Here is a 288,358-nt window from a genome sequence, read left to right on the forward strand (position 1 = left end):
ACGGGTGACACATCATTGAGGGGAGCGGGCTGTTTGCTGTCAGCAGTGTTTTTGCTTCATAATTATTTCACGAGTGTCACGTCAGTGTCAGCCTCTCGGCTAACAGAGAGACAGGCGAGCCCACGGGGGGGGGGGGGCTGGCAGGCCCACGGAGGGGGGGGCGGCTGGCAGGGGGAACCGAGCCTGTCACGAAACCTCACTGTTAGCCAGTTCCTGCCAACAACATCCAGTCCGCCACCGACGCTAGACAGTCTCAAGCTCTGCGCTATGGCAACAAAACAGGGTGGGGTGAGGTTGTCTATGGGACAGGGTGGGGTGGGGTTGTCTATGAGACAGTGTTTCTGATTTATAACCAACAGATTTGGAAAATTGCTGTGTTGTTGGAGCGGCTGTTGTTTAATATACTGTATTAAACAGAAGACACACAGGTATTCACAAGCATACAAGCGCGCAAACATACACAAATTCTGTCTCTTGCTAAGTATGATATATTTTCTAACATGGCTATATTGGAACTTTATACTGTACAGAAATGCTGTGAAATGCTATCCTGTATTGTAAACAAGCTAACCACTATGTCCCTATCATATCAAGCCTATGAAAATATTCCCGTGTCCAAACAACCATCGTCTCTCTACGCTACAGAATCCTATTTGAACAGAGAATAAGCTGCCAAAACATAAAGGAGTTGAGAGGAAAAATCAATCCCTTTGACTAGACAACTATGATACTGTGTCTGACCGGTTATCTTCAGCTCGCTGAAACCCCTGGAGAAGACATGACCCTTTATCCAATAGTAATTGTCAAAGCTTTTTGCATGGCTCAGCTTTAAAAGACAGATCCCACTCAGGCTTCTCAAATCCAAATCAAATCAAACGTTCTCCTTTCCTTTCCCAGACTGAAACAAACATCTGCTCCTCTATTTGATATCCTCCCATGTTCATTACCTTATGAGACTTCTAATGTCCCTCACCTGTCTGCTGCTGTTCTAAACCACCTTCAACATCCAAGGCAGGGCCTTTGAATACACTAGAATAGTGCACGTTGTGATGGGAGGTTAAATAGCAGGCATTGTGAAAGAACAGAAAGAAAAACAATGGTGGTGGTTGGTGATTGGTGAGGTACAATGCACCAGAAAGTGAATACAGAGGAATGGAGAAACAACAAAGGGCTGGTAACTGGATTTGGTCCCTGTTTTTCTTCGCTTTTCTGGTTTCAGAAGCATCTGTGCTGAGAGGAAGGGAAGCAATCAATGATTTAAACAATAATGCCGCTCTCTGTATTCCCCGTCACACTCCCGCCCGCTCGCTGCTTCGAGGACTGTCACACACTGTCTCTGTGCCGACAGCTTATCTTGCGCATGCTGCTACTCCATCTTGTAGCTGTCTGCAGGTGCCCTCGCACTTGCTTATGCTCCCTCCCTCTTTCTCTCTCTCTCTCTCTCTCTCTCTCTCTCTATCTCTCTCGCTCAGATTCTGTTACCCACACCATGCCTTCACTCCTAGTTAATACACTGTGTCCTTCTCTAACTCCTTCTTCCTCGCTAACTCTCCATCTCTCAAGAACAACAGCGTTATACAATTGGCATTGTTGGCTGCCCTCAGATTTTCCTCAGATTTTTTTTGAGATTTTATGAGTCAAAGTTATTTGACAGGGCAGAGCACAGTGGTATTCTCCCAACAACATTTCCTAAACCAATCAGAAGGCATGGAGAGTGAAGAACTGTCGGGTAGCATGACTCTCTCCCTCTCCTCTCCTCAATGAACCCCAACCTCAGACTCATTTCCTACTGCCGTTCCACAGAATTTGGCTCACGCTTAAAGGTATCAGGTTTAATTAAGCCAACGTGACAAACAAATTAAATCTGTCACGTCTTGTTTGCATAGACCAGACAGGAATTCAATACAGGCCGCTATGTTAGTTTGGTGGGACTTCTCATCACACTTCAACCTTGGCAACTTCATTGAAGCGCCGAGACGGAACACACAAGAACAGTGACAAGCTGCAGTGACGAGATGCAGGCCGGTAAAGTTCAAAAGTCACCAGTCTACTTGTCTTTACCTTCTGTAGAAATGAAAGCTGTGAAATCAATGTTTCAATAGTGACCGCGGGCTGGGCTGTAGGCTCTAGTGGAGGGACGTGAGCCGTCCAGTCCCCACGGTCACCATGGAGCGGTAATCTCTGTGTCATCAGCCAGGACACTGGGACACTGGGACCAGGTCAAGGGTCAGGGGTTAGGGGTCAGGCCCACCTGCAGGGCAGGGCTGGCTTTAACCATCTCTCTACCACCTCCACCACCATCACCCCCACCACCAGCTCATCAACCCCCAGCCGCTACTCTCTCTGTGGGCTGATGGCTGTCAGCGCTGGGGATCTAGTGGGGCTCTAGTGGGGCTCTAGTGGGGCTCTAGCTGGGCGCAGAGCTCATTATGCCTGTCGACTGGGACTGAGACTGCTACTGGGATGGGCGGCTGATAAAGAGTGCAGGCAGGGCTCAGGGCTCAGGGGCTGTCACCTTGGCAGCTGTGGTGGTGGCTGCTGGTGGTGTCTGGCTGGCTGTGTGACATAGTGCTCAGTGGGAACAGTGGGGGGCCATGGCACTGAGCCTAGTACACTCAGAAAGGAGGAGAGAGAGGCAGCTCCATGCTGGTATTCTGATGGTCCAGAGTATCTCTCATACTGACTGAACTAGTATGATCCAAAGAATATAAAATAGGCAAAATAGTAAAACAAAGATTGTTTAAGCTACATTATCTTAGTTTGTATCACTGTGAGGACCTTCATAACACAATGTATAAATGAAAACCAACTGACATCAAAAATACTTCAAGAATATAATACGTAGCTGTGGAGCAGCCTCCGGGCTGTCTTTAAGTGAGACAGTCCATCTATGTGCCTGGTAGTACAGTGGTTTTGTTGTAATGACGTGCCTACTAGACAGACCTACTAGACTATGTAACCGTCTCTCATCAGAACATAGAGCAGACCAATCAGAGAAAGGAAGGTCTCCCTCAGGGCGAGGCCACGCTGAACGTTCAGGGTCAAGGGTCGCCTGACGGAACAGAAAGCCGCAGTCACACCGCCTCTCAGCTCACTGTCATAATGCCATAAATATGGAATGACTGAAAACAGAGAATCTAGTGAAATGTGTTGATGGACCAATTCAATTAATATTGTTTGACCAAAAATGGAAGTTGGATGTTTTGGTCAACAAATATTAAAATATAGGCTAATAAACCCATAATGATGACCATAGTGATCCCCACCTTACGTTGGTAGATTACATATAGTAGAACAGTTATCAAGGTAAAGAAACCAATTTGGTAACTGTGTCTACCGCCATCAAAATGTAAAGTCAGCCCCTACTCAGGCTCAACCCCTATGTGCTCTCTCTGACTTCCCATATTATCAAACCACCACCTCTTTCCCGAGGTCAAGTCATGTTTACTCATCTGACCCTGCAGGTTCCCTCCTAAAAAATACATGAACAATAAATAAGAATGCCCCCTGTCCCTCCCTCCCTCCCCCTAACCCTCGGTCCACCTGGTGTCTGCTCAATACGGCCTCATCTGCCCGTGTTTTGAGAGAGAGGGGAAATGGAAATCAAGCTGCGTCAAACGTCAAGTCCCCTCGTTGTCCACGGTGACTAATATCCTGTGTGTCAACATCGAGGCTTTCTCCAAGCAGAGCCCTATCAGGAAGTCCATCTCCCCCAGGCACAATGTTGCTGCCTGATAAGACACAGGGGCAGGGAGAAAGGCAGAGTGAGAGGGAGAGACTGGGGGAAGGCAGAAATAGAGACTGAGGCAGAGATAGAGCTTGAGGCAAAGACTGAGGCAAGGGCAGAGGAAAAGGGAGTGGCAGAGGAAGAGGCAGAGGGAGAAGGAGAAGCAGAGGTAGAAAGAGGTAGAGAGAGGAAGAGGGAGAGACAGAGAGAGAGGGGCAGAGGAAGATAGAGAGGCAGAGAAAGATAGAGGCAGAAGAAGCAGGAGAGGCAGAGAAAGCGGGAGAGGCAGAGGCAGAGGCAGAGGAAGTGGGAGAGGCAGAGAATGAAACAGAGGCAGCTCACATTTAGCGCTATCTTGGCTGGTCATAATCACAGCCCCACTGTCAGTAGGAGGTAATGGGGGGCCAATAGAGGCAGTCACTTTAAGTGATATCTCCTGTCTGTCTTCCAATAGGCAGAGGAGACCGTGTGTACACATTTTATCAATGGCAGTTAGGTCCATCCAGGGACATCCATGGTCAGAGCACAGCATACAGCTGCTTTAGGACTGGGCTTGATTAGTCGATGTGCTGTGACAGCTTGTGGGTGGTAGAGAATATTTAATTGTCTTGATTTAACCATTTTGATTTAGGATGAGCAATTTATACAGGGTGGCATTTTAGTATTATAAAACGCTGTGGTCTTCGAGTGTTTTCTATTGCTATCATGTTGGTTTATATAAGTGCCACATCGCTATAGTGTTACATCAATGTTACGAGACAAATGTCAGATTGTGTAACTAAAGTCAAGGTGAAATTAAGATTTCAACATTTGGTAAGTTTGTTCAATGTGACATTTACACATGAGTGACAAATAAGACACAATTGCGTCATTAAACAATGACTTGAAACAAGGACAAACCATTCCACAGGACATCCATCAATCTTCTAGATCAATTTTCAAAGGGCAACACATCAGGAATAAAGGCACAGGTTAATCTCTGGAAATTACATTGTTATTAATAGTCCTTTCTCAGATATTAATGCCCGTGGAAGAGTAACTAAAACATTAATCAAATCTGATGGGCAAGTCTGTCTTTTAGAGTAAAACATGTCCTCCATTGATTGCATTGAGTGGTATAATGTATCTGTCTCAATGTACTCACTTTCAGTAATACCTCTGTTTGGAGTTAACTACTAAATGTATTATAATTTCATAATAGCTGTTGGGATAATTAGGTTAGTAATACAAAATAAAAAAATTAAATATTGAAGTTTATTTTGAGAGCATAATGATAAACATACAGCATTCCAGTGCATTTATTTGTAACCTCTCTAACAAGGAATTATTGTTAACCCCCCCCCAAGAAAACAGTGAAACCATTTGTTGACTTGCTCTTACTCAATGTGAGAATATTCATGCCTTTTCCACACTTAGAAGATAATTATTGTTATTACCATCAGGGTTGAAATCACCCGACAAGGACATGTCAAGACAGTTCAAATGCACACACTTTTCATTGCAGTGAAAAGAGAAAGAAAACGAACAGGGCAAAACATTTCATTGCTGCAAACCACCACAGGGTCTACGGCTCAAATGGCACCCTATTCTCTCCATGGTGCACTCCTTTTGACCAGAGCCCATCCTGGAACATGTACACTGTTGTAAACACTTCACACTACACTCAGAGTACACTCCGCTGAGAAACGTCTCAACAAGGTCTGGATCAAAGGAGAGGAGGAACAGAGGATTATTATACATCATAAACCAGGAAGTTTGGGTCCTGGATGCTGATTGGCTGAAACAACATTCTCGCCGTGTGTTTATCAGACAATATACCACTGGTATGATGCTAAACTTCTTGTTTACTGTTATATGTACAGTGCATTCACAAAGTATTCAGACCCCTTGACTTTTCCCACATTTTTTTATGTTACAGCCTTATTCTAAAATTGATTAAATTGTATTTTCCCTCATCAATCTACACACAATACCCCATTATGACAAAGCAAAAACTGTTTTTTTAAATACTGAAAAATAACATTCACATAAGTATTGAGACCCTTTACTCAGTACTTTGTTGCACATCTGTCAGTGATTAATTACAGCCTCGAGTCTTCTTTGGTAAGATGCTACAAGCTTGAGACACCTGTATTTGGGGAGATTCTTCCATTCTTCTCTGCAGATCCTCTCAAGCTATTTCAGTTTGGGTGGGAAGCGTTGCTACATGGCTATTTTCAGGTCTCTCCACACATGTTCAATTGGGTTCAAGTCCAAACTCTGGCTGGGTCACTCAAGGACACTAAGAGACTTGTCCCGAAGCCACACCTGCATTGTCTTGGCTGTGTGCTTAGGGTTGTTGTCCTGTTGGAGGCTAAACCTTCACCCCAGTCTGAGGTCCGGAGCCCTCCGGAGCAGGTTTTCATCAAGGATCTCTCTGTACTTTTCTCTGTTCATCTTTTCCTCGATACTGACTAGTCTCCCAGTCCCTGCCGATGACAAATAACCCCACAACATTTATTATTATTTATTTTTATTTCACCTTTTTTTAACTAGGCAAGTCAGTTAGGAACCAATTCTTATTTACAATGGCGGCCTACCAAAAGGCAAAAGGCCTCCTGCGGGGAAGGGGGCTGAGATAAAAATTAATATGTTGCCACCACCGCGCTTTACCATAGAGATAGTGCCAGGTTTCCTCCAGGTGTGACGCTTGGCATTCAGGCCAGAGAGTTCAATCTTGGTTTCATCAGACCAGATAATCGTGTTTCTTATGGCCTGAGAGTATTTTAGGTATGTACCTTATTTTAAACTCCAAACGGGCTGTCGTGAGTCTTTTACTGAGTGGCTTCCGTCTGGCCACTCTACCATAATGTGCTGCAGAGATGGTTGTCCTTCCACAGAGGAACTCTGGAGCTCTGTCAGAGTGACCATCGGGTTCTTGGTCACCTCCCTGACCCAGGCTCTTCATCCCTGATTGCTCAGTTTGGCCAGGCGGACAGATCTAGGAAGAGTCTTGGTGGTTCCAAACTTCTTCCATTTAAGAATGATTGAGGCCACTATCTTCTTGGGGACCTTCAGTGCTGCAGATGTTTTTTGGTACCCTTCCCCAAATCTGTGCCTCAACATAATCCTGTCTCGGAGTTCTACGGACAATTCCTTCGACCTCATGGCTTGGTTTTTGCTCAGACACGCACCGCCAACTGTGGGACCTTATATAGACAGATGTGTGCCTTTCCAAATCATATCCAATCACTTGAATTTAACACAGGTGGACTCCAATCAAGTTGAAGAAACATCTCAACAATGATCAATGGAAACAGAATGGACCTGAGCTCAATCAGTCTCATAGCAAAGGGTCTGAATACTTGTGTAAATAAGGTCTTTCAGTTTTTTTGTTCGAAAAAACAACAACATTTTTGCTTTCATTGTGGGGTATTATATGTAGATTTATGAGAGGGGGGGAATGATGTAACCCATTTTAGATTCAGACTGTAACGTAACAAAATGTGTAAAAAGTCAACGGGTCTGAATACTTTCCGAAGGCACCCTATCTTAGTGACTGGTTCATAATAGCAATAAGGTACCTCGGAAGGTTGCGGTATATGACCAGTACACCATGCCTAAGGTCTGTTCTTAAGCACAACATGAAGCAGAGTCAATATACAACATGCTCGGACCTTATTGCCTAGATAACCGCTCACACAAACATCTTCAACATCTTGTCTTTATCTTCTAATGTTTACGGAAATTGCTCACTTATGCAGATAAAACATATTAGATGGCACTTCTGAGCATGTAGATTAGGAAACCTCCAGGGCTTTGTTCTGTTTAGCGACCTCAAGTGTAGGCTAATACGACATTTTGACATGTACACTGATTCATCATCGCAATGATTCTCTCCAAGTTTCTATAAATTACCTTCTGGAATAGCAGAGAGTATACAGTATGTCTAAGAGGAGAGCATCAGACAGAGGCTACGGTCTGTCATTAAAGGCATCGTCCTCGTGTCTCCTCTGTAAACACCCCTCCAAAATGGCAGCTGATAATCCAAATGCAATGTGACAGGAGCGGATAGGGCTGTTTTGGGACATAGCGCTTTCACTTCTACTTAGTTTCTTGACACTTGAACTTTGTTTGGGGGATGTTGTGGTGGACTGGGGCTTACAGAGGTGACACCATCTTGTTGTCGGTGTTGCTTTTTTTTAGCGAGGGACAAACAGAAGAATCTCCCTACTGGAAGATTCTCACGTTGTGTCACGTTCTGACCATCGTTCGTGTGTGTTTTCCTTGTTTTAGTGTTGGTCAGGACGTGAGCTGGGTGGGCATTCTATGTTGTGTGTCTGGTTTGTCTATTTCTATGTTTGGCCTGATATGGTTCTCAATCAGAGGCAGGTGTTAGTCATTGTCTCTGATTGGGAACCATATTTAGGTGATTGTTCCTGTCTTTGTGATTGTGGCAGCAGATAGGACTGTTTTGGTTTTTTCACGTTTCTTGTTTTGTAGATTGTTGTACATGCATCTTTATTAAAGATGTACAAAACTAACCACGCTGCATTTTGGTCCGCCTCTCTTTCCCCAGGAGAAAACTGTTACACGTTGAGTGTTTTACACGAAGGATAAATAAATTAAGACGTGATATATGGTACACGAAGGAAGTTATTCCTTAAACAAAACGTGTTGATTTTGATTTACACCCAGGGCTGTTTCTTTAATAATTTACAGCTGCGGGAATTGATGGTCCTGAACTGGGCATACTGCTAAATCTGTATTGCCAAATAATGAGATTTTAGCACATGAGCATATAAATTATCTTCTGATTTGTCTCCGGCTGTTTGTCAGTTGCCTTGTGCTCCCGGTCATGGATGGCATTTGCCTGTGTGCTCTAATGGCTGAGTTACACTTCGATAGATGAGTCTTGATGCCTTCTAGTTCTCTATGCTGCTGGGTAGAGGAGAGGGATGGAGGAGGGGGGATATAGTCTATGGCTATGAAACATAACATATGTGCATAACATACTGCTAGCAGCTATACTCCAATCTGTGAATAATTGTGACCTATCCAGATTTAACTCTATGTCCAACATCTTGCGAGGGAGTAGTTTTTAAAGCAACTTATCAACACAAATCTTAGATCTGTTTAGCAAATCAATGCAGCTGTTTTATTCGTAGAGAAATGTAAATGAAAGCATATCATATGAAGGAAGAACACGTTTTTCTCATGATGAAATAATAGAAAATGTTACGTGTCTTATGTGTTTATCATCATCAAATAACTGCTGTGCGTGTTTAGCCATTTCATTCCAATATCTACATGTTGTGTTTATTTTTTTATGACAAAGAAGGCCTCGGGCAGATGTCATTTAATGTTTAAGATAATTATACATTGTCTCACAAATAGCCTTACAATTGATGAAGGCGTGATTGCTTTTTCTTTGAGGGCTGTATTTCTGTATGTTTATTTTAGTGGAAAAGGAGGAGATGGGTATATCATCTGTTTTCAGCTTTGTCTGTCTATATCAAAAGAAACTTGAGAGAGAGAGAGAGAGAGAGAGAGAGAGAGAGAGAGAGAGAGAGAGAGAGAGAGAGCACACAGGCAGTAGGTGGATGAGTGGCATGTGACATCAACTAGGAAGTAAACTATCCTATTTCACAGTCCCCCTTACTGCTGCCACTGAATCAACCATGGACCTGTAAAACCTCTCTTTCTCTGTCTCCCAATACTCCAAATAATGCATTCCTCTTTCTCACTAGGACATTTTGAAAAAAGTGACAATATCTATATTCTCTATGGCAATGCATGATAATATATAGGGCAAATAGACAGTATCCATCCAGGCCTAATAGTTACCTAAAAATAATGTTTATGCCTTTTCACCAAGTAATGGAGCGGCAAATGGGATAACAAGGGCTCTTGATTTGTGGCCATCTTTGCAATTACCACATTTCCTGGCCCTGTTTAAATTAAACAAGCCATTGATTTTATGTTGAATATTATTGTGCTATATTCCTCAAGAGCGGTTTTGATGGAGCTCCAGAGTGATCGGAGTTCCAAGCCCCCCTCCCGAAGCCCATCCTAATAAAAAAATACAGGGAAAATATCCAACGCTCCCACCCAGGTGTCTCATTCCCGACAGCAAGCAGACAAAGTTTGCACCACAAACGAGCCCTGCCCCCTGTTGGAGTATGACACACGCCTGGCCCGGCCTTTAGTTCCATTTGAAAACCTCTGTATCAAGTAGTTTCTGCCAAGACTCAGAGAATCAGCTGGTGAGCCATTTTTAGAGCCCTGATTCTGCTGAGGTCCCCAGAGCCTTTCATCGTCTCGCTGTGCTGCTGTCCTCACTCTATCCTGTGTGTGTGTGTGTGTGTGTGTGTGTGTGTGTGTGTGTGTGTGTGTGTGTGTGTGTGTGTGTGTGTGTGTGTGTGTGTGTGTGTGTGTGTGTGTGTGTGTGTGTGTGTGTGTGTGTGTGTGTGTGTGTGTGTGTGTGTGTGTGTGTGTGTGTGTGTGTGTGTGTGTGTGTGTGTGTGTGTGTGTGCACACGATCCCTTGCAGACCGACGCAGCAGACCCTGGTGATCCAGTTTGAACGGGGTGTCTGCTCGTCCAGATTGAAATAAGAAGAACAGTACTTAATGTAATTTCTGTGGAGAAAGTTGCTCTCTCTCTCTACTTGGTCCAGCTCACATCCTGAGCTCCAGTTCCTTTAATGCAGCATGGCCTCTAAAGTGGTCTGTTACAGAAAGACGTTGGCAGAAAGGAAGGAGGGGGAGAACAAATGAGTGAGTCTGCTAGCTGGCTGCATTGACTTGCACCCAAACACATTCAATCCACCCTCCTTCCTTCTCTACACACTTATCTGGCATTGTCAGGGAATACATATCTGTACTCCAAGTCTCTAGTTTGTGTGTGTGTGTGTGTGTGTGTGTGTGTGTGTGTGTGTGTGTGTGTGTGTGTGTGTGTGTGTGTGTGTGTGTGTGTGTGTGTGTGTGTGTGTGTGTGTGTGTGTGTGTGTGTGTGTGTGTGTGTGTGTGTGTGTGTGTGTTTGGGTTGGGGCAGATCTTTTGTACTTTTTTCGCAATAGAGAATCCTCATATGATCATGATGTGAGATGAAGCTTTCTAGCACCATGAATTATTCAATCAAGCGTGGATGGGGATTTTTTATTGATAGGTCTTTAATGCTTTCATAGTCATGATAGCTGTACTTCATTGGTTTAATGATCTCTCTATTAGAGATGGCTTCAAATAGGAGCAGAAACAGCTAAGCTGCTACTGCTAAGTTACAGATACTCAGTGACAAAGGGACCAATTTAATTGTGCAGAAAAATAGCAATTCATTTAGCACCTTTCAACACAACTGCTCTCTAAAGATAACTGCCAAAAAACGAATAAGCATCTCAAACACAGTGACAGTTGCATTAATGTCAGAGTAAGGACTGTTAATGTATCTTGCACAGCTTCTTTTGTATGAGATGTTATAGTCACAGACTCTGCAATGTCGCCATGTGTCAGTATAATGAATAATTAAGAGCAGAAATGAAGTGTCTGTCATTAAGGCAGTGCTGTTGAAAGACACAATGGCCATTAATTGCTCTACCCTGTGCAAAGAGTCATGATGGACTGAACTACCTAGTAATTCAAATATTGTTGGAAAGGTTGCGAGTTAAACTCATATTATAGTTGTTTGGTGTTGTCTCAATAGTGAATTTGATCTAATAAACAGTAGTTTGTAAATGCCATGTAGGATGTGTACACACACTCATTTGTTGCCTGTGATGTGGGACAAGTAAATGCAACATTCAATGTTTTTGCATTTGCATTTATTTCCCACTGGGCAAAAACTGGTTGAATCAAAGTTGTTTAAACCTCATTTCAACAAAACAATTCAAATTGATTACGTTGAATCAACATGGAAAACTGATTAGATTTGTAAAAAGTAATCAATGTAAAGGAATTGAGTCTTTTTCTCCACCCAAATGAACCTAAATCCAATGACATGGCTACCTTTTTTCTTGATTTCATGTTAGTTGACAACTCAAACAAAAGTAAATCAAAACCAGAAGTTGAAATGATGACAGTGCCCAGTGGGTTACTTATTTGCATATCTATTTGAACAGTGCAGTTGAGTGAATGTGTCGATGTCCTCTGTGTGTTTGTGTATGCGGTGTGCTGAACTAACTGGTTTCAATGGGGGTGTGATCCTTTTTGTATGTTGATGTGAAAAAGAACATGTCCATCCTGGAGGGACAGTCAAATTCTATTCTATTTTAATCTATTCAGTTCGAGTTTAAAAAGTCACCATCACCTTCAGTTTGACCCCAACCCTCATCCCTTAACTATTGGTATATACTACTGTCCTACTACTGTACCTCTAATCCCAAGACCTCAGCACCACGTACAAAAACAATACATATGTTTAGGAGTGTTAGGACATTTGGTGCTCCAGTCCTGTGAAAGAGGTTATAACAAAGGCATTTTAAGTCAATACACACCAGTCCATTTAGAAACATTAGAGGTTGAGCTGAGCCATTTGATTTTGAATTGAGAGAGACCTGGGACACAGGTAGGCCTCTTCCCAGTTCCCTCTAGTCACACTCAAATAGAGGTCATTAGCAACACAACTAAGTGATAATGTGCATGCATGCAGCCCATATGCAAGGCTACTGAATCCCCCTCCCACATTATCCACTTTAGGGATTTTACAGTCACAGATAACCTTGGCAGTATGGCTGTGGACTTGTCTTCACATAACACTACAGTCATCGACAAAGTAATTCAACAAAATAAGAGTTACATTTACTGTTGAAATACACTTTAAATATGATATTGTCCATCTACTTTACAGCATAGTTTAATAACAATGCATAGTTGTTATGGTAAGTATGTGATACTAGTTTCAGACACATTTCTCTAATATTTGATGGACAATACATGCAATTCCATATCTTTCCAGCAGGTGGATAATATCTGAACAGCCCATTTACTGGAACAGTCATGCAAGACCGATGCAATTGTTTTCTTACGTTGTTGACACCAACCCACAATAGACAATGGTTTAACCAATCTGTATAAGCAACGTAGCACAGGACATCCTAACAAATGTTATTATAGTCACTAAGAATTGTACGGCTTGCAAAAAAAATAAAAAATAATAATATATAGATATATATGTTTATATAAAGTTATGCTAAATGGTAGGCTAATTACTTTGCATAAGCAGCCTGTTTTGAGAGGTTCACCAGTATGGAACTTTGTCATTTTACTGCTAGGCCTACTGTAACGAGGGCGCACGCATATCTTTGTATTTGATTGGAAATAGTCTCCAGTTAAGATGTACCTTTTGTTTAGAAGTGGACTTCATTTCTATGGCGAAGATAGAAGAAAATGCATTCACTGTTCACAAAGCGCACTGAAACCCACCCTGGGGAAGATGGATGGATGGAGAGAGGGGGGCTGGGAACTGCGAAGGGAGGAAAGTGGAAAGGGAGAGAAAGTCAGTCATTGAGCAAACCAAGCGCTGAGCGGCAGCACTGCACCTAAAACACTGTTTGCGAGCGGCTCATCTACCTTTTAGATCCAATCTCTGCCTTTTCTTCGTTATTCTTCGACTCCACTGAGATTCCCTTTCTCGCAGAGGTACATGCAACTCACACCACTCTGATCACTAGAGCTGGGGACAGCCTGGCTCTCCACCCCGCAACATTGCAGCGAGGTGTTACTACTTTTCTTCCCATGCGACTCCGTTATCTCCGGTGCTTTCGCCAGCCTGCCATTGAAAAGTTTCGGTTGTGAGGATAAACGAATATCTAGGACCTTCAAAGGGATTGTTTATAACAACGTAAGTACTCCGAATGTTTTGACAGTGATCCCATTGTGTTGTGCTCTACTACCTATTGGGATTGTGTTGTCGTCCAACTTTAACGCACAACGAATCTGGCTGTAGGCTATCCGACTTTTCAAGCGTGAACTCAAGTATCAAATGCCTTAGCAAGCTACTGATTGTGTGGTCGTCACCCATGCCTCTTGACATGTGACTGTTGTTCACACTCAGTGTTCAGAATTGTAAGTGTTTTTCTTAGACTAAAGTTTGGCATTTTATCATCAACCCATGTGACACATACATGAGGCTACCCTACCTTTCCCAGCGCACTGTTTCCAAAAATATGCATTCTAACTTCTGAACCCGTTTTGGGTAAACTTGGTTTGAAACATTTGCAGTGTTTTCACAAGTTTCAGGGTAACTGATAAACTTGACCTCTTTGAGCTTTTTGAGTTTGAGCTTTTACCTCATGTTTTGAACGTTGCCCTCCTGAGCGCTCTGTTCAGGTTTGGTCGGAAAAGGCATAGGCTATCCATCACATGTGGAAAGGATCACCTGACATATAGCCGACCTGTAACACCAGAAGTTTTACTTCAAATCCAGGTAGGCCTATAAGCAGTTCTGGGTAGTCGTGTCCGCTATCTGGATGATGGTTTACAGTGGGGGACATGGCCAAGAAGTTGCAACATTGTTCCATCTAATGCGCGTGAACTACTTTTAGTCACCCAAAGAATGCGGTGGAGAAATGTCAGTCGTCACAGATTAAAAGTGAAAGTGTTGGTGTCTTTGTGTAAAACCTCAATTAGGCTACCGTGTAATAAGGTGCTTGTAACCATACTTGACTGTGACTATTTTAAATACATCGATTATATCTCGTAGCCGTTAATTATTTTTTAAACCTAAAAAAATATGTATTTTTAAGTTATTAATGTTTGAACAGTGGTCATAATATTTTCTGCACAACACCCATACACAATAAACTAAGGTATTTGGAAAAGTGTAAGTGAAGCATAGTGTACATTTAGCCTTTTGTGTGTATGTGTGTGTCTGAGCGTACTTGAATAGCCTATATTTAAAGACAGACAGAGCAAATAGCCTACTTGTTGACTAAGGTTGCGTAACAACCATCAATTATGTTCACTTTTATCATCGGAAAGAAAAATCTTAAACTAGTCAACTAGTCTGAGAGTGACCCGATAGAAAGGAAAGGGAAACACCTGTTTACTACGGACCACTACAATTTACATTACAGCTGGAAGGTTTCCGCCAACCGACGATTGTAAACTAGTTGCTCCAAAGTATAAAGAGTCGATGTTAATTCACAGTTGATGAAAAAAATGAAAACAGCCTATAACATTCATGAGCAGTGTTTGTAAAATCTCACTCACTAATTGAATTTAATGAAACATTTTATAATTGTGCAATGATGTTATAGTCTAAAGTTTTAGATAGGCCTATTCGTTTTTTTCCCCAATAGATAGAATGAATAATTGTTTGCATTTTAAAATGGAATGAACGAGTTAACAAAGACTTTGTTAGCAAGTTGCCTTGTGTCTTTTAAGAGTGTTCTATTTTTCATCTGTGATAAACATCTTAAATGTTTGCTTTCAAAATTTCTATAAATTGCCTGTTTACGTGCCATATCATTGTATTTATAGCGGTTGTGACGGAGGGCTGCAATTAACTATTTTTTTTTGTCAACTGGAAAGATTAGAGTCGTAGACGTCATATCCACCAGTCGACGCAGACTTAAGTTTCCATATTTTTAATGAAATTATATTGGCCTAATTGATATGTGTGTAAGCTAATTGACTATAGCCTATTGTTTAAAAAAGAAAAACTTTAAAGTCTTATTTCACAAACATTACGTGAAAAAAAACGAAATCAATTATTCAGAAATTGTCAAATGGTTATTGCCTAATTTAGGCCTAGGCTAGATAAAAAAGAAAATAAATACAAATATATATATAACACTAAAACACACTTTCGTCGCTTCAGATGATTTATCAGCATTGTTTATCAGCATAGTCTCAAACGTCCTATTTTTTATTACCCAATGTTCACCTGAATTATATATTTTAAAAATTAAGTTATATGTAGCCTATAGGCCTAAAGGTGCTCTCTCACATGCGTCTCATATTTCTCCGATTATTTCCGCGTCTGATTATTTCTCTAATCCTGGTAGGTTTTCAACAAGTATAAAACAAGTTACGTTTTGGCGTATGGTCTAGTAGGCTAATTGATACATCATAATTAAGATGATATGCCAGTTATATGATAACCATTTAAATATTAAAGTATGTGCAGACAAATACGGATATTTTGGGTCTTCTAAATGCGTTGAGCAGGTGGAATATCTGACTGATCTTTTCACAGCGCAACAATTTGTTGAGAAGAAGGACATTTCCATTGGGAAAAATATATTTTTTCCTTCTTTTTTGGCTAATCAGGCCTACCGCTAACGGGCAAGGTTATGTGAATTAATCACCTACATGTAGAACATTTGGTATTAGTTCTCCCTTAGCTTATTCAAACGATTGGCTACTCCGTATTTGTTTTACGTGGGAAGAGTCAAGCAAAAAGAAAGTCTAGAAAAGTAAAAGATGATTTATTTGTCAGGTTTCGATTTGTATCCCCAGTCCTTCGTTTCTATCCCTCCCAGCAGCGATGTCAGCTGTTATTGCTTCCCATTGATCCTCTTTGCAAAGTGAGAACTGAACTAAAATGTATGTCGATTCCAGTGCCCGAATCAATATCTAGAGTTATTTTAATCTGGATTTGAGCGTTGTGGAATTAAAAAACTGGAGAGGAGAGCAAGCAGGCGGAATGAAACACTATCCGTTCTCAATTTGGAGAGAGCGTCTTCTTCTCTGTGTGTGGTTCGAAAGCTGCACTAATGGGAGGGAAAGGAGAGACAGAATCTAAGATTTTGCTGCTAAAAGTAGGCTATATTTCATATTTGATCAATAGGAAATTATTAACGTCATGATATACATAATAATAATATATTTACTTACTAGGCTACTGATCATCCGTTTTATTCAGATTTACACAAATCCAGATGACATAGATAGTAAATTAACTATGGATTACTCTATCGCATCGTCTTGATGACGATTGGTCTATTAGTTCTTTCAATATCGAGGCTATTTATTCGTTCTTTATTAAAAACAGAAGGGTCCGCCCACCACATCCCCTCCAACCAGTCCCTATCATGTTTATATTTTGATTTGCTAACAAACACTTGACTGAAAGGTCATTTGTCATGCAGATGGTGGCATGGAATGGTAATTAAAATGAACCTCTGTCGGTAAATAACAAGTGTTTGAACATAGGGTTTAGGATAAATATATCGCCCATTCACCCACGGTTTCACCGTGTGCCTTTTACATTTGTTAAAAAAAATATTTATTAACCAGTTGGAATAATTGTAGGTTAGTCAATTTAATCAAACGAACATGTTTTATTTTCACCCAAATTGCATTAGTCTGACCACTTCCCCTGTCATTTAGAACTGTTTGCGTTTCAAACTGCTTTTTTAGCCAGAGCAAATATTTTAAATGTTGTTTCAAATAAGGTTGTCTGGTTTTCTTTGTTGTGCTCTGGGGCTGGAAAATGCTGAGAAAATTGTTGTGGCTATTGGCTAATTCGTTTCATATTACAATATTCGATCTGATTAATCATACAATACATCCGTTCTATTATTTCCTGTTTGTATGATATTGTTTTCAGTCATCCGTTTCATAGAAATATCGGCATCACGTTTTGAGTAACCTTCATTTTTTCACATATTTTTTCCCTTGTGATTTGGAGTCTATTTTGGTCAGTCTTGAGGACATTATATGCTGTTTATGTCTGTAGGCGACTTAATGTCCAAATTATATTCACTTTTCAGATGTTTTCTGTCACCAGTGCTTTTTGAATGAAGGGTACAAATCTGAGGGAGATGAAGACAGGGAGATGAAGACAGGGAGATGAAGCACTGGAACTCGTTAGGCCTATATCTGAAAAAACCTTTACTTTTATTGCTTTTTACAGTGTCCACATGAGTAGGAAATTACTATTATGATATTTGAAAGTAATGCATTTTATTGAAAAATAACTGCAAATGATATTGAATAATGTTCCGTTTTGATGATTGTTGCTTGTTTCCATTTAGTAGCATATTGCCAGATATTTCCAAAAGCCTTTTTTGTAACGGTTTGACTGAATTGTACACAGCAGTACTCCACCAGAGGCCTTGAGAACAGGAGACAGTTCAGGGTTTGACTGACTAATTGGATGAGTTTTGTTCAATATAATTATCAGATATTTTCTTTCTCAGATTTCCCAATTTGTCAATTATCTGGACCAAAATTTAAGAGCTTGGAAATAAGTAAATTCTCTTCCCAGAAGGCATTATCAGTGCATTTGCTTCAATCGATTGTAGACAGATATCTTTGTTTACTTATTATCTTCCTACTGTCATGGCTCGGGAGTAAAAACACACCGACTGATGCATACACACGCACACACACACACACACACGCACACACACACACACACACACACGCACACGCACACGCACACGCACACACACACACACACACACACACACACACACACGCACACGCACACGCACACACACACACACACACGCACACGCACACGCACACACAAGCGCACACATGCGCACGCAGGCACGCACGCACGCACACACACACACACACACACACACACACACACACACACACACACACACACACACACACACACACACACACACACACACACACACACACACACACACACACACACACACACAGTGTACTATACCCATGGATTATGAAAGTGTAGTTACTTTGTGTAAAGACTGCTTCGAAGTCTTCTAAATGTCAGTTTCATCCACAGCAACCAACTCTTCCCTTCAATATCGCATGGCCCTGCTCCTGTAGTAAATAGCAGCTGTGTTGGTTGAATTAGTGTGTGGTGTTTTACATTTTGAGCTGGCCAACAAGTTGTCATAAGGCTTTGAGGCATGCTATCATTGTGCTGCTCACTGTTTGTTATTGAACATCCAGTGACTTGCCAGCTAGGCCAGTGGTGTCCTCACTCCTCAGCCCAGTCCAGGGCTCACTGTCCCCAGGCTCAGCCCAAACCCAGTGCAGGGAGCTGGGAGCGTGGAGGCTCATAGAGGAGAAAAGCGACACAACTCTCTCCCCTCTCTCTCTCTCTCTCTCTCTCTCTCTCTCTCTCTCTCTCTCTCTCTCTCTCTCCCTCTCTCTCCAAATATGTTGTACTGCTTCAGTGAGTGAGATGGTCAGTGGTGAGAGACAGAGAGGGAAAGAGGGTTCTCTTTGTATTCCACGGCTGGCTTTGGCGCTTTGGGAGCTAGACACGACACCTTGCAAATAATCTGGGCTTAGCGAGGAATTAGTTGTCTCAGGTGGGTTGTGTGAGGCAAGCAGTCCATCGTCCCCTGAAATGAATAGCCTCGGCAGGTCAGGAAACCCCAAAAATATTTTGGTCTGCCATGAATCAATGTGTTTCAATTTCCTTTCAGCTCACAACGGCTTATTTGGAAAATAAATCCCATTCTCCTTTTGGCAGTTAGAGCTGAATGTCACTTTGGGTGGGTCACACACCGAGCCAATGGTTAAAATATAAACAAAAAGAAAGAGAGCGCTAGGATTTCTTAATATTTTTAAAGACTGATTGCTAGATATTTCATTAGTATTCACCTCTCTGTGTCGTACACTCCAGTAAAATGTAGTAGTTGTTAGTGAACTGCCATACGAGCAGTGTGGCACAGCTTGTCCAATCCTTATTGATTTTGAAGCTGAATATGCCAAAGTGTCATTATTTCTCAGCACTGTAGCATGTTTTGTACAACAGCAACGGCTGCTGCTACATTGTATTGAATAACTCCCTGTATAGATTTCATATTGAAGAGGACACCTGATTTTGATTCAGAAGGAACATTTGAGCTTTGTTGTGTACAGAGTCACAGAGGCAGACATGAATGACTATATTTGAATAGTATTGACTGTCCTCCGGACATCAACCACAACCATCTGTCTAGAATACTGAGTGAAATGTCCAGTGCGACACAAACACACCCAGCCAACCCTTCCACCACACAGACAGTTGACTCTGCCTGTTTGTGTCATAATGGCAAATATTTGATGCCAAATTCCCTGTGTCAGGCGGCTTAAATGTATTTGACTTTTACCTAGACGATCATGTGACCTAGACGATCATGTGACCTAGACGATCATGTGACCTAGACAATCATGTTTTACCCTTTTAAGTGACGTCTCAGTAACTGTCACCTGTATTAAAGAATATCTTCCATAATGTCGAGAGGTTTTGTCCCCTTTAGCCTGAGTTGTTTTACGGTGCCTATTAAAGGACGTTTGGCTAGTTTGTGTGAAATACAGTGTAATTAGCTGCTCTGAGATGTGCCAACATCTTCTCACTATGTGTATTAGAATCACATGCAGATGAGGAGAGAAGAAACACCGCCTCTAATGTTTCGTAGGTTTGCCAGTTTTGGTAGAGCAGTTTTAAAACTATATTTATTACTGTATTATATATGCACATGTAAATGTGTCTGGTTCCTATATTATCTATAAGCTATTTTTACATTTTGAGAAATCAACTTCTTTTGGAACTTGTGATTTTTTTAAAATGATCTGTGCTGTTACGGTGATGTTTTTTTTATTGATTAAATAACGGATTGTAATTGGGTTTGTCCTGTGCATTTGTCTTGAATTAAAGGAAGTCATTCATTTTAATGTCATTATATTATTTGGATAGTGTTAAAAAGTAAATGATGATCTCTGTGTCCGTGTTCCTTCATATACATTCAGAGAGATCTAAGTGTGAATCCTCTACCAAATGACCACAACATCAACTTGCAAAACGTCTACATGTGTCTTCCACATAGATAATGTGCCTATGGGTACAAGTGTGTGTGTGTTTGTGTCTGTGTGTGTGTTCTCTGCCTCCCCAGAGTAGTTGAATGACACCGTCTGGCCCTGTTCTGTAATAAAATGTAAGAGTGGCACTTTCACGGTTGTCAACAATCTCTAAATGTACTGACAGACAAGGAAAGCACAGGAGCTGTGGTCTGAATGACGCTCTCTAACGAAACTTAAGCCACTTGGGTCTCCTATTCTTGGCCAGCAGTCATAGTTGACAGTCCATTTTTATATGTAAATTGGATTCATCTGCGTTTCTCTCCTGAAACAACCAGACGGAAACTATGTTTGACATCCCAACTTTTTACCTTAATCGGAGGGTTATAGCTTATTTTACATCAGTGCCTTTCTGATAGGAATGATATTATACTTCATTGTTGTTGACATTGCAATTTCTCAAGATGTCATAGCATTGTCACTTACAACTAAAATAATATGTTGTGTTTAACATTTCACTGACAGCTGCACCAGTCTATCTGTAGTAATCAAATTATGACAACGTGGAAATGATATCTATGACATTTCTATTATAAATGCAGATGAACCCTGTCAGTATATTTATATTGATGAGCTATCCTCAGTAGATTCTGACATCTACTATACATGTGTTATAGGTAATTACAATGTTATTACAATGCTATTACAATGTTATTACAGCGTTAGTACAACTATTGTTCATCATTAGTGATAAGGACAAATAAATCCTCATTTTTGATCAATCGGTTGTCCGACATTGATTTTCAACTTAGGCTGAACTTCTATTACTCAGTCTTATCATACACATATTTAAAACGACGTAGTATTTGATAAGACAAACATGTGGTAATGAGATGGAAGCGTCTCAAGACCTCCGGTCGGTATCAGTTTCCCGACGGCTCGGCATGGTGTGGAGCGGTGCAGGAGTGTGTGTGTGTCGGTGTGTGTCAGGCTCCAGCCCCGTGGGCTGACTCAAGTGCCCTGGGAGCACAGGATTTGCTCCTGTAGCTCCGGCACCAGGCAGCTCGGTTCTTCTCTCGGCTCTGCTCCCTCGTCTGCCGGAGAAGAGAGACATGATTAGCACGTCGGTACAACACTCAGCATACATCTGCTTTTGCCGGCTCTCGCCATAAGGGGATATCCTGTGACCTGTTATTGGATTGTCAGTCTCACTCTGAGTCCACGGCTCTGCGAGCTGATGGTTATGATAATAAAATTGAAATATCCAGGTACTTATCACTGTATTACCTGGCTATCAACACCTACATGGAGTCATACTTTAGAGGTTATCTCAGGGTAGAGATCTGATACTCAGGGAAAGACACTATGATGAAAGGAGGCATGAATGGGGCTTTAGTTATTGGTACATTTTCAAGGTGCTATTTTCCTGGATAGATGAGGGGGAAAGATGGAGTGTAATGTGATGCTTGGGCATCTGGCCAGACCTGAGCGCTGTAGTATAACCCATTTTCAACAGACATTCCCCTGACACTGCAAGGCCTGCATCCCAAATGGCACCCTATTCCCCATATAGTGCACTACTTCTGACCAGGTCCCATAGGCACTGTGTGATAATGCAAAGGGATTTATTTTTTCTGAGGGAGGCTGCATGTGTGCGCAATGTGCCAAAGCTCAGATCAGGTTTTAAATCAATTTGAATGGGTGTTCAGGACAGCTGATATCTATAAAAGATTTCTCAGCTAATTCTCATGGAGAGCCTGATGTGGGCAGATATTCTGCGTGGCTTTGAAGAGATATGGCAGGGGGATGTATACCATGCTGCAGGTTTGACCTTATCCACATGAATTGGTTCAACATTTGAGGACTTAGATAAATCAATGGTGACTTTATGATAGCATATCAACATCACTTAAATGTGTTCTGTGTGTGATATGAATGTACATCTATGGAATGTTAATACAAATGTAGATTTATAAAACACTGTATGTAGCTTCAGTTTTGCTTTGGGTTGTTATAGATGAGGTCACTACTTTTGAGCTGATGTTATACCCTTTGTTTTGGGTTGTTATAGATGAGGTCACTACTTTTGAGCTGATGTTATACCCTTTGTTTTGGATTGTTATAGATGAGGTCACTACTTTTGAGCTGATGTTATACCCTTTGTTTTGGGTTGTTATAGATGAGGTCACTACTTTTGAGCTGATGTTATACCCTTACTTACGACCACCTTCAAATTGCCCTTTGGGCTAAAAATCTTTGAAACGTTTTTTTTTTTTTTTTTTTTTTTTTGTGCCAGCGTTTCATTATTAAATCACCTCACACACTTTGTCCAATCTGACCATCTAATCCTCCTGGGAGTCTCAGTCTGTTTCACTGCTCCAGAGGTCAAGAGGTGAAGTGCAGCTAATTTATTCATTCAGTCAAATTTTCTGGCTGTGCAGATGGCAGCCTGATATGATATCACTATCACAATCCCATTGGAGTAGGCAGGCTGGGGACCCGGGACGAGTGTTCACATGAGCAGGCCCGGCCTTATCAGATTGACGAGCGCTGCCCTTATCTGTGACAGACGGTTCTGGTCCAGCTGCAGGCAGGGGAGGGAGAGATGGAGAGATGGAGAAATAAGCCGCTTAGATAGACTTGATCCAACCCCAGATCCCTCTCGGAGGAAAAGTTTGTGACTCTTCTTCAAAGAGGCTCTGTCATGTTGTTTGAAATAGTTTGATGGCTGGTGCTGAATGAAAATGACACTTCTTATGTGTCCTGTTACAGAAGGTGACCTGAGGAGGATGACCCCACAGTGAGACTGGACCCTTCCGTGAGGACCCACCTTCCCCTGACCTGCGTGTCCAGAGCCTCCTCCCGCACCCCGGACACCCCGCCCCACTCCTTTTTCTCTCAGCCCCTCCTCTGGGCCCAGGAACCCCCCTCCCCAGGTACCAGGATGGACCTGCACCGGGCCGCATTCAAGATGGAGTCGTCCTCCTACCTGCCTAACCCTCTGGCATCCCCGGCCCTCATGGTGCTGGCTTCCACCGCCGAGGCCAGCCGCGACGCCTCCATCCCCTGCCAGCAGCCCCGCCCCTTCGGCGTGCCCGTCTCCATGGGAGAGAAGGACATGCACCTGCCCTTCAACAACGGCTCCTACACCTTCGCCTCCATGTACCACCGTCAGGGAGCCGTTCCCGGAAGCTTCCCCAACCGGGACTTCCCCTCCTCCCTGCTTCACCTGCATCACCAGTTCGCCCCTCCAAATCTGGACTGCTCCCCCATCAGCATGCTGAACCACAGCGGGGTGGGGGCCTTCCGACCCTTCGCCTCCCCACCAGAGGACCGCGACGGGGCAGGGGGCTACCAGTCTGCCTTCACCCCAGCTAAGCGCCTCAAAGGCTGCCTGGATGCAGACGCCTCTCCACACCTGCGCTACACGGACGCCGAGGGTAAAGAATATGACTTTGGGGCACAGATCCCCTCCAGGTCCCCAAGTGCCCTCAAAGCAGTTGAGGACGCTGGGAAAAAGATTTTTGCAGTGTCAGGCTTATTGTCCGACCGCGAGACGTCATCAAGCCCAGAAGACCGCATCGAACGCTGTGAGTACATTTACCGGTATCTAATGTTTCACAGAGGTCTGATTAGTCTGTAAAGTAAAGAAACATAAAGTGTGTGTAATGATTTGTTATCTCTATTATCACATCATGCCTCACAAACAACATGATTTTGATATTAATTTACAAGAAAACATTGATCTAAAAACAGCACATACTATATACTGTGATTTAGTAGAGACTGCAGCACCCATTCTATGTGAGAAGTGTATTCAACTACCAGAGAATGTTCAGATAGTGTTTCACAGTGCCCATTACAAGGAACTCCACAGGTCTAATTCATAAATGAGATGGAGGTTTCTCTTGGGTAAGTGAAGTGAAAGAATTGGGGCAATTCAAATGATGGCATAACCTTTCCTGACTAGGGCGTGTTCAGAAGTATGCTGCTGAGTGAGAGTCCAGTAATATAACTGGCCCTAATTCACCCTGTGAACCTTAACTCCAAATACAGCAGCCTGTGAAAACCAAAGACATTTCCATCGGCCTGAAACTCGCACACACAGTCTGTCTGTGGTGAACGCATACACACACTCCCTCTCACACACACACACACACACACACACACACACACACACACACACACACACACACACACACACACACACACACACACACACACACACACACACACACACACACACACACACACACACACACACACACACACACTACCCTACCGATAATGTCCTCTGTCACCACCACAGCACACTACACTGATTTTCTGGTACCTTCTTTCTGCCTTTCCCCCTGTCACTCCGACTCCCACCAGCTCTGGGACATTAGCATTGGTCAATGAGTGGAGGCCATTTGGCTCTCTGTTTGAATCTGTTTACTTGGGAAGTGACTCGCAGCAAGATGGAGCACAGTCCTGTCATCAGCATTCATCATACCACTGCACTCACCCAGCCAGTGTGGAAAATGAACAGGGGATTACCCAGCTTTCCAAACTTTGGCAGGAGACATGTCTCCAACAGGAGGGGCGTTCAATCGGAGTACCCACTACCCGTCTCCCCCTACCCTCCTCTCTCTCTGCACAAGTACTAACAACTCCTACACATGTCAACACAATCCATCTGATCTTGTGACAGATTGGTGGGAGGGAGAGAGACAGAGAGCGAGCGAGATAGAGAGAGTGGGGGTCTCTCTGGATGAGCAGGGGACTGAGGCCTCATTCTGATGTTGGCTAATTCCCTGTGCTTTTTTGCCATCTTTCTGTCTCTGTCTCAGTCCATCTTTCTGTCTCTGTCTCAGTCCATCTTTCTGTCTCTGTCTCAGTCCATCTTTCTGTCTCTGTCTCAGTCCATCTTTCTGTCTCTGTCTCAGTCCATCTTTCTGTCTCTGTCTTAGTCCATCTTTCTGTCTCTGTCTCAGTCCATCTTTCTGTCTCTGTCTCAGTCCATCTTTCTGTCTCTGTCTCAGTCCATCTTTCTGTCTCTGTCTCAGTCCATCTTTCTGTCTCTGTCTCAGTCCATCTTTCTGTCTCTGTCTCAGTCCATCTTTCTGTCTCTGTCTCAGTCCATCTTTCTGTCTCTGTCTCAGTCCATCTTCAGTCCATCTTTCTGTCTCTGTCTCAGTCCATCTTTCTGTCTCTGTCTCAGTCCATCTTTCTGTCTCTGTCTCAGTCCATCTTTCTGTCTCTGTCTCAGTCCATCTTTCTGTCTCTGTCTCAGTCCATCTTTCTGTCTCTGTCTCAGTCCATCTTTCTGTCTCTGTCTCAGTCCATCTTTCTGTCTCTGTCTCAGTCCATCTTTCTCTCTCTGTCTCAGTCCATCTTTCTGTCTCTGTCTCAGTCCATCTTTCTGTCTCTGTCTCAGTCCATCTTTCTGTCTCTGTCTCAGTCCATCTTTCTGTCTCTGTCTCAGTCCATCTTTCTGTCTCTGTCTCAGTCCATCTTTCTGTCTCTGTCTCAGTCCATCTTTCTCTCTCTGTCTCAGTCCATCTTTCTGTCTCTGTCTCAGTCCATCTTTCTGTCTCTGTCTCAGTCCATCTTTCTGTCTCTGTCTCAGTCCATCTTTCTGTCTCTGTCTCAGTCCATCTTTCTGTCTCTGTCTCAGTCCATCTTTCTGTCTCTGTCTCAGTCCATCTTTCTGTCTCTGTCTCAGTCCATCTTTCTGTCTCTGTCTCAGTCCATCTTTCTGTCTCTGTCTCAGTCCATCTTTCTGTCTCTGTCTCAGTCCATCTTTCTGTCTCTGTCTCAGTCCATCTTTCTGTTCTGTCTCAGTCCATCTTTCTCTCTGTCTCAGTCCATCTTTCTGTCTCTGTCTCAGTCCATCTTTCTGTCTCTGTCTCAGTCCATCTTTCTGTCTCTGTCTCAGTCCATCTTTCTGTCTCTGTCTCAGTCCATCTTTATGTCTTTGTCTTAGTCCATCTTTCTCTCTTTTTCTCCCCCATTTCCTCTTCCTCTCATTGGGAGGGCTAGAGCGCGAGATATCGAACCACCCTTGATCAAACACATGAGAGACAAGGGTGGCGAGCTGAGACTGATCCGATAAAAAAAGCACCAGAAGAGCAGGGAAGACTGTGAATGACACACCCAGACAGAAGAAAGAGAGGGCGAGAGAAGTAGGGGAGGATAGAGGGAGAGAAAGAGAGAGAAAGAGACAGAACTCGGGAAGGATAGAGAGAAAGAGGGAGAGAACTGAAAGAAATAGCACTACTCATAAAGGATTACTTCTCATATGAGTCCTGTTTAACGAAACTGTAAACGTCAGCCCAGCTGTAGAACCAGACTTTGTAACGTGTAGTGTAGGTGGAAGAAGTGAAATAGAATGACATGTCCTTCATTTTGAGGCATTGGGAGATTGCAAAATGCAGCTACATGAATTCTCCCGGAGAAAAGCTTATGTATGTTACCAATAGCATCCAGATCTACTGCTACTGTTGCCTTAAGCTGATATTGGGGTCATTTGATTACGATATGGCCTGGTTCATCCTCACTGATATAGAGGAGATTATGGTGGAAGGGGACCAGTGGACTAGGGGACCGGGGGCTTGGCATCCCCACTGAGGAGTAAGGCGGCACGGGCGTAGGGTATGGTGAGGACTGGGAGGGGGGGGGGAATTAGTTTGAGAGCTGGAAGCTGTTTTCTGTTTTGGAGTCTTGTCTAATTCGATTAAACCTGGTCCCACCAAGGGCTCTAATGCAATTGAATTTCCAGCACTTTTATATAAGAGACTTAAATTGGGTTCCCCTTGACTGGATCGTTGGCTGCTTGCTGTCACTCCTGGAGCAGTGTCCCCTCAGTGTTAAGCCCACCAGATCTTCCCAGTACAGTCACTGGCACGTTTTTAATACGCTCTGCTGTCAACCATTAAACCTCCACATAAAGGTCCCATCATAGCATAACATATATATGCATAATATACACATGTCATATTATGAGCCATTACCAGTCAGTGTATTCATGCTACATATTTATCCTCTGAAATCAGGAATGAAAAGGTTTCTCCTTCTATACTGTATTATTTGCAGGCATCAGGACTCATTTGCCTGTTTAAAATTCACATGAATATTTACACTGAAACAGTCACATGCAGAAGCTCAGCGAAGACAGAAGAACACTTGTTTGTTTGTGAGAGTGATTTTATATTTGTGTATCTCTGTGTGTTTTGTGTGTGTGCCATTTCTTTTTTATGGATATAGTGTGTGTGTGTTTGTTCCTGTGTGTGTGTATGTGTGTGTTTTGTGAGAGTCTACATCTCCCTGTGTGAGTGTGTGACAGCTGGAGATTGTTTGTTTGTTTTTCCCCCACCACACAATTGCACAGCAGAGCTGAGCATTGAACATGACCCTGAACAGCTAACCCACTTCCACAATTCCATTCCACAAAGCACCCCAACACGCCTGACTTGGGGAGTAGGGAGAGAGAGAGAGAGAGAGAGAAAGAGAGAGAGAGAGAGAGAAAGAGAGAGAGAGAGAGATAGAGAGAAGTAAAGACTGTGTGTGAGAGCGCGAGAGAGAGAGATAGAGAAGTAAAGACTGTGTGTGTGAGAGAGAGATAGAGAAGTAAAGACTGTGTGTGTGAGAGAGAGATAGAGAAGTAAAGACTGTGTGTGTGTGAGAGAGAGATAGAGAAGTAAAGACTGTGTGTGTGAGAGAGAGATAGAGAAGTAAAGACTGTGTGTGTGAGAGAGAGATAGAGAAGTAAAGACTGTGTGTGTGAGAGAGAGATAGAGAAGTAAAGACTGTGTGTGTGAGAGAGAGATAGAGAAGTAAAGACTGTGTGTGAGAGAGAGATAGAGAAGTAAAGACTGTGTGTGTGTGAGAGAGAGATACAGAAGTAAAGACTGTGTGTGTGTGAGAGAGTGCGAGAGAGGTAAAGACTGTGTGTGTGTGTGTGTGTGAGAGAGAGAGAGAGAGAGGGAGAGAGAAGTAAAGACTGTGTGTGTGAGAGAGAGATTGAGAGGTAAAGACTGTGTGTGAGCAAGAGAGAGAGAGAGAGAGAGAGAGAAGTAAAGACTGTGTGTGAGCGAGAGAGAGAAGTAAAGACTGTGTGTGTGTGAGAGAGAGAGAGAGAGAGAAGTAAAGACTGTGTGTGTGTGAGAGAGAGAAGTAAAGACTGTGTGTGTGTGAGAGAGAGAAGTAAAGACTGTGTGTGTGAGAGAGAGAGAAGTAAAGACTGTGTGTGAGAGAGAGAGAAGTAAAGACTGTGTGTGTGTGAGAAAGACTAAAGACTGTGTGTGTGTGAGAGAGAGAAGTAAAGACTGTGTGTGTGTGAGAGAGAGAAGTAAAGACTGTGTGTGTGAGAGAGAGAGAAGTAAAGACTGTGTGTGAGAGAGAGAGAAGTAAAGACTGTGTGTGTGTGAGAGAGAGAGAAGTAAAGACTGTGTGTGTGTGAGAGAGAGAAGTAAAGACTGTGTGTGTGAGAGAGAGAGAGAGAGAGAGAAGTAAAGACTGTGTGTGAGAGAGAGAGAGAAGTAAAGACTGTGTGTGTGTGAGAGAGAGAGAGAAGTAAAGACTGTGTGTGTGAGAGAGAGAGAAGTAAAGACTGTGTGTGTGAGAGAGAGAGAAGTAAAGACTGTGTGTGTGTGAGAGAGAGAGAAGTAAAGACTGTGTGTGAGAGAGAGAGAAGTAAAGACTGTGTGAGCGAGAGAGAGAAGTGAAGACTGTGTGTGTGAGAGTGAGAGAGAAGTAAAGACTGTGTATGAGAGAGAGAGAGAGAGAAGTAAAGACTGTATGTGAGAGAGAGAGAAATTAAAACTGTGTGTGTGAGAGAGAGAGAAGTAAAGACTGTGTGTGAGAGAGAGAGAGAGAAGTAAAGACTGTGTGTGAGAGAGAGAAGTAAAGACTGTGTATGAGAGAGAGAGAGAAGTAAAGACTGTGTGTGTGAGAGAGAGAGAGAAGTAAAGACTGTGTGTGTGTGAGAGAGAGAGAAATTAAGACTGTGTGTGTGAGAGAGAGAAATTAAGACTGTGTGTGTGAGAGAGAGAAGTAAAGACTATGTGTGAGAGAGAGAGGGAGAGAGAGCGAGAGAGAGAGAGAGAGAGAGAGAAAAATTAAGACTGTGTGTGTGAGAGAGAGAAGTAAAGACTGTGTGTGTGAGAGAGAGAGAGAGAGAGAGAGAGAGAAGTAAAGACTGTATGTGAGAGAGAGAGAAATTAAAGACGGTGTGTGAGAGAGAGAGAGAGGGAGAAGTAAAGACTGTGTGTGTGAGAGAGAGACAGAGAGAGAAGTAAAGACTGTGTGTGTGAGCGAGAGAGAGAAGTAAAGACTGTGTGAGAGAGAGAGAGAGAGAGAGAGAGAGAAGTAAAGACTGTGTGAGAGCAAGAGAGCAAGAAAAAGTGAGATAAAAGGAGAGATCAAAGAAATAATGAAAAAGGAGGATGAGCAATCAGTGTGGTTTAGAGCTGAAACACAGACCCCAGCTGACTTCCTGAGCAGCTGAAATAAAAGAGAAGAATCCTTAAGACAACAGTGTCGCCACGCGGGCTTCCTTCCTGACTTGACCAAGCTATGAGCCGTACAGGCCTGTCTCCATAAATCCCCGCTGATTTACGGGGAACTGGGTGCCGAGCAGGGCCACAGTTAACCCCCACCAGCCCAGTCAGTCAGGACTGGGGTTAGCCACTGACCGACCCACCGCCTCGTCAGGCAGACGACAGGCCAGTAAGACGAGGCTAGATATCCCATCCAATGTCTGTCTGTCTGGGAGAATCAGGATTCAGTTTCTCCCACATTGTATTCAAGACCACCTGAGTTTTGGGTTTAGATTTGAGGGTCAATTACTTGGTGAGGATTCTGAACATTATCAGCTAGAGATTGTTGTGATTTAAAAAGGAATGCAGTACAGTATGTAGTTCCATCTCCATACCTGGTTCTGTGACACCGGTTGCCAGGCAGATTGTTGTTTAATGATTTACTGGCCCGTACCGTTCCCTCTCCGTCCTCGTCACCATGATTGATGCAGATTTTCATGGTTGTCATTCCTGCCTTGTAGATCTGTCACCCAACTTGCAGTTATTCCACCGTTCTTCACATCCAATGTTCAAAAGAGCAACGTGCGCTGACAGCTGTTAAAACACACAGACAGTCGGATAAGGAGGTGGGGGTTTTTCGTTCAAAGAGCAGATGTCATCAGTGTGGTTATTATTCCCAGGGAAATATTACAAACTTTGGGAAACAGTTGCAGGAAAAGCAGACAATCACCGAGAGGATCGTCAAAGAGTAAGGATGATAGTGATGATGGTGATAAGAATAGAAAATGCCCTAGATGAATAGAAATCCCTTTATATTTGAATTCCTGTAATCTCACAAGGCTCTTGAATTTTTTTGGTTTAGTTACAACAACCCCTATTCATTTCATTCTGGCAGGTGAAGACTTAAATAACCAAGGAGACATTGTCATCCCCACAAAAATCTGCTCCCTGCTCCCCCCTCCTCTTGCCCTGATCTCCTCCCCGCTCCCTCCCTCGCTCTCCTCTCCCTGTCACGGTCTAGTGGCGAGGTTAAGTTAAGTAAGAGTGTTCTAATAATTAGGCTGCAGCCCGGGTGCTCGCCTGTGTTACCCAGATGTTAAAAGGCTTGTCCTCTCATGTTGCCTCCCTGTCAGTCCCCCCCCACCTCCCCACCTCCTCTCCCGCCCAGCTCCTGGGTGATGTGGCCCTCTGGCCTCCATTTCTTTGTCTAGTCTCTTTCTGTCTCTCTCGTTGGGTGGTTGTTGGCAGTAGACAGCAGGTGTCTACCCACCACAACGCTGTGTTAAAGAGAAGAGCAGTGGGCTGTACCATTGTCGCAGCGCAATACAGATCAAGGATTAGCGCTTCCTGCCTGGGCTTTGTTGGATCGGCCACTTGAATTGGACACAGATTGGTGTGCGGCCTCGATTATTGAAACGAGCCGCTGGATCCACTGTTAGGGAAATGAACGGGGGGAAATTAGATGAGCTGCGCCACCCTCCTCCAAGGAACAGCTGGGTTCTCTGGACTAGTTAACAGCTCCTTGCAGTGCTCAGTTAAAGGAGGGACACATTGAACACAAGCCCACAACTGTTTTATCTGTTTTTCTCATATTGCCGAGCTAGAAAGAGAACTTGTTTCAGCTCCAGACAATATGAGAACATAAGTCTCAAAAGAAGGGACGATTGATGTCGTAATGTAAAACAGGAATCTTTATATAGCTAGTAATGTTGTGGTGGTATGTTTTCCCTGACAATGGGCTTTCACTTTTTTCTGTGTGTGTCTGTGTGCATGCTCGTAACTTATGCTGTGTGTGTGTGTGTGTGTGTGTGTGTGTGTGTGTGTGTGTGTGTGTGTGTGTGTGTGTGTGTGTGTGTGTGTGTGTGTGTGTGTGTGTGTGTGTGTGTGTGCGCGCCTCAGCAGTATGGGGGGCCCAGTCTCCGTCCGTTCCACTTGGCCCCCTCCATTTCATCTCCCAGGCCCCGGGTCAGCTGCATTCCCATGGTCCGGATTCCAGCCCTGCGCTGATGTCACTCAGCCTCTATAAACCCCAGTGAAACCAGCCCGCTGAGTCCAGTAGAACCTCCACAGCTGGCACTCAGTTCCGTTCCTCCGTTACACAGGGGTCAGGCTGCTAGACAGGACACCAGAAGGGCAGAACACCCTGGAGGTCCAGTCCTCCATGCCCTCTTTCCTCTCCTCCCTTTATTAAACAGGTTGGGAACAGATTCTTTAGTTGTCACTGACTGACTCACAGTGTCCAGAGCTGTTGGGTTTATTTCTCCGGAGAGCCGGTATTCCACGGCCCCCGGCCTGCCCATGCTAATGCAGACGTATTGAAAGGTCTGTCCCCACCAGAACACCCTTAAAGAACCAGGGGCTGAAGCCGCGCTCCTGCTAACAGGTCCCCCACCTAGAGCAAGGCTAGACAGACCCCCACGACAGCTGGCATGTCGTCTCTAGCACTTTTATTCCCCCTTATCTTTTATCTACATGTTTCCTATGTTCCTCTCCTTTCCTCTTTTTCTTCCCTCCTTCCCTCTCTTTCTCCTCCCTCCCTGTCTCCTCGCTAGCTCTGCCCCCTTCTTTTTGTCTCTGTAATCTAATCTTCTCACAGTTTGTGGATGCAGTCTTCTGTGACAAGCTTGTTTCCAAAAAGCCCACTTGGCAAAAGGACACATATATGTTACGCCCTTAATTTGGAATAATTCATCGTCAAGTGATTGTGGCCTCTGAAGTGCTGCTGTGAGAGGCTGCGTTTGGGATCGTTACCTGTTTTAACACACGGTTGCACAATGTTTCACAGTGTTGCAGACTGGAGCAGTGCCACAATAACACTCCTTTTTCAGACCATTACCTCACAACCACATGAAATGCACCTGTAGCTTTTGTTTCGGTGATATTTAGTCTTCACTGAAAATACACTAGAGTGGTTTTTCAGTTGCTAAATCTGGAGAAACAAATACTAGAAAACGTAACAATTGGATGTATGGGTATACAGTGAATTACCAGCAAACTAAATAAGCATGTTTCAAACCGTTCAAGTGGGCATTTCCTTGTTATTCGCACCATGCACCATCAGATGCAGAAACATTGTATAATCACAGTCTCAGCTGCTGATCACAGAACCACCATGAATAAAGAAAGGCCTCCATACTGCCACATGTTCAATCCAATCTGAATGGTCCTTCACACTGACCCACAATGCAGTGGTGCATTTGTGACAGGTGACGGCCATTAGGAAAGTGTTGCCATTCTCCCCCTAGCTACCTTCATGTCACTCACCCTCCGTCCAACCCTCCTCCCACTAGCCCCAATTAATTATTTATCAGCATGTATCATCTATTTACCTTTGTAATCCATCTGTCAGCTGGCCTATTGATTCAATCCTGCATTCTAATTGTGCGTCCTCTACTCGGCAGCTATCTCATATTGAAATCCAATAGCTGTCACTCACCCAGCCTCTCTCTGTATTAGTTACCCAGCCTCTATCTGTATTAGTTACCCAGCCTCTATCTGTATTAGTTACCCAGCATCTCTCTGTATTAGTTACCCAGGCTCTATTTGTATTAGTTACCCAGCCTCTATCTGTATTAGTTACCTAGCCTCTCTCTGTATTAGTTACCCAGGCTCTATTTGTATTAGTTACCCAGCCTCTCTCTGTATTAGTTACCCAGCATCTATCTGTATTAGTTACCCAGCCTCTCTCTGTATTAGTTACCCAGCATCTCTCTGTATTAGTTACCCAGCCTCTATCTGTATTAGTTACCCAGCCTCTCTCTGTATTAGTTACCCAGCCTCTATCTGTATTAGTTACCCAGCCTCTCTCTGTATTAGTTACCCAGCATCTCTCTGTATTAGTTACCCAGGCTCTATTTGTATTAGTTACCCAGCCTCTCTCTGTATTAGTTACCCAGCATCTCTCTGTATTAGTTACCCAGGCTCTATTTGTATTAGTTACCCAGCCTCTATCTGTATTAGTTACCTAGCCTCTCTCTGTATTAGTTACCTATTCTCTATCTGTATTAGTTACCTAGTCTCTATCTGTATTAGTTACCCAGCCTCTATCTGTATTAGTTACCTAGTCTCTATCTGTATTAGTTCCCTAGTCTCTATCTGTATTAGTTACCCAGCCTCTCTCTGTATTAGTTACCTAGTCTCTATCTGTATTAGTTACCCAGCCTCTATCTGTATTAGTCACCTAGTCTCTATCTGTATTAGTCACCTAGTCTCTATCTGTATTAGTTACCCAGCCTCTATCTGTCTGTAGCGTTAGAGAGATGGGCCAGTAATGTCACTGGTTTGAATACCTGAGAAGACAAGGTGAAAAATCTGTCGATGAGCCCTTGAACCCTTGAGCAAAACACATTTCACTCACTGCACCTATCTGGTATATGTGACAATGAAACTTTTGTTTTTCTTGTTTTTTTCTGAAGGAAGATGAATTTCAAACACCGAATGTCTCTACTCTCATTCTATTCAGTTTCAATTATTTCGTTCATCTTTCTTTCATTCTTTTTTTCCTACATTTTTTCTTAGCTAGTTCTGTTGACATTGAGGTGTCGGGTAGAGATGTGTAGCAGGCTGTCTGTCTGGTCGTGTGGAGTTTATCACACCACATAGCACACTACCCTGCACCACAGCACACCACACTGCACCACACCAAACCACACCGCCTGTCCGTGTCCAGGCGCCTGCAGCCTGTGCTTTTATAAGCCAGTAAATAGGTCCATAGGGGGGTAGTAACCAAGCAGCCGGGAGGAAATTGTTCAAGTAGGCACTTAACCAGCAGCCCCACCAGTCTCCCTCCCTCCCACTCTCTTATCATGATGGCTTATACTGTTGTTCTCAGTTGTCTTCTAACAAGGCTTTTGACATAATTGAATACAGTAGCCCTGCAGAGTGCCGATAAGTGTGTGCGTTTGCGTGTTTGAGTGTGTGTAAGCTATGTACGTCTGTGTGTGTGGGAGGATGAATAACTACGTGTGTGTGTACATACATGTGTGTGTGTGTGTGTGTGATGTCTGTCTGTAGGGCTTATATATGCACATTGGTATACAGTACATGTAAACGTATTGCTCACTTCGTGCCCTCCTCCTTCTCTTCGTCTCCTGGGCTAATCAGAGGCTGTGTGTGAGAGCCCAGCACGAGTAAACGCTGACATTTAGCAATCAGTTAACACTCACTGAGCTAATGACATCAATCAATGGCCTTTTAAAACAGCAATTTGATAATTACAATCATCAATGCTCCCCGCAGTATTCATTACCAAGCTAGGACTGATCTCAATAGGGCCTCCCTCCATTTCTCTCTTTCTCTTTCTCATCACTTCATCATGGGATTTTCCTGGTTAAATCAAGGTTTAAAAAATAAATAAATAAAGTATTGTCTTGTCAACTGGCCTGAGGTGTTTAGATAAAGCTTATAGAGATGGATTTATTTAGATATGTTTTTGAATGATCCTGTTTTCTAATATTAAGATTAGGAGCATTATCTATGTTGACTCCTGTCGGGTTGTTAAATGCTAAACACGCTGTTCAATTTGTGTGTTTGCATTTCTTATGTAAAAAAGAGGAAAAGGGTTGTACAACTAAAATGTATTCAACCAAAATGTGTCTTGCACATTTAACCCCTCTGAATCAGAGAGGTGCGGGGGGCTGCCTTAATAGACAATTAATGGTTAAACGGATTACTTAACCACAATGTAATATATTTGTCTTTAGTATCGTTTGGTCAGTTTCCAATAGTACACTACTGTTATTTCTCAACAACAACAAAAATGACTATTTTAAACAACCTCTGTTTAATTTTGGGGTGAGAATTGATATAATACATTTACGCATCTTTAGTAACTCAAAGTGTGAGATAATTCCACTGGTTCATTTGGTGATGTGCAGCCTGGTGCAGACAGCAGGTTTGTTTTCATTATGATGGATTAGCAACAATTATTCCACAGCTGTAGAAAATCAATTTCATTCGTCACTTGTCTCTCCTTTCAAAATACTTTCCGAGATGAAACCGTGGTGTCAGAAGTAGGAGGCACGATCCTTATGTGTCATCTTGTTCGGTGATCAGTGATTACGTTGTCTCGTCTGAGAGTCTCTGAGAGTCGTGATGCTTGTCGTTACTGCGGGGGCGCGGGGAATTGCGCAGAAGTTTATTTATGTGACACATCAAAGGGAAACAGCGGCCGTTTGACTAACCTCTCAGCGTGGTGTCCACGTCTCAACCAGTGCCTCCCCCTTCCAACCCAACAATCAAAGATGAAAACTGCCCCTGGGTTGCTCCTCAGTGGGTCATTTTCATCACATTTGTTGTGTGTACCAGCCAGCCAAACAGAGACAATTTTGAGATATAGAGCTGAAAATTGTTGCTTTTGAAAATGACACCTGAAAGTGGTGAGTTGGGGGCTAATCTGGACTGGGGTCCTAGCTCTCTTCTCTTTATAGAGTGGTCCTGTTTGGCTACACGTGGCTGACTGTGGCTCTGTCTGAGTTAAGCCCTGCAACCCACCTGGCGTGGTGTAATCCTGTAGTCATGTCAGACTGTGGCAGGCTCCAGCACTCTGCGGGTTCCATTTCGATGTTGGATGTCTAATATCGCATCCCCGTGGTAAAATGCTCGGAATTCTGCCCTCCTGGAAAGGGGGGGGGGGGGGGTGCTGAAGGGTCGAGGATGTTGGGGGAGGGGGAGATAGAAGGGAGGCAGGGGGCTTAGAGGAGCAGAAGAGAGAAAATCTGTCACTTCTCCCAAAGCAGACACCCTTCTGACCTCCATATATTGATTTTCCAGTGCTCCCTCCAAGAGGAGGAGTGGTGTGTGGTGGGAGAGATGGAGCGTCAGGAGCAACACAGTATGGCTCCTCTTCTCTACAAGTTAAACACAGATCCCTCGCTACCTCACCAGCAGAAAAATATCATAAGCTCAAAGACAAGACAGAATGTATAAAAGATAGCAACATCTCTGTGTGTACCAGTAGGAAGTGTGTGTGTGTGTGTGTGTGTGTGTGTGTGTGTGTGTGTGTGTGTGTGTGTGTGTGTGTGTGTGTGTGTGTGTGTGTGTGTGTGTGTGTGTGTGTGTGTGTGTGTGTGTGTGTGTGTGCGTGCGTGCGTGCATGCGTGGGTGTTCGTGCGTGCGTGCGTGTGTGTGTGTGTGTGTGTGTTTGTAGAAAGCCAGTGTTTCAATCTATTTCTGGCATATGGTGTTGTCTTGATGTTCTTAGACAAGCAGATCCAAGCTCTCAGTTCAGAACTCCCTCTAGTTCTCTTTACTGGAATCCCTCCGATAGCCGGGCTGCACGGAGCCGCCTAAGGAGATCCAAGGATCCTTCAGAAGAGGACATAACAGAGCTCGCATGTAGAAACAAGTAGAGCCAAGGGGAAAGCGCTCGCAGCATCTCTCTCTCTCTCAGTGCTCCTGTCTTACTGGTCGTAAGCCCTCTCTCTCTTCTCTCTCTGACACTGGACAGGGACAGTGTAGCAGTAGGAGAGACTGATCCTGGTGAGGAAACTGTTTGTTTAGTACACCCTGACAAACCTGCCACCAATGACGCACAATGCTTTCGAAAATGTTTCAATATTACAGTTTGTTTCTTTTAGATCTGTTGAGATTCTGTTCAATAATGTCAAGAAAAATGGAGGAATTCCATGATTTGCTTGCCAAAAGATAGTGGTTTCAGTGTTTTCCATACACACTACATTAGGTTTTTTATAAATCAAACTGTTATCATTGGTAGTTGATACTGTGAAGCCTCATATAAACATTGTATAAATACCATGATTATAATACCCTGTTTTCCTTTAAAAGAGAGTGTAGCTAAGGCTCCTTAGCTCCTAAAGCTATGGCCCACGGTGTGTCTTCCAACAGATGTAAACCCAACGTTCACTTAGAAAAAAGACTGACTTTGCAGCAATGTCACAGCAACAAACATTATTGTATCATGACCAGTGGAGAGAAGAGGTCAGGTGTTCACTGGGAGGTGACCTTACACCGTGGTGTCCGTGGTAATGGCTGACTGCTGGGGCTGCTGGGGCAGGGCTGGACACGCCAGGTCGTCTCGGACATTGGCGGTTCACAGGTAACAGAGGGCATGCTGGGGAGAGGTCCTGCTGGGTTGTAGCCCACTGTCAGTGCTCTAGTTAAATGACCGCCAGCTCAGACCAGGTAATGATGATCTGATGAGATCTGAGAACATACTGTGATAATATGAAGTGAACACCGGTGCCCTGGGGGTTTTACTGAAAAAGCAAACAGAGAAGACAAAAGTGCATTTGAAAGTGAAATAGATGTAAAAGGGAGAAACTATGGGCCCGGCTGGTTTGAGTGTGGACTTTAATTTGTGTTGTACAGTGGAGTGAGTGCATTCGTGTATACATGTCTGTGTGTTAATCTGACCTGTCCTCTGTGTTGGTAATGTTTGTGGCCCCCCAGGCCTCTTCCTCCTGTATTAATACTATTCCATCGATATGGTCGGCCATGTGGTTGGGGCTTTCTGGTTTTGGGTGTCCTGCAGCAGGCATCCATCATCCAGCCGACAGAGCCCCCCTGCCAGTCAATAACCCAACAGAATGCTAATGGTGACATTTAACCATGGCCTGACAAATTAACCAAGGCTACTCAACAAGGGTTAAATATTCAGCATCCATTCCTAACCTCCTCAACTGGTCTGGCCTGGCTACACAACTGCCTACTGGTTTGTATAGGTGGAGCATGGAGTCCATAGAGATATATAATAACAGTGAAGAGGGTAGAGGCAGAGCCAGGGGGAGTAGGGGTGCTGACGATGCTGCAGCAACCCATGATATTATATAGATTTTTTATATTTATATTAAAATTCCACAAAATGATTGAACTAGGCTTTAATTATTCCTGTGTGAGTGGAGAGAAATAGCCGCCCCACCCGGTCGACAGCAGCCCCACCCCGTCGACAGCCGCCCCACCCGGTCGACAGCAGCCCCACCCCGTCGACAGCAGCCCCACCCCAAAACATCTTCCTGTGGCCATGGGTACAGGCATAAACCTTCAGGATTCTAACCTGGAATGTGCTGGATCCCATATAGATATGTAATACTAGAGCGGTTATGTCATAAACCTTTGTAAGTCTAGCATTTGTTCTCTATGCTCTATTTCATTCTATTCTCCCTTTAAAGCCAACCCACAGAGGGAGAGGATACTGGACTTTCAGCTTGCCATTATACACTTGACCATAAAATAAGATATGTTAGCATGTTAGAGAGGGGTTAGTGAATAGTGATGATACATAGGCACGGTCCCAGTGTTCACCTTTAAGGATGGTCATGCAGTAGATTTCAAGGGGGTTATGTTCATGCACACACAGGGTTAGAGGAGCTGATCACTTCCCCCTCCTCCTCTACTCTCTCTCTGATCACTTCCCCCTCCTCCTCCTCTACTCTCTCTGATCACTTCCCCCTCCTCCTCCTCCTCCTCTACTCTCTCTCTGATCACTTCCCCCTCCTCCTCCTCTACTCTCTCTCTGATCACTTCCCCCTCCTCCTCCTCTACTCTCTCTGATCACTTCCCCCTCCTCCTCCTCCTCCTCTACTCTCTCTCTGATCACTTCCCCCTCCTCCTCCTCTACTCTCTCTGATCACTTCCCCCTCCTCCTCCTCTACTCTCTCTCTGATCACTTCCCCCTCCTCCTCCTCTACTCTCTCTGATCACTTCCCCCTCCTCCTCCTCTACTCTCTCTGATCACTTCCCCCTCCTCCTCCTCTACTCTCTCTGATCACTTCCCCCTCCTCCTCCTCCTCTACTCTCTCTGATCACTTCCCCCTCCTCCTCCTCTACTCTCTCTGATCACTTCCCCCTCCTCCTCCTCTACTCTCTCTCTGATCACTTCCCCCTCCTCCTCCTCCTCTACTCTCTCTGATCACTTCCCCTTCCTCCTCCTCTTCTCTCTCTGATCACTTCCCCCTCCTCCTCCTCTACTCTCTCTGATCACTTCCCCCTCCTCCTCCTCTACTCTCTCTGATCACTTCCCCCTCCTCCTCCTCTACTCTCTCTCTGATCACTTCCCCCTCCTCCTCCTCTACTCTCTCTGATCACTTCCCCCTCCTCCTCCTCTACTCTCTCTGATCACTTCCCCCTCCTCCTCTACTCTCTCTCTGATCACTTCCCCCTCCTCCTCCTCTACTCTCTCTGATCACTTCCCCCTCCTCCTCCTCTACTCTCTCTGATCACTTCTCCCTCCTCCTCCTCCTCTACTCTCTCTGATCACTTCCCCTTCCTCCTCCTCTACTCTCTCTGATCACTTCCCCCTCCTTCTCCTCTACTCTCTCTCTGATCACTTCCCCCTCCTACTCCTCTACTCTCTCTGATCACTTCCCCCTCCTCCTCCTCCTCTTCTCTCTCTGATCACTTCCCCCTCCTCCTCCTCCTCCTCTACTCTCTCTCTGATCACAGATGGCAAATGTGTCAGGAGGGAGAGGGTTGGTTACGATCAAAGCCCCCAGCCAATACCCCTCCCTATCCAACCCATGCCCACCACCCTCTCTTCCTCTCTGGACTAGTCCATGGCTAGGCCGAGGGTAGGATCAGGGATGGAGCAGCAGGCACTAAGTGTGTCTTCCACATGAAAGTGTCCCTCGGCCTCCACTGTCCTCCCCTCCTCATAGCTAGACCAACAGCCCAGCCCTCCTGCCTCCTCCCCTTTCCCTTTCTCTCTCTCTCCCTCCCTTTCTCTTTCTTTTTCAGCCTGTCCATCAGTGGCCTTATAAATAATTCATTGCTCTTTCCCTGATGCCTTGTCACCTTGCCTTCTTATTCGCCACCTTGTCTCCTTCCTCTCAGTTCCCCTTCTCTGTTCTCAGTGTAGTGGAACACCCCAGGAGCCCGCTTGTCCGGGACCACACACTCTCTCATCCTCACCCCCCTCTCCTCCACCTCCTCCTCCTCTTCTTCTTCCCTTTCTAGACTCCTGTCTCAGTCAATGGTCATTAAGTCAGAGATGGGGGTCCTGGTGGGTTCCATTTGTAGTTTGCTGTGTTTGTGGCTGGTAATTAATAGCATGCCCTTTTAACTGGACAGTTCCTTCTAGATTCATGTTGTTTTCTACCAAGGGCTCCGGGATTGGGAGGGAGGCAACGGCTTTTTGTTTGATCTCCGCATTCCTTATCATATTTTGACTTCCTATTCAGTGGGGAGATGTTGTGTATGGATCAGCTTTAAGAGGTGTGGCTTGTTTCTTTAATATTCTCCTCTCGGATGCCTGTAAGGAGGGAGTGTTGAGTTGTCCTTTTTGAACTTCTCGGGTGTTGAAGAAGTCACTTGATTTAATGCAAAGCGCTCCATAGATGAAGGCAAATCGAACTTCATTGCCCTCTGGAGAGCCTTGTGGCTACCAGGCTGTGCAGCACTGTGCTCTCTGCAGGCAGGCAGGCAGGCACACAGACCTGCAGCAGGCTGGAAAAATAGAGGGAGAAGAAGGAGTTGTTTCCCCACTAATTTTACTGAGCAGAACCACAGACTTCCTGAACATTCTCCTCCCCTCGCTCCTCACGTCTCCTCTTGTCCTCCCAAGGGGCAGCTCTCTGCAAGAGAACATTGGAAAACACTGAAAGCAAAGCAATCGGAGAGCTTTAATCTCGTCACTAATCCATCTCTTCTCTCAACAATTAAACACTGAATTAGAATCAGAATTAGTTCAGAACTTCTTCTAAACATCAAAATATAAGTTTGCATTGAAAACCATTAATCATATGAATGATTAATGTTTCCCTCTATAGAGTTTAGTGTAGTGATAATTTGATAGTGGGCATCAGAGGGCTGTGTCCTGGCTGATGCAGTAGGGCCGGCGGTGGAGATCTTGGGCAGGACCCCTGGGACATTGATATGCATCAAATGGAGGTGTGTGTGTATGTGCGTGTGCGTATGCATGTGTGTGTGTGTGTGTGTGTGTGTGTGTGTGTGTGTGTGTGTGTGTGTGTGTGTGTGTGTGTGTGTGTGTGTGTGTGTGTGTGTGTGTGTGTGTGTGTGTGTGTGTGTGTGTGTGTGTGAAAGAGAGAGACAGGTGGGACAGCCCATACTCTGGGATGCATACAGTAAGCAGGACTACTCGTTGTGTGTCCCTTCGAGCATATGTTTGTCCACCAAGCCCTCGCCGGCTCCACGACCTCAGATGAGTCTGTCTGTGTTACTCACAGCAATCTTGTCAGGCGACTAAAAAAATGTCCCCTTCACTTTCGCAGCCAGCCACACAACTGCTATTCTTTATTCAGCTGAGGCCCTGCTCGGTTAGTGCAAAATCAGCAGCGGCGCCCTGGCCCATAAGAAGCAGATCAATCAGGGAGCTGGGTGATGAATTAGAGGTATCAGCAGCATGGAGGATGCTAAATTGAGCCAGCAGGATGCCACTCTGCTGCTGGCTTGCTCTGGGGAGCAGGGAGCTGACACCATACAGACACAGCCTGAGTTGTCCTTGTATACCCCCCCATCCCCTCCATGCCGCTAGCCGCTTCCCTCCTCTGTACACACCCACAGATTGTCTCTCGCTCACAAAAACAAATACACAGATTTAGACATACACACATAAAACACAGACACACAACACAAATGTCTGATGTCAAGTACAAAGTCCTTTCAAAAGAAGTTGGAAGAGGCCAGACTGAGCATTTGTAGAAGTTTCTATAAGGGTCGAACAAAACAGAATGACAATAACAGTAGTTCACCGATTTATTTGATAGCATCCTGTCACGACCATTGGAAGAAGTGGACCAAAGTGCAGCGTGGTGAGCGTACATTTTCGTTTATTTGAATGAATGTCGCCAACAAAACAAGAAACGACCGTGAAGCTTCCAAGGGCTATAGTGCCACTAACAAAGATAAGTACCCACACTGAAAGGAGGGAAAAAGGGCTACCTAAGTATGATTCCCAATCAGAGACAACGATAGACAGCTGTCCCTGATTGAGAACCATACCCGGCCAAAACATAGAAATAAAGAAACATAGAAAACAAAACATAGAATGCCCACCCCACATCACACCCTGACCTAACCAAATAGAGAAATAAAACGTCTCTCTAAGGTCAGGGCGTGACAGTACCCCCCCCCCCCCATGGATCATCACTGGAAGCTTCTTGCTATGGATCATCACTGGAAGCTTCGTGCCATGGATCATCACTGGGGGCTTCTTGCCATGAATCATCACTGGAGGCTTTGTGCCATGAATCATCACTGGAGGCTTCTTGCCATGGATCATCACTGGAGGCTTCTTGCCATGAATCATCACTGGAGGCTTCTTGCCATGAATCATCACTGGAGGCTTCTTGCCATGGATCATCACTGGAAGCTTCTTGCCATGGAGCATCATTGGAAGCTTCTGGCCATGGATCATCACTGGAGGCTTCTTGCCATGAATCATCACTGGAGGTTTCGTGCCATGGATCATCACTGGAGGCTTCTTGCCAAGGATCATCACTGGGCTGGAGAGACACACAGGAGGCCTGGCTCTGGGAGCAGGCCCAGGACTCACAAGGCTGGGAAGAAACATAGAAAACAAAACATGGAATGCCCACCCCACATCACACCCTGACCTAACCCAATAGAGAAATAAAACAGCTCTCTAAAGGTCAGGGCGGGACACATCCACAAGGGAGGCACGTTATATGGGGCATGCCTTTCATATAATATATTTTGTGATAGTCTAGCTTTAGTTTAGCTTATGAGTTAATGAAAAACAGTATAGGACCTTGGAGACATAAAATAAGGAATAAATAATATTTAAACTCTATTTATTATAAGTGATAAGAGGATTCAAATCCGTATGAATTAAAAAGAGATATAATATTGTAAGGTTGAATAGGAGTCTTTGTATCACTGAGGGGAAATTGTTTCATAAAATGTTAAACAGGTTGAACTGTGAGGAATGTGGTGTCTTGGCTCTAAAGGCCCTAAGGTTAGCAGGGGGCCCGTGGCTCTATCTGTCCCAAGACACCTCGTATTGCAGTTACCGGTTCCACAACAAGACCTGTAGGCTATAGGCTGAATGTAGCAGAGAAACTGGGCTCCACATACATACCAGATTAAATCCCTCTCTCTCTCTCTCTCTCTCTCTCCCTCTCTCTCCTAACCTCTCTCTCTCCCCCTCTCTCTCCTAACGTCTCTCTCTCTCCCCCTCTCTCTCTCTCTCCCCCCTCTCTCTCTCTCTCTCTCCTCTCTCTCCTAACCTCTCTCTCTCTCCCCCTCTCTCTCTCTTCCCCTCTCCCTCTCTCTCCTAACCTCTCTCTATCCGGCACTAAATTCATCGTAACGATGACAGCTTCGTTACTACGCTGCCCGCCTTGTTTTGGTGTAATTCAAACGACAGCTTTAGGACTTTTTTAAATTTAAGACGTCCTGTAATTACATGGGTTTTAGCATATGTAGGGAGAGAGATATGATTCATTTTCAGAGTGACTGGGGAGCCTGGGTGAGAGGGAGATAAAGCACGACTGAGAATAGAAAAAAAGAAAGAAAGCGAGAGGGGGAAAGGAGCGAGGGAGAGGAGAGATATGGTTTGGCAAATAAAAGAGGAGCGCCGTGTTGCTACAAACTGTTCCCCTTATTATGCCTCATTAAAGTGTGGGCCGAGATAAGGCTACACGAGGCCATGAATAAGATCTACGGTCTCACTGTTCTGTTAGCAGGCAGGGAGGCAGGCAGGCAGAGCAATAGGAGCTGATACTGCCTGGGAGCCGTGAGTGGCTCTTTGTGAGCCGCCACTAAAATAATGTCTCCTTTTCTCCAGCGCTGACCCCGGGGAGGGGCCTGAGCGATAGCAGATAGCGGAGAGCCCCTCTGCGCTAATTAGGGGAGCTTTTTAACGAGGACAAAAAGATGTGTAGCGCAGGGGAAACTGACAGGGCCCGTTAATCCAGCTCTATTGTCAGCGCAACAGGGAAACCATGTTGGACAATCACCCTGGGAGACTAGTCATAAATCCTATACAGGTCCTGTTAGCTTACCTTCTTCTTTCCCTTCCCTCGCACACACGTACACACACACACACACACACACGTACACACACACACACACACACACACACACACACACACACACACATACACATATACACATACATTCACGCCTGCACACACACTCTCACACAAACACAAACACGGGCCGACCGCATTTGCTAGATTCTATAAAACAGGGCCCAGATGATGACTGATGCCTTTCATCACAGAAGCCAAACAAATCCACAGCCAATCAGACGCAGCGGCATAAGTAGTAATTTGGTCCTAATTACCCAGAGTGCTAAATTACTACCTGGAGTTGTTGGGCTGATTATTGAGGAGGGCCAATCTAATCGTGTGGTGGCATGACACTGGCCAGCTCTGTTCTGTGGTAGAAAGAGTCATTATTTGGCTGTCCTGTCCAAGCTCCTCACCTGGTGCCTCTGTAAATCACTATTACAGCACTATTACATGCTAATGAGACCACATTGTCATTTCCAAAGGGGCTACTCTAGTTTACTCCGGGTCTGGGCCTGTCTGCTGAAGATATTAACAGAGTTGTGAGAGTAAGGCTCTGCCCCTCCATGATAGAATAGGCATAGGAGACCTCTATGTTATCCTCCATGCAAACACAGTAACACACACAGCCCCGGTCCTGGCCGCCTCACCCCTGCTGGTCACTTGTCATTCCTCTGTCTGGCGTGCCTCGCTCTAACAGGCATGTATATAGGCCACCTGCAGTTAGAACAGTGGCCTAGTGGTTAGAGATGTGGCCCACTGAAGGGCCTAAACATGCATCTTTCCTGATAAGCACCATGATTTCCCTAACTACCACTTACGTCCTCCAAAGCATTGCCTTTTCACCCCTGATGATAGTGATGATGGGGCTGGACAGCATGAGAGTTGACGGTGGGCGGCCAACAGGCAGCTCTTGATCCCATAGCCAGAGAGGAGCTGGCTGGCAGTATATTTCCATCCTTCCTGACTGAGACAATCCAACAGGCACCTGAGTGAAATATCTGTTCCTCCTCTTCTTAATGGGCCCTATTGACTGTTTACACAATGAAGTCCATCACCACGTACAGTAGATTAGTAGGTTGGACTGCAGCTGGGAAGTAACAACGCCTGCCGCCACATCTTCTTCAACGCTGATAAATAACTCAGTGGCCGTATGATTCAGTGCTGTAGCCTCCTGCCGACTGGTAATTTGCTGAAATTAAAACTTAATCAAGCATACTGCAGCATTGGTCCTGAATAATTTAGTAGGGATGTTGAGAAGAGAGGAGGAGAGGAGGAGAGGTATCAGGGATACGGGAGAGAGAGGATGAGCAAGTGATAGAGAGAGGAGGAGAGGAGGAGAGGAAAGGGGGATGATGTGGTGCGGAGGGAAACTCTCGGGGGTCATTTTTCTCTCTCTGGGAACCTTGAACTAAACTATAGCAATGTTTATTAGTAAGCGTCAGTGGATTCATGGTAGTGGGTGCTGCAGTAGGCTTGTTCTTTGCCTCTAAACAGTAGCTTTCAATATATTAAGGATAGACACGACACTTGTGTGCAGACTCTGTGATGATGCTATTGGGATCAGTTGGTACTGTATGTGCAGCACTGAATGCCTCCTGAGTTTATCTTAGTCAAATCATTTGGGAGCTTAATTACTTAGCTCCCCTTAACTTTTAATATCTTCTTTCAATTTTCCCGTCTTTGATTAATTTCACATCTACGCAAGTGTTTCATTAATACAAAACCCATTAGTCATTGTTTAATGAAATATATTTTTGCGGCAGTTTTTTTTTTTTTTTTACAAATGTAATTTCTAATCAATGGCTGATGAGGATGAATAGAATAAATATTCTTCTTCTTCTGTTCACTTCTTCTCCAGGCTTTGACCTGCTGGGCTGGAATTGACCCTAAGATAACATTAGTCCGAATTACCCCCTGATAGTGAGCGATCTGGCCGAGAGGCATCTGCTGAACTGTCTGACTTGTGCCTGTTAACTGTCTGAGGTATTACAGAGTACACCACCAGGCTCGACCCACCACCACCATGTTTGATTGTTCAGCCGTAGAGGCTTGGTTGTATGAGTGTATGTTTGTGTGCTTGTCTCAATCTCCATCAGAACACCCTCCTCTCCTCTATCCTCCTCCTCCCTCTCTCCTCCTCTCCCCCCTCCCTCCCTCTGCGGTCTTCCTGCCGTCCTCCCGACCTGTACTCTGGCAGATTGGCGAGAATGAACTCCTGGTCCAGACATTTTGTGTGAAAGCTCGGGCCTCTCTAATGGAAATGAAGCAGCAGTGACGTGCTGTCCCTTTGTGAATGCCTGCAGACTCACATTTTATTAAGTTCTCTTTAGAGAGAGGGGGAAACACAAGAGGGGAAAAGTCACCCGGCTGCATGTTAATTACACCACTCCAAGACACCGAGAAGAGAGGGGAGTTTGTTAAAGGAGAAAAGGGGGACTTTTCGGCGCTTTTAAAGGATGGGAGACTTTACACGCAAACAAAAAAGCATTGAAAGAAAGAAAGAGAGAGAGAGAGCTGGTGTTCACTGGCACACACTGGTTGAATCAATGTTGTTTCCATTTCATTTTAAATGACATAGAACCAATGTAGAATAGATGTTGAATTGACATCTGTGCCCAAAGGATACTCTCTCTGTGGGTTGTCTCTGAGCATTATCATCCACTTTCAGCCTGCGGTACCCTTATAGAACACTACAGTTCTCACTTAATATCAACGTAATGTCATTAGACTGAAATAAAATGTATCCAAATGATTCCTGGTAGTGGACAGAAGGACCTATTTCAAAAGGATACATTTCACAGTAAAACTACAATATTTAGTCTCACATTGTGAAAGTGTGGGAGACATTGGGAAGTGAAAAGCTCAGAATTATGTGGAACGAGTGTGCTGAGAAGGTAGTCTGAAGAGGCTAGACATTGCAGGGTGAGAGGTGCACTTGTTTAGGCCAGCTGAGGAGAGGGGTGTAGGGGGTAAGATGGTTCAAATGGGAGAGCAGAGCTGTCGACTGGTGGATGGAGCTGGTGGGTGGGTGGCTGTGGTTGAGGAGGAGGAGGGTGGAGGAGAGGGCAACGTTGTCTGATAGGCTGAAAGGGAGCATGATGACTCTGCTCAATGGCACCACCCAGCCTGCCGTGAAATCGGAAACCCCTGCCAACAACCAGGGTGGAACAATCCCCCGCATGCACCCGTCCCTGTCCCCCTGTCCCTCTGTCCTAGCCAAGCAGAGGGGTTAGGGGGGGGGGGATTCTGGCTTCTGGCATAGGCTCCCAGTGCATTTTGTCACTGTAAAATACATCAAATGTCTAGGAAGCTCATACCCAGCAAATGCATGGTGTTGTACCCTGCATAGCAGTTTAATAGTAGTTAGTTACTTTGTAGGCATGCATTACTGATGAGGCCCAAGGCTGCTTTAATCTGTTAATGGCTACTGGCTGTGGAACTGCTGTTAAAAACCTCCTGCACTCCCTCCCATCCATTAGGCCTTGTTGTATGTGGCCCCAATGACAGCCTATTTCCTACATGGAGCATTCGACCAGGCCCTGGCCAGAAGTAGCACACTATACAGGGAATCAGGTGCCATTTGGGACACAATCATTGTGTTGTGCCATCAGCCCTGCATCCTGCATCCCGCTACCCGCCCCCTTCCGTGCCAGCCAGCTGTTTCTAATGAAGTTTGCTGTGCATTATTATAGTCCAACCCTTCAGAGAGATCAGACAGTTGGCATGACTGGACTTCTCGGTATTAGCGAATTGGATGTATGATTTTTTATTTAAGTCTATTTGTCTCCTCATCACTCCTTGTATTCTATGTAACTTACCACAAGGATTAACACCTAACAGTGCTCGTGTGTGTGTGTGTGTGTGTTTGTGCGTGTGCGTGTGTTTGTGCGTGTGCGTGTGTTTGTGCGTGTGCGTGTGTGTGTTTGTGTGTGTGTGTGTGTGTGTGTTTGTGTGTGTGTTTGTGCGTGTGTGTGTGTTTGTGCGTGTGTGTGTGTTTGTGCGTGTGCGTGTGTTTGTGCGTGTGTGTGTTTGTGTGTGTGTTTGTGCATGTGCGTGTGTTTGTGCGCGTGCGTGTGCGTGGGAGTTGTCCATTGGAGAGTTGAGCTGGTGAGGTGGGGGGTCCAGTCATTTTAGGACTGAGTAGGGTGGGTCAAGAGCCCGGGGAAGGCAACAGGCTAGCAGACCCAGGGCAGACCCCCAGGTCTGACCCCCAGGCCCAGCGTCAGCCACCCCCGCCTATAGGTCACACTGTCCCACACAGTCCCCAGTCAGATCCCAGGACCACACCACCTCTCCTCCCCACGTCTTTCTCCCTGCTCTCCTTTCTCACCCATTCACTGCTTTGTTCTGCCTAAGAATTTAGTGCTCGGCAAACTCTATTGGTCAATAAGCCTCCTTAGGTTGTTACTTAACTCACTTCATAAGGCAGCCTCCTCATCCTCCAGTCCCAGGAACCCATTTAGACTGGTAAATCAAACGCCAAAAGTCTTATCATTTGACATGGCATCAGAAAGGAGGGGAAATGATTATGCAATCAATTATACATAGATACTGTATATCTTTGATTATCACATTTGAAGTGACTTGTGAAAATGTTAACCCTTAACATTATTTTTGTTCTTGAAATAGGTTCTTTAGAATTAAAAGTATAAATTTTACTGAATATATTTGGATATAGGCAGGGGTTATATATAATATATAGGCCTACACATGATGATCATTCTGATTCAATTCTCCAACACTTTGCAGTATTACAAGTTCTCCACAAACCATAAATACTCACTGTATTATTTTCTTGTATGCATGTATCAGTAGGCTACAGTAAATTGGAGGTTTGTTGGGCCGAGTAATTGAATAGCTTTTAGTAATGAAGGACTTTAAGAGTAAGTCCTGCTATCAAGCACCTTAAGAATATATTGGATCCAGATTATAACCACGGGGCCTACTTAACTTTTTCTCATTTACTCTAAAAGTAAATGATTATTTCGTCCTCTAGACGAACGATGCTCTAAGAGTCCTATGTGATTTAACGCTGCTCACAGGAACCAGTTAGCTGAAAAATTGGTTTCAAGAATTTAGTTTAAACACAATAAAACACTGTCGGTGCGCAATTAAAAACCATAGGGTTCTCTAGGAGTCGTTAACCTTCCGTGATACTTTTTGGAATTAAACCATAAAGTACTATTTTTAATGGATACAAATCAAAGATGTTCCACCAGTTTATTGAATTAAACTGCCATGAATGTGTCCGGTTCAGGTCCACATTTTGAGAATAGCAATAATTTCCTCAAGTTGATTAAAATATGTGATATTTCACATTAGTTAGCTTTATGGGCGTCAAGGTAATTCATTGTCTCTAAATGGCTTCATGTCAATGTGCTTCAATGAATGATGTCATTTGAAAAGTCTATCATTTTAAACATCATCCTGACTGCACAGCTCGACGACTGACCTGTATATTTGATGATCGGGAGTTTTAAAACAATGTCGCAGGTTCATAGATGATGTGATGAAACTGATCGCAAACTCAACTATGATAATTTGTATTATGTAATGTATGATAACAATAACAGATAAATAATAGTAATAATAATAATAATGATATTAAAATATTGTAATTCGTTTTTTCAGAAGCCATATAAGTACCCTATTTTGCATGTCTATTGAACTCGTTGGCCCAGTATAAAGGTAGGTCTACGTCATTAACGCTCATTTAAATGACACTTAATGCAAATTAACGTTAACATCAAAGCATGTTGAAAAGAGAGAATAGCAACTGGAAAACAAGATGACTTATGCATATTTATTTCATGCTAATTGAGGCGGATGAATGCGGAAGCTGTTAATGAATTGAAAAGGTTCGGATGTAAATGAATTGCCGCACTCAATCTGAAATGTGAACACAGCTACACTGAGCTCACAAAAATGACTAACAACCCTCCATAGAAGACAAAGGAGAAAGATAGAACAATACAGGGCCATGTTTTATTAATTGTAACCTTAGGACAATATCAATAGATTATTGTTGTTATTATTATTCCTATTAGCCTATTATCTAGAATAGCAGACTAATCGCAGGCTAATGTATAATACACATACACACTATTAGATCAATTGCCGATCAATAAACGGTCATTTGAAATAATTCGTCTAAATGATCCCAAGTAATTTAACATCATTAAAAACAGGCGTGAAATGTTCACACACTCGAGCTCGTGTTGTTGTTTTCTTTGCCTATATCTTACGCAACGGCTGCCAGTTGGAAGAAGTGCGTTTATTCAAATTGCCTAGCTACAAGGTTAATTCCAGTTTTGTTTTTGGAAATAGCTCTGTCCTGCCATTTTTTTTTGCCGAGGGGGGTATATTTGTGTGCTGCCAAATCGCCCCGTGTAATTTGTCCTGTGTTGGGGGCTGCGAAAGGCGTCTATTCTCACATTTATTTGTTTATGGTCTTTTTAAGTTACTGATTGGTTACAACCCATTCACTGCTCCTCCCTTTTAGTGAAGCAAAATGTAGGACACAAAACACTCATCCATTTCAAATCACAGATGGTCTTTTCAATGGTCGCTCTCTTGTTTTGTGTGGGAGTGCGCCCGCTTTTCCCTTTTCCCTGTCGCACATTTTGCTGCTCGTTGTTTCTTTGTGTCTAACTTTCTCTTTCTAACGCCTTTGTATAAAGCACCCCCTTCTGCTCATCTGCCCGCTATTCCCCCAGCGCCAGCTGTGCTGGGGCTCTCTTGGCTGCATGCGACCAGTGTATCTCTATCCCGAAACGGAACAGTGCATTGACCATAGGTCAGACCTCTGACTTGACATGAAGTCAACGAGATAAAAAAAACAACATCATTTTGGGACAGTAATTAACGGTGCGTTATTCTCTTGGCATATGATTTATTCAGACTTGTTTCACAAAGCCTAATAATGGACAATGAACTAAATGCAATTTGGCAAGGAGAGGAAATGCCAACACTTCAGAAACAGAGAAGTGGGCTTACAGGCAGTTTCCATACAATTGAATTTGTTTGCAGATTATATCTAATACCTATTGCAATTGGATTATATATTTTTGTGAATTAATGATTATATTAGAGGAGTTGCAGAAGTTCCACAGTAAATTATAATAATCGTATGTATTTTACCTTAGGTGTGAGGGCATATTGCCATGATAAACTCCGTTCTATGGCTAATTGTAAAATTGCTCGCCTTTCACACACTCAATGTGGTTTAGGGACCATTTCCTCAACATGCATAGTCTCGCTTTTAATAGCAAAACAGCTGTGATTCTTGGTAGTCTTGGTGAATTTTTACATTAAGTCTATGGTGTAAAATGGAGCTACCATTTGGTATGGCATTAGATTATAAAGACAGGTTATGGTATTGTACATTTTATGGCAGAGGCAATAGATGATCTTTTTAGGGGAATATAATGTTTCATGTACTTGGATGGTATAGGTGCTGTATTATCACCAGAGCACAATCAAAGTGGTAGTTGACGAATGGTTTAGTGGACAGACCATCGATGTTGTTAAATCAAATTTCATCTTGTGTCTGTCCAGTCTCTCTATCCCTCTCCTCTCCTAAGGTGTAATAAACTCGCTGTCTTTCACACTGGCAGGTTGTGACCTACTTAAGCAGGCGAAGCCACTGCTCTTTTCGAAGTCCCCTTTCAATGTGGGCATTGTTGGGGAGTGTAGCAATGTTAATGTCTTGTACCGTAAAAATTGCTGCTGCTATGGCTATTAGGTGTGCTGCTAAAGTACAGGGCACCAAGGAAGAGCAGAAGCCCCAACACAAAAGCCAGGCAGTGGCGGCTGCCGGCTTCAAATACTGCGATAATTGCATTGCTGTGAAGGGTTAGTCTTTTCTCTTCTCTTGCTTTTTTTTGTGTGTGCGATTTGTCTCTTAAGCCAGCGTAACGTCTCGGACGTGGCTGCAGAATGTGGAGAGCAAATTGGAGGCTGAGCGTGAACAATGCAACATGGAACACTGCTGGGGCATTCTTTAGTGGAAATTACCCTCTCCACATGAAGGGGTGGAGAGAGATGGAGAGGGAGAGAGAGGGAGAGAGAGAATGAGAGAGAGAGAGAGAGAGAACAAGAGAGGGAGAACGAGAGAGAAATAAATAAATTGTGCATGTGAGAGAGAGAGAGTGAGGGGACTTCAAGAAAGAGTGTGTGAGTTTGAAAAAGAGAGGGGGGATAGAGATGGAGGAAAGGGGGGGAGAGAGAGATTGCACAACAGAATTGCCTGAAGTAGAGTTTGTCCTGAACCATCTTATTAGAACACCCTTGTGAGTGGTGTGGATTCTCCTCTTCTCCTATTGCTATCTTTCATCAGGCTACTACTACTCTCAGTGAGATGAGCACATTCCAGAGCCACTGGTTGTTCTCTCTTTAAATGTGCCAATAGATGTAGATATATTTCTTTGTACTGGACAGAAAAGGCCGGTCTTTCTGTGCTGTATTCCAGAGTTCAGCTCGTGGGGAACAGGTTGAGTTGCTGCTGATAAATATATGGCTCACCAACAGTAAACAGATTAGCGAGGAGGACGCTTAGATATTCGAGGGGCCCCCTTTTTGATGTTTAAGAGCCTAATTTGATTTTTCACCTCCCATTGTTTCAATGTTTTGCTCGTCTAATCCACTTTAAAGTGGATGCAGCTTTCATCTTGGTGTGTGTGTGTGTGTGTGGGGAGGGGGGGAGAGGGGGGGCTGCATGCTACTCTCTCTCTCTCTCTCTCTCTCTCTGTCTCTCTCTCTCTCTCTCTCTGTCTCTCTCTCTCTTTCTCTCTCTCTCTCTCTCTCTCCCCACTCTCTCTCTCTCTCTCTCTCTCTCTTTTTGCTTAATTTCCGTCTTAATTTCCATCTCTCACACAATTAGTAGAGAGAGCAGGGGGGTTACGTTATAGCAGCAACCCTCTTTGCCCACCCCCTTCCACCACCACTCTCCATTTCTTTAGTTTGCATTGAAGCACTCTACCATCTCAATAAAGGCTAGGGTGTCTTAAAGCTTCATCCCAAGAAGCACTGTTGGACCCTGGTGGTGTATTAAAGCCAAAGAAAGGCAGGAGAAAGAAGAAAGGAAAGAGGTGGAAATTGCCACCGGAGTTTGCAGCAAAAATGACCAGCTTGCCTGTGCTGGCTTAATGTGCCCTCCTCCGTGACCCCGAAAACGCACACACAAAACAGGGGATCGACATTATCCGGGAGACTTGAAAAGAGCCACACAGAAATGAGCCTTTTGTGTTAATTCCTTCTCCAAACAATTGACTACTGCTGCATTTTTTTTCTCTCCTCAAATCAGTTGAAAACCCCAGAGAGAGAGAGAGATAGAGAGAGAGCAAGAGAGGGAGAAGAGGGGAGGATTCCTGTCCTGGCTATTTTTAAGAACCATCTATGAACAAAGTTTGTATTCATTGGAGCAGCAAAAAGTGCAAGTTCAGGAAGAGCTGTTTTTCCCTCCTGATGCATTTTACAACACAGCTTTAGTATAGGAAGTGAAGAGAGTAATATATTAGACTTAAGGGTAGTTATTTATATTTGACTTTGAACGACAATTCTCATTGTCCACAAATAATGCCAACTTACTTTTTCTGTTTATCCTCTTTGTTTTTACATTGCTACACTAGTGGAAACATTTATACAAAACGTTAAATTTGACACTTGATTTAAATGAACCTTTTTGCGAGCACGACGTGAAAGTGTGTTTCATCAGGCTCATTGTGAGTGTGGGAGCCGGAGTAAGCCACATTCCTCTCAATACTTCCTCTCTCTCATCCCAATGTGTGTATGTTTGAGTGTGTGTGCGTATACCATATATCTGTACGCTTGTGGTTATACCATATATGCAGCCTCAACAGTGGACTGATAACTTTGCTCAGTGTTCAGCATAAAACCCTACTAACGCTGGATAACACGCGGGCACAGTGGGATTCCACAGGAACAACCTTTGGGCAGCATCCACCAGCAGGCAGAGAGAGAACCATTAAAGTCCATCCCTGATAGCCCTGAAGTGGTCACCAGCCAAAGCTGACATTGAGAAGAGAGGAGAGGAGCTGCCTACTACATTTTCAAAGTCACCTAATCCCTCTTGAGTGGCTGTGATAGTCCTAATGATCCACACAGGCAGGGGACTGGCTAGGCTGCAGCTGAATGTGCTCCTCAACACAACCACTTGCTGTGACTCTGAACTCAGGGCCTTGTTGCTCTGACTCCAAATCCACCCACAATCAATCCACACTACGCTACGCGTCTGGATCACACTCACCTACACATTGGTGTATCACAGAAACCAGAGCATGGATATTTGTGGGTTCTACCTAGTGTTGCTGTGTTTATGTGACACAGGGGACAAAAGAGTGACGTGTCCCTAAAGCCCTCTATGTTGAGCATTGTTGGCCGGCTGTGTGGTGGGGGTGGTGGTTGGGGTGATGGGGGTGGGATCTCTGTTTTGGAGTAGCGAGGCGAGGCGAAGTAGGATGGGGACTGGCAGTGGGTTTGAATGGGGGAGATTTTAGCCCTGGTCCAGGGAGGGTGAGAAGGGGGTGGAGGGTCGGGGGGGTGACATCACCCAGGGAGGTGTGCCAGTGTTTTTTTCTCACTCATTTGCGCTGTGTTTGTGACTGCACTGGCCCTGGGTGCTGCACTAGGGTGGGCCTTTCTTCCTCCCTACACCCTTTACATTCAGCCCCCGCTCACATTCATTCATGTGTGTCCCAAATGGCACTCTGTTCCCTATATTTTGCACTACGTTTGACCAGGGCCATATGAGTCCTGGTCACAAGTAGTGCACTATATAGGGAATAGGCTACAAGTAGTGCACTATATAGGGAATAGGCTGCAATTTAAGACTCATACACTGTAGTTCCTAGAAGGATAGAGAGGCTATTTAGCCTCCATAAACTAAGCAGTACTTACCAGACTAGCAGGTGGTTTCCTATACTACTCTTTAGCCCCTGGGCTCTATAATGTCTTCCTGTTCACAGTGTCATAGTCATGTGGAGCAGTGGTGGTTTATCTTGTCACACAGACAGACAGTACAGAGCAGAGCAGAGAGCCTATCCGCCGGAAGTGTCTCTCTCATTGACGGGTTGTTGCAACACGGTAGCAAACAGCCAAAAGAGCCAGAAGTGCAGTGACACAGTAACATACCCCCCTCTCGTCACCACCACCAGCACCACCGCACTTTAATGGCCATTTCCTTTTCAATTCAGTGCACACAATACAAACATCACTCAGGTCTCCCCGCGCCTGTCACTGGGTTTGAAGGGCCAGGATGGTGAGAAATTAAAAAGAAAAGTCACTGACGGTGACTTACAGATGTCGGATCTTAATTTGAGCCAGTTTTCTACGGAAGGGAAAAAATCCTACAGCAACTGTAAATATGAATTCATTAATTAATGGACATTTTTGTTTGATGTTTTGTTTGATACATTTCTCGTAAGGTAAAATCAAGTCTGAAATGTCAAAGTAGAAATTACAACCTTCAGAAGCCTTTTTTAACCTTTAATACACTACAATTTTAAAATGTCCTTCATTGCAGGAAAGTTCTCCGGCAACAGGGTGATCATATTAAGATCCTACGTCTGTCGCACCCAGCCCTCTGCCTCAGACAGGCAGCAAAGAGAGGGAACAGATTTAACAATTTGCCTGCTTCTGGTGGCCTGATGGAGCAAAAGTGAGGGCAGATTATAGGGCTGAGAGAAGAGGGCGGGCAGGGACACAGGGACAGGCAGTGACAGGATGGAAGCCTAATGGCAATAATTGGCGGTGGCTTTGACAGGGCTATATGATAGCTCACAATAAATACCCTGTGTTTTCCAAGCAAAATTTACACAAAATTGCACAGCGGCCCTGAAACCATCTCTTCCTGTCTATACCCTCCGTTGACTGCTCACGTCACGCTCTTTGGTTTACTCAATCAAAGCTTCAGCGTTTTTTTTTTTTTATATCTCGCAGATAAACAGGCTTGGTGTCTTGACATGTGTAAAAACGGTTGTTAAGCAGAATCTCTACGAATCTCCTTCCACCTGTTTTTTGTTGTTGTGTTTGGACGGTTTTTGTGTTTGGTCGGTCACATATGCACACGCACACACACGCACTTACGCACACACACACACGCACTTACGCACACACACACATTAAAAGTGTTCTTGGAGAGTCGGAGGACACGGCTCCTGTATCCCCCTTATTGAATTCAAAGGAATCTGAACCCTCAACCCCCATGTTGATGCTGCCTGCCAATTTGTATTTATTTTGTACGACCTGTGAATTCTACCGCCTGTAAGAATGTTTGTACTTTGCTCCCTCTCAAGCCATCAGAGTTTGTTCGACCATTTCCTGATAAGTAAGGTAGTTATGTCTTTCTTGGGCAGGGATCAGGCCAGGGGGACCTGGGTAAATCCTCTGAAAGTGTCTCATACCTTCTCAGGCTGATCTGGGGTTACACACACACACACACACACACGCACGCACGCACGCACGCACGCACGCACGCACGCACGCACGCACACACACACACACACACACACACACACACACACACACACACACACACACACACACACACACACACACACACACACACACACACACACACACACGTCTGTCCATCCATCATGGGATGGACCCTCTGGACCCATGTTCCCAACTGTCTTCACTTTGTTCCCTTTGTACAACTAGTAATTGTGAGGTTTGCAGGGTGAAACAAATCCAAGGGTTTGTAATGATTTTGAAAAGGGGAAGAGGAGAAAGAGGTTGGAGAAGAGGGGGAGGCAGGAGAGGCAGGGGAGGCAGGGGAGTGATAGCGAGGGAGGAACGAGGGGGTCACATTATTAAAACAACAGACCACTCAAAAGGGGACTATCCCTGCACCTGATCGACCAGCATCATTTGTGCCGAAACACTTCCCTCTGATCTCGGTTCAAAGACAGCAGGGAAGAGACTCAAAGCATTCAGGGTGGAGGAGGGAGGGGGGAGGGGGGAGTTGGATTGTTGGCTTACTAAAAAAAGGCACATCCATTGTCCCTGGAGCCCACAAATCATTCAAGCAAATACTGACTGGGGGACATGGAGTGCTAAAGCTGGTTTTAAAGAGACTGATGCCCTGGTATTGAGCAGGAGAACCAGCATGGCTTCTGGTCCATCCTTCTGGTCCAACCTTCTGGTCCATCCTTCTCACGACTAGCTGGACATCTGTTCTGGGAGGTAACTTTCCACTGCGGACGGACGGACGGACAGACAGACAGACAGACAGACAGACATATTTGTGCATACGTACATGTGTACCTGTAAACGTGTGTGTGCACGACTCGTGCAAGCGCGTGTGTGTGAGCCAGATTTCCGGTGGCCTGTCCTTGGGCAGAGCAGTTTAACTCTATTGGAAATGTTCTTGGAACCCATTGAACAAAGGCTTTTGGGTCTGATTGCCTTAACAGTAAAGCTAATAGAGGATTAGTTCCTTTTAGCCGGGCCCACTCTCTCTCTCTCTCTCTCTCTCTCTCTCTCTCTCTCTCTCTCTCTCTCTCTCCCTTGCTCTCTCGCTCTCTGTTACTCTCGCTCTCTCGCTCTCTCGCTCTCTCTCTTTCTGTTGAGAATCCAGCTGTTTTCAAAGACAGGAGGTTGTTGCCGTTGTTGAAAAGTCAAACTACTGCAAGTCTAGGGGGAAATGTCATTGAGGATGGCTTGAGAAAGAAAGAAGAAAAAAAACAGGAAAATCTTTAAATATGTCAGAAGCTACGTAATGGAAATATATCAGAAATATATTGGATTTTTACATCTTAAATATATTGGGTTTTCACATCTTAAATATATTGGGTTTAGACGTCATAAATATATTGGGTTTTCACATCTTAAATATATTGGGTTTCCACATCTTAAATATATTGGGTTTTCACATCTTAAATATATTGGGTTTTCACATCTTAAATATATTGGGATTTCACATCTTAAATATATTGGGTTTTCACATCTTAAATATATTGGGTTTTCACATCTTTGTGAGGCATCTTACTTTGGAGGCTTTGGGATTTGTTTGGCTACGGGGGAAAAAATAAGCATTTCTATAAAAGTACATCCTAGTTTAGCTGAAGATCCAGTAAAGGAATGTTTTATGGGACACTCTCTTCGACTCCGTTTCCTCCCACAGTACACCATGCTGGTTGGAGACGGGGAAAAGCCCGTCAGTATGTCCTCCCACAGTACACCATGCTGGTTGGAGACGGGGAAAAGCCCGTCAGTATGTCCTCCCACAGTACACCATGCTGGTTGGAGACGGGGAAAAGCCCGTCAGTATGTCCTCCCACAGTACACCATGCTGGTTGGAGACGGGGAAAAGCCCGTCAGTATGTCCTCCCACAGTACACTGTGCTCGTTGGAGACGGGGAAAAGCCCGTCAGTATGTCCTCCCACAGTACACCGTGCTGGTTGGAGACGGGGAAAAGCCCGTCAGTATGTCCTCCCACAGTACACCGTGCTGGTTGGAGACGGGGAAAAGCCCGTCAGTATGTCCTCCCACAGTACACCGTGCTGGTTGGTGACGGGGAAAAGCCCGTCAGTATGTCCTCCCACAGTACACCTTGCTGGTTGGAGACGGGGAAAAGCCCGTCAGTATGTCCTCCCACAGTACACCGTGCTGGTTGGTGACGGGGAAAAGCCCGTCAGTATGTCCTCCCACAGTACACCGTGCTGGTTGGTGACGGGGAAAAGCCCGTCAGTATGTCCTCCCACAGTACACCGTGCTGGTTGGTGACGGGAAAAGCCCGTCAGTATGTCCTCCCACAGTACACCGTGCTGGTTGGTGACGGGGAAAAGCCCGTCAGTATGTCCTCCCACAGTACACCGTGCTGGTTGGTGACGGGGAAAAGCCCGTCAGTATGTCCTCCCACAGTACACCGTGCTGGTTGGTGACGGGGAAAAGCCCGTCAGTATGTCCTCCCACAGTACACCATGCTGGTTGGAGACGGGGAAAAGCCCGTCAGTATGTCCTCCCACAGTACACCGTGCTGGTTGGTGACGGGGAAAAGCCCGTCAGTATGTCCTCCCACAGTACACCATGCTGGTTGGAGACGGGGAAAAGCCCGTCAGTATGTCCTCCCACAGTACACCATGCTGGTTGGTGACGGGGAAAAGCCCGTCAGTATGTCTTAACACATTTTTCATAATGGCTTTTGTAATGCAGTGACAATGACATGCCATTGCACTCTGACACTGTCACCACAAATAGTTCTATTTTCCCACTGACACGTACTGTACGTCGGCATGCGTTCTCCTTGCAATTATTGGGACCTTTAAGGCTCAACATCATAAAGTTATGAAGCCATGACAGTTTATACTCTCATTGGTGTTGTATGTCTTTGTGAATTATACAAGTTCATGGACATGTATGGTTCAGACAGACAGACACTTCTGATTGTAGTGGTCAAGGTCTCTGTCTTTGTCCTTCTGCACGGTTGTCTGGCCAACTGCTCCCTTCCCCTCCCCCTCTCCAGTACCCCTATTGCCCCATGCAGCCCCAGCAGGTTGTGATTGGTCTGTTTTAGTGGACGGTATTGGTTGGGCCAGACCAGACCTGGGGGAGGGGGAAGAGAGGCTTCGTAGGGGGTGACCCCAGGACCACTTCCTGTCTGACCTTTGGACATCTGGGAAAGTGATTGGTTCTGATAGGACGGTCTGGATGACCATTCTGCGTTTTGCCACGCCAATGACTCGTGGTGCCTGCCGTGTTGAAAGGGGCTGCCCCTAATGGTCATTCCAGCCATGTGGATGGGCCAGATGGATCAGAGATGCAGACAGACAGATCTGTTCTAGAAAGGTGAACAGACTGGGTCAGCCTGTCTTTCTCGTTCTCCCTCCCTCCCTCCACTCTCTTGTTTATGAAGAGGGATTTCTAGGTCTGAGAGGTGCAGAATAGTCTGTCGAGACTCTACTGGGCTCTGTTCTGTTCTGCAGTGGTCAGGGGTAGGAAGTAGTGGATGCACACACAGTGCCCTGTTAGAATTCCTCTGCTGGGACCCTCATGGCAGGGTAGGGCGGGCAGCCCCAGCCCTGCTTCAGGCCCACATCATCCCCTCCATTGCAGCCGCGGGGGAACCTTTGTTCCCGGCATGCACATCAAAAGAAAGAGAGAGCTCATACTGAGGACGCCTGAGCTCAGACCCACTTGAGCTATTTTACTTTCAATTAGAGGAGCAGGCTGAGCCAACCTGGCCACACAAAAGAATGGAAAAGGTGGCGATTCAAGTCAGTCAGCAGGGTTACCATGAAGGAGCTGTTGGCCTAATTGTATGGGGCACTCCATTTCCCCTCCACCACCCACTCACACCACCATCGCCTTCCCAGCAGCAGAGGACTGAGGGGGAAGGGGGGAATCCTGGGACTTTTATAAAGTCAGCATGAGGAATGGGCTCGACCTGTGTGGCAGCCTCTTAAAAGGCCACAGCTATTGAGCAGTGTGTTCCACTCTGTGCGCATGTGCATCAGTCAGACTCTATTGAATGTGATATTATCCCAGACCCCCTCTTAGTTACAACTATCTCTCTCCCTCTCTCTCTTTCCCCTCCTTCAACAAACCCTAGCCGCGACTCTGGAGCCTCTGCAGCCTATAACCTCCAGTTGTTACAGCAGCCAACCCGTGTGGTTACACACACACGCACACGCACACGCACACGCACACGCACACGCACACGCACACGCACACGCACACGCACACGCACACACACACACACACACACACACACACACACACACACACACACACACACACACACCACTTCCCACTGTTATAATTCCTCTGGGTAGGAACCAGACGAGGGGTGGAGGGTCTCTCCTTGCTACTGGAGTCTCGCCACGCCATCAAGGTGACATTTGCTGTAGCGGAGGTCATGTCTAACTGTAGGTGTTAACCCCTCCACACCCTCTCTGTCTTAAATATTTAATATCACGTCCCTGCATGTAGATGTAACAGTATAGCTTCCGTCTCTCTCCTCGCCCCTACCTGGGCTCAAACCAGGGACCCTCTGCACACATCAACAACTGACACCCACGACCTCGAAGCATCGTTACCCATCGCTCCACAAAAGCCGCGGCCCTTGTAGAGCAAGGGGAACCACTACTTCAAGGTCTTAAAGCGAGTGACGTCACAGATTGAAACTCTATTAGCGCGCACCACCGCTAACTAGCTAGCCATTTCACATCGGTTACATAGACTCCTCATTTAAAAAACAAAGGCTACACCTGCTAAACAGTTGACATTACTGGGAGTCCCAGACTGCATCTGAAATGACAATATATTCCCTACATAGTACACTACTTTTGAGGTCTATATTCTTTATGTAGTGCACTACTTTTGACCAGGCACTGGTCTTGTGTTTGGTCTCCACAGACACATTCCCTGGCTGTATGGTGCTGATGGTGTCTGGTCTCCACAGACACATTCCCTGGCTGTATGGTGCTGATGGTGTATGGTCTCCACAGACAGGTGTCTGGGGCTGTATGGTGGTGATGGTGTCTGGTCTCCACAGACAGGTGTCTGGGGCTGTATGGTGGTGATGGTGTCTGGTCTCCACAGACACATTCCCTGGCTGTATGGTGGTGATGGTGTCTGGTCTCCACAGACACATTCCCTGGCTGTATGGTGGTGATGGTGTCTGGTCTCCACAGACACATTCCCTGGCTGTATGGTGGTGATGGTGTCTGGTCTCCACAGACAGGTGTCTGGGGCTGTATGGTGGTGATGGTGTCTGGTCTCCACAGACAGGTGTCTGGGGCTGTATGGTGGTGATGGGGTCTGGTCTCCACAGACAGGTGTCTGGGGCTGTATGGTGGTGATGGTGTCTGGTCTCCACAGACAGGTGTCTGGGGCTGTATGGTGGTGATGGTGTCTGGTCTCCACAGACAGGTGTCTGGGGCTGTATGGTGGTGATGGTGTCTGGTCTCCACAGACAGGTGTCTGGGGCTGTATGGTGGTGATGGTGTCTGGTCTCCACAGACAGGTGTCTGGGGCTGTAGTCCTGCAGTAATTAGCAGGCAGAGCAGTAAACCTTCAGAGGATCTGGAAGTGTCCTGTGTTTTTACGAAGGAATGACAGGAGGGGAAGAGGGGAGGACAGGGGAAGTGGGTGAGCTGGAGGCACCCTCCCATCCCTCCAGCTTGTCTGGAAAACCCACTTCTCCTCCCCTCATCATACCCCCTTCTTACCCCCTCCTCCCGGATTCCACAGGAGAATGGCTTCGGCTTCCACAACCAAACATGTTATTTGAGTGCAACTGAGACATTGGCTCTGAGAGTTCTGCGTTCTAACTTGCCAATTGCTTGAGTGCTTTGCAATTTCTTTATGTACAAAATGCACAAAATAATTCCTTAAATAGAGATGAGGAAGAAAAAACATACTCTCCATCTTGGGGTTTACTCTGTTTCTTCTGAGCATGTGCAGACAGACTGACTCCCCTGCCTGAACCCGGGCCCGTTACCACGACTACTCCCCAGTAATGCCACAGCTGTGCTCGTTTGTAAAGTGCAAATCTCTTCACCTTTCTAAACATGGCAGATAACAGTAGATGTTGATCATCCCTGCCCTCTCTTAGCCTATAGATGGCCATCTTAACGGCCTCCCGTTGTCTGTCTCTGTCTTTTAACATTTTATCGGTCTGCGTTTTATGCCCTCTCTCTTTACCTCTGCCAGAATTGATTTCCTTTCACACTATCTCATTCTGGCTCTTTTCCCTGTTACTTCACACACACACATGTACACACACACACGCGTACACACACACACTTGTACACACACACACGCGTACACACACACACACGCGTACACACACACACACATGTACACACACACACACGTACACGTACACACACGCGTACACACACACACACATGTACACACAAACACTCGCGCACACACGCACACGCACGCACGCACGCACGCACGCACACACACACACACACACACAAACACACACACACACACACACACACACACATACACACATATGATCTTGGTGCTTTCAAGACAACTGGGATCTCTAAAAGAAAAGATGTCAAATCATGATGTCAGTGATCTTCAGCTCTAGAAAGATGCCTTGGTTTCTGACTTGGAATTCCGAGTTGGATCACCGCTCAAAACTATTTTTCCCAGCTGTCTTGAACGCACTGAAGTCGGGTGTTGGCGATTTCCGAGTTCCAAGTTCCCAGTTGTCTTGAACACGCTATTAGTCTTAGCGGAGGGAGAGAAGGAGCGGTAGAGGGTCCACCTCTCACGGTTCCTGGTCTACCCTTCCTTTCCTCCGGTGAGACTGACCAGAGAGAGGGGACTGTCTTCCACCTGATGGCGAAACTCGAGTCGTACCACATCTGCCTCATGCACAAATTCATGTTGTTCCTTTGACCAGAGAAAGTGAAATATTCCTTGACATTAAAATATACACGAAGAGCTGCTAATTATTATAAAAACGCAGGCCTATCGATACATTTAGCTACTCATTCATTGCTGCTGCAGCGCGAGTGGAGGGTAGAGAGAAGAGCGTTTTATGTTTCGTAATAATGTTGAGTAAAAACAGTGCTGACAGTGCTGAATAAAAACTTTGACTTGAACTCATAAAAACAGCAGCTCTTTGCTGTATTCTTTGACAGTTTCTTTCAGGTCAAGGTCGTAAAAGGTATGGAATCTCACGTAGGCTAGTATCAAGCTTTGCTGTATCTGGGGTTATGGAAGCTGTAGGCAAGGTGATTTGAGCTCTCCAATTTGCCAGCGCAGTAGGCGCACTCCATTTAGCCACAGATCTGCCGGGTAGGTGGAATTTGTATTTTCAGACAAATGAAATGGTTCAAAATGGGAACGCTTTGCCTATCTGGTGCACAGGGCTTCTGAATCAAGTGCACCTACCGGCAACAGCGCAACACAGGGGGAAAAAAGAAGTACAAGCCTTTATCATTGGCTTTTCTACAGAAATGTTTGGTGATCGACAAGGAATGCGATCGATCGGTTGGTTACCGCTGCTACAGAGGCTACGTCTCAAATGGCACCCCTTTCCCTCTAAAGTGCACTACTTTTGACCAGGGCCCATAGGACTAAAAAGTAGTGCACTATATAGGGAATAAAGTAGGGTGCCATTTGGGACGATGCCAGAGACAATGAGCTCTTACACCCTGTTCTGTAAGATAGACACAGAACACCGCTGACTAGTGTGTCAAAGCACTGTCACCCCCCCCCCCACGTTTTCAATTTAAGACGAATGTGACAGGAGTCAGGGAGAGTGAGAGTGCTCTCTGATAAAGGGCTTTGTTAACCTTGTGTAGCACGAGGCCGAATGGAGGAGAAAGGTAGGCCTTATATGATGGAAGTCATACAGGGAACGTATAAGAACATGTGAGACGTAGATATTCCAGATAAAAGCAGGTGATATGGTGCTACTTTTTTAAGACTGTATCAGAAAGCTCAGTAATAGCAGGCCTATGTGTTTGTGGGATTGATATAAAGTGTATTATCTGCATAGTGAGTTGCCATGGCAATACAAGCAGCAGATGTGAGAAGTCACGCTTATTCCTCAACAACATTATCTTGTTTTTATTAGTCTACCCAGCTGTAAACACCCAGTACTCTATCTCTACATCTGCCCTCAGAGACTTCCATGATTGTGTTTCACATAAACTCCCACCACAACTACCCCAGCTCCTCTCCGTCTGTTCCTTTGCCAGGACCCCCCTCTCACGCTGACGAATGAGTCAAATCCTCAGCACTCTGCTATGACTTTTCCCATAACACAGTGGATTTGTTATAGGCTATGGCCATCACTTTACAAGCCCACAGTGCCAGGTCCACCACGACACAGCCCTACTCACTCAGTATACAATAAACACAATCCACGGTCGCTACAGGCTCTGTTTGCTAGACCGTGGACAACTCTCAGCCAAGGTCAGGCAGTGGCAAAGAGACATGATTAAATGCGGGTTAATCGCCTGCTTCCAATGACACGTCTAAATGAGAATGGAACTGAGAGTGCAGTGGCAGCAGCAGTAGCGGTAGCTGGAAATGGCCATGGGAGCTCGGTTTTGATTGTTTCTCTGGTTAAAGATGCCCAGGGAAAGAACCCATTACTGGGTTGTGAATAGGTAAAGGAGAGAGACAGCTGGGGTTTCCTCCAGACCTCTAAAACTCTCACCCAGAGTAGGGGAGGAGAGACAGCCACTTACCCCTGTCTGAGATGTCTCTTAGGGGGGAGATCTCAAGCCTGCTCCAAACTCCCTGCCCTATCCCATACTACTCAGGATGTACATTGTAGCTGGTCAGGCCATATGACCAATTGCTTATGGCTTATGGCAGTGTTGCACAAGTTTGATGCAGAGATAAGTCGTACGGCACATTGTTATATTGATATTGTTAGGCCAATAAGACTTAAATACTTTTTTCCTGTGATGGCAGTCATTTTGGATTCATGTCTCCCCTCTGTTATTTTGTATACAATAAGCTATCAATGTGATGCAATGACAAGCGTCTCACTGAACCAACCAGTGTTTGCTTAAACCAGTGTGTAGTTGTGTAGATTTAGAGTCAGTGTGTAGTTGTGTAGGTTTATAATCCGCGTGTAGTTGTGTACATTTAGAGTCGGTGTGTAGTTGTGTAGATTTATAATCACTGTGTATCTGTGTAGGTTTAGAATCAGTGTGTAGTTGTGTAGGTTCATAATCAGTGTGTAGTTGTGTAGATTTATAATCAGTGTGTAGTTGTGTAGATTTATAATCAGTGTGTAGTTGTGTAGGTTTCTAATCAGTGTGTAGTTGTGTAGGTTTCTAATCAGTGTGTAGTTGTGTAGGTTTCTAATCAGTGTGTAGTTGTGTAGGTTTATAATCAGTGAGTAGTTGTGTAGGTTTATAATCAGTGTGTAGTTGTGTAGGTCTATAATCAGTGTGTGGATGCTGTGTCTCTATATGCCACTAGCTCCCATTGATATCACACCAGTCATTACAGAGTTAGAAGCAAAGACCCCCACTATTTTGTCAGCAAAACGTCACAGCTGTGAAAGAGATGTATAAAATAGGCCCTCAATAGAGAGAGAGATATAGAGAGATAGAGAGACACAGAGAGAGAGACAGAGTGAGAGAGAGAGACAGAGAGAGAGACAGAGAGAGACAGAGAGAGACAGACAGAGAGACAGAGAGAGAGAGAGACAGAGAGAGAGAGACAGAGAGAGACAGATAGAGAGAGAGACAGAGAGAGAGACAGAGCAAGAGAGAGACAGAGAGAGACAGAGAGAGAGACAGAGACAGACAGAGAGACAGAGAGAGAGAGAGACAGAGAGAGAGACAGGCAGACAGAGAGAGAGACAGAGAGAGAGAAATGCAGAGAGAGAGACAGAGAGAGAGACAGAGAGAGACACAGAGAGAGACAGAGAGAGAGAATGAATGAAGCAGAAAGAGGGATAGAGAGAGTGAGGCAGAAAGAGGGATAGAGAGAGCAAGGCAGAAAGAGGCTAAAGAAAGTGAGATAGTAGACAGAGCGAAGCCTAACACACTTTCCTACAGCAATCGAAAACCTATCTCTATCTCCTCCCAAAATGACACAATTGCGTGATCACAACACCAGCAAGAGTGTCTACCTATAAAAGACAGTTTAGCTTGTTACACCAGCCAACTGAGCAGAATAACATGATGATTTGCTAGCTGCTATCAAGTCCCTCTCAAAGCCACCCCCTGAGGTGAAGTTGTAGTGTAGTCCCACACCACACCCCCCCCCCAACACACTAACCCTGTTGCCACTACCACCAGCACCACCACATAGACCCAACTGCGTGTGTGTGTGTGTGTGTGTGCGTGTGTGTGTGTGTGTGTGTGTGTGTGTGTGTGTGTGTGTGTGTGTGTGTGTGTGTGTGTGTGTGTGTGTGTGTGTGTGTGTGTGTGTGTGTGTGTGTGTGTGTGTGTGTGTGTGTGTGTGTGTGTGTGTGTGTGTGTGTGTGTGTGTGTGTTTGCAGCCAGTATGTGCTATGTGTGTGTGAGAGAGAGGATAAATCAGGCCCAGTGTTAATTGGTATGAAAACAACACTTTGGCAGTATATAATGTTTTATGTGTCTTTCATGTGCTTTATTATAATACTAATGAGGAGCTGTATATATGTAGAGCGAGAGAGTCGGCAGCATGACGCGGCAGAGGATAAGCTCCTTAGCAGGATCACCGGGATCTGAGAGCCGCAACACAGAACAGGCGGAACACAATCAACCAGCCTCTCATTTGTAATCAGTAATTAGTATGCAAATGAGCCCAGGGGACCACACAAGTACTAGTGTATTACAAGGGTCTGATTATGACTCCTCTGGGCCTCTGGGAGAGCAGACTGAGCACTGAGAAACCTCCTCACCTCCCTCAGCTGGTGCCAAGTATCACATACTAGCACGCCATTTGTTCCCATACCTGTCAGTCAGGGCTCCTGGCCTATCAACTGAGAGATTAGGCCTGGGTGGGTGGGAGTTTTTCATAGCCACCCTGTGACCTGAGAGCTGGGTTTTTATGGTGACCTCCTGTGTCTGACCCAGCCACTCTAGTCTTAAGTGCTGGCCTGACTTTCTACACCTAATCTGCTGACATTCAGAAATAAAGGCCATACATTTGCTTGCTGGCCAGAAATGAACAAGCCCACCAAGGGAAATGGAAATTGTTGCACCATTTTTGTATGGCTGAAATGACATTTGGTCATAGATTATTATTCTCTATTGATGAGGTAACCTATTCCCCCATACAAGTGTAACATGTATTTCATGTAGTTTATTATATATTCAAAATGAGGTGGTGTAGTATTTTGATTGATTGTAAAGGTGCTGTGTTTATCCTGCTGACCAATTGAATGGAAAAGCACAGTAGAGAAAAAGCTGTTTGGTCGTGTTGTGTGACACTGAGATAAATAGGCAGGAGGTATTTAGTTAGGTTGTTCAGGGTGAATATTACCCTCCCTGGCTAGCTCTGGGAAAGAGGAGAGAAGGCATCACGCACACACACGCACGCACACACAACACACACACACACACACACACACACACACACACACACACACACACACACACACACACACACACACACACACACACACACACACACACACACACACACACACACACACACACAGACAACATCACATTACCAGGCCTGTAAATGAATCCCGACAGGCTGTGAGGAAGATTGGGGCCCATTATGGCGAGCAGTGTCCTCTGACACCCCGGCCTTAAAGAGTGGCGGCCAATTGAATCCCCTGCCAAACGGTGGCTGGCTCTGCCCGTGATTCTCCCCGTGACCTGATTTAAGGAGAACAGAGAGAAGCAGGGATCTATAACACCCTGACTGCCCTCTCCCTTTGTTCTCCTACAGAGCCAGGGATAGTCAGGCAAGGCACATTGGCTGTGGAGATTATAGGCGTATTGATGGGATGGGAGGGATGTGCTGGGGCTGGGGGGAGTGAAGGGGGTCCTGAGGGAAGAGGAAGGATGCTGATCTGCTCTCACCATGCCCAGAGGGAGCCTTGGATTCTGGCTCAAGTCCATCCACCCCAGCCCCAGCCCCACTTCAGCCCCAGCCCCAACCCCAGCCCCAGCCCCAACCCCAACCCCAACCCCAGCCCCACTTCAGCCCCAGCCCCAACCCCAGCCCCAGCCCCACTTCAGCCCCAGCCCCAACCCCAGCCCCAGCCCCAACCCCAACCCCAACCCCAGCCCCACTTCAGCCCCAGCCCTAGCCCCAGCCCCAGCCCCACTTCAGCCCCAGCCCCAACCCCAGCCCCAGCCCCAACCCCAACCCCAACCCCAGCCCCAGCCCCAGCCCCAACCCCAACCCCAACCCCACTCCAGCCCCACTCCAGCCCCAGCCCCAGCCCCAACCCCAGCCCCAGCCCCAACCCCAACCCCAGCCCCAGCCCCAACCCCAACCCCAACCCCAACCCCAGCCCCAGCCCCACTCCAGCCCCAGCCCCAGCCCCAGCCCCAGCCCCACTCCAGCCCCAGCCCCAGCCCCAGTCCCAGTCACAGCCCCAGCCCCAGTCCCAGCCCCAGTCCCAGCCCCAGTCCCAGCCCCAGCCCTAGCCCCAGCCCCAGCCCCACTCCCAGCCCCAGCCCCAGCCCCAGCCCCAGTCCCAGTCCCAGTCCCAGCCCCAGCCCCAGTCCCAGCCCCAGCCCCAGCCCCAGTCCCAGTCCCAGTCCCAGCCCCAGCCCCAGCCCCAGCCCCAGTCCCAGCCCCAGCCCCAGCCCCAGTCCCAGCCCCAGCCCCAGTCCCAGCCCCAGCCCCAGCCCCAGTCCCAGCCCCAGCCCCAGTCCCAGTCCCAGCCCCAGCCCCAGCCCCAGCCCCAGCCCCAGCCCCAGCCCCAGCCCCAGCCCCAGCCCCAGTCCCAGTCCCAGCCCCAGTCCCAGCCCCAGGCAGACAGTCACACAGCTCCTCACAGCTCCTCCAATCTATGGCAGTGTAGAGGAGTGAACGAGTCAATGTATTCTGACTGCCCTTGGCTGAACACTCAGGCTCAACAACATCCAGTACAGGAGGTCATATGGAAAATGTCCACCATCCACTATCCACACAATGGGTAGTGCAGAGCATAGGGGTTGGTATAGGGGTGCTGGCTCTCCCAGAGCCACTCATGGATAGTGACTATTGTCCACCAGACACACAGGTGTCCCATAAGATATGCCTGGACAGTTTTTTCTCCCTCCACACTGCAATAAAAGGCCTCGGCATTGGATCTTCATCCAGGTCAGTTGCAATCTGTCTTGTTGGTTTGGTTTACACTCTGGCAAGCAGGGAAGCCAGTGAATCAATGTAGTAAAATCCACAGCGAAAAGGCATCACTAGTCAGGCGTTGCCCCGTCTCAATTGAGTGTGGCTGGATGTTGTGTATGTGTTTGGTTGGGTGTCACTACCCTCTCCATCTCTGATATTCCTCTGGTTGGAGTAGTCATAACTTCTCAATTCACCCTGTCCTCCTCCATAGAGGAGGTTTCCTGTCATGTAACGAACTGTTTTGGGTCCTCCTCTCCTGTCCTCTTCTCTTCCTCCTCTCATTAACTCCTCCTCCTCTCCTCATCGTCTTCTCCTCCTCCTCACTTCCTGTCCCCCTCCTTTCCTCTTCTCATCCTCTGCCTCCTGGATGACAGCAGTACTACTGATGCTGCAGCAGGCCAAACGCTCCACAGGGGGCTCGTTCCACCAAGCAAATATTATTGCACACTGGAATAATTTATGAGGAGCATATACCCCCTCCCATCACCCCTCCCCCACCACCCATATCGTCCCATCCCCTTTCTGGTGGTGGAGGCTCCTCTCCGTTCATAGAGGTAATATTTATGAGAGGGTTTGTTCTCTGCCTCCCTCCAATATTTCACCCAGTGAAAAGGGATGGGGTGTGTGTGGGGGGTTGGGGTATAGGGATGGGGGTGTGTGGGGGGGTTGGGGTAAAGGGATGGGGGTGTGTGGGAGTTTGGGGTAAAGGGATGAGGTGTGTGGGGGGATTGGGGTAAAGGGATGAGGTGTGTGGGGGGTTGGGGTAAAGGGATGAGGTGTGTGGTGGGTGTTGGTGTAAAGGGATGAGGTGTGTGGAGGGGTTTGGGGTAAAGGGATGAGGTGTGTGAGGGGGTTTGGGGTAAAGGGATAAGGTATGTGGGGGGTTTGGGATAAAGGGATGAGGTGTGTGGAGGGGGTTGGGGCAAAGGGATGAGATGTGGGGAGGGGTTGGGGTAAAGGGATGAGGTGTGTGGAGGGCGTTGGTGTAAAGGGATGAGGTCTGGGGAGGGGGTTGGGGCAAAGGGATGAGGGTTGGGGAGGGGGTTGGGGCAAAGGGATGAGGGTTGGGGAGGGTGTTGGGGTAAAGGGATGAGGTCTGGGGGGGGGTTTGGGCAAAGGGATGAGGGTTGGGGAGGGCGTTGGGGTAAAGGGATGAGGTCTGGGGAGGGGGTTTGGGCAAAGGAATGAGGGTTGGGGAGGGGGTTGGGGCAAAGGGATGAGGGTTGGGGAGGGCGTTGGGGTAAAGGGATGAGGTCTGGGGAGGGGGTTGGGGCAAAGGGATGAGGGTTGGGGAGGGCGTTGGGGTAAAGGAATGAGGGTTGGGGAGGGGGTTTGGGAAAAGGGATGAGGGTTGGGGAGGGGGTTGGGGCAAAGGGATGAGGGTTGGGATAAAGGGGTGATGGAGGAGAAAATGACACACTACACCACCACTGTGGGCTCCTCTCTGCTGGCTGCTGTGACAGCTGTAATTGTGGAGCACATTAAACGGAGAGCAGGGAGCACCTACCCCACCTTTCTCTGCCTGAAAGGACACGACCACACGCCAAATATCAAATACAGCATAACCAGAGTGCTACCCTGTCTTAATGTTTAGATTTTTGACTTCATGATTATAGGTGTTGGTTTGAACCTCTTGAAATAAGAGAAAGCCAAAGGCCTACTGCTTATTGTAAAAAAAGGGACATATTTCTTAGAAATGCAGGGGGGGAGCCTGTGACTGTCGATATGTGGCAGTAAGTGTATAGAATTTGGATTGAAAGGTTTGAAGACAAGGCCCGAGGGGTCAAATGTCACATGAATAATAATGAGTCACGTGTATAAATTGGTTGCAGGTGCCTTTGGCCACCACCATTTTGTCTACCGAATTACTGTAGAAATGAGTGCTGTGTCTAAATGTATCCCTTATAGATGGATAGGGGGAGTTTATAACTCTGTCCTTAGCTGTTCTAGGGCTCCACTCCTGTCGTTAGAGAGGCACAGATCTTGTTCCTTTGTCTCTTTCCCCATGCCTTGGTCTCTTCCCCAGCCTAGCTCCTCTTAATGCTGGGAACACACAAAGTGAAAGTGACCCGGCGGGGGGACTAAGGTTTGTGTGAGTGCGTGTGAGCTGGCAGTTTACCCTTCCCTGTCACTGTCCTGGCACTCACAGTGTGGTTATTGGAGCTTAATGATTCTATTCTGCCACCCTCTCTCAGCTCAATGGTGCTCCTTTTCAAGGTGGACAGCTCCGAATAGGGTTCCATTCCTTGGGAGGGGTTAAGGGGGTGCAGGGGTGTGTATAGATACCCCCCTGGGAGACCCCCCCCAGAGTGGCTGCATTGTCTCCTTGGGCAAACATTCCCACAGAAAGGCAGGGGAAGAAACCATTGGCTTCCCCAGCTTGTGGTTCTTTTTCTGGACTCGAGGAGGTCCCCGCCAGTCAACAGCTGGACATGACGTGACAAATTGGGGGCTTTGTCTTTCCGAGGAGGTGGGGGAGTGGAGGCCAAATGGCTTAGGGAGCTGACATTGAAAGGACGTGTAGACAATAGAATGGATTGTGAACCCCCCCATGCACAATGCAAATGGCCACAGTTTAAAGGACAAATATGGTCCAGCTTTGTTATGAAGTAAAACGTTCAACCTTATTGAGGTGATAAAGACGGGGAGATTCTTATTTATTTTTTGTCTGGCCATCACTCTCTGCGTTCCCCTGGAGAGCACAGGTGAGCCAAAATGTTAATATACGGAATTTTGACGTGGATTTGTTTACAAATGAGTTTACGCAAACCTCGTAAAACAACCAAGAATAGCAAAGCGTCTCACCGCAGTAACTATTTGCTGGATTCTGAGCAGCAATAAAACACGCTCGGAGCTCTGGGTTTTAGAGCTCCACTGTGATTGGATATAAACAAAGTGGCCCTCAGACTTAAAAGAGGGAGTGCTACCAGATTTCCTTATCATCGTGCTCGACTCAGACCTTAGCCCCTCTCCTCAGCGGCCATTTTAACTGGTCCCTCTCCTCTGCATTGTAGCGGGCCTGGGATACCCCACTGGCGACCCTGGGGTGAAAAAGCTCTGCATTTGACAGAGTCCACCTCTTAACTTGTTAACTTGCTAATTGGCCAGCAGTCACTTCATGAGCTGAACAATAGACTGCTAGCTGAGCGATGATCCCCTCTTTTAGAGAGGCAGAGGGAGCAAGGGGCCAGGTGGTGGTGGAGGGAATAGAAAGGGGGATGGGGGACTCAGGGATGTGTGTGTGAGGAGTGTTGTGTGTGGGGTCCTGCCTGGTTGCCAGGGGGATGGGGGGGGCTATCGGCCTGACCTAGGGAAATGAGGTGGTGGGGGGTAGGTGGGATGCAATGTGTTTTACGCCCCCCTTCCTCCTCTTCTCCCATCCCCTCAGCCCCCCAGCCTCTTTCTACATAGTGGAGAGGAGCAGAGGAGTTTGTTTGCCCAGTGAAGGATTGGCTTGGCAGTCCTGGCTCGATTGGTTGAGGGCTAAAAAGAGGTGCAGCCGTTTAGACCCAGACCATGTTAAGTAATTAGGGAGCGCTTACAGGGACATTTCCACGACAGCTGCACCGAAAGCAAACAGAGAGCTGCCCAGAGGGAGCCGCGGATGCATTGTGATCTGTTTGTGGGAACAAGGATACAATACAGCAGCATGTGCAGCCCAGACATCCAGAGATGTCCAAACGGAGTCTTTGTATGGAAGCACAAACATTATTACAACAGCAACACAGAAGGGAAAGAACAGGGTACAAAACAACATATTATTGGGTTTGATCTGATCAGTAACTGGACCAATGCACAATTTGTTCCATTTTTTGGCACTGGTTATAGATGAACTAATGCACCCAGAGATGATATTCAGGTAAGAATACATGTCGAACACGATATTTAAAACATTTCAATGAGACCTGGCCTGATGAATTTTCTCTCTCTCCCTGAAGAGAAGGCCTCACATGGGGAGGCCTGCCCTGTCTGTCTCTCCCTGAAGAGAAGGCCTCACATGGGGAGGCCTGCCCTGTCTGTCTCTCCCTGAAGAGAAGGCCTCACATGGGGAGGCCTGCCCTGTCTGTCTCTCCCTGTTGTCTGTATAATGGCATATAGGACCCAGTTGGAGTCTCTGTGTTAAATAAATGGCTGGGGAGTTGACCCATGAGTTAGCCATGTTACAATAACAACCCCCGCGTCCCGCCGTGTCCCAGCAGGCCCCAGTGTGGTGCTGTAAGGGGGGGGTTGGTGAACTCATGCCTAACAGAGGGCCTTTCCTATGGGTTGGCTCCCCAGCCAAGGTCCAGGCATTACCCACCCAGGGCCTTGTATATTTTCCTGGCTCCTCTTTATTTATTCACTGCAAATCCATCTGGAGCAGCATCAAAGGAGTTTCCCCCTTCTCTCTGTCTTCCCCCCCAAACCACCTAAGTTGAGAGAGAAAAAAACAGGTGGAACAGTGTCTTCTCGCATGGCATGTTGACACCGCTGTCTTCAACTTTTAACATGAACTCTGTCGTCTTAAACTTTTAACATTGGGAAAGGAAGGGGCTTTGCCTTGCCATCATTTCCCGTAGCTCATTTATTAGATAGAGGGGTCGGGCCATGCCATTGGAACACACAAGCTCTTTTAAAGGGACTGTATAAAATGTGTCTTCTATAATGCTTAGTATTTGTTTAGGTAGTTTTGGGTTGCTCTCGAAACACATCTTACCTTATTTTGTCTAGGTAGAGAGCAGGTGTCATCCAGCTTTTCCCCCTGGCTGGTGTGAGGTGAATTGTCCTCATGGAGAGTTCATACAGTAGCCATTTTGCAGCTTTAGGTGCTCCATTTAGTCTTATTGTACCTTCTCATAGTCTATCTCAGTTATAGCATTCTTGCTGTAAGTTATACACTCAGTATGAAACCAGTATGTTATGGGGATGGTTAGCATACGCCCTATCAGCATTCTTTCTGTTGATTATACAACCCAGTATGTATGAAACCAGTATGCTTAGCGTTAGCTTACGCACTAATGAGGCACTACGTATTGTTAAAGGCGTGCGTACCTCTTCAACCGCACCATGAGCAAACCATTACATCAATAAGCCTGGATCATTTCAAAAGCATCCAATTAAATTTGGTCTTACAGCACTGCGTTCAAAAACACAGATTTTCTCAGTCTGTGGGACATGCAAACACACTCACAAAGACACAAACACACGCACACAGACTCTCCCCACACACACTGAAACACACACACACGTTTAGCTACGTCTGCCTCCTCTCTCCTATGTGTCGGGCGGCAGATGCCTTTCATCTGGCTCCCCGCTCTCCTTCCTAATAGCCTGCCTTGTCTGCTAGCCTGATGGGCTGTTTTCATAGCTCAAGCTGTGGCAGGGAGGGGGGCAGAGTGTCGGCAGGAGCAGAATACCCACTCCATCAGGCCTCTGTGTCAAACAATACAAACATGATCTCTATATTTGAAGAGAAGCTGCGCACCGCTTGCCACACAGGAAAGGCAGAGGAAAAAGTGTCGGCGGCGGCGTGGTATCATTTAAACCCAGTGGCATGGAATGATAAATAAAACCCACAGTGTTTCACCTCTTAGTCATGGATGTTAGAGCTGGCAGAGAGAGCCTGCACCAGAACCTCATCTCTCTCTCTCTCTCTCTCTCTCTCTCTCTCTCTCTCTCTCTCTCTCTCACTCCCCTCTGTCCTTGTCTTGTCTGTGTGTCTGCACAGTAGGTATGATGGGTGAAGCATGTGTCAAGGGCTCTCAATGGCTGCCTGCATCCCCCCATGTTTCCCACCTCCTCCCCCCAACCCTCCTGCTTGGCATCTGTTAAGCTGCTAAAGAGAAATTTGTGTTGTGAGACCGGTCCGTCTTGCTGGGTGGATTTGAACAAGCACATGCCTGTTCTACCCCGGTGGCCTATGAAATGAGAAAATCAGCCACTGTGATGCCGACGGGAGCAGGGCTTGGGTGATAAATCTGTGAGGGCTTTTTGTCTCTGTGTGTGTGTATGTATCTGTATGTATGTGTGTGTATGTGTGTGTGTATCCATGTGCGTGTGTTTGTGTGTGTGTGTGTGTGTGTGTGTGTGTTGTGTGTGTGTGTGTGTGTGCGTGTGTGTGTGTGTGTGTGTGTGTGTGTGTGTGTGTGTATGTGTGTGTGTGTGTGTGTGTGTGTGTGTGTGTGTATGTGTGTGTGTATCCATGTGTGTGTGTGTTTGTGTGTGTGTGTGTGTGTGTGTGTGTGTGTGTGTGTGTGTGTGTGTGTGTGTGTGTGTGTGTGTGTGTGTGTGTGTGTGTGTGTGTGTGTGTGTGTGTGTGTATGTGTGTGTGTGTGTATCCATGTGCGTGTGTTTGTGTGTGTGTGTGTGTTTGTGTGTGTGTGTGTGTGTGTGTGTGTGTGTGTGTGTGTGTGTGTGTGTGTGTGTGTGTGTGTGTGTGTGTGTGTGTGTGTGTGTGTGTGTGTGCGTGCGTGCGTGCGTGCGTGCGTGCGTGCGTGTGTGTGTGTGTGTAGATCCAGGGGGTTAAGATTTGGGGATTTGATTTTACACCAGCAAATATCAGGAAACCCATGACATTAAAACATGTATGAGTTAATTATTCAGCTCCAGTGACATTAGTTTCTTATCATCTGGCTCAATTTTTATTTCTGTGAATAGTCTTCCCAGGAGTATTAGAGGTCACATTACTAATCTACAGCACTCACACAGGAAGGATCCACCATCTTGGGACATAAAGGTCAGATATTGAATAATAAATTAGCCTGGTACAACACACCTTTAAGAGGCATACGTATCTATTATAATAGGTTAACTGGTTTGTCCTCTTAGTGAGGTTAAAAGCCTGCATATGTTGCTTTGGTTACAGAGCTTTTTCTAGATGTTTCCTGTGTTGTGTGTATTTCTTTCATTTATGGAAATGTACATAAATGAGTCATGTAATGACAACCATAGCTTTCAGCAGCTAGATTGACAGTCTGGTCCAAACCAAAACAATGCTCATGTCTATGGCTCATGTCTATGGTTCATGTCTATGGCTCATGTCTATGGCTCATGTCTATGGCTCATGTCTATGGCTCATGTCTATGGCTCATGTCTATGGTTCATGTTCATGCCTCATGTCTATGTCTCATGTTCATGCGTCATGTCTACGGCAAAGGATACTGTTAAAAGTCCTGAACCAGTTGATAATATCTAGATCATATCTAGTCTGTGAGGAGAACAAGAGATGGTTTCATCTGTAGTCATCCTCAGAGGCTGGTGGAGAGAAAGAGAGAGAGAGAGAGAGAGCGAGAGAAAGAGAGAGATGGTTTCATCTGTAGTCATCCTCAGAGGCTGGTGGAGAGAAAGAGAAAGAGAGAAAGAGAGAGATGGTTTCATCTGTAGTCATCCTCAGAGGCTGGTGGAGAGAAAGAGAGAGAGAGAAAGAGAGAGAGGGAGAGAGAGAGTGGTATGCGGTGTGCTGATAACATACTGTACACACCTACGTAAGGTGTTTCCGCACCCCTTAGGCAGAAGCATAGGGGTGTCTGAGGCCTTTATTTGCTTTGAAAATCAAAACATAGTTTTACTTCACTCCATAATGATCACGTACTCCCTTCACTATGGTGATGCAAGGTAGTGACCATTAGCCAGTATATCAGAGCTTAATGACCCTTCTCCAGTACATTACAGCCCCGGTGATAGACCGGTCACAGAGGTGTCACTCTGCACACAGACGGATCTCTTAGGTGAGTCCTACTGTAGTCTGTGATTTATTTGGGGGTCAGGAGTTCGGTGCCACCTCATTGGCTCTGGTCGAGCGCCGTGCCAGCTCATTGGCTCTGGTCAGTAGCTCTGTGCCAGCTGATTGGCTCGGAGAACTATTAACCTCCTCCCCTCTCCAGACCCAGCTGCCTTAGGTGCAGTACAGAAGCCCACAGGCTCCTCCTAAACACTGGGACTTTCTAAATGTAAGTGTCCGGTTGATGCAGCTTCTACCACTGGTATGTATACTACTGTATAGTACTGTATTTGTTTTCCATAGTCATATAGGCTCTACTTGTGTACTGTATCTTCAGTATTTACACTGAATACTGCGTTAAAATATTAACGCAACAAGTAAACTGTTGGTCCCATGTTTCATGAGCTGAAATAAAAGATCCCAGAAATGTTCGATACGCACAAAAAACTTATTTCTTTCGAATGTTGTGCACAAATGTGTTTACATTCCTATTAGTGAGCATTTCTCATTTGCCAAGATAATCCATCCACCTGACAGGTGTGGCATATCAAGAAGGTGATTAAACAGCATGATCATTACACATGTGCACCTTGTGCCACTCTAAAATGTGCTGTTTTGTCACACAACACAATGCCACAGATGTCTCAAGTTTTGAGGGAGCATGCAATTGGCATGCTGACTGCAGGAATGTCCACCAGAGCTGTTGTAATAATAATTTAATGTTAATTTCTCTACTATAAGCCGTCTCCAACGTTCGTTTAGAGAATTTGGCAGTACGTCCAACCGAAGTAAAAACCGCAGACCACCATGCCAGCCCAGGACCTCCCTCCACCAGCCACCCAGACAGCTCATGAAACTGAGGAGTAATTCTGTCTATAATCAAGCTCTTTAGTGGGGAAAACATTCTGATTGTCTGGGCTTGGCTCCCCAGTTGGTAGGCCTGGCTCCCTAGTGGGTGATCCTATGCCCTCCCGGGCCCACCCATGGCTGTGCCCCTGCCTGTCATGTGAAATCCATAGATTAGGGCCTAATGAATTTATTCTAATTGACTGATTTCCTTATATGAACTGTAACTCAGTAAAATCTTGTTTCATGTTGCATTTATATTTCTGTTCATTGTAAATTGGGGGGAAAGTATGTTATTGAGGGCATAATAATAAAATGTTTGTATTTTTTTCATATATTCAACATTTTTGTCCATCCTCTCTACCACCGAGCTTAAGTCAAACACATTACCACACATTACCATCACAGCTTGTGTGCTATTGTACTCCGATCAAGGATTCTGCGTTACATTTGGATTGTTATCTAGTGGCTTCACAACCTGACTTAAAACCGGACACTACAAAATCAGAGTGCAGCTTCAAGAGCTGTTTATAAGGGCTGACATTCAGAGCAGCAAGGCCCTATTCTGAATCTCCCATTGTGTTGGAGCAGTGGAGGCCTCTCCATGGTTGTGTCCCAAATGCTTCCCTATTCCCTACTACAGGGCTCTGGTCAAAAGCAGTGCACTATATGGGGAATAAGGAGCCATTTGGGACAGAGCCCATGTGTCAGCTCCTCCAGGATCCCTGAGGGACCTGGATGTCTCTCTGTCTGTTTGTCAGGCCTCTCCCACCCAGGCTTCACCAGGCAGCGCCAGCCTGGCTCCTCTTCCTGCAGCCTTCTCCCCTGCCTGGCCCTTCTCCCCTGCCTGGCCCCCCATGTTGTGACTCCTGACAAGTCCTCCAATTTGCTCAGCTGTGTGAAAAGGCAGAGGCCATTGATATCTTTCCATTTATAAATGATCAGGCCCTGGGCTCGTGTTTCAGACCTGGTGGGCCCTGGCTGGCCCCCTGAGTACCTCAGCTCCCCCAACCCCCCACTTTTCACACTCAGATCACACACCAACCACCTCTGTGACTGGCTACCACCACCCGGCCTGCCACACACTGAAACCCAGAGTAGCGGCCATTGATTTAGTCCCTTCTCAGATTCAACACAGCTCCATCAGTGTGTGTGTGTGTGTGTGTGTGTGTGTGTGTGTGTGTGTGTGTGTGTGTGTGTGTGCGTGTGTGTGCGTGTGTGTGTGTGTGTGTGTGCGCGTGCGTGCGTGTGCGAGTATGTGGACCCGTGCGTGTGCGTGAATGTGTGCGTGTATATGTGTGTGTGTGTGTGTGTGTGTGTGTGTGTGTGTGTGTGTGTGTGTGTGTGTGTGTGTGTGTGTGTGTGTGTGTGTGTGTGCGTGCGTGTGCGGGTATGTGGACCCGTGCGTGTGCGTGAGTGTGTGCGTGTATATGTGTGTGTGTGTGTGCGCATGTGTGCGTGCGTGTGCGGGTATGTGGACCCGTGAGTGTGCGTGAGTGTGTGCGTGTATATGTGTGTGTGTGTGTCTAGCAGGGGGATGAGGTAGACGCAGCAACACATTTAGCCCTGACATTAATGAAGGTCGAAAGGATACCTCTGTCACACTCCATGAACAGTTAGATAATACCCTTTATTGGAAATATTAAGACTATGGCACTGCCAATATACTAAACAGCTAATGATTATAGCATTAATCAATAAAATCACCTCACAAGGAGAGAATGCTGTGTCAGCAGGAATGAGGTCTCCATCGATTGGCTGTACTCTCATGGTTCCTTCCTTCATATTCCTCAGCAGTAAGCAGCAGGTAACAAGACCCAGAGGAGTTCAGTTCACAGCCTGATACGATACACACACTCAGCTCTCAGTTTGATTTTCGCACACAATCGTTTGAACGTTACATTGAGAAGAGCAAAAAAGAGTCAAAAATAAAACCCCATTCACATAAGATGCTTCACAATTTTGAAATCTCTTCAAACGTTGTGGTAGAATTGACTCAACAAAGAAAAATAAACCAGGCTGGATGCTGGATGGAGACAGTGAGAAAAAAAAGACAATATGGCTTGTTAATTGTTCTCGTTCCTATCAGTCAGTCAGTCTCATCCCTCTCCACTCCTCCTCTGCTCATCATGTCTTTCTGCCATGGTGGATTCCTTTAAACCTGATCCTGGCTGATTTTCAGGCCTTCCAGATCGATTTTCCTGGGTGAAAATAAGAGGATACAAAAGCATGTTAGACGCTCTGGAATCAGATCCAATCCATTAGGGGAGGATCAATACACAGAAGGAAAAGGGGAGAAAAAGGAGCTGTGAGTGTTGACAAACCAAATAAATACAGATGCGCAGGAGAGGAGAAATTAGATTACTGTCAAAGAATCTAAGCACAACACTTTTAACCCCTAACCTAACAATCTGTGTTTACACCGCAGCACAAGGGCGAGGGTGGGGACAGGAGGGACTGGAGGTCAGCCACGCTGTACTGTGGTCTACAGGCAGAGGTGTCTGGTCCGCGCTGAATTTGATAGCCTCCCATGGGATACTGGGTGGCATTCTAAATGCTAGTATACTAGGAGGTATGATTATGTTTGAATATGACTTGAGATTTGAGAACGTGATGCATGGAAATGTAAAAGGTGTGTTTATTTTTCTCAAGTTTGATATCGAGTTCAACATGCAAATTCATCCGTTATCACAGAGCCATGTTTATTATACTGCTTTCTCGTTTTCTCTTCTCTTTTGGGTCTTCATTTCAGGTAAGGCCATCTTCTTATCTTTTGATCCCTAAAAGTAGAATCAAACTCCTCCAATAATCCTCTTATGGATCATGTCGACATTGTTCTGTTTGAAAATACATCTCAATTAGTTGTTACATGTTACATGGTCTACATATGGATATTGCAAAGTACGAATTACTCTACCAGCCTAGTTCATTCAGCTAAGTACATTTTTGAAAGTGGTAGCAGGTTAGTGAAAATGCATCCTGTTGGAATGCAGAACCTATTTTCTCTCCCCTCCTTCTCTGTAATTCCCCTTTCATAATATCAGAAATACATACCCATGTCTGCTTTCCAGATGGAGCCCCATGCAGCATGGTCACAACGTCAGTTTCCCCCATCTTCTCCCACTCCCCCCCTCCTCTCCCCACTTCCAGCCACAAGCATGACTCAAAACGCGAGGGTGGTAGTTGGTAGTGGCTCCCTCATCACTCTCTTTAACTGTAGACAACCATCAGGGAGAGGGGAAGTGATGGAGGTTCTAGGTAGAGCCCCCAGAGTGAGCCATGAGAAGACCCATGTCCGAGGGGAGGTATTAGGGTTGAGGTATCAGGATAGATAGCTAGCTGAATTCCTATGTCTGAGGTGAGCTATCAGGCGAGATACACTATATATACAAAGGTATGTGGACACCCCTTCAAATTAGTGGATTGACCTATTTCAGCCACACCCGTTGCTGACAGGTGTATAAAATTGAGCACACAGCCATGTAATCTCCATAGACAAACATTGGAGGTAGAATGGCCTTAGTGAAGAGCTCAGTGACTTTCAATGTGCTACCAGTCATAGGATGCCACCTTTCCAACAAGTCAGTTTGTCAAATTTCTGCTATGCTAGAGCTGTTATTGTTATGTGGAAATGTCTAGGAGCAACAACGGCTCAGCCGTGAAGTGGTAGGCCACAAAAGCTCACAGAACAGGACCACAGAGTGCTGAAGCACATAGCTCTTAAAAATCTTGCAACACTCACTACCGAGTTCCAAACTGCCTCTGGAAGCAACGTCAGCACAAAAACTGTTAGTCGGAAGCTTCATGAAATGGGTGTCCATGAACGAGCAGCCGCACACAAGCCTATGATCACCACGCACAATGCCAAGCGTCAGCTGGAGGCGTGTAAAATGTGCCCCCATTGGACTCTGGAGCAGTGGAAGCGTTCTCTGGAGTGACGAATCACGCTTCACCATCTGGCTGACAATGCATAGTCCCAACTGTAAAGTTTGGTGGAGGAGGAATAATGGTCTGGGCTGTTTTTCATGGTTCGGGCTAGGTCACTTAGTTCCAGTGAAGGGAAATCTTAACGCTACAGCATTCAATTGCATTCTAGATGATTCTGTGCTTCCAATTTTGTGTCAACAGTTTGGGGAACCTTTTCTGTTTCAGCATGACAGTGCACCCTTGCACAATGCGAGGTCCATACAGAAATGGTTTGTCGAGATCAGTGAGGAAGAACTTGACTGGCCTGCACCGAGCCCTGACCTCAACTCCATTGAACACCTTTTGGATGAATTGGAATGTCAACTGCGAGCCAAGCCTAATTGCCCAACATCAGTTCCCAACCTCACCAATGCTCTTGTGGCTGAATGGAAGCACATCCCTGGAGCAATGTTCCAACATCTAGTGGAAAGTCTTCCCAGAAGAGTGGAGGTTGTTATTGCAGCAAATGGGGGACCATCTCCATATGAATGCCCATGATTTTGGAATGACATGTTTGACAAGCAGATGACCACATAATTTTGGTAATGTAGTGTATCTAGCTGAAGCCTTTATATCTTGAGAGTTGAGGGTAAATACAATATCTATCTGAAGTCCTGTCTGAGAAGTGAGATATCACAGCTGATAGCTAGCTTTGCCCTTCACCTCTACCACAGAGAGGATGTTTACTTTAGTCACAAGGCTGTCTCCAGGTCAGGCCTTTGCAGGATCAGTTGAAAGCCTGTCACCCTCCCTAAGCGTCTGTCCCCCAGTCCCCCTTACTCCCCTGTCACAGTGGACGAGGTGCCACTCAGGTGATTCCCATTGATTTCCACTACACAATCGTGTCCTCTCCAGGTGTAAACAAGCTGGGTCATATTGATGGCACTTGAATGATCAGGGTTCTCTGGCAGCACAGCGGGTCAATAGCAGCCACTCTTTAGAGAAAGGAAAGGCTGTGGAATGTGTCCCAAATGGCACCCCATTCCCTATATAGTGCACTACTTTTGACCCGAACCCTATGGACCCTGGTTAAAAGTAGTGCACTATATAGGGAATAGGATGCCATTTGGGACATATCCTGTGTGTTTTAGTATGGGACTGGAAGGGTAGGTTCCTAGATATTCAATTTCCATTGGTGGGTAATTACATTTGACCAATTGTTATGCATTTATTTCCCTTTGACTTCCCGTCACAGAGATGTATTTTTGAGATGTGTGTGTCCTTCCAATCCAACATCATAATTATTGGACGCATGATTCCAGTATTCAATACCCATGTTTTTAAAGTGTGATGATGACATTATGTGATACGGGAATTTTATTTTAGTCCTTTTATTCAGTTTCCTTCTTCTTTGCCACTGCTCCTCCTTTTCAAATCAAATCAAATGTTATTTATCACTTGCGCTGAATACAACAGGTGTAGAAATGACCATGAAATGCTTACTTACAAGCCCTTATTAACCAACAATGCAGTTCAAAAAATAAACTAAAGTGGCATTTTAAAAAATTCAATAAAATAAAAAAGTAACACAAGAAAATGACATAACCATAACGAGGGGGTAGTCAATGTGCGGGGGTACAGGTTAGTCGAGGTAGTTTGTAAAGGGACTATGCATAGATAATAAACTGCGAGTAATAAGTAAAATGTACAGTATTAGTAACCATTGTCAGTCTCCTCACTCTATCTCCTCACCACCCCTTGACTATGAGAGGCACAAAGGGACATCACACAACACTATAAAACAACCTATAACAAATCAACCTTCACATGCAATATCTCTATAGCGTCCAACTCTTTCTAATTAGATATTGATTCAAAGGAAATTAATGGTTTATGCCTTGTTATTCATGTACTTAGCTTGATAGATATGGATATTTTCCACATTTTCTAAATTATAATCTTAATCTGAGAGGATAAGACACAGGTCTGCGAGGTTTGGTATGAGAGTGGCTGTCTGTTCTACCTGGGTCTCTCTCTCTCTCTGCCTGCCTCTGACTGAGAGCCTAGAAGCAGCCCTGTCAGCTCTGGAAGTGATATTGGCAGCCGCAGCAGTCACAAGGCTTTTATTTCTCCTCCTCTAACTGCTAATTCACAGCTGAGGTGGCAAAAGTGAGGCGAGGGGGGTGAAAAAGTGAAAAGCTATTAATGTTCGTTAATCATTGGGCCAAGTAATAGTTATCAGTGTTTTAGGGGCAATATTATTACCATGTAACGAAGGGCTTGATTACTTTATTAGGCTCTTCAAGTCATTCTGCTATCCCTTACCAACTCAACCCTCAAAACCCATCAGCCCCTCCTCCCTGCAGCACCCCATGATGAAATCAAATTATGGAGACTGCACATTTAAATCACAGACCCTGTACCCCAAGTGACATAAAGAATGACCACTGGGGGTTATTCAGAGTTCAGGCCAGATAATGAAACAGACAGAGAGGTAATAGCATGAGGAGTAGGTGTTCTGAATATGGGGGAGCACAGGGAGGGGGTAATAAGGGGGGTTCATTTCGAGGGTATCTACTCCATCTGCCCCTCACATCTCTTTTTACTTTCAACCACTAAAACTCTCTCTCGTCATCTAATAGAGATTGAGAGCACTACAATATTATACATTTAGTGAGTGACATCATGTCTTTAATTTATTTCAATGTCTTTGTAAAGGGCTGGGATGTCTCTTTTACAGCAGCCATTATAAGTGTGCTATATATTTAATATAGACATCATATCACCTACACACTTCTCTAGTCTTTTAGTTTCTTATAATAGCTGTGATTTGAACAGCACCAGGATTTGAACTGATACCATGATTTGAACAGCACCATGATTTGAACAGCACCACGATTTGAACAGCACCACGATTTGAACAGCATCATGATTTGAACAGCACCATGATTTGAACAGCACCACGATTTGAACAGCACCATGATTTGAACAGCACCACAATTTGAACAGCACCATGATTTGAACAGCACCACAATTTGAACAGCACCATGATTTGAACAGCACCACAATTTGAACAGCACCATGATTTGAACAGCACCACAATTTGAACAGCACCATGATTTGAACAGCACCACAATTTGAACAGCTTTCCACGGGAGAACTGTCAGATGGCTGGTTAGTAGTATATAATGATGTTGTTAAACAACTAAAAGCAAACCCTTTGAAAAGCCCAATCCAGTCATAACAATCTCAGCGAGTTTCAGATGTCTATGGAGTTTGCAGGTGTACTGCTCCTGACTCAGACAGACACCTGTCACTGTTTACAAGTCCAGCCCGCGCACATTTCCATTTTTAAGAGCCCTGATCCCTCATTACTGAATAACGCTGCTCTCCATCTCCTGTTGACTGCTTCAAGAGGAACAACATGGTGTGACCTCTGACCTCTCCTCCACTGTCTGTGTGGCCAAATGAGGTCAACCTGAAGGGTCAGGCAGACTGATCCATAGTTAATACTACCGCAGTCAGAGCTCTAGTTAAAGAAACACTTTCAACTGCAATTCAGCAACAACATCCCAATGTGATTGTCGCTATAGCACCTCATCCTTAGAATTACATATAGAACACATATGTGTGATTATAGAATCTATGACCTAGTCTGTGCTGGACATCCACTGACTACTCAGGAATTCTGAACAGTCATGTTTCACGATAGCTACAGACAGTGAAGCTTTTTGAAGTGTTCTGCATGTATGTTATTCAGTGGATTCAGTGGCCCATAAGAGCATTATTTGTTCTAGGGTTGCACAATTCCGGAAACCTTCAATAAACAGCCTGGTTTCCCAGAATCCTGGTTGTAGGATTCCGGATGTTCTGCTTATTCCCTACTGATTCCAGGAATCCGTGATTTTGGGAAAACCAGGGAATTCATTGAAAGTTCCCCGGAATCTTGCAACCCTAGTCTGTTTATGTCTTTATCTTTATACAAAGTCCAGGGGTCCTTAGTCCACTCATTTGACCTTGAGCTTTGTGTCCTCTGGCACAAACAGTCATTTCGTCTTTAATTGCACCGCCTCTGTGACCAAACAGAAATGTAAAAAAACATGATGGGGCCTTGTAGCCTGTAGCTTGCAGGCAGCAGCCAGACTGTTGTTGACTGTGTTAAATGATGCCTGGGGATGAAGCTGATGTCTTCATTTAGTAGCAGAGGCTCCCTCCCTCCTCGTGGTGTAGATAAAGCCCCATTCACTGCCCCGGCCCATGCAACAGGCACGCTAGCCGGGTGATTAGTAGTAAACATTTTATGGGGATCCATACGTATGTCTAGAAGTCATTTTTATGAGGACGTTTATACAGGCACACCTTCGATCAAGCAGCCAGGATCCTGGGCCTGAACAGGCGCTAGCCGCCCCAACCCCACTCTCCTCAGCCGCCCACAGTCACCCATCCCCTAACAGCCAGAGGACCTGTCTCTATCCCCCACATTAAATAAGCCCCCCTTCCTCCCCTGGATCACATGTGACAGTTGCAGTATGGTGCAGAGAGGGGAGGACGCTGGGCTGGGGGATGATATGACATTTGTGAGTCACCAACCCAGAGGACTATTAGCTACATGTACAGTGTAATCTGTTGCTGGCTGCCAATACTTAACAAGCATGTAACAATATGGCCAAGAATGTATAGTGATAATAATAATAATAATAGCTTTTAGTTCATTAGACACTTACTGTCGGTGTATCTTGTAAATGCTTCATAACTAATTAGATAATTAAGAAGTAGGATTCCAATGCATATTAGTTTGATTGTTAAAAGGCTCTCAGTTATATGTCACATGTATGTTGAGTAGTGCTCTGAGGTGTTAAAATAGGGTTGAATGAAGACGTGAGAGAGGTCAGTTCCTAACTGATGACCCAGGTCCATCAACCACCGTCCTGAGATTATAATAATACACCATTCAGCGAGAGATCAAAACTCAGGGAACGCCCATTAATAATATAAGATAGTAAATACTATACCTGAGCAGGACTGACAGTCAGAGTAGACTTCAGCCATTCTCAGCAGGTGGAATGCAATGAGTGGGCAGGTAGTTAGTTGATCAGGGTCATGACAAGAGGTTCCAAAGTCTCCTCCCTCCAATCAATACCTGCCACCTACCTGATTCCCTGCAGGTAAGAAGGGAGGGGACATATCCCAGTTCCAAGGTACCTTATCAGCCACTATGTTTTGCTAAGATATCTTAATGAGGGTGAAAGGGCCACTCGGATCGTCTGGGCGCTCAAGCTTAGCAAATAAATACAGTTGGAGGTCGGAAAGGCAAAGGGTTCTAGGAAGGTGAAATCGCGATTAGGGATCGAGGGATTGATATCGCGGGGTCACCCTCCTAACAAGTGGAGTAACAGAGTTAGTGCCTGTCACACCTGCAGATCAGGGGCCCGGCCGGGGCCCCAAGAGTGATAGAATGAGCTGACTAATGGGTCCTAATGAGAGGAGACGAGAGGCAGGAAAGTCCTTTATACTGAGCCTGGGGCCACGGCGCCTCACTCTGAGGTGACCGTTTACAAGACTAACACTGCAGGCCTAACGCAATTAACACCGGTGAGTGTGGGGTTAAGACAAGGTTTCCGTTGGGATGGCGATGGCAATGGCTCTATACCTCGCTCTGAGCTCAACAGCAGGGAGAGAGAATGAAATCGACCTGAAATTGAATCACTGGGGGAAGGGGATGGGCCCCACAAGGGCCACCATGCATGCAGCCAGGCAGGGAACCACAATGACAGTCTTAACTGAAGGGGACAAGGTCAGCGGTGACCACAGTGAGGAGGGTGTCCTCCAATCAACAGCTTAATAATAGGACACTGCTGGGGGCTATTGCACTGAACACTTACGTCACTGTTTGTTTGCTTCCCTCGATCTTCACCCAACAAAATTGCAGCGTAGGCTATAGAACTGTATGTATCGACTTCAGTCCTTTTTAGACAACGTGCAGACAGCCAGCAATCCTAATTCCTCAAATAGGAACTTCTGAGTATTGGTCTGGCTAATGCCTAGATTAGATCACCCCATGCACTAAAGCAGACATTCTTTGGAGTCGATACCCATATTCTCTCCAACAGATATGATCAGTAGCTTCACCACCAGGCTCTACTGGCCACTCTCAGAGCCTCAGTCTGCCTCCCAAATGGCAACCTATTCCCTACATAGTGCACTACTTTTTTACCAGAGCCCATAGGGTAAAGGGTGCCATTTGTGATGCAGGCTCAGTAATGAGCCCTTCAGCAGTTTATATCTATCAGCGTTCTGCTGCGTATCGACCAGGCATTGCTCTGGCCTCACAGAGGACGCAGATGCTCGGGCTATTAGCTCCTTTTGTTTGTTTTGAATGAGAATAGAAAAGGAATTGGCTCATTTTTATCTTATTGTCGGTAACTCTACCTCCCCTGTGGCAAAGACACAAACCAATCCTAATTTGGTTAGAGCGGCAACCTCAGCTTTTGTAATGGTTTGAGCGACCAAAATATGGTGACATATAATGTACGCACACACACAGGAAGGGAAGCCTTTAAGAGCAAGGCAGGCAGCCGCAACCGAAGATCCTCTGTTAGCTAACCGCTGCCCGTGGCTCATTAGAGAGGCCTGTGATTGGTTTGAAGTTTATGGCGGCCATAAGTGGATTTGATTGATAGGACTGTTTAGGAGCAGACTCTGCCTGCTGCAACTTATTTTATTCATAAAGCATGACCCAGGATATGTGTTTAACCCCACCGCCACAAGCTTTATTCGCAAAGAATCAGAATATACAATCAGTTTTCCTTATAGAATAGTTAAGAATAAGAATGGTGGGGTAACTGATCCTAGACCTGCACTCTTATTCTGAGTTGCTTTTTGAATAGTGCCCACCAAACATTGTCAGCACCATTAGCACCAAAATCTCCCAGTCCTCTCCAGCCTCACCCTTCAACAGAAAGAGAATATATCAATCATGGCTGTCTTATTTGATATATTCATTAGGGGCTATGGAGAGGACACTCTATCCACTCACAATAATCCTTAAGACATACTGAAATGAGGTAGCATAACATTATTGTAGATCACTATGGTATGTCAATCCTGGGCCACGTCCTAAATGGCACCATATTCCCTATATTGTGCATTCATTTTAGGCCCCATGCACCCTGGTCAAAAGTAATGCACTAAATAGGGAATAGGTCCTATTTGGAACGCAGCACTGGTGCATAACTGTAGAGGGCTTTCCGATGAAGGCTCAGCAGCATCCAGCAAGCTAAAGCTCAGGAGAGAAACCTGATCTGCCCAGTGCAACCTCTGTAACCTCTCCTGTCCTCCACAGACCTCTGTGTAATGATGCCTTTTGACCTATAGCACATCACTGCACTGTCTGACATCATGTGGTGTGTATGTGTGTGTGTTTAAATATCCACAACTAGCCCAGTCAAAGACATCAGCCATATCAGATTGTTTTACAACTCTGCACTAGTCTATACTTAAGTACTTAGCAATATACTTTATAGCACTTTCATTTATATAGTTTTATTAGTTTGCCCTAAAACTGTAAAATAAAATGAGTCCAAAAGCATGCCCATACGCAACCACCAACTTTTGTTTCCTCACACACACACACACACGCACGCACGCACGCACGCACGCACGCACGCACACACACACACACACACACACACACACACACACACACACACACACACACGCACACACACACACACAAGTAGCAGTGAGTAATAGCCCTCTCTGTGCAGGCAGCTGCTGGCTCTTGTTTACATGATAACTGATTACCCTAATTTTGAGACAGGCTGATAAATAGGGTCCTCCATTGTCAGGCCCTGCAAGAGCAGTGGGTGATAATACCTTTTTGATTATTCAATAAATAACCCATAATTCGACAGTGATTGGGCTGTGAATGTGCTAAGGGGGTTGGGGTAGGAGACGGCTATTGACCCTTGTGGTCAGTTAGCTGGCTGACCACTGGGCACTAAGGTCAGTCCCCTCCCTGGCCCCCTGGCCCCCCCTGGCCCCCTGGCCTGAGTCCACTTCAGACCACGCTGATCTTATTATGACTGGGGTCATTTATTTGCCTCGTTGCTTATTGGCAAAACAGACATTTTGGCCTAATGGTTTGCACTTAATAACTTTTTTCAAAATTATCCCCATTGCTTTTGATGACCAAATTACAATGACATGTTTAGTATGAGCCATATTATAATCTCGCCCCCGAATGGATTTTCCGCCTCGTTGTAAGTAGAATGGATTTTATGGTATGTGTCTCACTCACTATCGGATGCAGCTGTACAGCGTTGTGGGTGACAAATCTTCCTGCGTTGCGTGTCATTGCCTTAATGTTGCCATTGAAGTCTCCTGATGTAGTTATTGGAGTTTCCTGGTGTAGTTATTGGAGTATTGATCCTGGGAATGTTTAGCTTTCTGTCCTCTCCCATGTCATGTACAGTATATGGACAACAGATGCCCTTGTGCAGGGCAACTAGAATGTTCACTTGCGGTTCTGTCTGACAACCCTCCCTGCCTCCCTCCTCTACATGATATCACTCATCAGAACAGGCAAGCCACTGTCTCAGGGAGAGAAGAGGCAAGCCACTGGGTGTCTCAGGGAGAGAAGAGGCAAGCCACTCTGTGTCTCAGGGAGAGAAGAGGCAAGCCACTATGTGTCTCAGGGAGAGAAGAGGCGAGCCACTGGGTGTCTCAGGGAGAGAAGAGGCAAGCCACTGGGTGTCTCAGGAAGACGAGGCGAGCCACTGGGTGTCTCAGGGAGAGAAGAGGCGAGCCACTGGGTGTCTCAGGGAGAGAAGAGGCAAGCCACTGGGTGTCTCAGGAAGACGAGGCGAGCCACTGGGTGTCTCAGGCAGACAAGAAGCAAGCCACTGGGTGTCTCAGCCAGAGAAGAGGCGAGTCACTGGGTGTCTCAGGGAGACAAGAGGCGAGCCACTGGGTGTCTCAGCCAGAGAAGAGGCGAGTCACAGGGTGTCTCAGGGAGACAAGGGGCGAGCCAATGGGTCTCAGGAAGAGAAGAAGCGAGCATCACTGGGCGTCTCAGGGAGAGAAGAGGCAAGTCACTGGTTCTCAGGGAGAGAAGAAGCGAGCCACACTGGGTGTCTCAGGGAGACAAGAGGTGAGCCACTGGGTGTCTCAGGGAGACAAGAGGCGAGCCACTGGGTGTCTCAGGCAGACAAGAAGCAAGCCACTGGGTGTCTCAGCCAGAGAAGAGGCGAGCCAATGGGTCTCAGGGCGAGAAGAAGCGAGCCACACTGGGTGTCTCAGGGAGAGAAGAGGCAAGTCACTGGTTCTCAGGGAGAGAAGAAGCAAGCCACTGGGTCTCAGGGAGAGAACAAGCAAGCCACTGGGTCTCAGGGAGAGAAGAAGCAAGCCACTGGTTCTCAGGGAGAGAAGAAGCAAGCCACTGGTTCTCAGGGAGAGAAGAAGCAAGCCACTGGGTCTCAGGGAGAGAAGAAGCATGCAGTCATTGAATTGAACAAGTCAGGGGTTGAAAAACAGCCTTGGATCCCTTTGAGAAGCAGCCCTCCGCAGAGGGACATTCCCTCCAGCAGCAGATGCATTACTACGTTAGTAGGTTGCCTATTAAATACCTTCTCTCAATTGCCCATTATTTCCCCCAATAAAACCGGTGCAGACTGCATATATTTTTTCCCCCTCTCCCCGTCTTTTTGTTTCGGAAAACATGCTTCAAATGCAACCCTGAAAAAAAAGCCCTTAATGAAGTGAAGCGTTTGATGTTCTAAATAAAAAACAGACTGGCTTATGGGTGGAAGGCACAGCAGCAAATGCAGTGGTTGATCATAGGTGTGGAAAGCCAATCTTTTAAAAAGACAAAATAAAAAAGGTCCTTCTCAGAAACTCTGCCAAAAAAGGACCGCTCCCCCCCCTTCCCCCACCTCCTCATACCTCCCTACCCTTGGGCCATTGGCAGTAGTCTTATTATGCAATTACTGCTAGGTAACTGCACCTCCGCCCCAAAGTCTGGGTAGAGGACCCACATCCCACACACACCACACGCTGCTCCAATGATTTGACCAGGTAAGACTACAGTATTGAAGTGGCATATGGACATGGTAAGACCGGGGAACAAAGCTTAGTTAACATGCCATAATGAAATGACACTGGCTGTGGAGTACAAGAAGAAATCACCAGACCTTTATTCATGTGTGTTGATGGGCTGATTTCGGGCTCCTGCCCTCTCTCTCATTAGACCCCCGTGTCTTAGTCTAGAGATGAGAAAAGAATGAAGATAATTAAGAACTGCGGCCATTATGCTTCACTTTTCTGTTAGGAGGAGAAAATCGTTCTATTCATAATTCATACCCTCAATAACTATTAATAAAGTGATATTTCGGCAAGGGGAATGGGCACGGGACAATTACATATAGCATTAACATTTTTCTATTTGAACGTTTTCCAGCATCAATTTCTCTTCTTGGAGTTAATAAGAGATCATCCCCTTGACCTTGTCATGAAATGATTGTATGGATATAATATTCCAATCTATTAGCCTTGTGTGATATATTCCACCCAGTTAATTGGGACTCTGGTGGGAGAGTGTGGTGACTGCCCTAGACAATGACGTTGGGGCAAAGAGAAGAGAAGATGAGAATAGGAGATAGATGGGGTTCTGTTGACCCCCTCTCGGGGGTGAAGGTCAAAGCAAAGGTCTCTAAAGTCCAGATAAGTTTCAATGAAGACCCACTGAAGGCATGTCCATCATCTGAAGACATTGACCAGCATTCCATTCCTACTTGTCTCTCCAATGACCCTCTTCACTGTGTTCGGAAAGACAGCAGGCAGCAGACTTTGGCTGTGTCCTAAATGGCACCCTATTCCCTCAATTGTGGAGTACTTTTGACCAGCGCCCTATGGAATACGGTGCCATTTGGGACATATACATTGCCATTAGCACTGCAGCCAGTGGAGGGGGTTAACAGACCAGCCAGCCAGGCAGTCAGCATTGGCTGTAGTGACTGAGAGAGAGCAGCCTGTCTCTGTCTTGTTTCAATCTGTGCTGTAAAGTCCCTGGATCTGAATGTGATGGTGACTGGCACACTTGGCATCCCTCCTAGGACCCCATTAGACCCACACCTGCCAGTGGAGTCTGGATGTGGAACTCAGGACCTAGCCCGGCCCTACACCAGAGAACCATTCTCCACTTGGTATAGGTGCCAAGCACAAAAACCCACAAGAAACCAATTTCTTTGGAGTGGACATAAAAGAGTCAACTTTGATATGGAAAGGAAAGTTCAAAGGGCAGTAATGTGTAGTATTTTCTGGTGTGTTGGTACTACTGCTGTCTGTGTCTATCAGGTATGGTAGGCGCCACGTGCCTTTCCTATAATAGGCGGTTGACTCTGCTTTCTGGTTTCTAGGGAAATGTTTAATGGCCTCTTTATATAAAAAAAGTATTCAACGAGCACTCGTAAAAGGTTCCAGATTGACAGCTTTGCAGACTCCCTGTGTTTTGGCTCTTGTTTGCTAGGTGGACACAGGAGATGGTGAGATGTTGGTATGGTGCCCCCCAAGGCAAGGTCTCCATAAAGAGGTGACAATCTTGTCCCTTGAGGGTACCATACCAGTGGTAATGGCCCTCTCTCCCCCTGGCTGGTTAGCGGGGTAACCCCCTCCCTCTACGTGCCAACCTGACTCACAGCTGTGCTGTTTTTCCACTTCACATGGTGGACGTCTAATCCTTCTAGCTTTCCTCTCAAAGGAAACAACGGCATGACGTAACTCCAACTGAATCTCAATTACCATGTCCTTACTTCACTAAAAGAGTGACCCCTTCTCCCTTTTCCCAGCCCACGCACCCCAAAAATCTCCTCACTCTCACCCATCAAATGTTTTATTCTGATAAATTCACTATTCTTTATTTCCCTGGTCTTAACAGGGGCAACGATGCTCTCCCCACGCGAGCGGCCTGCCAGGCAAGGCTTATAAAAGCTAGACTTCAATGAATGAACCCACAACGGGGTGCCTAGCACCCCGCCCACATATCTGGTTTGATTTTAAAGTGAAATTACTAAATTCCTGCCTTCCCTTTTGGAAAGCGCAGTGGAACATGCGCTCCATTAAATGCTGTGTGGGTTTGTTTGGTTGGGGGGCTCCTGGTGACGGTTAGCCGTGTGGTTTGTCTGAGCCCCATGGGGCTTGTCTGGGCACTGTGTGGGTGCTGTAAACCAGGAAGCTGTGCTGTAAACAGAGCCGGCATGGAGGGCCCCTGGGCTGAGGGCCAGGAGGGACACTACACCTCTCCTCCTCTCTGCTCCGGGTGTAAACAGACTAGTTGCCCTGGCTTGGCCCTTGGTTCTCACTTCCTTCTGTGCCCTCATTCAATTTTCATAATGTGAATAAAAGGCATGGTCAGGTCAGGACAACGGCGAGCCCTTTAACGCTGGTGGATACACACACTGATACACATACTGTTCACTCTATATGTGGTATAGAGCTCATGGGTGACTGGTGGAGAGATCTAGTCATACAGCTAAGTGAACCAAGAAACCTCCACCTACTAATACCATTTTACAAGGAAATATACTTATGCTTGACTTTATACTTAGAGCTAACTACATGGCTTGGCTGACAGGTAAATACTGTCTGTGGAGAACTCTGCTGACCCAACCTCCTCTCACCCCGGCAGCCCTGTCTGTCTAAAAGCCTCAGGCATTAAACTATAGGCCGCCATGTCCCTGTCTGTTTCAATGACGACCAATTAGACTGCCTTCGGGCATGTCTATTACAAGCTCCAATGTTAGTCATAGTCATGTCTCAGCCAATACTGCGAGCAGTCATTCAGGCGTCACTCTCTCTGGGCGCAGAAACTCTCTTTTTCTTCAACTTTTATTCTGACACATTCTGGGCCAAAGTTTCCAGCCTCATGGTTCTATTTTTTGACTCCTAAAAATGTCATATTCTTTAGTTCTGGTTTATACGTTTCTCATAGCCACCCAGCTGGCATAGGAAAACAAAAGACATGGGGGAAACAATCTCATAACAATCAAAGTATTAAAAAACGCAGCCTCCAAAATAAATCTTGAAATGTCATAGCAAATTGGACGAGGCCCTTTGCTTATTTCATTGTGCGTGGAAATACAAGGCATTGTTTCACTAATTCCCCCAGCTTTGTTACAGTGTGTGGGGCGATCTGTCCTTTTAGACACGTTTAATGGGGCTTTGGCTGCTCTGACCGTGATATAAATCTGTCATCATTTATTAGAAATACTAAAGAAGAAGAGCAACATTAATCACCCTTTTTTGTTTATTAAAGCAATAAAGGTTTCACTGAGTGGTTTATCACCTAGCACCATATTCTGATAAGACAGGCTTTGTAGTGTAGGGTGTCTCACTAGAGTGACTAGTCTAATTACACCATGGGCTGCATCTCAAATGGCACTCTATTCCCTATATAGTGTACTACTTTTGACCAGAACCCATCAGGCATGGGCCACTATATAGAGAATAGGGTGCCATTTGGGACGCTGACCATGGTAGCACTCTGACTCAGAGTCACTCGTGCAATTACACCATGCTAGCACTCTGACTGTACCCCTCCTTCCCACCCAAGGAGGTTATAGGGAGCACAGGAAGGCTGTGGCTCTGGAGCACAAGCTTTATTGTGTTGTCAGGAAGTAGGACATCATCCTGGCCTTTGACCCAACACAGGCAGCAACGGCAGCATACTGCTGATTAGACAGGGGATGTCTATATTGACTCTCCTTCCATAGTGCTGATGTAAGAAGCTATCACACCTGAGATGCCTGATGACGTGCAGATAGGAGCATAGTGGTGGATGGTGGTGGTTCAGCATACTGTACTATGCACTGAGGGTGGGTCATTGCTGTAGGTCATTGCTGTAGGTCATTGCTGTAGATCATCATACATTTGCAGAGATCATAGGGATTCTTTGTCTTCTCGGTCAAGCGGCTGTACTCTGCACATTTACCTGACCAGAAGAAAAATGTTGTAAAATGGCCAGGCTTTCTCTCTTCTCTTCTTTTTTGTTCTACCACAGATCAATAATTCAATAAGACATATCTTTCAATTTGGCAACATCTCATCTAGGAATCTCTGTTTATAATTTCCATTGATCTAAATAGGGTTGAGTAGAGTCAAGGACATCAGGGAACAGTCACCATCCTCAGACTATGTAAACAAAGCAGTTCCGTTTGACATTGACTGAAGGGGGAGTCGGTATATTATGAGTGTGTCTGTATGCTGCGCTTGTACTATCTTGATGTTTTATCTGAGGACGGATACAGACAGACAGCGATTGATACAGACCAATAACAATCTCGATCTCCAGCCTTAATGGATGATTGCTCTTTCTGTTTTTAGCCGGGCCACCATATCAGAGATCTCAAAGCCCAATCGTATGAGGGGTGTGAAAGACATGGGCCTTGCTGTTCGCAATCACCACAATCATAAATTCAGAAAACTCCCATTTGTCTTTGAATAATGTAATCTTAATGATTATTTTTGCTCTGTATAACATAATTCTTTGGTATAATGATTTTTATGCCCCTGACATATTGTTTGGAGGGTGACATAAAACCCCAATGACATGTGACATTTGGAAAAGGTCACTCAGCCCATCTCGGCTCACGTCTGTCTTCGTAACGCTAGCATCACCAATCTTTGTCTTGCGCTCGAAACCCACCTCCCTCCCCTTTTTTCTCCCTTTTGCATTTTTTCCTGGTCGTGTTACTATTCTTTTTTGGGGGGGGCTTTTTTTCAGGATGAGAACAGGGGATAATTGTCACTGTAGGGAGAGGAGGAAAGGAAGCCATATCATCCCCCACCCGTAGGGGCCCAGGGGGGCCACAAGCAGTATGCAGCATGTCAACCCAAGCTGTAGAGTGAGGGATTGAGGGATGGATGGAGAGAGAGAGAGAGAGAGGAATGACAGGGAGATGGGCTAATACTAATGTGATCAATACACCAGAAGTGACCAGAGGCTGAGGGGGCAGGATGGGGGCTAGGTGCCTATGTTCAGTCAGATAAAATAAAATGGGGGGATTTGACAAGTGGTGATCTGCTGTAATTAAAGGAAATTGCGTCCAAAATAAATTGCGCATTTTGTGGGATTTGGTTGGTAAGAGGCTGTCAGCACACTCTACTAAAACATGTTCAAACTAAAGGGAATTGGCTAGGATACAGGCAGTTGACCTTTTACGCTCATCACAATTTGTTAAAATTGTCAAATAAAAGTTTTTACTCAGAGAAAGTAGTAGATTATTGGAAAAATAGGTTCCATATAAAAATGTAATTATGAATAAATCGTCTGACAATATTATTCTATGTTAAATACAATAGTATTTAATTGAGGGGACATTTTATGTTAATCATTAATCACACAGATAGGTTGTCTTTTAATTCAATATCTCTTTCACTGTTTTAGAAATGTGACCTGTCAAAAGAGAAACCATCATCCCCTGCCTGTATCTCTTGACTCTCTTATTTCATCCTGCTGTGGAGTTCCACCCTGACAACCCACTGCTTCAAAATTACAGTTTTCTGACAACTGTATCTTATGGTCTTAAAATGGCTGACCCCTGACCTCAATTTCCCAATGGATGTTTTTTGAGTAGGAGATCCTTTTGGAGGACATGAAATATGCATTGTGATGCAGGCAGGGGTGGCCTGACCTAAGGTCGTAAATTACAGAGGAGCTCAGTGGTGCTGTAGGCTCACTCCTCGCCTTCGGAGCAGGGACAGGAATGGGGACGGGGCGGACGGAGGTCATCTGGGCGGAGCTGGACCCGGCTTGTTTGTGGTAGCTCCATCCCAAATGGCAACCTACTCTATATAGTGCACTACTTTTGACAAAATTCCTATTGGCCCTGGTCAAAGAAGTTCACTATATAGGGAATAGGCTGCCATTTGAGATACAGGCGGTATCTGCTGGGTGACCGGTGGCCTGGCAGCAGAGGACTGGAGGGGGTTGCAGCAGTAATGTATGGACTGTAACACTCAGTGCTTATGCCCTGACAGCTTTAATGGTGATGGTCATATTATAGAGAGAGAGCAGAGAGTGAAAGGGGTGCTTGATGTGGGTCGCCCTGTGACAGATGCAAATAGTAAAGACACTGAAGTGTCCGTGTGTGTTTGTGTATCCGTGTTTGTGTGTACCGCAGCGGATACGTCCCTGTGTACCCCAAATGAGTCAGTCCGTCAGGCTAATTAAGCACAGCTGCTGACTAATGAATCAGGCTAATGTTAATGATCAGTGCTTTTAACGCTGATGAGAAACTGAGCCTTACTGTGGTGTTCATGGAGGCTGGCATTCGTTAGCAGCAGTGGTATATTTCTAGCACAGTTCCAGATATGTCTGTGCTGTCTTGAAACAGGCTAGACCATAGAAGTTGGTAAGACTGTACAAACAGATATACAACCAGGTTTATGTATTTCTGGGAGGGCAACATGATAATTTTCCCGATGTTAGCGGAGTGAGATATTAGGATATGTGGTCCAGCGGTTGGAACAGAGTGGCATGTTTCATAGAGGTTTCTGCACAACACAGCAGCCCATCTCTTTGTCATGCTGCCTGTGGTGCTTCCTTCCTCACCCCCAACACTGTTACTGATATTCAATCCAGCTCGCTCTGTGATTCAGTCCCTCCTGTGTTTCTGATGGGTCTTCGTAATGTGTGGTGGTATCATAACCCATACTTCCTGGATCACATCACATCATGTCACACACGCACACACACACACACACACACACACACACACACACACACACACACACACACACACACACACACACACACACACACACACACACACACACACACACACACACACACACACACACACACACACACACACACACACACACACACACCTCAGCCAGCCAATAGACTAGGACATGCATGTCCGTTACAGTAAGGAAAGGGGCCCAGTGTTTGTGGTTTCTGGGGAGTGTAACTGACTGACCTCATGCAGGTACACCTTTTCCTGGTATTACACAACAACAGCCCCCATTGGTCCCCTGTCTGTTGCCACATTCACCACAGTTCTGTCTCTGCTCTTCTCTCTGTGACATAGCCGTCCCCCCTTGTTACCAGGAGAATGAGAGGGTCGAACCAACACAATGTCACACCATTTGTGATATAGATGTCAGGGAGATTTAGAAAATGTCTTATAGTTCAATATACCATTCAAATAATATTACATATTTTAATGACACTGTTATTAACACATTTACGGTAACATATTTTTGTTGTTGTTGTAATAAATCGATTTCCTATTTTTTTATTTCGGAAAAAACGTATATAACGTATATATAAAAACATACTGCAGCTCCAGTCATGATCTGGAGCCAACAAAACTAATGACATGACATGTGTCCTGCCTGTAGCACCATGCTTGCTGACTCCAGACCTATGTACAGCAGTACCACTGCCTGCCAAACATAAATGAAAGCAGCAACCCCAGCACCTCATCGTCTCCTAAACCTAGCTGACACTCTGCTGCTTAAGCACAAAAGTTCTGGCTTGTGTTCCAAATTGTACCCAATTCAGTTCATAGTACACTATTTTTGACCAGAGCCCTATGTGCCCTAGTCAAAAGTTGCGCACTATAAAGAGAAAAGTGTGCCACTTAGGATGAAGAACCTGGTTGTGTTCTGCTATTCTGCTGTGATTGAGAGCTTAAGTGAGTTTAGGCCGCAGAGTTTTCTCCCGTAAACATTCTGAGCACTTGAGCCGTTCGGAGGCTGAGACTCGTTTGCCCTGGTAAATAAACATGTTTGCTAGCTGTGTTTCTCAAGGATCCGAAAGCGTCTCCATGTCTCTGAGTTTTGTGTCATTCTCATCCCCATATCATGGCAAGTATCTCATCTAGGTAGATCCGTACATACAGTATATATCTATTTCTGTAGTCATTGTGATTGAAGCTAACTAACGGTATATATCATGCCACCTAGCTATAATTGATGCCTTTCTGTCTGTTTGTTAGTGTACCTGTTGTGTAAAGTTTGAGAACTGATATAGCAGGGGGTTGTCTGACAGACACACGCACGCTGTCATAGCCAGAGCTCCTGATAAGGGAAAGCTTGATGGATTGATTTTGTTATTTTGTTCTGACGTCTCGCATCCACCCGCGCTGGCCCTTTTAATGTAAGATAAAAGAGGGCTGCTGTCTTTTGTTTGCGGTGGCGAGGAGGTAGGAGCCTAGCTGCCTCGTGTTATTTGCCAATTTAATGTGAGACTCTGAGGTTGCTTCCTTGTTTGTGGGATATGTTCGCCACAAATTGGGGCGGTGAGATTGGGAGTGATGGGGGTCCGTGTGTTTTTTTTTGTATAGATGTGAATGTCTTAACAGTATTACCTGGATTAAGACAAAGGATATTATGCTTTAATTAAATGATCATCCTGGCGCGCCCCTCCCCCTTACCCAAACCTAGCGCCGCTCATTTTTTATTTTTGAATTTGCACTCTTAAGTGTCCTCTAAGTGTTTTAGAATGATTAAATTTGACTAAGACAATTACTGTTTATTATTGTCAAGAAATGAACATACACTACCATACATTTATCAGATGCATAAGTGCAAGAGGGACTGACAATCATACAGCCTAATGCTAATCCCCCCAGTGTAAATACTGGTGGTCAACTCAAAGCACTGTTCTGGAGTGTCACATTCTGGTGTGATTTTACTCCTGTCATTTTTGGGGGGATAACAGAGCACTGTCTGCTTGTAAAGATACCCCAATCCCTCGTAGGATCCCTTTGTCACAGGAATAGGGTCACGGTTTGAGGTGAGTGGGTTGCGAGGGTTGCATGCGTTTTTTTTTTGTCTCCTTATCTAGTGTGGGTCAGCTCCTGGTAGCTAGCGTTGGGAGGAAGAACAACCCTCGCCTCCTTCCCTTCCTAATCTTGTTTGCCATTGCTAAATGAGCTGCCCTTGCTAGGTGTGTTAGCAGCTAATGAATTTACAACCTGATAGTGAAGCCCAGGACTGGCAGGGGTCATAAGAAATGGAGAAAAAAAAGGTAATTAACATTTATTAGCTGCCTTGTCATCTAGCTGTGTCTGTGTGGTGATTGGTCGTATGGAACCAGAGTATGGGGTAGTATTGCAGTGATCAATACATTTTTAATCATCTCAGGAGAGATTATGGAGACTCCGATGAACTCCAGACTGGCTAGAGTCTGTCAATAAACAGGGTATGGGTCACACTGCAATGTACCATGTGTATCCTGGCTTATCAACAGAATACAGCCCAGCCCAGCCCGCTGGCTGCTGTCATGACACCTGTGTCCCAAGTGGCATCCTATTCATTATATAGTACACTATTTTGATCAGAGCTCATATGGCTGATTAAAATAATGTACTATGTAGGGCAGGGATCACCAACGAGACTCAACTGTGGGGCCAATGTTTTCTTGAGCGGATTGTCAGGGGCCTGCAACATAATTAAAAGTCATTTGTAGACTACAAACTGACCACAAGAAGCTCAAACTAATATAATATTTGACTAAAACATAATCATTTCAAACCTCGCTTGCATGCGTGGGAATACTTTGAAACAGATTTCCAAATCAAAATTCATTGGAGCTGATTTGCTGGTGTGTGTGTGTGGGTGGGGGGGGCAAATAAAATCACCTGCCGGCCGCCAGTTGGAAAATCGTGATGTAGAGAATAGGGTGCCATTTGGGACCGCCCATCATCCACAACCACCTTGGCAACACCCACAACAGACCCACATCAGTGCTATCATCTCTGTCTATCTATCTATCTATCTATCTATCTATCTATCTATCTATCTATCTATCTATCTATCTATCTATCTATCTATCTATCTATCTACCACATGACACAAGACTTAACTCCTATAACGAGACACAAGAGAGCTCAAATGGATTGTCCACAGCTCCTTTGAACCCTAAAGCTGCTATGTTCACATCAACTGTTCAGGAAATGGTTGTTGTTGAACACGACATCAAAGACCGTCCTTTTTCCCTTCAAAGCCCACTTCCCCTTAGTGTATAGGAAAGAGAGGCTAATGGGGAATAGATACTAGATACTAGACTAATGCTCTGTTGAAGGAATATAGATGGATGGATCGGGAGGGGGAAAAGAACTACATGACTTATCGAGTGTTACCCATGGGGTTGATTCTTCACAGACAGTTTTCATGGCAAGCGGTAGTTGCTAGTTAAAAGTTAATAACTTTATTGCTTGAAAGGCCCTCATTCATCAGAGACAGTTTGTTTATCGAGCATTGTGACGGCACACTGTAGACAGGGCTCGGCTTACTGCACTGATAAATGGAGATTGCAGGAAGGTGTCCCTCTGTGTGTTTTGTGTGTCAGCGTGTACGTCAGTGTGTGTGTCAATGTGTGTGTCCCTGTGTGTGTTCCTCGGTCATATCGGGCAATGTTTTTAGCTTTTTAATTCATGGATATTTTATTATTTAGATACCTATTTCCTCTTTCAATTTGTTTTGCTTACATACAAATCAAATCAAATCTTATTTGTCACATGCGCTGAATATAACCTTACAGTAAAATGCTTACTTACAAGCCCTTAACCAACAGTGCAATTTTAAGAAAATAAGAACTAGGAAAATATTTACTAAAAAAACTAAAGTAAAAAAAGCAACACAATAATATACCAATAATGAGGCTATACACAAGATGTACTGAAAAAGAGTCCATGTGTGGGGATACAGGTTAGTTGAGGTACTATGTACATGTAGGTAGGGATCAAGTGACTATGCATAGATAATAAACAGCGAGTAGCAGCAGTGTAAAAACAAAAGTAGTGTCAATGCAAATAGTCCGGGTGGCCATTTGATTAATTGTTCAGCAGTCTTATGGCTTGGGGTTATAAGCTGTTAAGAAGCCTTTTGGACCGGGACTTGGCGCTCCGGTACCACTTGCCCTGCGGTAGTAGAGAGAACAGTCTATGACTAGAGTGGCTGGCGTCTTTGACAATTTTAAAATCAATTCAAATCAAATCAAATAAAATTTTTAGGGCCTTCCTCTGACACCGCCTGGTATAGAGGTCTTGGATGGCAGGAAGTTTGGCCCCAGTGATGTACTGGGCCGTATGCACTACCCACTGTAGCACCTCGGATGCTGAGCAGTTGCCATGCCAAGCAGTGATGCAACCAGTCATGATGCACTCGATGGTGTAGCTGTAGAACTTTTTGAGGATCTGGGAACCCATTCCAAAGGAACTTGAAGCTCTCGACCCGCTCCACTACAGGCCAATCAATATGAAAGTGGGTGTGCTCGACCCTCCTTTTCCTGTAGTCCACGATCAGCTCCTTTGTCTTGATCACATTGAGACAGAGGTTGTTGTCCTGGCACCACATTGCCAGGTATCTGACCTCCCTATAGGCTGTCTCATTGTTGTCGGTGGGTGATCAGGCCTACCACCATTATGTCATCGGTAAACTTAATGATGGTTTTGGAGTTGTGCTTGGCCATGCAGTTGTGGGTGAACAGGGACCACAGGAGGGGACTAAGCATGCACCCCTGAGGGGCCCCAGTGTTGAGGATCAGCGTGGCATATGTGTTGTTGCCTACCCTTACCACCTGGGGGCAGCCCATCAGGAAGTCCAGGATCCAGTTGCAGAGGGTCCTTAGATTAATGATGAGCTTTGTGGGCACTATGGTGTTAAATGCTGAGCTGTAGTCAATGAACAGCATTCTCACATAGGTGTTCCTTTTGTCCAGGTGGGAAAGGGCAGTGTGAAGTGCAATAGAGATTACGTCATCTGTGCATCTGTTGGGGCGGTATGTGAATTGGAGTGGGTCTAGGGTGTCCGGGATGATGGTGTTGATGTGAGCCTTTCAAGAACTTCATGGCTACAGACGTAGTGACAGAATGGCGCCGGAGGGAATGGCAACACCTAACCTTTTTGATTTATTTTAGATTTTTACAAAAGCATCATGACGTTTTTTTTCACTCTACTAAACAATCATTTTACTGCCACTCTGCTCATGTAATCTGTACAATTTCTTTCAATGAAAATATTTCTTACATTTACACTGCCACTTTTTACACTGTCCATAATTTGTGAAGTCTGAAGTGTGACTGAACTGTCTTTCCTTTCCCTAAGCCTCAGTGACCTGCTCTCTAGGGGACATACAGTGACGCAGATGTGTGTGTGGAAAGAGAGTCATGGCTCAGCCCAGCCGGTCCAGCCAAAGCCCCAATTCCTTCCGGCAGCTCGTGGGGCTCTGAGCCTGGGTCCCAGCACTGTAAATTAGCTGCCTCGTCTGGAGGTTTGTAGTGTTAATAGCTCAAGGTCACCGCCATAAACTGGAGGAGACAGAGAGGCCAGCCAAGCCCCGCGTGCTCCAGAGCTTCTGGGGGGGATGATGGTGGAGATGATGGGCGGGACCAGACAGTTTCAGTAGAATGTACCGCAGGGTGGTTGTGATATCTCCCACTGTTCTCTCCAACCAACCTACATCCATCAATCTATCTGCCCCTATCTTTATGTTATGGGATCTCTAAGATCTTTAAGAGTGGGAGGTTCTTCTCTGCTATGCAGCCCCTGTTTTAAGATTTCCAAAGTGATAAATGGGAGTGTGAAAAATGAACAGTTAGTTGTTTTTTACTCCTAACTAATAGGGCCCGCTGTAAGAGTGCCTTTAGGCCTGCTATAAGAGTGCCTTTAGGCCTGCTGTAAGAGTGCCTTTAGGCCTGCTGTAAGAGTGCCTTTAGGCCTGCTGTAAGAGTGCCTTTAGGCCTGCTGTAAGAGTGCCTTTAGGCCTGCTGTAAGAGTGCCTTTAGGCCTGCTGTAAGAGTGCCTTTAGGCCTGCTGTAAGAGTGCCTTTAGGCCTGCTGTAAGAGTGCCTTTAGGCCTGCTGTAAGAGTGCCTCTAGGCCTGCTGTAAGAGTGCCTTTAGGCCTGCTGTAAGAGTGCCTTTAGGCCTGCTGCTGCTGTTGCTTGTACGACTGATTTTACAACATTACACTGTGATGGGTCATCATCAGACAATGGCCATTCCCTTCTTTTTTCTTAACACACCACCACCTCCATCTCTTCCCTCGCTCCCTCTCCCCTCCTCCATCCCTCCCTCCCCCCAGGCCTTACCACTGCCCTCCTCCATCCCTCCCTCCCCCAGGCCTTACCACTGCCCTCCTCCATCCCTCCCTCCCCCCAGGCCTTGCCACTGCCCTCCTCCATCCCTCTCTCCCCCAGGCCTTACCACTGCCCTCCTCCATCCCTCCCTCCCTCAGGCCTTACCACTGCCCTCCTCCATCCCTCCCTCCCCCAGGCCTTACCACTGCCCTCCTCCATCCCTCCCTCCCCCAGGCCTTACCACTGCCCTCCTCCATCCCTCCCTCCCCCCAGGCCTTACCACTGCCCTCCTCCATCCCTCCCTCCCCCAGGCCTTACCACTGCCCTCCTCCATCCCTCCCTCCCCCCAGGCCTTACCACTGCCCTCCTCCATCCCTCCCTCGCCCCAGGCCTTACCACTGCCCTCCTCCATCCCTCCCTCCCCCAGGCCTTACCACTGCCCTCCTCCATCCCTCCCTCCCCCAGGCCTTTCCACTCTGCCCTCCTCCATCCCTCCCTCCCCCAGGCCTTACCACTCTGCCCTCCTCCATCCCTCCCTCCCCCAGGCCTTACCACTCTGCCCTCCTCCATCCCTCCCTCCCCCAGGCCTTACCACTCTGCCCTCCTCCATCCCTCCCTCCCCCAGGCCTCCCTCCCCCAGGCCTTACCACTCTGCCCTCCTCCATCCCTCCCTCCCCCAGGCCTTACCACTCCCCTCCTCCATCCCTCCCTCCCCCAGGCCTTACCACTCTTCCCTCCTCCATCCCTCCCTCCCCCCAGGCCTTACCACTCCCCTCCTCCATCCCTCCCTCCCCCCAGGCCTTACCACTCTGCCCTCCACCAGACCAGCATGCAGCTGTGGTTCTGTTGGTGCCACCGTCCCCACCGTCCCTGTCACAATAGAACCATTAACACTATGCCACAAAGACACAAAGAGGCTGGTACACTGCCCACCTCTTAACACACTGCATTGTTCTTGCTGGCCAGCGACTCTGCCTCAGACCACTCAATCAGTCATAGGGTGTGAATAAAACATTACGAAATAACAACACACACATGGTAGGGGTAGAATATGAAGGCATTTCCAATTTTTTTTTTGATATTTGTTTTACAATTTGAAACTCAAAATAATGAATTATGAAGATAACTGTGGATGTGTGCAATCAGAACAGCGAGCAAGAGGAGGTTTCATTTTTCAACAATATTGAATTATATAAATGGGCCTTAGTCAAGTGCAAAATAAGAAGTAAGATTCTCCCTGTCTGGGAGTGTGTTTCTGTGTCAGTGTCTGTGTGTGCATTGTGCAGCCCAATCGGTGGGGCTGAGGCAGAGGCTGAGCATATTGTTTTCCGGCTGAGAGTGCTCTGTAATTCAGGCTCAGTGAACCTCCAGCTCCCCTGGCTGGCTCCCGGTCCCCACCAGACCTGTTGATGGGCCCCTTCCGTCAGCCCGCGGGAGGCTGGAGTGATAAATGTCCCTTATCGCTATTGTCATTGTAATAGCTCCACAACAGGCCTGTGAGATGGGGAATGGGACAGAGTTATCACCGGCTCCTGCAGGTGAAGAATGCACATCAAGCTGCCAATCACCCACCCTGAAAATTGCTCTGAGATTTGAGTCCCCAGACAGCCAGCAAGACAACAGCCAAAGCTCCATCTCTCCCTATCTCCCTCTCCTCTTCCATTGCTGCTATTATACTCCTCTCCTCCATTGCTGCTATTATACTCCTCTCCTCCATTGCTGCTATTATACTCCTCTCCTCCATTGCTGCTATTATACTCCTCTCCTCCATTGCTGCTATTATACTCATCTCCTCCATTGCTGCTATTATACTCCTCTCCTCCATTGCTGCTATTATACTCCTCTCCTCCATTGCTGCTATTATACTCCTCTCCTCCATTGCTGCTATTATACTCATCTCCTCCATTGCTGCTATTATACTCATCTCCTCCATTGCTGCTATTATACTCCTCTCCTCCATTGCTGCTATTATACTCCTCTCCTCCATTGCTGCTATTATACTCCTCTCCTCCATTGCTGCTATTATACTCATCTCCTCCATTGCTGCTATTATACTCATCTCCTCCATTGCTGCTATTATACTCCTCTCCTCCATTGCTGCTATTATACTCCTCTCCTCCATTGCTGCTATTATACTCCTCTCCTCCATTACTGCTATTATACTCCTCTCTTCCATTGCTGCTATTATACTCCTCTCCTCCATTGCTGCTATTATACTCATCTCCTCCATTGCTGCTATTATACTCCTCTCCTCCATTGCTGATATTATACTCCTCTCCTCCATTGCTTTATTTCACCTTTTTCTTAGGCTCAAACTCCTAAAAACCACCGTTACCTGTCAATCGTTGAGGGCTTTTTTTCCCTTCTCCCCTCCTTTCCGACCCTGTTACTCAAGATGGTTAAAATCAAGCTGCTCAGCTCGTCTCTGTAGCGGCAGTTTGTAGGAGAGATAAGAGGCAGAGGTCTGCGTCCCCATGGCATCGTATCCCTACATAGTGCCCTATGGGCCCTGGTCAAAAGTAGTGCACTTTATAGGGAATACTAGGGTGTCATTTGGGACACAGCCAGTGAAGAGGGTTAATGTGTGAGCACCAGCAAAAACCATTCTCAAGCTCTTTAATGTTCTATTGATTGGCCGTGCACCCGTTCTGAACTGAGAATTTGCTATGATACACCGGGAAGAGACAGTGGACTTTAGAGCCTCTTTCTCCCAGCCTCTTCCTCTACTACCTCGTACCGTACAGTAAGACCCAGGGCTGAGGATGAGGAGGCTAGTATAGGATCAGAACATCCCGGCAGTGTTGCCCGCGACACACATAGTGACTAGGACTCCTAATCAGAGGGGTTAAAGAGAGCAGCCAGCTCTGTTAAAATAGGAGTGGTCGAAGAGTAACATCGCCCTCTGCTGTTAGAACTCATATCACACTCTGAGAGGAGAGGAGTAGAGGAGGAGGCACAGCCCGAGACAGATCCAGCTGTGTAAGAGCGAGAGAGAGCAAAAGAGAGCGAGAAAGAGAAAGAGAGAGCAGCGAGGAGCAGGGATAAGATCACAATGATGTCCAATTGCGGAGGCTGTGCCGTGGTGTGATGGCAATCGGAGCGTGTCTGATTGTCCCCACCCCCACCCCTCCGGGGCCCCAGGCAGCCCTCCAGGACCCCGTAGCTCCTTTTATCACCCAGCCTACAGGTCTCTCTGCCCTCTGTAATACCCAGTCCTCCATGCCTGATAGCCATCACAGCCCACTCCTCAGCTCCCATCAGCCTCTCAGCCCTACAATCCCTGCCTTTATTAAGACTCCCCTCTCTCTCTCTTTCTCTCTCAGTCCCTCACTCTGCTATGCAGCCTCTCCACAGTGCAGAGAAAACAGACATTCTGATACTGTTCTCAGACCAGGGGAAATATAGCAGGCAGCAGCCCCAGAGATAGAGATATGCAGGCACACTGAGGGATTATCCGAGTTCCCCCGTTTGTGACAAGGGCTGATAACAGATAGAGCTGAAAGGGGATGGGGGCTGAGCGAGGCTGAGCGTTTCAGACTGACGGAGAGCAAGAGGTGTCAATCCACCACCAGGGGAATTACAGTTGAGGAAACAGAGCCATCTGAATGATCCTCTCAACAGGAACAACGGGATATTATGACATGTAGCTTTTAAAGGGGAATGGAGAGGTTTGAATAGACACCAGTTTTGGTGTATTTCTGATTTGCATCTTGCATTTATATTTCCCTATTTCTCCCCAAATCATTCTCTCACTGTGTGTATTCTGACATCATTGTGACGTTCCAATGCTGGCCATATATCAGACAAAGCAATTGCCCTTTAAATCAAAGGTTGTCGAGGTCTAGTTTTCTGCAAGGCAACCTGAACAAACAAGTAGTAAGTGACAGACTAAGGAGCCAAATGCAAGCTGTCCAGTCCTGCCCTGTTCTGTCCAGTCCTGCCCTGTTCTGTCCAGTCCTGGCTAGCACAGCATTGTGTTGAGAGATGTCTAACTAGCAGCCTGCCTGGTTATTATTCCCCTGCTTTATTGCTCTGACCCCCAGGCCATATTTCTGAGGCTCAGTGCTCCTGACACAGTCCGTCTGGCAGATGAGCATGGGAGGGAGAACGAGGGTGAGGTGGGGGTGATGTGGTGTGTGTGTGTGTGTGTGCAGCACGTGTGTGTGTGCAGGCCTAGGCCTGCTTGTGCATGAATGCTTCTGTGCATGGCTGTATGTCGGTGCCCCCAAAAAGTGTGTGTGAGTGTGTGTGTGTGTGTGGGGGGGGTATACCTCCCCTCCCCTCTCCTCCACTATAGACAGGTGCCATGTTAACAGCAGTGTTGTCCTGTGAGCCCCAGCCACGGTAGCCCCAGTCAAGGAGGAGGAGGATGAGAGGTGGGGGTCTACTCTGGGCTAAGGCTGTAAATGGCCTGTGAGATGGGGGTGTTACCATAAGCGTACCATAAGCTGAAAGATGAGCACAGGCTAGAAACAGGAAATCTCATCCTCTCCTCCTCTCCTTCTCTTCCTCTCCTCTTCTACTCCTCTTCCACTCCTCTCCTTCTCATCTTCCCTCCTATCCATGTGTAAAAGTAACCCTGTTTCAGGCTGTGTGGGGGTCGCAGGGGCAGGGTGGAGAGGTTACAGATGTGCACCATTGTCTCTGATCCAACACCCCTCCCTGTGTTCCTGGGAGAGAGAGTGAGTTCTCTGCATGCAAAGCGTGGGGTCAGAAGGCAGACCATTTGGTGAACGTGGCGGTGCTCGATATGATTGATCACCCAAGCCCTCGGCGCTTTCTCTTGTAACTTACAAATCATTAAGCCTTTACAGTCTTATGCAGATTTTACGACTCGGCCAAGGACCCATTTTCTATATTAGTGAAACAGGGAATGGTCGCGAGCCAAGGCCGCAGACTGTAGTATAGCCCTGTGCTCTGTGTACTTTCAACCACTGTGAGATACATTTTCTGAATAATACTATCAAATAGGTAAAATATCCAAAATACAGCGTTATGAGTCTCATGGGGTGAAGTGACATGGTGACATGAAAACGCATAAAGATACAAGTCATAAATCCGTGAATGAATGTATTTGAATGGTTAGGCATGTCGGCAGTGTGTCTTTTTATGCTTGTGTGCATGTGTGTGCCTTTGTGTCTAGGAATGTGTGTGTGTGTGTGTGTGTGTGTGTGTGTGTGTGTGTGTGTGTGTGTGTGTGTGTGTGTGTGTGTGTGTGTGTGTGTGTGTGTGTGTGTGTGTGTGTGTGTGTGTGTGTATGTGTGTGTGTGTGTGTGTGTGTGTGTGTGTGTGTGTGTGTGTGTGTGTGTGTGTGTGTGTGTGTGTGTGTGTGTGTGTGTGTGTGTGTGTGTGTGTGTATCCGTGTCAGGCTTGAGGTGTGACACACCATCTAAAGTGTAGTGACAGGCGGTGGGTGTTAATAACAGGGGAGGCGGGAGACGAAAGCTCTCTCCCCTCTACTGCCTGATGACAGGCAGCTCTGCCCCAGACAGGCTATTTCCCATTCAGCCTCCACTCCCAACCTGCATTCAGCCCCACCGTTAGAATTCAATTAACTCGACTGGCCGCTGTTGTGTCACCATTAGAGATAATTAGTTAAAACATCAGAGTATAAACAGTTAATTGACTTTGGTAATTAATTTCCCCACTCAAGCATATGAGAGCGAGGGAGAGAGTGAGGGAGAGAGGGAAGGAGAGAGAGGAAGAGGCAGAATAGAGAGAGAGCAAAAGAGAGAGGGAGAGGGAGAGGGCGAGAGAGAGAGAGAGAGAGAGAGAGAGAGAGAGAGAGAAAGAGAAAGAGAGGGAGGACGGTGGTGTTGGTGGTGGTGATAAAGGGAACCCTATGGGGGTTAGCTATCTGTGGCTGAGCGCTAGCTATCAATTACTGTTCAGCATTATTCAGGATGAGCTCCGTGCTCCGCTCCACTCCCTGGTGGCAAACAGGCGGCAAATAACACTCTCAGCAGCAGGCAGCCGACAACAGCAGCCAGCCAACAACAACAGCCGACAACTTCCCCAAAGTCCCTGCTAAAACTGAGAGGGGAAGAGGGATCCCGGCATAGTCAACATGCAGCACTAAAGAGCTAGCTAGCCTCATCAGCTAAAACTATACAACCAAAACAAAACCCATCTTAAGCAATGGATGTACTTTTAACAGAGTAAAGACATCATCTCCTGTTGAACAGTGAGGGGAAGGAAGACCGTGCTTAGTGCTCTAAGCACTTACCCCGTTGAAGGGCTGTATTAACTAGAGAAGCCTATTGTTGTTCGGAAATGGAGGATATGCAGTGGTTGTGAATGGGTGCAAACAGAATAGTATTTTGGTGGTGGAGGTAGTTAAGTGCTTAGTCATTTTGGTGGTGGAGTTAGTTAAGTGCTTAGTCATTTTGGTGGTGGAGTTAGTTAAGTGCTTAGTCATTTTGGTGGTGGAGGTAGTTAAGTGCTTAGTCATTTTGATGGTGGAGGTAGTTAAGTGCTTAGTCATTTTGGAGGTGGAGGTAGTTAAGTGCTTAGTCATTTTGGTGGTGGAGGTAGTTAAGTGCTTAGTCATTTTGGTGGTGGAGGTAGTTAAGTGCTTAGTCAACCATTGTGTTAAAAGTGCTGATCTCGGCCCCAGCACTGACACTGCTGTTTCTCCTTCCACCATGATGAGCCCTTTGGGATGGAAATGAGTCCTGACCACAGCAGAGCAGCCCACTCCCCGCTAGAGGCTAGAGACACACCTCAACTCTGTACAGCTGAAGGTACAATTGACTCGCTCATCAAGGCCCTATCTGAGTTCCTGAGAAATATTGAGCTGGTGAGAAATGGTCTATTTGAATGGAATGTGAGCACACACTCACTCCGCCCTCCTCGCTTCACACCCTCTTAAGGTGTCCGCATGCTTCCGAGCCCAAACTGTTTTTGTTCGTTGTTTTTTTTCCAGCTGTTTGGGCACACAGATTCTTTTGTCAAGGCCAAAGTTTGGAAGCTGAAGTCTACGCCCCTTCATCCGTGATTGATCAACTGTAGCGATTCTTCAATAAAGTCTTTGTTGTCATTCAACGAGGGTCGACTTGTTTTCATGCACATCTTTTCATTAGTTAGATGTAAAATTGAGTGACTAAGATCTCCTCAGTAAAAACATCTAAATTAACAACAGATTTCTTGATTTATCTTAGATTAATTCGGACTATTTTGAAAGAAGTGTATACTGGCTATGGGTCGTTCACTTCGGCTAGCCACCAGCCGACCAGAAGCATGCTGACGCCTTTACCCCACACCTCCGCAGTGCTAAACCCCACCCAGCAGCTCCAGAGGGAGGCAACCCAGGTTAGGACCCAGACCTCACACCCTGCCCACTCAGCAGGCCAAGTAGGGCCCCAAGTCTTCTCAGGAAAGCATGATTTCTCTAGCTAGCCTACGTTGCAAACACATCCATATTTAAGTAGAGATTCTACTCTACCAGCTCCTCCTCTATTTCCCCTTCATCCCCTACTACCCAGGCCGTCTCCCTCTCCTGCCAACAGTAATGTCCCTTCCCCCTGGGGACAACTGAAGGAGGAGGGGGGGGTGGTGGGGGAGATAAGAGGGAGGTGGGAGTGCTGTGAATGTGTGGTGTTGGCCACTGTCTCTGTGCTCAATTCTCTGCTGAAGCTCCCTCCCTCCCAGGACTAGCAGCCGGGGGCCGTGGGGGGCTTGGGGGGGGGGGGGGGGGAGTACAAGGCTGAGTGGAGAGGCAGGCAGGCTGGCAGATCTAACCCAGCAGTATCACCCTCATTTCCTGGGTCAGCGCCTGGGTAATGGTCTATTAATTTGCTCCATTCTCCCCTGTGAGGCAAAACTCAATCTCCCAGTCCCTGGCATACTGCTATACCGTCGACAAGGTGATTGATTGAATAAACAGCTGTCACTAGCGTGCTCACCCCGCCACCACCATGAGCCACTCTCCCCTTTCACCCCCCTTACACCACCCCCGTCAACCCCCCAACCCCATAACCCCCACCAACACACACACAAACCACACGCCCTCCCGCCACTGCTTCAGAAGGTGTTGAAACTTCAGTAAATCACTTAGCTAATGATTTATCCCATTGTTTTGAAGTCAGCCTACATGATGGCATTGTTTAGATTTTTGTATGGATTGTATCAAGTCCTCATTGCATTTTCCATCTGTAAGTGTAAACTGTCACTGTTAGCATTTTAATCACATTTTGACAGGCAGAACAACAGAAGCTCTCCCCTTTTGCCCCTTCATTCTGCTCACGGAGAGGAGATTGCATTTGCTTTTTTTAAAGTGACAACGGAGCTCGGGTTTGGAACTGGGAGAGTGATCCATTTTGAGCAGGGTGTGGAACACTGGTATTTAAAAGCACAATGCATCACTGTCAGAGCTGGAGCAGGAGAGCAAGCGAGTGTGCTAGCTAGTGTGCTCCTCTCCTCCCCACCCTCCCCATCTTGCTCCTCACACCGGCAGGCACGGGGGCGTCAAACTGAAGATGACCCCGTTCCATTTCATCAAACGTCCTCTGAATGAACAGCCAAGCTCCGCCTCCCACCACCTCACTGCAATCAGCCCAGTAACTGTCCAGCCTGCTTAAATCACCACTCACTTAGAATAAACCAAATCACCACACACACACACACACACACACACACACACACACACACGCACACACACACACACACACACGCGCACGCGCGCGCACACACACACACACAAACACCCCTTGCCGGCTCCATTGCCTTAATTCGCCCCATTTTGACTTTAAAGCCCACATTTTCCATTATGAAGATGACTTCAGGGGACTCACCTTGCATTGATTTAGGGTAGTGGGGAACCCAAAATGAAGGGTGACAGGATTGGTGGATTTATTTGATTGTGCATGCGAGGCAGTGTCATTTTGGAGAGGGGGATGAGATGAGGATGAGAGGGGGATGAGTGGGGGTGTTACAGCCTCAGGCAAGGAGGAGAGGAAAGAATCTCTCAAGGAGAAAAAAAAGGCCCCTGCGAATCAAATCAAATTCCCCTTATCACACATTATTTGAAGACGTTATCTGGCAGGGTAATGCGGTTACACATTGAGTTTCGGCTGAGAGATTTCATTGTTTACTGATGTTGGCGGGTAGTAAGGGCGAGGCGATGGGAGGGATAGGAGGAGGGTAGCGGGTGTAAACACTTGATGCATGTCGGGAAACTCATTTACAGCTCACTGGCATGGAAAACAAGAGGAAAATGCAACTAGGTGGACAAGGAGAACACACTTCTTCAAGGGCACCCAGACAGGCTCCATATGTAGGCACTTTGTAATTCCATTTACCAAACTGTTTGTGTGTGGCGGCTCCATTCGGCTCACCTCAGCTTACCTCAGCTCACCTCAGCTCACCTCAGCTCACCTCAGCTTACCTCAGCTCACCTCAGCTCACCTCAGCTCACCTCAGCTTACCTCAGCTCACCTCAGCCTCCCTTAGCATAACCTCAGCTCACCTCAGCTCCCCTCAGCTTACCTCAACTCACCTCAGCTAACATCAACTCACCTCAGCTCCCCTCAGCTAACATCAACTCACATCAACTCCCCTCAGCATAACCTCAGCTCCCCTCAGCTCCCCTCCCCTCAGCTCACCTCAACTCCCCTCCCCTCAGCTCCCCTCAGCTCCCCTCAGCTCACCTCAACTCCCCTCCCCTCAGCTCACCTCAACTCCCCTCCCCTCAGCTCCCCTCAGCTCCCCTCCCCTCAGCTCACCTCAACTCCCCTCCCCTCAGCTCCCCTCAGCTCCCCTCCCCTCAGCTCACCTCAACTCCCCTCCCCTCAGCTCACCTCAACTCCCCTCCCCTCAGCTCCCCTCAGCTCCCCTCCCCTCAGCTCACCTCAACTCCCCTCCCCTCAGCTCACCTCAACTCCCCTCCCCTCAGCTCCCCTCAGCTCCCCTCCCCTCAGCTCACCTCAACTCCCCTCAGCTCCCCTCAGCTCCCCTCAGCTCCCCTCAGCTCCCCTCCCCTCAGCTCACCTCAACTCCCCTCAGCTCCCCTCAGCTCCCCTCCCCTCAGCTCCCCTCAGCTCCCCTCCCCTCAGCTCCCCTCCCCTCAGCTCCCCTCAGCTCCCCTCCCCTCAGCTCCCCTCCCCTCAGCTCCCCTCAGCTCCCCTCAACTCACCTCAGCTCAACTCACCTCAGCTCCCCTCAGCTCACCTCAGCTCCCCTCAACTCACCTCAACTCACCTCAACTCACCTCAGCTCCCCTCAGCTCACCTCAGCTCCCCTCAGCTCCCCTCAGCTCACCTCAGCTCCCCTCAACTCACCTCAGCTCACCTCAGCTCCACTCAACTCACCTCAGCTCACCTCAACTCACCTCAGCTCACCTCAGCTCACCTCAGCTCACCTCAGCTCACCTCAGCTCACCTCAACTCACCTCAGCTCCCCTCAGCTCCCCTCAACTCACCTCAGCTCAACTCACCTCAGCTCCCCTCAGCTCACCTCAGCTCCCCTCAACTCACCTCAACTCACCTCAGCTCACCTCAACTCACCTCAGCTCACCTCAGCTCACCTCAACTCACCTCAGCTCACCTCAGCTCACCTCAACTCACCTCAGCTCACCTCAGCTCACCTCAGCTCACCTCAACTCACCTCAACTCACCTCAGCTCCCTACAGCCAACTCATAAAGTCAGACCTTGCCGTTAGTTCTGTAGTCTTATTGTGCCATTGTGTGCAGTTTACATGAGTGTTATTCATTATCTGATTGTAGTACAAGCCAATTCAATACGTTCCCATACACATGCCATACAGGCTCACATAAAGCCTATGACGCTCTGGGCAATAGTTGTACTATATAGGGAATAGGTTTACATGAGTAGTTCACTATATAGGTAATAGGGTGCTATTTCAAACACACACACCTATACACTCAGTGGCCCTTTTATGAAGTACACCCATCTAATACTGGCTCAGACCCCCCTTTCCCTCCTGGGGCATGGATTCTACAAGGTGTGGCATTCAAACGTTGCTCTATTGGTCTCAAGGGACCTAACGTGTGCCAGGAAAACATTCCCCACACCATTACACCACCGCCACCACCGCCACCAGCCTGCACCAGGTAGAATGGGGCCATGGACTCATGCTACTTACGCCAAATCCTGACTCTGTCATCAGGATGACGCAACAGGAACTGGGATTGGTCGGACCAAGCAGTGTTTTGTTGTCCAGTGTTGGGGATCGTGTGCCCACTGGAGGCGCTTCTTCTTGTTTTTAGTTGATAGGAGTGGAACCCGTGACAAGGACTATCTGAGACAAGGACTATCTGAGACAAGGACTATCTGAGACAAGGACTATCTGAGACAAGGACTATCTGAGACAAGGACTATCTGAGACAAGGACTATCTGAGACAAGGACTATCTGAGACAAGGACTATCTGAGACAAGGACTATCTGAGACAAGGACTATCTGAGACAAGGACTATCTGAGACAAGGACTATCTGAGACAAGGACTATCTGAGACAAGGACCGACGAGTTGTGCGTTCCGAGATGCTGTTCTCCCCAGCACTGTTGTACTGCGCCGTTATTTGCATGTTTGTGGCCTGCCAGTTAGCTTCCACGATTCTTTCCCTTCTCCTTCAACCTGTCATCAACGAGCTGTTTTCTCCCACAGGACTGCCGCTGACTGGATGTGTGTTGTTTGTCGCACCGTTCTCGGTAAACCCTTGACACTGTCGTGAAAAGCTTGATACTGGAACTGGCTCGCCTGACACCGACGATCACACCACACTCAAAGTCGCTTAAGTCACTCGTTTTGCACATTCTAACATTCAATCGAACAGTAACTGAATGCCTCAATGCTTGTCTGCCTGCTTGTACCTAATAAACTGACCACTGAGTGTAGACATATGCACTAACTGGGTAGCCAGGAACAGTAAAAACAAATACATATCCACTCCAGATGATAAAGGCCTGAAGAACCCTACTTCCTGCTATTCATCCTTCTCTTTCAAAGACAAATGATTATCTCCCTCTGCCAAAGACAAGTTCAGGGGCCTCTATTAATCTGGAAGTAAAAGTGACAGATCCTAGCGCGCTGTTAAATGAAGTCAGGACATAATTGTTGCTAATTGATCCTGTGTAACTAACTGCTGCTCGGCTGGAAGAATTGAGAGATGGAGGGAGAGAGGAATGGAGGGATCTTGATTGTTCTGTGCGGCCTTGTCAGATACTTGGTTCTGGGTTATAAAAACGGTGATGGTAAGTGAGATTGTGTTCCTTTGTTCTCAACTACTATTGTCTCTGAGATTCCAGTCAGACATTTAGAGAACCTTTGGAAGTCATCTATTTTTATAAAAACCCTGTAAACTGTCTAATGACCCAACAAAAACGTAAACACTTGGATCTGACCTAACAGATTAGAATTAGGTGTGCTGTATATATTTCCTGCATAATCACTTACAGAATGCTAACACACACACACACACACACACACACACACACACACACACACACACACACACACACACACACACACACACACACACACACACACACACACACACGGTTCCAGGCTGTGTAAAAGCTGAGTTACAGTGCCTAGCAGTAAAGCTGCAGTGCGGTGTGGGCAGACAGCAGGCAGGTAGTTTGGCGCCTGTGAAGTCAGCACTGTGTTTTGTTGCGGAGGCAGCTTTACTGGCGGCAGCTGTGCAGGGTCATGGACTTCCAGGTGAGCACGGCAGGGGGTACACTACACAACTACAGCCCTACAGCCCTACAGGCCCCACAAGACCCCTGCCAGAGTCTCCACTTAGAGCAACGCTACAATGTTAACACTCCAGTCCTCCCTGAATGCCTATTAGTAAAATGTCTTTGTTCTCTGGCCAGTACATTAAGCATTAAGGGAGCTAGCAGTGCTGAGCTCTCGTTTCAGCAGCAAACAGCATACTGCACACACTCACGCACGCACGCACGCACGCACGCATGCTCGCACACACACACACACACACACACACACACACACACACACACACACACACACACACACACACACACACACACACACACACACACACACATAACAATTACTACAACTGGCTTCCTATCTTAGCAAATAATTGATATAGCACACAAGTTAGCTAATATTATTTGAGAATACTTGCATGTTTAAAAGTATATTTACACAAATCATATCAAAAGCCAGTGAGACAGTATCTCCACATTGTTATGGACACAGATATGTAAGGCGTATAGATTCTCTATGCATTTGGAAGCAGTTCAGTAAAGTCGAGCCATGCTGTTGCGTGGTGAAACGTTGTGAAAGGGCAAACGAGTTCGGAGACCGGCAGCTTACACGTCTGAACTATCATAGTTGTGGCAGTGGCCCTCTTCCAGCTATAGCAGCTAACTGCAGCCTTGGATCAGCAGTCCGCTTCTCCTCTTAAAGAGTGGCGTATTAAACAACATGTAAGAAGTATCAGTCAGAGCTCCACAGCTCTGCCTGCAGTTATACATGGCCACGCACCAATGTAGCCTGAGCCGCCCGCTCAGCCAAATTCACACTCCCTTACTGGCACCCTAGCCATGGCCATGTGACATGATGGGGGCTGTGCAGCCGTTTGGCAGCTCTGATAAGACAAGCATCGGAGCATGACAGGGTTTAGAATCAGCTACATGGATGTGGTGAAACGCAACAGGAAAATCACCCCCAATCTCATCTCCTCCTGCTCTCTTCTCTCTCTCTCTCTCTCTCTCTCTCTCTCTCTCTCTCTCTCTCTCTCTCTCTCTCTTTCGCTCTCTCTCCCTCTCTCTCTCCATCAGGCTGCAGTCTTCCGTAGAAACATGCTCTCATTTCACCATCTGTCGTCTAATCGGTTGTCTCGATTTCTCATAACGCCTCTTATCATTGATTTTAAGGAAAGGGGTTAAGTGATGGGAATACTTTAGATAATTACAGTTTGCCTGGCTGGCGTGTTGTGCTGGAGGACGGAGTCAGGTGAGCGTGTCTGAATGCGTCCCAAATGGAACACTATTCCCTATTTAGTGCACTACTTTTGACCAGGACCCATAGGGCTCTGATTAAAAGTAGTGCCCTATATAGGGAATACGGTGCCATTTGGGATGCAGCCTATGTCTGTCATTAGCTGTGTCTGGGAGACAAGTGGAGAGGACTCGGGCTGGTTAAGTGGAGTGGCCTGATAAAGGTAAACAGTGGCAGAGATTAAAAGGAGAGATTGGGGGCCAGGCAGTGAGGCAGGGTGGGAAGAGAGGAGAAGATGAGATGATCCATCTTGGCGCATTAGAAGAGATCAGGCCAGCACTCAATCAGAACTGTCAGGCCACAGCGGGTGGAAGCAGCAGCCCTTTCCATCCTTCCTTCCCCTGGTCACATGGCATTTTAGTGAGGAATCTCAGCACTAAAAAGTTCTGTCAGGCCTATTTCCTTGTTATTGCCCCCCTCTTCCTCCTCCTCCTCCCTCGTTCGCTCTCTCCCTGTCTGCCTCTGCGTCCCCTTCGCTCCCACAGATTAAACAGAGCCGAGGGGTCCGGCGGAGGGGGGCATCCCGCATTAATCATCTTTAACGCGCTGACAAGTGTCGCGTGCAAGACCCCCTCCATCCCCAGGATTTATCTCTCTGTCGACCAATTCCCATCACTCACTGCCCTGAGGGAGAGAGCGACAGAGAGAGAAAGAAGGGGGGTTGAGAATGAGAGAGGGTAAGAGACAAGGATAGAGAGAGAACTAGAAACTGACAAGAGAACGAGGGGTAGAGAGATGGGGATAAAGGCAGAGAAAGGGGAGGAAACAGGTAGATGAGGCAGTATAGCATCAGAGGAGAAAGAGAGAGAGAATAGACCAATAGACAGAAAGGGGAAGCAGTACCAGTACCCAGGTGTGGCTGTGCAGAGAGGGAAGGACCACTACTGTGAAGTGAAGTGGGGGGTCTGCCTGCCTCTGTCGCTGTCTATCTGTGACTGCTCTCTCTCTGTTTCACTGGTCCTCCTGGCCCATGATTAATCACAGGCTGTCTGCCGTTAGTCAATCCTCTCTGGGGAGGACGTGGACACCAGGCTGGGAGGATGTAGCCACACACACACAGCCACACATAATGGGCCTGTCTATAGGAAAAGCATTAGGCCCAGCCCAACACACAGACACACACACACGCAATAGCCACTGTGCCATTATTGAGGATCCCTGTGACAGATCAGGAAAACTTTGGACATGTGACATCATAGGGGAGATTGAAAGATTACCACAAGGGGGTGAGAGATGCTCTGTTGTCCGGGGCTGAGATTGGACAGGGAAATACGATATTTGGAACCAATGTGTATCAGGAGAGGTGTGAGATTTGTGAAGGGAGCCTTAGAGAGTGCCTTGGGTCATTTTCTAAAATGCAGCAATAACAGGAGAGATATTTTGGGGGTGTAGTCTGGAGCAGGGCCAAGCAGAGCCAGCCACAGTTGGTACAGAGGGAGAGATTGATTGAAAGAGAGAAAGAAAAAAAGAGAGTGGTCACCTCCTGCTCCAAGGTGGATGTTTCATCTGTCACCAGGTTGACAGATGGGCCTGTCATGCCAAATAAAGTCCCCGGCCAAAAAGGGTCCCCCTCTGCTTCACAATGGGATTCAATAAACTATTAGCGTCCATTGCTATATTAACTGTGTGATGACCTATTGGTTAGAATTTTGGAGACCATTACAGCCTAAATGATGTTCTTTTCATCATCACTATGCAAACAAGGCTGATTTCCACAACAATTTAGCTGTTTAAGCTAGTTTTGTTAAGCTAATAAAATGAAAACATTACTTCTAACTACTTTTGGGAACCTTGTTAACATTAGAACATTGAATCTATGTCTTAAGCGTTGCTAGGTTTCAGAAATGGCAAAGAAAATGTGTATTCTGCTTGACACATTAAAGTTACTTACCTTACGGATCAGAAGGTGAATTCACCAATTTGTAAGTCGCTCTGGATAAGAGCGTCTGCTAAATGACTTAAATGTAAATGTAAATGTAAGCTGATGTCCACTCCATTCAGATGTAAATCCTTTTGATTCAGTCACTGGCTCGTATGGCTGGCATGTGTTTTCGTTTTACCATGCCCTTCCCTTGTCTACACTGAAATAATATCATTTCACTAGTCCTCTCTTGTGATTCATTTAAAACAAATCTTGCATAGCTCATTAGTACACCCTTGTGGTTAAATATATATATGTCGTAGGTCCTAGGATGCAACAATGAATAATGTCGAACAAATAGGATACCTTTACAACTGACAATAATGAACACCTTGTGAAACAGCTGTGAAAACCAACCTGGCGATATTTAAGATTTTAAAATAGAAATGTTTTTTTGGTACAGTTGTGTCATTATATTTTCAGATTTTTTTTGTACACTCTAAACTAAAATACCGAATTCTGGCGTGTGGAATGTAGAGGAGGTGGTTGCTGTGTGGGTGGGAGGTTCTGCCTGTCCGTTGTTTCTGAACAGGCAGCCAGTCTCAGAAGGGGGACTTGAAGAGGGAGACTGCAGGCACTGCTGCTCTCTTTGTGTTGGCAGCGCTCCTGTTTTTAGTTCATCTGTGTATCTCACATATTATGGGCCCAGTATGTTAGAGCAAGAACACTTTCTTAGCAGATACTGACAACATGACGATAACAGTAGCTGTAGAAGATGTAATGAAAAGTTGAAGGGTTGTTGGTAATGGAGAACGTCAGGTGGATCCACGTCTGGGTGTTGGGCAGGACCCCTAGCTGAGTGTTGGGCAGGACCCCTAGGTCCTGGAGAACATGAGCAGAGTTAAAGGGAACAGGGTAGGAGAAGTAAACAATCAAACACACAAGTTACACTTTACAGTGAGAAACCTTGATGGATTGTTGCAGTGCTATAAATGGGAGTTATGTATTTTACAACACTTTTGGAAGGTATAGCTTACCTCAAGGTCCAACTGGAGAAGATTGTTAGCTTCCACCGAGGTAACCCTAGGAAGACAAAGAGAAAAGAGAAAAATATCAGTGTTAGGGAAACTAAAACTAACTTCAGGTTATTTTGTGTGCAAATGCAAATAGTTATTATCTGAAATGTGTTCTATGTACCTTAACAGATGGTGACCACAGCTAGGAGTGAAAGAGCAGCAAGGTTTCCCAGGTCTCGCCTTCCTTTCGTCCTTCTTCCAAACCAAGTCATTCGCCAGGATGCTGTAGCGCCTTGGTCCCCTTCTTCATTCTGCTCCCAAATAGCTTGTTTTTATTAGTCTGGCTGCTCTCTCTCTCTCTGTGTGTGTGTCTCTCTCTCTGGCTCTCTGGTGAAATGACAGCACAGCTAGGGCCAAACTCTCACCTGCCCAGCCCAGCTCGCTCTCAACTCACAGAGAGGAGAGGAGTTTCTCACCACACAGTCCCCAGACAGAGTCACTACAGCCAGGCAGTCACACTACTACCCCTAATCCCTGGAGCATCTATTCCCATCACGCCTCTGTGGGATGAAAAAACGAACACAGTTCACTGTTATGTACGTACATCAGTTGTCATTACAGCACAACAAATATGCCATAAACTAATGTGACATTCAATCTTACGTACATGTTTTCTTACTTGTAAAATGCACAACCAGTCTGGCAATTCAGTTGTATTGACTGTCCCGAAGATTTGGCAGTACTTATAAAATTAACTCTCTTTTCCTGGAGTGTTAACATTGTAGTCAGTGCTGTGAGGCTGGGGCCCTGCAGTCTGTCCTGCCCACCGGCAGAGCCCTGCCTGCTGCCTGCCTGCTTGCCGCCTTCAGGGAGCCATGTCTCTTTCTCTGCCTACCCACACCGCACTACGTGCTGCGGAGAGCAATCAGCTCTCTCCTTTCTGAGCCAGAGCTAGACATTGTAAGGATGTGTGTATGTGTGTGCGCGTCTGTGTCTGTGAGTGCATATGTGTGTGCATTTGTGTGCGTTGGGGCATGACAGGTGACACGGAGGTGGTTAAGGGGCCGACAGGTTCTCGTTGCAGTGATCAGGACTCCATTACAAAACCCATTGATTGTGTAGGGATGAATTAAAGGAACTGACTGGAGAGGCGATGGGCCACACACTCCCATTGTCCTCAGACAGACAGGGACTCTAGACCAACGCATAGTCTGTCTACCCCTACCCACACAAACAGCACCAGAAGAATAGCTGTTCTCCTCTGGTGTACACAGAAATCTATTGGTATTTGTACCATATTTAACATTTTGTTTTAAAAAATCTGGACAACCATGAGAAATCTACGCTGTATGACAATATGGCCCTAGATGTAACATTGTCACTTGTACAATTGTCACAGAACTGAAGGCCTACAGTAAGCACACAAAAAAGGCAGGTTATTTACAATGAGCAAAATGCACATTTAAAACAATATAAAAAGCCCATCTACCAAAAAGTCTAAATCAACCATGGACAATAACGTCCAGGGATTCCTGTGTTTTCTCAATACGTTTGCCCACAGAATTGAAAGCACTTTATCAGCAACAGAATTGGATTGGATCTTTCTTTGTTTACTCTTGCGGACGGTGATTGCTTTGGCACACTCAAATTATCTTGTCAGGGCAATAAAGCTGACCACTGCTGAGCGAAGACAGGAGACAGGTGGGAAAAGAGGAGAGAGACAGGTACAAAGACCACAGGAGATGAAAGGAGAAAGTGATAGAAAAATAAAGAGAGATAAAAAATGGACGAAAGGAAGAAAGGAAGAGGAAAGAAAGAGAAAGGATATAAATAAATAAATAGATGGAGGACGAGCAGAGCGAGGGAAAATAAACAGAAGGTACGGGCAGAAAATTGGAAATAGATGTGCAGGGATGCAGCGGGCGAGAGAGGGAGGGAGCTGAGAGAAACAGAGACACGTAGAATTGTAATCGATTACCTATTTTTCAAAGTCACTTATAGTGTCCAGAGTGTGGGGCTGTTAAGTAGTAGTGCTGGGGAATAGGAGTTGAGTATGCGCCGGCACGCTTGACTGGGACCCAGGTGCAGAGGAGGGGGTAGGCTGAGAGGGTGTGTGTGTGCGTGGGTGCAAGCGTGCGTGTGTGTGCATATGCGTGTGTGTGTTTCTGCATGTTTGCAAGTGAGTGTGCAACTGGAGGGTTGAGGGGGGTGGGGTGGTGGTGCATACTAACATTGACCCTGCTAACTACTTACTGATGAATCTGCAGGAAATAGTTGTGACAGGCCAATATCTGGGCAGGGATATGGGCCCCTGGAGGGCCCCTGCAGCAGTATGCTTCTCTGCTCTGTGTTTATGTGTGTTTTTTACAGAGGGAAGTGAGACTGATCCATCACCAGCTCAAACAATGTAGCAGCACATCACTAGACAGAGCATCGGTCCAAGCCGTGCTGTATTGGTCATCACAGACACACCTATGCCTGCTAAGATTTCCATCTGAAAATGATCTCCGCACCTCCATAAGAATATCATGTTCATGTTGCTGTCTGAATCATCTCTTGTATTTATCTCAACTGAAACATTATTTCCCCTTGCTTCCAGCCTAGCATTTAGTTTGGTACAGTGGGGGTTAATATAATCCTAGCATTTAGTTTGGTACAGTGGGGGTTAATATAATCCTAGCATTTAGTTTGGTACAGCAGGGGTTAATATAATCCTAGCATTTAGTTTGGTATAGCAGGGGTTAATATAATCCTAGCATTTAGTTTGGTACAGTGGGGGTTAATATAATCCTAGCATTTAGTTTGGTACAGCAGGGGTTAATATAATCCTAGCATTTAGTTTGGTATAGCAGGGGTTAATATAATCCTAGCATTTAGTTTGGTACAGTGGGGGTTAAGGTAAGTCTAGCATTTAGTTTGGTACAGTGGGGGTTAAGGTAAGTCTAGCATTTAGTTTGGTACAGCAGGGGTTAATATAATCCTAGCATTTAGTTTGGTACAGTGGGGGTTAAGGTAAATCTAGCATTTAGTTTGGTACAGCAGGGGTTAATATAATCCTAGCATTTAGTTTGGTACAGTGGGGGTAAATATAATCCTAGCATTTAGTTTGGTACAGTGGGGGTTAATGTAATCCTAGCATTTAGTTTGGTACAGCAGGGGTTAATATAATCCTAGCATTTAGTTTGGTACAGCGGGGGTTAATATAAATCTAGCATTTTGTTTGGTACAGCAGGGGTTAATATAATCCTAGCATTTAGTTTGGTACAGCAGGGGTTAATATAATCCTAGCATTTAGTTTGGTACAGCAGGGGTTAATATAAATCTAGCATTTCATTTGGTACAGCAGGGGTTAATATAATCCTAGCATTTCGTTTGGTACAGCAGGGGTTAATATAATCCTAGCATTTAGTTTGGTACAGCAGGGGTTAATATAATCCTAGCATTTAGTTTGGTACAGCAGGGGTTAATATAATCCTGGCATTTAGTTTGGGGGTTAATATAATCCTAGCATTTAGTTTGGTACAGCGGGGGTTAATATAATCCTAGCATTTAGTTTGGTACAGCAGGGGTTAATATAATCCTAGCATTTAGTTTGGTACAGCAGGGGTTAATATAATCCTAGCATTTAGTTTGGTACAGCAGGGGTTAATATAATCCTAGCATTTAGTTTGATACAGCAGGGGTTAATATAATCCTGGCATTTAGTTTGGTACAGCAGGGGTTAATATAATCCTAGCATTTAGTTTGGTACAGCAGGGGTTAATATAATCCTAGCATTTAGTTTGGTACAGCAGGGGTTAATATAATCCTAGCATTTAGTTTGGTACAGCAGGGGTTAATATAATCCTAGCATTTAGTTTGGTACAGCAGGGGTTAATATAATCCTAGCATTTAGTTTGGTACAGCAGGGGTTAATATAATCCTAGCATTTAGTTTGATACAGCAGGGGTTAATATAATCCTGGCATTTAGTTTGGTACAGCAGGGGTTAATATAATCCTAGCATTTAGTTTGGTACAGCAGGGGTTAATATAATCCTAGCATTTAGTTTGGTACAGCAGGGGTTAATATAATCCTAGCATTTAGTTTGATACAGCAGGGGTTAATATAATCCTGGCATTTAGTTAGTTACAGCAGGGGTTAATATAATCCTAGCATTTAGTTTGGTACAGCAGGGGTTAATATAATCCTAGCATTTAGTTTGGTACAGCAGGGGTTAATATAATCCTGGCATTTAGTTTGGTACAGCAGGGGTTAATATAATCCTAGCATTTAGTTTGGTACAGCAGGGGTTAATATAATCCTAGCATTTAGTTTGGTACAGCAGGGGTTAATATAATCCTAGCATTTAGTTTGGTACAGCAGGGGTTAATATAATCCTAGCATTTAGTTTGGTACAGTAGGGGTTAATATAATCCTGGCATTTAGTTAGTTACAGCAGGAGTTAATATAATCCCAGCATTTAGTTTGGTACAGCAGGGGTTAATATAATCCTGGCATTTAGTTAGTTACAGCAGGGGTTAATATAATCCTGGCATTTAGTTTGGTACAGCAGGGGTTAATATAATCCTAGCATTTAGTTTGGTACAGCAGGGGTTAATATAATCCTGGCATTTAGTTTGGTACAGCAGGGGTTAATATAATCCTAGCATTTAGTTTGGTACAGCAGGGGTTAATATAATCCTAGCATTTAGTTTGGTACAGCAGGGGTTAATATAATCCTAGCATTTAGTTTGGTACAGCAGGGGTTAATATAATCCTAGCATTTAGTTTGGTACAGTAGGGGTTAATATAATCCTGGCATTTAGTTAGTTACAGCAGGGGTTAATATAATCCCAGCATTTAGTTTGGTACAGCAGGGGTTAATATAATCCTGGCATTTAGTTTGGTACAGCAGGGGTTAATATAATCCTGGCATTTAGTTAGTTACAGCAGGGGTTAATATAATCCCAGCATTTAGTTTGGTACAGTAGGGGTTAATATAATCCTGGCATTTAGTTTGGTACAGCAGGGGTTAATATAATCCTGGCATTTAGTTTGGTACAGCAGGGGTTAATATAAATCTAGCATTTCGTTTGGTACAGCAGGGGTTAATATAATCCTAGCATTTAGTTTGGTACAGCAGGGGTTAATATAATCCTGGCATTTAGTTTGGTTCAGCAGGGGTTAATATAATCCTAGCATTTAGTTTGGCGGGGGTTAATATAATCCTAGCATTTAGTTTGGTACAGCAGGGGTTAATATAATCCTGGCATTTAGTTTGGTACAGCGGGGGTTAATATAATCCTAGCATTTAGTTTGGTACAGCAGGGGTTAATATAATCCTGGCATTTAGTTTGGTACAGCAGGGGTTAATATAATCCTAGCATTTAGTTTGGAACAGCAGGGGTTAATATAATCCTAGCATTTAGTTTGGTACAGCAGGGGTTAATATAATCCTAGCATTTAGTTTGGTACAGCAGGGGTTAATATAATCCTGGCATTTAGTTTGATACAGCAGGGGTTAATATAATCCTGGCATTTAGTTTGGTACAGCAGGGGTTAATATAATCCTAGCATTTAGTTTGGTACAGCAGGGGTTAATATAATCCTGGCATTTAGTTTGGTACAGCAGGGGTTAATATAATCCTAGCATTTAGTTTGGTACAGCAGGGGTTAATATAATCCTAGCATTTAGTTTGGTTCAGCAGGGGTTAATATAATCCTAGCATTTAGTTTGGTACAGCAGGGGTTAATATAATCCTAGCATTTAGTTTGGTACAGCAGGGGTTAATATAATCCTAGCATTTAGTTTGGTACAGCAGGGGTTAATATAATCCTGGCATTTAGTTTGGTACAGCAGGGGTTAATATAATCCTAGAATTTAGTTTGGTACAGCAGGGGTTAATATAATCCTAGCATTTAGTTTGGTACAGCAGGGGTTTATATAATCCTAGCATTTAGTTTGGTACAGCAGGGGTTAATATAATCCTAGCATTTAGTTTGGTACAGCAGGGGTTAATATAATCCTAGCATTTAGTTTGGTACAACAGGGGTAGATATAAAACTGCCATTTGCCTGTTCGACCTCAGAAACAATGTTTCACTTTTGAATTTTCATCTCTGTGCCATACATAGAGTAAAGGGTGCACAGACAAGGCAACTTCTTCTGAGCCAATCGAAATCATGCATTAACGTCATTATCATGGTAATGTCCAAGTAAATGCCAATAGAATAAAAGCTACAACAAAGGGAAATGCAGCTAGTGAACTGTCATTCCAGGTTCAATGTTAGACGTGAATGAGTTAGCTGAGCTAGCTAGCTAGCTAGCAAGTCGCAAGAATGCTATCCAGCCCCCATAGCAAACATTATTTTTAGAATGGACGACAAATGCTTTTGCATAGCAACGATGTTAAAATATTTCATGACTGGCTCACGTCTGAAGCAAGATGACCAAATGAACTAACAAACATATTTTTGTCTGGGCTATATCTTCTAGTGAAAGAATGAAATTGTATGAATTGACTTATCAAAATAAAATTTGAATGAAAATATATAATTCATTGTTATTTTAATATATTGCTAAAAAAAATGTAGAAAAGCAATAAGGCATGTGAGGCAGTGCTGTATCATAAAGAGAGTCACAGGTTGAACATCAGGTTGAAATAGGTTGAACATCACCTGTGACTGTATTCATGATACAACACTGCTCTCAGAAGTCAAGGACACAGAGGTTCTGGGCTTAAGGATTTATACTGAGCACAGAGCAGAGAGCTAAGGCTTGATAGTGTTTAAGACTAAAGACGTTATAGCCCAGCTCCGCTGCCCTGTTCCTAGGTTACCTCCCTGTAATAGCCCTGTTCCTAGGTTACCTCCCTGTAATAGCCCTGTTCCTAGGTTACCTCCCTGTAATAGCCCTGTTCCTAGGTTACCTCCCTGTAATAGCCCGGTTCCTAGGTACATTACCTCCCTGTAATAGCCCTGTTCCTAGGTTATCTCCCTGTAATAGCCCTGTTCCTAGGTTACCTCCCTGTAATAGCCCGGTTCCTAGGTTACCTCCCTGTAATAGCCCTGTTCCTAGGTTACCTCCCTGTAATAGCCCTGTTCCTAGGTTACCTCCCTGTAATAGCCCGGTTCCTAGGTTACCTCCCTGTAATAGCCCTGTTCCTAGGTTACCTCCCTGTAATAGCCCTGTTCCTAGGTTACCTCCCTGTAATAGCCCTGTTCCTAGGTTACCTCCCTGTAATAGCCCTGTTCCTAGGTTACCTCCCTGTAATAGCCCTGTTCCTAGGTTATCTCACTGTAATAGCCCTGTTCCTAGGCTCCTAGCCCTGTTCCTAGGTTACCTCCCTGTAATAGCCCTGTTCCTAGGTTACCTCCCTGTAATAGCCCTGTTCCTAGGTTACCTCCCTGTAATAGCCCTGTTCCTAGGTTACCTCCCTGTAATAGCCCTGTTCCTAGGTTATCTCACTGTAATAGCCCTGTTCCTAGGTTACCTCCCTGTAATAGCCCTGTTCCTAGGTTACCTCCCTGTAATAGCCCTGTTCCTAGGTTACCTCCCTGTAATAGCCCTGTTCCTAGGTTACCTCCCTGTAATAGCCCGGTTCCTAGGTTACCTCCCTGTAATAGCCCTGTTCCTAGGTTACCTCCCTGTAATAGCCCTGTTCCTAGGTTACCTCCCTGTAATAGCCCTGTTCCTAGGTTACCTCCCTGTAATAGCCCTGTTCCTAGGTTACCTCCCTGTAATAGCCCTGTTCCTAGGTTACCTCCTGTAATAGCCCTGTTCCTAGGTTATCTCACTGTAATAGCCCTGTTCCTAGGTTACCTCCCTGTAATAGCCCTGTTCCTAGGTTACCTCCCTGTAATAGCCCTGTTCCTAGGTTATCTCACTGTAATAGCCCTGTTCCTAGGTTACCTCCCTGTAATAGCCCTGTTCCTAGGTTACCTCCCTGTAATAGCCCTGTTCCTAGGTTACCTCCCTGTAATAGCCCTGTTCCTAGGTTACCTCCCTGTAATAGCCCTGTTCCTAGGTTACCTCCCTGTAATAGCCCTGTTCCTAGGTTATCTCACTGTAATAGCCCTGTTCCTAGGTTACCTCCCTGTAATAGCCCTGTTCCTAGGTTACCTCCCTGTAATAGCCCTGTTCCTAGGTTACCTCCCTGTAATAGCCCTGTTCCTAGGTTACCTCCCTGTAATAGCCCTGTTCCTAGGTTACCTCCCTGTAATAGCCCTGTTCCTAGGTTACCTCCCCTGTAATAGCCCTGTTCCTAGGTTACCTCCCTGTAATAGCCCTGTTCCTAGGTTACCTCCCTGTAATAGCCCTGTTCCTAGGTTACCTGTAATAGCCCTGTTCCTAGGTTACCTCCCTGTAATAGCCCTGTTCCTAGGCTACCTCCCTGTAATAGCCCTGTTCCTAGGTTACCTCCCTGTAATAGCCCTGTTCAGCTGCATTTACACAATGGACGAGACAGTTGTTGAGGACAGCTTTTGGGGCCATTATCATGAAGGGTCTTCAGAGTCAAGTGTGTGTGTGTGTGTGTGTGTGTGTGTGTGTGTGTGTGTGTGTGTGTGTGTGTGTGTGTGTGTGTGTGTGTGTGTGTGTGTGTGTGTGTGTGTGTGTGCGTGGTGAATAGTGAATAAATAAATAATACCTTAGGAATGTTATTTGTCTGGCTGTAGCTGTTCTGTAATCTCAGACACAGAAGCCATGTCGCTGTTTTTCTCAGTGAAACTGTGTCACCGCGTTCAGACTTGGTGTCATGGGGGCAGATAAGTATAAGAGTGTCCCACTGACTGTGTTCCTGATGTCAGGGCAGACAGTGTCTACCATCCGCCGCCCGCCCGCCTGCCTCTACCTGCACAGTTGACGCCCTGACAGCCCGTCCCAACAGGATATCCTGTGTCAGTGTAAGCCCATTGTTCCTGGTCTAAGAATAGACCTGTCTGATTGGACGGCTCAGGATCCAAAACAGCAAAGAGACAGAGGATGCATCCCAAATGGCACACTATTCCACTATTCTCTATATACTGCTCTTCTTTTGACCAGGTACATGGTCAAAATAAGTGTACAATTTACGACATAGGGTACCATTTGGGATTCTTTTAGCCCAGCCGTCTCCTCTATACCTAGACGCATACACACACATGGAAATCATAATGCACTCCTGTTTCCTGACACACACACACACACACACACACACACACACACACACACACACACACACACACACACACACACACACACACACACACACACACACACACACACACACACACACACACACACACACACACACACAGACAGTGAACTGGCTCATTACATCTTATACTGTATGTTCTTAACTATTTTTGGTTACATAGAACCCAAAAGTAACATAGAACCCAAAACAATTCTACCTGGAACCAAAAAGGGTTCTCCTACAGGGACAGCCAAAGAACACTTTTGGAACCCTTTTTTCTAAGAGTATATGTTCTTCAAGCCCTTATTTGACTCCACTGTGTTTTGGGGCAAAGTAAAACCAGACATGAATGTGTGTACAGTATGTCTTTCTCTGATACGGTTGAAATGATGTAGAGGCAGAATGTGATCTATGGAGTGTTGCAGGGCTCAATCAGTCGCTTACTTCGTCAGTGTTAATGAGGTAACTGGAGACAGGCGATAGGGTCCAGCAATTCTCAGGGAAGTGAACTCTGAGGCACTTAATCCTGCTGCTCCCTCCCTCCCTCCCTCCCTCCCTCCCTCCCCCTCCCTCCCTCCCTCCCTCCCTCCCTCCCTCCCTCCCTCCCTCCCTCCTGCCAGAGGGACACAGCCCTGTGGATTGATCTCAACCTAGCTGCCCTTGATAACCCTCTCTCGCTCTCTTTCCTCCTATCTCTCTCTCTCTCTCTCTCTCTCTCTCTCTCTCTCTCCCCTGTCTCTCTCTCTCCGTTTCTCTCTTTCTCTTCACCTCTACAGGTAAGAGGAAGGTGTCTCTGTATGACAGCCAGGCCCCCATCTGTCCTATCTGCCAGGTGTTGCTGCGTCCAGGAGAACTGCAGGACCACATGGAGCAGGAGATGGAGCGCCTCACCCACATGCACCTCAGGTACACCCCCTGTCCACCCCTCACCCACATGCACCTCATGTACACCCCCTGTCCACCCCTCACCCACATGCACCTCAGGTACACCCCCTGTCCACCCCTCACCCACATGCACCTCAGGTACACCCCCTGTCCACCCCTCACCCACATGCACCTCAGGTACACCCCCTGTCCACCCCTCACCCACATGCACCTCAGGTACACCCCCTGTCCACCCCTCACCCTCATGCACCTCACCTCAGGTACACCCCCTGTCCACCCCTCACCCACATGCACCTCAGGTACACCCCCTGTCCACCCTCACCCACATGCACCTCAGGTACACCCCTGTCCACCTCACCCTCATGCACCTCAGGTACCCCCTGTCCACCCCTCACCCACATGCACCTCAGGTACACCCCCTGTCCACCCTCACCCACATGCACCTCAGGTACACCCCCTGTCCACCCTCACCCACATGCACCTCAGGTACACCCCCTGTCCACCCCTCACCCACATGCACCTCAGGTACACCCCATGTCCACCCCTCACCCACATGCACCTCAGGTACACCCCCTGTCCACCCCTCACCCACAAGCACCTCAGGTACACCCCCCGTCCACCCCTCACCCACATGCACCCCCTGTCCACCCCTCACCCACATGCACCTCAGGTACACCCCCTGTCCACCCTCACCCACATGCACCTCAGGTACACCCCCTGTCCACCCTTCACCCACATGCACCTCAGGTACACCCCCTGTCCACCCCTCACCCACATGCACCTCAGGTACACCCCCTGTCCACCCCTCACCCTCATGCACCTCAGGTACACCCCCTGTCCACCCCTCACCCACCACACGTTATTGACCCCCTCGCCCATAACAGATGGGAGGATACAGCTGACCCCCTCATCAGACTGATACCTGTACCCCCACGTCTGTTACAGCACACAGTAGGGAGTCTATTCTCAGTTCTATATGATACACAACAAGAACCACATAGAAGCACTGTAGTCTATCTCTCTAATGAGGGCACAATAGACAGGGTCAGGGAGTATGCTTTAGTCGTCAGCTTTGGAAGAAGAGCATTTGGAGAGACCCTAGCCCCCCTCCAGCCCCTGGTATTTCTGCTAATACTGCAGTGATACCTGGGCTTTGGGGGGACTTGGCCAGCCAGGAAAACAAATCAACTGCAGAACACACTGACAGATGTTCATAAATCTCTCTGGTTCTTGACAGAGCTTATCCATGGTAAGGTATTAGATAAGAGAGATCTGGAGGTAGACTTACAGTATCAATTACTTTCTTTCTGACTGTGGAGGCTTCAGCTGGAGAAAGCAGAGAGATTCGGTCCCTTCAATAGTCTACCTGGACTGTGTCCAAAATGGCACCCTATTCACTATATAGTGCGCTAATGTACTTTTGACCAAGACCAGAAGGGCTCTGGTTAAAAGTAGAGCACTATATAGGGCTGAGATGGGGCCACAAAAGAAATCTCAATTTATCATGGGGGGCTGCAGTGTTTCGCGGGGTCTGCGTACCCACATCTATACCCACACATGCAGTCAGAACCGGCCCTTAGCCTAAGTGACGTGAAGTTTTAGAGTTCATTTCCTGCAGTTGTACACATTGTTTCCACGGGGTGGAGAGAAATGTTTTCTGTTTTTTATATGATATCTGACTAAGAGTGACTAACAAAATAAATGTTGCCCCCCAGTCAGTAATTCGACTATGATTATAACAAGTTTAGATAACTGGCCGCAAGACTAACTTACAATAAATAAAATATTTGCTCACATGGCTAATTGAGTGACTGTCAGTGACTGACATCACAAGAGAAAAACTGCTGATGCACAACCACATTTCAAAATTGCGCTTTGTGTATTCTACTATTCTAACTCTCAAAAGTCGCCCCCCCCCTCTATATATACAGTATATGGTCTTTGGTCTTTGGAAATCATGGGGCCCGCGGTCCACCAGTTACCCATCCCTGATATAGGGAATATGGTACCATTTGAGCTGCAACCCCAGTTTTACAATGGGATAAATCAAACCATTAACCCTTGCGATAGGAAGCAGCCATTTGAAATCGTATTTCACCTTGATCCCGTGACCAAGTGCTCCCTACCCACCCTGCTTTATAGCACCACCCATTAACCCACTGCCACGAGGAGCCTTACTCCACTCACTACTCATTGAAATCAGAGCACATTTTCTCCTCCCCTATTTGACTGAATGATCCCTGTCGCCTGCTGCAGTACATGTGTAACACATAGTACCAGAGCCAGCCCAAAAGGCCCATGGCATGTTCCCCACTGTGCTCTCTCAGTGTGTGTGTGTGTGTGCTGACGGGCGGGTAACGGTGAGAGGGTAGAGGGGAGGAGGGGGGGGACGTTTGCTCCTCTTCACTCCTCTCCAGACTGAGCATTATCCATCATGTGGCAGTGAGGAGTTATCATTTAATAATTAATAAAGGGCAGTGGGCCGCCCTCCCCTCCGGGTCCAACCCTCCTCCCTCCCCACTCTCCTACCCCTCCGTTGCAGACACGGACACGGGGAGCCTGCCTAGAGGGCCCGGGTGGTTGATGGCAGCGGTTATTTAAAGAAATGGCGTCATCCTTCCTAGTTTGTCAGGGACGGACACTGCTGAGTGTCACGGCCCAGTGATTTAGCCTCGCCTGCACCGGCCCCATTAACCCCATTGCTGTTGCCACGTGAATTATGCCTGGTTGTACCCCGGCAACGCACCGCCGTTTAGTTTTGATTTAAGGAATATGGGGGAAGGGAAGGAGAGGTCTTCATAGAGGAGGAGGAGAGAGGGGGGAGGGGGAGAGAGAGAAAGAAAGAGGAAGTGTCTTGTGCTGAATGTCCTTGCTCCTGGTGGCCAGTCCAAGTTCTGTTTAGCTCCAATGCAATCACTGCTGGACTTAGTGGGAGAAATGATTTCCGTTAGAAGATGAATCTTCGTTCAGACCATGTTGGAGCTTTAATCTTTTCGCGTCCGTGAAAAAAAAAACGACGTCAGGTAATTAGCAAACTCGTCAGTTAGCTTTGCATAATTTAAATAATGCCTCTCACTGTATAGCTGAAATGTACTTTCAAGATGGATGGTGATCTCTACCTCTGTGTGAACCCCATTCTGCTCTGCCACAATGGGCCTATAACCTGTGGAACCCAAAACAAAGCACAGATTCTGGATTTGAAGGCTATGAGGACATCAGACCCATCCATATATCATTAAAGAACAGAGTGTGTCCTTACGACAGCAGGGAAGTCCCCCCCTTTTTCTTCCATCCCTCTCTCTATATCTCTGTTATTTTTCTCTCTCTCTTTTCCTTTCTCTTTCTCTCCCTCTCTCCATCCCCCTCTCTCTCCTTCTCCCTCTCTCTCCCCCACCCTCCCTCTCCTGCTCTCTGTCCCTCTCTTCCCCTCCCTCCGTCTCTCTCTCCACACTCCGCTGTCCCATTCTTCCTGCTCTGACACCGTTGCCGGGCGAGGCAGCAGCGCTACATCGGCACACAGATCATTGGAAGTGACATGGCGAATTTGTGGCAATTTGTAGTAAATCTCCCTTTAATGATAGCGTTTCATTTTGCACAAAATGAGACTTGAGTGCATGTAAAATGGAGGAGGCTGTTTAAGATGTAGCATTAGGCAGATGATGGGGGCTGTCAGGAGCCGTGAGGGGCCCTGAGTGGATGTGTGTGAGATTGGGACTAGCTGCCAGAGCTGCTGGTCCCTAGTGGCCTTGGCCGATGGGGCCGCCTCTCCTCGCCTCCCCTCTGCCTCCACTCCTCGTGTATGGAAATGGAAATCTATCATGCCCTTTACACATCAGCCTGCTCACAGGGGCAGAGCAATCTACATATCCCTCCACACCACCACCCCTCCCCTCCACATAATCCATTTGCCTCCATCGGAGCGAGCCAGAGCTAGGTGGCAAACGACACGAAAAGCAATCTTTATCTTGAGCTTACAACCCCTTCCCCCCTGACTGGGACTTATTCAATTTTCATCCGCTCTCCTCTCCTTCCTTCTCTCCTCCTTTCTCTCTCTCAATTTCAATTTCAATTTCAATTTAAGGGTTTTATTGGCATGGGAAACATATGTTAACATTTTCAAAGCAAGCAAAGTAGATAATAAACAAAAGTGAAATAAACAATCAAAATTAACAGTAAACATTACACTCACAAACATTCCAAAAGAACAAAGACATTTCAAATGTCACTCTCCTTCTCTCGACATTTGGTTTCAGTGGGAGGTGTTTTGGATGGGTCTGGGAGAGAGGAGGAGGAGCAGAGGGGGTGTAGTGGTTATTCTAAAGGCATCCTATCAGGCCCCTTTAGCCAAATGACCAACAGTCTAGGAGATGAAAGCTTAGCATTCTGCCAGAGCTGTCAAAGAGTCATGGGCCGAAACATCAAGCATATTCACTTCACATTAACAACTGATTCTACTGCTTTTATGGAGAATTATACAGCCTTGACTGGGAAAAGCACTTCTACTTTCTGGTAAATCCGCTCCCCTGTTCACATTCTCATTAACAAAACACATTTGAACTCCATCTTGTTTCGGCAACCTCTCTTTCCCCCCCTTTTCTCTCCATCTCTTGTCAATTTTCTCTCCTTGCTTTGATGCTCATTTCAAAACTATTTCATTGGTTTGACATGACAAGCTGGAAGCTTTTTGCCCAAGCTTTCAAATCAAAATTCATTGAAACGGTCACGTGTGAAGCTGCAAGAAGATGCACCTGCACTCCTTCCCTATCCCGCTCTCTCTGTCTTCTTTCATCTCTCCTCTCTCCTCACTGTCACCTTACTGTCACTGTGACAACAGCACCTCAATGTTTCATCTCCTTGTTGTCGCTCCCTATATACAGTAGAGACAGCCACCTTAAACAACAAGTCAGCTTTTCTTATTGTTTCCATGGCATTTTGAGGAAATAAAGAACGAAACACTGGACAATCAGGAGGTAGCGAGCATTACACACTGCCAGAGTATGTAGGTAACATTTATTATCTTTGTTTGCTCTTCTCTATTCAAGTTCCTCCTCACACTTTCCCAGACCGCTCTCTTTCCGAGTGTGCAATAGATCTTTATTTTTTTTACCAGGTCAGTTAAGAACAAATTCTTATTTTCAATGACTGCCTAGGAGGGTAGGGTTAACTGCCTGTTCAGAGGCAGAACGACAGATTTGTACCTTGACAGCTCGGGGATTCGAACTTGCAACCTTTCGGTTACTAGTCTAACGCTCTAACCACTAGGCTACCTGCCACCCCAATACAAATAGAACTTTTCATTTTGGCTCTTACATTCTTTAATCAAGTCAGACATGGTGGACATCCTCTCAACCCTCAGCCACTAACACTGAGAATGAACCCTGGCTGTGACTTCCCTTTGACCTGTTAGTGCCCTACTCCCACTCCACCCCACTCCCTCTCCACTCCCTTGGTGTGTCTCTAGCAGTGTAGCCGGGGTCTCTCATCCAGATTGATAGTGCAGTACATTAGTTACAGTGCTCTAAAAGCAGCAGGCCCTTCTGTACTGTCTGCTGGACCAGAGTGGAGGGATGACATGAGTGTGACACAGCCTGCACAGACACAGATAGAGACACAGCCCAGTTAATGTTGCCTCCCTCCCTGTTACCCTGCCTGCCTGCCTGGATGGGGGATTTATGATGGCGGGGAGTGTGTTTATTATCTCACAAACAGTACAGAGCCCGTGTGGAGATTTATCCCCTTTCAAGGCCCAGCCCTGATTTGGGTTGGCAGATCAATCACCAGTGCCTCCACAGAGGGGCCAGGGGCGGGGACAAGGCTTATTACCTATGGAAGGAGGCAGGGCGAGTGGTTGAATCTGCCTTCACCTGCCATTCATTACACCAATACAACTATCTCTGGTTGCCTAGCTGACCTGAACCTCAACCAATAGCCACACTCGGATGTTACCACATCAGGAAGATATGTATGTTCTTCTTCTGGAGATTTAATTGCAAATCAACTCATCTTTACTTCCTGCTTACCTTGGTTGATATCCTTGGCTTCCTTCTTGAAACACCTTTATCTGTGGCCTCCTGTGTGTGGCCACGCCGCCACCCCTCCCCTCTCCAGCTGTCCACTCCGGGGACACGCTCGCCTGCCAAATCACGTTGTTGGATTAGGACCGGGGCAAATTGAATTTCAGTGCCTTGTCAAAGCCGCTCTGCATCTGGGGCTGCGCGTAGGACACAAAGCGAACATGACAAGGGTGACTTTTTTTGTCACTTAGACCCGGCACATCATTTGTGAGGCTCATAAAAATGTATCTGCGTCTCGGTGAAAGGAGGCGATAGGGAGGAGGAGTGAAAGAAGGAAAGACTGAAAGGAGGGAGACAAGCTAGACAGGGAAAGTGACCGAACAGAACGTATACGCAGGAAACAAATAGAAAAATGGAAAGAAAGAAGGACTGCCAAGAAGAGAGCTCCAGCCAGTCTATGTATGCAGAGGGAGGAGGATAGGGAAGGAGGGATATTAAGGTCTCAGGGAGAGATCTGATTTGATGTGTCTCTCCCCATTGTCGGCTGAAGCTTTTTTAATATTTCCGGCCTTCTAATCAGTCATCTTCAATCCACGTCTATGAGGCTGTGATTTGATGTAGCCCCCCGTTGGTCAGACACCCTACCTCCCTTCCTTTCTCTCTCTCTTTTATATCCATCCCTCTCTCCTCTCCTCTCCTCCGCCTCTTTAATACAATGTTTACAAGCCAGCGCATTGTCCTCAACATATTTCAAAGTCCTAAGTGCGCGGGGCGTTTCACTGACAAATCAAATAACAGCAACATCATTTATTCCCTGCTCCTGCCACTGGCTCAGTGACGGCAGTGAGATAGAAGGAGAGGGGGACAGGAGGAGAGGGGTGGATGGGAGCATCCAAGAGAATGATTACTTCAATAAAAAAATTATATCCCAAATCTGCTTAGCAGTCCTACTTTGAGCTGTAATTGTTTCAAACACAGCATGGCCCAAGGGTGGGCAGATTGAGTGGCACAGAGGGAGCTGGGAGGAGGGGGAGAAAGGGTGGGCGGGTTTGAATCCTGCAGACGATTAAAAGTGTGATTTGTGTTTCTTGGTGACTGAGTGACCGTTTGAGCTGTCCCCTGGGTATTGCATTTTGTCTGAGTGAGTGAGGGGAGAAACAGTGCTGTCTCTCTCTCTGTGTGACTTTAAACAGAGTTGAGTGTTAAAAGAGGGGTGTCATCAGAGGTGTCCCCTGAAAGGAAAGAGAGAAGAATATTACTTATATTAGGACAGACACAGAAAACACACACATGCAAAAGGAGAGGGCTTCCTAGAAAGCTATATAACCTCAACAAAACAAAACATTTCTATGTTGTGCAACTCCCATTTGATGGAAACATCCAAACCTACCCATACTGCAAAAATACAGATCCAATAACCTGTTTTAATTGGTCTCTCCCCTTTCTCCTACAGTAAGAACCCATCACACGGACACAAGGACAGCAGTGTGGCTCCAGGAACTCCTAAGGTAAGAGGACTTCGGAGACTTTCATGATAAACCAGCAGAACCTCTCCCAGACCCCATAGCTCCAATAAGACCCTTATCGTCCACTGACCAGCTCCCAGTCCAGGCTCTCCCTCACAACTATTGAGGCCTTATTAGGCTAATGTACTTCAGAAAATCAGCAGAGCTCATCAAGGTCCTCTGGAAGGAAGGGTATTAAGCTACTGCTGTCTCTACCGGGAGTCTAGCCCAGTGGACATGCTCCAGCAGGCAGGGGAGAGGGGAAAGGAAGAAGCGGCCATAGATGCACTTCCTATGGTTTCATGACTGTCTGAGTCCTCATTAAAGAATAGGTCCAAGAGACCCTGGACAGAAGTTTCTGTGTGCCCCCAATAAGAACCAAAGGATATGGGGACAAAGGACTGTACAATCAATAACTTAAAAAGGGACTCGAACTGGGTCTAACTCCTCGGTGCAATGCAGTGTTTCAAAGTGTTCACTTTGAGACACCTTCCAAGCCACATTGCATTCCTGTATTCTGTTGAAATAGGGTATGTCTCTCTTATGTCACGTTAACAAGAGGTTTCATTAATGTTCTCCCAATGCTGCCACATTTAGCTGTGACAGCAAGGGGCATGTGGATCAGTGGATGTGTTGAGGGAGAGCGAGAAAGTGAGAGAGAGAGCGAGAGAGAGATTGAGAGAGCGAGAGAGAGAGTGAATGAGATGAGTTTTTCTGTAGTCTGGAGCAGGGCCAAGCAGAGCCAGCCACAGTTGGCACAGAGGGAGAGATTGATTGTCTCTCTGCCATTAAAGGTACGATTTGCTGATGGCATGTGTCCCTGTGGAGGGTAAAGATGCTATGAAGGATGTCTGTCTGTAATGATCACTGTACCTGTCTGGTAAAAGGGGACCTTTAATATCATCAATATCTCCAAAGACACACGCTTTAATGTGCTCAACAGTTTTTCCTATACTCTTTATTCAACTGCCATTTCGGAGGACATTTACTGGGTTGAGATGAAATGGATGAACTTCATAAAAATATATAATGGAGATTTTTATTTGATGTATTAGGATCCCCATTAGCCGACGCCAATGGCGACAGCTAGTCTTACTTGGGTCCAACCGACACATAACAAAAAAGACAATAGACTTTACAATTTGCATACATTTATAAACATTAACATGTAGTGTGTGTGTGTGTGTGTGTGTGTGTGTGTGTGTGTGTGTGTGTATCAGTTATCACGTCAGTACATACACACAACAAGTAGGTCACATGGGAGAGGCGTTGTGCCGTGAGATGTTGCTTTATATGTTTTTTGAAACCAGGTTTGTTGTTAATTAACTTGCGCTATGTAAAATGGGAGTTCCATGCACTCATGGCTCTGTATAATACTGTATGTTTCCTTGATTTTGTTCTGGACCTGTGGACTGTGAAAATACCCCTGGTGGCATGTCTGGTGGGGTAAGTGTGTGTGTCAGTGCTGTGTGTAAGCTGACTTTCAAACAATTTGGAATTTCCAATACATTGTTTCTTATAAAAACAAGTCAGTCTTTCCTCAACTGTCAGCAAATAGAGACTGGCATGCATAGTATTTATATTAAACCTCTGATTACAATGAATAGCAAGACATACCACTCTTTTCTGGGCAGCTGCAGCTTAACTAACTTTGCAGAACTTGACCATATGACTGGACAATAATCAAGCTAAGATAAAACTAGAGCCTGCAGGACTTTTGGGGTGTGGTGTCAAAAAGGCAGATAATCTCTTTATTACGGACAGACCTCTTCCCATTTTGTACAACTATTGAATCTATATGTTTCGACCATGACAGTTTACAATCTAAGGTAACACCAAGTAATTTAGTCTCCTGAACTTGATCAACAACCAACCACACCATTCATTACTAGGTTCAGCTGAGGTCTAGAACTTAGGGAATGATTTGTATCAAATACAGTGCTCTTAGTTTTAGAGATGTTCAGGACCAGTTTATTACTGGCCACCCATTCCAAAACAGTCTGCAACTCTTTGTAAGGGTTTCAGTGACTTCATTAGATGTGGTTGCTGATGTGTATATGGTTTAATCATCAACATACATGTACACACATGCTTTGTTTAATGCTAGTGGCAGGTCATTGGTAAAAATTGAAGAGAGTAGAGGGCATAGAGAGCTTCCCTGTGGTACACCCCACTTTACATGTTTGACATTAGAGAAGCTTCCATTAAAGAAAACCCTCTGAGTTCTGTTAGATATAGTATATATCTCTGAATCCACAATATGGCAGAGGTAAAAAAAAAGCCATAACACATACATTTTCTCAACAACAGGCTATGGTCAATAATATCAAAGGATGCACTGAAATCTTATAGTACAGCTCCAACAGTCTTCTTACTTTCAATTTCTTTCAACCAATTATCATTCATTTGTGTCAGTGGAATATTTTGAGTGCCCTTCTCTATAAGCATGCTGAACGTTTGTTGTTCCTTTGTTTACAGAGAAATAGCATTGTATTTGGTCAAACACAATTTTTTTGCAAAAGTTTGCTAAGAGCTGGTAGCAAGATGATAGGTCTGCTGTTAGAACCAGTAAAGGCCACTTTACCACTCTCGGGTAGCAGACTGACTTTGGCTTCCCTCCAGGCCTGACAAAGACTTTCCTCTAGGCTCAGATATAAGATATGACAGATAGGAGTGGCTATAGAGTCAGCTACCATCCTCAGTAGCTTTCCATCGGAGTTGTCAATGCCAGGAGGTTTGTCATTATTGATTGATAACAATAATCTTTCCACACCCCCTAAACTAACTATACAAAATTCAAACTTGCAATGCTTTTCTTTCATCATTCATTTTTTTAATGCATGAGTACGATGGCTCACTGTTTGTTGTTGGCATTTCCTGCCTTAGTTTGGCCACTTTGCCAATGAAGGAATCATTAAAATAATTGCCAACATCAAATTGTTTTGTGATGAGTAAGTCATCTGATTCGATGAAAGATGGAGTTGAATTTGTCTTTGTGCCCATAATTTCATTTAATTAGAGTACTCCAATGTTTTTTTTTCCATCAATCTTTATATCATTGATCTTGGCTTCATAATACAGTTTCTTCTTGTTGTTGTTGAGTTTAGTCACATAATTTCTCCATTTGCAGTAAATCAGCCAGTCAGATGTGCAGCCAGACTTATTAGCCACTCCTTTTGCCCCATCTCTTTCAACCGTACAGTTTTTCAATTCCTCGTCAATCCATGGAGCCTTAACAGTTCTAACAGTCAGTTTCTTAACAGGTGCATGTTTATCAATAATTGGAAGAAGCAATTTAATAACTTGATCATGTGCAGCTCCTGGATGCTCCTTATTAATCACATCAGACCAACAAATATTTTTAACATCATCCACATAAGACTCACAGCAAAATATTTTGTATGATCTGTTATACACTATTTTAGGCCCAGCTTTTTGAACGTTGGCTCTCCTTGATATAGCAGCTATATTGTGATCACTGCATCCAATGGGTACGGATACAGCTTTAGAACAAAGTTCTACAATATTAGTAAATCAAAACATTATGTGGATGATCTTGTTCCTGTAGTGTTTGTAAACACCCTGGTAGGTTGATTAATAACTTGAACCAGATTACAGGCACTGGTTACAATGAGGAAGCGTCCTCTTGAGAGGACAGCTTGATGAAAATCAGTCAATATGCAGGTCCCCAAGAAAGTAGACCTCTCTATTTACATACACAATCAAACATTTCACACATATTATTTAGATACTGACTGCACTTGGTGGCCTATAGCAACACCCCATAGAAAATCCTTTAGATGTATCAGGTGAAACTGCAACCACAACACTTCAATAACACTTGACATAAGATATTCTCTAAGAGATTGGAGACAGATGTGGTACTGTAGTAACAGCACACATTACAAATTATTATGTAAGCCTGCAGGCTCACCGCTCCTCACTACTACTTTCTGGTAGGGCCTGATTCAGAGTCAGAGACAGGGGCTAGGGGAGAGTCAGAGACAGGGGCTAGGGGAGAGTCAGAGACAGGGGCTAGGGGAGAGTTAGAGACAGGGGCTAGTGGAGAGTCAGAGACAGGGGCTAGGGGAGAGTCAGAGACAGGGGCTAGGGGAGAGTCAGAGACAGGGGCTAGGGGAGAGTCAGAGACAGGGGCTAGGGGAGAGTCAGAGACAGGGGCTAGGGGAGAGTCAGAGACAGGGGCTAGGGGGAGAGTCAGAGACAGGGGCTAGGGGAGAGTCAGAGACAGGGGCTAGGGGAGAGTCAGAGACAGGGGCTAGTGGAGAGTCAGAGACAGGGGCTAGTGGAGAGTCAGAGACAGGGGCTAGGGGAGAGTCAGAGACAGGGGCTAGTGGAGAGTCAGAGACAGGGGCTAGTGGAGAGTCAGAGACAGGGGCTAGGGGAGAGTTAGAGACAGGGGCTAGGGGAGAGTCAGAGACAGGGGCTAGGGGAGAGTCAGAGACAGGGGCTAGGGGAGAGTCAGAGACAGGGGCTAGGGGAGAGTGAGAGACAGGGGCTAGTGGAGAGTCAGAGACAGGGGCTAGGGGAGAGTCAGAGACAGGGGCTAGGGGAGAGTCAGAGACAGGGGCTCGGGGAGAATCAGAGACAGGGGCTAGGGGAGAGTCAGAGACAGGGGCTCGGGGAGAGTCAGAGACAGGGGCTATGGGAGAGTCAGAGAGTCAGAGACAGGGGCTAGGGGAGAGTCAGACACGGGCTGGGGGAACAGGAGTCATCGTGGTTAGGTGAGGAGAGTGGGAGTAAGGGAACAGGGAACGAACAGGGACCGGGGTGAAGGGAACAGAGCAGGCCCTCTGAGCGAGGCGTGACTGAGCATTCCCCAGTAGGTGCTTAGTATTCTGCCACACCATGTGAAAAATGAAGAGGCTGGTTGAGGATCACAGGGGCTGTTGCTTCATGTGAACACTCTGCCTTCCAGACCTTCCAGACGAGCCTACTGGTTCTAAAGGGGATTAACCTTTCCGGCTTCACACATGCCTCCCGCCCACTCTCAACCACGCTATCGCCATAGCAACTCCATGCCAGCCCCATGCCAGCCCCATGCCTCTTAATTCTCGGGGCCAGGGGGCAACTGAACGGCGAGTCGAGATGAAGCGAGCGGCACATGCTAACTAACATGGCACCTTCTGTATCTAACACTGACATTAATCTGTATATTAGTCAACACACTATTACACTTAAGTAGAATTACAAGTAGTAGTTGATGTCAGGGGCTTGTGCTAATTGACATATTTGCAACTAGTCCAGTTGAAACAAATTAATAAAAGACAACACACAAATATTTCCCAAGCTCAACGCCTCTGAAGCTACACAAATAAAAAGCAGTTACCCGACCTTGCAGTCCTGAAGGATAAAAAGCCATGCACAATGCTTAATTTACTGTCCCGGCACTAGGGGTCTGCCGTTTCTCACATATTAATATTAGATTATAGTTGCCGGCCACTTAAGCCCCTGCTCTCTCCTCTCTCCTTGATTAATAGGAACACATTGTAAATACAAATATTTCATAGCAGCCTCGTAAAGAGCTGGATCTCTGTCAACTCTTCCCCGTAAAGTCAGCACTATTTCCCCTTCCACACCCTTTTCCTCTTGTTCATTTGAGAAATGAACTCAATTAAGTTTGTCAGTGGGTCAGGACTGTAATGTTGGAGGCTCGTCTGAGTCTTTCAGAGAAGGTTTATAGATGACTGTAATGTTGGTGAGTGTCCTCCTCTCCTCCACTGCAGCATGCCCCTCTTCTCTTCCTCTCACAATAACTGTCTTGCTCTTTCTCCTCAGTCCATGCTGTTGTCGGTGCACATCAAACGCGAGGGAGAGTCACCGGTGGTCTCCCCTCTTTCCTCTGAAGACGCCCACCACTCCGACAGATACCAGGTGAGCTGGGCTAGGTTCCAAATGGCACCCTATGCCCTATTTAGTGCACTACGTTTGACCAGAGCCCTGGTTAAAAGTAGTACTCTGTGTAGGGAATATGTTGCCATTTGGGACCCTGCCAGGATGCTGCTCTTTGCCCACATATTTAGCATCATAATCCCATCATCATATCCTGTCATATGACAGGAAAAATCTATAAAACCCACTATGAAACCTACTCCTGGAAAAATAACAGGACAGGCAATGTAAGGACAACGTGCAAAAAAGTCCCCTGCTCTTTGTTAGAGGTTAAACATTAGGCAAACTCACAGGTGTCACCATGGCGATGGTGAAAGACGACAAGGTAATAATTTGTTGTTTTAGTGTTGAACACACAACATTGACTCAGCCAATCATCTCGCTATCATGGAGTGGATCAGGGAGTCAATAGAGGTCCTAGTCTCCATCAGGAATCAGCCAAGCCGCCTACCTCTATCCTACCTGGTTGTGCCCCCCAAATGGCATCGGAGCCCATCTATCCTCAGACTATCTCTGGTAAAGATTTGCCCAGCCTGTAATGTGTTTCCCTGTTCAGATAGGTAATCATCCATAGTTTACCTCAAGCTATGCTCTTATGCTCCCTAAGTCCGGATGGTATCTCTTCTGGTCTACAGCATCCTTGACATGTTTTCCACCTCATTCTGTTGGAGGCCTCACAACTGCAGTTTGCACCCCAAATGACACCCTACACCGTGCCTTACTTTTGATCAGACCCCAATGGGCCCTGGTCAAAAGTAGTGCACTACAGTATATAGGGAATAGGGTGCTATTTAGGTTGCATACGTACAGAAGATTAGTTGGGATTTAACTTACTCATACAGCACAGTGTTTTAATCAAAGCTGTAATGTAGCTTATGTACCATACTTTTTTTCTCTCTCAAAATGTAGTATTTCAAACTCATATGGCAATGATCTATTATTTATGTTAAGTGGTTTTCTCCCTTATACCGTAAAGTCATATCCATACATTGACAGGCCTATTAAAGGGGCAGTGGTTAAAGTATATATTTTCTTTAGTAAAGCTGCTGCTGAAATCATTTCATACAAATGATTAAGTAAATGGAGACCCCAACCTCCCTTGAAATGTTAGATTTTTGTTATTTTTCCTCATCATGTAATTGTGTAAGCCATTTAGATAGCTTGCGTCCCAAAAGGCACCCTATTCCCTGAATAGTGCTTTACATTTGAGCAGAGCACTATGAGCCCTGGTCGAAAGTAGTGCACTAAATAGGGAATAGGGTGCCATTTGGGAAGCATAACAGTGGATCAACATATCATGGTGCAGGTTGGATATGAGCACGACTTAAGTGTCAGTGTAAGAGGCCTGTCTGGTATATGATGGACGATCCACTCGGCAGGAGTTTGAATTTGTGACCACACTCTATGCCCGTGTCAATGAGTGAACATCCATCCATTGCCCTGACTGGCCCTGCTAGTGTCAGCACATAGCCTACACACTCTGGAAGAGAGGGGAGAAGAAAGATAGGTGGTCCCACTTAACCCATATCTTAGTGGTATTCACAATCACTGATCATGCCTGTCAGTTTCAAACAAGTTTAGATGGGGAGAATTCATAGCTCATTTCTTATGTCACTTTGATATGAGATTGTACAAAATTATGAAACACTTATTTTCAGAAAATGAAATAAAACGTTTGTACTATTTGTATTGACTGCAAAAAAATACGTTTAGATATGATGCATACAACTTGTTTACCCCACAAATTACTTGACAAACTTGAAATGTCATATTAAGTCAACTTCCATTGAAGCCAGCCTCTGTATTACGTATTGCTGCTATCTAGTGGCCAACGGTGGTAGGAGACCAGACGTCCTCTGAACTTTCACTCCTGTGTTAGTCACATGACACAAGCCAAGCCAACATGGCGACGGCAATGAACAGAGCAGCTTTGTAGGCGGCACATTCAATCCTTTGGCATCCGTATAAAATTATTGACACAAAATTGTATTAATGGTGCGGTCTAGTACCAGGAGACCTATATGATATACGTGAACAAGTGAGTTTGTCGGCTTGAAAAGGCTTTGACCAAAACTTACCGACCCTGTTATGGAAGACACGATACAGCCTAAAAGAGAAGTAGGTTTTTGTTTACTATCAAAATGTAACTTGCAGGGCACACTGTAGAATCCAAAGCAATCCGCCCATGCACTGCTACTAATGTATCCATTAACATTATACATGCAAAGGTCCATATCTAATGCATATTTTGTGTGATTCCTTTCTTCCTACCTGCAGACATTTTTACGAGTGCGAGCTAATAGGCAAACGCGATTGAATGGTATGTAAACATTTCATTTTTCCTTTGAAAGTTCAATACTTTTCATAAGCATCTTACACTTTTATATTTTTCTTAAAGGTAATTTATTTATTTCTAACTGCATTTCAGGTACAACATCCTGTAGAATTACAGCATATCTATATATATTAATGAAGGTATCATGATCTCATCTGCAACTTCACAAAGCCTACTTGTATGGAATGACATGATTAGAGCCTATTTTTTAAATTTAAACTTTATTTAACTAAGCAAGTTAAAGAACAAATTCTTATTCACAATGAAGGCCTACCAAAAGACAAAAGGCCTCCTATAGGTCAAAACACACATGAAGAGACAACACAGCACTACATAAAGAGAGACCTAAGACAACAACAGCATGGCAGCAACACAACATGGTAGCAGCTTCATTATCTTGGTGAAAATGTTACAATAATGTTCTGAAATAATGCCACTATTGGCTTGTGACAACGATTCAATCATTTATATTTAGGATATTTCCTAAAATAAGTTATTTCCCTATCAAATAATATTCTATTCATATTTATTAAGTAGCCTATGATTATGTTCTAAAACAGTTTTATTTTATACTTTTTCAATACACTACTGAAAATATCACCTGCACTACAGTTGGAATTGTCAATACAAGTTGAAGCAGCAACTGGCGATGTGAAAGTGCATCTTCAGTATGGTGACCAGATTTAGTAAATTAAACATTTTATTTAGTTATGTAGCTGCGTGCGAAAGTTAATATTTTGTACGGAACTACCAATTTTCTCTCTAGCCCTTTCAAATACTTATAAATGAACACAGAAATGTATTAACCCGTCTCAGTTTTTGTAATCCTAGCTTTTCTAGTCATTTTAGAAAGTCACCAACGGTCGGTAGCATATGCTGTTGGATGCACTTTATGGCCATGGTTGTTCATGCGGTGGACAGACAACATTACAGGGACAGACAACATTTTTTACATGCAAATCTGATTGGATACAGTGTTTTGATTATTGAAATATCAGCCTCAATTTTGCTTCCAGAGTTGCTTTATTCTTTCTGAGGGCTAATCGGGGACATTTCCAAGGACAGGCTGTCGCTGGAAATCGGGGACGTCTGGTCACCCTAATATTCAGAGTGGGAATACAGAGTCATGGGTCTGAATGGACCAACTGACAGAGCGAGTCAGAGTCTGTGGGACCTTGACCAGGCACATTGGCCATGAGTGAGGTGTCAATCTGTCCTGTTTGGTTGGTGTGACCCTGCATCTATATCACACATTATGGCTAAGTATAGCCAGAGGACCATGTTGAACACAGCCCTTGCTGACAGCCCCTTCACACTGTGGACCAGCTTCAGGCTGCCCCTGTGTGTCTCCCTCCCTGCTTTTCCCTTGACCTAGCGCCTACACGAGCAGAGGATCTATTAACCCTTGACCTTCTTGATATGTTAACAGTCGATGACCTCTGCTGGTGCAGGCGCTACGCCAAGGAAAGTGTCAAAAGTGCTCCCCTTGGACTGCACAACGGAGCCCCCCTTGCCCCCTGCTGCATTCGCCACGGTAAGAGCCTGCCCCCCCGTCCCCTCCTCAACCCCCCCCAGCTAGCTTATTGCAGGCCCAAGCTCCCTCCATGCCTCCATTGACATTTAGCGTACGCTCGCCTCGGTAGCAGCCTCAGTGCTGAAAGAAAACGGTGCCGACTTTGTTTAAACTCAAGCCTCCATTAATGTCTATTACCTCTCATGTGGAACCTGAATGATTCTTGGGGGGGGCTTGTGCCGTGCCTAATTAATCGTCCCTTTCTCTCAGCGTTTAATGACGCCCTCCTCGATTACCATCAGCCGTTCCCTGGCCTGTGAGCGAGAATATGAGAAGTTGTCCCAATCTCCCTGGAGTTATGGCGCGTTGTCCCTCCTCCTCTCGCCGTCCCTCTTCAGGTCCCCCTTGGCCCCTTTCGCAATCACAGCCACCTAAAGATTAATGTCCCCGTACGCCATTTGCAGTTAAGAAAAGCCGACAAAGACTTACGGCGCAATGGCTGCTGTTCTGCTGTGTTAAATTTCTAATTATGTGGGGGGGTCGTGACTAGAGAGAGATAGACGTGGAAGGATTGTTCATTTCAGTCACGTGACCTAGACCTACAGTAGACCATCTTTACCTGTCATCCTGGAGGAGGAGGAGGAACCTTCTAGGTTTAGGCATCTTCCTAAAACACTGTTTGGACCTATGAAGAGAATAGATTGCCCTCTCCTTTTGTCCTGTCAATGTGTGAGAACATGTAGGGGTAATAGACCATAGTTGTGGCACCGTGGATGGTTCTCCTGAAACCGTGTTCCCATGAAGAGTAGATTGCCCCCTCTCTTTGTCCTGTCAATGTGTTATAGGCCTAACATTAGCGGGTAGACTCATGACATTAGAGTATTTGTGGCACTGAGGATGGTTGTCATGACGGCCTCCCGGACCGCTTTTGTAATTCCTGATCTTCTGGTACCAGACTAAACGCTGTGGCGTCATCTAGGAGACCTGGGGCGTAACGATTCCCCTCCACTCCGCTGACCCACGTTATTCCCAGCGAGGCAGCAAACTTTTCTGACATGTTGTGAATGCCAACAGCGTTCACTGCTGATCTTCTGCCAAGCAGAGGAGAGCGCCACGTCGTACAGAGGAGGTAGAAAACTCCCAATAGGCTACCATGAATTTACAGTGTGTTTTTGGTCCATGTTGCCATTTTAAAAGGTTGTCTCTGTCACACTTTCTGCTGGGCTGTATTGCCTGCTATGAGCCTGGTTATCCACACGGGTTTAATATGATCAAACAACTCATTATATTAGATTCTAATCAAGAACATTCCGTTCATTCTGTTTTCATTGGATTGCGTCCTTTTTTTGCTGCATTTCAACCAATCATGTCATTGTAGCCGCGTGGCTGTCTGCCGAAGTTGATGGACTTTTTTTTCACCTACCGATGTGATATTTCAGGGCAGAACTTAAAACAGAGAAATACAAAAACAAGTCTCAGATTTCCTTGTATTTCCCCATGTTTCTAAACACCTCTTCCTCTGTTTCTTTGTGTTTCAGCCCGGATTGGGAAGATGAAGCGCCGGAAGCCAGAGGATGGGCAGGTATGTCCACTGTGCAGCGCGCCGCTGGCAGGGACAGAGGAGGAGATGAGTAGGCATGTGGAACAATGTCTGTTCAAGGTAGCCTCACGTCCATACCCGTTCCCCCATAGCCTCAGGCCCCCAGTCCCTAGTCACTGGTCACCACCTCGCTATCTAGTATCTATCAACTCTGCTCCCTTTCTTTCCCCTAGACTTGACACAACATAGACATGACAAAGACTCAGAACACATAGAACTGGACTTCTCCAGTCTTAAAGAAAGAGCTTTCCTCTGCTTTCTGCTGGTAATAACATCTTAGTCATATCTTAGTAGCAGTTAGATGCTCAACTGAAGCTCCTCAGTAAGGCAAATACCTCTCTCCTGTCGAATGGTCCGCCCACCTCTCTTCCCTGTAGGAAAGTCTTCTTCCTCCTCTGAATCTCTGGTTCCTAAATATAATAGATGGCAAGTGAGGTATCCTGACCAACTCAAAGGTTCATGCTCACTCACACTGTAACACATGTCATTAGCTCCCAGAACATCATGTATTTATTTATAGAAGTCATGCTTTCTATAACGTTGGTCATGATTATGCCCTCGATCCCTTACTTTAGTGATGGTTTTTCCAAATTTCACAGATCCATTTATTGTAGTTCTATCACCTATTGTACCTCATAGCTAGTTTTGTATTAATAACAAATATATTAAAAATATTGATAAGCATTTTGGTGATATAGTATAATTGGAATTCAAAGAATTCAGATCGTTTTTGGTTGATCCTTTTGATTATGCGAATAGTTCCAAATTCTGACATAGGAGAACATGTATTTTTCTACTCCAAGCCCCACCCTGTGTCTGGTTCAGTGTTGACAGTGTCTTTGTTCTCTCAGAGGGAGGGTGCGTTTGCTGAGGATGACTCTGCAGACATGGACGGAGAGAACGGGACCCGCTTCGAGGAGTACGAGTGGTGCGGCCAGAAGAGGGTCAGAGCTACCACCCTGCTGGAAGGAGGCTTCAGAGGTACGCAACAGTGACACTATACACCTATGGGCCATGGTCAAAGGTAGTGCACTATAAAGGGTGCCATTTGGATTGCAAACCTATTTTTCACACACAAAAAATCTATTTTTTTGTACCTTTATTTTACTAGGCAAGTCAGTTAAGAACAAATTCTTATTTTCAATGATGGCCTAGGAACAGTGGGTTAACTGCCTGTTCAGGGGCAGAACGACAGATTTTGTACCATGTCAGCTCGGGGATTTGAACTTGCAACCTTTCGGTTACTAGTCCAACGCTCTAACCACTAGGCTACACTGCCGCCGTCAAAACATTTATGTAACATTTGAGAATCAACTAAATGTTTAGGATGACAAAGTATGAGTCTGGAAACCCAGTGCACCAAATGGCTTTCACCACAGCACTCACTCTAAACGTTAGTCCCAAGCCTCCTCAGTAACAACAACAGAGTGAGGCAGTGTATCATTGCCTTTTAAAAGGACGTGACTGGGTGCAGAGGCTAACATGCCTACCATGCCCACAATTACAGGGTGGACAGCTCTAGGTTTACGTGCCAAATTACACCCTATTCCCTATTTAGTGCATTACCTTTGACCAGGGCCCATAGTGCACTAAATAGGGAGTAGGGTGCCATTTGGGATGTGCCTCTGGCTCCAGCTACAGTGTGAGGGCATGTAGCCCCGGTCCAGGCAGGGGTCAGCCCAGTCCGGCCCTGGCCCCAGCCCCTTTAGGAGAGAAAGGAAAACACATTTAGCGGTGCAATTGACCTGTCTGAACCGGTGAGGAGTGGTGTGTGTGTGGAAAGGGACCAGTGACCCTTTGGGTTCCCCTCAGCCCAGCGATGCAATTATAGCCATGGACACAAAGCTGCCCACTAGGGAACACAGACTGGTCTCTCATATTCTCTCCATTTATTTATTTATCTTGCTCTTTCCTTCTCTATTGCTCTCACTTTCTTTCTCACATTCTCTTCATCTGTCTCCCTCTGAAACATATCTTAGCCCACATCATCAATAGGAAGGGCTAGAATTCAATACATAGTCCATTATCAGTAGTCGTTGACAACGAGACGACGGCATTGGGCTGTTGATTACATTGCCCATTAAATTGTAATAATTTTAATTTCTCCCTTTCCAATAGTGACTTTTAAATGTAGGTTATCAAGCAACCAGATATATCGAGTTTAGTGATTTAGAAGCTGTAATACATTGATCCAGCCAAGCCACTGTGTGCTCACCTACATGATTTGTGAATATTTAGTAGGTCATTGGTCTATGATCAATTACTAGTGTAGTCCGCTTAATTGGACAAGTGTATGATTTGGTCATAGGTCAGCGTTCATTATTTCATGTCTGACAGACAAGCCTTACTTCATTGCTATAGAGAGCTGTAAAAATGAATTGGCTACAGGTCCTCGTGGTGTGTCTCTGGAGATCACAGGAAAGTCAAGTCTTCTCTAAGGGCCTCTTTCAACCTTGCAAAGTCGCTAAACCCCCCAAGTCCCCAAATTCGATCCAGAGTAAAACTGCATTACAAAGCCCAATAAGATGTGTGCCTTTTGGCCCCTCTCTCACTCTCACCGCAAACCCAGACAGACAGACATCAACGGCCTACAGATCAATTTGAATTCTCAACTGAACCTCCTGAGGCTGTCCGTCTGTCTGTCCATTCATCTAATGAGCAGTAGACCCCTTCTGTCGGGCTGTGATGTGACACAGATAAGGGCTGGTCAAAGTCAGAGGTGCTGGTGATACCACTTGAAAGCGACCCCCTCCCCCCAGAACCTCAGAAGGTGGATTTGCCTTGAAAGCTCTGCTGCAGTCGACCATGGTTCAATGGGTCCAGCCAGGCAGAATCCACCATCCATCCAGCCCACGGGGGGGTGGTTGATGCGGAGAGGAGAGACGGAGACAAGGGGCTTCAATTGGATAAGAGGCCTAAGCTATCCTCTGTGAGACACCAGCACCAACACTGACACCTCTCTCCCTTTGAGGGGAGGGAAGAAAGGCAAAGGGAAGCCCTTTAAACAGCACAGAAAAGTCAAAGACAGTCAGAGGGTGGGAGGATAATCAAACAGGAACACTTTTCTGCTTGAGACGTGTGGGGCCCTGGTCCTCCTGTGTACATGGCTTATGAGGACCTGGGAGACCGCTCTAAAGGCTGCTGTATTGATGAAGAGGGTCAGATCTGATCCCTACGGCCTGATAGTGAAGACCAAGGCGAAGGGGGCCGATCCGGGGAGAGGGGATTTGGGTCCGCTGACTGAAGATGGCACCAGGGATATAAGGCAGCACTTTCTCCTTTGTAAATGGGCTTCAAAGATGGCAGCCATCTTTGTTTCTTCCATCTCTGTCCCATCATCTCCCCAGATGTGTCCTGTAAATGCCAGTGAGATATGACGGCCTTCGACCAGAGCCGACTGGGGAAGGATGATAAGGGATATCAGCTCCATGGCGACCGGGTGTTGTTGGTCAGGCTGTCTCTTATGTTGATTGGCCCCTTGACCCTCCCTCGCTTCTCACAGCTCAGAAACCTAACGTTGTCTCTGAGTCTGTCTCCGTGGTAATAGGTGTTATATGGAGATAGGTGTGCCATGTCACGGTCAGGTCCATGTTACACAGGCAAGAACACATGCATTTTACATGTTCAAGTCAAGGAGATGCACAAGATTGGTTATGATAATGAATGTGGTGGATATGTTTAGGTGCACCTGTGTGTGTGTGCAGGGATGTGTGCGTTGGTGTGTCTGTATATCGACCCTACTAGCTGATCTGCCAGAGAGGTGGGGCTGAGAGGAGGTGGGGCTGAGAGGAGGTGGGGCTGAGAGGAGGTGGGGCTGAGAGGAGGTGGGGCTGAGAGGAGGTGGGGCTGAGAGGAGATGGGGCTGAGAGGAGGAGGAGGCTGAGAAGAGGTGGGGCTGAGAGGAGGAGGAGGAGTGGAGAGGAGGAGGAGGAGTGGAGAGGAGGAGGAGGAGGCTGAGAGGAGGAGGAGTGGAGAGGAGGAGGAGTGGAGAGGATAAAAAAATAATGAAATAATGTGACTGAGAGGCAGTTATGGTGGCGCTGACCTTTTCAGGGGAGATTAGATTGCCTGCCAAGACTGGTTAAAGGGAGAGATAGGGGCTGAGCAGCAGGACCAGACCATGCCTGCCTTGCCCAACAGCATGGTTGAGTCCCAAACGGCTCCCTGTATAGTGCATTACTTTAGCACTCTATAGGAAATAGGGTTCCATTTGAGACGCAGCCCGTGACTTAAGACTGCGGTAGTCCTCTCATCGTCCTCTCGTCTGCTCGTGGGACAACAACCGGGTCTGACACTTAGACTTTGGACACTCCAATTTGGCTTGGATGGTTAGATTACATGCCACCTGCTTTTATAGCATCCCTTGGTTTTACTTTCTAGCAGTCAACTATCAGTGTGATGGGGATCTTGTTTTCCCAACTTGTCTTTATAGTCCTCTTCCACACTTACCGCTGTGGTGAAATGAAGATTGAACTGGATGGAATGCAGCAGTAGTAGTCTGCCCATCTCCGTCAGTTCCAGTTGGGGAGAGTATATTTAAGGGGAATATTTATCCATGTCCCACTGGGTTTAATGCTAATCCCATCTAGTAAAACTGAACTCTGGAAAGTCCTCTTCTTAGGGGCCACTGTGGCCCCAAAACTGTTGGGGGCTGGGGACAGTGAAAGCATCTAGACCCATTCTTTCTTGCCACCACTCAACACCACAGCCTTTTAAAAATCAATGCTGTTATCTCTCCCCTCCCATCTCCTGGCTCCAGCCATGCATCGCTAACTAGCCGCAGTATCAATACCCTGATCAATTGATTGGATTAACAGTGATTTCTGGTTCCTTCCAACCCTCTGTCACTTTCTCCTCCCCAATGTGCCTGGTCACTGGACGCCATTAGTGGGCGGTACAAAGGGACAGTCTGTTTATTTGTTCTAGCCTCTCCTACATGTCACCAATCGTTCACAGTAGATTCATGAAATGCTGGGCATCATTTGCAGTGTATTACCTTTGTGACCTCCAGACCTCCCTCCCTCCTTTACAGCAGCCTTTTAGGTATATTCCCCAGGTCCAGGTGGTTGACTGTGCTGTGGGAGAGAAAAAAAAACACATTTTCAGCCTCAGCGTATGTGAACAATGGCTGTGGTGCATCAATATATCCAGCCTCTTCCCCTCTCTCCGAGGAGGCCGGGGGTATGCTCTGTGCTAAGGGACTGGAGCTGCTGCTGGAGAAAAGAGAGGGCGAAACCCATGTCCCTGCCTGCCACCAAGGATAACCCTTTTCACAATTCTCCCATGCTTTTTAGTAATCATATAAAAGAGACCTGTGATCCCTGTGATTTGATCCCTGTGGCTGGGTGGAGCATATGTGAACAATGGCTGTGGTGCACAAATATGTCTGTTCAGCTGCTGGTGGCGGAGACAGTAGTACCAGACAGCTGAATGGGCCAGTGGGCAGATACTATTTAAATAACTTCAAGGTCCCTGCATGGTGGTAGTGTGGTATATCTGGATAGGATAGGCTCCTATGCTGCCCACTGGTCCCTTCAGCTGTCTGGTACTACTGTCTCCGCCACCAGCAGCTGAACAGACATATTTGTGCACCACAGCCATTGTTCACATATGCTCCACCCAGCCACAGGGATCAAATCCAACTTAAAACGTCCATTTTAACACTGAACAAAAATATAAATGCCTCTGATTTTGTGTTCGATAATTTGGCAGTGCGTCGAACCGGCTTCACAACCACAGACTGACCACGTGTAACCACGCCAGCCCAGGGCCTCCACATCTGGCTTCTTTACCTGCCGGATTGTCTGAGGGGGGGTGGGGGTGTTCTGAGGAGTATTTCTGTCTTTGATAAAGCCCTTTTGTGGGGGAAAATGGGCTGGGCCAGGCTTCCCGGTAGAGACCTGTCATGTGAAATCCATATGAATTTATTTCAATTGACTGATTTCCTTATATGAACTGTGAAATCTTAAAATTGGTGCATGTTACATTTTATATTTTTGTTCAGTATATATGATCACTAACAAGCATGGGAGAATTGTAAAAAGGGTTATCCTTGGTGGCAGGCAGGGACATGGGTTTTACCCTCTTCTCCTGCAGCAGCTCCAGTCCCTTAGCACAGAGCTTCCTTCAGCCTCAATGGAGAGAGGGGAAGAGGTTGGAGGAAGGCTACCTGTCTTCTGGGCCTCTGTAGAAGGTTGGCCTTAGAATCTCTATCCATGTCTCTACCTAGCGTATGTCTTCATATGAGCCCATGCCATTTTTTATCCTTAACATCTGAGTTTGTTTGTACTCCACCACAGCATTGTACCATCTCCTGTCTTGATATGAGTCAGCTATCAGTGTCCAGCCCTAGATGAGTGGGAGAGTCAGCCCCTGACCACTCGGGAATCAGCCCCCAGCCCTGTGTGACTCTCAATGGCAGCACAGGCAAATTGAGAGACAGGGCCCTAAGTGGAGCTGAAAGGGCTAGTCAGACAGCAGCAGGAGTTTGTCTGGCGAGCCGCTCGTCACAGGGTTTATAGAGGTGCCAGTCAGACCTACAGCCAGTCAGCCAGCCTCCATAACTAGATAACCAGCCACTGGCAGCTGACACAGCCCCTCCCTCTGTCTGCCGCTGACAGCATCACCTGGCCAACAATACTTCACATTTCAATCAATGTGCTTGACCAGCAGGTTTAATAGACTAACTCAGATCTTTGTTACCCTGCTGGTCTACATGTGTAGAGAGATGGATAGGCAGACAGGGTCTTAGAGGAAAGGCTACTGTTTGTTGGGGGCCTGGTTTGCGATGTCATCCCATCTGAAATGACAGAAATGAATGTTTCAGAGGTTGTGTAGTATATACCAGCCATACTCAACTGGTGGTTTGCATCTGGACCCAGAATGGGCTCCTGTGTGGCTCAGTTGGTAGAGCATGGCACTTGCAACGCCAGGGTTGTGGGACAGGTACAGATGAAAATGTATGCACTCACTACGGGGGTGTTAAATGCTGATAAATTAGATGTACTCCACCAACTCTGTCACTACTGTAGGTCACTCTGGATAACAGTTTATCAACTAGTAGCCTATCTAAATCTTGTGGTTATCATGGTCAGATTACGTGCCCATGGGCCTTGACCCCGGGGGCCCCCATTGATTTTGTTCATATGAACTCACATAAGACATGGAAAAATGTGTAGATTTGAAGGAAATTATCTTTAAAACTGCAACATGTTCTCTCCACCAACAAGAGAGGTGTGAACAGTTTAGGGTCGCATGGGTTGCGAGGTGGGGGTTTGTTACTACGCCGATAAATGACATTATCCATCCAGACCTTTGCCACCTAGAACATTTCTGGATCTTCCCAAATAGTAGTTGAGTACCCCTGTTATGTACAGTATTTACACACATTGTTATTTTCCTCCTCAACATTGACAAAGGTTGCATGGTCTGAAAGAGCCTAGACACTGACGCCCACCTCTGCTGCCCCTCCTCTCTCGCCTCCCTCCCTCTCCTCAGGAACAGGCTTTGCCATGTGCAGCACAAAGGAAAACCACGACAGCGACGCCGACCTGGACGTGGATGGAGACGACACGCTGGAGTACGGCAAGGCCCAGTACACAGAGGCAGACATCATTCCCTGCTCCGGAGAGGACCAAGGAGAAGCCAAAGAACGGGAGGCCCTGCGCGGGGCGGTGTTGAAGTAGGTTCTCACTCCTACTCTACTGTACGCTAGTAAACTGTACTCTATTGTCACCTTCTGCTTTGTGGAGTTGAGCTCCTTCTCAAGACACAGCATTGTGTTTGTTTCTGCTCTTCCAGTGGCGGAATGCCGTCCAACAGAATAACACCAGAGTTCTCCAAATGGGCCAGTGATGGTGAGTTGAGGCTTGAAACAAGATGTCACCCTCTGTATTTATGGTTACATTATTGACATTTTTTGACCGTATTGATGAATGTTGAGGTTGGTGCTAATATCTCCCCATCTTTCTCTCTCTCTTTCTCTGTAGAGATGCCCTCTACGAGCAATGGGGAGAGCAGCAAGCAGCTGCCGCCTCATGACCCCAACGCCGCCTGCTCATCCTCCAATGCGCCCCGGACCTGTAAAAACAGCGAAATAGAGAAGTAAGAATCACCCCCCCATCCTTCCTACCCTCTCTTCTCAGCCGCCTAAGCGTCTCCACACACACACACACACACACCTGCCCAGGCTGAAATCCAACCACTGCCTCCCCCAGCCCTCTCATATCACGTTTCTATTACTCTCAGATGACTTTCTTTCCTTCGTACGACTGGCCTGTTGTGTCATAAATGATGCATTTTGTGTGGTCATTTTTTCCTCCTGCGATGAATCTAGCGAAGTCTCACTTCATCCCCTGGTCTGATCACAGGAGGGTCCCACCGTATTGATCCCTTCTCTAGCTGTGTGCTCCATCTGGGCCAGACACACAGCACCACGCAGGAATCCTAATATCACCCCACACACTACCTCCCCCTTTTGCTACCTAGCCGGCTACCTCCCCAATTCATTACAACCTAATCATGTGGAATTGTTTGCCTAGCTGCTGCTCTACCATCCTCCAGGAGTGTTCACTTAGTGGAAGGTGGTACACACATACACACACATACTGGGCCTGGGGAGAAGTAGCAGGCTGGCAGACCTCCTAGTGTAGTAGAAACACCGTCTCCCCTGCCTCCCTACCAAGCACCAGATAAATGTGAATAATCTGTGCATGGTAAAGGGCAGTTTCTCTAATTCCCTCATCTCCGTGTCCTCATCCATATTCCCCGACAAGCGGTGCCCGGAAGCATGGCCAGCCCCTCTGAATGGGTAATTGGGGTCAGAGTAGCACAGCTCGTGGAGAGGGGGGGGACTTTTGTTGATTGCTTGCTTCTGCATGTCTGGCATATTCCTCCTCTTGCTCTCCATTTTGTCTCAGTTGCTTCAGTTTCCTCCACCCCTATCTTAAATGTGGCCACGGGTCGGAAACTGTCTTCCGTCACAATCTCGCTCTCTTCTTTCTCACCCCTTCCTCACATTTCATTTGACTGTTTCCTTTCCTCAGTGTCAATTTCCCCAGCACTGCTCACTCTGACTGAGATAAATTAATGTTTTGGTTTCAACAAAGCAGCCAACCGGCTCCATTTCTTATTCTCCCTTAGCCACCATCATCATTGACTTCCTGTGAAGTGGGTAGTAGTAGTAGTAGTACCATCTTAGCAAGTGTTTTATAAATCCACACACACGATTCCTTCCTGTTAACACCCGTAGCCGCACACACACTCGTCTCCACTGACTGTGTCCTCTTGGCAGGGCTGCCCTGCCTGTCTGCCTCTCCGGCAGGCTAAATGCTTCATTGCTCAGTTATCGGAGTAGAGTTGTTCTGGCCACATATTAAATATCAGCCTGCTGTTGGAGAACTGAACTGGTGCATAATCAGAGCAGCTTGAGATGCATTGATCTTGGATTGCGTCCCAAATGGTGCCACCCTATTCCCTACATAGTGCACTGCTTTTAACCAGAGCCCATAGAAAAGTACTGCACCATGAAGGGAATAAGGTCCCATTTGGGACGTAGACATGATCTGGACTCATCGGTGCACTGTGATCACGTATCTGGTCCGATCTCTCCCTCCCTCTCCCCTGTTTGAAGGTGTGTGTACCCAGGATAAATGTGTGTGTGTGTGTGTGTGTGTGTGTGCAGAGTGGGGGGATGAATTCATCATCAGCACATCCTCTGTGGCAGCGTCATTATGATCTGTCTGTGTGGCAGACAGACCGACGAGACATGTAAACACAGTGACTGTCTGAGGGATAGGGAGGGAAAGCCTTGTGTCCATCAGGAAAACGGTGTAGGAGTTTAGGCAAAAGGGAGTGTGTAGGAATAGTGAATTTGCGGTGTGTAGATGTCTGTCCGTGTCAGCTTGAAGCTAGACGGGGGATTGTTCCCTAAGTGGTAAGGCCAGAAGCATGACGGCTTAGGAGATTGATTCATCGCTGTAACTATGTTGAAACTCTCTGCCTCCCCTCTCATACACGCATGCACACGCATGCCCTCAGAGACACACCCAGACACACACTCGCCACAGAGAGAGAAAAGCGCTCTGCCATTATATGAAGGAGTAGGGGTATTAGGCGTGTTAGGCGAACTGGGCATAGATCACTCCTGCTGGTTGTCAGACTGAAGGAAGAGTAGACCTTAGCCATGAGAAGGGCCTCCAGCCTGCCCTCTGAATCAGCTTTATTAGCTTAGCTATCGGCTGCTCTGCTCCAGACGTGACACACCTGTTTATTTAATATCATATTTCCATCAGCCAGGCAGGGAGAGAGAGGTTCACCAACCAGTCTGCTCTGGAGCCACTGACTTTGCGTTTTAAATGGCACCCTATTCCCTGTATAGTGCACTACTTTTGATTGTGCCCTATGGGGAAAAAGAAAGTCAAACATAGTGCCATTTAGGATGCATCTACAGACAGTCACAGTAACTCTCCAGCTGAACCCATATTTCTGACAGATATTTAGCATTTTGCTCTCTGCCTGCCGTTGTTTTCTGCGAGGCCTTATTTGATCAGGTTCCACAGGATGTTGGGAGGGTATTGTATTATACGGCGGGAGATGATGTCATTTGTCAAACACCGAGAGAAGGGTTCTTCCGGGAATAATAGCTTAACAGTCCCTCCTTACTATCTGTTGGCTCATTGGGAGGAACAAGCCTGTTTGATTATTTTTACTATTGTCATAGACCAGATAAGGAATAAATAATAATTACATGAGTTGATGTCATTCATTCCTCAACAGTACAATGTTGCTTGTATGGTGTTACATTCTGACTTCTGTGCCACAATTTAGAAAGCAATTTCCTGATGGAAAAGACACTTCATGTGAGAATCCTTTTAAAGAGTCCAAATTGAAGGGATTGAATGATTTCAGAGGAACAACTTTGCTGTTTGCAAAATGCGTATGGCTTTCTCAGCCCTCGATCCCAGATGAAAATGAGATATGTCTCCTTTCGTTACGTTGATACGGTGTGTGTGTGTGTGTGTGCTCTTGCGTTTTGCGGTAGTGAAATCTCTGATCTCATCCCAGATGGGTAATGATCTCTTGGCATCGGGGTCTCCAGCCCCACTCGTTCCCAAACAAGATAAATGAGCTCTCCAATGCCGCCAATGTGATTGCTGCAAAATTTCATGCTCAACTTGAAACAATGTCAGAGATTTCCATGTAGCTCCGCAAATAATTGAATCTGTCCTCAATTTATATGTGATGACTCTACCCAACCCCCTCCCTCTGCCTCTCCCCCTTCGGACCCTGTGAGAGAGAGGAGCCCTCCCCTATAGCCATCGAAGACCCTCCTCACATACATATGGCTGGAGCTGAAGAAATCATTTGTGACTTTTATTTTCTGGTGTCAGTTTAGTTAAGGCCTTAGTTAACCAAGCTGAGGCAGCCATGGACTGTAAGTCTCCCGAGTGGCGCAGCGGTACAAGGCACTGCAGTGCTAGGGGCGTCACTACACACCCTGGTTTGATCCCAGGCTGTGTCACAACTGGCCATGATCGGGAGTCCCATAGGGCGGCGCACAATTGGCCCAGCATTGTCCGGGTTTGGGGAGCTTTACAAGTAGGCAGTCATTGTTAATACGAATTTGTTCATAACTGAATAAAAGTTACATTAAATAAAGGTTACATTTAAAAAAAATAATAGTGATGTCCCACTCTCCATAGATATCATTTACATTTTTGTTGGAATGTGTGGGTTTTGTTAACCTCTTGAAACTCCCCATCCCGGATCCGGGATTGTGACTAAGCCTCAGGCTCATTAGCATAACGCAACGTTAACGATTTCTGAAAATCGCAAATAAAATTAAAATAATGCGTTTGCTCTCAAGCTTAGCCTTTTCTTAACAACACTGTCATCTCAGATTTTCAAAATATGCTTTTGAACCATAGAAATTGACTAATTTGTGTAAGAGTATGCAAAGCTAGCATAGCATTTTGTGTAGCATGTAGCACGCAACATTTTCACAAAAGCCAGATAACCAAATAAATAAAATCATTTACCTTTGAAGAGCTTCTGATGTTTTCAATGAGGAGACTCCCAGCCACATACCAAATGCGCAGTGTTTCCTGAAAGCGTCTGTGTGTAGGAGAAATCGTTCCGTTTTCTACATTGCGCCTGGCTACCGAAACGAACCGAAAATGCAGTCACCTACAACGTGAAACTTTTTCCGGATTAACTACATAATATCGACCGAAACATGGCAAACGTTGTTTGGAATCAATCCTCAAGGTGTTTTTTCACATATCTCTTCATTGACATGCAGTTCGTGGAAGCTTGCTTCTCTCTGTGCCCCATGGAAAAATACTGGCAGGTGACTTTTGCGCACCAATTTCGGCGCAGGACACCGGGCGGACACGTGGTAAATGTGGTCTCTTATGGTCAATCTTCCAACGATCTGCCTACAAATTCGTCACAATGCTGCAGACACCTTGGGGAAACGACAGAAAGGGCAGACTCATTCCTCTTGCGTTCACAGCCATATAAGGAGATCATGAAAGACAGAGCCTCAAAAATCCTTGTCATTTCCTGGATTCCATGTCATCTTGGTTTTGCCTGAAGCTCACGTTAAAGGGCACGCACAGAGAAGATATTTGTATTTCTGGACACGTCAGAGTGTTTTCTTTCGAACAGTAGCAATTATATGCATAGTCGAGCATCTTTTTGTGACAAAATATCTTGTTTAAAACGGGAACGTTTTTCTTCCAAAAATGAAATAGCGCCACCATAAGTGTAAGAGGTTAACTAGACCTATGTTCTGACTTGATCTTAGTCTTCAACAGTATTCACGTTTTTATTTGTATATCTACATTTGAGTTTCCGAGGGTTTGTAAATTCACGTACATTTTTGCATAGTCCTATCACACAAAGATGCTGTATGTACAGATGACAGAATGAAATGGGTGAATGGGGAAGGAGGTGGACGTGGATTAATCCCCATTGTAAAAGGCTTTCAGTCCCCTGGGTCTCTCCTCTTCCCTTTCGCCCGTATCTAACTGTAATTACACCAGCCAGTAGTGTGCTCAGGAGGCCACCACTGGCCCTCCTTGCCTGCCTCTCTCCCTGCCTGAGAGATGAAAGGCTGGGATATAGGTGGACGCTAGATGAAGATAACGGGCTGATGGAGATGGATTGCAGGGGGGCAGAGGCCCGGGGAGGGGGGGGGTGCAGGGAGCCTAGCAAGGCTGGCTAATCAAATGAGAAATGGGCGCGAGGCAAAGCCTCTCGCACACATTCAGACTGAACAAAGAACACTTAACGGGGAAGAAGGACGAGCTCCCTCTTTCTCCATTTCTTTCTCTCGCTTTCCATCCTGTAGCGGTCAGAGTGGAGGATCACCGCTGAGATGACATACACTGAGTGTACAAAACTCTTTCCATGATATAGACTGACCAGTTGAATGTGCAAGACAAAAAGAGTTGTGTCAAGAGCACCAGTTTGTGTCAAGAACTGCAATGCTGCTGGGTTTTTCACGCTCAACAGTTTCCCATGTGTATCAAGAATGGTCCACCACTCGACATCCAGCCAACTTGAAACAACTGTGTGAAGCATTGGAGTCAACATCGGCCAGCATCCCTGTGGAACGCTTTCGACACCTTATAGAATCCATGCCTCAACGAGACTGTTCTGAGGACAAAAGGGGTGGGGGTGCAACTCAATATTAGTAAGGTGTTCTCTGGCCCCAGCTTCCCCTTCTTTTGCTTCAGGGATTGTGTTCAGTAGGGAGAACGAGTTTTAAATTCTGTGCCCTTCTGAACACAAGCCCAGGTAGTCCTCCAAAGACCTGTAGTCTGCAGTGTCCCAGCTACACAGAGCTGGTGTAGCAGCCAGGTTCCTCTTTGCATGATGTAGTATTTCAGGTTAGATTGTAAGGTTTTATCTGTACTCAAGGCTACTACAGCTTCAGTGCCCCACAGAGTCCCACTGTGGTCAGAAACCTAGTCCAGGCCTGATTCACGGCCCTGTTTTATGCCCACAATGTTTACTTTACTTGTATTTCCCTTAGCATAACGTATAGCCAATAACTCATCTTATAAATACAATTAGTCCTGTGTGGCTCAGTCGGTAGAGCATGGCGCTTGCAACGCCAAGCGTCGTGGGTTCGTTTCCCACTGGGGCCACCCATATGTAAAAGTAGTGGCCCCAGCCGACTTGTAAGTCGCTTTGGACAAAAGCGTCTGCTAAATGGGATATATTATTATTATATTATTATTATATTAAATCATTTCAAGTTTAAGCACAGGTTGTTTGGTATATTATAAGCCACTATCATAGCATGGATTTTTGAGGTGTAGCATTACAAATGATAGTAGTTTGGCGTCTAAGTCTAGCGAAACGTGAACTGCGTAGACCGTCTTCCTTTTCCAGTCAAGCTGAATTGTAATAATTTATACACAGGCTTATGCCCAGTAAAGACACGGTTACCTATCCATGAAGACAATACAATGAGGTAGCGCTGTGACGTAACAATGACAGGGAGTCATTATGTCAAGGTATGTTGAGAGTGGTATATAGATACTAATAATTGCTATCATCCAGTTTAGTAATGCAGTGCATGCCTGATGTCCAGCCTGCCTGTTTGTGGTTGGGTTGGGGTTGGCCCCCCCTGATACAGTCATCAAATGGTTGATTACTTTCAGCCCGGTGAGGTAATCCAGTCCCCTCTGCCTAGTGTGTAGTAAACCAGGGGCACACACCCCCACTCTGGTCCACCATCCATCTTTCCAATGGCTCAGGCCTCCACATAAAAAAAGATTAAAACCCCCTTTTATTGCACGAGGGAATTAAATAACTTTTAGAATGTGGTTTCTTATAAATCACTGGCTAAATGAATATTCATTGTCAACCCGCCTCGTGTCTGAGAAAGACGAGAAGGGTTGGTCTTTATAGGGTAAAGTTTTACTCCGTGCGGCCCAATGACAGTGTTGGTTGAGAGAACCACTGCAGGGATTTATGAAGCTGTTAAAAGGGAAAACAGCATGCTACGGAGGACAGCGCTTCTGGGGCTGCTTTATAAGCAGGCACGCTAATCAAGACTAAATGCATTTTTACAAGCTCCTCACTAATAAGAGGAGATTTTAAAGCTTTATGGCCGTGGTGTCACAGGACAGGAGACAATGACTGGCCTCTCCTTTCTGTAGCCAAGGTCTCTGTCCAGTCAAATGAGTTTCAAGTTGACTTGAGTCACAATCAGCTGCATTATATCCGACTAATAGGAGACAAAGGAACATTCAAGGTCTTGAAGTCATATTCGGCTTAACTCAAATGATGCGTCCTTCTGTTAAGAAAACATGACATTGGTGTGAGTATCTCTATATGAAAAGACAAAAACAGTGCTTTATTCAATGTAGCGATCACCCTAGGTAAGTAGCCTGTCTCTTCTCCTGTACTGTGTATGTGGTCCTCAGAGCCCTCACTCCTCATTGAACAACCACACAAGGCCGGTAGTATAATAAATGAAGCCATAGATAGCCGAGGCAATGGGCCCTCCGAACGACCACTAATCGCAGTGGGGGAGTGCTCTGCCTCCCGCTGAGAGCTGGTCCAATAGAAAATCAATATTGTAGATCAGCGCTCCATCTGGCTGGAAAATGAGCGGATCACCATAAACATCTGGCCAGCGCCGCGTCCCGGCTAATCACTGATGGCCATATTGACTTAGTTACTGCTCGTTCATATGCTGCAGGACAGTTTTAAATGTACATTCTCCAGGCAGGGGCATTAATCAGGGGATATTTAGTGGAGGGCCTGAGAGGGGAGGGAGCTGTAAATCTTGGATCAGTCAGTGTAGGGATAGGACCTGGGAGGATACAGACAGACAGACAGCTGTTAAATAGGGACATGTCATGCACAGTGTCGGTGTCCTGACAAGCAAGGACTGGATGAAAAACTTGACCAGGAACAATCTCAAAGCAATTCAGATACTGGGACTGAGGTAGAAGATTAAGAATGATAACGCATAAAATGGCCACCAAAATACCTTGGCCTTTGCATCCCTGCAGTGCTGCTACCGAAGAGTTAAAACAAGAGATTCCATTATGTAATTGTATTAATACATTCTCTTTGAGTGTCACGGTGACGCAACCCCAGCTTTTCTTCTTTACAGGATCACAGAGGGCTCGACAGCCACCACGTTCGAAGCACTAAAGGCTCGTATCCGGGAGCTGGAGAAACAGATCCTCCGAGGGGACAGATATAAGTGTCTCATCTGCATGGTAAGGAACCACTACACTCCTTTCTTCTCTGGCCATCAATGTGCTTTTCTCTCTGTCTCTATGCATGTCTACCATAAGAGTTTTTGAACCCAAGCAACCCGCCCATCCACTAGTATACCAACTCATGGGTTGCCTCCCAAATGGCACCCTATTCCCCTTTTAGAGCGCTACTTTTTTATCAACTTTTTTTAATAGATTTTTTTACCCCCTTATTTTCCTCCCATTTTCGTGGTATGCAAATGGTAGTTAGCCTTCTCATCACTGCAACTCCCGTACGGACTCGGGAGAGGCGAAGGCCGAGTCCCGTGCGTCCTCTGAAACACAACCCAGCCAAGCCGCACTGCTCCTTGACACATTGCCCATTTAACCAGGAAGCCGGCCGCACCAATGTGTTGGCGGAAACACCATACACCTAGCGACTGTGTCAACGTGATCTGCGCCCGGCCCGCCACAGGAGTCACTAGTGCGCGTTCAGACAAGGACATCCCTGCCGGCCAAACCCTCCCCTAATCCGGACGACGCTGGGCCAATTGTGCGCCGCCGCATAGGTCTCCAGGTCGTGGCCGGCTGCTACAGAGCCTGGACTTGAAACCAGAATCTCTAGTGGCCTTAGACCACAGCGCCACTCGGGAGGCCCGCAATAGAGTGCGACTTTTTGGTCAAAAGTAGTGCACTATTTAGGGACTATTGTGCCATTATGGATGCAACGTTGTGGTGTGCAGGCAGAGACTTTGTGTTGACGTCTACTGTCTGGTGGTTGAAGTGATTCCTGCATGGCCTGAAAGTCAGCCCTCCTCCCTCCCTGCCCCCTGATGTGTGTGTCAGAGAGATTCTGTTGCACCAACTGTCGTATAACTTTGGAGCCCCAGTTGGAACCAACCCATTGAATTGGCTAATTACCACCCTGCAGCTTTGAGGACTTTCTCTGACCATTTCAACTGATGGTTCATTATAACTTATTGACCCCCCCCCCCCTCCCAAAATGAACTCCTCTCTTTTAGTTATTGATGGTCACCTTGGTGATTGACATCCATCAATGCATCCACTTCCTTGAGAGTTGATTATCTGTCATGTCCCTAATGACTGGTTCAGCTGTTCTGGTCTGAGAGAGAATCAGACAGCATGGATTAACAACACCTCACACCTGGCCAATCAGAATCCTTTCAGAGGTGTTCCTGAGAGTGTGTTGTGGTGGTACTTAGACCCCATCCACCCTGCCATCCTATCACCCTGCAGCATGAGTGAAGATGCCAGATGCCTTGGCAACCCCTGCTCCCTGGCCCCGGCCCGGGCCCACGACTCTGTGAAAAGCAAGCAATTACTGATGCCTGCCCCTCCTAAAGGTTGTCTCAGCCCCGGGGTGACAGACAGGAGAGGAGAATGGATGCATATTGATAACTCCTGCCCTCCGGTGACCATCGTAAAGCTCATTCGTCATTACTGTCTTTTCCTCCCGTCACAAATCTCACTCAGCCAGGCTGAGGAGTGAAGAAGCTCTTCACACCTGTTTGTTGACTAGGTTTTGTTCTCATTTTTTAGAAGGGTGAGGAAATAGCCTATGCAATGACCTGAAAGTCTAACCCACCAACAAAGTTGGTCAGGAGTTATATTTGACTGCTTACACCTCATCGCTCATTTTGAAACACAAAGTGGCATGGGCTTGTTAGGCAGTAGAGTTGAGGATCTTTCTCTACAAGCTTATCAAGGAGTTTGTAGTCTGTGTTATCTGAACACTTGTTAAAGCATCATACAGGCAGACCCCCTCAGCAGGTTCTTGTCAGTGAATCTCTACCACCTCCTACTGTTGCCTTATGGAACTGGACACTAGATGGATGCATTGGATTTCACATCATCTAAACATTCAGTGTTTCCTGTTCTGTTTCAGTACATTTCATACAAAGAGCATAGTCTGGCCTGTAAAATGATCTATAGCTTATTTTGACCAGAGCCTGCCACAAGTCTCAAACACACAAGAACTGCAACAGAAACTCTTATCGGCCTCTCTCTCCAGTGCCGCCTGATGTTGTGTGTGTGAGTGCATGTGTCGGTGTCCGTCCAGTCCAGTTCGTCCGTACCCGTATCTTTCTATGCTTTGTAGTCCGCCACATTCTAGTGCTCAGCAGTGCCCCCTCTGTACTTCCCTACAGAGGAAGAGATTCCAAACAGACAGGGCTGAAGACAAGAATCTGGGCCAATGGGGGCGGGCCCTCGCGGTAACAGCGCCAAATGAGAGGCGGGTTGCTGAGAGCTCAAAGCCCCTCCCCCCGCTGAGCATTTACTGTTTGTATAGAGGCTACGTTATGGGCTGCAGCGGCGGCGGGATTAAACGGCTGCTCCCGCTCCGGAGGGTAAGGCTCTCTGTGCTCATCCACCCTCCTTCCCTCTGCCCGTCTGCTCGCTGGGCCGGCCGCCTCCCTCCTCCATGCCTGTGCTTCTAGCTGTGCTGCCTGGTGCTTTGGTTTGGTGCCGCCGTTCATCAAGACTTGTCCAGTGTTGTGCCGTGTGTGCCTGCAACCGTGCGTTTGTGTACATTTGTGTCAGTCCACACAGTTCCCCTTTAAACTCTTTTGCTAATGTTCTGTCTCCCCCCTTGTGGCAGGACTCGTACACGATGCCCCTCACCTCCATCCAGTGCTGGCATGTCCACTGTGAGGAATGCTGGCTCAGGACTCTGGTGAGAACCCAACACCAATCCACCCAGCCTCCACAACACATCACAACACTGCTGTTGCATGGCAACACTACTTCATCACATTACAGCCACTGATTATAGAACAGTTTCATAGTGAGTGAACATCCCACTTCTCTCACTCACACACACACACACACACACACACAACCCTGAAACAAAGAGGTCTACTCTAACCTCTGAATTCTACCCTCTTAGGTGTAAACACACAAACTTAACATACACACACTCTTGAGCTATGTTTGTTTTGTTGTTCATTTTTTCTAATTTGGTCGTTGGTCAGTGATTAGCCAGTGGAAGCTTTGGATAACGAAGTAAATTATTTAGACAATTTTGTCGCATCTGACCACAAAGGTGTAAGTACCTCTTCTCCTCTCTTTACAAACACAGTAGTGTGTCCCACCTAACTCATTGTACAGTACAGTAGGCCCAACCAGGCAGGGAAACCTCCAAGATCTCTGCTGTATGTTTTGGGGAGGATTTGTTGTCACTAAGGCACCTCATCCTCTCCTGTTTTTTGCTACTACACACGGAAGCAATTCGTAAGAAAATGTTTCCCAGCCACAGGTCAGACCCCCTCATCCTCCTCCAATACCCAATATATTAAATATGCTGCTGTGTGGTGGAAGGAGGGAGGGGGAAGGGGAAGTCTGAGGGGTGGATAACAAATGTGTGCCTGCTGCAGCAGCTTGTTCCTAATGTGGGCATTCAAATGTTGCCCGAAGACAGCAATACAAGCGTTGCGCTTCAGGGCTCCCCTCATCTTGATCCAAGTAAATGCGTGTAACCATATGGCCACACCGTACACCAGGCTCATTAAGGACAGGTAACTCTTTTATTCTATAAGAAGAAGAGAAAGAAAGGACCTGCCGTCATTTCTTTGGGTAAAGAGAAGAGAGATGTAGGAACCTGGTGGTCATTGGAGCCGGGGGAGAGGACGGGGGTGAAGGGGGGGGGGTTCTTAGTGTATAAGAATATAAGAAGGCAGCTGGTACGGTAGCTAGTGTGTCTGATTTGATTCACTTTCAAAATGAACCTGTAGGCTGTGAAGACAACGAGTTTGGGCTTGGTCCAAAACTCCCTAACAGTTTGTGTGGTACTGCATGCTGCTGTTATGGAGACCACCTCTACTCAAGGCCATCCGCCATCTTCTTAGCCTGGTCATCTCTAGACATGAGCAAACTTGTTGGGAGCCACAAATCCTCTTTGCACCGTGGTGTGAGAGCTGCTCGGGCCCCCAGCTGCCTTCCGACTCCTGCTTCTGGCAGCACAGAGACTCCACTGTTTGTTTACAGCTGTGTGCTCCCTTGTCTGGCGAAGATTTATTTACCCCTTTCTGCAAGCCAGGGCCTGACCCTGTGCACTCAGGTTTACACACACACACAGGGCTAACCCAGCCCACCACATCAGTGTGTCAGGGATCAGTGTATGAACTCTGTGTCCTCTGCATACTCTGACTAGAACCGTTAGCCAGATAGATCCCAAGTCAGTCAGGGAGTACCTCTGACTTTACATACACAGGTCCCTGTGTGCTGGAAGTAGACTATACCTCTTCACAGTGTGGCTCCAGTAACCTTCCCCATAACTCTCATTTCTCTTTCCTGTTAATGAGCCAGTGACAGGAGACCAGTGAAAGCTGGTAGTCTACATGTCTTTCGTGTTTTGAGCTGGTGGTGTGTCAGCACTTGTAGGGGGAGGGGTTCAGCTAGATGACATTTGGCAGGCTCAATCAAATGCTCAAAATATTTGAAAGAAAACAAATTTGAACACAGGTCGGATACATGCCAGGGTAAGTGTTCAGGGCCCAGATTCACAAAACCTTAAGACATTTCTTCATTACTGCATTACTGCATTTTTTTTACTTAACTATAGACTTATGGAGAAAGTAAAGCGAAGTTGCTATTCCTTAAAGATGTTATTGGAAATGTTATTGCGCTATTTCGTATGCTTCTCCTTAAGCAAAAAGATAAATCTAATTCTTGAAAATACACTGCTCAAAAAAATAAAGGGAACACTAAAATAGCACATCCTAGATCTGAATGAATGAAATATTCTTATTAAATACTTTTTTCTTTACATAGTTGAATATGCTGACAACAAAATCACACAAAAATTATCAATGAAAATCAAATTTATCAACCCATGGAGGTCTGGATTTGGAGTCACACTCAAAATTAAAGTGGAAAAACCACACTACAGGCTGATCCAACTTTGATGTAATGTCCTTAAAACAAGTCAAAATGAGGCTCAGTAGTGTGTGTGGCCTCCACGTGTCTGTATGAACTCCCTACAACGCCTGGGCATGCTCCTGATGAGGTGATGGATGGTCTCCTGAGGGATCTCCTCCCAGACCGGGACTAAAGCATCCGCCAACTCCTGGACAGTCTGTGGTGCAACGTGGCGTTGGTGGATGGAGCGAGACATGATGTCCCAGATGTGCTCAGTTGGATTCAGGTCTGGGGAACGGGCGGGCCAGTCCATAGCATCAATGCCTTCCTCTTGCAGAAACTGCTGACACACTCTAGCCACATGAGGTCTAGCATTGTCTTGCATTAGGAGGAACCCAGGGCCAACCGAACCAGCATATGGTCTCACAAGGCGTCCTGAGGATCTCATCTCGGTACCTAATGGCAGTCAGGCTACCTCTGGCGAGCACATAGAGGGATGTGCGGCCCCCCAAAGAAATCCCACCCCACACCATGATTGACCCACCGCCAAACCGGCCATGCTGGAGGATGTTGCAGGCAGCAGAATGTTCTCCACTGCATCTCCAGACTGTCACATCTGTCACGTGCTCAGTGTGAACCTGCTTTCATCTGTGAAGAGCACAGGGCGCCAGTGGCGAATTTGACAATCTTGGTGTTCTCTGGCAAATGCCAAACGTCCTGCACGGTGTTGGGCTGTATGCACAACCCCCACCTGTGGACGTCGGGCCCTCATACCACCCTCATGGAGTCTGTTTCTGACCGTTTGAGCAGACACATGCACATTTGTGGCCTGCTGGAGGTCATTTTGCAGGGCTCTGGCAGTGCTCCTCCTGCTCCTCCTTGCACAAAGGCGGAAGTAGCGGTCCTGCTGCTGAGTTGTTGTCCTCCTACGGCCTCCTCCACATCTCCTGATGTACTGGCCTGTCTCTTGGTAGTGCCTCCATGCTCTGGACACTACGCTGACAGACACAGCAAACCTTCTTGCCACAGCTCGCATTGATGTGCCATCCTGGATGAGCTGCACTACCTGAGCCACTTGTGTGGGTTGTAGACTCCGTCTCATGCTACCACTAGAGTGAAAGCACCGCCAGCATTCAAAAGTGACCAAAACATCAGCCAGGAAGCATAGGAACTGAAGTGGTCTGTGGTCACCACATGCAGAACCACTCCTTTATTGGGGGTGTCTTGCTAATTGCCTATAATTTCCACCTGTTGTCTATTCCATTTGCACAACCGCATGTGAAATTTATTGTCAATCAGTGTTGCTTCCTAAGTGGACAGTTTAATTTGTGTGATTGACTTGGAGTTACATTGTGTTGTTTAAGTGTTCCCTTTATTTTTTGAGCAGTGTACATTTCTTGGATTTGTTCTTTCTTCTAAGATAGCTAAACCATTGTCTTAAACTCTGGGCAGTGAGAGAATAGGCTCATGAAAGCAACTGAACATGTTTAATTCACTCACAAGGTTTCAGTATTGATTATTTTAAACCCAAGAAGTTGTTTTAGAACAGTCATTTCATGAAATATGCTAATAGATTTCCATTGTAAGCTAGATAGCTAGCTATACAGAGAGAGAGAGAGGAGACCACACAGCTCACCTTGCCCTGCTCTCAGCTCCTGCACCCACTGCCTTTTAATTACACCCTGTACACAGCTTTATAGGAGATGGCAGTTATTCAAAGTGGGAGAGAGCAGAGCAGGAACCTTGGAACAGGATGATGAGCAGGCTTTGATGCTCCACTGTAGGCCATCTGTCACTGACGAAGGCATGTGTGGGGATCTATACACTGGCTGAATGTGGTTTTATACCCGTTCTGTACTGATGTGGTTGTTTTCATCTAAACTCAGCAAAAAAAGAAATGTCCCTTTTTCAGGACTCTGTCTTTCAAAGATAATTTGTAAAAATCCAAATAACTTCACAGATCTTCATTGTGAAGGGTTTAAACACTGTTTCCCATGCTTGTTCAATGAACCATAAACAATTAATGTACCTGTGGAACGGTCGTTAAGACAAGAACAGCTTACAATAGGTAGGAAATTAAGGTCACAGTTATGAAAACTTAGGACACTAAAGAGGCCTTTCTACTGACTCTGAAAAAAACACCAAAAGAAAGATGCCCAGGATCCCTGCTCATCTGCATGAATGTGCCTTAGGCATGCTGCAAGGCATGAGGACTGCAAATGTTGTCAAGGCAATAAATTGCAATGTCCGTACTGTGAGACGTCTTCGACAGCGCTACAGTGAGACAGGACGGACAGCGGATCGTCCTCGCAGTGGCAGACCTCGTGTGACAACACCTGCACAGGATCGGTACATCCGAACATCATCTGCGGGACAGGTACAGGATGGCAACAGCAACTGCCCGAGTTACACCAGGAACGCACAATCCCTCCATCAGTGCTCAGACTGTCCGCAATAGGGTGAGAGAGGCTGGACTCTGAGGGCTTGTAGGCCTATTGTAAGGCAGGTCCTCACCAGACATCACTGGCAACAACGTCACCAACGTCAGCGTTACACCGAGGCCGGTACTCTGGAGAGGGATTGATTTGTAGTTGGAGGGTCTGTCATGGTTTGGGGCGGTGTGTCACAGCATCATCGGACTGAGCTTGTTGTCATTGCAGGCAATCTCAACGCTGTGCGTTACAGGGAAGACATCATCCTCCCTCATGTGGTACCCTTCCTGCAGGCTCATCCTGACATGACCCTCCAGCATGACAATGCCACCAGCCATACTGCTCGTTCTGTGTGTTATTTCCTGCAAGACAGGAATGTCAGTGTTCTGCCATGGCCAGTGAAGAGACCGAATCTCAATCCCATTGAGCACGTCTGGGAACTGTTGGATCAGAGGGCGAGGGCTAGGACCATTCCCCCCAGAAATGTCCTGGAACTTGCAGGTGCCTTGGTGGAAGAGTGGGCTAACATCTCACAGCACGACCTGGCAAATCTGGTGCAGTCCATGGGGAGGAGATGCACTGCAGTACTTAATGCAGCTGGTGGCCACACCAGATACTAACTTTTGACCCCCCCCCCCACATTTGTTCAGGGACACATTATTAAATTTCTGTTAGTCACGTCTGTGGAACTTGTTCAGTTATGTCTGAGTTGTTGAATCTTATGTCCATACAAGTATTTATACCAATTGTGGTGGCTGACTAAATTTTCCACCATAATTTGCAAATAAATTCATTAAAAAATCCTACAATGTGATTTTCTGGATTTTTTTTCTTCTCATTTTGTCTGTCATAGTTGAAGTGTACCTATGATGAAAATTACAGCCTCTCATCTTTTTAAGTGGGAGAAGTTGCACAATTGGTGGCTGACTAAATACTTTTTTGCCCTACTGTACATGAAAATAAACGCAGTTGACAGTGAGAGGGCGTTTATTGCTGAGTTTATTACAGGACCATCTCTGTACTGTCAGTCTAAGTGCTGCATACTATTTCACCAGGGTAGTAAAAGGACCAATGCATTCTCTATGCTTTGTTGAAACCCTCAACTGTTCATATTGTGGCCTCAACAATGACATGTTCCTCTCACTCTCTCGCTGTCCCACAGGGAAACAAGAAACTGTGCCCACAATGCAACACCATCACGTCGCCAGGAGATCTAAGGCGCGTCTACATGTGAAGAAGATGGCGCCTGCCCTGACCGGCCTACACCTCCAACCCCTCCTCCCTCCATTTTTTCCTCATATTTCCATTTGCTCTCTCAGTATTTGTTTTTGTTGACCTTGCGTGAGCCTGGGTTTGTGAAGCCCCTTCAGAGCTTAGAGAGATTACTGATGTATTGAATGACTCTTCAGACCAGGGGAGGACTGACTGATCAACCAACCAACCAACCAAACATTGGAACAGAACCTAACCAAGTAGTTCATTATGACGAGTGTTCTCAGAATGACTAACCAACCAACCACCCCTCACTGGCTCCCTCCACCCTGCCCTCTAGTGGTGGACGATCTATCCAGTCAGATGCCCTCTGGTGGTGGGTGGTCTAGTCCAGTCAGATACCCTCCACCCTGGCTGACACTTCTGGTTCTGTGTTTTTTGATCCTGTAGCTCCGATGACCCAGCTTCACACTGCTGTGTTACTCACTGAGCACAATAATCCCTGCGGAGAGGTGTGTTCAGGTGGGAGGAGGTGGTGGTGTAACTCCCTCTGTGTGGATAACCCCTCTTGGTTCAAGCCATCAGGACAGCCAAGCTAGATATTAAGCTGACCACCGGTAGTCGCACCCTGCTTGAAGACTTGGTAAGGGGGAAAGGAAAACAATCAACTCTTTCAGCGTTCAACCAAACCGACAACCTCGGAACATCCAGGGGATCCTCTTCTTTTCAGCCTCCTTTTCCCTTCAGTTGTGGTGTTATAGTGACGTCAACCAAATCCCAAGAATCAGTGCAAGCACATGTATATTAGTCTGTGTATGTTTACAGTGTTTTGTGTAAATGACATAGAGGTTACACTTGTATACATATGTACGCACACATACACACGCACACATACACACACAAAGTATATATTATTAAAGTCCAGTTTTTATTTTGAGTTTTGGTGAGGAGGAGGAGGGGGGGGTGGTGTTTTAAAAAATGGACAAAAAGAAAGCCCTCTGTATTTTTAAACCAATGTTGTCATCTTGAGGTTGACGTTCTATTTCATTGTACAGGAATACATTTAAAGTAATAATAATAAACTACTCAATTAGAAATTCAAGGTTTAGATGGTGTACATTTTTCATTAAACTATACAGTAACATCTGTAGAAGATGCAAGAAGATAATGTGTATTTTTATTTCGTTTTTTTTAAATGGAATGTAAAGATTCAAATGTCTCTAACCCTAGACTAGGAGAGATGATGGCTTTGAATTGTTACAGAACTGCAACGCTGGCCAAACAGCTGTTTTCAAAATCGCAACCTGGAACGCAGTTGAGTTAACCTCCACCTCCCACCTCAGTTTTTGATCATATAACTTTACTAATCACTTTGGTTTTCTGTTTTGTCCTCCGCTCTGATAAAGCCTCATAAAATGCTTCTCCTCCAGAAATGTTTGAGTGTTCCTTCCATTGTGCTACCCAGCAAAGGCTCCACCCTGGCAACTCGTAAAGGTAGGTCCTTCCCTTCTGTAAGGGAAAAGAGGAGTGGGCCGCCTTTTTGGGTTGGCCAACTGATTGCCAAAGCCCAGTGACTGAACACTACCCCACAGCAAGGTGGTGTGCTTTGTATTTGTAAAACCATGTATCCTGTGATGTCTGTATTGATGTATGCTGACAAAAAATAAAGAAATGAAAGGTTTATGACTGAATTCAAACCCCAACGGAAACCCTGAAGATATATTAACACATGTACAGAAAGCTTCCATTTTTTTGTGAAGGGGAACAATAGATGAAGACTTTAGTCACAAATGCAAAGATTTTTATATTTATTTCAGTCCAGACCAGGTTTCTCTTCATGGACTACTGTTTTCAGAACTTTCTCCAGTTTAGTGCTTATTGCATTGGTTTAGGTTTAAGATTCTTTCACCCTCTCCCTCCATTGTTGATTTAGATGCTATTTTATGGTGACTATTTGATCATGATCGCTACAATGTAGACATAGAGCAGGTTTGTTTTCATAGAAGCAGTACACATCTCTTGTACAGTATTGTTTCTATAAAGGGTATGTTTTGGAGCAGCCTGTTAGAAGTTATGATCACAGGCTTATAGAACCTAAAAGGATCTGTAGAATTGTTCCAAAGTTATTTTCCCAATACCTCTGTCCATACAGTACATGTATAGGTTTTTGTTCTAGTTCCACTTTGCAGTCACATGTACAGGTAACCATGCATAGGAAAATGAACACTTAAAGCTGTGCTAAGGTATGTGTGGGTCACCTTCGAACCCGTGGTAGGATGTTTAAGCTTGCTACACCTGTGTGTCAAGACAAGAGCTGTGACTTCTGTGAATCTGCTTCACAACACTTGAGAATTAAGGGTTTAGCTCTTCTCACTGTGGTTCCTTCAACTGGAGATTTATTTCAACCTGCCCCAAAGATGACAAATTGCACAAGATGATTGTGTCAAATAATTTGTGTCTTTGTATATTCTTGAAAATGGTACGTGTCTTTCCCGTTTGTAAACTACATTTGACATTAATTAAATGATTGTAAATCTGAAAGTTGTCCTCGCGTGCTGCCTTTATTTCCAGAGCCCATCACTCATTGCTCTTTACTCTCTTTAGGTCTGGAATATTAATCTAGTTCAAGGTCCAATGCAGCTGTTTTTATCTCAATATCAAATAATTTATGGATAACAACTATGATTGTTTTCAAGTAAAACGAATAAAAAATTAAAAAAGAGCATTTGTCAAATAATTTTGCTAGGACTGTCTGGGAGTGGTCTGAGTGGGGAGGGGAAACTGAAAACCAGCTGTTATTGGTAGAGCGGTTGTGGGTCTATTATACAGTATATTGGGTGGGTCTAATCCTGAACGCTGATTGGTTAAAACCTGCATTCCAGCCAGTGTTTATTCCACAATTTACCACCAGCTAAAATGCATATTTACTCTGTTCCATCTGACTGCAACATTGTTTCAATATTCAAATTCAATCTCTAGCTGTTGCATACTAAATAATGAACGTGTGTCGGAGGTCAGGATGAGACAGACAGGCAGGCAGCTTTTCTTAGCCAGTCGAAATCATGAATCAACATAATTTTATGGATATCTACAAAGAAAAAACATAATTATGTGCAGCCTGTTTGCAGTCAATCATGCTTCAGTTTGAAGTTATTGTGTTAGCTGTGTTGTTGGCTAGCTTCTCTGAACAACAGTCCTGACGAGAGAGAGCACATCCATAGATACAGAACAAAAAGATTGAACGACTGAGTTCTGTCTCTGGCATCCGAAAAACTTTGTCTAGGGCCTAACATCACCTGTGCCAATATATCCTCCAAACAGCGGCTTCTTGGGCATTCTTTGGACACTGTTAACAAACCTCCAAACGGCTTCTGGCCCTTCTTTGGACACAGTGTTAACAAACCTCCAAACGAGCTTCAATACCATACAAACACTCCTTCCGTGGCCTCCAACTGCTTTTAAATGCTAGTTAAACTAAATGCATGCTCTTCAACCGATTGCCGCCCGCCCGACTAGCATCACTACTCTGGACGGTTCAGACAACTACAAATACCTATGTGTCTGGTTAGACTAAATTCTCCTTCCAGACTCACATTAAGCATCTCCAATCCAAAATTAAATCTAGAATCGGCTTCCTATTTCACAACAAAGCCTCCTTCACTCATGCGGCCAAACAGACCCTCGTAAAACTGACTATCCTACCGATCCTTGACTTTGGCGATGCCATTTACAAAATAGCTTCCAACACTCTACTTAGCAAACTGGATGTAGTCTATCACAGTGCCATCTGTTTTGTCACCAAAGCCCCATATACTAACCACCACTGCGACCTGTATGCTCTCGTTGGCTGGCCCTCGCTTCATATTCGTTGCCAAACCCACTGGAACCAGGTAATTTATAAGTCTGCTAGCTAAAGCTCCGCCTTATCCATAGGAACACCCACCCGTAGAACGTGCTCCAGCAGGTATATCTCACTGGTCATCCCAAAAGCCACCACCTCCTTTGGCCGCTTTTCCTTCCAGTTCTCTGCTGCCAATGACTGGAACGAATTGCAAAAATCTCTGAAGCTGGAGACTTATATGTCCCTCTCTAACTTTAAGCATCAGCTGTCAGAGCAGCTTATCGATCACTGTACCTGTACACAGCCAATCTGTACATAGAACACCCAACTACCTCATTATCATCTTGTTATTTGGCTGGCCCTCGCTTCATATTCGTTGCTCTGACAGCTGATGCTTAAAGTTAGAGAGGGACATATAAGTCTCTTTTGCACCCCAGTATCTCTACTTGCACATCATCATCTGCACATCTATCACTCTAGTGTTAATTGCTAAATTGTAAAAAAAAAAATCCTCTACGGCCTATTTATTGCCTTACCTCCCTAATCTTCTACATTTGCACACACTGTACATAGATTTTTCTATTGTGTTATTGACTGTATGTTTGTTTGTGTAACTCTGTGTTGTTGTTTTTGTCACACTGCTTTGCTTTATCTTGGCCAGGTTGCAGTTGTAAATGAAAACTTGTTTTCAACTGGCCTACCTTGTTTAAATTTTAAAAAAAAAACACCCCAAAAACACTTAATTAACTAATTTACCACCTGGTGATGTTACCAGGCAGGCCAAAACTCCATCCCACTAAATAGGCAGAACTTTCAGGTTGTCTTTCCAATCAGCTCTAACACTGAAATTGCATTATCCTCATTTTCACAATTTCTCAGTATCATTCCAACCTCAGGAAAATCACGTTTTAAAAGCATGGGAATGTTTCATATGACATGGTGAGTGATCAAAATGTCTATGTTTTCCCAACAGCCAAGCCAATAGATAGCCATTCATCTAGAATTAAACTAGTCAAAATAGACGTCGCTGGAACGAGCAGCCTCCGATACATTTAGAGGCAAAAAGTGTCCAATAACTCTAAAGGGTTTCGAACTCCCCAACACTCCCAATGATGGATGCTCTCCAGATGGTGCAGCAGGCAGGCAGGCAAGCTGAGGCAGGGGAAAGTGTATGTGCTTGTTAACGTCGCTAGAACAATTCAGCCAAGGAACGCTGCCCATTCAGCAGAAACCTGTTACAGTAATTTGGTGGAAAACTACAAGATGATCACTGAAAGTCATTTTCCCCCTCGCCGCCTCTTAGATCCTTGGCCAAACCTTGAATTCAACCAATATCACCTTTCCCGTGCCTAGGTAAAGAAAGGCACATCCAGTAGAAAGCAAAACAATCCCCAGAATTGTTGTTATCATATGCTAATAAAGGAGTGCTAAATGAGTGGGAATGCCAGCAGCGATTCTAATAAACCTCTTGTGTAACTGAACTTCTCCCTGTACTCCTGCTGAAGCTTCAGGGGTGAAGCCCCTAGTCTGGATATCAACACTCAATCTCACCCCGACAATTCAGGAGAGGACAAGCTGAGGTCAATCAGATTAGGATTGACCAGTGGATATACATGTGCTTGATCCCCTGAGTGTGAAGTGTGTGGAGGTTAAAGTGGAGAAGGAGTGACCACTAGCCTGGAGGAGAAGAGAAGACTGAGGGGTTTGACGGCAGGGGGCCAGATTAAATCAAATCAAATGTTATTTAAATGTGCCTTTAAGGCTTTATGGTTAAATGAAAGTTACAGAGCCTGTATCGTTTACCCCCCTGCCCAGCCTGTCAAGAGGTTGTAGGCCAGACACCCAACCAATCCATAACTGGTGCATTAGGAGGGCTGTGACTGAGGGTCGGGTTACGGCTAGGCTTGGAGGCTGAGTGGCTCTGGACCCAGGAAGTGGGGGCCCCAAGTCGAAGCAGATCTATAGAAATTGCTTTTGGAGGTCAAAGCTTGTCCTGATGGGGGAGTATAGAGTGTGGGGGCCATTATTGCTAGTTTACAAACATCTCCACAGACCGATCAATAGGACAGGCCTTCCCTGCTGTGTTCGGTAATTCCTCTATTGCATTGCCCGTCTGTACCAATGGTAATTTACACCTTCATGTGGGAATTTTACTTGGACCCCCTACCCTACTTCCCCCTACTAGCATCCTCCTCTTCCTTCTCTGGCACTCAGCATATTGCTGCTGGTACAACTCATTCAATTAAGAGCCTGCTCTCCACCATGGCCTTTTTACAACATCGATCCAACCCAAGGTGGTTCATCGGAAAAGGATTCTGTCAGTCAAGGGATCCCTGTTTGGAGAAAGGGGAAGGGAGAGTGTTTGACATAGGCCATATGATGTGGTGTCCTTTTCTATTTCTCGCCTTGGTGGTGCCAGAGACAACGTTTTAGATGACCCATCGTGGATTGGAGGTGCAATTAGAAAGGGGAATTTGAACCAGTTAAGACTCAATCAGCCGATCATATAGCCAATCTCTCCTATTTACCATCTATCGTTGGTCCTAAGATTGCTGTGGAAGTTGTTGAATGAATTTACTCTTTTGCACAGATGTCCAGGTGTTTGTCATCTCAATAATCTTCACCTTTTTCGGATATACAAAATCTAAAAAAGAAAGAAAGAATTAAAGAGGAAACCCTAGCTAGCGTGGTTGTAAAGATCTTCAGGGTCCTCTCCTCTCTGCCTAGCTAATCCCATAATTACAGTTTCTCCAAATTGCTTTCATATCCATGAATGCTTAAGAGATTGGAGAATGACATTATGTGGATTTAGAGCGGGATGTTTTTCAATAACAAGGCGACTGACTAGGTGAGGTGAAACTGCTTCTGTGTGTATTCATGTACAGGATTTCGGTAATCTGCGGTGTGCAATGAGACATGAAGGCAAAGCCACCAGAGAAACTGAAAACCGACATGTGGAAGTGCTCCAAAGTTACCTCCCTAATCTCTCTCTCTCACAAAGTTGTGGCTGACTTACATTAGCTGCCTCCTAATGTTTTACAGCTATTGTGGTGATTTTAAAAGTGTGCAATTTTGCTGCCCACACACACACCCACATCCCACACAGTGTTGATGCCTAGTATGAAGTTCTCACACTAGGCTATTATATCCAACACATTTTTGGCATGATATTTTTCCATTGAATTGTATGTAGTGTTTGTACTGTATGCAACAAATATCTACTTAAATGTCCGTTATTAAGCCACCTTGGCATTTACTCTCACTGTCCACATGAGAGCACTAGAAGCAAGACAACGTTTTTTCAAGGAGGCAGTCCATGCGTGTACATTTGGTCAGGTTGTCAATGGCAGAAGTACTGTGGGTGACAGAAAAAAAGCTAAACAAATTACCCTTTGAAATCAGAGTGATGATCAGTTATAGTAGCTGTTTTGATAATAAACTAATGCAGTAGAAGAGACGGAGATGTGAATTCATTGCACAGAGTAGGTGGGTTCTTCTTCTACAGGCATATGATGCTATTGGTGTTTTCACACTTTAGTAAAACACAATTGAAAAGGAAGTATACTTTTCAGCCTATGGTAAATGCAATAAAGAAACGATGCATTACAAGACTTTCTCTAACATAGGCTACTGCCCAGAGTTCATGTTAACCATGCCAGGGTGGTCTTATATAAACCTGCTGCCTGGCTTGCCACCCCCCACATAGACAGGATCATGAAACCTGCCACCTCTGTCACCCCCACCGCCACCCAGCAGAGACAGGCTTCAGACAACGAAGGCCTTTGATTGGGCCCTGCAATGAAGGCAGAGATGCTCCCACAATTATCAGAGACATTTCATCTTCTCCCCTCTGTCCCCAGCTTCAACACACCGCCTTTCATCTCCAGTTGGCCCCAGGGGAACACTGACTGTTTTGTGTGTGGTGGTGCGGAGAGAGGGGACGGGGTGGGGGAGAGTGGTGGAGGGAAATGGGAGGTGGTGGTCAAGGTTGCTGAGGGACTGCTTCGTACAGGTAGACGTAGGAGGGAGATGAAGGGGGAGGGGGGTTCTTACCACAGTATCCAGCTATTTTCCTATCTTGTAAGGGGGAGATGACAAATGGAGATCGGTGGGGTTGGAGGGGTGAGGGAGGGAGAGAGGGTTGGGTGGGAGGACCCCCCACTTCTGACTGACGTTGTACCTGGCCACCTGCGCATGACATTCAGACGCCAGAGCTCTGCAAGAGAGAGAGAGAGACTAACACTGGGAAGTCAAGTTCCTTCAGTAGTGGCGTTCTAACATTATGACAGCAGTATTCTTCAGTTTAACAGCAATGTTTATGTTTCGCAATCAGTCCTCTAAGGTTACAGCAGACAGGATCATAAATGCATATGAAGTAATAGTAATTCCAATGTTAATATGTTGCTTAGTCTAATGTAAACAGTCAAAGCAATTAGCTAAGCCAGTTACCTCTAAGCCAGCCACTTCTATTCGATCACCAAACATTTCTCTAAAAACCCCAATGATAAAGCCTTGCATTCCTATTTTGTATTAGTTTGTGCTGTCGGCGGTAGTTGCACTTCATTCAGCAGCCCAAGTGCATGTGTCTGAAAGTAGAAATCTGCCTACCCAGCAGGCCCAGAGAGCAAATCAAGTGTAAAAAAGAAGGCTTGAACGCACAGCAAAGAAGATAATGTGAGATTTCAACACTTTTAAAACCATGACCAACAAATACACCAAAGATATGCTTTTTTTATGAGTAAGTTCATGTTTAAGTTGTTATTCAGCCATTTCAACACTTTGTTCAACAGTTTGATAAGCCATACGTGTGTTCTCCCTACTTCCACTCACGCTACAACCAGGACTGCAGCTACAATGAATTAGTGGCGCAAAGTGTTTCCATAAGCTTGTGTTGTTATTATTAGCTGCTTGTGTCTTTTTTAATATCGAGGACGATTTCACTTTATCTGCTCATGTGAATAACAACATGAATTGGTGAATGAGGCAGAAATAAATCTCAGCGATGAGAGGGAGAGAGGAGGGAGAGAGGAGGGAGAGAGGAGGGACGGTGAGTCGGGTGAACGGCAGCCTCCCCGCTGCTCCCTCCCCTCAGACACAGGCCATCAGTCCAGTAAAAAGCTGTGCATCACAAGTGATACAACACATGATCTATCACCAGTGTGATCAAACATAAAATATAATTTCAAAATGGTCTGAGAAGAACAACATTGGAAGGGCAATTCAAGCATAGTCAATATGCTGTTTTTATTTTACCTTTATTTAACCAGGCAAGCCAGTTAAGAACAATTTCTTATTTTCAATGACGGCCTAGGAACAGTGGGTTAACTGCCTGTTCAGGGGCAGAACGACAGATTTGTACCATGTCAGCTCGGAGGTTTGAACTTGCAACCTTCTGGTTACTAGTCCAACGCTCTAACCACTAGGCTACCCTGCCGCCTCAAGATGCTGTGATAATGTATTGGGCCTATAGCCTACTGCACAAACCTCATTGCTACAGAACTGTTTTTAATTGGTTAATGTTGCGTGGGTGTCACGATCGTTATAAGGAGTGGACCAAAGCGCAGCGTGGTTTGGGTTCATCATAATTTATATAAATGTGAACCAGCAACAAAACAATTAAGAGTAACAAACAAACAAATGTACAGTCTTGTAGGCCTCAAAAGCAACAATACAAAAACAAGATCACGTGAAAAACAAAAGTGGAAAAAGGCTGCCTAAGTATGATCCCCAATCAGAGACGATAGATAGCTGCCTCTGATTGGGAACCATACCTGGCCAACAAAGAAATAGAAAACATAGAAATAATAAACTAGAACACCCCCCAGTCATGCCCAGACCTACTCCACCATAGAAAATAAATGCTTTCTTATGTGACAGTGGGCCTACTTTTTTTAAAGTCAGGTTTAAAAAAAAATCTGAGCGGTAGATGACTGTAGAGAAGCACCACTACACATTCTGTAAGGGCAGACATGTTGACTGTAGGCTAATTCTCAGTTAGACCTGTTGTTTCTGAATGGAAGGTACATTTACAACACCAGTATGTCGCTACTCTTTCCGCTAGTCGCTGCACAAGGTCTCAATGGGATATTACCCAGTAATTGGATAGTAATACCTCTAATTGACATTACTAATCCATGTGATAAGTCTGCCACTGGGACATGAGTTGGTTTAAAGGGAAGTGTCTTGCAAGTGGGCGATTGTTGTTGAGGTTTTTACAAGGCACAGTAAACTTTGCACTTATACCACAACACACGGTAACACAATGCATGGTTAAGAAGGACTTAGGTTTTTAAGGTATGATAAGTCCCCTACAATGTGTTGACAGAGTTCTACAATGTTGTTTGCTTGGCTAGAGAACACAGTGGTTTGCGTCGGCTCAATGCTAATGTTAGCATGCCCATGGATTAAGTGAACAAGCACCAACTTCAGTGCAGTGTTGACTGTGAGCCTCATTAACAAGTCCAGAGTCTGTCTAGGGACAATTGCGAAGTTGATGATGTAGTGCACTGTGTATAGATGTGTTAACAAAAAGTATAGGCTTAGCCATAGCCAGCTCTTAACTGCTGCGAAAGGTCTTGAGATGCTGAAGAAAGGTTAAAAGAACAGTGCCAAGTAATTGCCCTATCTATCTCAACATTGTACTTTTCTACATTTCTATTTCTACTTAGAGTAACTTGGTTTATAACACTAACTACCTCAGCGAGTGATGTCTCTGCCATACCCGAGTCCCAGGCTCAGCTGGTGCTGTCTGTCTTTCAGGGTTATGAGGGACCCCAGCTATGGGTAAAATAGTATGCTACAGAAACAGGGCTGTTCAGGGCTATTCACACGCACAGTCACCAGAATCGGGCCACGATTACCTAAACCACAAAAAAAATATCCATGAGCACGTCTCAAACTCATTCTACGGAGGGCCGAGTGTATGTAGGTTTTCACTCCTCCCTTGTACTGGATTGATGAACTAAGAGGACTAATTAGTAAAGAACTCCCCTCACCTGGTTGTCTAGGTCTTAATTGAAAGGAAAAAACTAAAACCTGCAGACACTAGACCCTCCAAGGGATTTGTTGGACACCCCTGACTTTTACCATGGGCCTGTTTGAATTCAGATGGTTGACCCTCCACCTCTAGGTCAGTAGAATGATTGACAGCCCATGTATAGAAGCACCACTACTGAATCCACTTGACAGGCCAGATTAATAAAAGAGGAAGGGGAGTCCTCACTGAGTTGTCCTCTGTTATCTCCTATCTCCAGGATGACAACACACTAATCCTTCCAGTCCATATGAAACCAGTGGGACACAAGGGGGACAATGTTGACTCTTCCTAGTGCTTTATCCCCATAGGGGGCTACTGTTATCTGATGCATAGTCATAAGGATAGACTGACAACGGCACCCTCGTGCTTATACCTCTATCTCTGCTACATGTTATTTTCTATTGACGTTATGCAAAATATAAAAGACTGTACCTGGTTATTCAGTGGCTTACTGTTTATCATCATAGGAAACAATGTAAGTGATGTTTTGGTTAATGGGAAGTTGTGAGGGAAAGAATGCCTGAAATCCTTCCTCATAATCGACATGCCTATAAAAGCCACTGGAGGGCAATATAAACAAATTAAGGTTATAACATTCCTGGCTGCTGCATTGCATGTTTGCATGTTGCTTAAAATACCTTTACTAAAATGCAAATGTTGGTTTGGAGTTAAAATATGAATCAATGTTGTTTTATGATAATTCAATGAGTTCAGTGGGTTTGGTTGTCAGCTGGCATGCCTCTGGGTTTGGCACATCGGGGACAGAGACTATGGCTTTTTATCAGAGCATGAAACTGTACATTAGATATATAATCACAGCTGAAAGACAGCAAGTCTAAAGTCTGGCCATATGAGTCATTCAACTAATCTTGGCTTCCTCATCCTTCCTTGTGTCTGTCTGTCTGTCTGTCTGTCTGTCTGTCTGTCTGTCTGTCTGTCTGTCTGTCTGTCTCCCTACCTGCCTGTCTCCCTACCTGCCTGCCTGCCGGACTCCCTTCCTGCCTGTCTCCCTACCTGCCTGTCTCACTGCCTGCCTGCCTGCCTGTCTCCTTACCTGCCTGCCTGTCTCCCTACCTGCCTGCCATCATGAATCCACTGTAGTGAGATACATGATGGGGAGGGGTACCTCTATATTGTCTCTACTTCCAGCTCTCTCTCACATTGAAAAGGACAGAAACGATTGCCTGAGGCACACTTGGATGGGACTGTCCTCACCTGTGCAAACAGAAGCAGGTAGTATGAAGAGAACGGTTTTAAGTCCACCATGGATTCGATCCCTCATCAACCACACGTGATCATGTCTGACTAGGCCTGACACCCCCAGGAAACCAGGATCCCCCCAAATAATGTATTTTCCTGTTTCAGAGGCTTAAAAACTCAAATACCTGCTTTGATGAATGAATTTCTGAAGTCCCCTTTCAGGAGATCTACTGTAGCACTGTAGGGGCAGATGAGGGTGATTATAGTCCTTCACTTAACAACGTGAGAGAGGGATATATATAGGACATTTGTGTTGCCAAATGCAATATAATGTATGTTGAAGTTGTACTGTACTTTATACTCTTTTCTTTATACTTCATACAAGGAAATGCCAAAATGTACTGCAGGCTTTTAAACAAACATGAATAACTTCATGCAAATAGTATGCTAAGACTAATGTTACCATCTTGAGAGTGACATATGTGCTTTGCAAATATTGCTTTTGAAATGGTTCTGCTTTCATGTTTCCTCTTCTCCAGTATGTGAATGTGGATGTGAAGTCTCCTATGACAGTTGAGATCAAACTCATTAGACAGGAGCAGGAAATGTCTCCTACTGTGTGAATTTATTGTTTTATTTCTGTACAGCCGATTTTCAGTTACTGGCAATGTGACATACCTGTGACGAATGCTTACATCTTTTGTGACTTTCGTTTCACATGCTCTTGAAAATGCTGCTTAAGAATGCCTTCATTAGTGTAAACGCCTCCAATGTTAAGTCATAAAGGGTCTTGTTAAACAAAGTCTAATTTTTGTGTCTCTGTCTTCTTCCCTTCCCCCAGCTCTTTCTTTTTGTGGTGAAAAAGGGATTTGATGTAGCTGGACAATGAGTGTGCGATTTAGAGATTTCCTGTTTGAGAGTGTCATATGATTTGTCCTAAGGCAGTGCTGTTTCAGAAGCCTTTGTGTCCCGGTCGGAACAGTGGAAACCAGAAGTCCCAATGGTTATTTATGTCAGCTATTGAATACAGGGATGCAAAGGCATTGTGGTGTGATTTATACAGGTACTGCTGGCTCCTATGACCTCTGCTTGACGTGTGAAGAGTCTATTTTATATGGCTCTCTCTTCTACACACGATCTCTCTGAGGAAAATTGCACATTGAAGCAGACAATAGCTTTTATCCGGTTTGATAATGGAGGGGTTTCAAACGGCTGTTTCTTTTTCTACTGTGATTTTAGACACGTTGAGGTTAAGTTACATCAGACAGATAGCTGAGACTAAAGCTAATTCTCTATTAAATCCCTTTCAGTCAAAATGAGACATTTTGTTTGTTTGTGAAAAATGGACTTAAACTTAAACCACTGACATTTCACATGGCGCTGTCTGCATGGAGGAACAGTACATTTTAGATGGATTGCCTTTTCGGGGGCTTGAGCATTATGTTATGGAAAGGCATTCTGTTAACTTCCTCCATGTCAACACAGAGACTCTTGCTTGAGGAGTTCAGACATGGCAGCAGGTAAACGGAGGTGACAGATAGCAAGGAATCAACACCAAGAAATGTCAGAGATAGAAGCCCAGAATCCATCTTGTCCAAGCATGTCCATAAACTATTAAGAATAATTTCATACCTGAGGAGGAACTGTGTGTTGGCGTGGTTGTTGCTGATCCAATGTGTGTGTGTGTGTGTGTGTGTGTGTGTGTGTGTGTGTGTGTGTGTGTGTGTGTGTGTGTGCGCACGGGTGCATGTGCCAGTCATTAAAGGCCCAATGCAGTCATTTTTATATCAATATTAAATCATTTCTGGGTATAAATTAAGTACCTTTCTAACCATGTTTCCATCCACAGTTTTTATGCAAGTAAAGTCATACCAAATAAATGTGTTCATGACAGCTGTGATGGAAACAGGAAGTTTTGGTAAAATGTTATAAATGCCAACAGATATTTTGTTCATTCGACATGGTGGGATCTTTTTGCGTCGCTAAAATTAACTATGCGAGAAATGGCAGTGGAAACGACTTTAGTGCAAATATTTATATAATAACCATCATATCAAAGTAAACTTGAAGTCACACAATATGTGGCGCCGAAGAAGTCACACAGTTAAGATGGCGCCGAAGAACATGGCTGACAATTTACTTTCTGCCAAACAATTGTGCAGTATTGTTATTTTTTTTGCGTTTTGTGTAACTTCTTTTTTAACTTATTGTGTACATAATGTTGCTGCTACCGTCTCTTATGACCGAAAATAACTTCTGAACATCAGAAAAGCGATTACTCACCACGGACTGGAAGAAACTTTTTCCTTTACAGTTTTTCTCAATTGCTAAAACACAATTTCTGAAACCTTGCTCCATTTCCTGAAAACATTAAACACAAACCTCATCTTCAAGCACTATTTACATAACCTCTGACTCCTCTCGCAAAATGAAACATTCGCCTCAAAACAGTTTTACCTGTGTTCAAAATCAAACACTGCTCTCAAATCATAAACAAAGTGATCAAAATGATATACACTCTCAAGCAGTCAGTAAACAATACACCGAAAAATAGAAAACACATTGTTCAAAACATACAATTCTCAGGGAGAACTACATTTTTAATCTAAAAAAAATATTCATATTTTTCCGTCATTGTCTTTTGATGAACGAAAACATATTCTATCATAGTAGCTAAAAATTGCTCTTTGCAATTTTGTTTTTTGTTCTTCCTCCTCCTTGTACCCCTATTTTTACAGTACTGTACCCTGCATCTCACAAACTTGTCCTTTGTCTCTGTGATACTGTAATACTTGTTCTTTGTTGATATGAACCTGCAACCAGTCAAAATCTATTGAGCAGTCAGTACTGTTAATAAATGGAAAGCACAATGTTCATGGCCATACAATGTGTCCATTGTACAGTATACAGCCTACAATGCACTGTAATAGAGGATACAATACTAAAAGGGACAAAAATCAAAGGAGTAAACATGTGATCAATGTGCTTCTTCTTGTCTTTGGGCTGGGTCAGGCCAGAGCACTTCGTCGACATCACAAGCAATATTGTCCCTCCTGAGGCAACGGGGGAAGAAGCCTCTTGTGTGTCGTATCCAGCCCTGACATGATTCCTCACCTATATCACCACAGGCTAAATCGATGGCTGGCAGCAGATTTACTCTGGTGTAGGGTTGTCTATCATACACTTTCCATCTCCAAGAGGAGAAAAACTCCTCAATCGGATTCATGAAAGGCGAGTTTGGAGGGAGGTACAAGTTCATAAACTGCCCATTGATGTTAAACCATTCCCTTACCTGAACAGCTCGGTGGAAACTGACATTGTCCCACACTATCACATAGGTGGGAATGGGATTCTCATTTAGCTCTTGACCCTGCTGCTCTTGAAACTGCTGCTCAAATAAAATATCTCTTAGATTGGCAATAAATCTTAGAAGGTTCTGAGTGTTATATGGCCCGAATGTAACATGGTGATGTAGGACATCATGGTTGCTGATAGCAGCACAGATTGTGACATTGCCACCTCGTTGACCAGGGACTTCAACAATGGCCCGCTGTCCAATCATGTTTCGGCCTCTCCTTCTCTTTGTTAGATTGAAGCCTGCTTCATCGACAAAGATGAACTCATGGGGTCTGTCCAAGGATTCCAAGTCAAATATTGTCTGTTTAGAAATACAATATACTGTATGTAGGATTTTGTAAGTTGTACAGAGACAGTGCTATACTGTAGAGTACAATTAGGCTTCTGATTCACATACATTGTATGTACTGAAGAGTAATGTCATTCACATAGTATGTGTTAGTACTGTAGACAATCTGGATTACAGTAAATGTTTCTGAATGTACACTTACTTGCATATACTGAGCTCACAGTTCTTTCATCCTTGGTGAGTTGCGCTCAAAAGGTTCTCTGTTTACTTGTTTCATTCGCATCCTGTTACAATGGAGGACACGGTCAATTGTGGAAATGCTCACACTGTGACTTGATTTGATTTTCGATTGGAGATGTTTGATATGGGTCTGAAAGAGTTTGCAGTTAGCCAGTAATTTTGTCCAGATGAGACACGTTGGTGAGTTGCGTCAAAAGGTTCTCTGTTTACGAGATCCTGTTACAATGGAGGACACGGTAGGAAAGTCACTGTCGATTCCCTGGAAGTGTGTGTTGTCTTGTATCACTCGTTCCTGGATTTCTCTGAGTCGTATTGCATTATCTTGAAGGACCATGCCAACTATAACGGCCTCTTGCTCCCGAGTGAATATAGCTGTCCTTCCACCTGCATGTGGCAGCCTTGCAATTCTACAAAAAGTAGTTGTGCAGTTACAAAACATATTCTTGCAGTATAATACATACAGTGATTAACTTTACAAATGTGTATTGAAACAGCTGCATAGTGTAGTACAGTAAATTTGCAATTACGAAAATAAAGTAGTATACTGTACCTGCTCTCTTTTCTGAACGTCCTTACTATGGTGGACAGAAAAGCGTCTCAAATTTGGTTGCACTCTAAGTCCTGCTTCCCTCATTGTCAGTCCATGGACAAGAACATGGTCTATAACTGTTGCCCGAATTTCAGCAGATATTTCCACTCTTTGCCTTCCTCTTCCTCCTCCTCTTCCTCTTTATGGCCCTCCTCCTCCTCATCCTCTCACATTGTTTCTTCTATCCATTCTCAGACTTTCTCCTTCCCACCATCAACAACCTGTTTGATCTCTGAACTGGCTTATATTGGTTGTGTCACATCATTTGAAACAGGTTAAATCAATTTTGAGTGGTTGTGTTCAATCAATGACATGTGTTCTCTATTTGTATTTGATTGTTGCCACTTGTATTTACCAGTATGGATGACATGTGCATTAGAGTGCAGAATGTGTTTTGAGAATGAGAATATGTTTAGAATTGTGCTGGAAAGTCTGAGTGAGATCTGCAAATTGTGTTTTACCATGTGAAATGGTTTAAGGTATTGACAACAGACAGCATACTTAGCTAAATGAGTCCAGGCAACTGAGACATTTGTTTAGCCAATGGATTTTAGTGTTTTAGCAATTGAGAAAAACTAACGAGTCTGACAAGAAGGATATCCTGCTTTCACTGGAACAGATCCACACCTTTTGCATGAGAAAAGACGCCGGAAAAGAGGAAGCAATTCGGGGATCCTTCTGAGAATCCAGAGGCGAGGGAGCAAACTCCCAATGCCTCCCATTCTCCTTGCTAACCTGCAATCATTGGAAAATAAAATTGATAACCTACTACTAAGACTATCCTACCAACTGGGCATTAAAAACTGTAACATCTTATGTTTCAGCGAGATGTGGCTGAATGAAGAAACGGAACATATAGTGCTGGCAGGATTTTCCATGCAACAGCAGAACAGAGACACTGCCTCAGGTAAGACGAAGGGTGGGGGTGTGTGTCTTTTTGCCAATAACTAATATTAAAAGAAGTCTCGAGGTATTGCTCGACTGAGGTAGAGTACCTTATGATAAGCTGTACACCACACTATCTACCAAGAGATTTATCATCTGTATTATTCGTAGCCGTCTATTTACCACCACAAAGCGAAGATGACACTAAGACCGCTCTCAACCGACTCATAAGGCCAAAAGCAAAGAAAATAAAGAAATACTTACCCAGAAGCGGCGCTCCTAGTGGCCGGGGACGTTAATGCAGGGAAACAAATACGTTTTACCAAATTTTTACCAGCATGTCACATGTGCAACCAAGGGAACAAAATCCTTGACCACCTTTATTCCACACACAGAGATGCATACAAAGCTCTCCCCCGCCCTCCATTCTGCAAATCTGACAATAATTCTATCCTCCTGATTCCTACTTACAAGCAAAAACTAAAGCAGGAAGTACCAGTGACTCGCTCAATATGGAAGTGGTCAAATGCTACACTACAGGACTGTTTTGCTAGCACAGACTGGAAAATGTTCTAGGATTCATCCAATGGCATTGAGGAATACACCACCTCAATCATCGGCTTCATCAATAAGTGCATTGATGACATTGTCCCCACAGTGACTGTACGTACATACAGTGCCTTACGAAAGTATTCGGCCCCCTTGAACTTTGCGACCTTTTGCCACATTTCAGGCTTCAAACATAAAGATATAAAACTGTATTTTTTTGTGAAGAATCAGCAACAAGTGGGACACAATCATGAAGTGGAACGACATTTATTGGATATTTCAAACTTTTTTAACAAATCAAAAACTGAAAAATTGGGCGTGCAAAATTATTCAGCCCCCTTAAGTTAATACTTTGTAGCGCCACCTTTTGCTGCGATTACAGCTGTAAGTCGCTTGGGGTATGTCTCTATCAGTTTTGCACATCGAGAGACTGACATTTTTTCCCATTCCTCCTTGCAAAACAGCTCGAGCTCAGTGAGGTTGGATGGAGAGCATTTGTGAACAGCAGTTTTCAGTTCTTTCCACAGATTCTCGATTGGATTCAGGTCTGGACTTTGACTTGGCCATTCTAACACCTGGATATGTTTATTTTTGAACCATTCCATTGTAGATTTTGCTTTATGTTTTGGATCGTTGTCTTGTTGGAAGACAAATCTCCGTCCCAGTCTCAGGTCTTTTGCAGACTCCATCAGGTTTTCTTCCAGAATGGTCCTGTATTTGGCTCCATCCATCTTCCCATCAATTTTAACCATCTTCCCTGTCCCTGCTGAAGAAAAGTAGGCCCAAACCATGATGCTGCCACCACCATGTTTGACAGTGGGGATGGTGTGTTCACGGTGATGGGCTGTGTTGCTTTTACGCCAAACATAACATTTTGCATTGTTGCCAAAAAGTTCAATTTTGGTTTCATCTGACCAGAGCACCTTCTTCCACATGTTTGGTGTGTCTCCCAGGTGGCTTGTGGCAAACTTTAAACAACACTTTTTATGGATATCTTTAAATAATGGCTTTCTTCTTGCCACTCTTCCATAAAGGCCAGATTTGTGCAATATACGACTGATTGTTGTCCTATGGACAGAGTCTCCCACCTCAGCTGTAGATCTCTGCAGTTCATCCAGAGTGATCATGGGCCTCTTGGCTGCATCTGTTTTCTCCTTGTATGAGCTGAAAGTTTAGAGGGACGGCCAGGTCTTGGTAGATTTGCAGTGGTCTGATACTCCTTCCATTTCAATATTATCGCTTGCACAGTGCTCCTTGGGATGTTTAAAGCTTGGGAAATCTTTTTGTATCCAAATCCGGCTTTAAACTTCACAACAGTATCTCGGACCTGCCTGGTGTGTTCCTTGTTCTTCATGATGCTCTCTGCGCTTTTAACGGACCTCTGAAACTATCACAGTGCAGGTGCATTTATACGGAGACTTGATTACACACAGGTGGATTGTATTTATCATCATTAGTCATTTAGGTCAACATTGGATCATTCAGAGATACTCACTGAACTTCTGGAGAGAGTTTGCTGCACTGAAAGTAAAGGGGCTGAATAATTTTGCACGCCCAATTTTTCAGTTTTTGATTTGTTAAAAAAGTTTGAAATATCCAATAAATGTTGTTCCACTTCATGATTATGTCCCACTTGTTGTTGATTCTTCACAAAAAAATACAGTTTTATATCTTTATGTTTGAAGCCTGAAATGTGGCAAAAGTTCGCAAAGTTCAAGTGGGCCGAATACTTTCGCAAGGCACTGTATCCCAACCAGAAGCCATGGATTACAGGCAACATCTGCATCGAGCTAAAGGCTAGAGCTGCTGCTTTCAAGGAGCAGGAGACTAATCCGGAAGCTTATAAGAAATCCCCCTATGCCCTCAGATGAACCATCAAACAAGCAAAGCATCAATACAGGATTAAGATTGAATCCTACTACACCAGCTCTGACACTCGTCGGATGTGGCAGGGCTTGAAAACTATTATGGACTACAAAGGGAAACCTAGATGCAAGCTGCCCAGTGACGCAAGCCTACCAGATGAGCTAAATGCTATTTATGCTCGCTTAAAGGCAAGCAACACTGAAGCATGCACAAGAGCACCATCTGTTCTGGATGACTGTGTGATAATGCTCTCGGTAGCCGATGTGAACAAAACCTTCAAACCGGTCAACATTCACATTGCTGCTGGGCCAGAAGGATTACCAGGACGTGTACTCAAAGCAAGCGCGGACCAACTGTCAACCTCACCCTGACCAAATCTGAAATACCTGCATGTTTCAAGCAGACCACCATAGTCCCTGTGCCCAAGGAAGCGAAGGTAACCTGCCTAAATGATTACTGCCCACTCACGTCGGTAACCATAAAGTGATTTGAAAGGCTGGTCATGGCTCACATCAAGAGAATCCTCCCGGACACCCTAGACCCACTCCAATTCGCATACCGCCCCAACAGATCGACAGATGACGCAATCTCAATCGCACTCCACACTGCCCTTACTCACCTGGACAAAAGGAACACCTACAGTTGAGGTCGGAAGTTTACATACACTTAGGTTGGAGTCATTAAAACTAGTTTTTCCACCACTCCACACATTTCTTGTTAACAAACTACAGTTTTGGCAACTCGGTTAGGACATCTACTTTGTGCATGACACAAGTAATTTTTCCAAAAATTGTTTACAGACAGATTATTTCACTTATAATTCACTGTATCACAATTCCAGTGGGTCAGAAGTTTACATACACTAAGTTGACTGTGCCTTTAAACAGTTGGAAAATTCCGGAAAATGATGTCATGGCTTTAGAAGCTAGTGATAGGCTAATTGACATCATTTGGAGGTGTACCTGTGGATTTATTTCAAGGCCTACCTTCAAACTCAGTGTCTCTTTGCTTGACATCATGGGAAAATCAAAAGAAATCAGCCAAGACCTCAGAAAACTAAATTGTAGACCTCCACAAGTCTGGTTCATCCTTGGGAGCAATTTCCAAACGCCTGAAGGTACCACATTCATCTGTACAAACAATAATACGGAAGTTTAAACACCATGGGACGACGCAGCCATCATACAGCTCAGGAAGGAGACATGCTCTGTCTCCTAGAGATGAACGTACCTTGGTGCGAAAAGTGCAAATCAATCCCAGAACAACAGCAAAGGACCTTGTGAAGACACTGGAGGAAACAGGTACAAAGTATCAATATCCACATTAAAACAAGTCCTATATCAACACAACCTGAAAGGCCGCTCAGCAAGGAAGAAGCCACTGCTCCAAACCCGCTATAAAAAAGCCAGACTACGGTTTGCGACTGCACATGAGAACACACATTGTACATTTTTGAGAAATGTCCGCTGGTCTGATGAAACCAGAATAGAATTGTTAGGCCATAATTACCATCGTTATGTTTGGACGAAAAGGGGGAGGCTTGCAAGCCGAAAATAACCATCCCAACCGTGAAGCACGGGAGTGGCAGCGTAATGTTGTGGGTGTTATTTGCTGCAGGAGGGTCTGGTGCACTTCAAAATAGATGGCATGATGGAGGAAAATGATGTGGATATATTGAAGCAACATCTCAAGGCATCAGTCAGGAAGTTAAAGCTTGGTCGAAAATGAGTCTTCCAAATGGACAATGACCCCAAGCAAACTTCCAAAGTTGTGGCAAAATGGCTTAAGGACAACAAAGTCAAGGTGTTGGAGTGGCCATCAAAGCCCTGACCTCAATCAAACAGAACATCTGTGGAGATACCTGAAAAAGCATGTGCGAGCAAGGAGGCCTACAAACCTGACTCAGTTCTCCAGCTCTGTCAGGATGAATGGGGAACAATTCACCCAACTTACTGTGGGAAGCTTGTGGAAGGCGCCTCAAAACGTTTGACCCAAAATAAACAATTTAAAAGGCAATGCTACCTAATACTAATTGAGTGTATGTAAACTTCTGACCCACTGGGAATGTGATGAAAGAAATAAAAGCTGAAATAAATAATTCTCTACTCTTATTCGGACATTATAAATTCTTAAAATAAAGTGGTGATCCTAACTGACGTAAGACAGGGAATTTTTACTAGGATTAAATGTCAGGAACCGAGTTTAAATGTACTTGGCTAAGGTGTCTGTAAATTCCAACTTCAACTCTATGTGAGAATGCTGTTCATTGACTACAGCTCAGCGTTTAACACCTTAGTGCCCACAAGCTCATCACTAAACGAAGGACTCTGGGACTAAACACCTCCCTCTGCAACTGGATCCTGGACTTCCTGACGGACCGCCCCCAGGTGGTAAGAGTGGGCAACAACACATCTGCCATGCCGATCCTTAACACGGGGTCCCGCCAGGGGTGTGTACTCAGTCCCCTCCTGTATTCCCTGTTCACCCACGACTGTGTGTCCAAACACGACTCCAACACCATCATTAAGTTTGCTGACGTCACAACACAGCTGATCACGATGAGCGATGAGACGGTGAGACGGCCTATAGGGAGGAGTTTAGAGTCCTGATAGTGTGGTGTCAGGACAACAACCTCTCCCTCAATGTGAGCAAGACAAAGCAGCTGATCGTGGACAACAGGAAAAGGCGGGCCGAACAGACCCCCATTAACATCAACGGGGCTGTAGTGGAGCGGGTCGAGGGTTTCAAGTTCCTTGGTGTCCACATCACCAACGAACTATCATGGTCCAAACATACCAAGACAGTCATGAAGAGGGCACGACAAAACCTTTTCCCCTCAGGAGACTGAAAAGATTTGTCATGGGTCCCCAGATCCTCAAAAGGTTCTACAGCTGCACCATCGAGCGCATCCTGACCGGTTGCATCACCGCCTGGTATGGCAACTGCTCGGCATCTGACCGTAAGGTGCCTCATAGGGTAGTGCGAACGGCCCAGTACATCACCGGGACCAAGCTTCCTGCTATCCAGGACCTATATAATATGCGGTGTCAGAGGGAAGCCCATAAAATTGTCAGAGACTCCAGTCACCCAAGTACTGTTTTCTCTGCTACCGCACGGCAAACGGTACCGGAGCACCAAGTCTAGGACCAAAAGGCTCCTCAACAGCTTCTGCTCCCAAGCCATTAGACTGCTGAACAATCATAGAAATCACCACAGGACAATTTACATTGACCACAGAAACACAGAAAAAAATGCATTTTGACTGCACTTGGCCTTTAAAGGTAGAATCCTTCATTGAAATAATAACAAAGTGGTCACGCCGCTTGTGTTTTGGAGAAATGTAACCACTCAAATTCATAGACAGAACTAACGAAGCATGGACTGAACTATAGTTAAACGTTTTATTGCGGCTGTACAGTGTTTGTTTATATTTACATTGTTTAAAGCATTGGAGTAAACAGGCTTGTATTTTGGATTCTGATGGGGTATGACAGTTGAACTAAGCTCATGAGGCATTTCTAAGTTATATTCTTCAATAATTAACGGGTTTACAAAACATTAGGAACTTTTTCATGACATGCTGTAGGCTACTGACCAGGTGAATCCCCCTGGTCATACCATGGATCATTTAGCTATTTGATTTAGAATTTTAGGACCCCTTGAGTTATCAAAATATACTGTATATAAACAAATTATTTGATAAAATATGGAATTTGTCCTTTTCAACTATAGTCCATGGAAACACATTGGTATAACACATTTATAAATGGCAAAAAAAGACTGTCAAAAAATAAACCATAAGGAATGAGCTTTTGAAGTGTCTGTCCCATATCTAGGGGATATACAGTAGGAAAGTTCAGGAAATGTCACACTTTTATATATACATACACACTACCGTTCAAAAGTTTGGGTTCACTTAGAAATGTCCTTGTTTTTGGAGAAAAAAAAATTGTCCATTAAAATTACATCAAATTGATCAGAAATACAGTTTAGACATTTTTTATGTTGTAAATCACTACCTCAGCTGGAAACAGCTGATTTTTTAAAAAGGGAATTCTTACATAGGTGTACAGAGGCCCATTATCAGCAATCCCCACTCCTGTGTTCCAATGTCACGTTGTGTTACTTAATCCAAGTTGATCATTTTAAAAGGCTAATTGATCATTAGAAAACCCTTTTGTAATTATATTAGCACAGCTGAAAACTGTTGTTCTGATTAAAGAAGCAATAAAACTGGCCTTCTTTGGACTAGTTGAGTATCTGGAGCATCAGCATTTATGTGTTTGATTACAGACTCAAAATGGCCAGAAACAAATAACTTTCTTTTGAAACTCGCCAGTCTCTTCTTGTTCTGAGAAATGAAGGCTATTCCATGTGAGCAATTGCCAAGAAACTGAAGATCTCGTATAATGCTGTGTACTACTCTCTTCACAGAACAGCACTAACTGGCACTAACCAGAATAGAAAGAGGAGTGGGAGGCACCGGTGCACAAATGAGCAAGAGGACAAGTACATTAGTGTGTCTAGTTTGTAATTGTAATTGAACCCACATATGCTGATGCTCCAGATACTCAAGTCGACGAATTGAGGCTGTTCTGACGGCAAAAGGGGGTGCAACTCAATATTAGGAAAGAGTTTGTAATGTTTTGTACACTCAATGTATATCATTAAGTCCAAAAATGGATGTATCAACTAAGGTTTCCACCATGTCATGTATTCTTTGTGTATTAATTCGTAGGCACAGTACTGTATTATATTCCCCCAGCTGTGATAGAGATGAAACGTTTGAGGAAGTCAAAGTTGGTCTTCCTCTCTTTGCATTCTTCACATCTTTACTATTCAAGTAGTGTGCATTAGAAAGAAGATGCCTATTATTACAGCGACATCAAAAAGGAATGAACAAGGCTCGCGGGGAAACCAACCTGTTGGACTGGTTTAGTCAACCTCTGCCTGTCTCTTGTTGAGCACTTGACTTTGAACACCACGAGACAAGTGAGAATATCTCACATTGTGCCATATGCACATTGCTTTCTCTCATTTGTCTCCATGGCTTGGAGTCTCTGGAGACTTCATCAGGCCGAGGTTGCTATACTGTTGCTTAACAACAGTATAGCTTCCTCGATCACAAACCCTCCTTGGTATTTAATCTGGCATCCAGAAGGGTCTCGTTCAAAGTATAGACGTGATGCATCACTGACCACAGTTCAGATTCACTGTCACCACTTCTCCCCGTATCCTCTAGGTCGGCCGTACTCTCTTTGATCAGGGACATGTTGTCCAAGCCTTGTCTATGAGGGGTGAGGGGAGGCGCCACAGGTCCAACCTGACCCCCGTGGAAGACTGAGCTTTCTGCAGGTCATCTACAAAGCCTCTCCTTCTTTAGCACATGGAGCTTTACCTGCAACCTGATCCTCAATCCTTTGACTGAAATGTTGTGATCATACGTAGTGGTAATGATAGATTATGAAAGATTAGACATCCGAATCCCAGGGTTACTGAGTCTGATGTTGGGAGGGTATAATGAGTTCTCTGAACCTCACCAGGATCAACTGTGTGTGTCTGTAAAGGGTTCAAAACTTATTCACGGTCCACATGATCATGTGACACACTAATGCAGTTGGCCTGTCCAGGTTTTGTGGGTTGACACAGCAGCAGTCAGGTAATACCACACACACACACACACACACACACACACACACACACACACACACACGACTATATCTGGATCTGTAAAAAAGCTGTGACTTTTCATTATAACAACTTGGATATCAAACAGTTCTCAACAGTAAGTCATTCTAGCACAGGAGGCAAGTGAGGGGAGGATGGCTCATAATGTCTGGAATGGAGTGGTATCAAACACATGAAAACCAAGTGTTTCAAACATTCCATTCAATGGCCTTCCAGCCACTATTATGAGCCCGTCCTCCCCAATTAAGGTGCCACTAGCCACCTGTGAGTTACAGTAATAATTTTTTATCTGTAGCTGGCTCATTTCTGCAAGAGAGAATGTGAGCAGTAAGTTATGTGGTATAAATGATTGGCACAGACAGCACACAGCTAGTTACCTGCCAGAGGAACAGTGTTGCTTCCATCCCTCTCCTTGACCCAACCTGGGCTTGAACCAGGGACCCTCTGAACACATCAACAGTGCCTCCCACAAAGCATAGTTAGCTATTGCTCCACGAAAGGGAAACAACTACTTCAAAGTCTCAGAGCAAGTGACATCACCAATTGAAACTCGTCTTAATTTGATCACCCTGTTGTTACAGCACAAAATGCAAACGTCATGTATTCATGGTTTAAAATGGTTTCTAAAGTTTGTAATTTCCACTTAAAGCTGTCAGACTTGATTTGCCTTTAACTAAAAAGGGTATCAACTCCTACAAAAAAATGTATTAACTATAATCCACATTTCTTGTTGCTGCAGGATTATTTTTCTGCTGTGAAAAGATGATAGAATTTAGATCCTAGGCCTGTATAGCTTGTACCATCTCTTCTAGCGGTGTGGCTTACAACTCAGCCATGCACCTGATGACTTCCACAACACTTTGTGATGAGTGAATGAAAAGTTGTGGGGTGAAGAGGTTTGACTGTTGACAAAGAGAGGGACAGATGGACCACTTGACAGTAATCCTCCCATAGCAGAGCTCATCTATATGTGAAGTGATTAATGCATGTAGTTCTCTGCTGAACACTACAGAGGACCTACTGTACCTCATCAGTGACATCAATCTTAAAACACATGTACATAGGTGCTATTTTAAATTGACCAGCTTCTCGCAGCTGGAAAATAAAGGTGGGTTTAATTTGCGGAACGTTCCAACAGGAATCTGTTCCAATAACTTCGTAAATAATAAGGTTGCCAACAAACAACGCGTACAAAGTTGTATAGCAACAGAATAAAATACAGGGTAGGGAGTGAGCTATTTATAATTGTGTTTTTCACTCATGTTTATTCTGAAAAATGTCTACTCTGGTAGGCTATTGACAAACATTCAAAATAAATTACGTGGTGAGTTGATGCCTATTCGGCAGCTAGTTAGCTAGGTGGCTTGATCATGTTACTTTGTATGTGTCATTTGTTGGCAACCTTGTACTTCAAAGGTTTTGGAACAGATTCCTGTTGGAACGTTCCACAAATTATACCCACCCGGAAAATAATCCTGCAGCAACAGGAAATGTGAATCATTATTTGGATTATAATTTATGAACATTTCGGTAGGAGTTGATACTGAAGTTTGGACATTACAAACTTCAGAAGACTTTTAAAACTATGCTTTCACTACAATTTGCATTTCCTGCTGCACAGGAAAACTGTCTGTGACAACAGATTGATCAAATTAAAATAGCGCTCACATACATGGCCCCACTTATACAAAAAAGGTGCCAACTAGAACATAAATGGGTATTTTGGCTGTCCCCATAGGAGAACCATTTGAAGAACCTCTTTTGGTTCCAGGTAGATCCCATATGAGTTCCATATATAACCCTTTTCACAGAGGAACCTACATGGAACTCAAAAAGAGTTCTACCTGGAACCAAAAAGTGTTCTCCTATGGGGACAGCTGAAGAACCATTTTGGAATAATTTTTTCTAAGAATGTATCATTACTTTAATTGACATACCATCTCTATTCATGATCCTCTTCTCACAAGATGTTACATCTTCTCCTGCCACGCCCTCTACTTCTCATCCTGTGTCTCTCCTAACCTGCCCCCACTCCCCCAGTGCTCTCTCTCTCTGTATGTGGGTGTATGTGATTGTGTGAGTGGAGACAGGTGTGCTGGAGGCAGAGCGGATCCCCACCAGCTGCAACCTGTTCCATAATCAAGACCGACAAATACTCAGCTCTGCCACTTCCATGCTGCCAGATCGTAGCCTCTGTTCAGTCTGCATTTCAAGCCGTTTGTTCCTGCATAGAGCTTGTTATCCAGTTTCTCCAGCCTGACGCTGCTTTTCTCTCTGCTACAGTTCCATCCACTCTGGTCTCAGTCTCCAGTCCCTCGTCTCATCCGTCCTGCTTCCCTGACCTGGACCCCTGCTCAACTGCTTCCTTGGATTCTGCTCTGGACCTGCTTACCTTGCCCCAGCCTCAGTTCCTGGTTCCCTGCTACCTACCCAAGGTTCCCCTGGCCTGCACCCCATCCCCCCCCTGCGTTTCAATAAATACCTTAGTTACCTTATCCCTGTCTCCTCGTCTGCAGTTGGGTTCACCTGCTCCGTCCCGCGTAACAGACACCGCGTATATGTACATGTCAGACCAGCCTGTATGTCAGACTACCAAGCTCTATAGAATTCATTTGTTACTTTGGTGCAGGGGTGCATGAGAGTTAAGGTATCACATCCTGTTTGACTTTGGGAGAATGAAAAGATCAGAGTGAACCTTTGATACAAGCTGTTAGGTAAACAGTGTTATCTTCACAAACAGTTTTTGCACACTTCTCAGGAAGTATGTTCTATCCTGAAAGAGCCAACCACTCAATGAGCTGTACTTTGTACAACTACAGACAGAGAATTGGTTGCACTTCAACATAGCTCGACATCAGAAAGCATTTAATAAATAGTATAATCATTGATCCATTCTCCCACATTTGAAAATTTTAGTAACATTTCACACATTTTATTAGGATCCCCATTAGCTGTTGCAAAAGCAGCAGCTACTCTTCCTGGGGTCCACACATGAAATATAACACAGAACATCAATAGACAAGAACAGCTCAAAGACAGAACTTTTAAGGCACACGTTTCCTACATCAATGCACAAACTAGGTCCAATGGGGGAGAGGCGTTGTGCGACAAGGTGTTTCTGTTTTTTGAAATCAGGTTTGCTGTTTATTTGAGCAATATGAGATGGATGTTCCATGCAATTAGGGCTCTATATAATACTGTATGCTTTCTTGAATTTGTTCTGGATTTGGGAACTGTGAAAATATGTCTGGTGGGATAAGTGTATCAGAGCTGTGTAAATTGACTGAACAATTTGGGATTTTCAACACAATATTTATAAAAAGTGATACAGTCAGTCAACTATTAGCCAAGAGAGACTGGCAAGCATAGTATTTACATCAGCCCTATGATTACAATTAAGAGCAAAACGTGCCGTTCTGTTCTGGGCCAGCTGCAGCTTAATTAGGTATTTCCTTGCAGCACCACACGACTGGACAATAATCAAGATTAGACAAAACTAGAGCCGGCAGAACTTGCTATTCGGAGTGTGGTGTCAAAAAAGCAGAGCATCTTTACCACCATTGAATCTATATGTTTTGACCATGACAGTTTACAGTCTAAAGTAATGGCAAGTATTTTAGTCTCCTCAAATTGTTTGACAAAAGACCATTCATTACCAGATTCAGATGAGGTCTAGAACTTAGGGAATGCTTTCTACCAAATACAATGCTCTTAGTTTTAGAAATGTTCAGGACCAGTTTATTACTGGCCATCCATTCCAAAACGGACTGCAACTCTTTAAGGGTTTCAGTGACTTCATTAGCTGTGGTTGCTGATGCATATATGGTTGAATCATCAGCATACATGGACACACGTGCTTTGTTTAATGCCAGTGGCAGGTCATTGGTAAAAATAGAACAGAGTAGAGGGCCTAGTATGCTGCCCTGCGGTACACCACACTTTACATGTTTGACATTAGAGAAGCTTCCATTAAAGATAACCCTTTGAGTTCTATTAGATAGATATCATGGATTCAGAGCTATGGCAGAGGTTGAAAAGCCATAACACATGTTTTTTCAACAACAGGTTATGGTCAATAATATCAGACTGCACTGAAATCTAAAAGTACAGCTCCCACAATCTTCTTCTTATTTCTTTCAATCAATCATCAGGCATTTGTGCCAGTGCAGTACATGTTGAGTGCCCTTCTCTATAAGCATGCTGAAAGTCTGTTGTTAATTTGTTTACAGAGAAATAACATTGTATTTGGTCAAACACAATTTTTTGCAACAGTTTGCTAAGTGCTGGCAGCAAGCTTATAGGTATGCTGTTAGAACCAGTAAAGGCCGCTTTACCACTCTTGGGTAGCGAAAATACTTTAGCTTCCCTCCAGGCCTGAGGACAAAGACTTTCCTCTAGGCTCAGATTAAAGATATGACAGATAGGAGTGGCTATAGATTCAGCTACCATCCTCAGTAGCTTTCCATCTAAGTTGTCAATTCCAGGAGGTTTGTCATTATTGATCAATAGCAATACCTTTTCCACCTCTCCCACACTAACTTTACAAAATTCAAACTTGCACTGCTTTTCTTTCATTATGTTTTTTTATGCACAAATACAATTGCTCACTGTTCGTTGTTAGCATTTCCTGCCTAAGTTTGCCCACTTTGCCAAATAAATAATAGGCAACAAATGGATTCATGATGAATAAGCTATCTAATTCGATGAAAGATGGAGTTGAATTTGTCTTTCTGCCCATAATTTCATATAAAGTACTCAAGTTTTTCCCCATCATTCTTTATATCATTGATCTTGGCTTCATAATACAGTTTTCTTCTTTTTGTTGAGTTCAGACACATAATTTCTCCATTTGCAGTAAGTCAGCCAGTCAGATGTGCAGCCAGACTCCTTTTGCCCCATCTCTTTCAACCGTACAGTTTTTCAATTCCTCGTCTGTTATGTACTTGAGTGAAGACCCAAAAGCGGTTTTAACAGAAAACAGAGTTCTTTAATAAAAAAACAGGAATGGCATAAATCCTCTTCCAACGTAGTCAATGGAACAAAAGAACGTAGTATAATGCAGGATGCACCTGCCAGGCAGACTCCGACAGGATAGGACAAGGTGGAAGCAAATGGGACGACAGCTTGCTTCTGGTATCAAAAACACAAACAAGAATCAGACACTGAAAGTAGCAGGAACAGAGAGAGAATAGAGACCTAATCAGAGGGGAAGAGAGAACAGGTGGGGAAAGAGTGAATGAGCTAGTTAGGGGAAATGTAGAACAGCTGAAGAATGAGAGACAGAGAAGGTAACCTAAAAAGACCAGCAGAGAGAGACAGAGTGAAGAGAAAGGACAGGAACAGACATAACAAGACATGACAGTACCCCCACTCACCGAGCGCCTCCTGGCGCACTCGAGGAGGAAACCTGGCGGCAACGGAGGAAATCATCGATCAGCGAACGGTCCAGCACGTCCCGAGAGGGAACCCAACTCCTCTCCTCAGGACCGTACCCCTCCCAATCCACTAGGTACTGCTGACCACGGCCCCGAGGGCGCATGTCCAAAAATTACGAACCCTGTAGATGGGTGCGCCCTCGACAAGGATGGGGGGGGAGGGACGGCGGGGCGCGAAGAACGGGCTTAACACAGGAGACATGGAAGACCGGGTGAACGCGACGAAGATAGCGCGGGAGAAGAAGTCGCACTGCGACAGGATTAATGACCTGAGAAATACGGAACGGACCAATGAACCGCGGGGCCAACTTGCGAGAAGCTGTCTTAAGGGGAAGGTTCTGAGTGGAGAGCCATACTCTCTGACCGCAACAATATCTAGGACTCTTGGTCCTACGCTTATTAGCGGCCCTCACAGTCTGCGCCTATTACGGCAAAGTGCCGACCTGACCCCCTTCCAGGTGCGCTCGCAACGCTGGACAAAAGCCTGAGCGGAGGGGACGCAGGACTCGGCGAGCTGAGATGAGAACAGCGGAGGCTGGTACCCGAGGCTACACTGAAAAGGGGATAGACCGGTAGCAGACGAGGGAAGCGAGTTGTGGGCGTACTCTGCCCAGGGGAGCTGTTCTGACCAAGACGCAGGGTTACGAAATGAAAGGCTGCGTAAAATGCGACCAACAGTCTGATTGGCCCGTTCGGCTTGACCGTTAGACTGGGGATGAAAGCCGGACGAGAGACTGACGGAAGCCCCAATCAAACGGCAAAACTCCCTCCAAAATTGAGACGTGAACTGCGGGCCTCTGTCGGAAACGACGTCAGAAGGAAGGCCATGAATACGGAAAACATTCTCGATAATGATCTGAGCCGTCTCCTTAGCAGAAGGGAGCTTATCGAGAGGAATGAAATGAGCCGCCTTAGAGAATCTATCGACAACCGTAAGAATAACTGTCTTCCCCGCTGATGAAGGCAGTCCGGTGATAAAATCTAAAGCGATGTGAGACCACGGTCGAGAGGGAATGGGAAGCGGTCTGAGACGGCCGGCAGGAGGAGAGTTCCCAGATTTAGTCTGCGCGCAGACCGAACAAGCGGCGACAAATCGACGCGCGTCACGTTCCCGAGTGGGCCACCAGAAACGCTGGCGAATGGAAGCGAGCGTACCCCGAACGCCGGGGTGGCCGGCTAACTTGGCAGAGTGGGCCCACTGAAGAACGGCCGGACGAGTAGGAACGGGAACGAACAGAAGGTTCCTAGGACAAGCTCGCGGCGACGGAGTGTGAGCGAGTGCTTGCTTTACCTGCCTCTCAATTCCCCAGACAGTCAACCCGACAACACGCCCGTCAGGGAGAATCCCCTCGGGGTCGGTGGAGACCTCAGAAGAACTGAAGAGACGAGATAAAGCATCAGGCTTGGTGTTTTTGAGCCCGGACGATAAGAAATAACAAACTCGAAACGAGCGAAAAACAGAGCCCAACGAGCCTGACGCGCATTAAGTCGTTTGGCTGAACGGATGTACTCAAGGTTCCTATGGTCAGTCCAAACGACAAAGAACGGTCGCCCCCTCCAACCACTGTCGCCATTCGCCTAGGGCTAGCGGATGGCGAGCAGTTCGCGATTACCAACATCATAGTTACGTTCTGACGGCGATAAGCGATGAGAGAAAAACGCGCAAGGATGGACCTTGCCGTCAGAGAGAGCGCTGAGAAAGAATGGCTCCCACGCCCACCTCTGACGCGTCAACCTCAACAACAAACTGTCTAGAGATGTCAGGTGTAACAAGAATAGGAGCGGATGTAAAACGATTCTTAAGAAGATCAAAAGCTCCCTGGGCGGAAACGGACCACTTAAAGCACGTCTTAACAGAAGTAAGGGCTGTGAGGGGAGCTGCCACCTGAGTTACGGATGAAATTTCGATAGAAATTAGCGAAGCCCAGAAGCGCTGCAGCTCGACGCGTGACTTAGGAACGGGCCAATCAATGACAGCCTGGACCTTAGCGGGATCCATCTTAATGCCCTCAGCGGAAATAACGGAACCGAGAAAAGGGACAGAGGCGGCATGAAAAATGCACTTCTCAGCCTTCACATAAAGACAGTTCTCCAAAAGGCGCTGGAACGCGTCGCACGTGCTGAACATGAATCGAGAGAGACGGAGAAAAAATCAGGATATCGTTGTAAACGAAAACAAAAATGTTCAGCATGTCTCTCAGGACGTCGTTAACTAGTGCCTGAAAGACAGCTGGAGCGTTAACGAGGCCGAAAGGAAGAACCCGGTATTCAAAGTGCCCTAACGGAGTGTTAAACGCCGTCTTCCACTCGTCCCCCTCCTGATGCGCACGAGATGGTAGGCGTTACGAAGGTCCAATTTGGTGAAAAACCTGGCTCCCTGCAAGATCTCGAAGGCTGAAGACATAAGAGGAAGCGGATAACGATTCTTAACTGTTATGTCATTCAGCCCTCGATAATCCACGCATGGGCGCAGGGACCCGTCCTTCTTCTGAACAAAAAAAAACCCCGCTCCGGCGGGAGAGGAGGAGGAGACTATGGTACCGGCGTTGAGCGAAACCGACAAATAATCCTCGAGAGCCTTACGTTCGGGAGCCGACAGAGAGTATAATCTACCCCGGGGGAGTAGTTCCCGGAAGGAGATCAATACTACAGTCATACGACCGGTGTGGAGGGAGAGAAGTGGCCTTGGAACGACTGAACACCGTGCGCAGATCGTGATACTCCTCCGGCACCCCTGTCAAATCGCCAGGCTCCTCCTGTGAAGAAGAGACAGAGGAAACAGGAGGGATAGCAGACATTAAACAGGTCACATGACAAGAAACATTCCAGGATAGGATAGTATTACTAGACCAATTAATAGAAGGGTTATGGCGCACTAGCCAGGGATGACCCAAAACAACAGGTGTAAAAGGTGAACGAAAAATTAAAAAAGAAATGGTTTCGCTATGATTACCAGAGACAGTGAGGGTTAAAGGCAGCGTCTCACGCTGAATCTTGGGAGAGAACTACCATCTAAAGCGAACAAGGCCGTGGGCTCCCCTAACTGTCTGAGAGGAATGTCATGTTCCCGAGCCCAGGTCTCGTCCATAAAACAGCCCTCCGCCCCAGAGTCTATCAAGGCACTGCAGGAAGCAGATGAACCGGGCCAGCGGAGATGGACCGGAAAGGTAGTGCGTGATCCAGAAGGAGAGGCCTGAGTAGTTGCGCTCACCAGTAGCCCTCCCTTTACTGATGAGCTCTGGCTTTTACTGGACATGAGGTGACAAAATGACCAGCGGAGCCGCAGTAGAGACAGAGGCGATTGGTGATTCTCCGTTCCTTCTCCTTGGCCGAGATGCGGATACCCCCAGCTGCATAGGCTCAGCATCCGAGCCGGCGGAGGAGGGTGGCAGTGATGCGGCAGGTGGCAGTGATGTGGAGAGGGGAGCAACGGAGAACGCGAGCTCCTTTCGGCGACGAAGATCAAACCGTCGCTCTATGCGAATAGCGAGAGCTATTAAGGAGTCCAGACAGGAAGGAACCTCCCGGGAGAGGATCTCATCCTTAACCTCGACGAGGAGACCCTCCAGAAAACGAGCGAGCAAAGCCGGCTTGTTCCAGTCACTAGAGGCAGCGAGAGTGCGAAACTCAATAGAATAATCCGTTATGGATCTATTCCCCTGACATAGGGAAGACAGGGCCCTGGAAGCCTCCTCGCCAAAAACAGAACGGTCAAAAACCCGTATCATCTCCTCCTTAAAGTCCTGATACTGGTTAATACACTCAGCCCTCGCCTCCCAGATTGCCGTGCCCCACTCACGCGCCCGTCCGGTAAGGAGAGAAATAGGCGATGCGGGCTGCGCTCCTGGAGTAAGTGTTGGGCTGGAGAGAGAACACCACATCACACTGAGTGAGGAATGAGCGGCACTCAGTGGGCTCCCCAGAGTAACACGGCGGGTTGTTGATCCTGGGCTCCGGAGACTCGGAAACCCTGGAAGTGGGCGGTGGATCGAGGCGGAGTTGGTGAACCTGTCTTGTGAGGTCGGAGACTTGGACGGCCAGGGTCTCAACGGCATGTCGAGCAGCAGACAATTCCTCCTCGTGTCTGCCTAGCATCGCTCCCTGGATCTCGACGGCGGAGTGAAAAGGGTCCGGAGCCGCTGGGTCCATTCGTGGTCTGATTCTTCTGTTATGTACTTGAGTGAAGACCCAAAAGCGGTTTTAACAGAAAACAGAGTTCTTTAATAAAAAAACAGGAATGGCATAAATCCTCTTCCAACGTAGTCAATGGAACAAAAGAACGTAGTATAATGCAGGATGCACCTGCCAGGCAGACTCCGACAGGATAGGACAAGGTGGAAGCAAACGGGACGACAGCTTGCTTCTGGTATCAAAAACACAAACAAGAATCAGACACTGAAAGTAGCAGGAACAGAGAGAAATAGAGACCTAATCAGAGGGGAAGAGAGAACAGGTGGGGAAAGAGTGAATGAGCTAGTTAGGGGAAATGTAGAACAGCTGAAGAATGAGAGACAGAGAAGGTAACCTAAAAAGACCAGCAGAGAGAGACAGAGTGAAGAGAAAGGACAGGAACAGACATAACAAGACATGACATCGTCAATCCATGGAGCCTTAACAGTTCTAACAGTCAGTTTCTTAACAGGTGCATGTTTATCAATAATTGGAAGAAGCAATTTCATAAATGAATCAAGTGCAGCTCCTGGTTGCTCCTCATTAATCACATCAGACCAACAAATATTTTTTACATCATCCACATAAGAGTCACAGCAAAATCTTTTGTATGATCTGTTATACACTATTTTAGGCCCAGCTGTTGGAACGTTGGCTCTCCTGGATATAGCAGCTATAGTGTGATCACTGCATCCAATGGGTACGGATACAGCTCTAGAACATTTGTATGATGTTGTTCCTGTACGGTTTGTAAACACCCTGGTAAATTGATTAATAACCTGAACGAGATTACAGGCACTGGTTACTGTAAGAAGCTTCCTCTTCAGAGGACAGCTTGATGAAAACCAATCAATATTCAGGTCTCCAAGAAAGTAGACCTCTGTTTACATCACATACACTACCAAGCAGTTCACACATATTATTTAGATACTGACTGTTAGCACTTGGTGGCCTACAGCAACACCCGGTAAGAAAAGGCTTTAGATGTGCCAAAGATGCACCAATACCTAACATAAGATCTTCTCTAAGCATTAGATCATAAGATGTTTAATATAGGTCCTTATAAACCATTTACTAATCATTAGGTAAATGTTTTGGTGTGGGGTATTTATCTTTTATAAATGTTTTGAGTGACCAATGTAATTACCCACAAAACTATGGACATGGAGGACATTCCAGCAGTACCTGATGCTCCTTAAGTTCTCATAATGGCCTAGAACATATATTTATATTATTATTAACATATATTATACATATACTTATTTGAACAAAAAGCACACAATACAGAGGATCTTTAAGAAAATGTATTGAACATTTTATTCCAAAACAGTCACACTGCTGTAATAGCGTGATGTGTAACTTCAGACACTCTATGCTGAGTCAAATTTGTCTGAAAATGCTAACTTTAGCCTTTCTTGGCCGTGACTTTTCAACCAAAACCAAAGTGTGGATTGTGGTGTAATCTTGAGTTAACCCAGAACTAACATATTGCCTAATGTGGTCAGCTGCGTGATTCAATTCTGTCAGAAATTGGGAGTTCCAGTTTGCAAAGTTTAAGCACCGCTTTCGCCCAATTCTGGTACATAAATAATCAGTGATGAAAACCCAAACACTAGAACTACTACTGCTCGCTACACATTACATCCCACCACTGCAGAATCTGTCCATGAGAGATTAAGAGCAGTCCATACAACACATCCAGTGTCCATACAACACATCCAGTGTCCATACAACACATCCAGTGTCCATACAACACATCCAGTGTCCATGTCAGTGTCCCTCACATCTGTGGCATTGGAGAATAATGTTTTGCTGAAGACAACCACTGAAGGGCCTCAAGGAAAACATTTATCGGTGTGGGGGCCTCAAGGAAAGAAATTAGCCAATGTGTTAGAAATGCCCGAGCCGATTTCTGGTCCCAGTCCGCCCCTGGTGTCTCCCCCATCTGTTTACTATGGACTGTTGGAATTAATCAGCAGGCTTGATGTCTGCCGGTAAATCAGGTTGCTATAGAAATGTTACCTTGAAGGCTGTCGAAATACATTGGCAGTTCCCCAGGTTTGTGTAAACAAGACTTCACTAAATTCACTTTGAGTTTGTGGTAATTATGTGGTATTTTACTCTACCAAACCCATGAGAAGTACACCGTGCTTGGTGCTGCCTCTGATGGTTGTTGTCCTTTGTTTTCCTTCTTCCAGAGAAAAGGAATGTGCTAGGCAGGTATATGTCAGAGTGATTTACCTCCAGAGGAAGTAGTTACTGTCACGGATATTTATCCTGTATCTCTGTATCTACAAGTTAACTCTTGATTAAACAACTGACTGAAGAAAAAAAAAGTGTTCCTTCCTCATGTAATATTTTTTATCACTTAGCAGACGTTCTTATCCAGAGCGACTTACAGTAGAGTGCACATACATTTTCATTCGCACTCAACGGTATGGAGAGAGTGGCACAGCAGTCTAAGGCACTGCATCTCAGTGCAAGAGGTGTCACTACAGTTCCTGGTTCGAAACCAGGCTGTATCACATTTGGCCGTGATTGGGAGTCCCATAGAGCGGCGCACAATTGGCCCAGCTTCGTCCGGGTTAGGCCATCATTGTAAAGAATATTTTTTTCTAAACTGACTTGCCTAGTTAAATAAAGGTTAAATAAAAAATAAATAAGAAAAAACGAAAACCCTAGCATTGCAGGTGCCATGCTCTACCAACTGAGCCACACAAGACCATGCTCTACCAACTGAGCCACATAGGACCATGCTCTACCAACTGAGCCACACAGGACCATGCTCTACCAACTGAGCCACACAAGACCATGCTCTTCCAAATGAGCCACATAGGACCATGCTCTACCAACTGAGCCACACAGGACCATGCTCTACCAACTGAGCCACATAGGACCATGCTCTACCAACTGAGCCACACAGGACCATGCTCTACCAACTGAGCCACACAGGACCATGCTCTACCAACTGAGCCACACAGGACCATGCTCTACCAACTGAGCCACACAGGACCATGCTCTACCAACTGAGCCACACAGGACCATGCTCTACCAACTGAGCCACACAGGACCATGCTCTACCAACTGAGCCACACAGGACCATGCTCTACCAACTGAGCCACACAGGACCATGCTCTACCAACTGAGCCACATGGGACCATGCTCTACCAAATGAGCCACATAGGACCATGCTCTACCAACTGAGCCACACAGGACAATGCTCTACCAACTGAGCCACATAGGACCATGCTCTTCCAAATGAGCCACATAGGACCATGCTCTACCAACTGAGCCACATAGGACCATGCTCTTCCAAATGAGCCACATAGGACCATGCTCTACCAACTGAGCCACATAGGACCATGCTCTACCAACTGAGCCACACAGGACCATGCTCTACCAAATGAGCCACACAGGACCATGCTCTACCAACTGAGCCACACAGGACCATGCTCTACCAACTGAGCCACACAGGACCATGCTCTACCAACTGAGCCACACAGGACCATGCTCTTCCAAATGAGCCACATAGGACCATGCTCTACCAACTGAGCCACACAGGACCATGCTATACCAAATGAGCCACACAGGACCATGCTCTACCAACTGAGCCACACAGGACCATGCTCTACCAACTGAGCCACATAGGACCATGCTATACCAACTGAGCCACACAGGACCATGCTCTACCAACTGAGCCACACAGGACCATGCTCTACCAACAGGACCATGCTCTTCCAACTGAGCCACACAGGACCATGCTCTACCAAATGAGCCACACAGGACCATGCTCTACCAACTGAGCCACACAGGACCATGCTCTACCAACTGAGCCACATAGGACCATGCTATACCAACTGAGCCACACGGGACCATGCTCTACCAACTGAGCCACATAGGACCATGCTATACCAAATGAGCCACACAGGACCATGCTCTACCAACTGAGCCACACAGGACCATGCTCTACCAACTGAGCCACGTGGGACCATGCTCTACCAACTGAGCCACGTGGGACCAGTCAAACTCACTATGTTCTCTATCCCCTCCTCATATTCCTAGATGTCCTTATCGCCTGATGTTGGCAGGTATGTACCATCCACAAATTGAATGACAGTGACAGCGAGATGCAAGAGTAATGTCGCCAGTTGGTTAGAAATGATTTATTATGTGTCGTCCCTGGGGACGTGTTGTCACGTCTGCAGGTTCTTATCACCATCATGTTGTTTATGAGATATTGGATAAGTCAGGGGCAATAATGACAGAATGGTATCCACTGCAGCCTCCACCGAGACTCCTTCTGACGGACTCCACACACATAGAACCGTGCAGAGAGAGTGAGAGTGAGAAAGAGAGAGAGAACAGCAGGACAAAAAACACGAGGCCTACGTTGAAAAAGAACCATAGATGGATATCAAAGCTTAACGCAAACAAATGTACTTATCAGAATCTCTGATTCATACACACTGTTTGTATCGTTTTCATTTTGATGTGTATAGTCATTTGTCAGGCATGTATTATGTACCATTCTTTGCCTAGCTGAATATAACTTTCAAGGGTCAGTGGCGACAGGAAGAATAAATGTTAGAATTTTTCAGAGAGAGAGAGAGAGAGAGAGAGAGAGAGAGAGACTCTTAGATATTAGATACAATGGTGCCACTGTTGCAATGGCATCTAAATAGAAAATCACCAATGTAAATTGCCGTCCCATCTCAGTGCTTTGAAGTTGTGCAATAGCGAAACCTTGAATTTCCTCTTGATTTTGGAAGCAGCTCGTTGTTTTGTAGTGTCCCAGGAGACCTTCTGATACGTGCCGTGGCCCATGCCCCAGCCACTCTGGAGAGACCCTGTATTCCTCCTGGCCCTCTTGCTCTCTCATTCTTTCTTCTTCCTCCTTTCTCTCCTTCTTCTTACAGTATTCATTACTAAGTATGCACACGCACACACGTACACACACAAGCTGTCGTGCACCAAATATAGCTTGACTTGTTTGCCAAACTCGGTAAGGGAGTCAAGTAAATGAGTAACATGGTGATAACATATCATTACAATTTCTGTCAATAGAGAGTAATTCCAACTCACAAAGCACATTGGGTCAACCTTTACATGACAGTGTGCTTATTACTATGTAACTATTTCTGTAAAGATTTCAGGTTGAACCAGGATGTGGAGCTAGGGTTAGGGTTATGTCTAGGGTTTGGGTTGAGCCAGGGTGTAGAAAAGTTGTGTCATACGCACATCCTAAGGTGCTGGGCAAATTAATTGTTTCAAATTGTTTCCACACCCACCATGCGTCATGTGGGGATGTGAGCACTCACTCTGTTTGACCTGAGGAAGATCCTTGTGGATAGAAACATTGCCAATAAAGGTGGTAATTGGAGCATATTCAGTGTGCGGCTTTTCTGTTCTTTTTGACACGTGGTGTGGACATGAAGCTAGGGTTAGGGTCATAGCTAGGGTTAGGGTCATCAGCTAGGGTTAGGGTCATAGCTAGGGTTAGGGTCATAGCTAGGGTTAGGGTCATAGCTAGGGTTAGGGTCATAGCTAGGGTTAGGGTCATAGCTAGGGTTAGGGTTGAGCTGGAATGTGGACATGAAGCTAGGGTTAGGACTAACACTACCATAGTCAGTATTTTTCATACTGCGAGTCACTTGTCTAATGCCAGATCAGTGGCTTAGCCAATTAGACGGTGCAAACTTTTGTCAGATTAAGAGCATATCTGTCTATGTTTTTATTGTGTATACGTTAGGGTTGCTAATAATCAGGTTTCATCTACTGTATGTCTTGAGGGCAAAGGTTTTACAGTACAGTGTAGTCCAAAACTATCAGTCTGAAAGGAGAAACGCCCACTTCTATCAATCAATGTTGATGTTCGTTACTGCAGATTAGATTGGAAATTACATAATAACTACATCCTGGGCCCATTTAATATTATTTAATTGGTTCTTCCCCTGGTCACAGCCCATTATGTAAGACCAGGTGATTTGTTGTAACTGTACACTCTGTATGGTGTGATGATGTGACGTACAGTGCCTTCTATGGCGTTGAGATCTGGAGACTGGCTCGGCCACTCCAGGACCTTGAAATGCTTCTTACGAAGCCACTCTTTCATTGCCCAGGCTGTGTGTTTGGGATCATTGTCATGCTGAAATACCCAGCCACGTTTCATCTTCAATACCCTTGCTGATGGAAGGAGGTTTTCACTCAAAATCTCACGATACATTCATTCTTTCCTTTACACGGATCAGTCATCCTGGTCCCTTTGCAGAAAAACAGCCCCAAAACATGATGTTTCCACTCTCATGCTTCACAGTAGGTATGGTGTTCTTTGGATGCAACTCAGCATTCTTTGTCCTCCAAACACGACGAGTTGAGTTGTTACCAAAAAGTTCTATTTTGGTTTCATCTGACCATATGATATTCTCCCAACCTTCTTCTGGATCATCCAAATGCTCTCTAGCAAACTTCAGACGGGCCTGGACATGTACTGGCTTAAGCAGGGGGACACGTCTGGCACTGCAGGATTTGAGTCCCTGGTGGCGTAGTGTGTTACTGATGGTAGGCTTTGTTACTTTGGTCCCACTCTCTGCAGGTCATTCACTAGGTCCCCCCGTGTGTTTCTGGGATTTTTGCTCACCGTTCTTGTGATCATTTTGACCCCACGGGGTGAGATTCTTACGTGGAGCCCCAGATCGAGGGAGATTATCAGTGGTCTTGTATGTCTTCCATTTCCTAATAATTGCTCCCACAGTTGATTTCTTCAAACCAAGCTGCTTACCTATTGCAGATTCAGTCTTCCCAGCCTGGTGCAGGTCTACAATTTTGTTTCTGGTGTCCTTTGACAGCTCTTTGGTCTTGGCCATAGTGGAGTTTGGAGTGTGACTGAGGTTGTGGACAGGTGTCTTTTATACTGATAACAAGTTCCAACAGGTGCCATTAATACCCGGTAACGAGTGGAGGACAGAGGAGCCTCTTAAAGAAGAAGTTACAGGTCTGTGAGAGCCAGAAATCTTGCTTGTTTGTAGGTGACCAAATACTTATTTTCCACCATAATTTGCAAATAAATTCATTAAAAGTCCTACAATGTGATTTTCTGGATTTTTTTCTTCTCATTTTGTCTGTCATAGTTGAAGTGTACCTATGATGAAAATTACAGGCCTCTCTCATCTATTTAAGTGGGAGAACTTGCACAATTGGTGGCTGACTAAATACTTTTTTGCCCCACTGTATATGGATGAGCAATGACCGAGCACCATAGGCTAAGATGTAATAGATAGTATAGAATGCAGTATATACATATGAGATGAGTAATTTAAGATATGTAAACGTTATTAAAGTGGCATTATTAAAGTGACTAGTGTTCCATTTATTACAGTGGCCAATGATTTCAAGTCTGGATGTAGGCAGCAGCCTCTCTGTGTTAGTGATTGCTGTTAAACAGTCTGATGGCCTTGAGATAGAAGCTGTTTTTCAGTCTCTCGGTCCCAGCTTTGATGCACCTGTACTGACCTCACTTTCTGAGTGGTAGTGGGGTGAACAGGCAGTGGCTCGGGTGGTTGTTGTCCTTGATGATCTTTATGGCCTTCCTGTGACATCTGGTGCTGTAGGTGTCCTGGATGGCAGGTAGTTTGCCCCCGGTGATGCGTTGTGCAGACCTCACCACCCTCTGGAGAGCCCAGTGGTTGTGGGCAGTGCAGTTGCTGTACCAGGCGGTGATGCAGCCTGACAATATGCTCTCAATTGTGCATCTGGAAAAGTCATGTCTTTACAGTCAACATTGAATATTCAATTGTGATAATCAGAAATAATTTAAACATTTGCAAATGTATCTCTAGTGAAGTTTGAAAGAGATTGTCTTATCACTGAAGTTGCATTGGCAAACAGCTTTCTGATCTCGTTTCAGTAAGAGGCCCATATGAGGAATGGGGCAACTGAAAAGCATTACAATCTACCCCAGTCAGTCTGGACCACAGTTTTCAGGTGATTGATGTTCTAATGTGTGAATAAGTGTTGTGTTTCTTAATCTTCTATTTACAGTCCAAGTTCAGTTTGCTGAGGGGGGAATGAAGTGGTGATTCAGAGGCTGATTGTGGCAGGTTTGCACAGCTGTGAACCAGTGCATGTTGTAGTCGTCATGCAGAGGCTTTCTCCCTTCTGGTTGGTGTAGGTTGGGCGCACGATATGCACTGATATGGAATAGACTGTTGAATTGCTTTACCTGGTCAATAGATTCATTGATTGGTAGGCTACTTAAACAATAGTGCTATCATTAACAAAAACTGAATGAAAACTTAACGTTAGATTTTGAAAAAGGGCTTTCATTTTCATTGCTGCTTAATTTTGTTGACAGAAGATACAACTGTCAATCTATCCTCATAGAAATGACTGATCTGGAGATATCAGGGGAACCAGTTTGTGAGAGTGGCATAGGAGTTAATGACTCTTGGCGCGCTCCACCCTCCTCTCCAACCTCTGCACTGTGGTTATCTGCCACCTGGCCAACCAATAAGAGGACGTTAATGTAGAGGTGTGTATGGGTGCTGAACATTAAGGGTGGGGACCTTAGAAGACAGCTTAGGTTTCCTTAGAGTGAGTCATCATCGTGTCGATGAGATGAAAGCAAGCGAACGAAAAATTCCACAATTGTATTCTGTGTAAGTGTGACCACAATTGTTTATGCATTAATGGCTGCAGCAGTTAATGAACTGACAATCAGTAAAATCACAAGAGGAGAATCCCCATAAACAGTACCAGGCTGTGGGATTGTCTGTTCATAATCAACCACATGAATCTGGCTGCTTTTCTTATGAAACAAGGACTTTCAGACTCTTAAACATTCCCACATTCACATAATCCAGTGCATGTATATACATGTATTAACACTAACTATTAAATGACTAATGGTATATGCATTTAGTGCCCATCCTCTTATCAGTCATCAAAGAGAACCACACCTCAGCATTGTGCCAAATAAAGAGATCAAAGGAACTGCCATAAAGCTTGCTTGACTCCAACCTTGCAAGTATACAATGCTAACTCCTATTTATTCTACATTCTAATTCAGTTAATGTATGTGAAATGCACTCTTTCATGTGCTGGCCCGATGACATAGGCCTACCTATGATTTCTGTGCTCTCTACACCATACAGGTAGATCTCCAAAGATATCACAGGAAAATACATAAGCAACCCAACCCCTCAAAGGGGCTCATACCAGGTGCTCCATCTACCTTTCCAATCAAATCAAAATCAAATCTTATTTGTCAATACGGTGAAATGCTTACTTACAAGCCCTTAACCAACAATGCAGTTAAGAAAATATAGTTAAGAAAATATTTACTAAATAAAATTAATGTAATGTGTATTGTTAGTATATTTTGTGGTAGGCCACGGTTTGTGCTATTTGAATGGTTGCTATCTACTAGGGAAAATCCAATCTCTGTATCAATCCAAAGTACCTCTAACAAAAAGTGTGTGTCTTCGTTTAAACAGAATAACCCATGACCACTGAGTGTCTGAATTGGATCCTCTTTATCTGTTTTTTGGGGGCAATGGATCTAGGAGTGTACACAGATGTACTGTATACAGATAGAGGTATTGAGGGCAATTCAGATATGGTGTCTCAACAGTACTGGGCATAGTCAACCAAGTCCTACATACAGGCCAATCACCTTTCGCGTACTAAGCATGACCGTAAAACGTGTGTCACTATGCGCATATTAATGTTACGGCGCCAATAACTCCTCATGGCCAGTGAACAGGGTTAACTCTCCTAGCCTCCTGACGGATCTGTTTGAGGACTGAGGAGGTGGAGGAAGTGTTGGATGATCATGTTCTTGCCTGTAGTAGTTCATGCGCTCCTAATGGGCCAGCGACTACTGGTCTCCAGAACAGAGGCATTTCCTCTCATGCCTGCCGCTAGGGGACCAGCCAGGTCCCCTTCCGTTAGCCTGCATGTCTCCATCAGTTAACTTCAGATCTTTAACTATGTAACGCACGGCAACAGGGGGCTACTTTGCGGTCGCATTTACTCTACCTCTGAATCAAGAGTTTGTAGGCCACACAAATGGAACAGAAAACAAGGGATTTCCCCACTTTTTCACCTCCCCTGTTGATGCAAAAAGGAGGGATGTGAAAATATATGTAAATAAAAAAATAGAAGCAGTATTTCCTCCTAGGACATGGAATACTTTTGCAAAGTGAAATGGCATGACGTATGCCTTCAGAATGGACAGTACTAGTGTAGGACTACAGCTTCAGATACCAATACGATGAAATGGGAGAGACTTTTTCTTGCAAAGTGTGGAGCGACTCGCTATGATGACTATAGAAACACAAGGGCGGCCCGTTGCCATCTCAGCCAAGACCTTGGAACTCTGTTAACTCTTTAATAATCCCCTGATCCTCGTGCGAATACAGCTTCCTCGCCTATCCTGTCTGCACTTAATAATCTGAGTTTCTGAGTTTCAGCTTGGCTGCCAAAAGAGGGCCAGCCCAGTTAATAACATCAAAGGTATGGTTCAGCCTGACTTTAGAGTCATACGAAACCTACTTTACATATTTCTGCCCACCTCCAAGACGTATGATACCCATTGGCAATTTTAGCATGTAAATCTTGGTGAGAAAAAATAATAAATATGTGGGATGCATGCCAGCAAAGCCACAACACAACACTAAACAATGCATTAAATGCACTATACCATGGCTACACCTGGCCATCAGCAGAGCCTTGTCTGGCAGCGAAACAGTTCATTCAGCCGATTTACTGCACTTTAAAAAACATAGCTGATATGGCTGATTTACTTAAATAAAAATATGGCATAAGGTGACGACAAGCGGATTGGAGGCAATCCATAATTTCGACATTAATGAGCGAGCTAGGATGGGCGTAGTTAATATAACTATTTGTTCATCACTTTTGAAATGTACAGCGACAGAATTCAGAATATGGGCCGTTCTCTCCCCAGCGTAATGCTGGGGAGCCTGGCGCCTTCGAACGCCAGGGAGGGGGAGTGGGAGCAGGCGTGACAATTCTAAACTTAACCCAATTCACCTAACCTGCTTTCTAAATTCACCTAACCTTTGTCATTCTAGATCCCCTAACCACCAAAATTCTCCCATATGCAAGGGGAAAAAACTATCTACAGTAGTGGTCAGTGGCTTAACTAGCATGTTAGTAGTATGACTCTTTTGGCTCTTCCCTTTATTTTCATAGCTGGCTGACAAGGTGTATTCTGGATGGCAGGCAGGGGAAGACGGGATGCCCTGCCTGCCTTGTCTCCACGTCACCAGCTGCCTGGGTCAGGTCTGTAGACAGAGAGAGGGGCAAGGTAGTCCTGGCCAGGCTTAGAGAACCAGGCTCTGGTTCTGGCAAAGAAGCTAGCAGTAAAGACTATCACACCAGAGAGCACTTCCCCCCATCAACACTACAATAACTCATCACTGCTGCCTGATACACTCCAGCCTAGGCCAGGCCAGAGCCACTATCGCCTCCTGGGACACATTGTAATAGAGGCATGGAGTATAAATGCTGACGATAGTAAGCTGTTTGATAATGCCCTTTTAATGTGTCTGATTTAACAATAAAATGTTAATCCCATTCACTTTATCCAGCCCGTATGTAGAGCAGATATATATTTTACAATGTATGAGCACGTACCTGTATATCCTCACCATGTAACCATAGCCTGACGTGATACACAAACCCATGTCAACACTTTGATTGGATTGAACCTTCTAAACAGAGGTACGGTGTAGGTGTCCCTTAGACAGCCAATGGGGCCACTAAAGATGTTGTATGGAGGCAGAGGATAAGAGAGACCAGGGGATCCCTGAAGGTGTCAGCAACAGCAGTGCGGCCCACGATAGGCAGATAAAGGTCAGGATCAGTCCATGTCTGCACTCATCAGCTGCAGGGTAGTGGCTACACAGTCAGGGCCTGGGGCTGCTATGGTGGGGGAGAAGTACCTCCACTATCAAATCAACTGTATGTGAGTCTGGTCAAACTGCATTCTTACCCCCCTGCAGTAAAGGTCTTATATACTGTAACTAAACTACAGTAACAATGTAATGTATGTAATATTTGAGCTGTAGTGTTGAGGGAAGCCACTGCCTTGGTCCTCTAACCACTGCCCTGTTAACACAACCTCCATTTTAGTGTCAAAGGAAGAATATGTCTCCTTTAAAATTACATTTCAATTAGATCAATTGTTTGCACAATCCAACAAGATACATACAGTGTAATATAGCCTTGTGTGGCCTATTCTATACAGAAAACATAAAAACATCAATATTACATGGATTTATTCTATAGAACAAACAATTGAAGTGTCAGCTATAATGAATTCTTATCTCATAATACCGCCTAGGTCAGTGTTTCCCCACTCAAGTCCTAGACGACCCCCGACAGCACCCATTCCTGCTGTTGTCCGGGACACACTCACCTGATTCAACTCATTGAGGGCTTGATGATCAGTTGAATCAGGTGTGCTTGTCCGGGTCTACAACAAAAAGTTGCGCTGTTGGGGGAACTTGAGGACTGGAGTTGGAAAACACTGGCCTAGGCTATAATAAGAGTTGACCCCCTGCTATGGGAGCCATGATTCTTATCCAGTCTATCAGCTTCCCAAAGCACCCAGCATCCTGCATGCCCTCACAGTACTGACAGTGGTAACAACAGTCCTGCAGCAGCCAGGCAGGTGAGTTGAGGCAGCCAGCTTTGGTCTCGTGGTCTCACCTCCGAGTCTTGTCTGTCAATCTGCCTGACCCTTAGCTTACACTCCTGCGATAACTAGTCCTATTGCTAAGGTCTAAGCGATTCCTTTATAATATCACGTTACATCCCTACATTGATTCCATTGATGGAAAACAATTGCTTACCTCGTGTTGCACACATTTCATTCCAAATGTAATTCTAGCTCACAATCAAGGACCACTGTGTAATCCCTCCAGCAGTGAAGTGTAGGCCTTTGACTGTGTGGGGCTATCTTACTGGACTCCCTACTTAAATCTAATATAGTACTAATAGAGTCCTGCAGATGGCAATATTGAGACATGACCTGAGGGCCTACTTGTTTTCTTTCTCCAATCAAATAAAAAAGCACAATAGACACTATAAAAAATATCAAAATCTTTGAGAAATAGCATCTACTCACAGACAGCTTCATCTCAATGTCGTTTCTAATTTTAGACTTTTTTAATATATTCCATTCTCCTTTCTCTTTTTTTATATTATCGCTATATTCCTACTAATATTTCTTTATCTTATTAAGTTTTTGCAAGTGTATTTTCAGTCTTTTAATAATAACATTATTTAATTTGTAGCGCGCATTTCCAATGCTCAACGTGCATGTGAAGCTTGTTGGTGCTTGCTTATGTGCACAAATCATTTGACTGCTGCAGTTTGAGATCATTTATTAACTTTCATTTATGAAAAGAAGCTGATACTGGCCTTTATTATTTACAATTTAAGATATTTGAGCTTAATTAAATTATTTTATATTATGGTGTTTCTATTTCGAGAAACATTCAAATACATTTTACAGTAGCCTATGTATTGCTAATCTAAAACATCCGTTAATACATTTGAAGTCCTTCAAAATAAAAACTATATATCCTAATGTTATAAAGTAGAATATAAACTAGATTAAGGTTACTATGGGTGGGGTAGGGTAAAACATTGCAACCAAATAGCCCTAATTAAACAAATATTGATAAAGGGAATGAAAAAAATGCTAGGCAGAGCATGCCCAGAGCTTGTGGCAGAGCGGTACCAGAGCGAAATTGGAGCGGGAGAGAAGGACGACACCATTTTTAAAATCTGCTCGAATTATGCTCTGCTCCTCGCTCCACACTCGCCCACTTATATACTCAGGCATTCAAAAGCAGCCCTGCTTTAGGCTATCAAAGAGTTGTCAATGAATAATCATATCAATGGATGGAAGCCATGAATGAATGGCTGCAGCAACCACTACACGGTCTGACAAGCTGCATAACAAATGAGGACTAATTAGACAAAATAACAATTCAGTCGTTCAAATGAGATAAGTCATTCAAACAACTTATAAGTCGTTCTAACGAGATACTATATAATTGGCCCAGCTTCGTCGGGTTTAGGGGAGGGTTTGGCCGGGGTAGGCTGTCATTGTAAATAAGAATTTGTTCTTAACTGGCTTGCCTAGTTAAATAAAGACTATAATTTATATAATAATAAAGAATATAATAAAATATATATATTTAAAAAAAAAGATAATTCCAAGAGTCTACTTAGTTGTTTTAGTTTTTGCCTTGAGCTTCAGGTCTTCTGTACACCGTTAGTTCTCCTTTGTTATTACAATGCAACAAGTGGTCTTTATCTTAGATAAAGACATACAACACTATACATCCTACCAGACGTATGATAAGTTACAACATCCAATTCGTATGCTATTGCACAACCGAGTAAGACGTATGACACTATACATCCTCTAACGACCGCTATTCCATTCATAATGTAACGTAGCATATCATACTAAATGGAGTGTCACAGAATTACATGCAGAATAATACGAACTGTCTTGAGACGACATTGCAAGGTTTGTCTTGGTGGACATTCAAGGCAAACAAGCTGAGCTGCTGTACTTCAAATCAAATCAAATTTGTATTAGTTGCATGCACCGAATACAACAGGTGAAATGCTTACTTACAAGCCCCTTACCAACAATGCATTAAAAAAATATGAAAAAGAATAAGAAATAAAAGGAACAAGTAATTAAAGAGCAGCAGTAAAATGACAATAAGCGAGATTATATACAGGGGGTACCGGTACAGAGTCAATGTGCGGGAGCACATTACATCGAGGTAATTGAGGTAATATGTACATATAGGCAGAGTTATTTAAGTGACTATGCATAGATAAAAACAGAGTAGCAGCGGCATAAAAGGGGGCAATGTAAATAGTCTGGGTAGCCATTTGATTAGATGTTCAGGAGTCTTATGGCTTGGGGGTAGAAGCTGTTTAGAAGCCTCTTGGAACTCGACCTGGCGCTCCGGTACTGCTTTCCATGCGGTAGCAGAGAGAACCATCTATGACTAGGGTGGCTGGAGTCTTTGACCATTTTTAAGGCCTTCCTCTGACACCGCCTGGTATAGAGGTCCTTGATGGCAGGAAGCTTGGCGCCAGTGATGTACTGGGCCGTACGCACTACCCTCTGTAGTGCCTTGCAGACGGAGGCCGAGCAGTTGCCATACCAGGCAGTGATGCAACAGTCAGGATGCTCTCGATGTTGCAGCTGTAGAACCTACAGTACATGGTTACGGCTTGAGGCTAATGGGCAAAGGGATGGTTCAGGTTGCTGGGAAATGTACTGTATCAACATGCTCCTCCAACTCGCTCTGGTACTGCTGCTTTACTTTGTCTATAAAGTATAATTTATGATTATGGAGAGCACATAGACAATGTCCATGTTTATGCCTTTCTTCCTCTGCTGCTGCCTCTTCACCCGTATGTGTATGGGAGGGGTTTGGTACCACAGAAGGCACATTTATGACTTGTAAGGATTAATAAAGTATTCTTATTCTTCCTTATTAAGTAAACTGATTACACAGTGATGCAATTAATGTTATCAGGGAATTGGGACTAAGTGGTGCCAAATATGTGTGCACAGTCAGTTTTAGTCAGAGTGTGAATGTTTCCCCTTGATATTGAACCTTTCTGAGATTGCTTGTCTTTATGATGCCGAGTAATTTCTCTCTGGCCCATAGCCATGTTAATGGAGTCTCTTAATGATATATTTTGGTATGTGGTGATGTAAGGTAAGGCTGGGGGCTTACAGGCTGAGGGGTGTAAATTAAGGGTCAGGCTCTAAGTTAGTCTTATATATAAAACATTTTTTTTTAAAGACATCCGTCGTATTCTGCTTTTGACACTAAAATGGAGGTTATGTTAACAGGGCAGTGGTTAGAGGACCAAGGCAGTGGCTTCCCTCAAAACTACAGCTCAAATATAACATACATTACATTGTTACTCTAGCTTAGTTACAGTATATAAGACCTTTACTGCAGGGGGGTAAGAATGCAGTTTGACCAGACTTCCATACTGTCAGAGTCTATCTAGAAGATAGCGAAGGAGTCAGGCGCAGGAAACAGGTAAGAGTAACAAACACTGATTTACTCAATCCAAAAAACGTAACAAAAATCCCGTTCCAAACAAGGACAAAATAGGACTCAAATCCGACACATCGGAATACACGAAAGTCGCACAAAACAGAAAGGGAAACCAGAGGGAACATAATTATGAGATGGGAACCAGGTGTGTAAACAGACAAAACAAAAGAAAAAACGAAACATGGATCGGTGGCGGCTAGAAAACCGGTGACGTCAACCGCCGAACGCTGCCCGAACAAGGAGAGGGAACAACTTCGGTGGAAGTCATGACAGTACCCCCACCCCCCTTGATGTGCTGCCCCAGCCGCGCGCCGACACCGGCCTCAGGGATGACCCGAGGGATGAGACGCAGGGCGATCCGGATGGAGTCGGTGAAATTCCTGGAGTAACGATGGGTCCAGGATGTCCCCCACCGGTAACCAGCATCTCTCCTCCAGGCCGTACCCCTCCAACTCCACGAGGTACTGAAGGCCTCTCGCCCGGCGCCTTGAGTCCATGATGGCTCGCAGTGTATACGCCGGGGCCCCCTCGATGTCCAGAGGAGGCGGAGGAACCTCCCGCACCTCAGATTGCTGGAGAGGACCAGCCACCACCGGCCTGAGGAGAGTCACATGGAACGAGGGGTTAATATGGTAATCAGGGGGAGCTGTAACCTATAGCAAACCTCGTTCAGTCTCCTCAGGACTTTGAATGGCCCCACAAACCCAGCTTCCGGCAGGGCAGGTGAAGGGGCAGGTTTTGGGTCAAGAGCCAGACCTGATCCCCCGGCCTCACTGCGGTGGCGGTCGGCACTCATCTTCTGCCGCCTGATGGCCCTTTGCAGACGCACATGGACAGTGTCCCATGTCTCCTCCGAGTGTCTAAACCATTCATCCACCGCAGGAGCCTCGATCTGGCTCTGATGCCATGGTGCCAGGACCGGCTGGTAACCTAGCACACACTGAAAAGGTGACAGATTAGTGAAGGAGTGGCGGAGGGCGTTTTGAGACATCTCTGCCCAGGGGAGAAACACCGCCCACTCCCCCGGCCGGTCCTGGCAATAGGACCACAGAAATCTACCCACGTCCTGGTTGACTCTTTCTACCTGCCCGTTGCTCTCGGGGTGAAAACCTGAGGTAAGGCTGACCGAGACCCCCAGGCGTTCCATAAATGCCTTCCAGACTTTAGACGTGAATTGGGGACCCCGATCAGAAACTATATCCTCAGGCACCCCGTAGTGCCGGAATACGTGGGTGAATATTGCCTCCGCAGTCTGTAGAGCCGTAGGGAGACAGTGCGTCTGCCTTAACGTTCTGGGAACCTGGTCTGTAGGAGAGAGTGAAAGAAAAGCAGGTGAAAAACATGGCCCACCTTGCCTGGCGAGGGTTCAGTCTCCTCGCTGCTCGAATGTACTCCAGATTGCGGTGGGCAGTCCAAATGAGAAAATGGTGTCTGGCCCCCTCAAGCCAATGTCTCCACGCTTTCAGAGCCTTGACAACAGCCAACAACTTGACAACAGCCAACAACTCCCGGTCCCCCACATCATATTTTCGCTCCGCCGGGCTGAGCTTCTTTGAAAAGAATGCACAGGGGGAGCTTTAGTGGCGTACCCGAGCGCTGAGACAGCACAGCTCCTATCCCTGCCTCGGACGCGTCCACCTCAACTATGAACGCTAAGGAGGGATCAGGATGAGCCAGCACGGGAGCTGAGGTAAACAGAGCCTTCAGGTGACCAAAAGCCCTGTCCGCCCCAGCTGACCACTGCAGTTGCACCAGTCCCCCCTTCAGCAGTGAGGTAGTGGGTGCCGCTACCTGACCAAAACCCCGGGGATAAACCTCCGGTAGTCATTGGCAAACCCTAAAAACCGCTGCACCTCCTTTACCGTGGTTGTAGTCGGCCAATTACACACGGCTGAAATGCGGTCACTCTCCATCTCCACCCCTGACACGGAAAAGCGGTACCCTAGGAAGGAGAAGGACTGTTGGAAGAACAGACATTTCTCAGCCTTGACGTACAGGTCATGCTCCAACAGTCGACCAAGCACTCTGCGTACCAGGGACACATGCTCGGCGCGTGTAGCGGAGTATATTAAAATGTCATCTATATACACCACTACACCCTGCCCATGCAGTTCCCTGAAAATCTCATCTACAAAGGATTGGAAGACTGATGGAGCATTCATTAACCCGTACGGCATGACGAGGTACACAATGCCCAGAAGTGGTGCTAAATGCCGTCTTCCACTCGTCCCCCGCCCGGATATGCACCAGGTTGTAAGCGCTCCTGAGGTCCAATTTTGTGAAGAAGCGTGCTCCATGTAATGACTCGGTCATATTGGCTATGAGCGGTAGTGGGTAACTGTATTTTACCGTGATCTTACTTAAACTTTGATAATCAATACACGGGCGCAAACCTCCATCCTTCTTCACAAAAAAGAAACTTGAGGAGACAGGTGAGATTGAAGGCTGAATGTATCCCTGTCCCAGAGATTCGGTGACATATGTCTCCATAGCTACCGTCTCCTCCTGTGACAGAGGATACACGTGACTCCTGGGAAGTGTAGCTTCTACCGAGAGATCTATCGCACAATCCCCCTGTTGATGGGGCGGTAATTGAGTCGCCTTCTTTTTACAGAAGGCGAGTGCCAAATCGTCATATTCGGGGGAATTGTACATGGTATAGACCTGGTTTGGACTCTCCACGTAGTGGCACCTAAGGAAACACCTACACAGCTCCCTGAGCACTGACGGGACCATCCCTTGAGAGCCCTCTTGCCACGAAATAGTGGGATCATGCAAAGCCAACCAGGGAATCCCCAACACAACAGGGAACGCAGGAGAGTCAATTAGGAAGAGACTAATTCGCTCCCTATGACTCTCCTGAGTTATCATAGTGAGCGGAGCTGTGTCCTCCCTAATTAGCCCTGACCCCAAAGGATTACTGTCTAAGGCATGTATAGGGAAGGGAACATCAACAGACACAATAGGGATCCCTAATCTCAAAGCAAAGGAACGGTCAATAAAGTTCCCAGCTGCGCCTGAATCTACTAGCGCCTTATGCTGGGAACGTGAGGAAAACTCAGAAAATTCTATCGACAACCACATGTGTGCAACAGGGGGCTCTGGGTGAGTTGTGTGCCTACTCACCTGGGATGACCCACCAGCACTCCTCCTGCAACCTCTACCTCCTGGGGAATCCCTCCAGCACCGACCAGCAGTGTGCCCTCTGCGGCCACAGTTGGTGCAGGGAATGGTCCCCCCTCCGGTCCCCCTCGTTGCAGCGCCTCCCAACTCCATAGGCGTTGGATCAGGAGCGCTGGGGGATGGAACTGACGGACCCCGATTAGGACGTCCGTGGGAGGCCAACAGGTTATCCAACTGGATCGATAGGTCCACCAGCTGGTCCAGTGTCAGGGTGGTGTCCCTGCAGGCTAGCTTCCGATGAACATCCTCTCGTAAGCCCGCTCATTCCATCCCGCGCTGGCCGCCAGAGTTCTAATGTCCAGTGCAAAATCTTGAGCGCTCCTCATCCCCTGACGTAGATGAAATAGGCGTTCCCCCGCCGCTCTCCCCCAGGGGGATGATCGAATACCGCCCGGAAACAGTGGGCGAACTCCTCATAGTCATCCAATATCTGACCTTCCCTGCCCCAGATGGCGTTGGCCCATTCCAGGGCTTTACCGGTCAGACAGGAGATGAGGGCGCTTACTCTCTCGCGTCCCGAAGGAGCTGGCCAGACAGATGCCAGGTAGAGCTACAGCAGGAGGAGGAACCCCTGACACCCGGCAGCTGTCCCATCATACGCCCTCGGGAGCGAGAGCTGAATCCCACCGGATCCTGATGACGGAGAGGTGGACATCACGGTAGGTAGTGGTGGAACCGGAGGAGACGACACAGGGTTCACGTGAAAACCCTTCTCTCCCATCGGTTCATGGTTTGCAACACGCGATCAATGGCTGTACCCAGACTCTGCAGCATGGTCGAGTGCTGCAGAACGCACTCCTCCATTTGAAGCGGAGGGCTGGCTGCACCTGCTGACTCCATGTATATGGTGCGTGATTCTGTCAGAGTTTATCTAGAAGATAGCAAAGGAGTCAGGCGCAGGACACAGGTTAGAGTAACAAACACTGATTTACTCAATCCAAAAAACGTAACAAAAATCCCGTTCCAAACAAGGACAAAACAGGACTCAAATCCGACACACCGGAATAAACAAGACAATCTCGCACAAAACAGAAAGGGAAACCAGAGGGTTAAATAAGGAACATAATTATGAGATGGGAACCACGTGTGTAAACAGACAAAACAAAAGGAAAAATTAAACATGGACGCCGCCCGAACAAGGAGAGGGAACAACTTCGGTGGAAGTCGTGACACATCAGTTGATTTGATAGTGGAGGTACTTCTCCCCCACCATAGCAGCCCCAGGCCCTGACTGTGTAGCCACTACCCTGCAGCTGATGAGTGCAGACATGGACTGATCCTGACCTTTATCTGCCTATCGTGGGCCGCACTGCTGTTGCTGACACCTTCAGGGATCCCCTGGTCTCTCTTATCCTCTGCCTCCATACAACATCTTTAGTGGCCCCATTGGCTGTCTCAGGGACACCTACACCGTACCTCTGTTTAGAAGGGTCAATCCAATCAAAGCGTTGACATGGGTTTGTGTATCACGTCAGGCTATGGTTACATGGTGAGGATATACAGGTACGTGCTCATACATTGTAAAATATATATCTGCTCTACATACAGGCTGGATAAAGTGCTGTGATTAACATTTTATTGTTAAATCAGACACATTAAAAGGGCATTATCAAACAGCTTACTATCGTCAGCATTTATACTCCATGCCTCTATTACAATGTGTCCCAGGAGGTGATAGTGGCTCTGGCCTGGCCTAGGCTGGAGTGTATCAGGCAGCAGTGATGAGTTATTGTAGTGTTGATGGGGGGGGAAGTGCTCTCTGGTGCGATAGTCTTTACTGCTACTCAACTTCTAGAACCAGAGCCAGGTACTGTAAGCCTGGCCAGGACTACCTTGCCCCTCTCTCTCTCTCTCTCTCTGTCTACAGACCTGACCCAGGCAGCTGGTGACGTGGAGACAGGGCATGCAGGGCATCCCGTCTTCCCCTGCCTGCCATCCAGAATACACCTCGGCCTGAAACAACCACCGTCAGCCAGCTGTGAAAATACAGGGAAGAGCCAAAAGAGGAAAATGAGTTTAGCCTTTGGATCACGTTTGATCAGTCGTACTACTGGCATGCTAGCGAAGCCTCAAAATTACATGTCATTGGAATTTTATAGAATGTAAAACCTAGTGACCACTAGATAGACAGTCTATTGTATTGTGGTTAGGTGTTTTAAATGGTTAAGACGTTGTGCTCTATTTACTAGGGCTTGTTCATCTTAATAAAAAGCTTGTGACTGTGCCTAACACCCATGCTTTCAACATCCCTCTTATCTCAAGCCTATTTGAGACAGCTCACGATAGACATTTGAGATGTTCACTGTCCGACTCCTAAGCTTAGCACTTAACGTCGGGGACCCAGCCCTTTTATGTATACAATGCTGAACTCTTTGAACCTCTTTGTGCCATTTTAGCACATCCTTCTTTCACAGTGGGATTATTGGGAGTATTTGCTGTTGCTTTTTGCTGTTTCAGTTACTATTGAAGAGTTGACACTGTACCTCCTTGTCATTTGCATAGGACTGGTGTGGTGGGGAGGGTTAAGGGAAGGTTTGAGGTTTTCAGAGCCTCTCTTCCGGTTACGGGTTGCTCTCCTTTGCCTTCTATAGAAACTTCACCTGTGTAAAGGGAGCTCAGTTGCCAAATCCCAACTAACACATCAAATATTAGTATCCATGTTGTGATCGGGTTGTAATTGACGCCTAATAGACAGCAACATATCTCTAAACACATTTTAAATCAACAAAATTTATTTAGGAATGTTTAATAAAACCAACATTCTAGAAGAAAAAGAAACGCACACCTATTGAGGTCGAGGTGCTGGCTAGCGGAGTAGAAAACTTGAAAATTAAAGAGAGCCGCACACTCTAGGAGCTCAGATGCAAAAATGTAATTACCAACGTTTCGACAGCCAAGCTGTCTTCATCAGGGTATAATCACTCGTTTCTATAGTGTCAAAAGACACAGGTGTCTGTAAACATGGCCAAGAGTGGCCTAATATCATTGGTTACTTATCAAATATTAAAATGGCATACAAAGAACAGCATGCAAACAACAAATGGAAAGCATACTATCATAAATTCATTTTCGACTACACAAGCTTACAAACAATTACAATGACAAAGTCACAATAATCACAATAATGGCTTCAGATCAAAGTCTACGTTGAGACCGAAGGGAGCAAGGGTCATTAAGTTAAAGATCCAGGCAGCCTCTTGTTTTAACTATAAATTATCAAGGTCACCCCCTCTCCTAGGGAGGGTGACATGTTCGATTCCAATATAATGCAGAGAGGAAATTTCCCTTGAAAAATAGTTTGCCCTACAGCCAATTCTATCGAATCAAAAGAATTTGCAAAAAAACAATCAGATTTGGACAAACATATATCTGAGACGCAAAGAAAGTTGAAGGAGAGGGGCTACAAAAATGATCAGATTAATATTGCCATTGGGGAAATTCAAAACAAAACGAGACATGACCTTTTTCAAGGTCAGTCTCGCAAAAAGACGCATTCTTGTGTTCTAACTATCCGCTATTCAAAGCGTTCTGAACAAATTAAGGGAATCGTTCACAAACTTTGGCACAGTCTAAAATACGATGATAGTCTCGGTAATGTGTTTTCGGACCTTCCCTTGGTCGTATTCTCGCGGGGTAGAAATCTCAGAGACCAATTGGCACACTGATTTACCACCCCAAGATATTCCTGAACAGCGTCTATTTGCGCCCCTACTGGATGGAAACTACAAGTGTAATGGCTGTGCTCAAAGCAATGGCACTTCTAAATGTAGATCTTTCAAACACACACAAACAGGGAAATCGATCCCAATCAAAGGTGTTATTACGTGCTCCACTAAGGCAGTTATTTATCTTATAACTTGCCCTTGTGGTAAAAATTATGTGGGTAAAACAAAGCGCGAATTAAAAGTGTGTATCTCAGAGCATCGTAGCAAATCAAATCAAATGTATTTATATAGCCCTTCGTACATCAGCTGATATCTCAAAGTGCTGTACAGAAACCCAGCCTAAAACCCCAAACAGCAAGCAATGCAGGTGTAGAAGCATGGCCACCATTAGGTGTAAAAACTTTACTTACCCAGTTGCGGCCCACTTCCTGGAGGCAGGCCACTCGATTTCGTCTCTGCGTTATATAGGCATCGGACATGTCACCCTCCCTAGGAGAGGGGGTGACCTTGATCATTTATAGTTAAAATGAGAGGCTGCCTGGATCTTTAACTTAAAGACCCTTGCTCCCTTCGGTCTCAACGTAGACTTTGATCTGAAGCCATTATTGTTATTGTGACTTTGTCATTGTAATTGTTTGTAAGCTTGTGTAGTCGAAAATGAATTTATGATAGTATGCTATCCATTTGTATGCTGTTCTTTGTATGCCATTTTAATATTTGATAATTAACCAATGATATTAGGCCACTCTTGGCCATGATTACAGACACCTGTGTCTTTTGACACTATATAAACAAGTCATCCCGCAGTGTTTGTGTTTATACCCTGATGAAGACAGCTTGGCTGTCGAAACGTTGGTAATAAAAAATTTGCATCTGAGCTCCGAGAGTGTGCGGCTCTCTTTTATAATAAAATCAACATGAAATATTACAATAGTTATCATCATTTACATATTTCTACATTTTAACAAGCACAATTTATTGATTACACTTGACTTGCCTGAATTTTCTCCAGACCTTATACAAGGTTAGTTTCGATATCAAAATAGTACATGAATTTAAATCATAACATGAATGATTATTCATTGCAATATGCAGTACAAGACATAACAGGCATAGAACAAGTAGTTGGAATCCAGTTTTACGTGTTTGGAGTTGAAGCAAGGCACCAGTGGTGTTTGATACTCCCCCCTGCTGTGCCCTCTTTAGCTCCTGGCAGAGAGGCCCAAAGGCAGGGCTGGCCTGCGATTGTAGCCCCCATGGAGCCTGAATGATGGCCTGCTTTCCTTCAATTACCTGCCCAAACCTATGAAACAAGGGTTTACAGCTCCAATCCAATTGAATCCCCGGGCAATAAAGGCCGGCAAGACAGACAGCTAGCAGGTAGTAATGGCCGCCTAAATTGCAACAACATTCCTCAGTGTGCAACCTCTTCCGACTCCTGTTCCAGCAGACCATCACAGGGATGCCTGCTGGCACACTGTTGGGAAGCCCACAGAGCAGACAAGTGGCATCAGTCCCCAACCCAGCAGCCATCAAACATTAGGCTTCAATCAACCTCCTGGTCAGAAGTAGCTTGATAGTAGCAGTAGGCCTGCCTGAGAACTATTAGTCCTACCATGCTCCATAAAGTTCATGCAGGCCTACTACTACTGTATGTAGAGTAAGTCAAAAATCATAACAAGAATTAGTTCAATGGTAGTTATGAGTGTGCATTATATCCACTTTATATCAAGACGCATAAACGGTGAAGCTTAAGGGACTAGCAATTGAATCACACATCCAACAATTTGTCAAAGTGTGTTGAGTGATTAACCATATAAAACTCAGATATGTTATATTGTTTTATTGGGCTTAACTCCTATGACTCAGCCACCAACTAGCTCACCTGTAGTCAGTAGCCAGCCGCACCCTAATCAAGGCCTCAGATAGGGCACAGTCCACACAGGAAGCCTACAGTTAAGCTACAAACTCAGCCTGAACTTGCACAAGACCGATCTGTGTGATGGCTTGCCATTGAAGAACTTGTTCAAACCAATGACACCAATTTTCACCAGTTCTCTCACACCTGTCCAACATGATCTATTGTGATTTAAGTCTCATATATAGTCCATTTGGATTATAATGCATCGTTAAATGTGTCAATAATGCATAGTTATTTTTTATCCTATTTCAGAACATGTAGATGTTCAGAATAGGTCTTAGGAAAGTACATAGTATTCTGAAACACCTGATCCATGTTTGGCCCTTGCGAATATTTACGTCACTAGCTGTTCCCTTAAGAACAATGTACTGGTTGTGGAATCAAAGAGACATTATTTTTGGCTGTAAACTCAGTGTTGTTTTTGGCCTCAATCTTTACATCTGATCCACTGGTACACTGGCCATTCCTTTAATTCGGTACTTTAAACACAGCATGTATCCTAAATGGCTCTCTATTCCCTTTATAGTGCACAACTTTTGACCCTGACCCATAGCAACCTATAAAGGGAATCGGTTGCCATTTGGGACAACCACAGTTTCACATTTGAAGCTCAGTCATGGAAACATTTCCACTCTGCCAGGAATCTGTGACTACTGTAATTAACGGAATTATTTTCCTCTGAACTCTTATCACAAGCGTAAACCTTTACCCAATGTGTGCATATCATTTGACAGCATGTTATTTAAAGGAGAAATACTAAGTTATTTTAGCGTCCCTGGAGAAATATCTGAGATGTGTGTATGGTTATGGAGTAATTATAACAATAAACTGGAACGCTGGACAGTTAACATTGAGCAGTTAGACAACATCAGTTTGTGTTTGTAACACGTTACATTCTGTAATCACTAAACAAGTTTGATTAACATGTTTAGAAATGTGTTTGTCTGTCAATCAACTTAACTGATTGAGGAATGTCTAATTAAATCAAAATGAAACTAAAATAGTTGTCGATTTACATATTTCTGGAAAAGAAAACTGACAAATGTGCAAGCTATAAATATCACAATTGATTGATTACACTTCACTTACCAGAATTTTCTTCAGACCCATCAAGACATTATACAATGTTAGCTTTGATATAAGAAATAGTACATTCAATTACACTAAGCAACATGCATTTCTCACAAGTTTCAATTTTAGACAGGTATAAAAGTGTGTGGCAGTGGTGCGGAGCACCTGGAGAGAGACTGGCATGAGAGACTCACCTGTGTGTCTGCTGAGGCATCCCGGCAGGTCTGAGGGTCTGCGCTGTAGTAAGGGACCCCGCAGAGAGGGGAGGAGGGCTCCTTATGACCCCCAGCAGGCAGCCCCACTCCCTGCCTCAAACTCTGCTCTGCCCCAGGCCGACACCACCACACTGCACTGCAGGGGACATGTCCACTAGCCAGACCCATACACCTGTGGGCAGGTAGCTAGGCCCCAACCCCCGGCCACTCAAAAAAAAACTCTGGCCTGTAATTTGCTCAGCACCTAAATGACAGATACTGCATGCCCTGGTCGCTGAAGGCAATGGTGATCGCTCATGTTAGATTGACTTTTATATTAAATGTATATCCACAACTGTTTGATTCAACCACATTTGTCAACTTCACAGTACTGTACTTTATATAGTAAGGGTCCTATTTGGTGATGCATAAATGTACTGTAGGTACAGTAGTACCACACAGCACACCATTTGAAGTAATTGGTTCATAATGTAAGTAGACCTAATTTCAATATGAATAACCATCTAAATCAATTGGGGTTGTAACAAACACATTTTTGATGCTATGTAGTATTTAAACATCTGTAAACTAGACTGCAATGGAATTCCAATTTAGATTAGAGCCACTCAAACTGTCCATTCGACCCTCAGAGAGAGAGAGACTGATCTGGACAGGTCTCTGAGCTCTACAGGGAGTCCTGGGATGGGAGGAGCCTGGACACATCAGGCTTAGCAAGGGGCAGCCTTTGAAAACAACAGGTAGATGAGGACCATGCCAAAGAAGAAAGCTGTAATTTTCCTGCAGCTCGGATGAGATACCTATTTTAGTCTTCCCGGGAACCAACACTGTCAACCAAAGATGCTGTTGGGCAGGGGAGTCAAACTTATCTTCCCCATGGGCCACATTCAGTGTTCAATGAGGTGCTGAGGGCCGCACTTCAAACATATTTCCTCAGAGTCACAATTTGCTAACAAACATTCTCTATCCATCGCTTTTGGAATTTATGCTCCTTGACAGTCCTGCTTTCTTTACGATGACTGTTAGCAAGCTGGACAGAGTGAAGAGACTATAAATGACTGTTAGCAAGCTGTAGGTCCATTATCACTTCTAAACCATTTCGGTTTTAGTCATTTAAATGTCGACAGAGTTTTTCCTGACAAAACAATTACTTTACCCGTGGGGCAGATTGAAAAGGCGGCCCGTGGGCCTTGAGTTTGACATGTGCTTTATAGTGTGTATTTGGGTGTTGCTGTCGATTGGGGAATCGGAAAGAAATGTGCACAGACACCCACTTGGGTACGTGACAACAGTACATTTACATAAAGAAATAATTACAAATAAAGCTATGTTGGTATAGCCTGTAAGTCTGCCTAAATTGAAAGATTTAAAAAGAACATGACAGAAGGCGTTATTTAGAGACCTGACAGCCCCAAAAAGCCTCAATGCTGGTAAGAAGCACATTCCAGAAGGATGCTTATCATTCAGTATGACGTCTTCCTGTCCATCTCCGCTCACCCACACAACCGTACCAAAGCATCCAGAATTTCAGTAGAAATCTGATAGTATCTGTAAAATGTCCTATAATGCCACAAAATCAGTACCAGTGTAGGGTAGAGGTGCCGAGATCCAGTCTCACCTGCAGTCTGATTCACCTTAATACAGTGTGCTAACTATGTATCGACTGATTTGACTGACTTTTGGAAAATGTCAACTCTTCACTTTCATTTGTTTGAACTTCATTTTACTGCCTATCAACAACAAAGTTAGTTATTTTTATGCACCATGCCATTATGTATTCTATTCTGACAAGTGACAAATGAAACATGGCTGTTTATGGATTGTTTCAGAGTATAGGCCTTATCACCAGAGAGTAGGATGTCTATTCTGGAGCCCAGTGTGCGTGTGCAGGCTAACCTATGGCAGGTGTAATAACCACAGTTCAGTGGTAGGCACTTAACCAGATGGAAAGGTGAGCTGACCCCTTCCATGGCCACAAATAGAGGGGCTTCCTGTTTCCAAAAGGGCTGGAGAGAGTACTGCAGTATGAAGGTAGCAGACTTCACTTTCCATAGCTCCCCCAGATCACTGGAAATGTTTTTTTCAACACACAGTTTCTTCAGAAAGTATTCATACCCCTTGACTTATTTCACATTTTGTGACGTTGATCCTGCCAGTATCATATGCTCATATGTCTTAAAGATTAAGCAATGCAAGTCTAAGTACACATGGCCGGTACAGTGAAACTGCAAATGGCTCATTTCATCAGAAGACTTCAATGGAATTCAAAAGAGATTAAATAGATTTTCTTCTCACACATCTACACAATACTCCACTTTATCATTATTAACACGTTTAGCAAATTTATTGAAAATTAAATCTCATTTACATAAGTATTCTCACCCCTGAGTCAATATTTTGTAGAAGCACCTTTGACAGTGATTACAGCTGTGGGTCTTTCTGGGTAAGTCTCTAAAGCTTTCTACATCTGGATTGTGAAACCTTTGCCCATTATTATTTTCTAAATGTTTCAAGCTCTGTCAAATTCACAAGCATTTCACTACACCCACAATAACATCTGCTAAACAGGTGTGTGTAACCAATAAAACAATTTGATTTGAAGTTGGGTGTTGATCATTGCTAGACAACCCTTTTCAGGTCTTGCCATAGTAAATTTAAGCCAAAACTGTAAGTCGGCCACTCAGGAACATTCACTGTCTTCTTGGTGAGCAACTCCAGTGACGATTTGGCCTTGTGTTTTTGGTTATTGTCCTGCTGAAAGGTGAATTTTTCTCCAAGTTTCTGGTGGAGAGCAGACTGAACCAGGTTTTCCGCTAGGATTTTGCCTGTGCTTAGCGCCATTCCGTTTCTTTATCCTGAAAATCTCCCCAGTCCTTAACGATTACACCATTATGCTTTAAAACATGGAGTGTGGTACTCAGTGTGTTGTATTTGCTCTAAACATAACTTTGTTTTCATGACAAAAAATTTCTTGTTTTGACACATTTTTTACAGTATTACTTTCGTGCCTCGTTGCAAACAGGATGCACGTTTGGAATATTTTTTATCTGTACAGGCTTCCTTTTCACTCTGCTAAGTAGGATAGTATTGTGGAGTAACTACAATGTTGTTTATCAATTCTCAGTTCTCCCATCACACCCATTATTCTCTGTTTTAATGTCACCATTGGCCTCTGAGAAATCCCTGAGCGGTTTCCATCTTCTCCAGCAACTGAGTTCAGAAGGATGTCTGTATCTTTGTAGTGACTGGGTCTATTGATACACCATCCAAAATGGAAAACCTCTGGGCTTCGTGGTTGAATCTGTTTGAAATTCACTGCTCGACTGAGGGACCTTACAGATAATTGTGCGTGTGGGGTACAGAGATGAGGCAGTTCCAGAATAATGTTAAACACTATTGCACACAGATTGAGTCCTTGTAACTTATTATTTAACTTGTTTAGCAAATCTTTACTCCTGAACTTGTGTAGGCTTGACTTAATCACTACTGACATGTTGAATGCGACAAGCTGTCTGAACTACTGGCATACTGCTCTGACACCCATTCACCCCACAAGACGACATGCCACCAGAGGTCTCTTCACAGTCCCTAAGTTCAGAACAGACTATGGGAGGAGTACAGGACTATATGGAACTCTATTCCACATCAAGTAACTCATGCAAGCAGTTAAATTAGATTTAAATTAGTTACTTGATGTGGAATAGACCTCTTGATCGAATAGTCCAAGTGGATTATTATTTGTTCAGATGGTGACTAAATAAACATGTAGAAAAAGCAAACTACAGAATGGCATGCCCAACAAAAGAAGTTGACCTGAAGAAACAAACAGAAGGCCACCTGAGAGGCTTCTGACCACCTCTTTCTCCTGGACTGAACTTAATTGGCAGCACCTGATGTGCTTATCAAGGCTTCCTGGAAGAGCCCTTGACCCGATTGGTGCTGCCACCTGGGGGATGGAGTATAGAAGTGCATCTTGGATACTGTGCTGCCTACCTGTGTGCTACCACTACACTAACCTCCATATCCTAACACCTCCCCCAACAAGAAAATAAAAACAAATAATTGTTACCAATATCTATAACAAAACTATGAAACTTGACTACAGAAACCCTCAACTGTGAGATAGGCATTCTCAAAATCTAGAAACCAGTCAAAAACCAAAACCATAAAATTCATTGCTCTGCACTAATTTCTTCCTGCCAAAAGTCTGACTTGAACAAACCAGGGAACCCCTCTGGTTCTAAACTGAGAGACCCACTCATTTCCTAGACTCGTGGTCACAAGCACCAAGCTCCATCTGATGTAAGCAACAAGGAGAGACTTAGAACACCCTCCACTAGGGACAAGTGAATATCAAATCAAAGTTTGTCACATGCGCCGAATACAACAGGTGTAGTAGACCTTACAGTGAAATGCTTACTTACGGGCTCTAACCAACAGTGTAATTTCTAAGTAAACATTTTTTTAAATAGGTAAGTAAAGAAATAATAACAGTAAAAAGACAGTGAAAAATAACTGTAGGCTAGGCTATATAGGAGGCTTTAAACAGCAGCTAGGCTATAACAGTAGCGAGGCTATATAGGAGGCTTTAAACAGCAGCTAGGCTATAACAGTAGCGAGGCTATATAGGAGGCTTTAAACAGCAGCTAGGCTATAACAGTAGCGAGGCTATATAGGAGGCTTTAAACAGCAGCTAGGCTATAACAGTAGCGAGGCTATATAGGAGGCTTTAAACAGCAGCTAGGCTATAACAGTAGCGAGGCTATATAGGAGGCTATATACACTTCCAGTTCTCTGCTGCCTGTGACTGGAACGAATTGCAAAAATCGCTTAAGTTGGAGACTTTTATCTCCCTCACCAACTTTAAACATCTGCTATCTGAGCAGCTAACTGATCGCTGCAGCAAGACATAGTCCATCGGTAAATAGCCCACCCAATTTACCTATCTCATCCCCATACTGTTTTTATTTATTTACTTTTCTGCTCTTTTGCACACCAGTATCTCTACCTGCACATGATCTGATCATTTATCACTCCAGTGTTAATCTGCTAAATTGTAATTATTCGCCGACCTCATGCCTTTTGCACACAATGTATATAGACTCTTTTTCTTTCTTTTTTTTCTCTGTGTTATTGACTTGTTTATTGTTTACTCCATGTGTAACTCTGTTGTTGTCTGTTCACACTGCTATGCTTTATCTTGGCCAGGTCGCAGTTGGAAATGAGAACTTGTTCTCAACTAGCCTATCTGGTTAAATAAATCTGGTGAAATAAAAACACATGTTTAAAATACACTAGCGGGGCCATAACAGTAGCGGGGCCATAACACTAGCGGGGCCATAACACAAGCGGGGCCATAACACTAGCGGGGCCATAACACTAGCGGGGCCATAACAGTAGCGGGGCCATAACAGTAGCGGGGCCATATACAGGCACCGGTTAGTCGAGCTGATTGAGGTAATATGTACATGTAGATATGGTTAAAGTGACTATGCATATGATAAACAGAGAGTAGCAGTAGCGTAAAAGAGGGGTTGGCGGGTGGTGTGGGGCGGGTGGCAGGACACAATGCAGATAGCCCAGTTAGCCAATGTATGAGGGCACTTGTTGGTCGGTCAAATTGATGTAGTATGTACATGAATGTATAGTTAAAGTGACTATGCATATATTGTTATGCACTTGAGTGAAGACCCAAAAGCGGTTTAACAGAAACAGAGTTCTTAAATGAGAAAACAGGAAAAGCATAGATCCTCTTCAGACGTTGACAATGGCACAATAGACTACCCGCAGAGAGGGCGACAAATGAAACAAAGTCCCTCTGATGAATAGCAAGAGAGTCCCCTTCTTAGCAGCAGAGGAGAATAGCTGGGTAGCGGCGACAGGCTGCAGGTCGCTCTGGGTAGGCACGGGTCATAGAGGAACGGTGGTACCTGATCACACGTAGCATCAGATGAACTGGACACAGTGCAAACGAAAGACAGTTAGTAGTGTACAGGATGCACCTGCCAGGCAGACTCCGACAGGATAGGACAAGGAGGAAGCAATCGAGACGATAGCCTGCTTCTGGCATGAGAAACACAAACGAGAATCTGACACCGAAAGTAGCAGGAACAGAGAGAGAAATAGAGACCTAATCAGAGGGAAAAAGGGAACAGGTGGGGAAAGGGTGAACGAGGTAGTTAGGGGAGATGAGGAACAGCTGGAGAAGGAGAGAAAGAGAAGGTAACCTAATAAGACCAGCAGAGAGAGACAGAGTGAAGAGAAAGGACAGGAACAGACATAATAAGACATGACAGTACCCCCCCCCACTCACCGAGCGCCTCCTGGCGCACTCGAGGAGGAAACCTGGCGGCAACGGAGAAAATCATCGATCAGTGAACGGTCCAGCACGTCCCGAGAGGGAACCCAACTCCTCTCCTCAGGACCGTACCCCTCCCAATCCACTAGGTACTGATGACCACGGCCCCGAGGACGCATGTCCAAATTCTTACAGACCCTGTAGATAGGTGCGCCCTCGACAAGGATGGGGGGGGGAGGGACGAGCGGGGGCGCGAAGAACGGGCTTAACACAGGAGACATGGAAGACCGGGTGGACGCGACGAAGATATCGCGGGAGAAGAAGTCGCACTGCGACAGGATTGACTTGAGAAATACGGAACGGACCAATGAACCGCGGGGTCAACTTGCGAGAAGCTGTCTTAAGGGGAAGGTTCTGAGTGGAGAGCCATACTCTCTGACCGCAACAATATCTAGGACTCTTGGTTCTACGCTTATTAGCGGCTCTCACAGTCTGCGCCCTATAACGGCAAAGTGCTGACCTGACCCCCCTCCAGGTGCGCTCACAACGCTGGACAAAAGCCTGAGCGGAGGGGACGCAGGACTCGGCGAGCTGAGATGAGAACAGCGGAAGTTGGTACCCGAGGCTACTCTGAAAAGGAGATAGACCGGTCGCAGACGAAGGAAGCGAGTTGTGGGCGTACTCTGCCCAGGAGAGCTGTTCTGACCAAGACGCAGGGTTACGAAAAGAAAGACTGCGTAAGATGCGACCAACAGTCTGATTGGCCCGTTCGGCTTGACCGTTAGACTGGGGATGGAAGCCGGACGAGAGACTGACGGAAGCCCCAATCAAACGGCAAAACTCCCTCCAAAATTGAGACGTGAACTGCGGGCCTCTGTCCGAAACGACGTCTGACGGAAGGCCATGAATTCGGAAAACATTCTCGATGATGATCTGTGCCGTCTCCTTAGCAGAAGGGAGCTTAGCGAGAGGAATAAAATGAGCCGCCTTAGAGAAACTATCGACAACCGTAAGAATAACTGTCTTCCCCGCTGACGAAGGCAGTCCGGTGATAAAATCTAAGGCGATGTGAGACCACGGTCGAGAGGGAATGGGAAACGGTCTGAGACGGCCTGCAGGAGGAGAGTTTCCGGATTTAGTCTGCGCGCAGACCGAACAAGCAGGGACAAAACGACGCGTGTCACGTTCCCGTGTGGGCCACCAGAAACACTGACGAATGGAAGCGAGCGTACCCCGAACGCCGGGGTGGCCGGCTAACTTGGCAGAGTGGGCCCACATAAGAACGGCCAGACAAGTAGGAACGGGAACGAACAGAAGGTTCCTAGGACAAGCTCGCGGCGACGGAGTGTGAGTGAGTGCTTGCTTTACCTGCCTCTCAATTCCCCAGACAGTCAACCCGACAACACGCCCCTCAGGGAGAATCCCCTCGGGGTCGGTGGAGACTTCAGAAGAACTGAAGAGACGAGATAAAGCATCAGGCTTGGTGTTCTTTGAGCCCGGACGATAAGAAATAACGAACTCGAAACGAGCGAAAAACAGAGCCCAACGAGCCTGACGCGCATTAAGTCGTTTGGCTGAACGGATGTACTCAAGGTTCCTATGGTCAGTCCAAACGACAAAGGAACGGTCGCCCCCTCCAACCACTGTCGCCATTCGCCTAGGGCTAAGCGGATGGCGAGCAGTTCGCGATTACCAACATCATAGTTACGTTCCGACGGCGATAAGCGATGAGAAAAAACGCGCAAGGGTGGATCTTGCCGTCAGAGAGGGAGCGCTGAGAAAGAATGGCTCCCACGCCCACCTCTGACGCGTCAACCTCAACAACGAACTGTCTAGAGATGTCAGGTGTAACAAGAATAGGTGCGGATGTAAAACGATTCTTGAGAAGATCAAAAGCTCCCTGGGCGGAAACGGACCACTTAAAGCACGTCTTGACAGAAGTAAGGGCTGTGAGGGGAGCTGCCACCTGACCGAAATTACGGATGAAACGACGATAGAAATTCGCGAAGCCAAGAAAGCGCTGCAGCTCGACGCGTGACTTAGGAACGGGCCAATCAATGACAGCCTGGACCTTAGCGGGATCCATCTTAATGCCCTCAGCGGAAATAATGGAACCGAGAAAAGGGACAGAGGAGGCATGAAAAGTGCACTTCTCAGCCTTCACATAAAGACAGTTCTCTAAAAGGCGCTGGAGGACGCGTCGAACGTGCTGAACATGAATCGGGAGAGACGGTGAAAAAAATCAGGATATCGTCCATGTAAACGAAAACAAAAATGTTCAGCATGTCTCTCAGGACGTCGTTAACTAGTGCCTGAAAGACAGCTGGAGCGTTAACGAGCCCGAAAGGAAGAACCCGGTATTCAAAGTGCCCTAACGGAGTGTTAAACGCCGTCTTCCACTCGTCCCCCTCCCTGATGCGCACGAGATGGTAAGCGTTACGAAGGTCCAACTTGGTGAAAAACCTGGCTCCCTGCAGGATCTCGAAGGCTGAAGACATAAGAGGAAGCGGATAACGATTCTTAACTGTTATGTCATTCAGCCCTCGATAATCCACGCAGGGGCGCAGGGACCCGTCCTTCTTCTGAACAAAAAAAAAACCCCGCTCCGGCGGGAGAGGAAGAGGAGACTATGGTACCGGCGTCGAGCGATACAGACAAATAATCCTCGAGAGCCTTACGTTCGGGAGCCGACAGAGAGTATAGTCTACCCCGGGGGGGAGTAGTTCCCGGAAGGAGATCAATACTACAGTCATACGACCGGTGTGGAGGAAGAGAAGTGGCCTTGGAACGACTGAACACCGTGCGCAGATCGTGATACTCCTCCGGCACCCCTGTCAAATCACCAGGCTCCTCCTGTGAAGAAGAGACAGAGGAAACAGGAGGGATAGCAGACATTAAACAGGTCACATGACAAGAGACGTTCCAGGATAGGATAGTATTACTAGACCAATTAATAGAAGGGTTATGGCGAACTAGCCAGGGATGGCCCAAAACAACAGGTGTAAAAGGTGAACGAAAAATTAAAAAAGAAATGGTTTCGCTATGATTACCAGAGACAGTGAGGGTTAAAGGTAGCGTTTCACGCTGAATCTTGGGGAGAGAACTACCATCTAAAGCGAACAAGGCCGTGGGATCCCTTAACTGTCTGAGAGGAATGTCAAGTTCCCGAGCCCAGGTCTCGTCCATAAAACAGCCCTCCGCCCCAGAGTCTATCAAGGCACTGCAGGAAGCTGATGAACCGGTCCAGCGGAGATGGACCGGAAAGGTAGTGCAGGATCTTGAAGGAGAGACCTGAGTAGTTGCGCTCACCAGTAGCCCTCCTCTTACTGATGAGCTCTGGCTTTTACTGGGCATGAAGTGACAAAATGACCAGCGGAGCCGCAGTAGAGACAGATGCGGTTGGTGATTCTCCGTTCCTTCTCCTTAGCCGAGATGCGGATACCCCCCAGCTGCATAGGCTCAGAACCCGAGCCGGCGGAGGAAGGTGGCAGTGATGCGGCAGGTGGCAGTGATGCGGAGAACGCGAGCTCCTTTCCACGAGCTCGGCGACGAAGATCAAACCGTCGCTCTATGCGAATAGCGAGTGCTATTAAGGAGTCCATGCTGGAAGGAACCTCCCGGGAGAGAATCTCATCCTTAACCTCGGCGAGGAGACCCTCCAGAAAACGAGCGAGCAAAGCCGGCTCGTTCCAGTCACTAGAGGCAGCGAGAGTGCGAAACTCAATAGAATAATCCGTTATGGATCGATTCCCTTGACATAGGGAAGACAGGACCCTGGAAGCCTCCTCCCCAAAAACAGAACGGTCAAAAACCCGTATCATCTCCTCCTTAAAGTCCTGATACTGGTTAATACACTCAGCCCTCGCCTCCCAGATTGCCGTGCCCCACTCACGCGCCCGTCCGGTAAGGAGAGAAATGACGTAGGCGATGCGAGCTGTGCTCCTGGAGTAAGTGTTGGGCTGGAGAGAAAACACCACATCACACTGAGTGAGGAATGAGCGGCATTCAGTGGGCTCCCCAGAGTAACACGGCGGGTTATTGATTCTGGGCTCCGGAGACTCGGAAACCCTGGAAGTGGGCGGTGGATCGAGGTGGAGATGGTGAATCTGTCTTGTGAGGTCGGAGACTTGGGCGGCCAGGGTCTCAACGGCATGTCGAGCAGCAGACAATTCCTCCTCGTGTCTGCCTAGCATCGCTCCCTGGATCTCGACGGCTGAGTGAAAAGGATCCGGAGTCGCTGGGTCCATTTTTGGTCAGATTCTTCTGTTATGCACTTGAGTGAAGACCCAAAAGCGGTTTAACAGAAACAGAGTTCTTTAATGAGAAAACAGGAAAAGCATAGATCCTCTTCAGACGTTGACAATGGCACAATAGACTACCCGCAGAGAGGGCGACAAATGAAACATAAAGTCCCTCTGATGAATAGCAAGAGAGTCCCCTTCTTAGCAGCAGAGGAGAATAGCTGGGTAGCGGCGACAGGCTGCAGGTCGCTCTGGGTAGGTGCGGGTCATAGAGGAACGGTGGTACCTGATCACACGTAGCATCAGATGAACTGGACACAGTGCAAACGAAAGACAGTTAGTAGTGTACAGGATGCACCTGCCAGGCAGACTCCGACAGGATAGGACAAGGAGGAAGCAAACGAGACGATAGCCTGCTTCTGGCATGAGAAACACAAACGAGAATCTGACACCGAAAGTAGCAGGAACAGAGAGAGAAATAGAGACCTAATCAGAGGGAAAAAAGGGAACAGGTGGGGAAAGGGTGAACGAGGTAGTTAGGGGAGATGAGGAACAGCTGGAGAAGGAGAGAAAGAGAAGGTAACCTAATAAGACCAGCAGAGAGAGACAGAGTGAAGAGAAAGGACAGGAACAGACATAATAAGACATGACATATATGATAAACCGAGAGTAGCAGCAGCATAAAAGAGGGGTTGGGGGCACAATGCAAATAGTCCGGGTAGCCATTTGATTACCTGGTAAAAACTGTTGAGAAGCCTATTTGTCCTAGACCTAGCACTCCGGTACTGCTTGCCATGCGGTAGTAGAGAGAACAGTCTATGACTGGGGTGGCTGGGGTCTTTGACAATTTTTCGGGCCTTCCGCTGACACCGCCTGGTGTAGAGGTCCTGGATGGCAGGCAGCTTAGCCTCAGTGTTGTACTGGGCTGTACACACTACCCTCTGTAGTGCCTTGCGGTCAGAGGCCAAGCAATTGCCATACCAGGCATTGATGCAACCAGTCAGGATGCTCTTGATGTTGCAGCTATGGAAACTTTTGAGGATCTGAGGACCCATTCCAAATCGTTTCAGTTTCCAAAGGGGGAATTGGCTTTGTCGTGCCCTCTTCACGACAGTCTTGGTGTGTTTGGACCATTCTAGTTTGTTGGTGATGTGGACACCAGGAACTTGAAGCGTTCAACCTGCTCCACTACAGCCCCATCGATGAGAATGGGGGCGTGCTCGGTCCTCCTTTTCCTGTAGTCCAAAATCATCTCCTTCGTCTTGGTTACGTTGAGGGATAGGTTGTTATTCTGGCACCACTCGGCCAGGCACCACTCGGCCAGGTGTTTAGTCCCAGGATCCTTAGCTTAGTAATGAGCTTTGAGGGCACTATGGTGTTGAATGCTGCGCTGTAGTCAATGAATAGCATTCTCACGTAGGTGTTTATTTTGTCCAGGTGTGAAAAGGCAGTGTGGAGTGCAATAGAGATGGCATCTTCTGTGGATCTGTTGGAGCGGTATGTAAATTGGAGTGGGCCTAGTGTTTCTGGGATAATGGTGTTGATGTGAGCCATTACCAGCTTTTCAAAGCACTTCATGGCTACGTACGTAAGTGCTACAGGTCTGTAGTCATTTAGGTAGGTTGCCTTCGTGCCTTCATGTTCTCGGGCACAGGGAGAACAGGAAGGCAACCTGAAACATGTTGTTATTACAGACTAAATCAGGGACATGTTGAAAATGTCAGTGAAGACACCTGCCAGTTGGTCAGCACATGCTCAGAGAACACGTCCTGGTAATCCGTCTGGCCCCGCTGACTTGTGAATTTTGGCCTGTTTAAAGGTCTTACTCACATCGGATACGGAGAGCGGGATCACAGTCGTCCGGAAAAGCTGATGCTCTCATGCATGCCTCGGTGTTGCTTGCCTCGAAGCGAGCATAAAAGTGATTTAGCTCATCTGGTGGGCTCGTGTCACTGGGCAGCTCGCGGCTGTACTTCCCTTTTATGTCTGTAATAGTTTGCAAGCCCTGCCACATAAGACGAGCGTCAGACGGTGTAGTTCGATTCAATCTTAACTCTGTATTGACGCTTTGCCTGTTTGATGGTTCGTCAGAGGGCATAGCAAGATTTCTTATAAGCTTCCGGGTTAGAGTATCACACCTTGAAAGCGGCAGCTCTACCCTTTAGCTCAGCGCGAGTGTTGCCTATAATCCATGGCTTCTAGTTGGGGTATGTACGTACAGTCACTGTGGGGACGACGTCCTCGTTGCACTTATTGATAAAGCCAGTGACTAATGTGGTGTATTCCTCAAAGCCATTGGAAGAATCCCGGAACATGTTCCAGTCTGTGATAGCAAAACTGTCCTGTAGTTTAGCATCTGCTTCATCTGACCACTTTTTTATAGACAGAGTCACTGGTGCTTCCTGCATAAATGTTTGCTTGTAAGCAGGAATCAGAAGGATAGAATTGTGGTCGGATTTAGCAAATGGAGGGCGAGGGAGAGCTTTGCAAGTGTCTCTGTTTGTGGAATACAGGTGATCTAGAATTTTTTTTCCCTCTGGTTGCACGTTTAACATGTTGATAGAAATAAGGTAAAACTGATTTAAGTTTCCCTGCATTAAAGTCTCCGGCCACAAGGAGTGCCGCCTCCGGGTGAGCGTTTTCCTGTTTGCTTATTTCCTTATACAACTGAGTGTGGTCTTACTGCCAGCATCTGTCTGTGGTGGTAAATTAACAGCAATGAAAAGTATAGCTGAAAACTCTCTAGGCGAGTAGTGCGGTCTGCATTTTATCATAAGATACTCTACTTCAGGCGAACAAAATCTAGAGACTTCCTTAGATTTCGTGCACCAACTGTTGTTTACAAATATGCACAGACTGCACCCCTCGTCATACCGGAGTGTGCTGTGAAGTGAACATGGACTACAACTTCAGCAAACTCACTAGCAACATCATCCACATTCCCAAATGCCTCTTTTCTCCAGCACTGAGCACTCACTGGAGGGGATCTGTTAGCTATATCCTCTACACTTTCCAACACCTTAACAGGAGACTCACTAGGCCTACATGCTGCATGAACTGTCAACAACTCCTTAACAATAGGAAGTGACACCACTGGTGGATCTGGCTTTTTCACCAAACTCACTTCTTCATCACAAGACACAGCCGTGTCAACCTGCAAAACCCAGACCCGGCCTTCCAGCGTATCCCCATGAACATCACAACATGACAGTGAAGAATTTCCTCTCTCGCACAGCTTAGCGAGAAATGTGTCAGCTAAATCAACACCTGACACCAAAACAACCTCATGGGCAGCCTGCGGAAGAACCACAACCGCTCCTGTGGCGAAGAATGTGTCTGCTAAATGAACCAAAGAATCACTGACAACCACTGAATCCAACAGATCACTTGGGGGAACCAAATCATTACTCAAACCACAAAGAGAACTTAGTTGCTCAGTGTCACTCAACAACAAAGAAAGTCTCCCCTGAATTGACAACTGAATCAACTTCATCCTCAACCTGCAGAGGGCACATTCCATCACATATCTCTGCCCAGAAGGTCTCAGCTAGAGATGCACAAGAATCACCTTGTTCACTATGGAGATCCATTTCCTGGGAATCACTCTACTTTGGCAAATAATGTTTCCTCCAAGTCCCCACACAAATCATCCTCTTCCCTGTCTGGATTTCCATCAGCAGTTTTCTGAACGAGTAACTTCAAACTGGGGATACGTCAAAACTCTGCTTGAGAGACTTTTCTCCCTGACACACCCGACTTCACACTGGGGTTACATCACTTGGGGAAACTAGTTCATCACTTTGATCACTGGTGGAAACTGGTTTAGTGACAAGACTGTCTGAATAACGGGCAACAAAGGTTCTCCCCTCTCTGCAGTTTCATTCATCTGCTGTTTCAGCAGTACTATCTCCTGTTATAGCCATGCCATTTCCAAGTCTTCCTCCTGACTGCTATCCACCCAAACAGGAGACAAGGACTCACTCCACTTCTCGCATAATGGCACTGCAACGTCTAACTTGTTCAACTCATCTGCTATTTCAGCCTCCAGCAATTCCGCCACCTGACATAACTGATCCTTCATTAGCTTGAGAAAACCTTAACTATCCACAACACACCACTGGCTCATACACCCCCATAGTCAACATCAGTATGATAGAGACAATAAATCAACTGAGAAGTCACAGCCACTAGAAGTCACAGCCACTAGCTCACAGCCTCAAAACAGACATTTTCAAAGACCCAGAGATTACCACTCAAAACAGGCAAAAACAAAACCAGCACGCCATGCGCAAAAGCTACAAACCATAGCCACAGTTAGCCACTAGCTCACCACTAACCAACCCAGGCATGCACTCGCTCCAACCCCCAGAGATAACCACACCAACCAGGCAAAAATCAGCACACCATGCACAAAAGCTACAAACCATAACCAAAGTTAGCCACTAACATATGTGCAACAGAGTCCTCCAGACTCCAAAGTGTGAAATCTAATCCAGCAAACAGCTCCAACAAAAGCTACCAAAACCTTAGCCAAAAACAGAACACGAAATGTTCTGGCCCACAAGCCAAACAACTCTTCAGCCCTACGACTAACAGCTGCAAGAAATTGACTACCTTCAAGGGCACGGCCATATCAAAACGATTCTGTTGGCCAAAACCGTCAGCTATCTTGCTAGAAAGCAACCTGACACTCACACTAGCACTTCTGCAAGCCTCACCTAGTATTCTAGCTCGACACAAACATCTGCTACATCCTCAACAAATGCACCAAAACCAAACCGGTTCAAAACCACCCAGACTAGAACCATAAATGATACCATATGTTACAAATCCGATTTATTAGCCTGCTAATATTGCTACACTTGCTAAGTCTTGGGGTCATAGGCCCTAGTTAACTGGCCGATAACCTGATTTGATGTGTACATTAATATGAAAAGTAAACGTATGTGCCTAGGTGTTGAATGTATGTACCCAGGAGACAGCTACCTTACCTTATGTCCAGGGACAATTCCATCTTCACCGCTTGGTCGGTCAGTCCAAGCGGATTATTATTTGTTCAAATGGTGACAAAATAAATACCAAACTAAAAAGGGATGCCAAACTAAAGATGTTAACACAAAGAAAGAAACAAAAAGCTGCCTGAAAGGCTTATGGTCTGACAATCACCTTAATTGGATGCACCTGATGTGCTCATCAAGGCTTCCTGGCAAAGCCCATCCCTTGACCCGGTTGGTGCTGCCACCTGGGGGATGGAGTGTGGAATTGTGTGTTGACTGCCTGTGTGCTAACACTTTACTACTCCCTTATCATAACAGTAAGCCTATATTGTAATACTGATACAACAAGGCACACTGTACCCAGTTGTGCCAATATTATAAGGCCTGCTCAGAATTACAATACCAGATAAGCCACAATGTTTATAAATGATGATGAGGCTACGCAATAATCTTGTAATAGCAGGGATTTTCAAGGAAAATAAATTGTTTGTCACGAAGCCTCTGGTTTTTAATCAGATAAAAATGTGACTTGTATGTATCATCAGCAGTGACTCGTGATGGCCCACATACCCATGGAATGTTCTCCTGACCCTTCAAAGCTAAATCCTTGCTGCCCAGAGCTTTAGAATTCCACCACTTCCTTCCGAACGGAACGTCAACTGGAGACATGCTGTTTGATCTCTGCTGCTCCCCTGAGAATAGTGTTCCTTTAAAGACAATGATACTTATTGAGGGAGAGAGAAAGAGAGAGAGAGAGAGAGTTGGTGAAGCAGCTACAATTACACAGAACACAATGTGTCAAGAACCGGGAGGACAGGATCCCCCATCTTTGGAGCAGTGTCACTCTGTGAAAGTGACAGCTGAGATGAGTAAAAGTTAAAAGGGATGTATGTTAGGAGAAGGCAATACCTCTGAGCAGCACCATAACAAATTGCTCCATGTCTTCAGGGTACTGTTGTTGTTCTGAGGTCAAAAATCAATGCTATTTATCAAGAGTTTGTGGAGCTCGTTACATCAGGTGTACAGACTTGGATTCCCAAGTGTCGTTCATACGTTCAAACAACATATCCATGAGCCATATAGTCATGGCATAGGGCCACTTGAATTTTTGTAAATTAATATGGTATATTCTACCTCTGGGTCAAGTACATGGTAAGAGAAGCAGAGTTGGCCCAGAACAGGAAAATAGTTGTGTTTTCTATTGTAGTGTTGCCAGAGGAAATATCTTTAAACGTATTTAAAACAGACAAAAAGTGCAAAAAGGGAATTAATTGATTACCCATTCAGGGAGAAATAAGACAAGGATATGGTAAATATTCTAGTCTCTGTGGCACTGTCTCATTCATTCAAGAGGAGATTCATAGCCTGTGTAAAAAGCCACAGGCCATGGAGGTAAGGAAACTATCCTCAGAGGGAAGAAGACCCTGCAAGGGTAAGTGTAACGTGAGGAAATATTTTTTCTCACAACCTCAGAAACCAGCCTTACCTGGTTATCCTGCCTCAAAGCCCCTGGAGCAGTCCTTAAACCCCATCTCCACTCCCTTCAGTCCCACAACATGGTAAAATCTCCTCAGCTCCTGTTACCAAATTGAATAAGTTACAAAACAAAAATAGTGAAAGAGAGGAGAGGACTTGCATTACAGTTTGTGTGTCCTTGTGTTCTCTGTTAATTACTGTTTGTTTTGTAGGGGCTATATGGTTTCAGGCACCAGGGAACTCAGGCTGCTCAGCACATAGAAAAGTCCTCTGTCACAGTGCCTTGGGGTGGTGGCGATAGGTGTCACATTGAAGCAAGGCACCAACCGTACTGTGGCTGAGTGGGCCTCCAGGGACAAATACACCAGGTCGGAGTACAGTAGCCTTAAGCAGGTAGCTCTGCTTCCTGGTATTAGATATGCTGCTCTGAAAAGAGATGGGGTCATTGGGGATTGGAGTATATTATCATGACATGGGGCAGACAGAAACCCAAGAGCAGCTGCGGAGACATAGTATGCATCCCAAATGGCACACTATTCTCTATGTAGTGCACTACTTTTGACCAGAGTTCTATGGACCCTTGCCAAAAGTAGTGCACTACATAGGAGAATAGCTAGTCATTTGAGACTCGCATTTGGGACCCTGCCATTGTCAAGAGAGAACATAAAGTCATGATGGGTTACTGCCTCGTTCATCTCTTTCACACAGAGCATAGCAACAAAACAATATATAATCTCTTTCTGTTTCAGCTGAGTGTGTTAGCTATATGCTGCATTTGGGTAAAAGACATTGCATTACCTGACTTCTGGGTCTCGCTGTCTGTTACCATCATGTGTTCACTCTCATTTTGAGATGAATCCCCATAACAGAGGCAGAGTTGCTCCTGGCCTTAGACCATAATTATTAACAAGGCACTATAGTTGCTGAATGCCAGAGAGCTTTTATTTAAACTCGCCAGAAGCCCCTGCATGTCAGGCTTTCAACTCAGTGTCAAGATTTACAATCTCATACAAGCACCTGACAATACAAGCTGAAGCTACACAACCGCGGTGTTTTGTGTACTAAAGATTTGTATCGTGAATTGAATAAGAGTTTCTGAATGGTGATGAAAGCGGGTCATTGTGTGTATTTGATGTGACGATGACTGCTGTTTTGATAAGGCCTTGCTCAGGAACGTAGCTTAGACAAGATCTAATACGTTTTAAATGGGGAATGAATCATCATCATTTCAGGAAAGAGACGGAAAAGATAGTTTGCAGAAAGGTCAGAATTGTTTATCTATTTTGAAATGTTTTATTCTAGCCCTCAGCACACAATAGAAATGGATAAAAACCAAGCTGAACACAACATGCCAGGAAGACTCATCTCAGATATCATTGGAGGGAGGTTTTTGCCTTTTCTTTTATTCTGATATCTGACATTTTCTTGCACCACCCAAAGATCACTGTGGTTTGTGACTTCGGTGTTCTTCTCCTCGTCCAGATGCAGGTTTCACTGCTTTACTGAAAGGATTCTGCCCAATCTCTAATGGACATGCCATAACCTCCTAATGCAAAGCCTTTGTCAGCTGCTTCAGTGAGTTACAACATTTTACATAGCTCTAACTGTTGTCCATCGCCCTCGAAAGAGAATCTCCAAGAAACAGCCTCACAGGATGTGGACCTTTTAGGGCAGAACATTCATCTCTGGCGTCTGCCAGAAAAAATACTCCATGTTTTTGCCAGTGGCTGTGAACATCGACATTGGGCTCTTTATCTCACCCTCGTCCCCATCATCTTTAATTGGATAATTAGATGTTGGTTTTTCTCTTCATGTGGTCATGGTGAGATTTTATCATGGGCGCCATTTCTGGAGGAGGACCTGTGGAAAATGACAATCTGCTTTCTGCCGTGCCATCGATTACGTTGGCGAATTGTGTGGTCTGTAGTCTGGTATGGGAACTGGCATAGTGTCACTGAGTCTGTGTTTGTTTAGGGGCTAGGTTCTTGGTCCCAGTTGTGTCATAAGGCGGTCAGAACACATTTTCAAATCACTGGGGACAGCAAGGACTGATAGGGTTTGGAGCAAGGCAGGAACGGGGTAGACCTGGCTAGATTGCTGGCTGCCTACTGTTGTTCCCCAAACAAATTCATGGTTCAGCAGGAAATGTAGATCAAAGTACTGGGCCCTTTTATCTCTATCGACAATAACAATTCCCATCAATTCCCATCACCACCAGCCACATGTTGAAATGGGTCCTATGTGTAGCTGGTGTAGAGAGTCAGGCGCAGGACAGCAGATATGAGTAATCAATGTACTTTTACTCAAAATGTCAAATATACAAAGAAACAAATACACGCACACCATGGCAGGTCGAAAATACAATAAACAATCACTCACAAAAAAAACATGGGGGAACAGAGGGTTAAATAATGAACAAGTAATTGTGGGATTGAATTCAGTTGTTAAAACAAAGACAAAACAAATGGAAAAGGAAAAGTGGATCGGCGGTGGCTAGAAGGCCAGTGACGTTGACCGCTGAACGCTGCCCGAGAGGGACCGACTTCGGTGGAAGTCGTGACAAAAGTGTGGAAATTGTGATACTGTTCAATATGATCCGGTTAGATATTACTGTAAACCAGTGGTTCACAACCAGGGGTACTAGTAACCCTGGGGTACTTGGTCTACCCATAGGGGGTACTTGAGAAGACTCATGAGACCATAGGCCTACTGATAAAATGCACATGTACCTCAGGGGTACTCCGGGCAGAGCAAATTTCAGTTGGTGGTACAGTAACCAAAAAAGGTTGGTAACTATTACTAGTGAAGATGAGTCATTAACTTTACAGTAAATTAAGAACATGTTCAAACAAAATTGATTAAATGGACACATGGTATATCCTTTACCAGAAAAGATGCAACTTGGACTTGATGCTAATCCTCAGGCATCAAAGTTTTGCACACTTCCCACTGTACACACACGTCAATTCAATGTGTACTCCACGTTGGTTCAACGTAATTTCATTGAAATGACTTGGAAACAACATTGAGTCAACCAGTGTATGCCCAGTGGATTTCCAATATGTTCTGTTCTTTCCAGAATGTGGGTATACTTCCAGAAAGTGCATTTCTCAATGGACAAGTCTCCACATGTTCAATCTCAAACTCCCTTTCTCAACATCAAAGAAGACCAATAAGAAATTGAGTTTCAAACCTCCCTGCTAATAACAGAACATTTCAGTTTCCCCATCCCCACTCAGACCAATCCCAGACAGTCCTAGCAAAATTCTTGCTTGAGAAATTTCCCTTTGCTAAGATTATATTTTTGTTCCTTTTTGACCATTTACATTTTTCTTAAATCACAGTAAGGTACTTAAATGTTACCCTGAAACGATTTGATATTGAGATAAATATGGCTGCATTGGACCTTTAATACATGTGGTTCTGAGAGATCCTATTTTCAATCAAATGAAAAACAAGAAATGCATGTGCTCAACTCACCAGCCTATAACTAATCTCTGCTCCAACCTAGAATGACATTAAAGTTGTGGAAAATGTTAAAACTATATTCCTATAGCATGGTAATAAGCAGTTTTGTACATTGACAGTTGTACTCCATTTTGGCCTGATCTCTACCTCTCTTTAAGAAGGAAATGTCATTCTGCAGTGCACATCTTCCCCACATATTTAGAGTTGAAGAAGTTAAGCCAGGATTTTAGTATTTTCTGGCAAGACGTACAGACAACTATCTGATTGCTCCTAATTGTTGTTCTGCATTCTCTTGTCATCTGTCCAATGTTGTCCAACTCCAGAGATGTCTGGCACGCTGATGGGCCCAAGGCATCTTCTGAGTGGCATCTAGTAATAAATGCAGATATGTCTGAGGTGAATAACTTTTTGTGACCTGATCCTTACCCCAGTCAGTGTTGTCTTTTGAATAACTGTTTTGGTGAGATAAACTAGATGGTATGTAACCACATGGCTCTTGAGATGTATCAGCATGCTATGATAAACAGGATGTCCATGTTAGTGAATGATTTTGTTGCTGACCGTTTTTTCTGCGATGATTCAAATGGTCAAAGTGGAGGACCAATTTAGAATCTAAACTGTCACAAACGACATTCTACCAAGAGACAAGATAAACCACATAACTTCAAAAACATGAGTCAAAACAATTATCATCATGTTGTGCTAGATTGGTTATGACCCATTTTAGGTTTGCCTGTAAGAAGGCTATGTAACAAGTCATTGGAACCACAGAGACGGAGCTGAACTGTGACGTAAATGACCTATTGTCTCCCTAGTCTCAGTGTTGTCTTCCTAGGAAATACAGCTTGATATTAGAATAACACCTTGTACAGATGTAGGATCTTAATTTGATCACTCTTTTGTTGCTGAAAATGGCAGGAAATGTCACGCCTTGGTCTTAGTATTTTGTGTTTTCGTTAATTAGTTGGTCAGGCCAGGGTGTGACATGGGTTTATGTTGTTGTATTTCATAGTGGGTTTTTTAGTTATTGGGATTGCGGCTGAGTAGGGGTGTTGCATAGGTTTGGCTGCCTGAGGCGGTTCTCAATCAGAGTCAGGTGATTCTCGTTGTCTCTGATTGGGAACCGTATTTAGGTAGCCTGGGTTTCACTTTGTATTTCGTGGGTGATTGTTCCTGTCTCTGTGTTAGTGTTCACCAGACAGGCTGTATAGGTTTTTCACGTTCCGTTTGTTGTTTTTGTATTTATAAGTTATTTCATGTATCGTCATTTGTTTCATTAAAGACATGAGTAACCAACACGCTGCATTTCGGTCCGACTTTCTTGCATCAACCGAAGAACGCCGTTACAGAATCACCCACCACACACGGACCGAGCAGCGTGTTAACAGGCAGCTGGAGCAGCGAAGGGAGGACGTTATGGACAGCAGAGGCTTGGAGTATACGACGTGGGAAGAAATAGACAGGTGGGCGGCCGACCCAGAGAGAGTGCCGGAGCCCGCCTGGGATTCGCTGGAGCAGTGTGAAGAGGGCTATAGGAGAATGGAGTCGAAAAGAAAGACAAGGCGGCGCAGAGCGAAACCCGAAAATCAGCCCCAAAAATTTCTTGGGGGGGACTCAGAAGGAGAGTGGCTGAGTCAGGAGACAGACCTGAGCCAACTCTCCCTGTTTATCGTGAGGAGCCAAGGAGGAGACCAGAACCGGTGTTGGAGGTGAGCGAAACAGAGACTGTGAAGGAGTAAATGGGGAAATTGCAGGAGAGAGTAATGAGGGAGTTGCTAGTTTGGTGCTTTAGGTACAAGATTCGTCCGACGGAGCGTGTCAGGGATTTAATGGCACCTGGGTCAGCGCTCCATACTAGTCCTGAGGTGCGTGTTAGTCGGCTGGTGAAAAATGTGCCAGCCTCACGCACTAGGCCTCCTGTGTACCTACCTAGCCTTGCACGTCCTGTGCCAGTCCTGCTCTCAGGCTCTCCAGTACACCTTCACGGTCCAGTCCATCCTGTGCCACCTTCACACACCAGTCCTCCGATGGCAGCTCCCCGCACCAGGCTTCCTGTGCGTGTCCTCGATCCAGTACCACCAGTTCCAGTACCACGCACCAGGCCTTCAGTGCGCCTCGCCTGTTCAGCGCAGCCAGCGCTTTCTCCCTCTCCTGCGCTGTTGGAGTCTCCCGCCTGTTCAGCGCTATCAGAGCTTTTCTCCTCTCCAGCGCTGCCGGAGCCTCCTGCCTGTTCGGAGCAGCCAGAGCTGCCAGTCTGCATGGAGCAGCCAGAGCTGCCAGTCTGCATGGAGCAGCTAGAGCTGCCAGTCTGCATGGAGCAGCCAGAGCTGCCAGTCTGCATGGACCAGCTAGAGCTGCCAGTCTGCATGGAGTTGCCAGTCTGCAAGGAGCTGCCAGTCAGCCAGACTCTTCCAAATCTGCCAGTCAGCCAGACTCTTCCAGATCTGCCAGTCAGCCAGACTCTTCCAGATCTGCCAGTCAGCCAGACTCTTCCAGATCTGCCAGTCAGCCAGACTCTTCCAGATCTGCCAGTCAGCCAGACCCTTCCAGATCTGCCAGTCAACCAGACTCTTCCAGATCCGCCAGTCAGCCAGGATCTGCCGGATTCAACTGCCTGGCTGGGCTTCATCTAAGTACTGGGCTTCCTCTCAGTACTGGGCTTCCTCTCAGTACTGGGCTGCCCCTCAGTCCCGAGCTGCCCCTCAGTCCCGAGCTGACCCTCAGTCCCGAGCTGCCCCTCAGTCCCGAGCTGCCTCAGTCCCGAGCTGCCCCTCATCCACGAGCTGCCCCTAGTCACGAGCTGCTCCTCAGTTCAGTGGGGTTCTGGGTGAGGACTATTCGGCCATGGTCGGCGGCGAGGGTGGATCATCCCAGGACGCGAAGGGGAGGAACTATGACATTTATGGAGTGGGGTCCACGTCCCGAGCCGGAACCGCCACCATGGACAGACGCCCACCCGGACCCTCCCTATGGTTTTGAGGAGCGTCCGGGAGTCCGCACCTTAGGGGGGGGGGTTCTGTCACGCCTTGGTCTTAGTATTTTGTGTTTTCGTTAATTAGTTGGTCAGGCCAGGGTGTGACATGGGTTTATGTTGTTGTATTTCATAGTGGGGTTTTTTTAGTTATTGGGATTGCGGCTGAGTAGGGGTGTTGCATAGGTTTGGCTGCCTGAGACGGTTCTCAATCAGAGTCAGGTGATTCTCTTTGCTTCTGATTGGGAACCGTATTTAGGTAGCCTGGGTTTCACTTTGTATTTCGTTGGTGATTGTTCCTGTCTCTGTGTTAGTGTTCACCAGACAGGCTGTATAGGTTTTTCACGTTCCGTTTGTTGTTTTTGTATTTATAAGTTATTTCATGTATCGTCATTTGTTTCATTAAAGACATGAGTAACCAACACGCTGCATTTCGGTCCGACTTTCTTGCGACAAACGAAGAACGCCGTTACAGGAAATGCAAACTTGTAGTGTATTTTAGGTTTTAAAAGGCTTCTAAAGTTTTCCACTTTAAAATGTCGGACTTGATTTGCCCTACAAAAAATATCCAGCAGTTATAATCCTCATAATATTTCACATTTCTTGTTATTGCAGGATTATTTCCCTGCTGTAGCAAACTGGTTCAAATGAAGATCCTAAATCTGTAGCTAGCCGGAGTGTGTGGCTGGTCCTGTAATCACTCGTTCACAGGCCGGTCGGGCCAAAGGCAGGTGGAGATAGCATTTCAGCACCAACGGAAACTCAAGAGGGACCACTTGATAAGGGGTTAGGACCCTTCTACTCAGGCTCCAGGCCTACAGATGTAGGATCTTAATTTGATCACTCTTTTGTTTCTGAGAATTTTCCTGCACAGTAGGAAATGCAAATGTGTAGTGTATTTGAGTTTTAAAAACACTTCTAAATTTGATAATTTCCACTTTGAAATGTCTGACGTGATTTGCCCTAATGAAAAATGTATCAAACTCTACAAGAACGTCCATTCATTTTAATCCACATAATAATTCATATTTCCTGTTTCTGCATGATTATGTTCCTGCTGTAGTAAACTGGCTCAAACTAAGATATTACATCTGTAGGTGATAGGCAGAATGAATTCTCAAAAGTAATGTACTTTTGCTTTTCACTTGCTCTTTATAGACGAATGTGAAACAAACTATGGTGGAGAGATCTACCATAAGAGTGGCTTGATAACCAGCAGCTGCTGTATAGATTCATTGAATTTGTTGAAGACAGTATTTCCTTGATTCCAACTATTATTCCCCTCCCCATTTCACTCATCCCTATCCCCCAAGCAACTGTGTTTAAACTTCAGGTGTGGGGAGGGGATGCCTATGCATAATGATGGACAACCACTAGTGTCCATCATTATGGTCTCTTTAAAAAAATCTATGATTAATGTTATCCACTCCTGACCAGCATGTCCTAACTTCTGCATTTATGCTACATTCAAAGTGGCAGCCCAAATCTGATATTTTTTCCACTAATTGGTCAGATCAGCTCTGATCTTTTTCAGAGCTGATCTGACAGCTAGTGTTGTGGACTTCGAGTCGGACTCAAGTCACAAATTTGATGACTTGATACTAGAGGTCAACCGATTATGATTTTTCAACGCCGATACCGAATATTGGAGGACCAAAAATACCCGATACCGATTAATCGGCCAATTTTTTTGTTGTTGTTGTAATAATGACAATTACAACAATACTGAATGAACACTTATTTTAACTTAATATAATACATCAATAAAATCAATTTAGCCTCAAATAAATAATGAAACATGTTCAATTTGGTTTAAATAATGCAAAAACAAAGTGTTGGGAAGAAAGTAAAAGTGCAATATGTACCAAGTAAGAAAGCTAACGTTTAAGTTCCTTGCTCAGAACTTCAATATTCCCAGGTAAGAAGTTTTAGGTTGTAGTTATTATAGGAATTATAGGACTATTTCTCTCTATAGCATTTGTATTTCATTAACCTTTGTCTATTGGATGTTCTTATAGGCACTTTAGTATTGCCAGTGTAACAGTATACCTCCCGTCCCTCTCCTCGCTCCTACCTGGGCTCGAACCAGGAACACAACGACAACAGCCACCCTCGAAGCAGCGTTACCCATCGCTCCACAAAAGCCGCGGCCCTTGCAGAGCAAGGGGAACAACCACTCCAAGTTTCAGAGCGAGTGACGTTTGAAACGCTATTAGCGCGCTTCCCGCTAACTAGCTAGCCATTTCACATCGGATACACCAGCCTAATCTCGGGAGATGATAGGCTTGAATTTATAAACAGCTATTGGCAAACGCAGAAAAGTGCTGTTTGAATGATTGCTTACGAGCCTGCTGGTGCCTACCATCGCTCAGTCAGACTGCTCTATCAAATCATAGACTTAGTTATAACATGACAACACACAGAATTACGAGCCTTAGGTCATTAATATGGTCGAATCTGGAAACTATCATCTCGACAACAAGATGTTTATTCTTTCAGTGAAATACGGAACCGTTCCATATTTTATCTAACGGGTGGCATCCAAGTCCAGTCTAAATATTCCTGTTACATTGCACAACCTTCAATGTTATGTCATAATTACGTAAAATTCTGGCAAATTAGGTGGCCCAAACTGTTGCATATACCCTGACTCTGCGTGCAATGAACGCAAGAGAAGTGACACAATTTCACCTGGTTAATATTGCCTGCTAACCTGGATTTCTTTTAGCTAAATATGCAGGTTTAAAAATATATACTTCTGTGTATTGATTTTAAGAAAGGCATTGATGTTTATGGTTAGGTACACATTGGAGCAAAGATACGCACCGCATCGATTATATGCAACGCAGAACACGCTAGATAAACTAGTAATATCATCAACCATGTGTAGTGAACTAGTAATTATAGCTAGCAACTTACCTTGGCTAACTGCATTCGCGTAACAGGCAGTCTCCTCGTGGAGTGCAATGAGAGGCAGGTGGTTAGAGCGTTGGACTAGTTAGCTGTAAGGTTGCAAGATTGTATCCCCCAAGCTGACAAGGTAAAAATCTGTCGTTCTGCCCCTGAAGGAGGCAGTTAACCCACTGTTCCTAGGCCGTCATTGAAAATAAGAATGTGTTCTTAACTGACTTGCATATTTAAATAAAGATTATATAAAGGTGTAAAAAAAAAAACGGTGTCCAAAAATACCGATTTCTGATTGTTATGAAAACTTGAAATCCTGATTAATCGGCCATTCCGATTAATCGGTTGGCCTCTACTTGATACTCGACTTGATAGAAAAGAAAATAACTTGAGACTTGATTTGGACTTGAAATGATCTGTCCAGGTATTGTAATGTTTTGCCACTCATTTTGTGGTACCTTTGCCTACGTGGATCATGCTACCCGCAGCCAGAGACATGTTTATAGTGCACATGAACGTTCGCAAGAATCCTGAGGTAGAGGTTCTGTTATTTAATTCAATTTATGGTTTCTTTTGTTCCTATTTCCCAGGTTATGTCGGAGTTCTGCGTCCTATGTCTCTGTCATTTTTGGCACATGCGTGCCTCAGTGTGCACAGAAGTAGGCTACGTGGCCTGCACTATACGCTTTAGAGTCGGAACTTTGAATAAGATACAATTATTATTCCATGTATGCATGGTGTTGAAGTATCATGAATAATCATTAAGTCTTATTAAGACAAATGTACCAATGTATCAATGGATATGGAAATTGCCTTTTACATTGTAGAACCAGTTTATTGGTTGTAATTGCCAATTGGGGAATTGTATGGTCCTTGGGGCCATGTGCTTATATTATGTAAGGCTACCTGTTTGAGCTCCTGTTAGACAGATTCCATTTGGTTTCTCAAGGGGGGCTGTACAGTCTTGCCCTCTATCTGTGTCCATTCAGATAGGACAGGTCTAGCCTGATACAGAGGCTATTTCTTTTGGGCTCTTGCTATGTACAGTATATTTGGTAAATGTATATATTTTGTATATGGCGTTGTCACCATTGGATCACCAAGAATTGTACGTAAATGTACACTCTGAGCATGTCAACTTGCTTTGCCTTCTGCTGATGTCATGCCCTTACGACTGATACAAGGCCCCTATTTTACAATGACATATACTAATCAAAATGTGTTGTAGACAAAATAATGAAAAGGGCTGTCTGGTAGTCTCAATAAATAGACAAAGATTTGCACTTGAACAAGTCGCTGCATGTATAGCTTTTTTATTGCTTGATTTGAGACTTGACTTGAAAACTTGTGATTCGACTCAACTTGACTTGCTCCTAGAATGTATGACTTGCACTTGATTCAGGTCTTGACTTGTTCTACTTGGGACTCGACTTGAGACTCGAACCTTGTGACTTCAGACTTGCTTGTTACTCAAACAATAGTGACTTGTTCCCCATCTCTGAAGATTAGTCAGAAGACCAGTTAGTGGCCTCCCGAGTGGCAGTTTTGCACTGCATCACAGTGCTAGCTGCTTCAATAGATATCCCTGGTTCGAGTCCAGGCTCTGTCGCAGCCAGCCACGAGCCATGGGGTGGCGCACAATTGGCCCAGCATTGTCCGGGTTAGGGGAGGGTTTGGCAGGCAGGGATGTTCCTGTGTACGGCGTTTCCGCGTTGGTGCAACTGGCTTCCGGGTTAAGTGGGCATTGTGTCAAGAAGCAGTGCGGCTTGGCTGGGTTGTGTTTCGGCTCTTGACCTTCCCCTCTTCCAAGTCCGTACGGGAGTTGCAGCGATGGGACAGGACTGTAACTACCAATTGGGGCGAAAAGGGGGTAAAAAATCAGCATTTGTAGTGAACTTTGTTCAGTGGTCACAGAGATAGATAAGCCATGTGATATTATCCTTAGCGGAGATCTTCTGTATAAAGTGATGTAGTATGGCAAAAAAAGCCTCTAAGGATGCACTTAGCTGTTCTATGAGTGGTCTGAGGCAAGTTTTACATTTCAAGCATTTTCAAGTACAACGTTAATAACAATGGTTTTGGGAAACAGCTTGGAAATTTAATGAAGGTTTGAACTATTTCTCTAAAATGTTATGCACAAATTTCTTTACATCCCTGTTAGTAAGCATTTCTCCTTTGCCAAGATAATCCATCCACCTGACAGGTGTAGCAAATCAAGAAGCTTATTAAAATGTGCAGTTTGTCACACAACACAATGCCAAAGATGTCATGTTTTGAGGGAGTGTGCAATTGGCATGCTGACTGCAGGAATTTCCACCAGAGCTGTTACCAGATAATTTAATGTTAATTTCTCAAACCTCCAGCGTCATTTTAGGGAATTTGGCAGTACATTTAACCGGCCTCAACCTCCCGCAGACCACTTGCAACCACGCCAGCCCAGGACCTCCACATCAAGCTTCTTCACCTGTGGGATCGTCCCGATATCAGCCATCCAGACAGCTGATGAATCTGTGGGTTTGCACAACCAAATAATTTCAGCACAAACTATCAGAAACCATCTCCGGAAGCTCATCTGTGTGCTCGCCATCCTCACCAGGGTCTTGACCTGACTGTAGTTCAGTGTCGTAACTGACTTCAGTGGGTAAACGCTCACCTTCGATGGTCACTGGCTCTTCACGGAGGAATCTCGGTTTCAACTGTACCGGACAGATGGCAAACCTGCCATCATGTGGGCAAGCTGTTTGCTGATGTCAATGTTGTGAACAGAGTGCCCCTTGGTGGTGGTGGGGTAATGTTATGGGCAGGCATAAACTACGGACAATGAACAAAACTGCATTTTATCAATGGCAATTTTAATGCACAGAGATACAGTGATGAGAGGCCCATTGTCGTGCCCTTCATCCACTGCCAATACCTAATGTTTTAGTATGATAATGCACGTTGCAAGGATCTGTATACAATGGAAGCTGAAAATCTCCCAGTTCTTCCATGGCCTGCATACTCACCAGACATGTCACCCATTAAGCATGTTTGGGATGCTCTGGATCAACGTGTACGACAGCGTGTTCAAGTTCCCGCCAATATCCAGCAACTTTGCACAGCAGTTGAAGAGGAGTGGGACAACATTCCATAGACCACAATCAATAGCCTGATCCACTCTATGCGAAGGAGATGTGTCACATTGCATGAGGCAAATGGTGGTCACACCAGATACTGACTGGTTTTATGATCCATGCCCCTAGCTTTTTTAAGGTATCTGGGACCTTTTTTAAGGTATCTGGGTATCATGACTGTATTCCCAGTCATGTGAAATCCATAGATTAGGGAATAACACATTTATTTCAATTTGACTGATTTCCTTTTATGAACTGTAACTCAGTAAAATCTTTGAAATTGTTGCATGTTGCATTTATATTGTGTTCAGTGTAAATATTGGTTCTGTCACTTGAATCAACAGATTATCAATAGGTTCACATCACATTGTCACATGGCCGTGTTACATCAATCTTACCTCAGGTGACATGGCTTGACCCTTACCTGGGAGATGCCAGTCATATTTTATGGATAAGGACATAATTATAGCTGTGAGCAGCACTGGAATTCTGTTCATCTAGCCCTGGGCCAGGCCTGTCCTTTTCCCCATTCCAATCAAGGCTTTCATTAATTGGTCCTAATGGTAGGCTGGTGACCTCTGTGTTCCCGTGGAACTTGATTGGCCTCTTTTAAGAAGTTTTCCCCTTTAATCCTGATTTTGGTTAGATTGCAATTGCACCATGAAAAACGTTATAATGTGAATTAGTTGTAGCCTAATAATTTGTTATATTATAATGTGTGTTTTGTATTCTGTTTGGTATGGGTCATGTTTTACATTCATTTCCACAGATGATATGTAGTAATAAATCATTTTAATTACATGCAAATAGTAAATAGTACATTTTAAAAAATTGAATACTCAGGCAGAGTTCTTTCATTAATCATTGTCTCATGCAGCTTATCAGCAGTTACCATGTACAGGTAAGTAACTTCATTCTGTACCAAAGTAGTTATCAAGTACTTGCATGGCATGAAGGCTCCTGAATGCTGTCACGTCCTGTTTAGTTCTGTAAGAAAACATTAGCAAAAAGTGAATTAAGACATAAGGGAAATAATTTTACAAGGCTTTATTCAAAATGCTGACATAAATCATTTCTAACCAATGCCAGCTCTAATTCCTGGTTTGAATATGAGGGGAGGAGCTTGTGAGTGAGCACTTGCACTTTCAAAGGCCTGGAGACATTCAGGGCTAAATCTCATAATAGGTTCAACAACAGTCTCATCTTCCTGTCAGCATTTCAAAGGCCAGCAGATTGAATTTACAGTAGACTTGGGGAAAAGCGGAGGCATTAGATAATAACATTATGAAACATCTTACCTCAGCAGAGCCATGCACAAGATTCAAACAATTCTATAAAGTCAAAAAATTTGCTACAAATGGCCAAATTCGTAGATTATAGAATGCCAACTATATAATTTACATTTTTGCTAATAAGTATTTGCATGCAGCTTTAAAAAAAACAGCTTTACATGGACGCTAAACGTTGTCGAAAGTGTTCCACAGGGATGTTGGGCCATGGTGACTCCAATGTTCCCCACAGTTGTGTCAAGTTGGCTAGACGTCTTTTGGGTGGTGGACCATTCTTGATACACACAATAAACTGTTTGGAGTGAAAAACCCAGCAGAGTTGCAGTTCCTGCACATTCACGCTCTGAATGGCACACATACACAATCCATGTCTCAATTGTCTAAAGGCTAAAACATGTCTTTAACCTGTCTCCAGCCCTTCATCTACAATGATTGAAATGGATTTAACAAGTGACATCAATAAGGGATCATAGCTTTCACCTGGATTCACCTGGTCAGTCTATGTCATGGAAAGAGCTTCTTAATGTTTAATGTTTTATGTTCTTAATGTTTTGTAAAGCAATCAATACAAAAGTCCACAATTTCCCTTCTGTTTGCCACCACCCGGTAGCCACTCAAGTCTGTGTATATCTGTATATATTTTCTACTGATACGTCTCTATTGCGCTCAACATAAGAATTCACTTGAGAGTGTTGACAACTGTCACTCCTCTTCACCAGGTTGAATGAGTCATGTGCATTCCAGAGGCCTGTAGAAAACAGCTCACATCACAGTGCTGTGTTTATTCACCTGAGTTGGCTCTTACAGTTAGTTCTGTACCTGACAGCCTGCTCAGCCATGTCACATGCCTCTGTCTTTATCATCACAGTGACATTGGGCCAATAGATTTAGGACCGAGTGTCAGGTTTTAATATCAAAATCCACATGGGTGTGAACATTGCCAGGCCTTTCCTATGGGAGTCTTACCCCAGTACTTACTTAATGACTTACTTACTTACTCACTTAATCCTCTTCGTTCCCAGATGAACATAGGGCCTGTACTAAAGTTTTCCAATGTTGCCCTTCTTGGGCATCTTTCTTTGCCTCAAGGCCATGACAAGCGGATCTTCTCGGTCTGGATGCCTGCTCCGGGTCATTGTTGGACACCCTCTTCTTTGCTTGTGGATTCTCTTCAAGGTCATGTTTTGCAATATTCTCCGGACCATAGACCAACACATCTCCATTTCTGCTCTTGGATGATGCTCAAGATGGGCTTCTGGTTGGTTCTTCCACAGGTCGATATTAGAGATGTGCTCAGGCCACCATATGCTCAAGATTTTTCTGAGGCAGAAGTTGACAAAGACCTGTAACTTGTGTTCCAGGCTCTTTCTTGATCAGTCTTCATGTCTCTGCATCATAGAGTAGTACAAACATGATGTTGGATTGAAAAAGGCAGAGTTTTGTTTTGAGTGAGATGTTTTTCCAAGTTAGCTTGAGTGTTAGCCTTTCCTATTCTTGTTTTTATGTCTTCATCTGATATTCCACTTTTAGTTATAATACTGCGTAGGTCATGTGGTCCCCTATCTTCTATGCCTTGTTCCTCCAGGAGGTTTGGGGTTACCTATGATCCTTATCAGTTTGGTTTTTCCTCCATTGATGTCCAGGCATGAGCTCGAGGCGACAGTGCGCCTATCCATTTTCGCCTGCATGTGTTGTGATGTGTGTGACAACAGTGCTACATCATCTGCATAGTCTAGGTCCTCCGGCTTGGAAGTTAAAGACCACTGGATTCCCTGTGGTTGCCAGGGAGAATATTATTTGGGAGAGAAGACATCCTTGTCTTATTCCCGTGCACACTGAGATTGGTACGGAGCAGGTTGCATTGTGTATGACATGGCTGGTTGTGTTGTTGTATCTTTCAGTATTTTCCATACGTGACCCATCACCTCGATTCAGTTCTATGTAGCAAAATAATGTGAAATGTTATTTTTAACATTGGATGTGTAACGGATTTCCTCCTCTTTGTCTGAGGAGGAGTAAGGATTGGACCAAAGCGCAGTGTGGTAACTGTTCATGATGATTTTAATTAAAGAAAGCACTGAACACTGAATCAAAACAATAAACGATGACGTGAATTTACAAAACCAAAACAATACCGTGTGGCCCAAACACACACACGGAAACAAACACCCACAAATCAAAAGTGAAACCCAGGCTACCTAAGTATGATTTGCAATCAGAGACAACTAGCGACACCTGCCTCTGATTGAGAACCATACTAGGCCGAACACAAAAACCAACATAGAAAAACAAACATAGACTGCCCACCCCAACTCACGCCCTGACCATACTAAAACAAGGAATAAAATAACAGAACTATGGTCAGAACATGACAGGATGAACGTAGACTCCTATCTATAAAATGGTATATCATACACTGCAGTTGAGGAACAATGAGAAATTAATTCTGCTTTGAAAGTTGATAAACTTGTAACTCCACTTTTGAGAAAATGCATGTGAATGTTTTGGTACACCTACTGGAGAAGTCTTCTTTATCTACACACATTCAGCATTGTTCACACCCTCTTAAGCCTCAGCCCCACCCATCTCTTTAAGGATTCACAGTTCAGTAAACAACCAAAGATTTCAAAACAAAAAGTGGTGAAAGTAGTAGCAAAAAGTAGTAGTAAAAATAAACTTGATCTCGTCCTTGGCCTATATCCCAAACTAACTTTGGTGTAGGTGATGTTGTTCTTCACATCACCATCTCTGGTAAACACACACTATATAAAATAAAATATATGTTTATTTGTCACATGAACAGGATACAGAAGGTGTAAATGGTACAGTGAAATGGTTACTTGCTTAGTGGAGCCTTTTGTTTAGACATGTAGCTAGCAAGCTAAACAATTAACCATAATCAAATCAAATCAGATGTATTTGTCACTTTAATGCCGTGTTCAAAACAACGGGGAACTCCCCCTCAAAAAAAACTCCCCCTCAGGAAAAATCAATTTGAACAGTCATCCAACTTGAAATTCCAACTCATGCCTTTCTAGAGCTCCTACACAGATCATACACGTAACGTTAGCTATCAAGCCAGCCAGTTTAACAATATGCTTTAACTTGCAATGAAAACGACTTGTTGACTAAATCAGAAAGGTATAATATCTGAAAATGTAACTAGACTCATACACGGATGGATGAACATGGATGAACGCTTCTCCCTCTGTCATGGATGCCATGTTTGCCCTTCGTTTGAAGATGTAATCCAGAGACAGGAGTTTTATTCAACATTCTTCTTTCTCCGCATTTGGCAAACATCCCTCTGCTTCCACCGGGCATTCCACTGATTTCAAAACTCTGTCAACTCTGTCAAATTTATTCCCCACCATTGAAATCAGATGACTACAATGTCTGGTTCAATGAAAATGTTTTTACCGAAATAAGGGATTTCTTAATTGTCTGATTCATTTTCAGAGTCAGAAAGTCAGCATGGCATGATCATCCTCCAGAACATAGTCCATCACAACATTTTCCCACTGAGCTTTGTCGACAGTACTATTAACTTCAGGGCAGCAATGTTGAGAGCAGTAGGAAAACTTTGTCAGTTCTTCATGATAACTTTCAAAAAAGCTGCAGTAGACAGGATTATCCACACATACTTAGCAGCTCATGTTACAGACAGAAGCATGCCACAAGGCAGACCAATCCAAACTCATCTCTCGGCATGATCAGCCTATCCATTATATTAGCCACGGGTTCTTGTATTTTTCAGTGGCTAAACCAACTAAGCTCATTATTTAACACTTTTATTTGTATTTACAGATGGCATACAAGTTTGTTATTAAGGTACATGAAAGTTTACCTGTTCGAGAAGGCATTTATGCCCCAAAATGTATTTTGATCATTAAAAAATATATATGTTCAAATGGCTCTCTTGTGAAGTAGTGACATTTTATTTGTTATTTATTTCACCTTTATTTAACCAGGTAGGCCAGTTGAGAACCGTTTCTCATTTACAACTGCAACCTGGTCAAGATAAAGCAAAGCAGTGCGACAAAAACAACAACACAGAGTTACACATGGGACATGCAACATTTCTTGAAACGGGTCGCATGCCAGTCTACCGTGTCGAATGTCTTTATGAAGTCCATGAAATTAATGTAAAGTGGACATTGCCTTTCCAGGGACTGTTCACGTAGTTGGTTGAAGTCCCGAACAAGTCCTGGATCCAGGATGTCCCGGGCAGGCACCCACGCCCGCTCCTCGAGTCCATAGTCCTCACACCCGACAAGCCTCCAACAAACGTCGGACAGTGTAGACCCAAGGTGTCTGCAGCATTGTGACGTATTTGTAGGCATATCATTGGAAGATTGACCATAAGAGACTACATTTACCAGGTGGTCGCTTGGTGTCCTCCGTCGCAATTATTGCGTAATCTCCAGCTGCAGTATTTTTCTGTTTTCTTCTGATGAGAAGCCAGCTGCCACCACTGATAGATTATCGAATAGATATGTGAAAAACACCTTGAGGATTGATTCTAAACAATGTTTGCCATGTTTCTGTCGATATTATGGAGCTAATTTGGAAAAAAGTTTGGCGTTGTAAGTGACTGCATTTTCGTTTTTTTTTTCTTAGCCAAACGTGATGAACAAAACGGAGCTATTTCTCTTACGCAAATAATCTTTTTGGAAAAAATAATTGAAAACATCTGAAGTTCTTCAAAGGTAAATGATTTTCTTTGAATGCTTTTCTTGTTTTTGTGAAAATGTTGCCTGCTGAATGCTAGGCTTAATGCTATGCTAGGCTATCAATACTCTTACACAAATGCTTGTGTAGCTTTGGTTAAAGCATATTTTGAAAATCTGAGAATGACAGTGTTGTTAACAAAAGACTAAGCTTGTGTTTCAATATATTTATTTAATTTCATTTGCGATTTTCATGAATAGGAAACGTTGCATTATGGTAATGAGCTTGAGGCTATGATTACGCTCCCGGATACGGGATTGCTCGACGCTAGAGGTTAAGGGAAGATCATGGGTGGACAGCCACAGTTGTTGATCCGATTGGGGAAGCCGAAGAGATCTTCGGTGCCGGTTTGCCTGGTGTTGGTGTCGGACAGAGGAGCAGAGCAAGGAGGAACTTCTCCAGCTCCTGGTTGGCCCTCTCCGTTTGCCCATTCAACCTGGGGTGGAACTCCAAGGATAGACTCCCCGACGCCCCCAACAGGGGGCAGAAGGCTTTCCAATACCGTGTGATGAACTGGGGCCCATGATCCGAAGCAATGTTCTGGGGAAGTCTATGTAGTCAAAGACATGGGTAATCATGAGATCAGTGGTCGCCTTCGAGGGCAACTCGGGTAAGGCGATGAAATGGTCTGCCTTGGAAAACCGATCAACGACCACCAGGATAGTGGTAAGCCCTTGGGATGGGGGTAACCCTTTAATAAAGTATAGGGAGTGGTGGGACAAGGGCCGGCTAGGGATGGGCAGAGGGGGAAGCAACCCAGCCGGTCACTGTCATGAGAACTTGCTTTGGGCAAAGGTGCAGCAGGCCGTAATGAAGGATCTCACATCCTCAATCATGTTGGGCCACCAGAATTTCCACTTCAGAAACTCCAGTTTCTGATTATCCCTTGGATGCCCAGTTAATTTAGAGGAGTGTCCCCATTGTAGTACCCGGAATTGGCTGATCGCGGAACATAAAGTCTGTTAGTGGGACCCCCGCCGTGGTCAGGTTCCCGGGTCTGGGCTTGTTGGACCTTGGTCTCAATACTCCATATCACGGGGGCTACAATGCGGGAGCTGGGGATGACTGGCTCGGAGTCCCTCTCCTCATTAGACACATCGGAGGGGTGGAGACAGCCCCTTGGAGGGGTGGAGCCGGGTAGGAGTTCTATGGTGCAGTCATATGGATGATGAGCAGGGAGGGTGTGGATTGCCTCTTACTGAAGGCCTCCCAGAGGTCGAAGTCCTTGAGAAGGAGAGCGGAAAAGTATTGGTCTTCAATGGATGCCGGGGATCACGGCGAGGCTCTTGGTGGAGGTTTTAGGGATCAATTCTGGCAGTTCTTACCCCAGCCTAGTAGGTGTCACATGGACCACAACAATAGTGGGTTATGCAACACTAGGAAGGGTACCCTAGGATAAGAGGGTTCTCGGGAGCAGTGATTTAAAAAAAACTAAGAGTCTCTGAGTGGTTCACCCCAACCTGCAGTAGAATGGGCTTGGTCTGATAGTCCACCTGGCTGGTGCCGATAGGGTGTCCATCGAGGGCTTGCATCTGCAGAGGGATGGGACATTTCATGCAGAGGATTTGTCATTCTCTGGCGAAGTCTTGGTCAATGAAATTATCTGCGGCTCCGGAGTCCATGAAGGCTTGAATGTGGTGCTGACGGTTGTCCCAATGTGGGGTTGCGGGTAGTGTCAGACAGTGACAGGGTAGCTGGGGTGTAACTGCACAGCTCGTCAGGGTCTCCTCTTGTCCTGGCAAGCCCCGGTGTTTCCCGTCAACTCTGGGCATGTAGAACGGAGATGGCCGAGACCCCCTGCAGTAGAAGCAGCAGCCGTCGTGCATGCATCTGTCACGTTCCTGTGGGCTCAGACATGTGCATCCCAGCTGCCTGGGCTCCTCAATGCTAAATAAAACCATGAATTTGTTTCCAGTTTGTTCCCTCCCCAACCACATTGGCTTCTATCCTGTAGGGTGCTCATTTGAGTGTCTGAACAAAATAAATACTGTATTCAAAATCTGCTATTTTCAAATGCAATGTTAAAAAGCTATGTTCAGTGAATGGTCACATCTTTTGAGATTCTTGTGAATAATAGTAAGCCAATGACACACACGTGATAAAATAGACATCCCACTTGGATGTGAGAGTCTTTGTTGTGGATAAGGGCCTTTCTTTGTCCCATGACACTCAGCATGACAATGGCAACCCAAGTGACAACTGAGTATACACATTGGTTTCAGGGGGAACCGTATCAAATTAGTGAGGTGTTTGTCGACAAGGGCATGTAAGAGTGTCTATACTTACACCTGGTAGTATTTAGAATAGTCATGAGTATCACTGCAATAAACCCCACGGACTGTGCAAACCTATTGGACATATATCTGTCTCAACATCCCTTCAATACTGACAATGGAATGGAAATGATAAGGGTAATGCGGATGAAGAACATAGATATTTGAAATATATTCAAAATGCCTCATTCATGTCTCTACAACCAGAGTGTTTGATGTGAAGATGTGAAGGAATCAGTAAGTAAGTTTAACATAAGTTAATATCCATGTTGCTCTCAGCTCAATTGGCTAAGGGAATTATTTTGGGTGACAATGCCAGAAAGTCTATGTCCAATGAGCAAAGCATTAGCATGTGGTACACTATCCACAGAGGTTTAAGCTCAGTCAGGTCAAGTGTGAATGGGTAACACAGAGAGAACAACCGAACTGGCAGCTATCCTGGAGTCTCTCAGATGTCTGCCTATTAGCTGCCCAAAGGCTTCCATGGCAACCTGCAGGATTATAGGATGGACCTGTTCCACCTGTTTGGTCCAGGACTAGAGCCACAGGTCTGCTCTGATGATCTACCCAGGATTATTCTGTCAACTGTCAATATGAGTTTGTTTAACCCAGCTAGAGAGAGCCATTCCTTGTGTACTTAGGGGGATGTACAGAATGAAGTGCAAGGATATTAAATAATGTTTCTAGCCAAAGTTAATTGATTGTATCCAGACAACTGCACAACAATAATCTCTCAGCAGTCCATTTTTGATGACTTATTGCACACTGATACTAGCTACACATTAGCTGATATTAAATGAAATGTACCTTCTTACTACCACTTGTAACAAATCTTTTTTATATATATAAGAAGGCTGATGTGTGTATTATTGCTGAATAGAATCCTATCATTACAAGTGGGTTGTTTTTTGGAGAACAACTGAAAACAGATCCCTTTTTCAGTACTGTAACATAAGGTACAATAACTTGACAATAACTGAACCATCACACCAACCACCTCAGTTGTCAAGTAGTAGCTGTATTTCAAGCATAATGATATTTTAGAACTATCCATGACAACAACACGAGTTGGAACCTTCTTGTTGTGCTGTGAGTGTTTCGTTAGGAATGCAAGGCTGCCTGATGTTTGGTTCTTTGACACAAAAGCAGTGTTTTTATATCAGATTGGTGTGCAGTTCAAAGAGCTCCAATACTGTTATACTGTATGTGAACCCTAAGAAAGTGTTCACCTTCATACCTTGAAGAAAACCAAAGCAAAGCAATCAGGCGATATTCAAATGGGTTGGATGGATGTCAGATGATGCAATGTTTAGATTGATGTCATTTATTTCTCTTTATGATGAAGGCTCTTTGAAAACCTTAGACAAATCAGTGTGGACCTGGTGTGAATGAGAGGTCAAGGGGTGATGCACTGCATGCAAGTCTCTACTATTTAATCTGACTTCAGCATTTATATTATGTCAGCGGGTGTAGACTGAGTAATGACAATGACTTTAAATGGGAACTGGTCTTGAAAGGTGAAAGAGACAATCAGGTGCAAAGAGACAATACTTTTAGACTCTATTTTTCACATTCTTTACTAAAGAAGTCAGCCCCAATGAACTGAAACAAGACGCCAAGTCTGCAGGCGTCATGAGTGTTTTTTCAAGGTGTATTTCTAATGGAAAATGTAACCACCTGAAATCAGTGCAGTCTTGTCATGGAGTCAAGAGACCTAAGCAGCCAAAGAAAATATTCAGAGGCTTTCAAAGACCCATGCGGCCACAGTGTGTGATTTTCACAGCGCTTATTTGTATTTGTTGTGTCTTTGTTGCAGCCCACACGATTCACATGCATGCATCTTTGGTTGGAATAACATTACACTATCCAGGCACTTGTCTATGTAAAACGTGCCGTTATGAATATAACTACTATTCACTGAAGGAGGGAATGAGGTATAACATACTATGGGGAGTCAACAACCAATCCTATTCACCTGTAGCAAGGCCCCAGCTTCCTGGCTATAATACCGGGGCTCACATACATCTTCTCAATTCAGTACCACTCTTCAGCGAGCCCTGACAAAGCAGGACCAAAATATGTTAAACCTCATTCCCTCCTTCAGGGAACAGTAGTTAAATTCATAACTGTACATTCCCTTTCAGTCAGTCACTCTGTATAAATTACAATGGGGACATACAATCATGCCCCAAGCCGGCTCAGAGGGTACCAAACTAGGAGGCGATCGGCAGCCCAAACGCACACAGGTTCCACCGTCTTCAAAAAGGGGTTACAGAAGCCCAAGAAGCCTGAAATGTCAAAGCCCCATATAGGGAACCAGAACTGCTACAACTTGTCTATTTGCACTTACACACTGCCACTGCATCCCAAGTCCATAGACCCCACAGTTCCAAGAACAATACTTACCTTGCGAGCCTGTAATGTCAGAACTTGTACAAAGGAACCACAAGTCCAAAACAACAGAGCACATGTCGTGACTTGGTAAAGTGCACACACGCTCTGCATAGCATCGACCAGAGTCGATGAGCAACGGCAGTCCAAGGCTCAAACCCACAGGGGTCTTTGGTGACCCTGATAAAATGCGCACGCTGCTGCCCATCAAGGCAGCCCAAGGCTCAAAACCACAGGGAAACCGTGGTAACCTGGACAAAACACAATGACCATGGCTGTCCAAGTCCATAGACCTCACGAGTTCCAAAAAGGCTTACACAGAGACCCAAGGAGTCTGGAATGTCAGAGCTCACGCAAGCAGGGCACCTGCTGTGGCATGATAATGCTTATTCGTGCACCGCCTCATCAACGTATTACGGCAGCCCAAGGATCAAACCCACATGGAAAGTGTGGTAACCCGGCAAAATGCGCAATCTGCATGCTGCCGGACACCAAGGAAGCCCAAGGCTCAATCTCACAGGGGAACTGCAGTAACCCGTGTGGCTCAGTTGGTAGAGCATGGTGCTTGCAATGCCAGGGCTGTGGGTTCGATTCCCACAGGGGACCCGTATGAAAAAAGTATGAAAATGTATGCACTCACTATTGTAAATTGTTCTGGATAAGAGCGCCTACTAAAATGTAAATGTAATCAAGATAAATGTGCATGCTGACTAACACCTGGACCCAGCCATAAGAACACTATGAGCCACACTGGGAGCAGTTACATCCATGTGATTAAACCTCACAAAGGTCTGTGGGGAACCCAATCTCACTCCAGCACAGATATCACAAATCTTCATGCCCCTGAACAATTCCCAAGAAGCTGTCACATCCCTAGTGGAGTGAGCACGTACACTGCTAGGTGTCCTTTGCTGTCATATACCAGGGAGATACATTCCAAAGAGAAAGATGCTGCTTAGAAAGCACCCTACCCTGAGCTGGATTAGCTAAACAGACTAAAAGCTGGTACCAAACACAGATGTACTTGGTCCTACCATACAGTATGTGTGTAAACTGCACACTGGACACAGGCTATGCAACCTCTGTTGTTCACTGGAAGCAAACAGATGTGGTGAGAAAGGGAACAGCTCCAAAGTCAGGGACCTTTAAGACTTAGGCATAACCTTTGGGGCAAAAGCTTCTTTTGGATGGAACATCAATGTGGAGTTGCCAGGAGCCAACTCCAAACAAGAAAGGTGCACTGTGTGGTGATCCCCAACGCACTTTGCTGATGCAAAGGCCATGAGCAGGGTCGTTTTGTAGAAAAGGACCTTCACATCCACAGACTACGACGGTTCAAACGGAGGCTCACACAGAGCGTCCAGGACCAAAAGCAGGTCCCAGGTCTGTGCCATATGCTTATACACTAGTCTTATCCAATGCACGCCTTTCAGGAACTGCACCACCAGAGGATGAGACTCCAGGGTAGAACTGTCAATCCCTACATGACACGCCAAGATGGCTGCCATATAAACCGTCAATGTGAAAAAAGAAAGGCCCTGCTCAAAAAGCTCTTGTAAGAACATCAAAATGTCCACCAAAGAGCTCTGAAAAGGAGAAACTCCTTTAACCTGACACCAACCCTCAAATGTGTGCCACTTATTATAGCCCCGCATACCCCAGGATTATAGCCAGGAAGGCTGGGCTTTCCGAGGGCGGGCTCGGCACTCATTGGCCCGTTGGGCGTGATTTCAGTTTGCTTCAGGTGAATAGTATTGGTCGTTGACTCTCCATAGTATGTTATAGAGTACCACAGTATGAGTCATAATACCCTTGAAAACTAGCAGTCAAACAAGGAAATGGTTCCAATCGTTTTTCCACCATTCATTTTTTCCATAGGGGATTTTAGAAACACTTACCCTGGTGTGATGTTTTGATAATCGTGTAAATCTCTCTTGGAAAAGGTGACTTTTATCAATATATTTGACTTTATTTACCCCCCAAAAATGAAATGCTAATTAGCTGCTAATGTAGCTATCATAAAGAAATACAAATGCCATGATGATCTGGACGAGACTGCCAAAATCTCTGGATTAACTATCTACTGTTAAATTTAGTCATGAATAATTTGGCTAAATTTCTTTAAATGGACAATTCTGTGAACTGTGTTGTGCAAATTTGAAATTGACACTACCTGTTAGCAAAAGCATCAGCGAGAGATGACTTGCAGGAGCTTGCAGGGATTTGTAGTCTTGCATGATGTTTAATTTGACGCTAATTAGCATTTTCGAATCTGAGAGTAAATAGAGCTAAATATATTAATAACAGTCACCTTGTCTGAGGAGATTTACATGGTTATCAAAACGTCATGCCAGGGTAAGCCTATATGAAACACACACCTTATTTGAAGTGTTCCTAAAATTTCATATGAGATAAATGAATGGTGGAAAAACAATTGGAACCAATTCCCTGTGTGCCACTAGGTTTTATGGGTATTAGGACACCTCCACTTTTAGGGCTCTATATCCCGAGTGATTGACTGAACGATAACCACATGTACAACCTCCAATGTAAACAAATCAGTCCATGATGTGAATATGCAGGTGGACAGATACTGTTGGATTCAGAATTTTACTTGATAATGAGATGTATTTATTTTCAGTTGGTAGTGGCATCACACATGAAGAAGTATCAAACGTGATTCCCTGTGCTGTAAACATTTAGGTGGCTGAAGTTTCAAACGTGAGATGGAGAGTCTAGCTAGCCAAATTGTGTTCAAGCAGGGACTCTAGTAAATGACACAATATTTATTTGGCTCAACTAAATTCTGACTGCAGCAGTAGAATATGAAAGCTGGAGAATAGATAGGAGAGCAAATAATTGCTTTTCCCAGGTATTTACGCCATTGTTAGTGAGTAGGAGAGCGAGGAGGGCTGAAACGGGTCCTCTTGGGCTGTCCTTTTGACCCCAGCCAGATGCAGACACACAGAGAGACGGTTTTGTGTCCCCAGACAAGGGTTCCTCCAAAGCCGGCAAGGGCAATTACATCCTAGGACAAAGGGCCCAAGAGGGGGATGAGTGACTGAGAACAGGACCCTGGCTGGGTCAGGGGCCATCAGGAGCCAGTAAGCCAGTGAGCCAGTGAAAGCAGCAGACTGTTAAACTCTGTGGAAAGAGATGGACATCACTGCAAAATCACTGTGCGAAAAGACAGTGATGGCCAGTTCAGCTACAGTAGACTCAGGTATCATTATAGTGCCATACACCTCCACTCAACCTCCCCATCCCGAACCTACACCCCATCCCCACCTCATAGTATCAGCCCAGAGCAAACATTTCTACACCTTATCCTGCTCTGTCTCAGTCTAGTAGTGTTTCTGTTTCTCCTCACTCCCCGTGGTCATCGTTATAATGATAAACTGCTGCTGGAAGCTGTTACTTAAGTAGCTGTCGTCCTGATCTTATTAAGTGTGAATTAGTGGTGAATGCTACCAAAACACTTTACACACTTTAGATACTTAAGTGCACAGGAGTTAAACCATGGAGAGGGAACAATTTATACTTAAAACTAAACATACAGCAGCAGTACATAGAAATATATATATATTTTTTTAAATACAGGTTCCCCTTTAAAATGTGTGATAAAGAGACCAGAGAAATTCTTTATGTCGTTTTTATAGCACCTGAAAGTTTCTAACTGCATATGGGGTTTGGTGAACTAACAAAAATCTTTAATGTAGATGTTCACAGAAAGCCAGCAGGTTCCAGCACAGTCCATACAACAGACTAGTTCATGTAGCATGCATGTGCTGCTCTCAGGAAGAGCAGAATTACTGATTACCAAGCCAGTCAGCCAACCAGCCACTACCCAGCCAGTGTTATTGCTTTTCTTTTCCCATGATTATCCCAAGACTGTATTTGTTCCTACTCCCACTCTAGTTGACCAATGGCATCACCTCCTTTGATATATTAGAAAAGGTAAAGCTTCTGTGTTGCTTTTTTATGTCATGCAAGGCAGCGTAATTATATTAGATAGGAGTGGGTTTCCCCTCTGCTTCTGGGATGGAGGATAATTACTAGTGACTGGAGTCACTAGATTAGATTGTTATTCATTTGTTGAAGTGCCTGAGTGAAACTACAGCCGGACAGGAAGATAAACAGAACAGTGGGAAAATAGGGGGAAGAAGAAGAAATAAAGACTACAGTATGTCCCAACCACTTCTGGGTTATTATTATCATGCATCAAAGAGAGAAAAGAGAGAGGAGAAGGATGTAGGATGGTCTAATGACCAACACAACACACCATGATTAAAGGACCAACAACATTTAAAATATGTTCAAACAAAAACAAAACAACAATCAGTGAAAATATCTAATTGTGTGCTTTGTCCTGAGACTATCATGGTATGGGGTATCTAGGCAGGCTTCTCTGCTTTGTCCACACACACCACACACAAACTAAAGTAAAATCTTAATTTGAGCCACTTTGCTACAGCAGGAAAATAATCCTGCAGCAACAGGAAATGTGAATTATTATGTGGATTATAATTCATGGACATTTCATGTAGGGGTTGATATTTTTCATTAGGGCAAATCAAGTTAGGGCAAATCACATTTTAAAGTGGAAATTACAAACTTCAGAATACTTTTTTCAAACCTGGAATGCACTACAAGTTTGCATTTCCTGCTGTTCAGGAAAAGTTGTGCAACAACAGGATGATCAAATTAAGATACAGCATCTGAAGTAACCTGTGTCTGTTCCTTTCATTCTAGCAGACAGGTCGGCTGGCTCCTGGCTGGGACATTTAACCAGTCATGTGGTGATTGAGGTCTCGTCTCCAGCCTCTTTGTTATTGTCCAGTCTCCTACAGGAGATAGAGAGGAGAGAAGCCTTCTAGGCTTGTTCATACAGATAACATGGTCAGCAGGCTAAGGGAAGATTGAACGGGAAAGGGGGTAGTGATGGTGGGCACAAATATTTACTTGGTCACACTAATGGGGCTGAGTGATATGGCTGCCATGGATTGAAGTAACGTCAACTACTGCTGTCTGGGTATCAACCTCCATATGACTTCTGACATAGTGTGATAATGTTTTTTATTTTGAACAGACATGATCCATCTGTCTTAGCTTGTGATGACGGACAATCATGCGGTAGAGACAGAGAGCCAATTACAGGGCAGAATGATGAATGACTCAAAAATAAAAGGTAGTAATCATCAATTGGAGTAGTGTGACTAAACTACAAAATATATTTGATAAAGCCACAATGTGTAATCTTGACAGAAAGAAGACTTTCATATAGAGCCACTAGTAGAAACATTTCCTCCACGCACAAAAGGCCATGATTTAGGTGCTAAGGCTAAGGGGTGCTTACAATAGTCTAAATCTGGCCAAAATAAATGCATTACTGTATATACAAAGCCAATTGACACAGTACTATTTTATTGTGGTGTGAATGCTGCATAGTCTGCAAAACATTATTGTATCTTTGGACATAAACCCATTTGTGTAAACATATGTTATCGTGCACTTATAGCACATATATGCATGACAATGTCATGGAAGAGGACCACTGCTGTGTGTGGAAACAAATCATACTTTTACACCACCTCTGCTATGTTTTCATTCACTGATACCAATGGTTGCTGCAGCAACACAAGTTAGATTTGCAAGCTAAAATTTGAATCACAATAATAAGTAATTGTGAGGTATATGGTTTAGGCATAAGTTATGAGAAAAGTACAGTTCCGAGAGAACAATAATATTTTTGGAATGAGCTGCTTGCAAGATAATTCATCAAGATAAGTGATGTCCCATCATAGATTTCCTTGTAAGTAAAATCAAATGGATCCAGGAAGTGGGCCATGGCACTGTCTGCCAATGTGCAATCTTCTAAATTGTGTTTGGAAAACAAGAGGAGCCTTCCTCTCTTTGAACACAGAGAAATACAAAAGGAGAAATGTGACCCTTTTACCAACCATTCATATCTTTCTCTCTATTTGTCCTAGATGTCTTATTGTATTTGATTATACAAGATAGGAAATAGCGTTCTCCTTTTGTGCCTTTCTATAGCCTCTTATTTCTATGTCCTTTGTTCTCTTTCTTAAAATGTAGCAGGTATATAGCTACCTATACGTTATGAGTTTAATGATAAGTTGTTTATGGTTGTTTTTAATTTTTACTAAAACTTTTCAATCGTGCTTTCGTTTCGGTTGACATTGAGCCAACATCCCAAAACGAAATATCTACTTGATATCGTTGGACATGACTTTGACTGGTTGAGTGTGTATGACACTAAAAAAACATGTGCGAGTGCGTGTGAAGTACACGCAGTCACAGAAGAGTGAAAGTGGAGTGGAGGAAAAGTGTCCAGTTTTTCCTCAGGAAACTAACTCCATTTCCACTTGGCTCTCGACACAACGGTTACTCCGGAATCTGATTTGCGTAGGACGTTTAAAAATAACGGAGTATAAAGGCACGGAGAAGATTCTCTTGCAGGGCAGTCTACTCGGCACATGATCTCTTGATAGTCTAGGAGTCCTCTGGTTTAATTCTGAATAAATTAGGATATACATATTTCTTACTCACTTTATGCTCAATTAGAGACAACTATTGTAGTCTATTAAAGAATAGGCCTACAATATAGCACGATAGTGCATGAAGCAGAATTTTGGCTGCCCAACACAATGTTTCAAATCTGTTTTTGCAGCTTGTCATGTTGAGCATCCGATGACATTTGTTTGTTTATTCTTTAAATTGTATATTGCCATATATATATATATATATATATATATATATATGTATATATATATTGCCAGCTCAACAAAAAAAAGATATGATTCTATGACATATTTGAACATATTTGAACAATTTATCTCTGTAATCAGGATGACAAGCCCAGCAGCAGATGCTCTATGTGCCAAGTACCTTGATTTGGATGATAATCAAGCCAACGAATGGGTTTGTTGATGTAAAGTGAACATGTAACTGCTTTGTGTACCGTTAAGATTAACAAGGTGTTTCGATGGTCCTGAGAATGGCACAATGTCACACATTCTATTTGTTTGAATGTTAAACAACTAGGGAATCACGTTGAGACAAATTCATGATATTGCCGATTGAGATTAGGCATATCTATAGACTGTCAAATCGAACATATGGTATGTTCGAGAGAGGTGAAAAGAAACTAGAAGTAGCTGGATATTTTACTTGCAAAATTATGCGATCATCGGGTGATACATTCATGAGAGTTAGGCCTAGGATTGCTACTTTTTTTACACTTGAAAATATTTATTTCTGACTGGGCTAATTCAGAAGGCCATACCATCATTACTATTTATTGAAGCGTATAAACCATTATCCATTTATTTCAGATCAATTACATCAGAGAAATTATCATATTATTGAACTAATTGCACAGCGAGTTTGCACGCGGTAAGTGTCGCCCGCCCCCTTCAGTTATATTCCCTGATGGAATCTGAAGTCCTTGTTTTTGAGTGGGAAAGCACAGAGGACAATGATTAAAATAACTATGAATAAATATAAATGTAGAACACATCTCCTTAATATATATGTATAAAAACATATACAAGAATAATATGAATACATGGTTATTATGATTGATTGATAATTTGATTGAAATTAGAGGGTAATAGACTTGCAATGAATGTAATTGCACAACTATAGACTTCACAAATGATGATAACAAATTCAACTTGGCTTTTTTTAAATCCAAAATGAGCTTTCTCTGCAAACTAAAACGCACTGAAATGTAAACTGTTATAGGCCCATTCAACCTTTGATTATTGAATTAAGGCAAACATGCTATGGCTTTTGTAAATACGATTTAGATATTTTGTAAGATTTTAAAATAAATGCATTTCTCATAAGTCTACCTCGACACTTCACCCTATTGGTCAACAGGTGAAACGACTTCTGACACGCCCACAAAGTCTGTCCAGGACGGGGCTATAACTGGCGGGCACTAGTCATCAGGGGTTATATCGTTTGGTTCGACTTGGATTGCTACATAGCGTTAGATGTTTTGGGGTAAATATCTCAGCTTCGTTTGCCTTACTGAATTTGGACAGGTGTAAAAGGTTAACTAAAATAACATTTTATAATGGCTCTCGCTGATACAACGCTGCCGTCGATTACTACGTTTTCAAGCAGTAAGACGATGGAGGAAAGACAGTCTGCAATTGTCCATGTAAGTGTACTTTTTCCCCCGATGTAATTTCTTGAACAGAAACTAACTGAACATACAAAGTTGATAACATAGTGTGCAATTTTTAATTATAATGCTTGCTTTTCTTTTGTTTATTTCGCTATTTTATTTGCTCGAGAGAAATATACCCACTGGGCAAAAACTGGTTGAATCAACGTTGTTTCCACGTCATTTCAAACCCCAAAAAATGCAATGTGATGACTTTGAATCAGCTTGGAAAACTAAGGTTGATTACTTTTTTCAAATCCAATAAGGGAATTTCGTAATTTTCCCCAATTTTTAACCTAACTCCAAATACACGGTGACATTTTTGGTTGATTTGAGTTGATTTCATGTTAGTTGACTCCAACAAAGGTAAATCAAAACTGACGTCTGTGCCCAGTGGGTAGAGCCTATCGAGGCTTCACAAAGAAAAACCCACAACTATTTTGGAAAGAGGTTCTTGACTGAAACAATATTTAAATGACAATGTCGTTTCATTTACATTATAGGACTGGAAAGTGGATGGTTGCAATACCAGCACAACAGGTGATGACTTGAGATCCCAGATTGAAGTGGAGCTCAGTATCGTTGAATCACCTGCAGTGACCAGAGATGAAGATGACCTGGGGAAATTCTTGGATTTAGAGTTCATTTTATCCAACACCATTGGATCTGAAAGTGGAACCAATAACTCATCTCAACAGTCGTGCTCATACTCACTGCCTGACTCGCCGGAAAGCTGCAGCACAGGGCATGACAGTGACGGTTCTCAGCTCACACCCAATGCTTACGGCAGCTATAACTTCAACACAAGTCCTGGGCACAGTCTGGTAGCCGAGCTGCTAACCCCAGAGATGAATTATCAGAGCGACACACTGTTAGACTACAGGCTGAAGCAGCCTGCCACGGACAGGCGGGAGTACACTGAACTGCGGGCCTTGAATATAGCTACTGCCACTCCAGTCCACTTACAAGTGACCGACTCTCATCCCATGGGATACAAAATAAAGACAGAAAACACTGAGCGGTCGTGCATGATGGCAGGTGACTTCATAGGACACATGTATGATGAGAAACACATGCGTTCCCTGCACACAGAGTTCGCGCACCATCAACTTGCTGTTCAGGGGTTTGTACCTCATGGCATGCAACAGAGTGTGTCCCGAGATGGGATGGGGCGCAAAGACTGTCACTTGACAGAGATGAACTCTCATCAGCATACTAACATGGCACATCCGCAACAGTATGAGCCATATCCACCTCAGTACACGCATCACCAAGGTGCGCTACAGTATCATGGACAGTACAGGATGTTCAGGGAGCCCATGCGGGTGCACCACCCGTCAATGCCGGGGGTGATGTTGACCCCACCATCATCGCCACTTTTGGAGTTTTACGCGCCAGAAGATAGTAAACCCAAACGGGGCCGCCGGTCTTGGGCGAGAAAGCGCACAGCCACTCATAGCTGTGACTTCCCTGGATGTGGGAAGACCTACACCAAGAGTTCCCATCTAAAGGCTCACATGCGAACACACACAGGTAATTACACATTTAATCTACAATATAACCTATGTTCTTCTGTTTTGTTGGAATCTATCTTCACCCCCCCCCCCCCCCCAAAAAAAAAAAATAATAATTAGACACTAGCCTATTATGCACAAATCTAACTGCATTGTCCTTGTAATCCACAGGTGAGAAACCGTACCATTGCAATTGGGAAGGCTGTGGTTGGAAATTTGCGAGGTCTGACGAGCTGACTCGTCACTATAGAAAGCACACCGGTCAGAGGCCTTTCCAGTGCCACTTGTGTGAGAGGGCCTTCTCGCGCTCAGATCACCTCGCACTGCACATGAAGAGGCACATGTAAACAGACAGTTGGATCTGACTTTGAACGTTCTATTTTTGTATCATGGCGATAGACTGGACATGTAAATGCTTGTACATACTATCATTCTCTTCTAAA

General features: G+C 45.3%; 2 protein-coding genes across 9 annotated transcripts in view; both read left to right on the top strand.

Moving 5' to 3' along the window:
- Positions 1-13,220: 13,220 nt before the first annotated feature.
- Positions 13,221-178,394, top strand: LOC135513987 (E3 ubiquitin-protein ligase RNF220-like). 8 transcript variants are annotated; one of them, XM_064937072.1, is made up of 16 exons: positions 13,221-13,542; positions 23,196-24,013; positions 132,977-133,106; positions 140,553-140,607; positions 146,401-146,496; positions 148,792-148,834; positions 150,279-150,383; positions 151,901-152,022; positions 152,814-152,943; positions 159,460-159,643; positions 159,763-159,818; positions 159,951-160,065; positions 168,104-168,212; positions 170,360-170,560; positions 170,812-170,886; positions 176,664-178,394. In XM_064937072.1, the coding sequence occupies exons 2-16, from the start codon at positions 23,368-23,370 to the stop codon at positions 176,733-176,735; spliced, it is 2,139 nt and encodes a 712-aa protein (XP_064793144.1). In that variant the 5' UTR covers positions 13,221-13,542; positions 23,196-23,367; the 3' UTR covers positions 176,736-178,394. The 8 variants fall into 8 exon arrangements, with proteins under 8 accessions (XP_064793144.1, XP_064793153.1, XP_064793178.1 ...); XM_064937081.1 differs by having other exon boundaries at positions 151,901-151,944; XM_064937106.1 differs by lacking the exon at positions 170,360-170,560.
- A 107,771-nt stretch (positions 178,395-286,165) lies between these two features.
- Positions 286,166-288,358, top strand: part of LOC135514020 (Krueppel-like factor 4) — a 2,771-nt gene continuing 578 nt past the window's right edge. The window contains exons 1-3 of the mRNA XM_064937147.1: positions 286,166-286,395; positions 286,905-287,934; positions 288,087-288,358. The exon at positions 288,087-288,358 is cut by the window's right edge and continues 578 nt beyond it. Of these exons, the coding sequence (XP_064793219.1) occupies positions 286,309-286,395; positions 286,905-287,934; positions 288,087-288,262 (1,293 nt within the window). The 5' untranslated portion in view covers positions 286,166-286,308 and the 3' untranslated portion in view covers positions 288,263-288,358. The remainder of the gene's footprint in view (positions 286,396-286,904; positions 287,935-288,086) is intronic.

This window comes from Oncorhynchus masou, chromosome 3, assembly GCF_036934945.1.
Source record: "Oncorhynchus masou masou isolate Uvic2021 chromosome 3, UVic_Omas_1.1, whole genome shotgun sequence".
NCBI lineage: Eukaryota > Metazoa > Chordata > Actinopteri > Salmoniformes > Salmonidae > Oncorhynchus > Oncorhynchus masou.

Coding starts and splice junctions, on each gene's coding strand:
- LOC135513987 (XM_064937072.1), top strand. CDS start 23,368: ATGGACCTGCACCGGGCCGCATTCAAGATGGAGTCGTCCTCCTACCTG. Junction 170,561..170,811: donor GGCTGCTCCCGCTCCGGAGG/GTAAGGCTCTCT, acceptor CCCTTGTGGCAG/GACTCGTACACGATGCCCCT. Junction 170,887..176,663: donor AATGCTGGCTCAGGACTCTG/GTGAGAACCCAA, acceptor GCTGTCCCACAG/GGAAACAAGAAACTGTGCCC.